Genomic DNA, 288,358 nt, shown 5'->3' on the forward strand with positions numbered 1-288,358 from the left:
CATATGAATCTGCCAGTGTCAATTCATCTTAGTATAGCACAAATAAATTTCTGCACTTGCTTCAAAGAAAGACATTAAGCTCCCTTAAGTAACGTATTTCCCCAGAAGGGGACAAAAGAGAAGTAGAGAAAAAGCCCTCTACCCTGTCCTCCTCTGGCAAAAAGCTTTGCTGGAGACAGGGAGGGATCATTTAGGTTTGAGGCAGGGACTAAATCTGCATGAGCACTTTTCCAATTCATTTGATCCTGAGCTGGGCGAAAGCACTCAAGTCTCCTCTTCACATGGGACTATGCCTAGACCTGAAGAGGATGGTTCCAGATCTACTGGCAGAACAAAGTGATCTCAACACATCAAAGTTATTGAAAAGTTACTGAAAAAGCCCTTCTCATAAACTAGATGTTATGACCTGTCGAAGTAAACATATTAAATATTTTTTTTAAGTTTTCTGCATTCTTCACTGCCTTGTCTATATCAATTCCAGACTTGTATGTCAGACATTACAAACTTGTATTTTAGATGTGGAATTACATACATAATAATAGAATACATAAATATAATACATTTATACTTAATTTCAAATATTTGGGGGGGGGTATAGAAGGAAAATGTAGAAAATGGTGGGGAACACAGATTTGGGGAAAGACAGACTGCAATGGGGATTATTTTAGGGAAAATCTTATACTAGAAAATCTTTATTTCAGTTGATGTGTATACTATGAACAATACAGTCAGTAAATTTGAGGAAAATTACTCTGGCAAAAATAGCCATCATGGCTTTGAAATATGAAGAGTTTTGAATGAGCTGGCATCTGCTGTAAGTAAAAATAAAAAAGTGGGGTTAGCTGACAGGGATGGAAGAAAGTGAGTATTTGGAATGAGCAAAATCAGAATTTTTTTTTAAATCCAGACACCCTCAGTATGTACCTATTGTAAGTGGTTATTCCTTATTTCAGGAGATTATGATATCACCAGTCTTTCAGGACAATTTACCAAATATTCATACTAAAAAAGTCAAAAAGCCATGGAAATTGCATTTTAGAATATCCAAAGCCACTAGAACAACATACGAAAACTAACATTTTGTCAATTGGTGCCGAGGACTGACTTGTTTAAGTGAATGATAAGGGATAATTCTGACACACATGTTGTAACCCCGCTTTCCAGAAGTATTCTCATCAGGTTTGGTTTTTCATATGGGCACAGGTTTTTTTGAGATGCCACCAGACTTTCAGAAGTTGATTTTTAAGGATCTTTTTCTCAAAGTTCAAAAATGGTCCATCACATCAAGTAGGAATTTAAGCAAAGGTGGCAGGAGGTCTACATGGATGAGTGAAGAGCTTGTGATTGAACTTGGATGTAAAAAAATTGTACAATAGGTGGAAACACCAACAGGAGGAGTATAGAGTTGCTTTCATGTCTTGTAGAGATGAGGGTAGGAAAGTCAAGGTCAGTGTGAAAGGAGCATGTGATGCAAAGGGAAAGAAGAATGTTGTTCACAAGTATATAAACAGCAAAAGGAAGACTAGGGAAAACGTGGACCTGCTGCTGAATGGGACAGAGGAGCTGGTGATAAAGAACACAAAATAGGCCAGCATATTCATCCTCTCCGATTTGGTCTCTGTCACTAAGAAAACCCTTCAGTAATCCCAGGCCCCTCAGACCACAGGCAAAGTCTGGAACAAGGAAAACTTATCCTTCACAGAAGAAGACTAAATTAGAGACAGCTCAAAAAACACTAGACATATGTAAGTCCACGGGGCCAGAGGGAGCTTTGTGATTTCAGTGCAAGGCCATTCTTGATAGTATTTAAATAATCATGGTGACTGATTTTAAGGAACATATTCAGTGCAGATGGCTTGGGGAGCAGTTGCAGTGAGAGCTGCAGGTTGAGCTCTGGGTGGGAGCACGAGGCAAAATTCAGGAACTGCCGACCCTTAGCACAGCAAAGGCCACAAGGAGTCGACACTGAGGCAATGCAGGAGACCACGAACCCCAGACTTTCGTATTTTCAGACTATAAGGATAAAACTCAGGGTTTCCTTTGTTCTGCTATTTAGTTACAGCACCAATATAATTAAGAACTAGGACATCAGAGAGTCTGTCATCGGAAACGTGGGGTCAAGCCAGTAAGGAACCTGATCTGTGTGAGTGTGGGGTGTGTGCAAAGGGGCTTCAGCATCAGCTTAGGTGGTGCAAGTATGGAAGTGGCTCCTGGCTGGTTAGACATGAAGTTTCCTTAACACTGGTATTGGTCACCAAGGCTGGAATAAAGCAAATGTCACACTCAGCTTAAAAATATTCAATTTTATCTGCATTAAAGAATATTAACTGTCAGCATCACTTATACCAACTGAACAAAATAAATTTGAGATCTTAAACCATTAATAAAGGAAGCTCCAGTTCATCTATTCTCCAATTATAACAAAAAATTTAAATAAACTGTGATAAAAATATTTCAAATTAAGGTAGGAGTATGTTTTTGTCCATAAAATGAGTATGAGTTTTTATTTCAACACCAAACATACGTGTATAGTCAAAGACTGCCAGAATATTCATGGAAAATACAAATGTACTGCTTTCAAGATAGACTGGCATTCTTTTTGTGAATTTTATTTATTGCCTTTCTAAAATTGAACAAATTCAAAAATTGCAACAACCCCCCAGCTAATCTGCTGGGGAGCTGTTGCAATTTTTTTTTGTTTGTTTAGTTTATATGAATAAATGCTTTAGCAGCAGTAGCTCTAATTTTAGCAATTAGCAAGGTCATATGAAAATTCTATCTGAAAGTAAAGAAGTATAAAATATATTAAATTAAAAGTACTGAATTAAATTAAAAGTCCCATCATAGTATATTCCATTTACATTCTCAATGAATAAAGAAAGATCGGGATGACATTCATTTTTGAGCTTAGTGTGCAATTTTGAAAGAAAAGAATACCATGACTACATGAAGGAACCATACAAGCCACAAAGTATTTTTTCTTGCCAAGATCATCTGTTGTACACCAGAACCTTGGTTTTCCATTTCATGCTTGCCTTTATCCTGATATGCTGCTTACTAAGAGGCAGGTGAGTAGCAACAAAACCTTAAAGTTTAGGCAACTAAATGACCTCCCAACATCTGCGCTACATTTTTCTTCCTTTCTCTTCTCGTGCCCTTACTCTAGATTGGTAAAGAAATAAAACATAATTTATATTTTAAAAAGGTGTCCTGAAATTTTTCTAGGAATATGTTACATGCCCAGCCTATCCCTAGTTTTCAAGGTAAATTACATCATCAACTGCTTCATCCTCTGAGGAGACAGGTAATGACAGAGGAAGTCTATAGCTCCTTCTCTTGACCCATCCTCCACCTCTATAAAACAATCACTAGCAGTGACCTGTAAGGCCAACCTGGATGGTGACACTCCACCTCTACCTCAGTGAAATGCCGTGGACAGACAGTATACCACTTCCACAAGAACATCATTGGAGAGGCAGAGCACAATGGCATGGACATTAGTATGTTTCTTGCAAATCCAGTTCAAAATATTCCTGAATAACTGGAGCATTTTCCACTGATTCTAGGTATGCAACTGAAACTAAGTCATGCCAGCTATATCAGCTAAATTAAAGAGGAATATATTTTTAAAGGAAGGATAAAGACACCTGGGTGGCCTTTACAGAAATTGCTATGGTAGTCCTAATACCATTCAAAGGCTCAGGATGAGATGTTATTAACATTTTAACCAGCTGCATATTTAAGCATCTTCTGCTAGCTGTACACGCTATACCTCTCTAGCAGTCTAAGCACAATTTCTTCTTTTCAGCTAACATGTAGCATATCTAATAGTCTATTACATATCATGAGGTAGTCCAGAGTTATATCCAGAATTATTTGTGAAATCCTGATTTGCAGCTCAGTATCGTTTTCTGGCACATCACACATTAACACAAGATGGCTGTTGACTGCATGTCTTTTGAGAAGAATATTGTCAAAAGACAGAAATATGTAACTACTTGAGCTTACTACATTAGAATGTAGAGTTTCACGACATTTCCTTTTCCCTTTATGCTCCAGCAAGCGGGACACAAAAAGCTAAATTAATTTTGAGTAGTTTTTCAAGTACTTGTGGCAACACTTTGCAGAAGGAAAGAAAGGAATCGTGAAGAAATAAAATCTTGCTGTTACAAGTGAATAGAAATATTTTCTTTGCAATAAAACAGAAAGGCAGTAGTTGGAGGCCAAACCACTGTCTGGAGAAAAGGAAGAAGGAAAGATGCAGGGAAAACAATAAGAAATAGGAAATTGGTATATAGTTGAAAGAATTGTTGATCAGGAAAAAGAACAAATAAAATATGTATCTTCAAAAAAAACCCCATAAATGAAGAAGATAAGAAAAGTTTGAATATATATCTGCTGGATATCATCTTTGAGTGGTTTATGTTTTGCTCCCCCTATTATCATCAAGCTTTCACATGAGTATGAGTGGATGTAAATTAAATCCAGTGATAAACTAGAACCTAGAAAAACCTCTGCTGAAATTGAGTTTTGGCTGTGAAATGCATACAGGATCAGAATGTGATTCAGTTAGCAGAATTTTTTCTTAACCATCTGTTCCATGCCTTGAATTGATATTAGTCTTCCCTGGAGATGGTTTTGGAGACTTACATATTTCTGCTTCAAGGAAATAGCCAGTTCGGATTGTCCCTGATGAACATCAGTAATGTCCAAAAACCTTTGCTACAGATAGAAGCAGTAGAAGCACCCAAGAATATGCCTCTTCCCCAAGGACAGTGCAGATCAGGTTGTGTAGATGTCAGGCTTGTAAAGAGAAGTAAAACTGGTTATTATTGCCTTCTGATACCACAGCAAAAATAAAAAATGGAGCAGAGGAGCAGGGAAGGATAGAGAAATACATTCATTTTAATGGCTTTTCCTAGAAAAGAAGTTGTTACTATTATTGTTATAGAAAAAATTCAGCTAGATGATAAAATCTATTCTTTGCAACTTTTTATTTTAGGATCTTTTCAAAGAGAATAATTTTAGTCAGGATGACTTGGCTCAGAGTCTCTTTCTCTGAAGACATTCAAAATCCACCTGGTCACTAATCCTGTTTGCCCTCCTCTATGCATATCTTCTTTATCAGAGGGTTTGGATTTGATCATCTCCACAGGTCTCTTCCAATCCCAATTATCCTGTGATTCTGTGAATCCAGCTGAACTAAAATATCTAGCAGCTGAGTTCAGTTTCCTTTATATGTCATTATGGTAATTAAAGATTAAAGGGTAAGATATCTAATCCATTTGTACTATCAAAATATTATGCCTTGATTCCAGTCAGGACTGGGTTCATTTTTGCAGTAATGAGGAGGGGGCATATCTAGAGGTTCTTATATACCATCTTACCTCATTGCTGGCAGCAAGAGGAAAGGAGTCCCTTCTGGAGAGAGGAGGGTCCTGCTGGTCGACTAAATGTGGTGGAGGGAGCATTTGGGTGATGCTGGTTCTCAGCAATCACGTGTGAATTTTTCCCTTTTCAGTTTTGGTGCCTCTCCAGCCATCTTCAGGAATAGAAGGGAAGAAGATGGGGAGGGATGGGAGTAAGCAAGTGGCACATAGTTTGGAGAGTCTCAGTGGGAGCATGAAACTAGGGAGTGCCTTTTCTAAACCACAAGATATTAGTACAAGTTCAGATTTTCATTAAGAATTCTGTGTCAGACATTAACTTGTAAAAGATCAGCTATTCACCTCCATGCATAACATCCCCTAGAGAGCTTCTCCTTGCTATGACCTTCCTGTTTTGCTCCAAGAGGTCTCAGTCATTAGTTAAGCTCTGGCTACTGCATCCTTAATGGAAACCATAGAAGCATAGCTTAGGGTACACCTCAGCTATGAATTTCAGTGTACTGAAACTCAGTGCCAGCTTCAGGAATACTGTAGAGGTCAACAACCATTACCCCTGTGACAGTAACTGTGAATTTTCCCTTCATTAGAGAAGAGATGTTGTATTAGTGAGGGCCACACAATGACATTTTCATCCCTCGTGGGAGTTTCAGTCTGCCCTAAATTTTGTGAGGGTTCCTGGGGCTCTGAAGAATGATATGAAGATAGACAACTATGGCATTGTTTCTGTATTTCTTCTTAAGGTTTTTCATCATATCATGGCATTTCATTAAAGGTTAGGAGGATGGCACAACCTGGCATGTTGTCCTTTTATACTTAATGAGCAACTGTAGCACCTTTCCTCTGCTTAATCTTAACTGTAGCACCTTTCCTCACTTAATCTTAACAGTGAGTTTGCCTCTGTGATCTCATTCCTTTAATATTTAATTTTCTGAACTGTTTCTTGAGGTCATCCTTGCCTAACAGAGAGCATTAGGAATTATTCATGGCTTAAAAGTCAGGCCTTTGGATGTTCACAGGATGCTGACTTCAGTTGGATTTTAGCTCTTCTGTAACCCAAGAGTCTTTAAGCTGCTAAAGTCCACAGAATGAGACTGTAATGGTAAATGAGGATGTGCTGGACTTAGGCACTGAACTGCTGTGAAACCACCGAGAGTTGTGGCTGATTTGTCTTATTTCCATTTTTCAATACTGTACATAGTGCATTTTGCTGCTGACACTTCTTAAAAGGCAAAATTGACATTTTAACCTAGGACACTTAGGAAAGTTTTGGAATCTTTGTATATCTTTCAGTTGGTCTAAACTTTGATATTAGACTGATTTACCTTACTGTAGCCCTGCAGGAGAGAACGTTAGAAGCAAAGAGTTCCTAGACAGCCAGGCCAAATTTTTGTTACAATATGAATCTCTTTCAGTAATTTTTATTCTTTCTCTTCCTTATGATTATACATTAAATGAAATAAAGACTGTGGAAATAATTAATTTACCTACAAATCCTGTGACAGATCTCTGGCAGGAGCAGCTGCACAACAACTTAAAATTTATTCATCTCAGCTTGGAATCAATTTAAACAGATTTTGAGAGCTTGTAAATATATCATCAATCATATCATCATGAGAATATCCTATTATCAGTGATACTTACAAACAACCTCTTACGTGTACCTCTTATGTATGCACCTCATGAATTTGCTGAGATGCTATATTCAGAAGTATGGGATACTTCTTCTCCAGTATTTGCTGCTCATTCTTATGGGACTGTTTGGTTGGATTAAAAACCCTACAGAGCATTGGGGGCACAAGGATTTCAGCCAGTTATGATCCCAAGAAATATTCCTGAGGAGTAACTGGAAACACCACTTTGCAGAGATTTGGCAGATATCTGAATAATCACTTTTCTGGCACACTTCTCACACTGAGGAGCTAACACTAAGGGATATTACAGAATTCTTACCAACCTATTTTCATGTGTATTCAGTGAATTTCCTAAGCTTGTCTTTAAACCAGCAGATGATTCAGTTCCTTTGCCATTTAACTGAACTATTTAAACTGAGGGAAAAAAATGCTTTAAAGCACAACAAATTACAACTTTAAAAAAAATAACATGAAAAGTCACATCATCTTTTTCATTATTCAAAGGAAGTACAGGATCCAAACTAAGCCACTTGTCAACAATTAAGCCTAAATATTTCATTATGAAGATTCTCCTGGAATTCTGAATGAATACTCTTCTTCCTCACATTCACAGAGATCATTTCAGAGCTATTGAACTACGGAAGACCTGATACCTGTTCAGCTTGCTCCAGCAGTGGGTGCTGACTGTGATGGAGAGGTTCATGGCAGTAATATCTAGAGACTGCACAGATTTATCTTACTGAACATTGTTTGTGACTGGGAATTTAGGATCTTGTAAGAAAATAATAAATATTTCAGAGTTTTCTTAGCAAATTGACAGAGCTAAAAAACATGCATATAATATTTTGGATTAGAAGGTCTCATGTATTGCAGAGCCGGGAATTACAGTTTTTGAAAGCTCTAGAAAGTACTTCTGATATACAGAATTAGGCCTCTGAGAAAACAGTATTATTATTTTTCTTCTGCTCTCTTTACTTAAAAAGTGACATGTGGTGATAAATTCTTTAAGAAAAAGTATTAATAGGCTGTATTCAAAGGGCCTGGTATTTGCCAGTATGCGAACAGGTTCCCCACCCTTAAAAATTCTTTAAAAGTAGATGTTTTTGTTGTTGCAATATTCAAATGACGATTCTTCTAGTACAGATGGTTAGGATGAATGGGTGACTTCTCACTTTTTTTAAAAAATGGAGAGAATTGGCAGTTGCCTAGAAATACTTTTTTTTTTTAAACTTTCTATGTAGTTAAAGAAGCGATGTTTTCCCTTCAATGATTTTAAAGACCCAAGCTGGTCTTTCACAAACACAAAGCTTTTAAAGCTTGTCTTCAGAATTGACAAATGTTATGTAAAAAGCAATATACAATTTAATCATAGGAAGTTATGCAATCTTTGAGGAGTGAAATTATCTTCAAATTACAATAAATGTCTTCTTTTTATAATATTCTCTTTTGGGATTATGGTGGTGTTTCCTAACAGTAAACACAGCATCCATAGCCATAGCAAAGCTTTTAGATATGATCTTATACTGGATCGAGAACTCAAACAATCAAAAATACAGTTTCAAAATTATTGTCATCAATATTGTCATAATTTTATGTGGTACATCTTTTATCTGGGGCTTCTATTTGCAATATTTCATTATTACTTTTTTCTGAAACTTTACTTTAAAATAGTTTACATATGATATAGTATATGCATAGTATTTACAAATGAATTTGGCTCTTTAATCAACAGGTAACTACAAAGGAAAAACAGAGGAAGCATTGCTTCAGGTTGAGCTTTCTTGTAAACTGAGAGCACATGTTGGCAAACACTTCATTCTTTTTCCCATTTCCATTCCTCTTAAAAACCTTTTTTTTTTATATATAGCACAAGAAAATCTGCATGAAAGGAAAGCCAATCTGTGTCATGTCTTGAAGAAAAATCAGTAATCAGGCAATGCATTTCTGGGCAAATATAACAAGGCTGCAGTGGCAGTGAAAGGCAGGGGAGCATAAGACAAATGGCTCAGAAATGTGCTGCTGCAAAGCCTCATGAAATGACCTTGTACATACAAAGATAGGCAGCAGTCAGATTTGCCTGTGAGCTCAGGAGATCTTGTAGATGTAATTTTGAGATCATCATCAGACAATGCAAAACCTTCATGCCTATCACACACTTCATGCCTATCACATACTTTACAGTGTTTTCCTAAACAGAAAGTAATTTTCAACTAAGTAATGTAAAGAACTGAGAGAAAGGAAAGCAAAGATCATTTCTACAAAAGAGCGTCAAAGAGTTCTGTCGTGAGGGAAAGCACAGATTAGTGCCATCTTGATGTTGGGACCCCAGCTACTCCCACTGAAAAAAATTTGGGTGCTGAATATACTCCAGATTTGGGTATCAAAACCCCCATATCTGGTGTATCCCATGCTTCATCTGTGGCTGGGTGAGAGCTTGTATATGAAAATCTGCCATGAAAATATACTCTTGAATTCAAATAAACTTCATAAACACAGATTTTCACTGTTTGGCCCAGAGCAGTTAAAGTTAAGCTTTCTCCTTTGTAATTTCTACACATTTAGAGAAATCAGGATCTGTTATTTGCCAAACACTAATTTTAGTATCTTCCTACTTGAAACATTGCATGAAAGTTATTTGACAGCATAAGTATGAAAGCCTTGGGGTTTCCATTTTTTTCCATTTGACATAACTGATGTGATGCTTGAGAAGGATCATACTTTTTTTCTCAATGCAAAAGAATGAGCATGCATTTCTCCTGAGTAATCTGAGTTCACTGAGAAAGAAATGGGTGTTTATCTGTAGTTTCTACAGTCATGTTCAATTTTCCTTTAATCTGCAACAGACATGTAGGTAGTTTCAAGCAATACAAACACATCTGAAAAACTGCTTCCAGTTTTTAGTCACCTTTTTATCAGTCTACTGGTGAATATTAATGATGAAAGTAATTTAGAATCTTCTCAGCTGGTGATATAGGATGTAGTTACAGGATGTTCTGATTGCAGATGATTTTTGCAATGAATTTCCTCCATTTTCTGGTGGTGATTCAAAATAATTTCTTTCAGTCTATGGGAATTATGTCAATTTTCACATATATGATTTCAGAGAAATTAATATCATTAAATATAGCATCATACCATGATGCCATATTTCCTGCCCAGAAATGTAAGTATTTGGGGATAAACTTTGTTCTTGGGGAGATTTTCTGATTAATTTCCCAACCAAACAGCCTCAATAAGTATCTGAACTTCAGGGCATTTCACATAAACTTGTTACCCTTTTGAGGTCAGCCCTTCAGTAATTTTTCTAAATTTGGGCTGTAGTTTTTTGGCTCTTGGTGGTGGGGTTTTGGTTTTTTAAATTTTTTTTGGTTTAGTTTGGTTTGGTGGGTTTTTGTTGGATTTTTTTTTTTTTGGTTGTTGTTTTTGGTGGTTTTTTGGTTGTGTTTTTTCAAATGAATTTCAAATAAATATAGCAAATTAAGAAAATATAACAAATGTATCATGCTGATTTGTCCAATTTTAAAGTCTGTTTATTTTTCCAGAATTATTCAAGCTGGGATTTCAAATATTAAAAGAATTAGTATTAATTTTGACTCACATTATCTAGATATTTTAATGTCACAAAAATTACCCCAATGTTGTTCAGAAATGTGACCCCCACTTAATTCACTAAGATTGTACTGCACCTTGGCCAGAACAAAAGGTTTTTTTTGCTGTGTTTTATCTCCAGGAGATCTAGCACTCAGGCAGTGCAATATAGTGAAAAGTGAGAGAACTAAGCCATGAATGTTACTCTAGTCACAAACAGAAGTGTCCTGAGGAGTTGCTAAAACTCTTCAAGCTATTGTTCTTAAAATGGAGACGGAGTGAGGATCCTAGTAACTTGGGACACTCTGGAAGTTGTTTCTGTCATCCTTTGTACTCCTCACTTAAAGTTTTATGATTTTATCCTTCGTGGGGAAATGCTGCATTTTTGCTAGATCCTCTTATATGTGTTGATTGTAGAATGCATTGCTCCACAACAAAACAATTGCCCAGGCTTCTTAGTAGCATTTCCTTCAAAGAAGAGGAGCTATATCAATCTGCTTTGCAAATGAATGCTCTTGACATGCGTTGTTGTGTTCTTATCAAGTAGAAAATTGCATATGGAAAGACATTAAAATAACTGCATTTAGATTTCTTAAATGGAAAAAAGGTAACTTTTAATTTGTTAGACTGTAAGGAATTGTCAGGTCTCCCTGAAATTCAAGAAGACAATTATGTCTCTATTTTCCCCATAGTTCTCATTTCAAAGACTTCCTAACCCTCTCATCAAGCAGGTTAATCAAGGTGCCATACTGGAAATGCTACATGCCTCAGTATGGAAATTTCTGTTCAATTTGTAAGCATAATATGTTACAGCATTGCCACCTAGGACCAGGACCAGCACAAATAACTTCAGAATTAGCTACAAAGGAGTCGCAGAAAAATATGTTGAAGGTTTCTCCTGCTCTCTTGCCCTTCTTACAAGTATACCTAATTCTAACAGGCACAGCCAGATAACCAATGCTGATGTTGTAGCTACTTTTCTTTTCAGAACTCTGTATCTTGTAGATACAGAGTCATATTGAAGGGGAATATGCAAAGACTAAAAATGTCAGCACTAAATACTATAGCATCTCTGAAAATTCTGATGTTAAAATTAAACACTTTTGTTTACATTTGCCCTTTTCTCCAAATGGAAAAAACCCAACATTACCTGCTACATCTAATTTATAGAGAAAATACTGAAACATATGCACTTTTTTTTTCCATAGAAAACCTTTAATTCCAAATAGGAATCCCCAAAAAACCCCTGATTGTCATCCGAACTCTGTGAAAGATTGTAAAAATAAAGTGAAAATACTGCACAAATAAGGTTTGTAGGTAGAACTGAACAATATGGTTTGCAAAGTAGATAGAAATTGCCTTCAACACCTGCTTATCTCAGCAGTTATTAAAATACTTTATTTCCAAAGTAGCAACTAGCAATGATCTATGTGGAAAAGCTTGTAAAATATCACCCATTGAAACAATCAAGGAATGTCAATGGTCCACTTGAGAGGCACAGAACATGTTCTTTGATGGCTTAGAAATTAAAAATAGATTTTAAGACAGATTTATCTTGGGAAGGGGAAAATAAAAAGTTATAAAAAAACCAAAGGATGTACACTGATATTCCTTGCTATCAAGCCTCCAGCTGAATCTAGCATGGTTTCAGCTAAAACTCTTGAGTTATTCTAGTATGGAAGAGAGAATTTTAAAATAAAATTAGAGAAACTTACAGATTTTCATTTCTATACATTTTGAATAGCCTTTCCTACTGCTTTAAATTAATAAAGGCTGTACAGCACCAAGTCATGCAGGATAGAGCAGAGGACACCAATAATGCTCCCAGCTCAGTGAAAGGTCAGCCCTGCAGTGTTTGCTTTTTCTCACACACGTAACAGCCTGAGCTGGTCACCACAAGGAACCCTCTAAGTCTGACCCACAGCTCCCTTCAGTCACTGGTAGGTGAGAGTGGAAGGAGAAAGACTGCATCCATAAATCTTGTTTGCACTGAGTTCTGGGAGAGAGCTTGAATGTCTTCCAAGAGCCTAGAGATGCACCAAAGCCCCAGGGTGTAAGCTGTATGAGATATCAAATGTAAAATAAATACTGAAGACCCCTGATTTCAACAGAAATTAGCTCTGGTTTACTTGGTCTAGATAACTGATTCAAGTCTCAAAACTATAGGTTTAGCTTTGAGACATAATCCTCCCATAATCAAATATCTCTTTAATAAGGCCATAGTATATACATCTCTCAACAGAGACAGAGAAAATAAATGAGTTACAAGAAAAAAGTTTACTCATTTTTATGTAGTCCGGTACTGTTCAATGAACAGCTAAATACAGTGCTAAAACAGTGAGAGAATTTTTGTTTTGTTTGTTCTGTTGAAAGTAACAGCAATCAAAGCAACTACATTTTTACTGGCTTCAGAAGCCAGTGCAAGAGCAGTGAGAAATCTAGGGGGAAGCTACTGGTTCATGGGATGAAAGAAAAACACTGTATCCATCACTTTTCATAATGGAAATCCATCAGAGTTTGTAATTACTTACAGGCTCAGAACTACAAAACAACACTGCTGTGCTATGTCACCTTATAGGTGCAATCTCTTCACAGCACATGGATGATGTGTGGGAGGTAAGACAAAGTTGGGGCTTTCAACAGAGTAAGGAGCTGCGCTCCTTAACAGGCTTTGCCTTCCCTCTCTCACTTGGTCACAGTTGTCAGCTCATCTCAAATTATGGAAATGCTTTCAATATGTGTTTCTACATTAGCTTGTCATTAGTTTTACACTTGGTTATTTCATGAGTGGCTCTTAATTACTGCACTTTTATTCTGTGGTCTTGATAAACACACACAGACTCCCTTTTTCACTCTTTCATCCTATTAAATTGGAGGCAATGATTCCAGCAGTTGCAAATGAAGTTAATGCAGGACAAAAATAACACACCACACAGATCATTAGGTACCCATCATGGATCCCACTTTTGTAAAGTTATTTCAGGAGATATGGCTTTGATGAGAGTTAAAGAAAGGTAAATGTCCAGCACAGAATCACAGAATCTGCTGATCCAGAAGGGACACACAAGGATTATCACATTCTTCTCTTAGCCTTGTATAGGACACATCAAGAATCAGCGTGTGGAGGGAAAGGAGAAAAAACCAGATTTCACTGCATTTTATTTGGAGTGAGTTGTGGCTTCAGTCCAGTTTCTTGGACAGTTCTCTGCTGCCTGAGTAGGTTATCAGATGGTTGTGCCTGCCTGCCAGCACAAGTGGCCGGCAGGAATAGCTGTAGCTGTGGAGGTGGACAAGGGGTGATACATTTCACTAATTCACAATGGACAAAAACAAAATGCTGAACAGAGTTACGAACATCAAGATTGTTCTGAGGATAACTTTCATTTCACTGTTTCTGAACATGTAAGTTTAAAGGCAGAGCGACCCTAACTAAAGAAGATCCCCAAAACCCAAGTGTATTTCTAGGTTGGTTTTTTTCCTTTGGGGTTTTTTGTTTGGGGTTTCATTGTTGTTGTGTTTTGTTGGGCTTTTTTTTAACTGATCCATGAAGATAAATTCCCTCTGCTGCTATGGTTTCTCTCCCTTTTATTTCAGGCAGAAGTCATGAAAGTCAAAAGCATGCAAAGATTTTATACAACAAAATTAATTGCACTCTTAAGCCTGTCAGAGGGACATTTAAAGTGTGATATCTACACAGTGGTAGGGGTAAGCCTCTGTATATATGTGCAGCCATTTTGTTCTTGGTTTTTAGTATTCCTACTTACTGAAGTATTTTTATGTAAATTGAAACAATTAGAAGTTTCTATAACAGAAATTTTGCTTATGTTCGTATTCCTATTATTAAGGTTTACATAAGTTGCAAGAGATTGGATGCTATCATACTACAGATTGCATTATGTCTGCAAACCTGGCCTCCTGAGATCCTTAATTAGTATTTCATTCTATTGGAGGGTGAAACACAAATACAATATAAGACAAAAATCAGACTAGGCTTTTTTTTACTAGGGTTCATTGAAACACACTGTATTGTCAGCCTATTGTACATGGTGTAAATACAGGCTGAGAAATAGAATGGATCTCACAGACCTACTACCCATGTGCCAACTCAGAGAAAGAAATAAAAGGAAGATGAAATAGAGAGCAATGGCAAGCAGAATCTGATCATAATGGCGTAAGATTATTGTTTAAAAATGTAATAGTAGAGTTTCATAGTAGTAGCTTATGTTTATGATGAAAGAGGTGTGATGTGTATGGGGGTGAGGTCAACTCCAGAAGAGCAGAGAAGCAGTATTCACAACAGGAAGGAAAACTGGTGGCTAGCATGGTGCTTAGTTCCTAACTTTTGTTTACTGAAAGTACATAACAAAAACAAAACAAAAAAAAAAGCAAACTCTGCTTTGGATTTGCCTAGGTTTCTAATGGCTGTCATCTTAACTCTGACTTCCATCATGGCTTCCACTGAATTAATTAAGCTTTTCAAGTAAAAAGTAAGGACATTCCCAAATTTTACTTCACACATTAGATATGACTGCCTTTGTCAAAAATGTGTACTCCATATGCACTCTGATAAAATTTTAGGAAACTGCATTATATAGAGTGGAGCACGTGCTTCAATCAGTCAAAGATTACTCAAGACAGACAGGTACCTTCCATAAACTATTACTTTTAATTGAAACTGATATTGCTGAAACTGGGAGGATTACTGAAGGGTCAATGAAGAGTAATGGTGATGATGATATTTAATGGACTCCTTTTTCCAGGAAAGGCTTGATCTCATAGAATTCAGCAGGTTGTCAAATTACATTGCTTTGATTAAACTTTGAGTTGTAAACCAATTGTCCCCATGATCAAAAATATATTAGTTGGTAAAGCAAACCATGTTTTATTCCTTTGACATTTGCTCAGAAACAAATCCTGCAACTAGAAACATTTTGCACCAGCTTCTTCCAGCAAGATGCCCTGAACAATTTTGACTCTGACAGCATGGGCCTCCTCAAACAGTTCTGTAGCTTCAGTGACATTTAAATCCATACCTTTTTTCATTATCAAGCTTATAACCTATTTTCCAGTGTATGCAGGAATTTTTTTCCTGATTTTTAATAGTTACGTGCATAGCCATGGCATGAAATGGGTCTGGGTATGAACCCCACAGAAGTAGTCACCTGGGTTTGCTGTCATTATGCTTTGTGTGACATTTGGCCATATCAAATAATCTTTTTCTTTTCTAGATGAAGGAAGATGCACAAAATCTTTACCGCACTCATTTCTCTCTATCACCCTGTGTTTCCTCCAGATCCTCTGTATTTCTTGCTAGGTTTGGAAGCACAGCTCGCCTATTTGCAAATGTAGTGCCACAGTTGCCTGTGGGGTATCAACAGCACAAGAAGTGACTGTCAGGTAATCTCCTGTGACCCAAGTGCTGGCATAAATTAGAGCAGCTATAGGATAACTGCCATGTGTACTCACCAGCTGTGAGATTAGCATAGCAATTCCCTTGCCAGTGTCTCCATAGGGTTTTGCTTGCTCCATGCCCTTCAGAAGTGAAGATATGCCCTAACAACCTCTCACAGCCCCACTGTGGCTTGTTAGCAACCATTGTTCCTGTTCTCTTGTTCTACAGGCACCGTAGAGGCAAGGCACTGTCTATCTTGCTGCCTTCTCCAAGCCTTTTAGATGTAGATTGTAGTCCCAGAAACAAACCTTATCTAAATGGATGGCTCACAGTTCTCTAACAACAGCTGCAGAAATCCTGCTGCCTACCAACCTGTTCAGTTCAAGCAATCTGCCACCCTTCCCCTGAAGCTGGGAGCAGCCTTTTATAAACTCAGCAATCACCACCCCATTACCAGGGCTGAATTTTATACAGTTCATAAAAGCATGTAAGAAAATTAGTTTTTAATTTTTTTAAGTTTTCAGTGTAATTATTTCCAGTAAGTCAAATCCTTTGCATTCATAATCTGCTTTCTCCTAGATGATGATTTTACACCACTTTTCCAAAAGTTGGTCTTACCCATGCCACAACAGTAAAGACACTACAAAGCTTTTGAGAAATTTTAAGTGCTTCAAATGATCTCTAGTGTACCTTTAAGCATCCAAATAGTATCATCCAAATGACATTCATCCCTTGCTCTATTCCACTTTCCTGCAGATTTCCATTTTAATAAAAAAATTCCCTAGAGAAAATCTCAACATTCCTCCATTAAAGCCTTCTGTAAAGATGAGTTCATCTATAAATGGCCCATGAAATAATATAAATTCCTTCAATCTTACTCTCAAAATGAGCGTAGATGAAGAGGCAACTGTGATTCACTTATATGGCTGACTGACAGTGGCACAGATTTCAAAAATCCTTTCTAAAAGTTGGTGTGTTTTGGTTTTTTTTTTCAAGTATCACAAAGGTATGGTTTATGTAGAATATGGCCTACTGCATACTATCTTATCAGTCTGATTCATGAATCCTATCTTACATCAATTAGCACTTTCTGAATAATTTCATTTTGATAGAGACTGTCTCCAACACAGAAGTGAGCTTGTGTATCAAAATAATATAAACTGCTTTGAAGAACTGCTTTTTTCCAGTTTCTCAGAAACTGATTGAAATTTTAGGAAAGGCAAGTGGTTCCAGAATTTTCTCTTTGTGCCTAATGAATCTCATCCATTCAAGGTGTGTGAGAAAAACCAGGAAACTGGTTCACATCAAAATTTTTTAGAGGACAAGATGGAAAATACTAAATAATCATAAGGTAACTCCTACTATTTTGATACCCCTTAGGCTCCTATGTCAAATAGCAGAAACTTTATGCCACAAGGATGCTACACTTTGGGCAGGAATCTTATTAGCATTTTGCTCCTCCTTTAGTCCTGGAGTGCTCTCAAAGACTGTTAGGAAGTTAGGTTATGGCTTTATGTGATCTGACTCAGGTAAAAATTTGGTAAGAGAACACAGAAAGATGGTGTGAATATGCCACTGTGGTGATAGGAAAATTCTCTCTAATTTCAGAGACATGTAAAACACAGTCTCAATTACTGATACTACTGTATGAACTCTGAAATTTTAGTAATCAGGAGTGTAAAGTTTGCCATTATAAGATAGCTTGGCTTTTAGATTTAGGAAACATTAGAAAATTTTCAATATTGAGTTCTAATAAGTGCTTCAGTCTTATAGGTATTCCTTAACAGCTTCATAAAACTGTCATTTTTTTCCTCATCCTGTCAAATGCCACCAGCAATAATTTAATTAGTCACTTCCTGCTTTCCAGAGTTTCTACTTTATTGATCTGGTTTGACAACCTTATGACAAAAAATTTGGCCACTACTATTGACCACCCTATTCAGCCAGTTTAGGTGACCCATATTAGACAAAAACCAAAGATTATATAAAGCAGTAACAGAAGGAGCCATTTAATGCCTTTCAAAGGAGGAAATGTCACTGCCTAAGAAACCGCTCAAGAACTGACAAAACACAGATTCTCTTGTTTCTATAGTCCTAACAGATAGCAATGCATACAGAATATTTTCTATCAGTCAGTGAGATTTGCCTAAATATATTTTCTTTTGCCATCAGGAAATTATAAATGCCCTTTGGTGCTTTAGACTAGGTTTGCAGGAACTGAAGTTCAGCCAAAATTTTGTCTACAATTACCTGATGCTGTTAAAAAAGCACATGAAAGGGGCAAATAAATACACTATTCAATAGCAGTTTGATCACAATCCCAGGTTTTAAAATGCCAAATATGCAATAGTTCTGTTTATCAATATAAGTATCCCAGCACTCAACAGAAAGCTCTGGGCACACTGGTGGTTAACTTAGTGTCTCAGTTCGGTCCTCAGCAGTAACTGACTTCTCAACAACAGCAACACAGCAGTTTATCTTAGAAATATCAATTAAAAAGGTTCTCTGAGGTGGTCCGTATCTCTTCTGCCTGCTCATTGTTGGGTCTTGCCCCTGTGGCATATGTACATCAAGTATCCTAGTGACTGCTGCAGGACAAGGCAGATCCTCGACAGAAGCTTTTTTTGCACCAGTATTCACTCCATAGATGTTTTTCATTCCAGCAGAGTTTTCAGCTGTACAAATTACATGTGAAAACAAATTCAGACTACTAAGTGAAAGAGAAATCTGTGGACTCTACCCATCCTTGAGCAGGGTTTAGGGAAGGAGATAACTCAGCTTCACTTCCTGCCTGACCAACCCACTGGCCTTCCACAGAGAAGTGACTTCATCACTGGAAAGGGAAGAGCTATGGATATAATCTACCTGGACTTCCGAAAAGACTTTCATATGATCCACAACAACGTCCTTTGTTCTAAATTGGATTTGATGGATGGACTGTTCAGTGGATGAGAAGTTGGTTGAAGGGTGGCATCCAGAGGGTTGCGGTCAATGGCTGTGTCCTGATGGAGATCAGTGACAAGTGGTGTGCCTCAGGGGTCCATACAATGCTATTTAATATCTTCATAATGCTATTTAATACCTTCATTTATGACACAGATGAATGGATCGAGTCCACAGATCACACCTAGCTGAGCGTGAAGTTGACACAACTGAAGGACAGGATTCCATCCAGAGCAACTGGGACAAGCTCAAGAAGTGGGCCCATGAGAATCTCATGAGTTTCAACACAACCAAGTGCAAGGTGCTGCAACTGGGTCAGGGCCACCCCCACTGCCAGCCCAGGCTGAGGGATGAACAGATGGAGAGCAGGGGAGAAGGACTTGGGGGTGCTGGTGGGTGAGAGGCTGGACATGACCCAGCCATGGGCACTGCCAGCCCAGAAAGCCAAACGTGTCCTGGGCTGCATCCAGAGCAGTGTGGGCAGCAGGGCCAGGGAGGGGATTCTGCCCCTCTGCTCTGCTCTGGTCAGAGCCCACCTGGAACCTGCATCCAGCTCTGGGGTCCCAGCACAGGGAGGACATGGAACTGCTGGAGTGGGAGTAGGTCCAGACATGTTCAAAGGGCTGGAGCACCTCCTCCATGAAGACAGCCTGAGAGAGCTGGGGTTCTTCATCCTGCAGGAATAGGCCCCATGGAGACCTTACATAAGCATTTCAGTACCTCAACAGGGCCTAAAAGAGAGGTGGGGACAACCCTTTTTGTCTGTTGTGCTGAGACAGAATGAAGGATAATGGTTTTAAACTATAAGAGAGTTGACTTCCATTAGACGTAAGGAAGGTTTTGTTTCAATGAGATTGGTAAATTACTGAAACAGATTGCCCAGGGAGGTGGGAGATGCCCCATCCCTGAGAACACTCAAGGCCTGTTTCTTCAATGTTTTCTACCTCAGTTTCCAAGGCTTTTGCCTTCTTGTGTCATTGAGCCCTTTAATATCTGCTGAATCAGTGACTCCCATATACTTCAGACCTAATTTTGGAGATGCATTTTAAATCTGGAAAGGTTTTGTGTTTCTGTTCCTGGCAAAAAACTTAAGATATCATAAGAAGTGGGTGAGGGAAGCGGTAATAAAATTCAGGATTAAAAGAGCGTGACAGGCAAATGGCTTGAAACAGAGCTGGGATCTAATGCAACAAAATGCTGTAGTTCAGCAATTTTACACATCAGTGACATCATTACAGCATCTAACTTCATGTTTGTATGAATAAACTAGAAAAACTCTGAAAGATAATTTTATCTGGGATATAAAATTTTGGTTTAAATACATAATTTTGTAACAAAGTTTATGTGAAAAATTAAATTGATTGGTATGATGCTATTAAAAGGAGATAGATTTCCTTAGTTTCCTTTAGTTTTTCCTTAATCTGAATTTGTCATCAGTACCTAAGTGCAGCAAAAGCTAGACATTGAATGTGTGAGGGAACGAAAGGTGGGGCAAGGCTGCAGAAGTTCCTGCTGACTGCCAACTTTTGTAATTGGAGGACATTTTAACCACAAAGAGATAAATTCAGATGTGTGATAGCATTGGTACTGCCATTTTGCTTATTAAAGATATCTCCCATATGTTTTACTGAGTTCAAAACTACAAAGTCCCAGTAACACAGTATCTGACTAGATATTTACCATGCAGGATGAGGGCAAACCAAGAGGAAAAAAAATGTAGGTATTTTGGGCTCTGATAAAAAGCAAGCAAAAGAAAGAATATTTTAGAATTACCTTGGCATTTGGTCCCTCAGCAGGTAAAGCAGTGGGATGCAGTGCTACAGAAATATTTTCCATAAAATGTTTCCATTGTCTCTTGAATGGCACTATGAAGTATTCTGTATCCAGGACATAAATTACATCTATGCTAGTCCTTCAGTTGCTTTTTAAAAAATATTTTTCAATTCTTCCTTTCTTCCTGTGGTTTCTTTCCTGGCATTTCTTGTGCTATTTTTTCACATATACTTTAATGGCTACTGTAATTAAATTTTGTGTTTAGACACATATGCTGTTTCCTGCACTGCATCTTCTCCTTCCTTTCAAATCTATGTCCTTTAATTACTCACTTTTCCCCCTGCATATAAGGACTAGTAAAATAGCATACATACACACTATCTTTCTACTTCACATGCAAAAAAAAATATTTTTCTTGACTCCTTATATGCTTTTCCATGCACTTTCTTTCCCATCACCCACCAGTATCTGCTCCTGTCACATACACAACATTTATGCTTTATTTTTAGTGCTTCTTTTGCCTGGTGCTAAGCTCAATCCAGGAAGACCTGGTAGCTCTCTGATGAGCACAACACCATGTCAGGCCCAAAAGAAGAAAGAAGAAAGAGAATCTTCTCTTTGGTTTCTTGTGTGCTCCCTTTGTCCACATCCATGTTTCTTTCAGAGGGGACTCTCCTAAGGGTGTTCCATGCTAAATCTTAATCTCTCTGGTCTCTTTCACACATAAGTGCAAGTTCAAGGTGTCTGCCCTTGTCTCTGTCCCTTAAACATTGGTTGACTGTGGCAGAAGTTATGACTGATATATTTTTACAGGCAAGTTAGATCTTCTGTTACCAGCTGTTCTGAAGTGCAAAACAGGGTTTCCCATTCAGTTTTACTAGAGACATCTCCCTATAACCTTTTTGGTTAAAAACACTGTAGTTTGTGGATGTCCTCCAGTAACAGCACATGCTGGAGGAATGGCTCAATTCTTGGTCCCAGTTAAACAGATTTTCTCAACTTTGTCACCAAAAAATATTCAACTGTAATTCATACTAATTCTGAACTTTTTACCAAACAAAGCCATTGTATGAATGCAACAAATAAATTATCATAGGTGAATGTACTTTGTTTCAGCCATACGGCTATGGTTGCAAGGTTACATCAGATGAAAACTACTGTCCAGAAGCCTTTGTTTAAAGGAACTTCATAATTTAAAGCAGTGATGTGCCATGTAACAGTCCGATATATGAAGATACAATGGAAAACTAAAGCATCTTAGGCACAAAGCACTAAAGCATCTATGACACAAAGCTGTTAAAGATCCCACTTAGTTAAATAATAATAAAGTGCATCATATCTAAAAAGAGAAGAGGAGGGACTAAAAATTGCCAGCTCAGCTACTACTTCCAAAAACATGGGCTTGCTGGTTAGAACAAATCAGGTGTGAAAGGTATATAGTTTTTATATTGCTCCAGATTGTCCCAGCATTTCTCTCGGCATGTGAAGTGGAGTGTATAAGTAGAAAAGCTTTCAGGTAGAAAGTAAAGCAGAGCTCTTTAAAAGATGTTTTATCTTCCAGTCTCCTAAAATAAGAAAAGATACACAGCTCTCTGGATCTACATCCTTAATATCTATCCTGTCACCTGTGAAACATATTTCGCTCCATTCCTCACTTTTTTCTTCAAGTGCTGGTAGCACTGTATTCAGACTGCACAGTGCTTGCTCCTGGCAATCACTCACTAAGCGTTAGGGTGGATCCCCAGATACCATGATACCTTGCACAAACTCAGGCTGCTACTTCTTACGCTGAAATTGTCCTTACCTGGTAGCAGGTCTCAGTTTTGGTTTCAAAGTTGAAGTATACCAAGCAGTTCTCCCTCTGGTCACTCACAGTTTGACCACCATCTTCAAAGCAGTTAGTTAGCTTTTCTTGCCTTTAGCCAACAGTGTATGCCCAGATGTGGAAAACAAGCATAATTTATTGCTCCATATTACCCTAATCAAGAATGAGAGCAAGTCAAAAAGGTTTCCCAAATAACCAGTAATAACAATGTTAATAATCTCAAGCACAAGCATTTTTTTTTTTTTTAAATTTCTTTTTTTTTCCTTTTTCACAGAAATTACCTAAAGGCAATTCACCTGCTCTAAGTAAAAGTCTTTTAGGAATATCTTCATTGAATCATAAGACTACAGTATAGAGTACATCTTCGGATCTCTGCCTAAATGGTTAAACTCTCAACTAAGACTAGGTAAATACTGAACCAGAAAGGATGCTTTTCATTTCTCTTTGAAGCCCCTATAAAGAGAAAACATCTGTTGAATAATAAAGTGACTAGAAAATAAAGATGTAAAATGACAGTTTGTAGGGTGAAGCTAATATAGGTGCTGCCTTGCGTCTTAATAACCATTATTTCTTTTTTTTTAAATTATAGAACTGGTAAGTAAAGTTCTGAAATTAGAGACAAAAGACTTGAAAACAAAAAAAAAAAAAAAGAAAGAAAAAAAGGAAAAGAAAAAAAAATTAAAAAAGGGATTACACAAATCCCCCAGTTCTGTTAATTTTCCTAGATGTAAGCATTACAAAGTTTTTGCTTTTCCTTGCTTGTGATTCTGGTATGAAGGAGACAAGAGGAAGAAACAAAGTAATAATATTCAGAACACTTTTAACTTACAGTGACAGGCAAATGGAAATAATTTGAAGTAGGCCTGGAAACTTATTCACTAAAATATTCTAGTTCAGCAGTTTTGTGTGGCAGTGAAATCATAAAACTGTAACAGAAATATCATATATTAGCTCAAAAAGTTTCAGTTCTGTAGTAACACATACTGAAAATGGGAAGAGCCAGGAAAAAGAAAAAAAGGAAATTGAGAGTGAGTCATGACAAGTAACCTTATTAATCAAATGAACAAATGCTGATGGAATAAAATATAATTTTTTCTAAGAAATTAATTAAAAATTAATTACATGTTACTTACAAATGTACAACAGATCACCTTCAGTGATATTCAGTTATTGTAAATAGTTAGACTTAGTGAAAGATCATTTGCTGCATTTTAAGACCACAATTATCACTGTTACTTAACATCATGGCTAATTTTTGTGTGTCTCTAACACAGTATTTTTTTTCTTCCTGATTTGATTATCTTTTAAAAATACAGCAGAAACATAAACCTTTCCCCCAGTCAATTACTCACCAATTTCTAATCCTTGTTTTTTCCCATAAATTTTAACTGATTTCAAGTTGCAGGAAAATATCATATTTTGTGCCCTAAAGCTGGCATCATTCTTTGGAGCAAAATGTTTGATGTAGCAAACTACATCTTAAGTAATTGTAGTGACTAGTTAAGACATCAAAAGCACTTAAAATTGTTTATTTCCCTCTGATTAAAAAAAGTGGTTTTTAACTTATGCTGCTTGCAACTCTCCAGTTACTGAGGATGTGCAGTACACTGCTAGGAGTCATATTATCGGCACTCTAATTTTTTGGAAGAGTCTTAAATTATTATCAAGCAAACAGTAGAGCAAAGGCTTCTGAAGGCAGTTTTGTGCACAGCTGGCATTTGCTGAGCACAGAAGGTGCCTCTCTTGTTCCAGATTGCAAGGCAAGATGTATTCTATTGCCATCTGTTTGGCAGTTGTCTGGTGTCAAGTGGGCAATTCTCCTTATGTCTCTTCCTGATTGATCATAATCAACAGGGGACATCTGCTGATAAGGGGCTATTGAATGTCACCACATGACTGATAAGAACTATAGCATCCCATTGTGAGATGCTCCGCCCAGAGGGAGGAGCCAAGCAGTGCCATGCAGATATAACCTGGAAGATTCTGACAGACCAGCCAGCTTTTACTCCACTGGACTCCACAGAGGAGCAGCAGCTGCTTCTACTTCCACGGGTCTGCGGAGGAAGAATACACCCCTTTTCTATAGGACTCCCCTGCTCCAACAGAACCACTCCTGACACTCCAGGAGGACTGCAGCCCCTTTTCCAACTGGACTGCTACCAACACCCTGACCCACAGGTTGTCAGGTCATGTTCTGACTCTAATGGTGTTGTTCCAGTGTATTGCATTGGTTTTTTATCCTTTTATCTTTTTTTTCCCCTTCCCTATTAAAGAACTGTTATTTCCTGCTCACATAATTTTTGTCTGAGAGCCCCTTATTTAAAATTCATAGCAATTTGGAGGAGTGGGGAGGGTTTGCATTCTCCATTTCAGGGGAGACTCCTGTCTCCTTTAGCAGGCACCTGTCTTTCCAAACCAAGACATCTCTGTACTGCTCTTTGAAAGACCATGTGGCACCTTTTACACCCACATGTCCCCCGATATGGTAGGACCCAAGTACATAATGCAGGTCCATGAGCCCCATGAAGTTTTGCCCCTTCCTTCAAAGCCATTGGAGAGCAACCAGAGGGAAGCCATGTGGGACCAGGGTCCTTCCACCTGGGGACAGTGAGAAACATGATCTGCACAAAACAACCTGCCACCCCACTCAATGAATCCCCAGTGGGGACCCTCCTTTCATTCCTCCCTGACTAAAATGGCCCTTTTGTTTCTTAAGAGCAGCTGGTGGCAGCAAGCACATCTCTTCTATGCTTGTTTGAACTGCCAACTCATAGTTCCAAGATCGGCAGTGGGCAGCACAAGTGGCAGCACAGGGGTGACTTGGGTACAAGGTGCCAACTCCTGTGGCTGAGCCTCGCACCTTCCCCTGACCTTCTGCCTTTCTTCAGCTTGAGAACCAGTACCCTGATGCAGAGTACACTCATCAAGTCTCAGAGATCCCAACATGATGTTTTTCCTTCATCCAGGAGATGCAAATGCTCTGTTAAAATAAGCACTGTGACTGGGAAAACATGCCATGATCCAGTGGTTTGGGGATTTCTGTTTCTGAGTAGTGAATGCTGAGATTTTTTAAGAATGGCTGTCTCTGAAAAGCAAAAGTGCGAGCGGTTCACAACCCACTTCCCAACAATGAAGCCAGGAAAGCTATTCCCAGGCGAAGAAGGTTTGGGGAAGAATGGATTGTTATGTTCTATTGTGAATTCACTTGTCACGCACTTACAAAGGGACATTATACACACAGAAATTTCATTTTACAATCAAGATTATGATTCAGATTAGACAAAAGCAAACAGTTGATTAACACACATATTCCCATCTTAATCTACACATACATAACATTAACACTTTTGTGCTTTTTTTTTTGTCTTTTAATTTGATCTCCTTAGAAGGCATAGACAAACTAACACAAGTTCTCAAGTTATCTCAGGATAGTTATTTCAAAAGAAAATGCAATATTTCATAATAAACATTTATAATCAGGTTTTTAACAAAGTAATTCATCATATAAACAAATGAATCAGTCAAGACACTAAATAAATATTTGTACTGGTAAATACTAGCATTTTGCTTATATCATGTAGGACCTGATCCTGCAAGCCCTCTGTTTACATCTTTATCCCCACTGAATGATTGGTTTCATTGCTTGTTCTAATCTACTATTTTATTTTGATCTGAGCAAATGCTTTCTGGCCACTAAGTTAAGTAATTGAAATAAGCACTGGAATACATCCCAACAGACAATGATTTCCTTAGATATCTTTCCAAGTCATTAGGTTTTTTCTTGTTTATGAAACCATTACAAATATTTATCAACAGGCAATCAGTTTTTGAATTTTACAATCTGAGTTGCATTGGTTGATTGAGATTTTTAAAATATACCAGGTTCCTTGTTCTTGGCTTTTTTAAGGAAAAAAAAGTGTGACTTTTTCAATCAGTTTGAAGAGCAATTTCCAAGAATTATATTATAATTGAAAGTGAATTTTTCTATTGTCATACATTTGAGCTAACAATACTAGGCTAGGAAGACAAGAGCCACCAGGAAAATAACAAGCCAGGAGTTCTGCTTGAGGAGGGCTGCTACAAACATGAATTACACTCTCTGTTCTCACTTCAACAATTACTACCTTCTCCAGGGCAAGGGAATGGCCTTTTTTAGAGCACACTATGGCCAGTCTTTTAATTCTGAATTTACTCAATCCTTGTCAGGGTTGCCTTTTCCTTTGCATGGTAAGTCCAGAACAGAGAACCACAGATAAAAGACATTAACTGACCTACACACCCTCTTCAAACCTTAGGAAATTATCTGGATATCCTCCCACAAACAGATGTGCCAGTGAATTCCAATCACTTAGTTATTTTCGGGGTTTGCAGGGTTTTTTGGTTGGCTTTTTTTTTTTTAAGGAAACACAGAAGCAGTCAGTTACAGCTAAAAAACTTACGACTTTTTCTTGTCCAGCTTGGTTTGAAATATAGTTTGAAATCAAGGGTAGTGAGGTTATTAGATATACTCACTGTAAAAACTTAAGTTTAGCTGAATTCTGATGGTTTCCTGAATGGCTCTAAACTCTTACCACAGTATAACATGAAATGTTCCAAGCATCTGGCAAAAAAACCAACGATTATAACAAATCATTGCCTGAACTGAAAAGTGGAACATACTTTGAAATTATTCTCTCTATATTTCTATATATATAGGGATATACACACACGCACACACACACACATATATATCCCTATATAAACATTTCTTTAAAATACAGAAATTAATTTTATTATTTCTCCTGTTGGTATTAAATACTTTGCTTCATGAATCCACAATATGGCAACTTCAGGCTGTTTGGAGAAATAAATCTGAAAACAGTCTTATAACCTCCACTAATATAAATATATTGGCATGGAACTTTGACCAGCAATAGTAAATTTTGAAACTTAAATAACTATTCTACAGTTACTTTAATTTTAACAACAAGTTGCTACTGAGTACCAATATTAATGAAAAATGTAAAACAAAAAATAGAGCTTTAACTTTTAACACTGAAGTGCAGCCTTATGAAAGGAATGTAACAGAAAATTATGTATTAGAGACTCATTCTAAAAAGAGAAAGAGAACTTTATCCTATGTTTTTCAAAGTAAGAACACTCTATGCTTGCACTTTATCATAAATGACCATGTTGAGTCATAGTTTCTTCTTGCCTGCAAATGAAGGATGTTGGCTCAAATAATCTTCAAAGTGTACATGAGCATTTGATTAAATCCTGTTTGTTGTGAAAATAAAGTTCATTTACACTTTGACTGAATAACAATGAGGAGTTTGTTTTAATAACAAGACATTTAAGGACCTCGGTAGCCAGTACCAGTTGTATTTGCAAGTAGCTCCTCAGCTTTACTCTTTTTTTAAAAAATAAAGGTACAGTTATAGCTATTCATTTACTTTAAAAATTCTAAAGATGAAGAAAAGTAGCGTTTATACATATAAGTCCTCATATAAATTATAAAACTCAAGTTTATCTTAGAGAGTTCCATCCCCAGAAGAAGCATAAAGCACTTTTGTGGTACCTTCACCAGTAAATATTTGTATCACATCAAATCTGAGAAATGCAACAAAGATGATACTGAATCCAAAAGCTGAAAGACAACATTCTTCTAATACAGTCTCCTGTGATGAATATGCTCCATGGGCTTGTATGATTTCCATGATAAGACTGAATTTCAAATAAAGGAGATATGAAGGAATTCACCTCACCAGTTCAGTAGGTATAAGAAACATCAATGAACAGCAGAGTCAGCCTGTTTGAGGTCAACAGTCTTTGGAAGACTACAAGGAGGGAGTTTAAAACTACAACAGCAAAATCAAATAACAGCAATGAGGTAAACTCCCCTAAAAAGGCCAAATAGGCTGAGTTATCAGGAGAGAGTCCAATTGTACCTGACACCCAAATGTTTCTGTAGCCAGAGTCCAGCAAGCTGCATGGTAGAGGCAAATGTACTTGCTTTGGACCCTAAGCACATTTTATATTGTTTCGGATCTAAATTTGGGTCACACTGAACAGGATGAAAAATATGGACAGCTCCTACTTCCTGACTTCTGAAAGCCTTCAAGCCAGATGTTATCACTTTAGTAAAGAGATCGACATCCTCAAGTCCCCAGCCTTGAATCGAGGTATCAAACCCACCAGCAGTAAGTAGGTCACTTTTGTAAATACAGGTAATTCCAAATCCATACTCCCTCCAAAATCCAGCTCTTTTTGTGAAAACAAAACTACTGTCAGCTGGAGGGTCGCCTCCATATATTACTTTTGGATCATATTGGCTGAAGATGATAGGGTAGTAAACCTGTTCTCCCTGAATAGTGTTATCTCTGCATCGCTGGAGGAAGTCTGATGTGAATACTAGATCAACATCACAGAACAGCAGCAAAGTGTCATTGCCAAAATGAGACGAGGCCATCTCAAGAGCTAGACCTCTAGAAAACTTTCCTGACATTGGAATCAGGGTCATATCTGCCTTCGGATATTTAATGCTGTATTCTTTAATTAGCTCTATGTGCTTGCTAGAGTCTGGGCCTGAATCAGAACTGAAGAGAATTATTGCCAACTTTACATTCTGCTTGGGAATCAGACAAGTTTTCTCAAAATTAACCATAAATCTTGAGAAAGTATCAAACCTCCCCGTGATAGGGACAAGAATATGTATTTTCTTGTCACTCTGTCCTCCAATGTCTTTGGTGCCTTGGAATGATGAGGAAAAAATCTTTAAAGAATTTGAAAGAAAAGAGAAAGATTGAGCGTCACTGCTGGTGTCCTCCAGCAAGCTTTTTACATCCAGCTCCTCTGCTTCTTTGAAGAATGGTTTGCTAAACAATTGCTGAAGGTAAGCATGGCGTCTCACTGGAACTGTAACTTTCCTTCCTTTATGCCTTTTGTACAAAAGCAGTAAATCTAGGATGTACTCTACTCCATGCAGAGGGTCTACCCTGCGGTACCCATACTGTATTTCCTTGAAATCAATGAGCCTTCCTCTAGATCTGGAGTTCTCATTTATCATTTCCATGACCTGCATCACAGTATCATCCAGTGCAGCCCGCAGGACGCTGCTCAGGCTCTGCCGGGGTGGCTGGTTCTCCACCATTGAGTAAAGAAACTTTCCTGTCAGGAACTCCCACTCAATGACTTCATTCCTTTCACGTGGCTGGAAATTATTGAAAGACGGCACCACTCCCAGTTGCTGATCTTCCTTATTTACTTCAGTGTTACTGAGCTTGCTCATCAGGACACTTTCTCGATGGAGCTGGATGGTCCGATGGCGCAGTTCGGAAATTTTGCGACTCAGTATGTAATTGTGCAGCCTATATTGGTAGGCAGGTCTTTTGTTTGGATGAAGCGTTATGGCTGTGTGGATCTTGCTGTTGTGAAGATCTTGAATGTAACCTTTGCGGTTGTGTTCATAGTTTTCGTGGAACAATTGCTGCATCTAGAAAGAGAGAAAAAGGGGTGTAGGGGGAAAGAGACATTAGATTGAAGTGGTTCTACCCAAAAAAGGACTCACATTGGTACCAGTACCATTACCAATTCTTATAGATCATTGTTGTTTTTAGGCATAGAATTTTAAAGCATTCAGTAGAAAATAGTTACATTGTTTTGGTCTGAGTTTCAGTAGTGTCCACAGTAAGCAAATATTGTCCTCTGTCTAAAGAAAAGGTCACTTACCTTAGGTTTACCTTCATGTCGTCCAGCTGCAGAACTAAGGGAAATGCATAGGCATAGGTCTGTGGGTAATATTTCTGAGTTCATAGGTACTGTGCATGAACCACTGACTTCACTTCTATCTAAACCTCAGTTAGCACAGATCCTTAATGGAAGGTTAGCAACAATCACAATTTTAAAGAGCACTCTGTATTTTTGTCTATGGAGCAAAAAGCCGATTGTACTCTTATATGCAAATAGTAAGTGCTTTTTAACATTAAAAAACTGAATGGCCTTAACAAAACCTTTTTTTTCATGTTGATAGAGAATTCAATAGTTGAAATAAAACCATTTGAATATACATTTTGTAAGATACACATAGTATGTCAATTAAGCAATTGATTGTGATAGTGATTTCCAATTTATTTCTGTAGCAAAAGACATTCTACTTCTGTCAAATTAGTAACTGTGATATAGTGAAGAGATACATTTTGTTGCTGACAAGTCTAGGATCCAAAATATCTGGCCTTTATACTTTCTGTGCTGACAATAAACTATAAGCAAATCATAAAACTATCTTTGACCGAGTTTCCTTGCTAGAAAACAACTTATCTCATTATTAATGTGATAAGAATTTATTGTTAAATGGGAAATCATATGCATAAGTAAAATACTGATATCATAAATATATTTAAAACCTGCTGCTCTTTGCTAACACCTACTAACTCCAGAGAATTATTTCCCATGACTGGCAGATAAAGGAGAAAAGGCTGTTTTTTTTTTTTCTCTGCAAACATACTGGTCTGTAATTAATGCATAAGGAAAATGTGCTAATTAGATAGAAAATATTGTTCAAGAATATGTTTTAAACTTGAGCTGTAATCAGATTCTGAGATGGGTATTGAAGTTTGTCTTTTATACACTGAAGAAATCAGGAGAGGTAAGTTCTGATTGCACAGTATATCTGACTCAAAACATTTAGCTCATTTTACTTCAATTATTTCAAGAACAGAAGTTTTGACACTGGAAGTAGTATTAAGAATAGGACAAGAAATGTAAAATAACTCCTAACTAACTCCTAATAACTCCGAAGAATCATGAAACCATATAAAATTCATTAGCATGTACAAGACATAAACATTGTCACATTTAGAAAAACAGAACTTTAATACGGAACTTCTAGATTGCCCTTCCCACTTCATTCAGACCTCCAATGCCTCTGCTTGAGCAAACATGGCTGCTACTATTACTCAGATTAAAATTTTTGAGGTTAGTCATATGACACATAGACAAGCAGCAGTCACGTTCTGAGAAATACCTTAAGCTATGTTAAATTTGCCTCTAATAACACAGGTACCTCTGTTATATTAAGTGAAAATGAATGTGAAAAAACCATACAAAGTTACAACATTACTCATATACACCTTATTCACAGACCCTACCGAAGGCGCTCTGAGAACATTTGCTCTGTCTTGAAATGTGGGTATTTTGCTTGTTACATGAGATGAGATGAACCAGGGACATGAGAGTTTGGCTGATTTCCCTGTAATCACAGAGAACAGGAACTAACATGATCAGGCCTGTTAGTGTTTTAACTAGCAGGGCTGAAAATACTGAAATATGGCTTTCTTGAGAATTAGAGATGGTCGATGGCAGGACAGATGGATTAGAGATTGAAAGGGAAAACAGTGTTTAGGAAAGAGCGGGTAGATGGCATTAGCTCTTTGGAAAAACAATTTTCTCACTCTACAATTTATATTTTGAATAATGAAAAAAAGAACAGCTGATCTGGCTAGATTTCCAGTTTCCAGTTATAAGTTACACTTCCTTCCTGGTCTGTTTTACCTTAAGTTGTATGTTGTGAGCTCTGCAAGGTGACTATGATTTTGCATTGTCCACTTTTTCTGCAAAAAGCTGAAGGCATGATTTTTACATCTAGAATTTCATAGTTAAGTCCCCTTAAAGTAAAATAAGGAAAATGTGTAATGTTGAAAATAAAAGAAAGAAGGGGAGGTGGTTTGTATGACTTTCTTTTCTATGTTGTCTAATGAAGAATGCTATTTGAGTATAAATGAAACGACCATTAACTTTACCTGTTTACAACCATTAACATTTAAAGTTTAAATGTTACATTTAAAGTACATGATTTTTCATAGTTAAGTACATGAACGTTTTATGTAAAATAGTAAAATGGATTTTATCCAAAAGGTTTGCAACAGATGACATATTGCTGCAAAGCTAAATGCTGTCCTCCAATTGGGCAAATTCTTCTGTAACCCTAGACTTATTACAAAATCAGCTTTACAGAAGATTCATTAGCAGCACTTATTTAACAGAAATATTCTGTTGACATAAATACTGCATTTTTTTTCACATTCCAATTTCAGATGCCTGGGTTTACTTGATATGCTCCACTGAAACCATGGAATGAAGATATACTCCATTATAGTAATGATTTTGATTTTGATAATCAACAACAGATTAAAAGTAGGAATGAAAAAAAATTCAATCAACTCAGTAATGCAGTACTATCACGTATATGCAAAACTGTACTAATCCATTTTCAGTTATGTTACTGAAGAATTTTAATAGATCCCGATTTGGAGAAAACAGAACAAACATGACACCGAAAGCAACAACACTTCCTGAAGATAGCCTGTTTAATCTTGGTGCAGAAGTTTGTTCTTAATGTTGCAAGAAAAAATGTCTTATTACAATTCAACTTATTAACATCTAAATGAAAGCAATTCAATTTGATCCAAACTTTACTTTGAAATTTCCAAGCAAGATGGTCAAGCCCAAAAGGCAAAGGGAAGGATAATTAAATTTCCTGGAAAATGGATTTGTGTGACAGTCTGAATTGGAAAATGCTGTCATAAATTATCTGGCAAAGGAGGTGGGTTTAGGAAGCGGAAAGATTTATTGACTATAAATTAAAATTATTCAGCATGGTAAGAGTAAACCTTCCTGCAAGTTTTCATTACTTTGAATGGCAAGGTAATAAAATGCCAGATTAAATTTTGTATAGATAAATGCAAAGTATGTGTGAGGAACACAATCCTAATTCTGTCTGAAGAATGTCAAACTGTCTAAGCTGTTAGGACTCTGTCCAAACAGTACCAGCCCACATAGTATGCAATTCTGGGTAGGTGTCACGCAGAGGTTCAGCAGTGATGAAAGGAAAAGCAAATAGCATGAGAACAAGTCTAAAGTGAATCATTACATGGTTGTGTCCATAGCAAACCAACATCTTGAAGACTTGTCAGGCACCTTGTCAATATCATCCCATTTGAAACTGATAACACAGAATTATAGAATGTTAAGGGTTGGTAGGGACCTTAAATATCATCTACCTCCAACACCTCTGCCATGGGCAGAGATACCTTCCACTAAACCAGGTTGCTCAAAGTATTATCCAACCCAGCCTTTAACAGTGTCAGGGTTGGGATATCCACAACCTCCCTTGGACAACCTGTTCATGTCTCACCACCCGCACAGAAAAGAATTTCTTCCTAAACTGTAGCCTAAGGTTTTCCTCTTTCAGTTTGTACCAATTACTTCTTGTTCTATCAATACAATCCCTGAAGAGTTGCTCTCTGGCTTCCCTGTAGGCCTCCAGATCGTGGAAGGCTGCTGTGAGGTCTCCATGCAACTTTCTCTTCTCTAAAGTAGCCCCAACTTTCTTTGCCTGTCTTTTACCTCTTCTCAGCTTTGTGTCCTCCTCTGCACGTGCTCCAACAGTCCCCTGTCCTTCCCATATTGGGGGCACCAGAACTGGCACTCCAGGTGGGCTCTCATCAGAGCAGAGCAGAGGGGCAGAATTCCCTCCCTGGCCCTGCTGCCCACACTGCTTTGGATGCAGCCGAGATCCCACTGGCCTTCTGGGTTGGGAGTATTCATGGCCAGGTCATGTTGAGTTTGTCATCAACCATCATGTGAGTATAAAGGTACCGACCAAGGCTACCCAATGATCACATATCTGGATCATTAAATAAACAGATAACTAGGACAAAACAGAGAAATCCAAAGAGGGCCAACTCAGAGGTCAATAGAGTCAATGAGCACCATAAGAAAAATTTATAGGAATGGTACCATCTCTTCTCACATAAAGAACTATGACACTTACAAGGATGCACTCAAGACTTGAAACAGATCTTAGTGGCACAGCAAGCTGCTGATGATAAAATTTTGGATCACTTTAAAGAGCGAAGCAACAGCTTAGTGGGAAACTCCAATCATTGCTACCTAGAACTCCTGGAGCCCCAGCTGAAGATATATCACAATATTTCCTTATTGTCCTGTACCCCTGCCTCAGTTTCTTCTACCAATTACCCCAGAGAGATAATATTTTGCCAAATTAACATTTAGTCTGACATGATACAACCAATTTACATTCACTGAAAGCAGTGAATGGAAGAATTTGTCTTCAATTCAATACAATACCTGGAGGCCCAACATTTTATCTTTTCATATTGCATGACTTTGTGACTTTTCTGAATAGTTTGCTGTCTTCTGAATGGTTCTTACAGCACAACTAATGCAAGAGTTGGCATGGACTTCTACTTGCCTTTTTCCATGCCAGCTGAAACTAAAAGTTGGCAAGAAATACTAATGATCTATTCATGCTATGAGAACTCTGAACTGCAAGCAGGAATTAAAAAAATTATAAGAAAGAAATCAGAATAAAGGCAATGTTTAATTATTGTGGCAGAAAAATAGAGTAGCTAATACACAAGCACAAAGTAATTTGCATTGCAAGCTCTGAAATCATTGTAATCGCTGTGATTTACTGATATAATAAAAAAGGAAGGTTCTTACTGCATATATACAGAAGCCCAAACCTACCAACTTTATTATTGCAAGACTATCTCATATTAAAAGAGTGAATGCAAATGGTGCTTTTTAAATTAACATGATTTTTCTTTGAGCATTAACAACATTTAACAGAGAAGACATAAAAATTCTCCCTTCACTTGAGCTGTTCTTAAATCCATGGGAGTGCTAAACTGTTGACCATTTTATCTAAACTGTACTTTTAATAAATGTAGAAATAAGATGAACAGGAATTACTCCTGGTCTTTCTTCCCTCTGCTCTTTAGAGTTTAGCTCTGCTAAAGATGAAGATTAATTCACTGCTGCCAGTGAATTCAAGGGACATTTCATCCATATGAAGTACATATATAAATCTACTGTGTTTGAGATGATACTGTTTTGCTGAATAACGGGAAGCTGAGTGTTAAAAAAAAATTCAGATGACTATAGGCACATTAGGATGGTCTCAATAATATGTACTATAATAAAATGTAACATTAAACTACAGTTAATCTAAGTTTCTGGACAAGAAGACAGATTTGAGCAGGTCAGTTTTGATGCTCTGAGAAATACTATGAGCCTGGAGAAGATAGGGATTAAGACTGGAATTATGAAATGCATATGAACTAGATAACAGAGAAGCAGTAACAATCTATGTACAAGAGGGGAATTATCAGTTTGGAGGGAAGTTATTACAGAAGCTTCTAAGGAACAATATCATTCCTAGTGACGTTGGCACAAAATCTTTGACACTGCTCATGACAAACAGTCAAGAACATTATGACTAAAAGAGAAGAGAATACAACTCATAAGAGCCAGAGAACTTGGAAATTAAGAAGTTGCAGAAATTAAGTCATTATAATAAAACAAGACAAATAATGCTTTACCCTTGGTTGTAAGAGGCAGGTGACTAAGTATCTTAGGAAAACTGACTTTTTAAATTGGAAATAATTGGCATACAAAGAAAACATGAGAATATTATCTGACAGTAAGGGCAACATGAAGAGATTATTAAAATTCAGTGTGAATTCTCCACAGAAAAGGGACACAAATCTTAAGTGTTGCATTAGTCAAAATATTTCAGAAAGACGCAACAAACAATTTCATACAATTCTAGACCTGCATTTTTATCAAATGCATGGGACAAATCAATGCAAAGGAAACTTGTCAGGACCTTTCTAATTTAGCTTGTAAATAGACAAATTAAACAGCACTGGTGTACCAGGACAGCAGCATGCATGGAAGGAAACAGAAAAATGTCTTAAATTACCCTGGGCATTATCTAAGTGAAACAGCTGTGGAAAAAGCTGCATTTCAGTAGTCAGCAGGTTTAAGGAAGGTAGGCTAACAGTCTTCTGGCCTCCTCAGGTTTGGACTGCCTGGTGTCACTAACCTCCTTCCTTGGAACAAACCAGCCTTCAGAAGAGAAGCACCAGGGTAATGTGGAACAGATGACAGGTTAAGAAGCTGGTAATAACAATTCCAGTTACAACGAACAACAGCTCCCTACTCACTGCCAATCTTTCCACTTGGATGTGAAAATGGAAATGGCTAACTCAGCAGTTTTGATGATGCCAAAGATCTGACTCATTTCCTCTTCTGGACAATAAAGGATGAGTGATCACAGGGAAGGTATAACTAATTTTCCTATCATAGCTTAAGCTTCATGTAACTCAGTGATGTTCAGACTTGTGGTTGCTCCTACATACTTGGTCACTGAGAGAGCTCAGTACAGAAAAGTGGGTTCTGTTATCAGGGAGTTACAGAGTGAGACACCAACAAATGCACCGGGACCAGCAACATGTTTACGCCATTAATCTTGGGAACTGAACATGCCCTTCATGGCATTAAAGGAATAGCCCTGCAGTACCCCAGCAGGTAGAGCCATCTGCAGTTTTGCCATTGTTTGACTCATTACAGAAGGTGGTTTGCCACAGCAGCATTGCCATCCAGGTGACAATCCTCAGCATGTACGTACTTCATGTCCTTTTGAACTTCTTGGCATTGCATGTGTGCTTGCTTAGGTAACAGCTTGATACTAAAAACTTTTCCAGATGCTAAAATTGCTCTCTGGCTTCCACACATAAAGCAAAGAAGCAATCCCCCCTCCTTGAAACCAAATTTCCCACGACCTCAGGGCCATATTCCAAACTGGATCTTGCTGATGTTGCTGCCCTCCCACAAAGGGTGCTTCAGCTCCCTTACAACCAAACACCCTTCCCCAGCATGTCTCATACACTGTGAGAAAGACAAAGAATTTATTAATAAGTGGTATTTCACCATTTTAAAGATAATTAATCAATAATTAATTCTTTCATGATTTGTATCAAGCCACTAAAATACACCATTGTTAAAATTACACACATTACATTATTGTCCACCAGTTAGCTGCATCAAGCACACTCTATAAGAAACTCTAGCTTTTTATGTACATGCTTCATTATTTACAGAATTCATACTATATATTAAAAACATTGTAAAATTTGACTACAAAAGTAACACATAATCTTTTATACCAACACATCTTCAATGCAAGACACGAAAACCTTCCTGAAGGTTCATACACAGCAATGCACCAGAGCATTTAAAAATATTTCTTTCCTACAAAACATACACTTTTAAAATATGGAGTTAAGAAAAATGCTTAATCATTAACTTTAAGGAGCAAAAAAAGAAGGAATTATTTTGCCAACCTCTTACCCTTAAGCATAGTCCTGGAGGTGGTTTACAATACTTATTGAAACATAAGACTAAAAAACAAATTTTTGTGTTAGCAAAATAAGAATTATTAAAGTCTTAGTGCCTATGGAATTATTTATTAAACCAAGTGAAAGTTACAATTAACTCCGTTACATAGCACATGTATGCAAAAATGTGTAAGTACTTTTATTTCATAATCTGTCCCTTTCTCACTATGTGACACATTTGGCCATATAGAGGCAGAAATATTAAATCTGTAAAATATTAGCCTTCAATGTACACAACAGAAAAATATGGAAAAACTCTTCAAGGTTATATATTTAGAAAGAAATATCAAGTTCTACCCTCTGTGTTAAGGAAAAAAAGAAGAAAAAGTTATTTGATGACTAATCACAATTTCTGAATTGTTTCTATGTATTGTGACCTAAAGTAGTATATTTGTTTAATGATAAACTTTTCTAAAGCATGGACTCATGCATTTGTGTATTTGACCAAAGATTTGAATACTGTAATTATTCTCTGAAGTGCAGGAACACCACAAATGCTGATTCTACATATACAAATTCTATAGAAACTAAGAAGTTTGCCTTTTTTGGGTAATTTGTGGGTAGTATCACAGTCGAACTAACAACACACCCCACTTCACAGGATTACCCCAGAAGGAATTTTTACTGAGAAATTTCCCTTTCGTTACACCATTGAAGATCATGTCCTTTTCACTCCTACTCAGTTGTGCTCAGATGTTTACATTTACCTTATCCCCAAAGCCTTCCCTCTTATAAAAAACTCCACACTTCTAAAGAAAACATCCAAATTCTGACAGCTAGTGCGGTGAACACTTTTTAGCATGGATATACTCAGCACTCTTCACAGCATTACAGAAGAGAGTAGTTTGGTTTATGATAGTATGAAGATGCCCAGGAGTATTTAATTTACACTTGGCTAGAGCCATTCCTAAAAAAAACCCAGTGGTAATGTATCCTTTCTGGTTTTCACTTGTTGAGACCAATCTCTTTGCACATGTTTGAGGATCTTTGTCTGGATGGACAAAACATGTTAACCAAGCAAAGCTGAAGCCCCAGAACTAACACCCTGTAATGGCCTGAGGCTGTGCTGCCTGCTTCATGTGATGACTTCACTCCTATCATATCAGCTGACACCAGTTCAGATGCTCAGCACACCATCTGCACTCCTGTCACATCACCCGACATGGGGAAGTAACCTGCTCCACTCAGAAACCTGCCACGTTCAATGCAGGAAACCTCTTCTGCTGAAGGAAGAATTGGGGAGATATTCTTCTGCAGTGCAATATAACAAAATTATGTTTCTAGAGCCTTTATGCTTCAAGTACCCTGAATGTGTAATTTTGAAACACTGGGAGAGGACAATTTCATTCAGCAAGAGAAAGCAGCCCCCTGCATGCCCCTACCCCAGTAACAACAATAGCTATAAAATGTATGAGGCTCCTGTCTCATGAAAAATCCTTATACTGCAGTGATATTTTGCAAGTTATAATTCTTCCTGCTGGGAGATGAGTGAGCATCCTGTAAACTGCAACAGTCTGACACGAAGGGTTCCCTGGTATTTATGACTTCCCTTAGAAAAATCAATCTGCCTGAAGAATTTGCATGTCTGTGCCTTACTAAACCTGTTACCCACTACAAAAAATGTACATCTTACTTTGCTCATCAGGAGCTAAGAAGGACTTTCTAAACTGAGTCTTAAGTATCCTTACTTTTGAAGTAACTCACCAATTCAAATGTTGAAGAAAAATTCAAAAAGTAATTTTAAATTCTAATTCTTCTCAAAAAAAATCTATTTAAAAATCAAGCTTCAGGGCTACAAATACTGAGATCTAAGTGCTTAGTTAAACTGCAGTATTTCTCTGCTTTCACAGGTTGGTCTCATTTCTCTCTAAATGAAGAATTCTAAGTAAAAACAATCATTTGACTTTACTATTCCCAGTATATTTATCATTATAGTCTACAAAAGAGAAATGCAGTAAGCTACTGTCCGTCAGTGAAGTCAATTGGGGCACGAAAAGTTTTTCCTATTGTTTTAGGAGTCTTTAATAGTACTGCTATTTGAGACTAAAATTAGGGGCTAAAATGAGAGTAATAAATATTTTTCTCAAGCTGTTTTTATTACTATTTACCCTCAGTTTTACCTAAGTTTCCATAAAATCCATTTTGAAACAAGACAGCAAAATTAACAGCCTTATCCTTCCAAAAGTCCAGTTATTTGGAAACAGAACTTCACTTTTGGTAAATACTAAAAGAAAAAATAGAACAATCTTTAAGTAGAGGATTTACCTATGCAAACCATTTACCAAAAATGTTCTCCCTTTAAGTTTATGTCTCAATTATTTTTAAAGAGCTACTTAATATAAACTACTTTTGCAGAGTGATACGCATTCTATCACATCTGTCACCCTCTAACACTTCTGTTTGCAGAAACATGAGGTTTTGTAGCTCATTAAGTCATGTTAAGCCAGTGCAACCTGAAGGAACTTTGATTTCCAGTCTTGAAACAGATCCTGCTTGAAGACCAAGGGACTGGACCAGATGATCCCTGTGATGGGTTAAACTTATATTACCTCACAGCCTTACTCCATATTAATTAGTAAACTTATATTACAAAACCTAATTTAGGAGGAACAGAGTGGTAGCAATTCCTGCTGTAGAATCAATATTAGAGAATCTGCACCTGACCTCCTCCAAAAGTTTTTCACAAAAATATAAATTTTGGGAGACTGAAAACACTGACAGTTCACCATAATTTTTAATTTGCATAATATGATCTATATTATACAGCATGTGTGCAGAGGCAAACATATAACATGATTCAAAATTATTTTGAGTAACTCAGCCTTAAAGAGATGCTACTTTCTCTGTTAATTTATCCTTTTTTACCAGTATTTTACAGTTAAGTTTTTCACTTACTTCTTTTCTTGGGAGTGTCTTACTCTTCTGCAGATTTGTAGAAGTACACAGTACAGTAAAAAAATAATAATTCTCCTGTGTTTATTTGATATCCTTTAATTTATTCACATATCTTTTTTTTTCCCCCCACATGTTCTATATGTGCCCAAAAATATGTGCTGGGAGTCCTACAAGATGAGTACAACATATCTGAAGATGAAACACATGGTCTGAACAACTATCCAGTTAAACAAAATTACACCAATGGCAGTTTCTTTAGCTGACCTTTCATGAAATTTAAAAAGCTGGCTGATTTGTTAGTATCACACAGGGAGTGGCATAAACAGTGCAGTATAACATCTTGTGGAGAATACAGTATCTCTTTTTAGCTAACAAGTCTGGATGTACACCCACCAGACAAATGACAAACAAGAATAGTCAATGCTTATTTCTTGGGCAGAGCTGTTAAAAGTACTGCCTGAGGAGAAACATCAGTTTGCTAACATTGTCTGAAAAGCCCATGAACGTGGAGAATAGAAGTTAGTAAGAAAGAGCAATTTCAAAAAGTGAAACTAGAAAGCATGACAAGTGGGAACAGATGGGATCCCAGCCTATCCTGGGCAGTGGGGAGGATCAATGACATGACATGAACATGCAGAAGGTCAGATAAACTGGAAGGAACTTCTTGATCGGGAAATTTATCTTGCCACATACAGAAGAATGCAGTGCACCAGCAGATCTCTTCTTTGATGCCAAAATACTTCTGAACAGTAAAGACAACAAGACAGGGTACTGCTGCATATAGGGCTTGGTTTGTCAGAAACTGTATTTATACAGGTAAGTGAATACTGATGGCTCTTACCACCGCTACAACATAAGTCTTACCTACACCTGCCTCTTCCCACTGAAAAATTAGGCCATATCAGGAATGTTCCCATAGCTGGAATAGGGGAATTTAGCTACAGGGGAGCACTAGGTTAATGAAAAAGGCCAATTTTCTAAAACTAAATAGAAGATCAGCACAAAAGTGGCCAAGGATGCCTAGCCAGAGCAACAGCAATCCCAGGCAGAAATGCCAGGAGAGTGAAGTTTGCCATCCCCTGCAGACTGGAACCAAAGAGGAATGAGTTTGGTGAGTTTCTCAATATAGTTTGTTCAGATCTCTCATCTGAACAGATCTGCAGAGCAGAAACAACAGAATGTTGCACTTGCCTTCACTGTGACTTTTCTGATATTTCTAGAGATATTTTCTCCCCAGCATAGGAAGATCTGAAAGGAAGTCTTTTCATGTCTGAAATAATTGTAACTCCTCAAAGTAAATCATATTACTAATTAAAATTACCTCAAGCACTGAAATGAGAAAAACTGTTTAAAATGCCAAGAAGCGAAGAAAAAATGAGACTGGTTGTAAAAAAAATCCTGTAACTCCCCATATATATCAACACAACACATAATTATGCATGTAAAATTTTATTTCTTTTGAGGCACATGCATGCAGCTTATTTTCTTCACTACTGTTTACCAGCTACAATTTTCTTTTTTCTTTTAATGTCAAATTATCATTCCACTGCAAATACACTTCAGAAAACTGCTGGATTTACTCTTTAAGAAAAGCTTTCAAATCCTTTAATATTCAAAGAAAAATTCCATAAATGCTTGTATAGCCAATTGACTACAGATTTATATTCCAGCACTCTCAGATAATGATGAAATAATGCATAAAAAATGGCATCCATAACATTCATTAAGTAATACCATTAATTCTTTTTAAGTACTTTACCAATCAAACAAATTAACTGTCTGCATATGTGGCGGTGTTCACAGGGGTCCCAGGATGAGAGAAGAGATGAGAATCTTTACTCCATGTTTCTGAAGGCTAATTTATAATTTTATGATATATATTATATTAAAATAAAATGATATATTAAAACTATACTAAAGAAAGAGAAAGGATTTCATCAGAAGGCTAGCAAAGGAAAGGAAGGGAATGATAATAAAATCTTGTGACTGACCAGAGAGTCCAAGGCAGCTGGACTTTGATTGGCCATTAATTAAAAACAACCACATGAGACCAATCACAAATGCACCTGTTGCATTCCACAGCAGCAGATAATTATTGTTTTTCTTTTCCTCTGAGGCTTCTCAGCTTCTCAGGAGAAAAAACCCTAGCAAAGGATTTATCAGAAAATATGTCCATGACATGCATGCATTATACATTTTGTTTACATTAATGCATAAACATCTGCAACAAAACACTGCAAGAAAACACCTGGCCTTGGATGATTTTGTTCATTCATAATTGGCAATATTTCACTATTAGTTTATGTATTTTAATTCCTTAGTCCATTGGCCTTACTTGGATAGATTTTTCCACACAAAATAAAGAAAGGATAAGCATTATCAAGAGATATAACAGGAAAACATAGAAGCTTAGCACAGTAATGATACTTGATTATACCTTCCTATGGAGAATAGGAATTCAAACGGCAGCATCTATTTTAAACTACATTGATCCAGGCAACATCAGATAAAAACTCAGCGCCACCTTTTAGCAGTGCTGGTCTAAGGATGAAGCTAAGAATGTGAGACAGAGGTAATATATGTTTCTAAAACTATCTAGCAAAATGGACATACAAACATGCTTATAGGGGAAGCAAAGTTTTGAAGACCTACATCTACCTGGAAGCCTTTTGGATATGTTAAATAGCTGACTAATCTCCTTGCTTTAAGCTCAGGCCAAGTTGTTTCACTTCTTGTTTTCTGGTAATAAATCCAACATACTGACAAAATCTGAGATATCAAAAGAGATAAAGGGTAATGGAAATCGGCAGACAGAGAAAAAGGATCAGGACTAGTGCCTTTAGTGCCAACCTAGGACTTACAAGGAAGAAATTTTTAAGATAAAAACAGGCAATCTCATAAGATCAACACTTGTAGCAGAGCACTTACTTTTTGTTTAGAACTCTAAGAGCCTTTAAGTTGCTTTGAGGTCTGCATATTTATTCAAACTGTCATAAAAATTTGGGTTTTTATAAAAGCTGTTGGGTAGATTAGGTGTTAAGATATGGACATGCTGGAGCACAGAACTCCTGAAAGACAGCATCCAAGGGGGGAAAACAGTGTGATTTCATATTAGCTGGGGTAGACAGACAAATAGGGTAATAAGGCTCGTAAAGGAAGGGCCTAGAACAGAAGCCCTGTGAGGACTGGCTGAGGAATCTGAGGGAGTTTAGCCTGGAGAAAAGGAGGATCAGGGGCGAGCCTTATCACACTCTACAACTCTCTGAAAGGAGGCTGTAGCTAGGTGGGAGTCAACCTCTTCTCCTAGGCAACCAGCAACAGGACAAGAAGACACAGTCTTAATCTGCACCAGGGGAGGCTTAGGCTGGTCATCAGGAGGCAGATCTTCAGAGAAAGGGTGATTAGCCACTGGAATGGGCTGCCCAGGGATGTGGTGGAGTCACTGTCCCTGGAGGTGTTTAAAGAAAGACTGGATGTGGCACTGGGTGCCATGCCCTGGTTGACAAGGTGTTGTTAGGTCACAAATTGGACTCTATGATCTCAAAAATCTTTTCCAGCCTGACTGATTCTGTGTGTTTCTCTGAAATAGATTACACAAGCACACTGAAGTGTGTTTAAACATTCAGCCATGACTTAAATTATTTATTTTTATATGGAAGCAGTGTGGGAGACTTAGAGCTATGGCAAGGGGTTTCCAACAGCAGGAAATACTGACAAGTGGTAATTTTGGACCAATAAAGCAATGATCCAGTGAAAAATGCTCCTCTCTGGATGCCATATATCGACAGGAGGCAAGAGGGATTTATAGAATAGGTTGAATTGCAAGGGAGCTTTAAAGGCCATCTAGTCAAACCCCCATTGCAATGACCAGGGATATCTTCAAGCAGAACAGGTTGCACAGAGCCTCATCCACACTGATATTGAATATTCACAGGGATGAAGAATCTCCCTACACCCCAGGCAATCTATTGCAGTGTTCCATCACCCTCATTGTAAAAATTGCTTTCTTATATCCAATCTGAATTGATTATCCTTCAGTTTCTAAGCTATTCCCTCTTCCACTCCATGGAAAATCTGCCTTTCTTGTAGGCTCTAGCTTTCTTGTAGGCTCTCTTCAGGTATTGGGAAGCTGCTCCAAAGTCTCCCCAATGCCTTTTCTTCTCCAGGCTGAAAGTTCTCCTAACTTTCTCAGTCTCATTAGGAGACATGGTCCATCACTCCAGATCATCTTTGTGGCTCTCCTCTTGACTTGATCCAAAAGGTCCTGTCTTTTTGGGAGCCCCAGAGCTGGATGCAGGTTCCAGGTGGGCTCTGACCAGAGCAGAGCAGAGGGGCAGAATCCCCTCCGTGGCCCTGCTGCCCACACTGCTCTGGATGCAGCCCAGGACACGTTTGGCTTTCTGGGCTGGCAGTGCCCATGGCTGGGTCATGTCCAGCCTCTCACCCACCAGTACCCCCAAGTCCTTCTCCCAAGGGCTGCTCTCCATCTGTTCATCCCCCAGCCTGGGTTGGTACCAGGGTTTGCCCCAACGCAGCTGCAGCACTACAACTGGGCTGCAGGCCATTTTAACTTGGCCTTGTTAAAACTCATGAGATTCCCACAGAGCCATCTTGAGCTTGTCCAGGTCCCTCCGCATGGAATCCCATCTTTGGGTGTATCAACCATACCACTCAGCTAGGTGTCATCTGCAGATTTGCTGAGGGTTCACTTGATCCTGATGTCAGTGTCATTGATGAAGACACTAAATAGCACAGGCCCCATACAAATACCTGAGGGACACCACTTGTCACTGATGTCTCTCCATCAGGACCCTGAACTGTTGACCACCATTCTTTGGATGTCACCACTCAACCAATTCCTTACCCATTGATCTGTCTACCCATCTAATCCATCTCTCTCCAGTTTAGAGATGGCATCTGACTGCCATGACTTTTCAAAAATCATGGAGAGTAGCTTGGCAGCTGTATCAGCCAATTCCCTCTATGTTCCCCTCTATGCTCCCTCATACAGTGGTGAGGTTTTGTATTCCACAGCTGTTGCATGCCTGGATGGAGGGTCTATCCCTCCCAGCCAGAAGCAGATGACTGAGCTGGAAGCAAAGCCTCCACTGGAAGCAAAGCCTCCAGTGGGGTTTTTTTCGTTCTAGGAAGGCACTAAAAATGGAGGAAATATACAATCATGCAGAAAAAATAAAACATGAATAATTTATAAATAATAATTAATGTAAATCAGACATATATATTTTACTAGGACAAAGAAATAGAAAGTAGATGCAAAATGGAACAATACAAAATGTGTGCAAAAAAGTACTTAAAGGAGATTATTGAATTTTAAAATTATTGAAGCTCATAACTTAGCATGAAGCTAAAAGGATTATACATATAGATAATAAGAACATCCAAGATGATGTTATAAGAGCATTGAGAATCTTTACAGATTCAGTGTAAATGCAATTTGGTAGCTCATAATAGCCCCTTGGAAGGTGTCAGGCACAAGATCACCACAAAGATCAAGCCTACAGAATGCAATGTTAATAACTTCTCCAAGGGAAATATATTTCATAAAAAAATGTATTGCATCACATTAACATTCTTAACACAGGATTTTCAACATCTTTGGACAACAAAACAATAAACATAGACTGATGAAAAATGAACTATTCTCTTCTTTGGTAAACATATCTTCAGAGCTCTTAAATGCATTGCCAAGTCACATTTTAAGCTCTCATATTAAGTAAGAAAGCAGAAGTGCCAGCAGATCTACTGAATATGGACCAAGTCTCTCTAATCTACTAAATAATTACTCCATCATTCTTACGGAAGGTTAACCATCAAATTTGTAACAACTTCGAAATTAGGAAATGACTGGAACCTGGTTCTGGTGGCTGGTAGACCTAAAAGTAGTTTCTCAGAAGTTACCACTGGGGAACTCATGACTGAACTAGAGGATCCAAGAAAGAAAAGGTAAAATCAGCACAGTAAGACTTCCTGTAATACTTTGTCATCCCGTTGATATAAAAGCTTCTCATCAGTCTGCACACTGGCCAGATTTCTGCATGATAGGCCAGATTTAATCTGGTTTTTTATTTCTTTTTTCTGACACTTGTACTGTATTGAGTCATTACAGAGCTGAGACACTGAACAGCATGACCTCCTTGTCAACCAAGTCTTCACTTCTTGCCATGTCAGTAAAAGAATATTAAAACAAGGATGTTCAAATTAGGATTTAATTTCTTATGGTGTAATCAAGGAGATAAGTATGGCTTCCTTCCAGCTGATTGTATTACCATTAAAGTTTATGATAAATTATGAATGCCCTTGAGCTAAACATCCAATTAAAATAACATAAGCATGGCAGGATGTCTGTTACAATGTTTTCCTTAGAAGAAATCCTAATTATATCACCGTTATACTTTTCCACTGGCATAGCTGTGCTTTCTGACTGGATGGTATGAAAATATAACATTAATTAACATGACTCTGTTCTTATAGCATCACCAAGAATTGCTCTTACATTAAAATTAAAAAATCCAAGCCTACTGAGTTATATGCTCCATGGTGTCAGGAGATCTAAGATTGAATTAATTCTTCATTCTCCCGTTATCATAAAATATCTTTAACAAAATCCTTCATTGCTGCACTTCTGAATTGTGGTTGAATAGTAAAGAGAAAAAGTCTTTCAGATAGACAGTGATAATCTGAAACTTATTTTATACTGCCTCATGTCTTTTCATGGCTGAAAATATTAATGGTTTTAATGGAGATTTGAAGGCTTATGTTATGAAAAAAGTGGTATTACCCTCCCATTTAAGTCATAGATTTGAAGCTAACTTTTTTCAAAGTAAAAGTAAAGGCAGTAAAAGACCTGCATATTCACTGATTGGTTCTTCAGCAATAATGATTTTCTTACAAATCACTGAAGTATGTCTATCTTAGTCATTTAACTCATTAAGAAATTCATAATTTATATGCACTATGTATTCTTTTATATTATGTCACTCTTTTCACACAGTAGTCTGTCACAGAATAATAAAATACATAGAAAGCAGTTCTGTCTTTACTATAGAGTTTCAAATCAAACAAAGCAAAAAGAAAAACTCTAAAAGATAATGAATAGGGAGGTACAATGGAGTACAGAAAATAGATGCGATTTATACATTTGGAGAATTCTCGGTGAAAACAATTTATTAAACACCTCAGATTTTACTAATCCAATTGACCTAAATAATTCAGAAATTATTTCTCTAGTTTTTATCAAATTGTTGATTGGCGTGAGTTGTGCTTTGAATGGGAGTACATGAGACATAAGAGAACAGGCAAAGAGTAAAAATTGAAACAAAGGGCAATAATGCATTTTACTGTTCTCTTGTCTCTTACTGTAAGCAGTAATAATACCCTGAAGGAATGAGAACAGAACTATACACAGCTGAGGCTATTTCTGTAGGATAACATTTCATTTTTTTTAAATGGGATTAATATTAAGCAAATAACTACTCTGTCAAGGTGGCCAACAGTTCCATTGCATAACAATGGTGACAACATATATTAAGAGAAACTCTTACACAATTTTCATTTATTATCAGGTTGAAATAACTTGGAAGAGAGAGCTGCTTGAAATATGTTTATTTCATGTATCTGCCTGGATGTGTGCCTACAGAGAGCTGTTACTACTGTTACAACTATACATACCAAATCCTCTAATGTAGACAGCATTTTGAGCAGACACTGGATAGAAGCAAGCTGCACAACCCTGCATACGTGCCTAGTAGTAGTGACATGCTGCCCTTAGCCAAAAAATATAAAAAAGTTTGCCAAAATGTACCCCAGGAAAAGGGATGTGAAGCAGGATGTTCTAAGGATGTGAAGAGAAGATATGGGGCAGAATGTTCTGCTGACACTTTTGCCAAGCTATGCTTCGTGACCAAAGATATGTTAGCTCTTTGTCTTATACATAATACTTTGTAACCTATTATACCTATTCTCACATCACTGAACCCTGCATTACCATATAAATGTACCCTCAGATTTGCAATAGCAATAAATCGAGCATTGATCACTACCTCCATGAGGACTGATATTTGACTCCAAGCTCCTTGCTATCCCTCTATCTCTTTCACCCCCCACCCTCTCTCTCCCGTACTCTAAAAAGTAAAATTAGGCAGTCATAGAATCATACAATGGTTTGGGTTGGAAGGGACCTTAAAGATCTTCTAGTTCTAAATTTCTGCCATGGGTAGGGACACCTTTCAATAGGCTAGGTTGCTCAAAGTTTCATCCAATCTGGCACTGAACACTTCCTGAACACATCCCTGAACACAGGGATGATGCATGCACAGCCACTCTGGACAACCTGTTCCAGTGCCTCACCAACCTCTGAGTGAAGAACTTCTGACCAATATCTAATCTAAATATCTCCTCTTTTAGTTTAAAACCCTTCTCTCTAATCATATCATTATCTGTCCGTGTAAAAAGTTGTTTGCCCTCCTTTTCTAAGTCCCCTTTATATACTGGAAAGCGAAATGAGGTTTCCCTGGAGATTTCTCTTCCCCAGACTCCTTCATCCTGTCATCATAAAATAGGAGCTCCAGCCATTGGATCATTTTTGTGGTCCTCCTCTGGATTCCCTCCAGCAGGCTGATGTGTTTCTTCATGAAAGACAGAGGACTGCTGAAGACTCCAGAGCTGGAAGCAGTACACCCAATGAGACACACAATGACAGAGTAGGGGAAGCTGCTGAGGTCGACAATGCTTGTTTAGAATACTGAACAAAAATGGGGAAAGCTACAAAGAACTTTTCAGAGAGATGACAACAGAAATAAGTTCATTTAAATATGTGGCAACAAAATTATTTTTCCCTTATAGTGACTGAAGGTACGGAATGAGGGAATGTAAGCAGTAGTTAAGCCACAAAGGATATTGACACAAGTTTTAGGAAGATGGGTTGAAGTATCAAGTGTATCTGCCTCAAAACCAGGTAGCCTTTGACTTCGGAGAGCTGAATACTAAAATGTGCAAATGCCCTCACTCATATATGAGGTTCATTAATCGTATTAAAAAGGAAGAAAGAATAATATATTGGGACTTTCTCCTAGTAAGCCAAAATGCACTAAAACTAGAAATTACAGATGTAATCATTAGTGTTCCTACCACTATTGTGAGTATGCTGATCTGATCAGTTGTTTCCTGAGTTTCAACAAATAATAAGAATCAGCAATCTTTTATTTGGAAATTAAATTTGGTCTTTTTCTCTTTGGTGTGAGCTGGGTTCTTTAATGTTTAAAGCATCTATCAATGGTGGCATTCAGAGGGTGATGGTCAATGGCTCCGTGTTGTGATGGAGATCAGTGACAAGTGATGCCCCTCAATGGGAACAGTGTTTTTTAATGTCTTCATCAATGACATAGACACATCAGGATCAAATGAACCCTCAGCAAGTCTGCAAGTGACACCAGGCTGAGTGGTGTAGTTGAGTCAATACACTGACGGACAGGATGTCATCCAGAGGGACTAGGACAAGCTCAAAACTTGGGGCCATGGGAACCTCATGAGGTTTAGCAAAGGTCAGGTACAAGTCTGAAAATTAAGACTCAAAAGTTAGGAAACACAGGATCCTTTAGAAAAATACTACATTATTGTATTTTACAAGTATAAAATATAATTCAATTTTCATCCTTCATAAACAAAATGACCACCCATAGCATAACATCCCTTTGGAAAAAATTACTCTGTCACATTTCCAACCCTGTCAACACTCCCTCTCACTCCCTGAAGTTTTTCCTCAGATAGTCTACATGATTTTATGTAATGAAAGTGTCAAATAATTCTTTTGAGATTGTATTTAATTGGAAAATAATGTTAATTTTCATTAATTAATGGATTAATTAATCATGTCTGTACTGTAGACTTGGAGAGGGCTTCAATGACCAAATTATTTCACCTATATTGAGTAGGTTGAACAAAAGCATTATGTCTCCCTTCATACACACTTTTACTCTTATAAAAATTCAAAAACATTGATGCAGTGAAAAAATTAAGCCTGACTTTTCCCCAGTTTCTAAGGGTAGGAAATTTCAGTGCTTCTATTCTTTACTAAATTCTGCATGTAATCTTCTGTTCCTTGCCAAAAACCCACAAATTTAAAAAAAAAGTGCCCATTATTACATCCATCTTATAGAAATAATTGCTCTCATCCAAATTTGCACTTTAAAATGAAGTTAAGGATCAGAAGTATGCGACATGGCAACCTGGGGCTAGGAGATTAGACATTCAAAGTACATGGCCTGTGTCAGAAATAGTCAGGTAGGGCCATTTTGAATCCTGGCTGCTACTATTAATTAAATTAAATACTTAATACTCCACATGTGCCTAATTTTTGAATTAATGAAGTCAAATTAGAAAAACCCTTTCAGTTTAGTTTGAGTTGCAGATGAACAGAAAGGAGTGTAGGAATGAAAACTCCAACTGTCTGCTCCAGAAAGTGAATGCTCTAAACCCTGCATATCTTCCGTCCTTGCTCCTGTTGGTCCTTGTGATCACTCCTACTGTATGTTCTGCTTGAAGCCTTGGCCAGTGGTCATCTGCCAGTTTAAGTGCTCACTTTGTCATCCTCTTCCTATCTGCATTCTCATGTGATTTTTTTTCCCCTCCCCAGTCCCTTCCACTTCACACCCTCAAGACACGGCCCTGAAGTAATGAGTACCCCAAGGTGAAGCAATTTGTCTCTTAGGAGGCATTTCTGTTTTCAGATCAGTAATTCAGTTTCCCTAATTTTGTTCCTCAAAGGACAATGATACCTTTTAAAAAATTTTAAAAAATCTGTTCATGGAATAGAAAATTTTAGATCTAATGATTCAAATCTAGCAGAAATATAAGCAAAGAAAATAAAGTCTTTTCACAGGAAGACTTATGCACCCATAATTAACAGCAACACAATTAGTGCAGGCTACACTAAATAATTGCATATGCCTGTGAAACAGCAGAGCTACCTTGGACTTCTTATACAGAATTAAGTTTTCTTTCTGCTCACTAAAGGAAAAGACAAATAAATGTCCGATCAGAAGTCAAAGCATAATGACAAAGGCATTCTGTTTACCAAAGTTTCCCATCAATTTTGTCACTACAGAAGTAGCTGTTCTAGTACTAATTAGATTGTGTAAAGATTTTTAAATATGTTGCTTAACTTAAAAAAATTTTGCTTAAAATTTAAAATACTGAAAATTTTCATACCTTTTTCATAATTTTACTTATATATGCTTCTCCCTTTTTGCCTAATTTTCTATTACCTTCAAACTGCAGTCTTAAGAGGTTTTTTATCCCATTAAGAGAAAAAATATTCCCTGGCATCAGCCAAAATTTGGATTAATGTTCATTTCACATCAGAGAGTTACATGGTTTAGACAGGAAAATACATAATTTATTTCCCTCTATTAGAAAAGTAAGACAATAAGACATTTTACTGCAGATAACAGTTAACTTGAAAATTTATTTGTCCTTCGTTTTGGCTAGACTTATTCTGAGAGGAACCTTTTGGGTACCAGCTGTGTTCCTAAGTACCCAAAATGCATTGGGTACTTCAGGCACTACATGCGCTAGATACAAAAGTTCATATGTATTTTTCTTTCAATGTGTTATCATAGATTTGAACTATGATGAAAATGTAGAAAACCCCATAATCTGATGATTGAGGAAAACAAAATGGCAAACAGCTTCTCTGGATTATGGACTTATTCTCTCTTGATAAGTTTAAGTCCTGAAAGGCAAAAAAAAAAAAAAATCCAAGAAAGGGAGAAGGCATTGGTCAATATAGTGCTGCTGTGCACACTATATGCAAAATATATGCACAATTCTGAAGGAAAAGAAATGCAATTTAAAAATACTTTCACAAAATTATTTGCTACATACTATTTTCTTCAGAAGGCATGCTTATGCAGATGATGACTGTTCCCATGACCTTCTGGCAGGATGTGACATGGAGACAGGGGCTTGGACTATAGAACAGCAGCACCTCTGTAACAAACTTTCAGTGGAAGCATTCCAAGCTAGACTTGCAGGCTCAGTTGTGTTTGTATTGCATTTACAGCCTTCTACTCCTGTAAATGAAATCTCTGCTGATAAAAGTAAGCCCATCATTACTTACACTAGTAAAGTGCTTTGCACAGATGTTCAAGAGCTATGAAAAAAATTATGAGTCAAACTGATTTTATACTTGGTTGTATTTTCTTTTAAAACAGATGGGTTTCTTTTTATGGCTTGTAAAGCCAATTTTTATATATATTTTAATTATCTCTATCCCATCTGTGCAGTTTAATTTCTGATTTATTTCCCTTTTTAGTAAGATATCCATCCATACATATTTAATTCCTATCTATATTGAGGAATGCAAATACCTTCATTTTCCTTATAAAAGTGGTGATGCATCTTTTAAAGACAGCACAGCTAGGACATGTCACAAATAACTAAACAAACTGAAGAGAGTGAGAACTGTAACTGCAGATCCCTTTACTAACCTCTATATTTTATCAGCTAATTGTAAAACTCAGTTTTGTTGATGAGATAAAATAGAATATATACACATTAATATTCATACATCAAGTCTATATCTGATTCCACCTCACTTTGCATAAAACTTGCCAAGATATGGATTACAATTGTCTTCGCATATTTACAAACTCTATCTCAGGGTCTTTGAAAAAGTTTGTCCCTTTTTAATATAAACACTACAATATTAGTAAAATTCCCAGTTCTAACGTGGACAGACTCATTCTGATTTTTATGTAATCTGCAAATACAGAGAAAGTGGCAGCACTTTCCCTTGAGAATGTGTATTTTTTTTAGTAATGCCATAAAGTCCTAGTGGGTCCTGCTATGAACATTTCAAGATTTTAACACAATCCTGTCTAAATCACACAAGTGCTTTAACAGTCATAAATAAACACAGCGGCAGTAAAGAAATAGCACAATGGATTCAGTTCACAATTCAGTTGGACAGTGAATATATATTTTATAAATATATATAAAATATTATATATACTTCAGTTGGAAAGTGAATATATATTTTATATGTGAATATATATTTTTTATATATTCACATATTACCTATGTGAATATATATAAAATTTAGGAAAATGGTATAGTTAACTCCTGAGAGAGTTAAGTGCTCAGCAAGATTAGTAAAACTGCTTTATCAGATGAATTTTTTTATTTTTAAGCCTATCTTTTCTACATAAGTAAGCTGTTTCCAGCTAAACGGAGTATAAAACATCATAAGCACTTATTACTATGCTCGCACATCATATCCTTCTCCAAGAACAATTGTTAAGAAATAACTGAAATTAAATACTGACATTTCTAGTGTAAGCATAACAATGTACAAAGCTGCAGCCAAGCAGTAATATCACCACAAACTAACGTGTATCAATTCAAGTTCTGAAAGGCCTTTAAGAATGTGTGTACCTTTTTAACTGGCTGATACAAAAGGAACTGAATTGTACTCAGAAAAGGACATTTTTACAATTGACCAAGCAAAACCCAAAAGAAAGCAAAAACTATGCTACCATTCTTTGTAAACAGCTGCTGCATTTAATTCATTTCAGAGGTGTTGTGAAAGATAAGAACTCATAAGTCACCTTTTTTCAGCTGAAGCATTTAGTGACAGAAAGAGAAACAACCTGAGAAGATCCTTCTGGAGGAACTGACAGATTCACCTACTGAACTGCATCACTGACCAAGAACACAGGGTTTATTGTAATTAAATTATTAATGTAATTAAATTACTATCTTTTTTACTGCAAATACCACCAAGGAAAAACTGCAAGCCTGTAGATTGTTGTGCTGCGTCGATTTTATGTGGCACAATTTTGGTAGTGGGGGGACTACATGGGTGGCTTTTTGTGAGAGGATGCCAGAAGCTTCCTACCTTGTCAGACAGAGCCGGTGTTGGCTGGCCAGCCAGCTGCAAGGCAAGGCTGAGCCCATCAACAATGGTCACAATGCCTCTGGGATAATATCTAAGAACTGCACAACCGCAGCCAGAGGGGAGGGATGAAAACACATGAGAGAAACAGCCCTGCAGACACCAAGGTGAGTGAAGGAGGAGAAGAAGGGGATCCAGATGCTGGAGATGAGCACTTCCCCGGCAGGCTGAGGGGAAGACCATGGTGAGCCAAGCTGTGCTCCTGCAGCCCATGGAGGACCCCAAGTCATGGACGTGCCCAGCAGAGACTGCGTCCCCAAGGGAAGCCCATACTGGAACAGGCTCCTGGGAGGGCATGTGGACCCAGGGAGAGAGGAACCCACACAGGAGTAGGCTTGCTGACAAGACTTGTGACCCTATGGGGGACCCACAACAGAGCAGCCTGTGTCTGAAGGAGTGCAGCCCCTGGGAGGGGCCCATGCTGGAGCAGTTAGTCAAGAACTGCAACCTGTGGGAAGGACTTACGGTGGAAAAATTCATGGAGAATTGACTCCTGTGGGAGTGAGCCCACATTGGAGCAGGGAAGAGTGTGAGGAGTCCTTCCCCTGAGGGAGAAGGAGAGACAGAGTCAACATGTGATGAATTCACCACAATCCCCATTGCCTGTCCCACTGCATCACAGCATGGCAAGACGTAGGGAATTCGGGAGTGAAGTTGAGCCTGCAGAGAATGGACGGGTTGGGGGAAAGATATTTTAAAAATTTTGGATTTATATTTCTCAATATTCTGACCAGATCTGATTGGTAAGAAATTAAACTAATGTCCCTGAACGGATACTTTTGTCCATGACACTTCTGTAACATGTCAGTGATCCCTCCCTGCACCTCCGCTGATCCAGGAACCTTTAGTCATATTTCCTCTACCGTGTCTAGCTGAGGGGAGGGATAGAGAAGCTTTGGTGGGCACCTGGCATCCAGCAAGGGTCAACCCACCACCCGTACTTGATCTGTATTTTAGTTTAAGAACACACTTTCATACCAGTTATCATATAGCATTACAAAGTCTTCCAAAAATAAAAATATTTACCAAGGAAATTTACCTAATTTGGCCCTGTTAAGTCATGGAGACTTTACTGGAGCAGCTAGCTCAGGTTATTATACCTCAATTACTCTCCTTACTTGAGCCCAAGTGAAAGCAGTTATGAATCAATACTGTAGCAAGCCTGACTGATTGAGACCTCAAGCACTTCTGAAGCTCCTGGTTCCCACAACTCCCTTCAATTACTCTTATGCTGTCAGCATCCTGAGTTTTTTAGGGCTCGCTTTCACACGTTGACCTGAGCTGCCTGACACTAGTTTAACTGATCACTTAACTTAAATAAAGAATTTTTGTACAGAAAATCATAAAAGGCAAGACCAACGAGAGTCCTCTTTCATTACCTAGAGTAATGGGATGAAAGAGGATTCCTGTAACGAAAGGATAAAGCAGATCACACAGGATTAGACAGCAGTGGGAATGGTGTGTGTGCATATGCTGTAGTGTGTGCTGATAGCTGACCCAAGCACCACATTTCCTTGAAGCAGCTGTTCCACTTCACCAGGAAGCCACAGGGATATATCTGTGAAGGCACTGGAGGAAGTACACATTGCCTGCCCTGAGCCAGCTTGGCAGAGGATCAGCTCTACCCTACTCTGTACCCTACTGTGTTTGCAGCTAAGTAATTCAGTCTTGATCATATAAAGTGAGAACCCTGCAGAAGGGCTGGAGCACTGAGAAGACTCTAAACCAGCTCTAACCTGCACCACCTATACTGTGGCATCTCCTGTTGCTTGCAAAATCAACATTCATTGCATTGACCATTTCAAATCTGATTTTCAAAGGACTTATTTTTTCCAAGATGTTCTTAATCCACCTACTTTAGTTGCTAAAGCCATGTGTTTTGCATTTCTTTCCGTGACATTTAGCTGTTTAAAGCAATATGGTTGGTTTTCCTGTGTTACCTAATGTAAAAGGATACTAAAGTTCTTTTTTCCCTAGACAAGTTCTTTTTCTAGGTCTTCTAGACCTAAACAAGAGATCATAGCTCTCCTTACTTAAGTAGAGTAAAACATGACCCTCTTCTGTGAGATTAATTAGAAACCTCGATATTGAAGTAAAAAAACCCCTAAAATAGAAAGCAAGATACCAAGCAAAGACAAATACATAACTGATAAAGTATAGCACTTTGCAGAAAACAAACACTTGCAAAGACACTGAACAAGACAGGTCTCACTGACAAACAGACAAACAGATATATAGTAAATTCCAGCATGAAAAAAGCAAATGAGAGCATTTAGAAATCCAGTATTTTTAACTTAATAATTTCTCAAAATAAGAAACTGAATTAATTTAGGTGACCACCCTGGTCTCAGATGATACAATTTAAGAAAAATCCAGATACAAGCAACACTGCCTGTGGCAATTGCTGCTGCTGCTGCTGACAGGGCAAAGTACAACATCCAATGGTGAGCTACATACAAGAGCAAGTTCTGGAAAAACAGGAATTCCACAAGGTGACTGAATCAAACTGTTCCAGATTTGAGACTGTTTCAGTAACTAGTCACAACAGAACCCGGGTTCTATAATGATAGTCTGACAAACCAAATATTCAACATCTTTTTCAACCCCTAAATCAGAAAATCAAATATGTCCTATATTGCCCACACAGAGAGTAACCTGGACTTACTTTCAGCTAAAGGTGGGACTTTCAAATGATGCAGACAAAGCTAAAATATATTACAAAGACACACATTAACTTCATATCAGGAACTAATTTTTTAAGATAATGTCAAGCAGCCTGAAGCTAATCTCATGCCTTCACAGACTATTACATAGAAACAGGAATTTCTCTCATTTTTTCCCTACATACCTCAAGTCAGGACCTTAGATAATTTCTTGAATTCTGCAACTACTGTAGCTTGATCAAAGATAAAACTTTCAAGAGAGAAAATTAGAAACCAGGAGGAGCATTCAAATATGCATAAAATTATGAAATTAAATACTAAACAAGGAAAGACGAAATAAATTTGTGGGATTTTTATTTTTGATGCCAGGAAATAACGCTATTCAAAAAATTTGAAAGTGTTCCAGTCAGACTAGAAGATAAATATGATAAGAACTAATTAAGATAAAACTTTGACATCACATCTGGAAATACTAGTAGCTATGAATCTCATCATAGGTCATCATTTTCTTGACCACTGTTTCCCCCTTAGCCTTTTCTTGGGGGAGCTACAGTAACTGAGCTGTCTTTTAGACACCCATTCCTTTTTTTCATCTGTCAAAAACATTTAAAAAGGAAATTGCAATTTAAGATATTATTGAATTGAAGAGGGATTATTCTTATGTGCAAGACCAGAATTATTTTGATTTGTTTTGTAGACTCTGATAACCTTAAGGAGTGACACCAGAGCTGGCAATCTGCTGAAATGGTTGTCCAACATACAATATAAACAACTGTCAATGCTGTAAACATACAGTTAAGCCCATGCTCACACACAACAGTCCATGTTTATAAATCTCCCCTTAAACTACTGATTCATTGAAAGAATATCTCAGATAAATAATATGGGAAGTGTAAGTTACTGATTACTTTTATTATGAAGTTTGATGGATAAATGTATAAAACTAAGCACTCCAGCACTTTAAAGGAAATACACTTATCATGAGCATAGATCACGCTAACTTGAACACAACCACACACACACACACAAAAACTCAAGAAGACTGACTGCTTAAAAGAGGTAAATTTCAAGCAAAACAAAGTTAGCCATTTCAGTCAGACATCTTCAGATATTATTAGATTATTAAATGTTATGGTTAAAACACAGTGTTGTATTTAACTTAGTTCTCTTGTTCCAAATACAACCAACAACATTACTGATAAACAAGGTTTATTATGAAACTATTTTGCGATAACTTTGTGGGAACTATTTAATCAGATCAAAGTATGATTTTATCATCATATTTTTTCACCTCCTTATTCCTTTCACCAGCTTTGGCTTCTCAGATACAAAACACCGTAAGAAATAAAACCCCAAACCACTAAACTCTTTTGTGCAAGCTGAATTTTCTTTTCAGCTAAAAGATGGCAGAGAGCAACTAATAGTCCTCTAACAATATAGCAATCATTATTATTGCATTGCAAATGTAAATTGAAATACAGCAATCTTGTAGACTGTATTCATTATCATTCTTTAATATCATTATCTACAAGCAAAATAATGTAACGTTCTTTCCAAAACTGTTTTCCTTAAGTTCTGCAGTCTTGCCCCCCACAAAAACCTTTTGTTTTTTTTAAAGCAAAAATTGAAATGCATTTGCATTTTAATGACATTTCCAACTATTTGCATTGTTAATAAAAAAAATTGTAATGGTGACACAAGACTGGAATTCATGTGCTATATTGAAAAACTGATGTAAGGAATTATGCTGAAAATGAATATTACTTATACCTGCATTAAGTGTCAGAGTTTCCTATCTTCTCTAAAGGATAAGTATTATTTAGGAAGAAATTGCTGGTTTCAGATTTGAAGATCATATGTCACATTTCCAGATTCATACAGAAGAGTACCGCATACTATGTTTCAATATTGAGATATACCTATGGAGTTACTTCATTTAACATAAATTATACTCCAAGCCTTAAAAAAAACCAAAACCAAAACACAGCACAATAAACATCTGGTTTTAATCCAGCCAAGGACAGTGGGTTGTGGATATTCACAAAATCTCATAAGGAAACATGAGGGGGCTTGGTTCTCTCAAATCATAAAATCCTTCAAGAACCACCTAAGAAAACTCCCATGTTGGTCTTATGTCTTCACAGCCAGACACTGTTTTCCTCTGTTAAATAGGTTGAATTTATGCAGCAGAATCATTAGGGATGAAACAACAGCCCACTCTACCTAAATGATTTTGCAGAGAGTCTGCACCATTTATGCAGTAAATGGGTCCCATTTATGTGTGAACAGCCACAGGCACACAGAAAACTGTGTTATATGACCTTCTATCTTATAATTTGCTTTCATTATGAAACTGTAATAGTAGAGTTACTGTGTTTCAATTAGTCACCTCCACATATGTGGTGAAAAGGAAGAAAATGAGTTCTTTTTCTGATTACAACAATATTTCTTGTGCCATCTGACTAAAAGAAGGGTATCAAAAGTTATCTGACTTTTCTCTTGAAACTCAAACTCCAATTTTCAGACAAAAAATTTTTTAAACAGAACATGGGTAGTTAGAGGACAATCTGAATAAAAGGAAAAGGGAATCAGGGGAAAAATCATACATTATTTCTCCTTATGTCCACTAACAACTCACAGTTATATTCATGCTGGAGAGGGAGCTTGTTCAGCTTTTCTGGGTAGTCACTGCACTAATTTGGCTCTCTCATGCCATCAAAATGTGTCACAGAAGCAACCTAACAATGGGCAAATACATTTTCCAGTATATTTCAAAATCCTTTACAGAGTTCACAGGGCAGAAATACTGTTTGGAATAGTTCCCATTATCACTCATGTCTCCAAATGTGTTACAAAAAGCCACGCTGTAAATACTTGCTCACCCCAGCAGCAAGTATCCCTTACTGGACTGCCATCCTTAGGCAAGGTAAGGGGCTCATGGCTCTCCACTGCAGCATCTGTAATGAAAATAGCTCTTTTACAACTAAAAATGCAGAATGCATAAAACCGGACCCATCATGAGCATATCTATTTTAGGTATTACATTCTATTAGAGATCACAAGGTTTTTTTCCACACAGAGTACAATAAAAAGTATTTTTCCCAGAAAATGAGAATATCTATGGAATTTATGTGTGGTACAGCCACACACTGTTTTACTGTTTCAATACTTTAATTAACATTTTTTTCCAACATTTCCAGCAGGAAGAGACACATAAACAATCTGTACCTCCCAAAAGGTTTATAGTCATCTACCTCCTGTTTTTTCAGCCTACAGGACTCTTACATTGAGTGTCACAAAGGAAATTCTGGAAAAAAAAATTAATTGCGTAACACTAACTTCTATTTCAATATGCCAAAGACATATAAAGAAAAACATCTTTAATGATTCTGCAAGTGGAAAAGAAAAACCAAAAAAACCATCATCACATTGCATTCACAATTTTTTCAGTGGAAGGAGAACACTTTAGGTTTTCTTTTGAACTTCCTAACACAAATCATCCACTTTGAGTTAACTTTCTCTGCAGTCACTCTCCAGCATGTCAGACTTGTGTGACAAACGTGGTTAAGAATTTATAATCTCAAGGTTCCTTAGAGAGCACCTCACACGTACAGAATGCTGACCAAAATATGAAACCTTGCTGCTATACTAACCCATTTCATCACGGTCCCTACTGGTTCCCTGCTTCTTTCATAGAGATCAGTCATGTCTTTAAATTGCTTTAGGCAGAGATCTGATGGTAAAACCTTTTTGGCTTCACAGAAATGTATTACTGCAAAATCTGTTGTAGAAGTTGTTTAATGGGTGTCTTGGGGGCATGGGGTAATGAGTGTGTGTTTGTCTGTCTTAGAACAGAAAAAGTGCCTTCAAATTTTTGAAAACTACATGTATTTGTGCCAGATATGGACTGACAAATTGCTTGTAAAAATGCTGATCTTCTCCCTCGTAGCTGAAATATTCATTAAGCAGAGAGTAAGAGCAGATAACCAAAAATGAAAGAAATCTCTGTTCCATGATTCACTGCAGTTTGAGGAACACCTATAAAGTTCCTTGTGTCACCACAAATCTACCGGTGACACTCAACACTGGTCATTTTCTGTTATGATGACAAAACTGAAGGGCAAAGCAAGAAGGCACTCTAAAGAGATTTATGTCTCCAAAGTATCCCTGAAATTAGTTTCAAAGCTTATGCTAATGCTTGCATATAAGGCAATACTTGCAGGCACTCATCCCAGCCTTGTTCTGTTTGCATAGAGCACTGCCAACTGCAACAAGATATTTAAAAATAACATCAGCAGCAACAGGCACTGTGTGCAAATACAGATACACCTCTAGATGCATCATGATACCGTTTGGCCATCACTGCACTGGCTCCTAAAGATCTGAAAAGATCAAGCTCATGCAAGGGTTTCTCCTAAATTTAAACTACCTCCAGGAATCTGAGAGGGTTTGTTTCCTTTTCCTGTCTTTCCCTGTTCCTCTCTTCCCCTTGTGCAGTGGGTCTTTTCCTTTCTTGCTTCTTGTCTGGAAGTGACAGGAAAGTGTTATTCCAGAAGTAAGACTAAAACACAGCTCAGGTCAACAAAGTTCCTCCCTCCATGTCCAAGATTTTCCAAAAGAACGCTAAGAGCAGTCCTCATTAAAAACAAAACAAAAAAAGCTCTTTGGAGTTAAGAAAAGAAATACAGAAGGCAGTAAAAATTTCAAGTCTTCCTTTAAAATTTTTGTTTCAAAGACTTTAGCAGTTATCCTCACTTCTTAATTTAAATGAAGTAATGGAAAGGTTTAAGAAGCAATTATTTGACAGATTCAAGTATCTGAAAACCCAAATCTTGCATGACTGCTTAGTACTTTTCAGCAAGAGGCTGACACTAACACAATTGAATTTTTGAACTCCTTTAGTTTTACCAGAATTAAGACACTTTAAAAAAATAATTAGACATTTGCAGTGTATTAAGAAAATCCACAAGAAATCTATCAGTTATCACCAGAAATTAATTACATTTGTCTAAAATAGAAGAAAGCTCTACAGTGGTTTGTAACAACAACAATCAGTGAACTTGGAAATATGTTTCAAGGCATTTCAGAAGAATTCCTTAAGTCCTTCCCAGAAAACAGAGTAAGACATAAAGAAATGAAGACTCTCCTTGGTTTTGTGAGATAAGATGACAGGTGTTTTGTTTTTAGAATATAGCTGGGCCTGATATCTCTTTCTTTTTAAATTTTGCATCTGCCTTTAAAATATTAAGTGCAAATTTTTAGGTTTTCTCAGTGTGTAGACAATGTACACATTCTAAACAGAGAGCAACAAAATCTCTGTATATAAAACAGTATATTTAAATTGTTAGTTCCTATACATTTCTCTCTTAAAATTTTGACACATTGTTAGTTGTATCTTAATAGCTTTAACATGTACTCTCTTCATACCATACAATGCAATTAAGAAAAATTATACCAAGCAGTATTAAGCAGCTAATAAAAGTCTTTGGTTCTACACACATTACCTTTATTAATCAAATCTGAATCTCATCAAGCGATGCAAATGAATCCGGCTGACAGTTTTAATTTTCCATGTAACAGTTCTAATTAATTTCAGTTACTTTCTTCACTTTAAACTCTAATTAGTTTTTCTTCCAAAAATTAAAACTAATAGTGGACTGTTGAACAGAAAGATGCTAATGTGGTTCCCAACAGAACACATTTACAGAAACAAGTTATTGAAGAAGTGTGAGCCATGACAAAGGAGCAAACAGGGACTGAGAGCTGCCAATGTGTGAATTTGCAAAGACCCTCAGAAACAGCCCACAAAACAAACTATGCTCAAGACATTTTTTTGTTGAGATTATCAAACTTTGAAATGAGTTAGAAATGACAAAGTTGCAGGCAACATGATTGCAAATTTTCATCCCAAAACAAAAGAACAATACATGACAATCTTTCCATGGGCATGCAAGAGGAAATGACCAGCAATATATGAGAAAGATGCCTGACAACTGCAAAACAGCTGTCCGAGTCTACAACAGACATGATAGGATCTAATACAGAAAATACTTCATAAGGTTACTAATTAAAAAAATTAAGGGCTTATCAAACCACTAATGAAAGTCCTTAAAAGTTCAAATGAAAATCTTATTGCTGGAGCAAAAGCTTCTCCCTCTCTGTAGCCCCCTAAAGTACAGATTCAGCCTTCAAGGTTGATCAGCAGAAATGCTGAGAACGTTGTGCTACTCTCAAGCACAGTAATCTCTCACTTTTTGCTGCAGACCCATCATAAAATATCTAGGCTATAAAGACAAGAACATATGGAATGGCCACAACCTGTGAGATGATCAAATGCAGACGAACTGCAACCATGAAACCTCCAAGGCAAACAAAGTTTCTTCTGTTTGGATGTAACTGACTGAGGCCAGCAGCCAAAATAAGCAAATAGTCTATGCTTTTACAGTAAATTACGTAATTCCACATTTGTAGATCCTAATACCAGAAGACATCATATTTTTGAGTTAATGTTTTGAAAATTCTGGCTGAAATTTACTTTTGTGAGCTTACTGTCAAAAGGTCTAGCTATCTATCCCAAAGTCTAACTGTCCTGAAATCTTACAATGTGTTTTACAATGTATCCAAAAATGCACAGGCCACTACAAAATGGTAAATATAGTCATATAAAGGCTCATTTTTACTCCAAAAGTTAAGTATTAGACTCAGGTATGTGCTACCTAGGAAATAAAAATAAATAAACCACCATAAACACAGTGCTTGCTGCATATGTTAGTTGAGAGATGACAGAAACTGCTTCTTAAAAAGTAAATGGCAGTGTAATTACAACAAAATAGGACTATACTAATGAAATGCATGGAATATATTCATCAGATAACATCTCACTAGGAAAGTGTGAATCAAAAGATAACCTTCAGTCATCATACAAGCAGACTACCAGGAGTCACACAAAGTGATCACAAGGACAAACTCTAACACAGAAGCGGCTAAAAGGGTCCCTTTAAAAGAGGATTTTTTATTTGTTTGTGCAAGTCATGTTATATCAGAGGAATAATTTCTGCTCATAAGTGCACATCATACAGAATTCACTGGGAATCACAGAAATTAAACATAACATAAATGCTCACCAGTGGCTGTAAAGCAGGGATCATAACTGACTGAATTCAGAAAACAGCATAATATGGGGATATTTGTGTCTACATGTTTAAGAAGATACAACTCACTCATTAAAAATATATATTTTATAAGTTTTTGCTTTTGACTTGACTTAAAAATGGAGGTGGAGAACACTAAATCTTCTGAGAACTTAAAATGAGAAAAGATTGGAAGAACTGAACAAGTAATGATGACAAAACAAGATGAGACAAAGACAAAGAAATAAAGCATTAAGGAAAAGGTAGTAAGAGTATATGATACTACTTAGCCAGATTAATGTTTACTGCAGGTTGTGTAAACATCTTTGAATAATATAAACTCATACATATTACAGTAACGAACATATTAAGGTCTTAAGCTCATATACAAGAAAGACTCCACAAAAAATCCAAGTACAGCAAAATAAACAGGCATATTAAAGACATATTCTGGAAAGAGGTGAAAGCACTGGCAAATTATTCAGCTTATTTCAATTTCCAAGGCAGTTTGCAAGATTGAAGGCAAATCTGTCATTCTTGGTTACACTGTTTATAAACAGAACAAGAGTATTTAGGACAACATCTGCCCAAATTTACCACCAAATGTTCTTTCTAGCCCCAGTTTGTAAATAAATCTCCTTAGGTTTAAAAATTAGGATAATTGACCTCTTCCAGATTTAACTTTCAATTGTGTCAAAAGTACAAAAGCGTAAATATATTTTGGCACAAGCCTCAAAGTATTTTGTTTCTTTTTCAGCATCTGTGTCAATCAATAAATAAATATTGCATTCCCCCATCTTAATTCTTACTTTACTTTTCTGCACTGATTACTTTTCAGTCCTATTAAAAACCATCACTAGTTTGACTCTTTCATCCAGATTTGCTTCAACGCAGTCTAATCTTTGCGTAATCTTTCTCTGTGTTGGTTAGATTTCAGACTCAAAAAGACTAAGATATGTTCTAGCATTTTATCTTCCTAACCTCTAGACCTTACCACACAGTTTCAGTCCACTAAAAGTGCTTGACTATAACAATACAGCTAGTGTAATAAGAAGGCACAGAGAAAGAGCTGCAGATTTTATGGTAGTATCATTAGACACCAGAGTTTCAATTCTCAAAGGAGGAAAAAAAATACACATTACCACTCTTTCACATGACTCCTTCTCCAGAAACAAGACTAAATATATAAACATATACTAAATATATAAACATACATTACGGCCTTTTGCAATTACAGTACTTTAGCCATAAGATTACAATACAACTACAATTTTGTATACATACATGTATACACACATACATACATATTATATATAGCATCACTGAAAGAGGAACCAGATTTATTCTGATGTTCTTTTTTTGTCAAATCCATGGATAATCACATCTGCTTTGCTATCAAATGCATATGATGAACACAGTAACAACAAAATGCAAAAATCACTTACTTCACAAGTAGATGACCTACATCAACAGCAGTTTCATAAAAACAGAAAGCACTCAACATCTGAGGTATATTCAGTTCCCCTAGATAATTCCCTATGCAACAGATAACCAGCAGCTTGTCCCAGGTGTTTTTCATTTCCCCGCTCTGAGGTACAAAGTAGTTGTTTTCAGAGCTTGGAGCAGAAATTCACATGGATCACTGAAGTGATTTTAAGAGCATATAACATCCTCTGACACTACACACTCTGTATCTATGACATTAAATATACCTGCCAACTGTGTTTCTCAGGATAGGACCTGCTCAGTTAGACTCCTGTAATCCTACTGTCACTCTACCTTTTCAAGCATCTGCCACTGACCAATTTCATTCATCCTGGCAGGCAGCTCTGCAGGAATGACCAGCAGCTGCTATTTGCAGATCCTGACAGTAGATGACAACATGCTCAAACAATACAATACATGCTGGTGATGTAAGCACTGCCTATTTCAGTATGCTTTTTACAGGATTCTAAGCAAAAAAAAAATAGGTAAGTTTCAATTATTTAATGGGGCTAAAATAACAAACTAGAGAAATTAAATCCCACTCTGTCTTCTAGAAGAGACAAAGACCTCCCAGTGCAAAGCAGAGGTCCAAATCTTTAAGAGCACAGAGCTCAATAAATCAGGTTGCACTTATCAGCAAATAACTTGAGATATGAAAAACAGTCTACAAATCATAAAAATAGGCTTACAGAGGGCCTTACAGATAGTAATGAGCTCTGACAGGATTATTAGTAATGATACTGGTGGAGAAAATCATAATCATACCCATCACAAAGCCAGTAGTATGATGATTAACTGCAAACATATTTACTTGAAGAAAGCATGAAGCTCTCTAAGTCAATTTACAATCTGCGTGTTGTGGAAAAACAAGATTATCCGTTTTTAAGAACAGAATAAAACATATCTTCATAGTCAGAAAAGGATTTCCTTTATCCCACATAAAAGCTGCACAAACTTGCATTGCACTGTAAAAAACAAAAAACCAACAAAAAAACCAAAAAGGAAATTCCACACAGCTTGCAGGCTTCTTTCCACCATAAAATCATAGTGTGTTGGCTCCAAAGCTGGGACCTTACACAACATAGTAGAGTCTGTGTTCTGGGATTATGGATGTCCGTGTCTCAGTGTTGGCGGCAGAAGGTGGCAGAAGGCTGTGCTGTACCTGTGCTGGTGGTGGCCTGTACTGGCAGCTCCAACCACCTCCAGCAGATCCACAGCTGGTGGTGAAAGCACTTTTAAGGTCAGGCAAAATCTCTGGACAGGAAGGGAAAAAGCTAAACCAAAAGAGTTAGAAGCAGCAGGGAGAGCATGAAGGTCAGAGAAGGAGGTGCTTTTTTTAATTGGCAGTAAATGAAATTAATTTCACCCAAGCTGAGTTTAGTTTGTTCATGATGACAACTGGTAAGTGACCTCACACTCTTGGTCTTTATTCTCCCCACTCACCAAGGGAGCAGCATGAGAAAGCAGCTGGGCGTTGAGGATTTTGGTCCTCAGCCAAGGCTAACCCACTACACGTTGTCAAATGGTAACAAACGTAGTTCTGGTTTTACAAGAGCAACTACCAGAACAATTGTGCCAAACATTTTTTTGGCATGAAAAGTTTCTATCTTCCAGACACAACAACATAATTCATCACAAAGCCTGTTCATGACCTAATTTTCTAATTTTGTCTGTAGAGAGCTGCCAGGATATGTATTCCCAAGAACACTGAGCCAGTTAGCTCAGGGTAAGCTTGACTTTAAAATTCTCCTGGTGTAATTAAAACAAAGTGCAATCCACTGAGTACCTGGTTGAAACAATAGGCTTGGTGAACAAATTATGATGACACTCATTTAGATGCAAGAATAAATTTAATCTAAGTTAGTAAAAAAATTTAACTGATATATGCAGTCTGTACCTTTTTCAATATACCTTGAGCAATGGCTGACTTCCTCACCTTGAAAATATGCAAAGCTATAGAGCATTAAGACATAGAATTCAGCAACAAAAAAGGGATAGATAAAAAACAAACAGTTGACCCTTAATTCTTTAAAAAACCAGATTTTCACTCAGCCACTCAGCTTTGGAAGTATTGGTACTTTAACATGTCAAAAACAGATGAAAGCAAAAATCCTTTAATAGCTATTTCCATTTAGTGCTCTTGACCCAGTAAAGCAACTGCTGCATAATGGCAACCAATAGTCTTAAAAAAACTCACAAAACCAAAACTAAACCACCTTTAAAACATGACCTATTTTTTCCCTTCCTACACAAGGTAGCTGTACGTTGTCTGGAGCTAATATGACGATAGAGCATGTAAGGATATCAAGAAGATATGTAAATTTTGTGAGCAGTGAGGTGTACATAGATTTAATACTTTTTTTTTTCACTATGAGCCTAAAACAGAGAGCAGCTATGTCCAAAAATCAAAAAAACAGGTTTCACCTTTATTCTCAATATGTTGTAGTTAATGCACATCAGAAAGCATTAACAGTCACTTAGGCCAAAGGGAACAGAATGACAACAGCCTTTGTGTCTGTTGAAAACTGAAAGCTCTAACAAGAATGCAAATGGCAAGAATAGTAGACATTGACCAGAGCAGAGGATGGAGAAACAGAACAAGCTACACAGACAAGGCATCAAAAGGAGAAGAAATGCCAATATATAAAATAGGCTCTATACAACATCATGATTCTTTCTCACTACTAAAACTCAGTGTCTAATCTTTTCATAGAGGTAAGGGATGAAGAAATCAACAAGCAATTTGGTGATCAAGGTGTAATCAATCACTCTGCATAATACTGATCATACTGTTTTCCAACAAATCTTTCAAAAGTCTAAATGAGTGGAATTAAAAAATTAAAAATTAAAATTAAAAAATAATTTCTACAGAAACCACCATCAGAAATCCTAGTTGAGATGCAATAGTTAAATCTAATCCTTTTCACTACTTGAGAAAATATCGAGGAGAAACATGCTGTTGGGTGCAAAGAGACGTTCCTTGTCTCCACAGTGGATTGGGTATTAATATTAAACTGAAGCATGAGAAAACCAAGGGGAAAAAAGGAAGGAAAAGGCACTTGGGTTAATACTGAAATAGACTTCCTAATGAGGTTATGGGATGTCCCCCACAGGAGGTTTTCAAAAAGAACTTAAGCAAAAATTTATCTGGAATAACATAGGAATTGATCCTGAAAGCATGAGCTAAGTGATCTTTTCAGGTTTGTAGAGGCCTGATTTTTCCAAGCGTTACTGTTGAGAGCTTCCACTATGAAGGCCAATAGCAGTCAATATAGGTGATCATCTTCCTCATGGATGGGATAATGCATATATAGAATACTTGTTATTTATATAAGAAATAGACAAAAGTTGTTTTGGTGTTTGTTTGGTGTTGTTTTTACACATGCAGCTTAGATATAGGTAAAGGGATCTAAGGACTTAAAAAAACCATTCTGAAACACACCTGTTCGGTGAACTTGAATGTTATCTTCAGGTATGAAGATAACATTGAATGTTATCTTCAGGTAATCTTTTCAACTGTCCACAGATATTGAGGAAAGCAGAAACCCAGCTCATGCTGGAAACACAATTTAGCTGAAGAAAACAGAAACTATGAAGAGAAGAATGAGTGAAAAATAAGAAGCAACCTTCCAGCACTGAAGAAAACCACCATGAGGAATGTGGCTATGAGCTTTTCGTTGTATTTACTGGGCCTTCAGGAAAGGACTATGAGGAATGGGATTTAATCTGCAGCAAGGCCATTTTGTTTGCACATTAGAAACAAGCCTTGCAACTATTCATACAGAGGAAAAATTATATGATGTCATTAATTAGGATACACTAAGACTGTTTTAACCAGGAGACTTTTGGGAATGTACTTCCATGTTCTTAAATTTACAGAAGTCAAAGTAGACTTAAGAAGGCCTCAGTGAACTGAATCCCTTAAGATCAGATGACCTGCACACGGTTGTATTTCTGTGTCTTCAATACAGCCATTTAAAATTTATGTAGCCATAGTAAAAGGAAAAAAACAGAAAATAAATATATTTTAGCAGTGAACTAGGTTAATATCACCCTTTTGAAAATGAGAGCTCATCATATAATAATTTACATACAGAAATGTCTACTTTCATACAGATACAGTTTAATAAAAACTTCTGAACTTTAGGCAGTATCAACAACAAACAAAACAAAACAAAACAATGATCAAACCAAATCAAACCCCCTCAAACGTGAATAAGTGGTATAAAACCGTTAGTTTTATACCACTGGAAAACCACCATATTCCTTCTGGAGGACTTCCAATATCCTTGGAGTTTTTTAAACTGCTCAAACCCAAAAGTCAGCAATAAAAAACCAGTTCTAACTCAAAGGCTATATTTGTTTGACTCAAAAATACAAAGACAGGTTAAAAAATTCATGGTTACCCAGAGGAATGCCTTTCATGTATTAAAAAGTTCTGTATCTACTCTTGAAGTAATCAAAGCTTTTACACATCACCCAGAACAAAGTGTCTCCCTCTCTTAAATTTGTCCTCCTGAAGACCACTACAAAACTCTTGCTCAGAGGCACAAAAATTTGTTTTCTAATTCCCATTGCTTTTTTGGTCCTGTTTACTGATTCTTTTGTAAAGGGGAGAAATCCAGAGTTTCCTCTTAAAAACAATCCCAAGAACAGACAACATGTGGCCGCTCATTCACAACCAAAAGGTAAAAGGTCTGTAATACTACATCACCTCCAAGAGCACCAGCTCTCCAGCATGTGGGCAGCAGCCATATGATCCAACACATCCAGCAAGACATGACAATATTATATCAAGGGCAAGCAACGGCCTTCTAGGTGTTGAGATAACACCTGTCAGAGGTCTTCTTGCTGCTCATGTTCAGAGAGGGACTATTAAATTCAGCTTAAGGGAGGATACAGGAGTGGGAAGCATCCACTTCAGCAGGGATACTTGGAAATCACACTTATGAACTCATCACTATTTCACCAATTTTTCCACTCTTCTCAGGTGTTAATATCACTCTCACTCAGGGTTCATAATGACACACTATTCTGAGTTTCCATTCAGTTCTTTTATAAACAGACTGGCAGTGAATAAAAGTTTCAGCCATTTTATCCATATTTTTAGGGTGATGTAAAAATGTAACCATGCGATTGTCATCATGGAACATAGAGCACTCAAATCATACAGAAAAGAGCCTTCATGCACTTTGGCATGTTCCAAATCAATGACCAATAATTGCAGGTAAGGTCTGGACATTTTAACAGGTACTCTATTAAAACATTCAGCTCAGGAAGGTAGAATCTGGATTTAAATCTAACTAAAAAGTTTATTTTGCTGGCATGGTTATTGTTGGAGGGCACCTTTCTTAGCTCATTCATCTGACACAGAAATGGATTCAGACACATTATACACATTCCACTTTATTAGAAAAAGCAATGCTTTCTGTAAAAGTCAATTTTAACAGTTTGGTGAAAGTGCTAAAAATACTAGCAGGAATTCAGCCTATTCAAACACATTCCTTATTAACAGAAGCTATTGAAACTGAACTTCACTACAACCAAAATAAACATTCAGGAAGAAACTTCCACAGGTTTAACTCAACTTAAACCACTTTAACTGCGAATGCCAATAGGTGTCAGATTTCTTACCCTCTCATCATTTCAGCACGTTCTGAATATATACAAACACTGAACTTTGACAGCAAATCAGGTCTGCACTATTCAAGTAGAAGTCACCGGTATAGAAAACGGCCACATTCTAGAAAGAAACAAGACCTTGCCTTTCTTTAGGTCTAAGAGACCCTTTGTGAAACAGCATTAATAGATTTTGCAGTATTGCCATATTTTTCTAACGTAGTATGGTTTGAACAGCAGTTAAATGGCATTTTGCCACCTCTGTATCATGAATTTAGACCAAGTTATAAAAGTCTGTATAGACCCCAACATACTTTACACTGTATGTAAAGGTACAATCCTTTACATAGGCATTCACCAAATATTTTCAGAAAACATGACTCCTTTAAATTAGATGATGTATCAATCGTCTGTTACAAACTTGTCCATGGAACAATTAATTTCAAGAGCATTAAGAGGTCCCACAGGAGTGGGATGTTGGTACAGCAAAGCCTGTCTTTGTGAAGGTTCCACTCCAGCAATCCCCAGGCTGAAATGGGATGTGGCAGAATCAGAGGCAATTACAAGAAGGAGTATGTGCCTGTCACACCATCAGCATCTAATTCCTTGTAATCCTTGATCAAACAGATCTCAAGACAGATTGTAACTTGTACAGTGAGTAGATTGGGAATAGAAGGAAGCAGAAAAGCATCTCTTAAAGACAAACATTTGAATTGTCTAAGCCAAGAACTTTATTTAGCTTCCTTCCCTGAATCGTCTTCAAAAATATGGAGGCCTCTTTTTCCACTTAGTGTACTATGAGTCCAAGAAGATGAGCTGATGAGACTGATGCACAGCAATCCAATATACAGACTCACAAGTATGTGACCACAAAATTTCCACCTGTACCTTTCCATCTTTGAAGATGTTCTCCTCTGCTTATTAAGCCTATTCTTCTGCACTGTTGTAAGAAAAAGAGGAACACAAGCCATTGTTCAAAAGTGCTCACCTAAAAGATCACACTACTTAAAAACTTGCACTACACCATTAATCATCCTGATTTATTTGGCCCTCCTGTATTATCTCACTTTTAAACTTTCTGATAAGATACACAAGCAGACAAGTATTTGAATACTAATAGGTAGCTTGCATGTAATAGTTAAAGATACCATATTTAAACGTCATCCCTTGAAAGAAAACAGCTACCACTAAGACCTCAAATATTGAAAGCAATTAAATATTGATGAAAAAATTAGTTGAAAGGGTAAGCTATTCATAAAGATTAGAATCTTCACATGTGAAGACACAAAATTATTCTGGAAGTGTTCACAGGCAAATATCATGGTCTGACTACTGTCTGACTGAGGTACTTCCACAGTGAAAGAGATTAGGAAGATGGTGCAGGAAAAAATATTATGAAGAGCAGCTAAGATGCCACATTTTATGTGTCTGAGGAACATTTTTTTGGCTTACAGAGGACAGGAAATTAAACACACCAATGAATCAGATAAAATTGAGAATGACTGGGATAAAATAAGTATCACTTTAAAAGACTGTTTTATTTGCTGCATTCCATTTTGCATCACTAATAGAAAGAATAGTTACTGTTCTCTGTGAATCTCAACATGCAAAATACAAAAGAACCATGGTTTCTTTAAAAATCAAATATTTTACTACAAGAGATGTTATTCAAGGAAGGGCTACTGTAAACCAGTCTGACTCTAGGACATTTTGCTGAAGAAAAGAAGAAATAGACTGTGCACTGCGTATTGCAACAATTTATAGTTTTTAAAGTAATTTGAAACTCCTCCCAGCACATATTTTCAAGCTTCCTTCCAGCCTTCTCCCCCTGACCCACTGGCATTATAGCAAAACACTTAAATATGCTATTAATAAAATAGCAGTTAATCTTTAGGAGTTCCACACAAACTCACTAAGCCTGAAATGTAGCTTTTACTTAGGGCCATTTAGGTAAGGCTGTAAGTACTGTGTTGTCTTGTAATCATTTTGCAAACAATTGCTTCCTGAACTTTGAGACTAATTAATTCAAAAACATTTTTAATCCTTTGAACTTCATTTCGTAGCTGTGTTTTTCTTCGTATGTTACTATGAGCTGCACAAAGAGTGAAGTTGGTAGACCTGAGTGCAAAAATAGCAGTTCCCACATTCACATTTAGGATCAAACACAGCTAAAATGAAATCAAGGAATCAATCAATATCACTCTGATGTCACCACTAACTTCACACAAGGCGAGAATTTGTTTTAAGGATGAACAGCTCCCATTCGGGTCAAATAATAAAAGAGCTACTTAGCAAAAGATATTAGGAAAAGTGTTCAGCTTAGGTGAGAGTGAGAACTGGTCAAACTCTGGATAGGCTGTTTGGTCATAGAAACCAGTTCCTAAATCTTTACTACCTACAACAGGATTGCCTGCTCCTCTGAGAACATCAGTCCTCCATGTGCATTAACTGTGAAGGCTGAGGCTATTATTCCTTCTTTTTCATTCTGTTCAGCATACAAACCCCTCTAATCCAGCATGAAAGATATCTGCAACAGTGTCTCATGCAAGAACTTGCCAAAGGAGATCTCCTCGCCCAGGGAACATACAGAATATAACCCGTTTTCTGTTTCCCACCATGCTGAGTATTGTAGGGCAGAGAAGCTTTGGATTAGGCAGAAAACAGGCAGGTGGAGGCAAACAACTTGTGTCACACTCTTCTGCTGATAAACTTTGGGGGTTTTTTTTGTTTGTTTGTTTGTTTGTTTGTTCATTTTCTCCCTGCTGAGTGTTTTGCAGAGAAGTGCTTCCATGGCTTTGGAACTCCAGTTCAAAACTTTTTCAATCTTCCTTCTGGAGGACAAGGAGTTTAGGGGTTTTTTTGTTTTGTTTTGTTATTAAAGAACATCTGTAGTAAACCACTGGGACCTTGCAGCTAAATTTTACCTTAAACAAGCTGGTTTTGAGCTAAAGCAGAGGCTGCCATCAAGCAGAATCCTGCAGAAGCAGGGTCAGTCTTCCTTTTAATGATGGTCTCTCCCACACTGTGAGCCACCACTGCACAGCCACAAAATCCAGAGTTTACTCCAAAAGTCTGTCAAAGCACAGCCCAGACAGACAGACAGACGTACACTCATCCCCTCCTCTCAACACCTCCAGACTTCCAGAATCTTCTCCTATCTTTTTCTCTGTTTTTCTCCCAGCAATCATCTTTTCATAGGGTGATCATACACTCCAGAACATCCATATACACTTTTCCAGACCATTATGGTTTTTTCCCAGTTACATTTTCAAAGCATTTATTCTAATAAAGTTCATTGCTTTATTGGTTATTTAGCATCAATTTCCTTTAATCCACCCCAAAGGGTCTGTGAAAAATGAACCTGCCTGAGAGGCAGGTCACAACATCTACCTTTCATGTAACTTCTTTGAAATAGATGGAGCACATGATACCACTTCATTCATGTGTAACCGGAATTCCAGAGTATGGTATCACAAAATACGAACATGGGGAAAAAACTTCTACACAATCCCAAAAAATTAACTGATTAAAGAAAAAAACAGCAAGCTTCTATGTCAAGAATACAAAGTACCCAGGCATTTTCTGTACAGTCACCTTCTAAAATACAACTGCATATTTGTGAAATCAGAAATATTTTTTGTGGATGAAGAGTGTGGAGGAATATATATAGCTGTGGAGTAATGTTTTGTGCTGAAATTTTGACTAGAGATTTCAGTTACTCATTTTTCCCCACAGCAAAAATTTAATCTAAATACCTAAACCTACAGATTGCTGCACTTGTAATAGCACAGATCAACAGGACTTATTTGTGAGAATGACAATAAAAAATAAAACTATTTTCATTTCCAATCCACAGCCCTGTTACTCAAAGAGCTGCACTCTTTTGTCTCTAGATGCTGAGGTAGGCACAGAGAAAGGCACACTTCTCTGGCCTGCTCCTATTTGGCTTCTGCATAGCTGAAGGGGGAGGCACAGTGCTGTGCTCAAGACACTGAAGCAATTTTGCTGACAACTCTCTGGTTCTGCACCACAGCTACACCCGCCTGGTGTTGATGCGCTTTGCTTCTGGCCACAGCATTACACCAGCTAAAATCCAGACAGGTGTCCTAGCAGGCAAACTCACACTATGGAGCCACTAAGCATAACCTTTTTTCAAGCTTTCAGTCCTCTGCATGAAAAGCCTGTGGCACTGGCACAGAGCTATCCAGCTGAAAACTACTCAACATAAAGCTCTGCATTTGCTGTGCGTGTATACTGGCCAGTATATTTTATTAGATTTAAAGCATTTCAGATCTAGAAATAATATGCCATGATTTGGTATGGTAGTCATAATATATTAAAACAGGGAAGCAACGATGCAATAGGTAGCTGTGACTGGAGGACTCACTTTAAAAGCACATTCTTTCCACAATTAGAATGCTGACTGGAGGGGAATGGGGATATGTTTTTATATGCTAAATATCAGTGGGTAGTTGTTAATTATAGACATATAATCAAGACTTTGACCACAGAAAGGGTTTTCCTTTTAAGGAAACTTCCAAGTCTGACCATTGATGAGACTCTGGCTGTTGCAGCCTCAGTGTCAGACTGTCACTGTTGGGACTACTGAGCCCACAGCAGCCCCACTTGAGTCACCCCACTCTCAGTGAGAGGAGACTTCCCAGGGCAGAGTCTGAAATGTCTCATTCCACAGAAGAATTTATTCACAGCACAGTAACACAGAAACAGCCTGAGCTGGTGCCTCCAAGGAGGATCCCGAGCAAAGGAACCCCCAGGCTTTTATACCCTCACAGTCCAAGCCACGTGAAATTCTCAAGTCTCCCAAACCTCACCCTTCCTCCCAAGCCCTCAGCTCCTGCTGTGTCTCCCAGCGTCCCTTCCTCCCAGTGTCCCTGGCTGGTGCCACTGGTCTTTGTGCACTTTGCTGTGCAAAGGGTCAGCAGCCCACGGCCTCTGTGGGCTCTCAGACAGAACTCAACCTGCATCTCAGCCTGCATCCTGAACTGCAGCTTGCAGAGCCAGCTACCTGCACCAGGGGTATTCCTCAACATTTCCCACAGTTTTAGGCTTGATGTAGGTCTTCCAGGTTTCCAGGTTTCCCAGACTTAACACATGTATTAAAATCAGAGTGACTCCTTATAACTATTGCAGATATTAAATAAATCTAGATCTATTTAACTAAAACTTCATTATTATGTAATAGTATTTACATCACACTAAACACAAAATATGATAAGAAAATCAAAGTAAGTTGTGTATGCTTTTTGAAAGCTTGGAGGAATTGCCTTTAATCTCCAAATGCAATAAAGACAATCCCCTCAAAGGGCAAAAAATAATTTTTTTTAATCTGTTATTTTTGCTTGTTTTTTTACAGAGCTGGTATTACTGCCTCATATAGAAATAATAGCTAGAAAACATAGGTTACATATTGCATTTTAAAAAGTCTATTGTTTTCAGTGGAAACGACAATAAACTTCCCTGATAACCATTTAAGTTTTTAATTTATTTCTTAAATTTTTAATTTATTTCTTAAATAAGTATCTCACTGCCAAGCCCCCAAAACAGTAATCGAGAGACAGGAGGAGCCTCTCGCTAATAGGCCAGCCCCATGGATATCCTGAATTATGGGCTGCAACAAACAGTGAAGAACATAATGAGGGGAAAACCAGGCCTTTGCTTCCATGTGCAGAAGGCTGATTTGGTCCCATGGAGGCTTCTAGAGGTGCTGAAAGTTCTGTGGCTAGTACAGGGTAGATGCCCGTCCACATGCACAAGCATACTTTGGCAGCAGAAGAGAGCATTCTGCCCAAGAGCAGTACGGGTTAGTTGTTATCAAGACTGTGCTGTGGCGTGCCCAGGTGAACAAATTTTAAAACCCAGGTAACAATGGTCACCTCCGTAGGCTAGGCCATGTTTATGCAGCAGACAACACTCCACCTCAGGTCTCCAGAATAACCTTGTCAAACCCAGGCTTGCAGAGATGGGCTGTGTCAGGTCAGGCTGTACCCCAAGAGCTGTGGAGAAGAGCCACAACATGCTTCATAAGGAATCTTAACAGTGTGGTGCATAATATAAGTCAGTAATGACTCCATTAGAATCTATCCATTTTTCTTTTCTAAAACATGTAACAGATATTTCCATCTGGTTAGTGGTTTTTTGACACTGAATAAATCACATCATTGCTGTTTTGTGCAAGAGCACTCCCTCAAACCTCCCCTGCACTGTTCTGTCACTTGATGTCACTATCAAGGCAGAATAAAAATTAATGATTTTAACAAGCTGTATATACGGTCCTGCTGTGGCTGGGCTCCCAGCCACATGTCAGAGCTTTACACTGCTACAGCTAAAGCACAGTTCCAGTGCCTTGTGAGGCTGCAGGAAGCATAAGCCAACAAATATTTTTTTATCAAATCAAATTTAATGCCAAAGTAGTCACATAAAACCTAACAATATTCCAAGCAATTATCTACAGACCAGGTGTCCTCCCCCTAAAATCATCACAGATATAATCCAGCTCTGTGATGGTCATTTGGGCTGATGCTGCATGAAAGTGCTAGTTCAAAAACAAAATTGGTCATCCAACAAATATTCCATATGAAGACACTGAAGAGTTTTTAAGAGCCTGCTGGGCAATGTACCGTAAAGATGTAATGTCATTTAAAAGAAAAAAATACTCAATTAGAAAATATGTATTACATTGATTTTGTTTAAAAACACAGAAGTTTTTTTTCACAAAATGTAAACCTACAATCTGGAGAATTTAACTACTGTTTGAGCTAAAGCAACAGTAAAATATTACAGTATTCAGTTTACAGTAGCTGTAAAATCATTTTACAGGAAAATGAAATGACAAATTATATAAATAGGAATCTCCTTATTTGATAGTGAGCACAGACTTACTGGACTGGCATATTTATTTTGACAGACAAGGTAGGTGTCAGCAGCAGACGTGTATTTATGCATCACCAAATTTTTACATATAGGAATGTAACAGAATTTCACCCTAATTAATTCAATTTAAATCCACATAAAGATATTAAATTCAGAAATTAATTGTAGTTTCATTTGCACTAGTTCCTGTTATATTCATTAAATGTGCTCTCACTTAATTGGATTCTCTCTACGCTCACCAGTTGTTTTTCCTGTCCTGAGGCTACTCTCTCAGTTCCAAATTTTTGCTTCAGATTTCTGCCTTTCTCTGCACCCTTGACTATTTTCACTGTTACTTCTACCTGTTCAGATTCTAATCCTGATATTTAAGTTTAACAGATTTTACTCTATTAAGACAGATACCTGACAAACCATTAGTTCTTCCATTTATTTCCACCCACTCGGATTTTTGATTCTTTATATGCACACTCCCTTTTTCCTTTTCTGTTAATAGTACAGATATAATTAAAACTGAAATATTAGGGGTGAAAAAATGATAAAGAAGTGAAAGAGAGAATTGAATAGTGTTGCTGAAAACACCAGTCATGTCCCTGCCTAGCACCTACCAGTCACAGGCAAGTCACTCACATGGAATTGTGAGAGAACATTGTTTGGCATCAGTGTTATACTGAATAAATTATATGTTAGATGGGCCATATTTCATCAATTCCCATCACAGGTCTGAAAATCTGCAAGTGCAGCTACTGCGTGCAACACTGTCTTCAGTCACTGCTAAAACAAAAAAAATATTTATTGTTTGTTTGTTCTCCAATCTTTTCATCGTGTGGTGAGACAGTGTGTATTTTGGCCAGCACAATGGCTTCAAGCATCACTACAGCTGCTGCAAATTCCCTAAAATTTAGTAACCTCATTTATGGTGGAGAATCAGAAAATTAATTTTCATATATGAACATAGATTTTTTCAAGGTAATGAGCAGGACCCAAACTAAAATTCTTTTTTTCTTAATTCAGATTTCAAACTTGATAGTTCTACTGCCTGAAAATATTTTCAAGTCCCATATTAGATTTATTTGTAATGTATTATTTTTAATCTATGGTTCCAATATTCCCACAGATGGAGGATGATTTTTGAAACTTTTTTACATTTATTTACAGTGCATTTTCTCTCATAAAGTGTTTTCAACACAGAAGACAATCACATTAAACTGGCATGCAGAAATACTATACAGAAACACCTTTTTACAAATGTGACATATACACAACATGGAAGTGTAAATAAGGATTCCTTGAGGGTTATTCCCCTTGCCTGATGTCTACCTTTCTGACATTGTACAAGGATTTTACACCATAGAAGAAACTGTACTTAAATCCTATATATTTTGGAAGCTTTATTTCACTATATGTTCTACTTAACAGGTAGATGACCCCAGAAAAACAAACTATCTAAAATCATTAAGACTGTTTATTCAAAAATGCAATTTTAAATGCAGAAGTCTCATTTAAACACATATATAAGTAGAAGCCTTATTTAAACACATGTATAAGTGCATCATTGCCTAAAATAGATCTACATTAGAATAAAGCAGTAATGACAAAACCCCTGATTCTCAGTCATGAAGAATAAGTTCTTTCAAATTTTTACCCGTAAGAACACTACAGCAAGGTTTGATTAAAGCAACAAATTGACTGTCCTAGAGGAGTATGAAAAATATAATCAATTCAAAAGCAATTGGGAAAGTCTAACATTTAGATTAAGGGTTTGTGGGTTATTGATTGGTTGAGCTGGGTTTAATTTGAAGTTCTAAAATAACTAAAATGAACAGATATAAAAAAAAATAGAAGTGTTTCTAATTAACTGTGACGTGCTAATAATCAGGTGAGTAAAAATTAAGTAATATGTAATGCTTCATGTCTGTTGCCATGTAATACAGATGTCCTTGACTTATGTTTCCAAAAGGCATAGTTCCACGTATAAATTTCTTCTGTATTTTTTTCTGAAACACTTCACCAATCAAAAAGAGGAGAAGAAAAAAGGACAAGTGTTTCACAGATCTTCTACTACAAAATGTTGAGAGTCAAATTCTCTTACTTTGTTACTAGAGGAGTACTTTATTTTATTAAAATTTCATATTGTTCTAGCATGAAGCCACTAAACAGACAAATGTTAGTAAATATCCAAAATTAGTTGGGTGCAATGCAGGGAAACAGAGCACTGACCTAGGCTGTAAAATTGGTACATGTATATTTAAATGTCTAATTGAAAGAACTTGTGCAGAAGGAAGTCACAGAGGAAAAAACTATAAAGACTAAAGAAATATATAAGGTTTAAGAGAATTAAATTTTGTACTGCAAATCAGATTCAAGAATTTGATTCTTTTTCCTTAATGAATACATTGCTTACAGGTGACTTAGAACTATTACAAGTGATCAAAATGTTCTGAAGACTAAAATAGCACAGTGCTACTATAAGCTGGTAACATAGGGAATTAAAGGGATAGATTGCAATCCCCAAGTATTAGCATAATTGTTGTTTTATAATCTTTTATTATAATTTTTAAAAACAGAACAGCGCCCAAATTCCTCTTTTCTTTCATGTCTTTACAAAAAGTTTGTCTTAACATGCATGCAACTTTCTCTGTCTCTGCATTTCTTTCTCATCTGGCAATTCAGACATATCTCCAACAGCACAAAGGCAGATGTGTTTCAGGATTTCCCCCCACCCAGTTCCTCCAGTACTCATTCTTGAAAAAAGAAGGGCATGAAGATGAGATCCACTATTTGAGTGAGTTTCACAACAAGGATAATACACATAAGGTATACACAGGGAAATATCACTTTTTCTCACTATGTATAGGAAACTAGACAGTACTAATAGAAGACAGCTACTTTAAAAAAAAATGCCTATATATTGTACGCATTTAAATAATTTGGGAAATAGAACATGTAATGAAATTTTTGTACTAAATTGGAATATAAAAATGTAAAAATTATGTAAAATCTATTTCTTAGATAGTCATGTGAAGTCAACATGAAAACTACTGGATCTTGACTAACCTTGGAAAGTGGTTTCTCTTTCACATCTTGCAGCAATGTTCTGCACAGCACAGCATCATCTACTTGCCCTCACAAGGAAACAGACCTTGTCTGTAGACATTTAATTTAGCTTATATATGTAATAAGGTTTTACAGTTAGTTATACTAAGATATAAGTAGACCCTTACTACTACTATATAACTTGAAAGCTTTATGGGCAAGTTCTTACTTGTGAAGAAATTACACTAAGATATGAGAGACTGAATAAATACCGTATCTTCAGCTCCAGCTGTAATCATTCCCACTTTTCTGTTGATTCTTACTGACAAAAATGTTCAAGATAACATAATTCATAGATTACAGAAAAATTGATAACATAATCCTTATAACAAGAGAAGTATTAAAATATGAGATTAACCCTAGTAGCTGAAGATAGGAGAGCAAAGAAGAGAATCCACAGGGAAGTAACTTAAGAGGTTACAGATTATGGTAACACAAAATACCATATAAAACTACTGATTAATTCCACAACATCAGCGTAAAGCAAAACGGGAGTGATACTGATCTGAGTTTCCAGAATGCTGGGAATGTAAGCTTACAGGTAAACAATTTCACAGAATCATAACAGCATAGTTAGAGATCATCTAGTCTGGAGATCATCCAGTCCAACACAACCGCCAAGGCAGGGTCACCTAGAACAGGTGACACAGGAACATGTCCAGATGGGTTTTCAATGTCTCCAGAGAGGCAGACTCCATGACCTCCCCAGGCAGCTGTTCCAGTGCTCTGACACCCTCAGTGCAATGAAGCTGTGGTTGAACTTCTTGTGGTTTGGTTAATGGTCATTGCCCCTCATCCTGTCACTGGATGCCACTGAAAAGAGTCCAGAACCATGCTCTTGGCACCCACCTTTGAGATATTTATACTCACTAATGAGATCCCTGCTCAGTCTTTTCTCCTCTGGACTAAACAACCCAAAAGCCAACTCACACCTCCACCAAACCTGACCCACAAGCAAACAAAAAACTAAAAGAAAACAAACCCCCACAACTGTTAATCTTTCAAGCTCCTGTTCATGTTCTAAACTCATTATAATTTGTTATCTGGTAAAACATCAATTTCAAGTAAGACTGCCAACTGCACTCAAATATTTATCACCTAGAAACTAGGGTTGCCATGCTTTAAAATATATCAGTAATGTTCACATATTTTACATACTGAGGGACATCTTACCTTTGTAAGATGAATAGTAGTTGAGTATTCACAGTTACTTCAGGGTCTACTTATGCTACTGTACACCTTGCAAATGAAACTCAAATAATATTTCACATGTGCCAAATAATAGTGAGGTTTTGAAGAAAAAACAATAAAATCAGATTAAAAGAGCCACAAACTAAAAAACCAACAGTTGAGGGTAAAGTCCTCAGTGTAGGTTATACAAGAGGCCTGAGATATTGTCAAGCCATAGTTCACCCTGTGAGCAAATCTGTGACAAACATTTTGCCCTTCTCATAGCTGTCTGGGAATATACAGAAATAGCTCTATTTCCTATTCTATGTAGCTCATGCAGCTCCTTCATGGAGGGTTCTTATTTTCCTTCACAACCTTCTCCAGGTGCCAATTTTTTTTTTCTCTGAATTCACTCACCTGTTTCCTCTGAGGCAATAGAGGCTTGTCGCCTGGCTTGAATTATCAAGTAATCTACTATTAGTAAAACAAAGGGAAGAGGGGGATGTACTGAGGGAAGAAGTAGTATGATACGTATCTTTATGTACAGAGACATCTGGAGACAGAGAAATCTAGCCCCTTTGTAAGACACCACCACTGTTGAAGGGATTCAGCCTGTGAGTGATAAGAGTCAGAGGATAGAAATTCATATTGTTTATCAGCATGGGAATGGATATTTATATTATATTTTACTTGATATTTATCATCCTATTCAGTAGATGATTTAAAATTACTTTTTAAACATCATATTTATTAATCTACACCCCATTATTTCCACCAAGTACAATAGAGAAATTCACAATTTTTCAGTACCCCTTATGACAATAAATTAAAGAAATTAATTAAATTAAAGTTAAATTAATTATTTAAATTAATTAAAGTTAAAGAAATTAACATAAAGTTTCACATTGCAAACACTTAGGTGACTCTGGTGGTTTCAATGGCTGGGGTTGAGCTACAGCAGTCACTCTTATGTGCTATCCTTTTTTCCTTTTTCCAAAGCATTCCTAAGTATTATACATTTCATGTATCCAGGTAAAAAAAGAACTTGGATATAACACTGGAAACTGCATACACAGGCTGACGTGATCAAATTAAAATTGGTATGGTCAATCTTCGCACTGACATAATTTAAAACATGAGTATACTTCATTCTATTGCCAACAAATATTATCAGATTTGGCCCTGCATTTAAAATCATAGTTTTTTCTTGTTGCAACAATAAGAACAAAACCAACCACTGAGCAATTAAGAACTTAAAATAGCTTTCTGATTTGCAGTATGTCTTGGAGACAATCATCTTCACTTATATTTAACAACTTAGAAAAACAGGGAGATTGCTCTTTCAGTAAGTCCTACTAAATCTTTACTAACTGGAGCTCACAGTTGTTATCTGCTTTGTATTTCCTTTATTACTGGGAGATAACAACAAACATGCACAAATTTATGTGTATGTGCCACTTAAAATCATAGAGCATTCAGCTCAGGGAAGAACAATCTAGTTGCAAGTTATTTTCCTGCTTGTTCTGCATTCTCTTCATAAGAATGAAAAACACATTAAATTTAGGTTTAAAGTGAAAAGGAGTCAGCATTTTCTCTTACAAAACTAGACACAAGCCTACTTGTACAGTATCCCTGCACTACTGGTCAATATGATCTGAAGTTAATAAGATTATTTCAGATGACAATGGAATGTCATTATATGATTAGTGATGAATGCCTTCTCTTCTTGTTTATATTTAAAAGAAAAATAAATAGATAAGGAAACAGTTTCTACTAACGAAGATTCCGTTTGACTCCTACTGATTAATGTTGAAGCCAGCAGAACAAATCTTCTGCTGCTTTACCTAATGAAAAAGTTCGTCTCTGTTTTCTTGGCACAGGATAAGGCATTAATTTAAAGATTACAGGAGTTACAACAATATTCAATGACAAATTGTATAAGTTAAGGCCAAAATTTGAAATAGCATCTACACCTTTTTTAATGTTTTTCTGTAAATTCTTAGGCTGTTGTAGCAGCATCATAAGATCACTTTCTCCTAAAGTGATAATATTGACAGGTTGTGAATAACTAATTTGAAATGGAAGGAAGTGGAAAATCTAAAATTCTATTCTAGTAATTGGGAGGACATAAGAACTGAGATTCCTTTCACATTTGCTAAGGATATATTTGCAACAAATATGACTAGGCTGTGCAGTGGATATGCAAAGGACAGCTAATATAGATTTTCTGTGGAATTTTTTTATTTTAAGGCTGTTAGAATTCATGCAAAACAGCAGGCTTTCACAGGCATACATTTCAATAAATCTTAAAATATATGAAAGGATTTTTTTCAACTTGTTAACAATAAAAAAATATGCTAGAGGAAAGATATACTCAAAAGAATATAGTATCCTAAAGAAATAAATACTTTAAAAAATTAATCATCAGGTTAACATCACAATTAAAAAACTAATATTATGGCTTCTTTACTGTCACATCTACATGATCCACTCTGTGGATGACAAGCTTAACACTACATTGATAAAAGCCTATATTTAGAGTAGGAAAAACAGGAAGTATTAGTCAACCTCATAGACTATTTTGTACAGGTCTCCGCATTGACTTTATGCAATCCGAAATTTTAATAAAATTATTCATAATAAAATTAGCAAATAATTGAGCAATTAAGTTACTCCTTCTTGTGAAGAGAGAAAAATAGTTATTCTATAAAGCAAGAATTTATGTTGTTTTAGTACAGCATACTTGAAATAAAGTTATTTCATAATTCCAACTGATGAAATAAAGTCATTATTTAAGCAAATTTAACCACAGACAGGAGGAAAAGAAGATAAGCTGTTTCACATGAGGTTTCGCCAGTCATGTATTTTGATGGATGATACAAGGAATTTTAGCAGGTAACATTGAAAAAAAAATCTGTTCAATGGTCTGCTGAATTCATGAAAGGTGACTAACACTAAGTATCACACATTTGATGTCTTTAGTGTTTTGACAAACAAAGGTATTTTATCTGCACTTCTATCCACTTTTCCATGTGATTTTCACACAGTACTGGAAGAATTAGTTAAGATTCACAGTGTATGTAAAAATAGAATTGTTGAGCTAAATGTTTTTTTATCTTCACTGTGCTATTTAGTAGTAAACAATCCCAGGTTTTTAGATTATAGCACTGAAAATTATCAATACATCTATATTTATTCTTAATGCTGAAACGAGTTCTCTTGGAAGTTACACATGGAAATAACTACAAGGCTGATTCCAGAAGCATGACATGTGATGTAAGCAATGTTCCTTGAACATCAGATGCAACAGAGGTATATTCTAGATGAGGCTTGGGAAAAGCCTGGAATCCAGTCAATGGGACGTCGAGCCCAGCGCCCAAGAAATACGATTTGCCAAACCTCCTGTCTGTGGTCTTAAGCATAGACTGCATTGCAAATTTCAGTGTCCCTTTAAAGGCAAGCCAGAAAAACTCTTCAGCTCAAAATATAAGACCAGTATTTTCTCTGCTTCATTTAATTAAAATTGACTTCTGCACCTCAAACAGCTTTAAGGGGGATGCCTACCATAACCACAGTTTATGAAAGATGTAGCAGGAGTACTAACAAGTTTAAAAGACTTTGAAAATTTCCAGTAACAGGTTGAAGTGCATTACACCATTTCAGAGAACTTTAATATTAGAGTCCTCTACTCAACTCTGTTGTCTTTATTCTTCCAACTCTCACTGTCAAAATTTCTACAGTCTTTTAATCTGGCATAATTATTCTCTGCACAACAGAGGCCTCTACAATAATGCTGAAAGCATACAAATCAGGCTGTACTATCCACACAAATATAGTATTACTGTAGCAAGTTGCATTTAACAATTCTGCTTTCTAAAATATTATACATTTACATTGTTTGCAGATGAAAAATCCTGACAATGCAATTCTATAGAAAGTAACAAAATCTCCTGCTGCCCATTTTCTTTGCAGATGTAGTAGAGAAGAAGGTATAGTTGAGATTTGTTACAGCGCTCTGAAATACGCTGAAGGACTTTCTTCTGTTAGGTGTATTTGCATAGATTGATCTGGAATATAAAAGCCGTAAGGATAACTTCACTTAGTTTATTTTAATAAAAATCTTTAACAAATGTCTCTGAAACCCAGCTGCCAAGGGTACTCTAAATACACTCCCTGACATTGAGTAAATTAACAGGTACACTTCTACTACTCAAAATACTTCATGTTAGAGTACACTCAAGGACAATTGCCAACTTTAAAAAGCAGTGAGGTTAAACAGAGGATCAACACAATCTCAAAATTAATTCTAGGATTTTCTTCTGCCTTGTATTGGCAAATTCAAGAAACTGTTGACATTAAATTTTAACTCTTTCAGAACGCTCCTGAAAGTAGTGGCAAATACACATCTGGTATTTCTCATAAATAAAAACCAAATGAACTTTCCCTACAATCATCTCTCTCTACACAGACATGAAAACAACTATTTTAAAATTAATATTTCAGATTTCTTAACCAGCACTAACACTGAAAAACAAAGTAGTGCCATACTTCTTCCACAAGGTACTTCTAATGTTGAAAACTCTAGGCATTAAGTTTTTTTATGATCAACCAGTATACTGAAGAAACTATCTCACTCCAACAGCTTTAAAGAAAATCCATTAAGAAAACATACAAAACACGACAAAATAAAGGACAAAATCTATCCTACAGATAAATTTTTATTTGACATCCATAACACAAAATAATAGGAAAAATCATGTTTCTCTGCTTTCCTTCTACAATATGTTTTAAGATAAAATATTGACAGACTTGCACAGAAAAGCAGTGGCAAAATTTTTATAGCAAGACTGGAAGTGCTCAGGATTCCATGTATTTCTTTGCCATGAAGTCAGAAAGGCTACACATAAATTCTTAAAGTAACAAATGATAAAGTACAACCTTGCATCTGATTTTAAGAAAGGATTCTTAAGTTTTTGGGTTTTTTTAACCGCAATGCAGATTCTGAAAGCTGGCAAGGTATTTGATGTCTAGGCTGACTTGAATGAATGATGCTTTCAAGTTAATACATAGCAGCACAAATGCACTTAAATTTAAGGGCTTATGAGGTGAGCTTTGAGGGCCAAAATAAAAGCATATGTCCAATTTTAAGCCAGGTAGGCAACATTATCTCTTTTTGATTTGCAAAAGTTACAATTTCCCCGTAAAAAACTATTAAGTCAAAATGCCATCTGTTTCAAAGCTTCAACAGTGATCAAATTACTTACTTTCAAGTCAGTTGGCTAATTCAGTGTCTGTGCTCTTTCACTGAAGTGACATTGTCAGTAAGACGGGATAACAGCCCAACACCCCGACCTTCTGAGTATGGAGGTGCAGTGGATTGCCACTAATCTAAAAGTAAGGAAAACATGTCCCTGTACTGAATGACACTGCTTTGTAACAGACATGCAATAAGCCTTCACACTTGTTTTCCAAAACCAAGGTGTAGTTTATTTTCTGTAGCAGTTATCACTGTTCATTACTTCTCCCTACCACCAAGCAAGAATTTAAATAAGAATTCTTATAAATAAAATTTACAGTTTTAATTTTAAAAAGCTACAAGAAAAAATACGTTCTTTAGAGAGTATATTCTTCTAAAATGGGAATATATTAAGGATAATTTGTACTGCATTAAGTGCTTTGGGTTTATGCTATTTAAGAGTAATCCTCAAAAAACTTCTGTTCAGCGAAATATGATGCTTTCTCTGTCTGATAGCAATTTACTTTTATCACTGTCTTAAGAACAAGAAGCTTCCAGTACCTTCCAAAGCTGCAGAGAGGACAGACGCAGAGGGCTAAATTTGCTGCCTAAAATGTGAGAGCTGCTGGAGTGATTTGCCTATATAAATCTGTATATACCATAGAGCAGACTCTATACAAACCCTATTTCTGTAGAAACAGCTAATACATAGGAATAGAAATGAAAAATAAATTGCAAAAATGGCCCTCAAACTTTGTTACAACTTTCATAATCTCTAAAAAAGAGTATCTTAGAAGTTTCTCCTCTAACACTCCAGACACAAAGTTTCTTACAGTTTCTCCCCACCCAAGACTCTTTACAGGGATGTAGGACAGAAGCTTCATCCTCACTATTGAAACCTTTACGACTCTGAAGTTTCTGCTCTAATCTGCTGTTGGCTTTGGAAGAATCTTATCCTTACTCTTTCCAGATGTGTCTTTCTGTCACTGTTTTGCCTTTAGAAATTTTAAGCCATGCCTTGGTCTCCTTAGCCTACATGATTTTTCGTAAAAGATACAGTTGTTCATAGTGACACTCATGTATTTAAGAAGTAACAGTGATACAAGTATTCTGCAGGCCTTCACTAGGGAGACCTGCTGCTATAACATAGAGATTTTATTGCCTTTTAGGTCGGCAAGCAGGAAGATGAAGATATAATATTACCATAACAATTTTGGTAACGAATTTTAAGTAACTCAATAGCCAAACTTTACAATATTCATTTCCAGAACTTAAAATTTAGTCAGTCCTTCCCTGGAGTAACAACACAATGAAAATTATAAAAATACCAATAATATTAGCATCCCTTATTAAGCACCAATGTAAATGAGACAGTCTTTACTCATCTCTTTAGAAACAATCATATCTTACACAAATGAATTTTGTAACAAAAAAGGGCAAGTAACTAAGCAACAAAGTATTCTATGTGAAGGCTAAATGCAAAGATACCTAAATTTGATATCTGAATCAATATTATCCCATGTGTGGTGGTGTAGCATGGCTGGGATGTAAAGTTTATGCAACGTACATCATGTTATATGCCTAAAGACAAAATGGTTGAGGAAACAATGACTGGAATGAATGGCTCTGCAACTGACAAGTATAAATAACCTTCTTTACATATAATAGCGCAGAAAACAGGTGGACGACTTCTCCCACTAAGTAATTAAATGAAGTATTTTTCCACTAACTTTCACTACATATATACCAATGAGAGAGAAGAAAAAAGGCATGCATGCAAAATTTTTCTTCCTCAATTTTTTCTTAGAGTTGACCTGGCAATTTTTAATTTGAATCATAAGAATCTTGGGGGGGAAAAAAAAGTAAACAGACTTCAACAATTGCAGTTCTCCCGTTGTTACTGCTTCTTTCACCATAACAGTACAGAAGAAAGAACAAGTAACAAAGCTGCTATATGTCATCTTTTTCACTCCTTTTTTTTTCTCTCCTGTGAAACCAGCTCAAAACTACCCATAAGGCTTGAAGAACAAGTACTACCACTTTTACAACATCTTATCTTTATCAGTAATATTCCTATAAAGATAGGGGAAAACATGACAGGTTTTAGTCAATAAAACTTGTTACTTCTTAATACTTTCTAATAAAAAGGAAGAAAAAAATTAAACCCATTAAACCCAGATTTTTATTTTACCTGTAGTTGATTATTACTATAGCTTACAGTCTTTGAGAAAGAAGTTCTAGGTAAAAAAAAATAAATCCAAAATTTCCCTATCTGGTCTCACTTTTAAAAGACACAGGAAAGACACTTGATTTAGCAACTCTTCTCAATAGACTATAAAAATACAACCTTAATTTAACGCTACAAGATTACTAGGGCCACAGTGATGAACTATGTATCCAAAATAGAAATTAATTATGCTAGGAAGTTCTAAAAATATTCTAAGATTAATCATCCTCTTCATTCACCCAGAGAGGTCAGTCTACTCAGCTTTTGCTCTTTACGTTCTAAATGTGCAGTTTACACATCAAGAGGATAAACCAGCTGTTAGAGTTGAGATGGTAAGAAACTGATTTATTTCAGACTTTTAGTCAATTGTGTTACTTAACAGGTTTAAAAGAATAGCAAGGTTATCCTATTATGCAGACAGTAAAAACCAAGCAGTTTGTGAAGATATTTGTTGCAATTAATTTTTGTTGTTTCTTTAAATGCTTTCCCATTTTTAAATTTAAAAGGATGTTTTGTTATATTATTTGTGTACTGAAGCCTTTATAATACCACTGTTAATTATACACAGCCTTCTTCTAATTGCATTTCCTAAGATTATATCAACTTCTTTATCCTATAATTCATTGCAACTATGAAAACACTTATGAAAATAACTCCGTTTGTAAAGTCATTTCCTAAAAGTGAACCATCTCATCAGAGCACTGTCTGTTGGAGCAACTACAGCCTCTGTGCTGAAGTCGCCATGCATTTTTAATGAATTGGGCTATTGATAAGACTAAAAATGCAGAAATAAAATGTCCTTGAGAAGGATCTCACCATTCTTTATAAAACTACAGAGGAAGTCAACAGAAAATACTATATTTTGAGATCTATCTTTTACATAACTGCAGTTTTAAAAACCACATTCAAAACTTGCTCCAGGCTTGCTGCTTTTTGGAGATAAAAGCAATATATCCTACTCAACAAAGCAGAAGAGGAATACCACAAAACACAAAAATATTTTTGTATTTCTTATAAATGCCACAACGTCAAGGCAAATAGTTAATAAAAATGGGATATTGCTAAGATTGACTAGATCCTCCTCAATGTAGAATTTATTCTCCATTTATGACAGTACATTGAAGTCTGCCTCTACTGAATTTAAAAAACTCTACTAGTATTTAAAAAACACCGTTCTAATTTGCTTTATTTCTGTACAAAATGTAAAAATGCACACATATATACACACACACACACACACAAAAAAACACACAAATATATACATATGCTCCTTCTAAAGGAAATAGTTTGGAACTAGATTAAAATAAATAGACACACACAAACAGCAGGAGTTAATAGAGATAAGCTTACAGATAAGCTCTTAAAAAATATTTAACATTATATATCAAAATCCAGACATCTCCATATTCAAAATTACCATTCAAAATAGTTGTCAAATGCAGAGATTTTGTAATTACAAACAATATTTTAATCATAAGTTATGTGCTGAATTTAGCTAAGAGTTGTTAATTAAAAATTACATTAAAAATTTAAATAAATTATTTGAGAACTAAATAAGTTGCTTAAGCACCTTCTTAATATCAACAAATAAATATTGATATATACCTATGGCAAAAAATTCCCATGTGTGTACCTAGTACCCACAAAAAACTTGCTTCATTGAATGTAAGGACCTAACTTATCAGATGTTCTCCTGTTATTTTTAACTTTCCATGATTATTTTTCAGGCTGCCTAACAGCTCCTAGCTGGAGAAGAACAGTACAGTTGCTTCTTCATTGAAGATAATTATCTAGCTGATAGCCCCAAAAGCCCAGCTTTCCTAGAGACCTGTTTCTAAATGAGTCACAGAAGTCTTGCTCCCTGTAATGTCTCTCTACATGTATATCCATAAGTGTTTACAGGCTAATGAGCTGCTCTAACCTGAAGAAATTAGCAGCTAAAATATCACTAGTTTCTAGGAAGCACAAACTTCTAATGTTTATACAATGACTAGCAAAAGGAAAATCACTGCCTGCTAAGCAGCTTCATCCTGTAAGGCAATATAATCAAATGTATCAATTTCTCATGCTATGTATATCAAGTACGACTGACAAAGTAAACACCATCTTAGGGCTGGACCTCCCTTTAGGGTTAGCTAATCCAGTTGACACAACTGCAATACCACTTCAATGTGAGCATCACTGCCAGAGACTTCTGGCCCCTTGATTTATCAGTCAGGCTGCTAAAACTTAAGTGTACCCAGTTAATTTTCATTAAAACAGGACAGGGTACAATTCCAGTGAGAGCAGTCTCACACAGAGAAGCAACCTTACCTGAAATGACAACAGCAATAGGAAGTGATTGCCCTCAGCCTGCACATTTATAAAAATCTCAACTTTTCAGCAAATTTCAATCTCAAAGGAGCTGTACAAGTAGAACATGGAAATGTATAAGAACCACAAAAGTGCTACCATGCAGACAAGGGGTACAGTGGGACAGTACTGTAAAGCCTCTGCGACGTCATAATTTTTATTTATATTGCAAACAATTGTGGGTACTTAATTAATTATTAAAAACATAAGTATTGGAAGTAAGATAAGAAGACACTAATAAGCTGAAAAAAAAGTAAAAACTGGAAGTGCATTCCAACTTGTGCTTAGTTCAGATGAACACTTTTTCCCAGAGTGCACATAGTGCAATCAAGCACTGGATAGTAAATAATTAGTATACAGTATAATAAATGACATGAGCTCAAGTGTCTGAAAGATGGGGTTTCCACTAAAGGGTAGCTCAGGCTTCTAATCCTAATACAGTAAAAGTAATTTCCACATGCAAGCAAAAAGATAGCAAATACAGTTTCCTGTGATGTGTATTTTGTTGCCACGTGGTTATTTAATGATTTAGAAAGTTATTAAGTGCAGATACCTATCAGTTTGTGTGGCTTTAAAAGCACCAATGTCTACTGTGAAAACACTCGCATTCATCAAGTAGTTCCTTAGAAGAGCACTTGTTTTTATTATGCTAATATCCAAACACATAAGCTGTGCTTTTTCCAAGCTGTGGAAAAAGAGGCAGGAAAGAAGTCTTTGGCACAGAAAGCAACACACTACCATCTTTTATCCTTTATCTTTGCATGAACAACATGCTGTCATATTTTTCTCCCTCATCTATCATGGGGCATAGCTTTGATTGGTGGAATTTCATTTCAAGTACCCAGTAGCTGCCATCAAAGGCTTTCTGGGTCAATGAACTGTATTCACTGCTGTGAATATAGGATGTGCTCAGAAATTAAACAAAAGCACGTGATTTTCAATACATCTTGGCACAAAGATCTTGATCAGTAAGATCTTGAAAAGCCTGAAGAAAAGTTTTCAAAAGAAAACTTTTGACCTATTGCAAAATAATTCTGAACTAAATTACTATTTGGGTCTTCTAGATTTTGAGTAGAACAAAGTAACTTCAATCCAGCTGCAGCCCAGACATAACGCAGTTCACCTCTTTTGATGGGTCATGAATGAAGGAGCAGCTACCCTACGGCACTTATCTAAATACCATAGCCTCCTCATCTCAAAATATCTTGTGCTCCACTCTTAACCTCAAAAAACAAAGTGTACTTTTAACTGGATAATTCCAACTGCTAATACTACAGACTGCAAAACTGCCGACCCATTTGGGCAAAGTTCCTTTCATGAACTGATTAACATGTCAAGAAACATGCTTAATGAAGAGATATTATACTGAGGAATACTGACTCTCACAAGCCCTCCATTAATCAGAGACGATTAATTAGGCTGAAAAGCAACAATTGAAGAAATAAAATGGAACAGTTTTGTATGGCTTCTATCACATTCAAGTGTAGGCTACACCATCCTGATTCTATTTCACTGCCTTTTGCACTTCCACCCTGATATTTCTTAGCAGAAATATATTTTTTTCTGGGTAGGAAGCAAAGATTAATTATAATGAGAGCTTTTAGCTTAATTCACTGGATGTTGAGACTGGTTCTCACTTAAGAAGAGGTGGGGCATGGCGTAATATGGTAAGACCAGCTTTGGTTTAAGTTTTGCCCAAGGGCCTGTTTCCTCTCCTTTATTAGTCTGTCCACAGCAATGGTACTTCACAAATATGTGACAATGGTTAAGTTTTAGGGGAAAATAATTAAATTATTTGGTATGTTTTGATGAAGAAAAATTTTACATACACTAACTAACTAAAGGAAAAAAAAAGGACAAAAAATAGAAAATATTGCTATCTGTACTGTACTTAATATCTGTGCTTACTATTGGATACACAATAGCAGATGACACCAAAATACATTTAAAATGTTAAGCCTCTATAACTTCCTTTCTTTTTTTCTAAAAAAATCAAAGCCTTCAATTAATTAGAATGTCCAGACCTGCCAGCACTGTTCATGTGGTTATGCCCAAGAGTATTTTAAAAGCCTGACGAGTGCAGGTCTTTGGCATTTACAATTAAAGTCTGCATTGGAAGGAACTAAGATTTGCTCCCAGCTCCACAGCTTGACCAGAATTACCTTCCTGCAATTCTAGATAAGAATTTAAGGCATGTGCTCTGATTAAATTAAAAAAACAACAACAAAAAAAAACAAACAAAAAGGGCCCAAAAACAAAACAAAAAACCCCACCAAACCAACAAACTACATTCTACATTAAAACAACAAAGTGTGAGGTGTTAAGCATGATGTGAAGATGTGAACATAATTATCCAAACTGTGATTGTCAGTACGTTTGCCCCTAGGATGTTGAACTCTATTTGTTATCTATAATAGAAAAGCTTCCAACTGCACTGAATACTGTTTGTCTGTATATTTCCTAAAGTATCCAGACTCATCTTCCCTTTCTCTTTTTTCCATGTAATACACAGAATTTTTATTTAGGTTTGTATTTAGATGGTGTAACTGATTTTACAAGAGTTATAAACACTCAAAAATTCATTGCCATGTTGCATATTTTCTTCTTCTATGAACATTTATTTTTAATCTAGAATTTCCATGGACAATATGAAATATACAAAAAAAAAAAATCTAGACACTGTAGGGAGAAACACTTACAGGAATTAGTTTTGATCTATCACTGCATATTGGCAAAGCAAACTACTGAAAGAGACAAATATTCCCTCCAAAGAAATATCACATACGAGTCAAATACTGCGCAAGTTTCATTAAATGCCTTTACTATATTATATACAGTGTAGCAAGTATCTTTTTGGTTTCTGTTACACCTTCCTAAAATTATGAAATTGTAGCAGGAAAGGATCTTCTCATAGCTGATTCTTAAAGTCAAACTGAACACAATTCTGTGAGGCTACTTTTTTGGCGCATAAATTTAAAAAGCAAGAATCTATCCAATTAAAGGAAAGTTGCAAAAGCAATTATCCTGAAATCTCTTAAATTTAGTGCAAAGACTTGTAATAACCTGACAACAAATGCAATTTGGCTTGAGAAAACACACATTCACAATTATTTTTTTTTAGTCTGTTCTGTAACAGCATGCAGGAAAATGTTCCTATTTGCGGAGCATTTAAGGTGTTTAACACAGTCCTGCGATTGCAAATACCAAAATACAAGTTTAATGCTGTAAGCAAATTAATATGGAACTCACCAATCATTTTACTAGAGAATGAAATTATGATGCAACATAGTAGACACTCTGTATGCAGTTCAGCCACATTTAAAGAAAAACTCTTTTCAGCTTGCCATGAAAAAAATGCTGTTACTTACACATCATCAAAATTCTTTGTAGAGAGCAGTATTTTAACTGAGTGGGGCAGGAACCCCTGATTTAACTGAGATGCAGACTAAAAAGGCAGAAATAAAATGGGAAGAAGTGTATACTTTTCATTTATTCTCAGTTCAGTCTCTGCCTTTCAGAATTGTAGAAGCTTGAATAAATGAAAAGAATATGAACCTGACCTTCTACAATTAGTGGCCAAGGCTTCATGCAAGGCAGCATTCCTAATTTCATTTTATGAGAAGGATTTTGTAGATGACTAGAGAAACATGGAGACTTAGCAAACCCCTGGATACTTTAATTCTTTCATTTTAAATTGACTCTGCTTGGAACTTCCATTGATTTACTATCATTCTTTTTAGGATATCCTACAAGATTCTTGATTAAATTCAGATAAAAGGCCAATACTTTGTTTTTTGTAAAAGACATGTGCAGTAGTTTGAGAAAGGTGCTGTGATACTATTATGATTCAGTATGTGAATAGGCATTACAGTACCTAACTTACCATAGGTTCAGACAAAGGTTACAGTCCCTTCCAACTCGAAAGAGTGAAAATGTTATAAATAATCCTTGTTTCATGAATAAGAAACTGCATTTAAAATATTAAAACGTCTGACAGTTCATGAAGTTCTGTTAAAGAAAGTTAGAAATTCAGCTAATCAGTATAGCTTAGGACAAACCTGTTTCATGTGGAAATTTAAATTTGTATTTCAAAGGCCTGTGCATGTAACACCCACTGAATCAGAGTCTGGCTGAATCAACAGGACATGGCTTGAATAAATGATCTTAGGCCTAACTGAACAGTAAATCCTGTATCATCTGTATCAAAACCAAACAAAACCAACAAACTCCCCTAAGCACTCTGACCTATTCACAGCTAATTTAGCTATAGTGGTAGCTCCATATGATAACTACAAACTGAAAAGTGAAAAATCTCAAGAGTGATAAAATTGGTGAAATGTAAATGCATTACCCACTGGAAACACTTGGCAGGTTGCAGTGACATTGCCTTTTAGGCTGACTTCAATCCAGGCTGTTTTAGCCTGCCCATCTGTATCCAATTCCCCTTCCATCAGCAGCTGAGCAAGTTACTCCTCCTCTGGCCACCCCAACAGCAGAGGCACCCTTTACTCTGAGATGAATGTTTATACTTGCTGTTGAACCAGGGTACAGTAAAAGCTACTTGCCAAGTTACATTGCTTTTAAACATCCAAATTAGGTAAATTGAATTACATGAGAGACAACTTCTAATCTCTTGACTACCAGCTGAGCTTCTAAATGAATTAATTTTCTCTCTTATTGTTTGGTTTTCCTGCAGATATGGAATACTATGGTACGTGATATTTCAATTTTATTTAACAAAACAGTGAAAACATTTGTAATCACAAATATGTGGCAGAAGCAGATCAAGTAAAGTGGAGGAGGTTCTTATGTATGCATTAATATTTAAACATAAATTTAAAACAGAATGGTACTATAATACAATTATATCTATATTATACACTAATAGAATAGAATAGAATAATCACTATATATATATACAATATATATAATGTATACACAATAGATAATATATATATATTATACATGATAATACTATAATACAATTGAAAAATGACTATGTAAAGAATCTTAAGGCAGAATTAATACCACAAATCCATATGTTGCCTAGATCAAATTAACAGTCACAGTTAACAAAGATCTTACATTCCCTCTCTTTTACTCTGGTGTACACACTCATGGGTAGGGAAACCCCCCCAAAAAATTTAATCACACATCCACAGTAATAGTGGAAAAAAATGCCAGGTACTGGCCAGTAAAATAGGCACTACTTACTTGACGCAATACAGATACAGTCAGACCTCTAAACAATTTTTACGGAAACATTCTTTTGATGTTAGAGTATTTTACCTGTATTTGCAGAACAAAATCCATTTCAAAGGCTTGACTGTCACCATGAAATGAATTCTAATCCTCCTGATACATCAACAAATACCTTCACTTCTGCTGAGAATATGCAGGCTATTTCGAAGATAAAAATAAATGTAACTCAGAAGTCAGAGCCATGCAATCTCACAAAGTACACTCATAAAAACTGATTCAGAAAAAATAATGAACTAAAATCAACATTTCAATTTAGCTCAGTCACAACGTGTGGGCTTAACACTGACTTTGGAATTGTTCTTCGACCAAGATTTGACTAGATTTAAAGACTGGTTTCTTCAGTCTCAAAACACAGACACACTCTATTATTTCATAGCTCTCCATGCAGAAAATACCCAGGAATTTTTTATTACTTCTCTCTGAAATCCATTAGTAACTCTGTTAGGACCACAGACACTCCATGTTTCAAGGGTGACCTGCAGAATCAGCAACACACCCAAGACAGCTACTGCAACATCATGCCCAGGATAGCAGACAGATTTTTTCAGTCATCTCCGGGGCAATGCACTCCGTCCAAAACAACAAAGCACCAGAGGGGCTTATGCAGCATGATTGCTGACATGGGTCCTACTTATTAAAATGTGGGATTCAGCTGACAGAAGAGATGCTACCACTTATCTGAAGTAGGTGCTTTTGAGTTTACTTTGGTGCCATTACTTGAAGCTAGAGGCAGAGTATTCTCCTGCCAGGGCTAGAAGCCTTAGCTCTTGTGGCAGAGTTTCTGTAACTCCCTCGTAACTGCTGAGGGGCCAGCAGCCCCAACCCAGACCTGCATCTCATGGGGAGCAACTTACAGGGCATTAACTCCAGTGAAGGACACAGAAAGGCACTTATTTTTCTGGAAAAACAGCAGAGACCAAACACAGCTCTTCAGAAGGCCAGAAAAGCAGCAACTACTTTAGTATTTTACAGCAGATTCGACACACTCACAGCCCTGTGCACTGGCCCCCAAAGGAAAGATCTGGAAGGTTTTTTCTCTGATGCACAGTCAACTTCACCTTAGATTTTATGCAAACTGCTTTTCCCTACAGAGTATTCATATTAATTAAATAGGAAACTGCAGGATTTCCGCACAGTTCTGTAAATACCAATCATATTTAATGAAAGTTTTTACACTTTGAATTTCTACAAAAAGGCTCAACAGAAACTATGGGAAAGAATGCAACTATTGTCTTCCTTGAACCTTTGAGCTTCATGGAAATTGCTCATTATCCTGTTCACCAGACCTACAATATCAGTCTCACAGTCACCTCTGTGTTGGGGCTGTGTAACAGGGTTGCCTGCAAGAATGCTCCACCTACCCCTAGAGACAATAACCTCACAGCTGAATTCTCTGTTCTAATGGTCCTTTACTATCGATATATGTTGGGTACGAGTTTGACAGAGAAGCAACTACTTCAGTTTTTCCTTTCAGAAATGATGAAGCCTGAGATTTAGCTTCATTGAACACAGGCTCTTGCATCCCTAATGAATTGCTCCTTATGCTTTTTCCATACCAGCAAATGCTTGTCATTTCATTGCTAAATATATCATATCTAAGCATCATATCTTCATGTAGAAAAAATATGAAAAGGTAATAACTGCATATTTGATTTATTGAAGCAAGTATTCAGCAAGGAATCAAAGAGTCAGTTTTAAGACACACAATTTGTCTTGGACATAGTATAAAAAATTGTTAATTTTAATTAATAATATGTATACCCATATACACAGAGATACACATACAGTATTTGCAATAGTTCTTTAGGGCAGCCCACTTTTCTACTCTTACTTATTAGTCCTGAACCTGAAACTGAATATTGAAAATCTCCTTTTCAAAGCATTTTTAGTGAGATGATAAGTACATAAATGTATCCACAGTGTAACAATTTCTTCTCATCCTCAAGTCCCATTCTGCCAATGCTCACATGGCAAAAAATGGCTGCAGGAGGAAAATGCTGAAAAATCATATATCTTCTAAAAACAGTTGTCAAAGTGAGGAATTAAGGATCAAGTGTGCCACTAAAGCCTGGCTAAGCTGTACCAGCCTGGCTAAGCTGTAAGCATCATTTGAGATTATGTTTAGATTGAATTCCAATATTCAATTTTCACATTGGTATCTGTGCATTTACAGTGCATCTAATCATGACACACAGCAGATTTAATTAAAAGGCAGATTCATTCCTTTTATGCCCTCTCCCTTTTAAGTCTAGCAAAATCAGTACCCAATCCCAACTCCAAGACAAATCAACACATGCTGTAGCACAAAACAGCCTTTCCCTTTTAACTTTAAAGTTGTTTTTCCATTTTCTGTACTAAATTGCTGTGTGGTACACCAGTAACCAACTTTATCTTAGGAACTGGCAAACTAGTACATTTATGCATACACACATACATGCACAGTACATACATACAGACCTTACATGTTGTTTACTGAATCAGCTTGTTGCTAAAAATAAAACTAAAACTTCTACCACAAATCAGAAAATAAAGAATTTTAAATGTTAATTAACAATACCATTCCTAAAAAGCAGAAGGAAACAAACACTAACTTCAGGGAGATGAAAGGATAGTAAAATCTTTACCTGCTGATAATATGAATGGCTGTGGTCAATATAAAGCACACGGATTGTCATGAAAAAAAAAGTTAGGATTGAAAATATTTTATGCTGAAATTGGTAGTCTGTTGAATGAACACTAACAACACAACACGGCATAACCAAAACTCTCGGATTTGACTGTTAGTTTCTGCAACTTCATTATTCTGACTTAGTGTTACATCTAAACATACCATACCAAGTCTCATACCAAGACTCTTACCATCTTACTTTGATCACTCCCACAACAAAGAATACAATTGAAAGCTCTATTTCCTGGCCTGGATGTTGAAAGTTAAGACACAGGAGTTTTGCTCATTTTGCAGCTAAGCAGAATTTCCAAAATAAGGTCATAGAATCTCTGTTCCTTGGATTTTCTTATCACTACTGAAGGACTGAACTTTTTAAAATGTATGCAGGCTAACAGGTGCTGCTCTGCAGCCACTGGCAGCCAGCAGTTCTGCAAAGCAGCCTCATATCCTTTGAAACTAGACTTGTGACTGCATAATTTTGGTAACATCTAGAGATCTTCAAGTTTGGAACTGCAGAGAACTGGGCACTGCCCAAACATACTGGAAGTCATGATTTTTTTCGCACAGCTTTTGTAAAGTCTTTTTAAAAAAGACACCCCTATTGGCAAGTATTCAACAGGATTCCTCAAAAGCAAGAAAAAAGTAAATTAATGAAGTATGTATAAAAAACAAGACATCATCTAATCTTACAACTTTTCATTTTCATTACTATAAACAGTAAAAATTAGGTACTTCTTCCCAAGCTTGCTTCAAAATAATTTATACTATTACAGACTATTAGACTAAAAAAAACCTAGAACTGTCATCAAAGAGCATTTAAAATACAAATATATATAAAGTTGGAAAAATAAGTCAGTGTCTCTAAGCTTGAAAATAAAAGAAGGATTCTGTCAAAGCTGCTAGTTGACAACAAGCTAGTTGATCAACAAGCTAGTTGATCTCCAAATCAAAGTTGTAAAGAGAGGTAGATTAAAATGTAAAGTTATTGAGTGTGGAGACACTTCTACTCTATTGTTATACTTGATCTTCCTGTGACTCTTTTCATTACTATAACACTGTTCTTGCAGGATTGATTGTCATTGGCCATAAGAAAACTCAGAATCTGATTCTTTATTTCAGCATTAAACCAGAAATATCTGCCAAGTGTCTTTACAAATCTATGATTACAAATAGTATTTATAAAAACCCCTCAATTTGAATTCTATAACTGAGTTTTTAAAGGGTCTGTAGAATAAATCATTATTAAATTCAATTTTTCTAGGAGGTCTCAACACTGGAAATTACCATCAGTACTTGGACAAATAAAAGAAGTGCAGATCTTCTGTTATCCTGAGGTATCTAGGTTATTGAAGTCAATCAAACTGAAATGAAAAATCCTAATATGAAAGGTATTATTTGCCTTTACACTAAGAAAAGATTAATCTATTTGTTTTCATCAAAGATACTATGAAAAAATAATCTGTTGCTAGTATTTGTAGTTGATACTCAAATTAATATAATTCTCTTTAGCAGAACATTGGCTTTGGGTGTGCCTTTTTCTTTTACCTTTTATTTTTCCTGTCACATCTTAATGTTTTGGTTCCCTTTCTTTTTCTGAAATTTTCTTTGGCTCCTCAATTCACTTCCACAGAGCTACAGATATTTTTTAAGGAGACTCCATTCAGACCCCACATTTAGCTAGTTGTGAGAGAGAAAAGTGTGACCAGACAAGATTAAATTGAAAAAAATGCATTCTTAAAAATAAAGTTAGGTTTGAATAAAAATAACTGCTAATAATATTGAAACGCCTTTAATTAAAACTGCTAAAAAACCAAAATGCTTAAAACCCAACAGCTTATCCCTTAAAAAAGCATATATTCCAGACATTGCTAAAACTGTGAACCAATGTACCTGAATGCTCCTGTACATCTACAAGGGCACTCTGGAATTATTTAATATAGAGAACTTTTTTGTTTCTCATTTGGTTTATGGGATAAATAACTTACCTTCTCAATGTTATTTTGTGTATGGGGCTCAACTGTATAAATGAATCTGTGTATTTCAAAAGAGCTAAGAGTAATAAATTATTTTATTATAGAGTATTTGCTGTCCATTTCTTTTCCTCATCTCACTACAAGAATCAATGTTTTGCTGGGGAATAAGCATTAACAGCAATTACTCAGGACTTTTATTTCTAAAAAGGAGTTATATTCCTTTAAGATTTCAAGAAAATACAGGAGAAAAGGGGTGAGTTGCTGATATCCTGAGTTGTTCTGCAAGGCAGCTGAGGCAGAAAAACAGTGCCCAGCCTAGTCAGGACAAATGTGCTGCTTTATCCTGCCTGTATGGAAATAAGGACTAGTGGAAACCCTCAATAGTTATACAGCTTGTCATAGTTAACCAATGGCCCATGTGCTGGACACTGTACAGAGAGCACCAAAACTACAATGGTAGAATTTAATACCTTAAATGAATGCAGACACAAAAGAGGACAGTTTTTTAATAGCATCAATAGTCATCCAACTGTTAGAAAAAATTTGATTTCCAGGAAGAGTTTATTTCTCCAAAACAATTATAAATTAAATATATGTCCTTTTAAAACATTAATATAACGCAGAAATACTTCTATCACTAACCATCAACAAGTAAAGCAATCTTGTACTATGCAGTGGAAGTCTGTGAAATGCAAACTGGGAATCTATTCAGGGTACAGCTCACTAGCAAAGAACAATGAAACAAATTATTTGGCAAAATGCATCTTCTATAATATCTGTGAACATAACCTTCTGTATACCAAAATATCTGATTCAAAGATTTTGTTGTTGTTTTCATAGCTTAAGTATGTATAAGCTACTTTTTGTTTCATTTTGTTTTTGCAGGATTGCACAGAACAGGGTTGGGTGTTAGAAACTGATTGATGCTAGCATTGGTTTAGTACTAGGAATAGTGCTAGAATCTGGATCATATAGAATGATAAAAATAACAAACTCAATTTGCCAGCATACAGTACAGTGAACACTTCTATTTAATAGCACCTGCCAGCAACAACATTGGCTCTGGCTTCAAAGATCTTTTATCAAAGAGTTTAGCTGCATAACTATATTCTTACCTAAATTTTACCATCAGCCTTTTAAGAAGTCTAACCTAGCTCAATTGGCATTTTCTGTCCCTACAGGAGAATTGGGCAGGTGTGTAGTACCTCTTATTAGCATAGTATATTACATTCCAAATGTCAGTATTTCTTATGGGTAACATTACACACATTCCTAGAAACTGTGAACTAGAAATACACTCTTCTTGAAAAATTACAATTTCAACCCCTGTTTTTGAAACCTAAGCACCGTCATAAGAAGAAAATGAAATTTAATTTAAATTTTTATATACAAAAAAATTTGAATGAAAATTTAAAGACCAAGAAGAATGCCACAAGTAGATAAAGTTCACAGCACACAGTTCATACATCATGTTTTGTTTTGATACAGACACTGTTATATCCACTCTAATATAAAATCACTCTTCAACTAAGGATATTTGAATATAATAATAAAATTACTCTTCTAAAGTGAAGAGTAATAAAATTTTACTATATGATAGCTCTGTCTTACCATAAATCAAAGACAATAGCACTCTTTCTAACAGGTAGTTCCACAGAAAAGTAATAACAAATGTTTTTCTGAATGAATGATCTGAAATTTTACAACCACAACACCCAAAAAAACAAATTATGAAGCAAAATTTTAAAATATTCCATTTCAGCTAATAAATAAAAAATAACCTTTTTTCCAGTTTTTCAGGGTCAATGTTTACAAGTGTGGGATTTATTTTTTCAATATCAGGAGGAAAAAAAAACCCCAGCAACTAAAAAACCCCTAGATCAAGGGAAATAAAATAGAGGGAAGAAGGAAGAACTACAAGGACATACATTTTGAAAATATGAAGTCAGCTTGAAAAAGTCTCAAAGTGGTAATTCTTCTTAATTCTTCTTTTACTTTGTTTTAAATTCAATCCAAGAGTCAAATGAATGAATTATTCTCCTTCTCCAGTCAGCTTATTTAACTTTGCCGTTTTTATACTTTTTTATCAGGAGAACCTTATAGTAATGTAGCTTCTGTAAAATCTCAGGTGTGTCTTCTGTGTGCTAATACAGTCTTAAAAAAGACTGTAAAAATCTCAAGTGCATTGTTTTCCAAGATATTAACCAAACATCAAAGTAGCCACAAGAAGTTTTCCTCTACATTTGATTTAAGAAACAACTCAACCTACAGACTGCCTTTAAGAATAAATAAATAGTTAATGAAACCCCATGACACTTAGTTTCAGATTTAAATATAGAAATGATTTGAGAATCCAAAAACAGAGAGATGTAAAACAAAGTTGTGGCATCCTGTAGCAAACCTAGTAGTGAGGAGAAAATGGATAGACAAACCTCCTCTCTGCAAAAACAAATATAGACCAAGCAAAGAGGGCAGAAAGAGTAAATAATGAAGTAGTAATGAAATAGTAGATAATAACATATTAATAATTAAATGGTTTACCTAAAGAGAAAATCTGAATCACTATACAATGAAACAGAATCCTCTAGGGAGGAAATACTTAAATTAGAAGAACTGACAAGTTCTAACTAAAGCAGTACGCTAGACAAAAGGAGGTATGGAATACATTCTAGACAACAACCTCGTAAAATCTGAGCAGGCATCTACTTTGACAGTGTTTATGTACCTGAACAATGTGGTGGTTGTTTCAGTACTGACCCTCATGCCTGCCATTTCACACCTCACAGCCACCAACTAACCTACTTTTTTGTAGCTTTTGTAGGTTTTTATATGATTATTTACAATAATAATATAAAACACCCTACCAAATATGGGGGAAGAAAAAAATAAATCTACCTGCATTGTAACATTCAGCTAAGAAAATGAAGTAAAAGCCTGACCTCCACTTGACAGAGCACTCAAAATTAAGATCTGCATTAAAAACGTGAACAAAGTAAGCTTTAGAAAAAAATTCCCTTAAATCCTTAAATACATTCTATGAGAATTTTTTACATTCAATAAAAGCCTCAATATAAAGCCCTTTGCTACTAAAACATGAGGATACCAGCAATTTGGAAAAAAAAAATTCAAAAAAGTTACAAAACCTTTAAAAAACTGTTAAATCCCCATGTAATTATACAGCTTTCCCTAAATTCTATCAAGTCAAATTCAAAACATTTCTGTGGAATATGCACATTTTTATACATTCATTTCTAATTAAAGAGATTTCAAGTACATATTTCAAATTCCAGTAATTTTTTCTAAACAGTATCTGAGCAATATAATATTATATTGTGCATTAAGTATCAAAATATTTCACCAATGCAAATGTCCTATAGAGAATAAGAGTCAAACCAGTAGGAGACTTTTGCTTTGTGCTTACATCCACAAAATTTTAAGCATTTCTGATTTGCTCAATGAACCACACATCATTAGCAATGTATTCAGTTTGTATACTTCTATATTTTTTTTGTTTACTCTGGCTTAGTCACAGACTATGTTTTCTTGCACAGGATAATAAACTAGACCAGGTATGACAGAAGACTATGTTGGGACACTGCCTGTAGAGTCAACGACAAACTTCTTCAGTGCTTCTTTAAAATCCTCAGGAATGGTCCTTTTCAGTTAGTATCCAGAAAACCAGCTTTGAGTCTGATCTTTATTATTTCTTTATTTGTTTCTAGTTGGAAGAGCTGCCCCTGATTAAGCCATTGGAAGAAAAAATGCCAATATTTTTGTGCTTCTGTTCTAATAAGTAATAGTGTGCAAGAGCTGATTAAAGGGACAACTCAGAAGAAGGGGTAGAATGAAATGCTTAATGGGGCAGCCAAAAAAACAAATCCCTCTCTCTGTCTCTCACACAGGCCTGGCACTATGAATACTCTCATACCTATATTTTCAAAGAAACAACCAGTCAGAAAATATTTTTTGATGAGTCACAGGTAGGATTAAAAAAAAAAATTAACACTAACCCAAACCATATGAATGGCTACTAGAGTGATCTGTAGGGGGTTTTTTTAATCAAGATATACTGTAATGGTAGAAGTACCATTTCACTGTAATTTACACTTTACAGCAAATAAACATTTAAGAGATTACAATACAGTGTTTGCAACCTATACTGATAATCACTACAAGGGAGGCAGCACTAATGAAAACATTTAACACTTGTTCCAAATGCATTATTGTGTAGGTGACTGGTCAAAAAATTAATCAAAAAAATAAATCAACCCCCCAAAGAAGCAGCCCTGCAACAACCTTGCTGAAATTCCAATAGACCCTTGCTGAAATTCCAATTCCTGGCAAAACAACCAGATGAATAAACAACCAGTGACTAAAATTTATGTTCAACCCATTATCAGAGCTCAGTGTTACATAACACATAAAGTGTCAGAGATGTAAAAAAGATGTGTGGAAAATCTACAATCACTTCCTGATTGGAGGAGTATTAGTAGAGTGGAAAAACCACAGAAGCAGATTTAGCTAAAATGTTATTCTCCCAGGAAACAACTGCATAAAACCCAACTAAATCCCCCAAATAATAACAACAACAACAAAACAGACATTAAAAAAAGTCTTCTGTCTCCTAAAGGTAGTAACTCAGAAAAACATTTAAGTACACTTACTAAAAACCAGTTCTCAAAAGGAAATGAATACTTTTCAGGACATTACAGAGGGAAGACCAGATATTCCTGATTCCAGAAAAGCCTTCAATGTCTTCATTCTCTTCAAGGAGAATTGTAAGTAGAAATATAGGATTTGATAAAGGGATAAAAAGCCACAATTCAAATATATCTTGACAAATAATATGAAATTAAATGAAAGGAGATTATTAAGTACATGGAATTTAGACAAACATTGAACAAAAACCAGCGTAAGAATATAGGTGAAGTCAGCATAGAGAATGAGAAACTGTTTAATAGCTACAGGAAAACTTCCTCCTCCTATATGAAATGGGAGGAAAAAAGACAGGAAGAAGATTGTTCGATGGAAAGATCTTTTTTTAATTTTTGCTACACAGTTCAGAATTGTCGCTGTACATATGAACAGCATCAGAGAAGACTGAGACATTGCAACAATGTAAGCTGATGCAGATCACCAGAAACAGTAACAAAATATAAACTGGCTTTTTTTTAAAAAAAGCTAAAAAGAAAATATGCCAAACTACAAGATGAAGAGGAGAGGAGAAATCAGAAGACACTGAATACTGACAAGGTCCTAAAGACTGGCAGAAATATGCAAGAATAATTAAAACAAAATCACAGAAAAGATAGAAGTGAAATATAGTAATAGGGAAAGTAATACCCACTTTAATATGAAAATGAATGGAGAAAGGGAACTTGAAAACATACTTTATAAAGCACTTCCCAGACATCAACTTTTGATAAAAGAAATGGAGTGTGACAATTCCAACACTAAATGCACGTGACGTACACTTCACACAGCAATAAAAAATCATCTTCAAAAGAACAAGGTCCAGGATTTAAAAAAAAAAAAAGTTGTTCTTTTGACATGGGGGAAAGCAGAGAACAAATAAAAACAACCAAGTCCCAAAAAAACAATAAAGTAAACAATAAGGATAATTTAGAGATGGATAGGAAGTATGACTTGATAAACCAGACTGAGAGCAAAAACAGGGAGGGGTATGAAGTCCCAAAGCAGTCCACAGAATTAGAACATAAAGGAGGATACACGGAGGACTTAAAGACTTTCAATATGTTAAACCAAAGAACAGTATTGGAAGTCAGTGTAGACAGGAAGTATTATACTGCAGTATTATACTGCAGCTGAACACAGACAAAAAAAGGAAAGGATTTGAAAATGTTACTAGGTATGAGAAATGCCCTGCATTTTTAGGCGAATGGTTAAAGAGACCACATATTCTATAGAAACAGGAATTAACAGCCCCTCTCTTGAGCCGAAATGTAATAAATTACCAGATAGAAATAAACAGCATGCAAAAAGCCAGAGCCTTAGCATGGCTTCAAAAGAGAAAGCATTTTCAGCTGAATCAAATCACCTACCAATTTAAATACATCTGATCACCTACCACCTATAATCTCAGAACTATGAAACTGCAAACCTACCACAATTCTATTCTTAAAAATATGATTCTATATTCTAGTCTTAAAAATATTATTATTCTTAAGCACCACTTGTAAGAAAAAAACACAATAGAAATTACTTATATTAAAAGATTCGCCTTTTTTCCCTTGTGGAAATGTCATCCCATGGTGATGAAATCTAAGCCATAATATATACTTCTAGAGATGGTACGAAAAACAGCATTACCAAGAAACTTAATACTGAAAATGAACTTCAATATAATTGCCATAATTATTTAATAAACAAATGCATTTTTCTCCAAGGGAAGGAATAGTATCTTATTTTCAAAATAAAATGCTGCTTCTGGGAATAAAGCCATATTTCTTTTTGTGATATCATGGAGAAAGAGCTCCCTGTGTTAGTGATTACTCCACTTGAAACTAAAGTGGTTCACAATTCCTTTCTAATGGAACAGCTGGAAGCATGGATCAAGCAAGTCACCATAACCTGATGTTAAAAACTCCCAACGGTTTTGGTTCAGAGAAACAGGGGAAAAAAGCACACCATTGTTTTAATAATTTTATCTGTTCTGTTTATTTCCTTATCTACTGCCTGATCCTTTTGACAATATACACAAAAGAATCCAACTGTACCTAGTATAATCAAAGCATTAAAATAATTTATAAATAAAATGTTACTGAATAACACACGATTTAGGAAGTAAATGTACTGGCTCAGATAACCTAAAGGACTGGAAGATAAGGTTCATTTAAATTAATGTTCATTCACACTGACCTGTATATATTCACCCAATGCTTGGATTTACTTTACTAACACAAAGGTCTGGTTCTGCTACTCATTAATATATAACTTCACTATGTGATAAAGCAGTATGAAAATGCTATGTTGCATTAAAATTGCCAAACTTCAAGTTTCACAGTAGATTTAACTACCAATCTCACTGATTTACAAAGTCCTCCGCAGCAACACTACAAAACACAAAAGTATGAAATCTACATGACTACCAACCAATAACAATGATTTTGGATTGATAGAACCCATGATTCCTGGGGTTTTAGAGGTACTCCATGAGATCCAAAACTTGCCCGAAATATTGTCTGAAGTGACAGTGCTTGGATAGAAATAATCACTCCTCTTCCTAACAGTCGCACAGGTGTGGTGAAATGAAGAAGCCATTTCTTAAATATTACCTGTATCTAAGTAAGTAAACAAAGAAAACCTTCTATATAAATACTCTCTATTTTGTCATGAAGCAGACAAAGGAAAACAGGCACCCTGGCAGCAGTTAGTGATAATCAATTTGAAAGCACATTTGTTTTGCAGTATTCAAGTGCTTCTGTTCTTGAAAAGGAAAACTGGAACTCATCAGGATCTTCTTGGCAGGCAAGAGACTAAACTGCTGAATGAACAAAGTATGGCTCTGTAGAGCTGAATTACAACGAGATGAGCCAAGGCCTCATTACAAAATCAGAATACTTGCAAGAGCACTGCTACTTCTGATGTAAATCTAATTCTGATGTAAATCTAACAACAGCCATGAAGATTTGCCCATCCAGAATGTGTCAAAAATTTACAATGCACTATGTATACAGCGGACAACAAGCTGCTTTTCAAGCAGAAATCCTGAAAAATGTGTTAATGTTAAATAAAAAAAAAGGTAATTTAATTTTCATTCAGTAGCAAATTATGCTGCTGTAATATATCTCATTAATATTGCAACACTGTTAAAATTACAGACTTACCAGCAAAACTAACTGTAATGTACCTGAAACATTTAAACCTACATACTTGCCCTATATTTTACTACAGCATAAATCACAAGATATCAAATAAACTGACACTCTAATTAGCTTCCTCATTTTAAAACTTGTGTTCTCTGATCATTACATACTCTTCTTCTTCCTAAATTTAAAAGTTTTGATTCTGTCACTGCTCAGAATCATTCATCAGAGAGCAATTTTTCTGTCCTGCTTAACTGAATTAATAGTTTTCTACCATCAAACACAAAATCTTTCTCTCCTTTCTCCTCCACAACTCACTCACCTCTGACTATGCACCCACCACTTACTTTCGCCTAATTCTGATGTCCTCCCAAGCAGAAGGTAAGCCAACTGAGCTCCATTATGCCATTTCATAATATTAATGTTTCAATGCCATTACTTTGATGCTTCCAGGGAGCAGATGTAGATTCTGAATCAGAGGAACATAAACTGGACCAGGACAGGAGGAGACTGCTGTCCTACTACAGTAACCTTGGTTGAGCACTCAACTCAAACTATGCAAATGTGGAACTACAGTATGAAATAGCATAAAGCCATTTTTAATGTAAATACCTGAAAGGATGATGGTGGTGAAGGGGTAATAAAATGAACCTGAAATGAAGGGGTAATAAAAAATATGACCATGTCTTTTCACTGGTGCCCAGTCACAGGACCAAAGTGTGTCCAATCTGAAACACAGAAGATGCTGTATGAACTTTGGAAAACACTCTTTGCCATGAGAGTGACTGAGCACCTGAGCAAGATACCCAAGGAGGTGGTGGAGTCTTCAGCCTTGAAGATCTACAAAGCAATCTCATTGTGGTCCCAGGAAAACACATCCCCTATTTAAACAGCATGGTTGCATCAGATGCATCAATCTTTCTGTGATTCTGAGTCCAGCTCATTCCTCTGTGCCACCTGGCTGAGAAACAAATCACTCATAAAGCACACTAACAATCTTAGAGGCAATTCGTCTCAAAGTTCCTCTTAAGTATTTACTTAATCAATTCTTCACTGATTTGTTCCTTTTTACCAGACTGAGCTTCTGACATTCCAGTTTTTCTTTCCCAGGAAAAAAAGCCTATCTGATTGCTATAGTCTACCAGTTCTCCAAAGAGCCCACCATGACAGTGACTCTCATACTCATTTCTTACTTTGCATTATTTTTAAAAAATACTGACAGAACTTCTTCTGTTACAAACTTTGTCTTCAGCCAGGAAGCAGCTACCACTGATAGTGCCAAACAACAGAAGAGTAATTGATATTGTCTGTCTTGACCTTAGAAAAGCTTTTGGCACTGTCTCATAAAAGAAAAAAGCTGATGGGCTGCATAAGCAGTCAGGTGGATGAAGGAGAGGTTGAATTGCCAGGTTTCTTGCAACAGGCTTTGTAACATGTCTTAAATACTTCTACATCACTTACCATTAATATGGTGGTTGCTTTGATCCTATACATTTAAGCAATCCAACTAAGAACTGAGGTAAAAGAAGTAGTTTGAAAACACACCAATCCCTGACAGGAAAGCTGCTAACTATAATTATGTTTAAAATTTTAAGATTTTAAGGAAGCATACTCATTGAAATACTTACCGTAAAATTTACTGCAAAATTATTTATTAAAAATTCTAGAATTATACTGTTATCTCTTCAATATAAAATGTAAAGAGAAATGCCATATTAATAGCAATGTGCAGGAAACCAAAGTCAAGTGAAAACTAAGATATCTCAGTGTAGCAGCTACTAAATAAATCGCTTATATGTGCTCTACTGATAGGAAGAAAATATAAACCACCTACTTTATAGATAACATTATGTTTATCATCTTAAATATTAATGCTGATATACTATCTTCCACCACTCTCTACATATAAATAGAGTCCCTAATCCTGAGTAATAATCACACAGATCAATTTGATCTTATCTTGTGTACTGACCACTTCCATTTCCAACGTCTTATTAACTGGATAGAAAAGCCTGGAAAGAAAAGTGTACAACAATATGTGTCGTGGATGTTGTCTACATGCTCAGGCCACACAATACTTCAGAAATCCATCTGTGATGTGCACATTGGGATTGATGCTGTTTTGCTGTGGATAAAAGGCCAATACAGCCACCTGGCTGCTGTCATGCCACTTGCACTGTGGTGTGTATTTTCATACAACACTAATAAGGAACCCTTAGTTTACCCCTTCCTCCCTTTGAATATAACTTTAGCAAACTCTTAATCCCTAAGTTTCAGCATGGAAATTGTTAATGTCTACCTCAGAATAAATGTCATTTTCTGTAGAAGGAGGGAAGCCAGACAACGGAAATATCATGCCAACTAAACAAACCACTGTTTGATCATATCAGAATGCTTGAGAACTGTTTTAGCAAAGCTGAAAGCAGAAAACAGATACTTGAAATCTGGCAAAAACTGAGTGAAAGGGATGTTGCTTTCTGCTATCCTCTAGGAAAAATTACTGTGCAAAACAGACCTCTTAAAGGACAAAACCTTTTATACAACATTTTAAGGACTGCAGTTACGAAGTCCAACATTTCATAAGAACACTCAGAAATAACAGTATGCAGGTTCCTTAATTTGGGTCACAGGTATTCACAGAATACAATCTTGGGCATACACTTCTCTAAAAGATCTGACACTTTAATGGAGGCATAAAATGTACTGTGGTTGCTGGAAAAATATGATGAAAAAATATGTCCCACCTATTTTTTTATCCATACGTTTTACTGCATACCCCATAAGTTGTGTTCTGAATTAACAATTATTAGTTTTTACTGTGCTCTTCTGCAATGATTATAGCTAAAAGAACATCTCACACACTTTAATACCTTTCTCCCTCTCACAGCAGACCCATAAATTTTTCCACTTTAACAAGTGAAGGAATAAAAACAGATTAAGATCCTAAGGATGCACTGAATGTCTAGTTTGAGAAATGTAGACTTAATGTACAAATGATTAAATTATTAAATATAGAAATCACTGTCTAATGCTAAAACAATGTTAAATTCAGCAGTCACAACTAACATACTAGAGTTTGGTTGATTTTGCACTTCAGTTATTTTTGGTTCAGATAAATAGATTGTGTAGTTAGACATAATGTTGAAAGACAGGCTGGTCTTTTCACACCAAAAAAATCTCATTTTTGCCTAAAATACTCAAAAATGACTGGGTATTTGTAATGGCAGAATCGGTGACATGAGACTATGTATTTTTACAGCAACCAACTATATACAAGATGCTAGGTTTAGACAATGCTGAGGCACTAGAAATACTCCATTTTTTGATCAAATTAAATGTATGTACAAACCTAGGTTTAAAAAAAAATTACAGAGAACTATTTCATTCAAATAATTTTCATTAATTTATAGTTATGGTTTCATCCTTAACTTAGTCATGAAGCAATCTAAGTTTTACAAAGAACTAAATATTAAATTTAGAAATTACACACTGAAACATGAGCACCTAGGAGAAATCCAAGCTTTTAATTTTCACTTTTCTTCATTTCTTCATACATGATGAGCTCATTAGAGGGCTCGCGGCTGGAGCATTCTGGGCTGTAGTGACCACACCCTTGTTGAGCTTATGATCCTGAGGAATGCAGGCCCAGCAAAGATCAAAGTGAAGCCCCTCAATTTTGGAAGAGAAAGATTCCAGCTGCTCAAAGAATTTGTGGGTGAGATCCCCTGACAAATTATCCTTAGGGATGAAGCAGCTGATAAGAGCTGGCAGCTCTTCAGGGACACTTAGAGCACAAGAACCCTCCATCCTGATTTAGGAAATCAAGCAAGGCAAACTGTAGACCTGTAAGGTTTGAAGAGCAAGGTCTGCTTCTCAAACTGAGGAATAAGAAAGAAATACACAGCCAGTAGAAGGAGGTACATGTGGCCTGGAAAGGCAGAGGGATATGGTTCGGATATGGAGGGATGGGATAACAAAAGCTAAGGCACAGATATAATGTGACTTGGCAAGAGGTGTGAAGAACACTACGTGGGGATTCATTCTGAAAGTGTATCAGTCATAAAAGAAAGTCCAATGCAATCTCAGTAAGAACTGGTGAAAATGGATATGGAGAAGGCTGGGGTTTGCCTCAGCCTTCACTGCCTTCACTTAAAGTACTTTGGGCTTCTCACTTCTCTCCAGTCCATGAACCTCTAAGTGGGTGTTGGGAGAATGAAATCTCTCACTGTAAACAAAGAGCAGGTTTGGGGCCATGTGGTGAAACTGAACAGCCACAAGTCTGTGAGACCTGATGAGATGCATCCTAGGGTCCTAGCTAAGATTGTTACCAAGCCTGCAACATCTCTCAATCATATCTGAAAGGTCATAGCAGTCAGATAAAGTCCACTGTGGCAGGAAAAAGGGAAGCATCATTTCTACTTTTAAAAAACATAAAGGGAGGCCCAAGGGCTACAGACTGGTGAGCCTTATCTCTGAGCCTGGGAAAATCATGGAGTAGATTCTCATAGAAGCCTGTTAAGGTACATACAAGATCAGGAAGCGAACCGAGACGCCAAAAAGGTTTTACTAAGTCCAAATTTTGCCTGACCAGCCTCTGATGTGGGGGCCTTCAGTGACTGAGGGACTGCAACAGTCAAGAAAGTGAAGACTGACTAACATAATCTGCCTAGATTTCTTTAAATCTTTTGACATACATTTGAAGGGTAGACTATTTGGGGAACAAGGAATTGGCTGGATGGACACAGCCAGACAGCTGTGGTATTAGGCTCTATGTCCAGATGCAGGCCAGTGGAAGTGATGTTCCTCAGGGCTCTCTGCTGGGATGGGTGCCCTTCAATACCTTCATCAATGAAACAGACAGTAGGATGGAGTGCACACTCAGCAGGTTTGCAAATGACACGAAGATGAGTCATGCTATTGACAGAATGATGGAATGTCATCTACAGGGATCTGGCCCATTGAGAAATGGGCCAAGACAACCTCATGAAATTCAACAAATCCAAGTTCAAGGCTCTCCATCTGGTTCAGGACAATCAGAGACATGAGTACAGACTGGAAGTAGAACTGAGAGCAGTCCTGTGGAGAAGGACTTGAGGTTATTCTGGATGAAAACCTGGAGATAAGCCAATAGTATGCACTTCCATCCTAGCAAGGTGATCCTTCCCCTCTGCTCTGCCTTTGTGGACCTCAGCTGGAGTGCTGTGTTTAGCACAGGGTCCTCCAGCACAAGAAAGACATGAATATCTTAGACGGGGTCCAGAGGAGGCTGTGAAGATGACACAGGCCGGGAGCACCTATCCAGAGACAGCTGTGGTGGTTCAGCATGGTGAAGAGAAGGCTCAAGGGGACCTTAATGCAAGGTCCTTCCAGTATTCCCATATTTTATCCAGATTTTGTCCAGATGTATTTTATCCTTAACTTTGCCAACAGTTTCTCTAGAATGAAATGATGACTTTTTTAGTATTACACATTAATAAAGAAATGATAAAATTAATGGCTCTTCAGCCTTTTCAGTAAGAGCAGCTAAAAGATACATTTATATTCCAATCCTTTTCCATAAAATAAATTTTATGTCACAAAGAGGTAAACTAAAAATACTATCATGTCCCTAACGCCAAACATCCCTGTCAAACATGAGAATACTAGGAAGTACTGCACATTTACAACTGTGAAACGAAATGGTCCCCTTCAAATGCTTCTGCAAACTGGCTTTCCTTCCCTTGACCACTAAATAGTCTGTAGGATATTGCTAAAAAGAGCCCCCTCATACAGTTGTTATGAACTACATTTCATAGTAAGCCTGCAGACACATGATCAATTTACTGGCTCCAAAAGCTGTCTGTTAAAAAAGCACCTACACAGGCAAACAATTTTAAAGTAATTTGAACAATAAAATTTGCATCAAGGTAAGGAACCGAACAGAACAAAATAAATTTGTCATATTCCATATTTCCATAAATTTGTCATATTAAAAAATCCCCAAAACTTCGGCTCCAGGGGAAAATTATGACTCTCACTACCTCTGCTCTCAAATAGTAAATTAGCATCTTACAGATAAAGGATATCAAATCTAATTGAAGAATACAATACCAGCATATACTTCACATTTGCCTTGTACATGAATGTATATACATATATATTTTTTCACATAGTGAATTAGAGAAACACAGAACAAAACAAGAAACTATTTCATTTACTTTGAAGTATATTCAACGTCCAAAGTCCACAAATTTATATGACCAAGTAGAAATACATTACAAAACTTTCTTGAAAAGGCTAAACAATATTGTTCACTGTTTTATGCATCACTAAAAGCCTTTTTTGGTCTTGTTTTTCATGTTACATGTTACCTAGCAGCCTTTTCCCATCTCTTTTCCCATCAATTCCTCTCTCCTCAAATACACCTTCAAAGCCACAATTTTTTTCCTTTTTCTCTTCAGACCTGGAGCTCAGCTCATTTCAGAAGCCTGGTTTTGTACTTGTTGTTCTCAGGACTCGTAACTGGCTCTTGACAGCACAGTGAAACTTCTTGAATAAGTCAAATGTGTCAGTGTGTGGTTGGTTATTAGAGTACATGGGTGCCTGTAGCAGCAGATCTCCTTCTACTACCACAGAATTGCTATTGCTAACAGAGACATTTGTGATGAGAACAGAGCCCAAAAACACTGTTACTTGAAAAGGCAAATGATTCCAACTCTAAACATGTCTATGAACAGACGTGTTCTCAGGGAAAACTTAACAACATGGATGATTGGATGGAAAATGAGACTGACTACCATAAAATAATAGTAAAAATAACAGCAATATAAACTTAGGATGTTTTCAGAAAGTTTTTATTTATCCTCAAAGAAGATACTCCTTATTTTCTTTATAATAGGACTTAGACCCAAGAGGGGGCAAAGTAATGCTAAATGTTTTTCTCTTCCAAGTGCAACACATGGAATAAAAACAGACATCTTAGATGGTCAGCAGAGAAACGTAACATAGAAAAACTGATCTTCTGTGATACTAATCTGAAACTTTCAGTTATTTATGTTTAATATTATATTGTTTATACAGCCATGAGTAAAGCTCCAAGAGCCAATTGTTACAGAATCTAAGCAGAAAATACTGTTGGACTGTACTGATAGTACATACTTAAAATTACTAAATTCCAGGCAGTCAGTAAAATGCACTGAAGAAGACACTCATAGCCTGCAGTTTTAAATTCACGTTTTCAGCAATTACAGAGCTGACAGATCTAATAATCCATTCCCCATGCAGAAGCTCCAGTCCCTGATATGCATTTTTTAGAGGAAGAAGAAACAGATCAGACTGTCAGGTAATAACAGTAAGGTACCTCTGAAGTCTTCCGCCTGTAAAAACATTACATTCAACTGAGGCTTTAGGAAATTACTAAGCTCACTGAGGTAAAAACTTTTTAAAATCTCACAAGGAAAAAGGAAACATACAGTGCTACTAAAACATACCTCACTTTGGCCAATCTTAAAGGAAAAGAAAATGCTTGAATGATGCAATACCCCCCTTCCAACATGATGCTTTTCAGAAAAAAGTTTAGCACAGTTTAGAGGCCACTAGTATCTGCATCATCTACAGGACAAAAGGACTTAAGTGATTAAAGACAAACTTAAACATTATGCTTGTATTCTGAACAATAAAATTAAACCTCAGGAACTAGTTATCAAGATTAAAACTTCTTGTTCCTTGTAAAAAGCTAATGAAGTCTAATCTTGCCCTGGATCTAACACAGTTGTGGAGACATTGCTGTGGATGTGTCTGAAACTGCAGCTGCGTGTCCTGAAGCAAAAAAAAGATCTGAGGAGAGGACTTGATAGTTCATGAGATTTACCTGGACTGTTATTAAGCCAGATGCAAACACATTGATTTTTATGCCTTCATTATAGATGGACCAGCATAATTATAGGCACAAGTGCTTGTAAAGTCTCCTAAAGCTTTCACTAGTGCTGCCAACAAAGGGGAAAGAAGCAGGATCTCAGATCCTTCTCCCTGTGCTGAAATTGATTGTGAAAGAAGATGACAGGAGTTAATTACTACACATCACGGAAATATAGGATGTAAATGGTTATTCTATATTTCTCAACTGCTCAGGTTCTTGCCCTGCTCTATTACAATTCTGGTTTTATATGGCACCAGCCCCAAACATAGCAATTATAGTGCACTCCAATAGCTTACCAAAACTCATGCGATGCAGGCTAAATTACTGCACATAAACTCCACACTGTCATGCTTCCTGCAGCTCTGTTATCCTAGCTTCTTCGTGGAGCTTTCTACTATCCTGAAGTCTGCAGTACAGAAGAACTCATTTACCAAGATATTTGAATGGAATTGGAATGTCATTATAGTTTTTATATATATATTTTATTGCTCTGCAAGAAACACAGTTTTGCACTGACTGAAATCCTCAGAAAGGACTGCTCAAAAATAAGCAATTATACAATTGTGTCAGAAGGGAACACTACCTCACAGTTAAGCTGCAGCAAGATTAGATAAAAGGCTTACTGAGTTATACTTAACAATGTTTTCACATATTTTTCTGCAAAATCTTCTCCTTACTGAGGAGTTAGACAAATAGGAATTAAGCCACTAATATTTAAGAAACAGTATTTGAAAATTATGAAACATCATTAAGATTAAATTATTTTCTAATTCAGCTAAAATAATGAGATACTTTAATGTAGTCAGGGAGCATTCGAAATAAATTTAAAAAAAAGGAAAAGGAAACCCCTGACTTAGAAACAACATCTAATAGCTTCTATACTAATTATACAACATCTATATCCTTAGTTATCTAGAAAACACATGAGACACCAGGTTACCTTGAAATCATTTAAAGTGGAAGAACTCTGAAGAAAAAAGGACTGCACTTAACAAACACAGAAGGATTACAGGGAAAGGAAAATACCATTCTTGCAGCAGCAAAAGATGTCCACATCTCAGATGAATGACAGCAGATGTGTGTAAGATTCCTGAAAATGAAGCTGTCAGAGTTTGCAAAGCCCAAGTATCTGTACCAAATATACACAATGGAGCCACAAAAGAAACACCATGTATGCATCTAATTAAGTCAGGTGAATACTATTCACATAGCACCCTCACACTTCCAGTCCCAGAACACATCTCACCTAATTTTAGAAAGTCAAATCAGGTAGTCCAGGTGCTGGGTCAATCCCTGGGATAAAAAAAGGGAATAAAGACTGACAAATGAGAGACATTTTAAGAAAATTTAATTAAAAGAATGGCAAAAAAAGTCTTGCAGCTCTTTAGGAAAAGACTATTCTTCTACAAAACCATTTAATCCACGGGCCAACTAAAAATCAAAATCTAGTGGCCAACTGGCAACATTAAGGTTCTGGAAAGGAATTAATTTTGATTAGTCTTCAGTCCCATCAATTTCTATTTTTCCTTTTCAACTGCAGAAAATCTATATAAGCTCATATCTAGTTAAAAAAAATGACCACTGTAAATATATTATTCATATAAATCAATTAAATCAAATAATGGAGCCTATTGTTAACATGGTTTATGCTTTATAAAAATGATGCAGTTTTCCACATTTATAATAAATAAATCATTCCCAAGTAATTCCCAAAACTTTTAGTAATAAAATTTGTTACAAATGCTACTTAAACTTGTTATAATTCAAAGCAATCCCTCAATGAATGTAATGACTAACTACAATAAAAGGGAAATTCTTCCAAACAAGAAAATGCCTAATAAAAATTAACATCTTTATTTCTAGGGTAGTATCTCTATAAAAATGAAGTAAAGGACAATTTGTCATTGGCTAGAAGTAACTGACCAAGTGCTCCATGAAAAATGCCATAGGTGTAACTGTAGCATAATTTTTGATACAACAGGAGCAGCAGGCAAGATTAAAACTAAGGTTTAACTTTTTATTTTATTGAGTTGCATGAAAGATTAATTTTCCATCTGCTTTTACAATATAGTAATTTGCCAATGTCCTCACCTGGATTTTAAATTTGTGTGCTTTAATATCTCACTCTCTGGCATGTACTAAAATTAAAAGTGATAGAAAAAGCCACATTTTTAAATTCCATTCCATGGCGAAACAAAAAACTGATCAAATTAAATTAATAATAGTAGCTATGTAACACAGTGCACTGTGTTGCACTTACTGTGATTATAAAATCACATTGGAAATATTTGTACTTTAACATCAAGGCAAATGTTACTCAGCAAAAGACAAAATATACTATTTTCCAATTTCAAGTGTCTTCTCCAGTTAAAACTGCCTTCACTTTCAAGATCAGAATAATTTTGGCCTATGTGAATTTCCTGATTTTTATGCAAAAATGTCACAGGCTTTTGGAAAACAGCCTGCTTTGGATCTGTGTTTTTTGGACAAACTTCATGGCCTTTTCCTAGCAGAAGCTCCGGACTATTTAGTAGTATCCAATGTCATCCAGTAAGTGAAAGTGCAAGATGTGTTAACAAGAGATTTCTTCTCCACAGGCACCATGTTTCAAGGTCAAAAAATCACACAGCAGTTCAAAACTCATTTGAGTAAAAAGAGGTTTTTCTCTCATTTAATAAAATATTTTTTTAATATTTCAGAGTAACATCAAGAAATCACATCCAGGAAATTGCTATTTACCTAGAGAAAGCTGCTTGTATTTGATCCTCCTTCTTCCCCCGAGTTAGTGTTTATACACTAACAATTTCAGAACAACTTGAATTTGCTGCTTTTCACTCACTGTTACTCAATTATTGCCTTCATGCATAATGAATGAAATTCAGTGTTATTTCTCTTTTTTTTCACCAGTTCTTCCTGCACTTCTGATATGCAGATACCACTTTCCTAGAATCACCAAAGCAAATAACAGACATATGTGTCACAAGACACAGCTGTAAGGCTGCCATTTAAAAAGTCATTGATTTATAGTCTGCTTATCTATAAAGCTGTAATTGCTTGATAGAGCCAGTTATTAAGAACTTCATAAAATGCACCATGAAAGGGATTCAAATGAGAAATGTAAGTCTTCTCAACAAAACACAGGAGTAATTGCTTAAAAAGCAGCAGGAGTAGCTGTAAAGATAGAAAACCTAAGGTGTGTGTTTCACACTCTTGAGAGAAGTTTCAGATTCATAAAGTTTTTAAAATATTAATACAAATATAACCTCGGTAATAAGCAACAGAGAAACACACTGCTAGAAGAGCAACAAAATTGAGTTTTGCAAGAAAAACAAGAACATTATAAAAACTGTCACTTCTGCAACACTTGATAACACATATCAAAGGTCAGGTTTAAAAGTCCGTATGTCATGCTGAACTTGCACAGCCAACCTCTTATTTCAAATACTTTCTTCTCTACCTTTCCCTACTGGAAAAACTTCTCAAAAGTCTTCTGCCTCATACCTTGCAGAAGACTGCTGCTCGGTTTCCTACCTTCATTCTTCCTCTTTTTTGTACTTCAGGACTTGCATTCCAATGCCAAAACCTGTCACTTTTGATCTTAGTGACTACTTACCCTTGGACACCATAACTGTTTAGAGGTCCATGCCAGCTAATAGTACATTCAAGAAAGATGAGGGCTATACTCAAAGTTATTTTTTCACATCAGGCTTTAGTCTCAAAGTTTCCAGAAAGACACTTTCAGAATCCTGTTTAAAAAAAACAGCAATGATACTGACCATAGAAGTGACTCTCTTGGGCTTCAACCATCATAAAGCACAAGTTTTCCTAAATTACACTGTTAATTTCACAGTATAATTCATCAAAAGGACAAAGAGCTTAAGAAAAATAAAATAAAATCTGAAACACTGAAAATTTTTCCTGCTCTCTCGTGCCTCAGTATGCTAAGTCAGTCAGATAAAATACTTAAGAGAGTGATATGCCTGAAATCTTACTGTGACAGGTTTGGTGTTAGAAGTAAAGAAAAATTTGCAGCATTAAAACACACCATTAAATCTAAACAGCCTCAAAAATTAATGACAGATCCTAAGGTCTGCCAATGTAAATGCCTTCAGACATGAACAGTAATAAAGCAATCACTTGACATCAGGTGATGCCTAGAAGCATAGGTGAGAATTCACATCTCAGCCTTCAGCATTTAAGTTCATCCCACAGAGGATCTGGACCTTACTTTTATGTGCTGAACATCAGAGAGTTGATGTTTAGCATTGAGATGTCTGAGAAAGACACCAACAGCTGTGAAGTATCTGCTGTCAGACTAGACTTGAGTAACTGTAGGAGGCCCCAGATTTAAAAATAAAAACACTGGGTTTTTTTCTCCTGGGCAGAGATCACCAGAAAAAAGTCTCTACAATATGTGTAGAGATTCTGGATGTTTCTATAAAAAGCTGTATTGTAACAAATAAGAATATACTGCAGTTTTATGCTGCATATACACAAATAAAGCATAAAATTCAAAACTATGAAATAAATAAATAAATAAAAACGTTCTGAAATAATACTTGAAGAGCCATTGTGGTTTGACAAGATACCAACAATCACATGACCACCTGACTATTTTTCCCTCCTACTTTAGGTCATAGCTTTGCTTTAATCACGCCTGAAGTGTTTCAAAACACTGCCCTCTTATTAACCCATGTCACAATGTCAAAGCTAAATGTTGCAGTTAAAATATTCAAGTTGTGTTCCGATTGCTATACTCCATGTTCTTTTTTCAGTACACAGTGACCTGTGACATGGCTTGAACAGGAGGGAAGAGCATATGCCTCCTCAAGCTTTTGCATTAAAGTAGACTGACTTCCAATTTTCCACATAATTTGGCCAACCTTGTGTTTTTAAGGTGGATATTGTCAGGAAACTACAGAATAACTTCACAAAAGCCCACAGAAAATAGCAGGATGTGGTTCCCAAAAGACTGATGGTGAAGCAGTAATTTTTAAAGTTGTCTTTGAGCGGCAAATTTTTATAGTACATCTGCGTTTAAAAGTGCTCTATAGATGATTCACACAATTAAGACTGCATTGCTCAAAGATCCATGAAGAATTAAAGATTTTTCCTTGATGCCTTTCCTGAATATATCCAAATTGCTTAAGTGATAAGATAGTTCTACTTCCCCGATTACAATGGATTTTCAATTGATTCAGGGACCACCAAGCACAGTTCATTCAAGATAAGAGCAGGAGAGGCTAACTTGGCTAACTGGGGAAAGCCCACAGGTTTTGAGAGCTGAAAGGAAGCTTGAAACCTAACTGTACTACAATCAAGCTAAAAATTCTACAACCTACCTGCTTCCATCTCCATTTGTATAATCCTGAGGTTTTACTAATCCTATCTGTGGTAATTGCTCTTTCTCTTCCTGCCAAAACAGAGTCAGTTATCAGAATGTGGAGTCGCTTCAAGAAGTAATCATAAAACTCAGCTCTCAAGTCCACAGAAGCAAACCACTAACAATGAGGAAGAGTAAAGTTAGGCACTGCACATGCAGTTGCTCAGTTTTCCAATAATTACTATTATCACCTCAAGGCTGTCAGAACAGAATTCTAGTACCACAAACACTTGCAGTGTTTCACAGTATGTTACAGCAGCTGGATTTTTAAATACCCAATTATTGTTGCTTCCATAATGTATGTCTCCTCATCAAAGCAAGTAGACTAGAGATTAAAGACAATTTACAAAACTTTACATATAAATGGCTACATAAAATTATAATAGTTGTTCAAAATCTTACAAATGTAACTGTTTTAATCTATCTTATTTTCACGCACAAAAATAGAATAATTTCCTGCCACCTCAATTAAAATAACCAGATCCCCTGGCATCCAACACTGCTACATCCTCTTGAAAGATGTCACAATATTGGACTAAGGTTCAACCTTTGAAGGATGCCACTAGTGACATGCCTCCAACTAGACTCTGCGCCACTGATTGTTACTTTCTGAGCTCTGCCATTCAGTGTTTTATCAACCCACTGTTCACTGGTCCGGCTGGCACTTCCTGGGTTTGCTTATGAGGGCATCATGGGAGACAGTGCCAAAAGCCTTACTGAAGTCTAGGTAGGCAACAACCATTGCTCTCCCCCCCACCATCAGTTTTCCCACCACAGAAGGCAATCAGGTTGCTTCAACAATTCCATGCTGACCACTCCTGATCACCTTCGTTTCTTCCACATGCTCAGAGATGGCCTCCAGGATGAGCCATCCATGGTGAAAGCCATTCCATCAACTTTCCAGGGTCTGAGGTGAGGGCTTTCTTTTCATTTTCCCCACAGGAAAAAGTCAAATGCAGACCATGGCCATATTTCGTTTCAGACTGAATGATATACCTTGTTTGACTGAAAGCTTTTTTTGGCACACTGCATATTTTTACATAAAACTGAAATTAGGTTTCCAAATGCCAATTCATTTGGGAACTCAAGAAACAAAAATGTCACAACTTTCTGATTTTGGAGCAGAAGATGCCCCTACCACTAGCTCAATTAACTTAGTGAAAATGAATTCACCTAAAAAAGAAAACCACACACTATATACCAGAGTCTGAATACCTGTGGCTAAGCTACTTGACTGGAAAAAAAACACAACACATGCCCTGTTCTGGTCCACTAAATATATTTAAGTACTTTTCAGTTCTTCAGAGTATGCTGTGCACTCCTTTTAAACATGGCAGGAAAGACCTACTGAAGTTTCTATTCATAAAGATCCAAGTTGATCAGTTCCTGCAGTTTGATTTTTCTTCATGAGTCTAAAACACAAGCCTCCCAAAGACCCACTATTCTACTGAAAACAAGACTTTCCTTTAAATCCCATCACTATGATTTATCATAAAATATGAAAACTCTCCCCACCAAGTGCTAAGGAAATACCTTTGATCAAAGTTGCTGGAAAAAGCGCTGTCTAGTTAGCCGACAATCACTGTGACTCTAGCCAACAGGAGTATGCTACTTTCAATATTCCCCACACATATTTCCAGTTGATCAAATTGAAACTTGCTTCAAATAGACACATATTGGTTCAAAATATTACATTTGCAGTACTTGTTGGAAAACAAAAAAAAGCTCTCCCAACACTATATGCTACTTCATGGCGAGGGGGGAGGATTTTTCTGATAATTTTTTTCTGTTAAGAAACTTCATTGATTCAAGAGTCACAACTTCCAAAACTAAAAGAGAGAGAAAACCTTGGCAGGAGTCCAAGGCTGGAAAATGACAATGTTTACTTGAGCTTTATAAGTCTCTCTGTGGCCTACATCTTAGTTGCAAGTGGTTAAAATGCTTTGGGTTTCCTCATTCTAAGCATGACATTAGAACTTACTCTAAATCTGAGTTCATACAGCTGTTTTCAGATTGTATCTCTGATTCAATGCTGTGTTTCACTGTTTCCATCAGTTATACTCCCCATGTAGGTATTCATTCCTCAGTTGTAAAGAGATCACTTGATTTTTTTTTTCCTTTCTATCCATGGGTATGAATGAGCTACACACAAGAACTGAAGCCTCAAACATTACAAAATTTAGCTCACTGAAACAATTTTTGCAGTATTTCAGATGTAATCCCTTAAACCTAGTATTGAATTTTCCAACTGAAGACCACGGGGATCAGGATTATAATGATTATATGAAGAAAATGACTTTAACTCACAATCCTTTAGAGACACATGCCTTAGAAAGAACTTACCATTAAGTGTGATACAAAAGCATTTGGTGCTTTGATTTGGTGCTTGAGTGATGTTACTCAGAAAAAGCATTTGGATGTTCACTATATCTTTTCTCACAGATCCCATGCAAAAGCTGCCCAGGTGGTAGACCAAAAGCTTTCCAAGCTGGAAGTATTGCAAATTTAGTCTAGGCTATGAGCCAAGATAGGCACTATCCATCTCAGGAATTATCATGGAAAATAAAATGATCTTCACTCAGCAGAATTTATTAAATTCTCCCAAATCTGTTGCATCAAAAATTTATTTCTTCCAGCAAAGGCCCTTAAAATCAGGCTCCCATTTTTCAATCCCGACATTGCTTTCAGAGCTTTCCACTAGGTTTCCAGCACACATTCTTCATCCTTTCAGGCAAACAGAGCTTCTCCATTACTGAGAGTGTTGCTGCTGGTGAATCTAGTTCCCAAGCTGTACCCCATCATCTCTGTGTCCTGATTCAAAGCAGAAAAACAGTGATCCTAGCAGAGTCATGTGCAAACCAAAAGTAACACACGGTCACAACAGTATTCATCAGAAATGTAATTGGGAAGCCATTTACAACTCCAAGTTTTGAGTGATATTTGTTCTGCAGAACTTTGGGATAACTCCCAAATAGAAACATGTCTGATCATACACAAAGAGCCATGAAGCTCTGCAGATTAAAATAAAAGAAGGTTTTTTTTAATGAGAACTTTACTTAAGGGTATCATCAGTATTTCTTTTCTTCCAACACATTATTTCTTCTTTTTTTATTACTGGTTTACAATTATTACTGATTTACAATGTGGAAATGAAGATGTATCAAGGGTTCTTCTATCCGCCCACATTTCATTTTAAAAAATAAAGGAAGGAGAGGAAGAAGTGTCCTATCTTTTAATACCACTTTTTTGTTATTTACTTTTCCCTTTTTTTCCCCTAATGCAAGAGCAGATTTAAAAAGAACATTAGCAAATGTTGTTTCAAGCTCAAAGGCACCATACCACCCACATTTTAGTGAGTTCCCAAACTTCTGTTATAACATAATACAATCTAACTCACAAGGATTGCATTTCTCCAGCAGAACACGCTGCTGTTTCATTTGTCTTCGCAACAGAACTTGTTTGCCTAAAATTTAAAGTAATTCATTCATATCTCCACAGCCTACTGTATATCATATGTATAGTATTTCATAGAATCATAGAATTTAGTAGAAAAGACACTTGGAAAAGACATTTCAGATCATAAAGTTAAACTGCTACTCCCACATTGCCAAGCCTACTCAAACAAATCAAGTGCTATAGAATGATCGTATCAAGATCTTAATAAGTATATATTTAAGGGCTTCCAACCAGTAACAAGCAATCTTTTCCTCTGCTTCAAACTTTCCACCAAATCTCCTCATGCTGTGCCACCTAAAGTCTTGAGGCTTCCAAGAGATTTGCAGAGTGCAATGATCCTCTCAGTCAGTACACCCTCATGCAAAGAAAACACTACCTTTAATACATTGCTCCTTGAAATTTCAGATTAATAACACTTAATTTAGTTTTTAATAATTTTGTTTTTAAATAATTTAACCTTTAAAAAAGAACAAATCAAAAATCATTAAAATTATTTCCATTCATTAAAAATATACCCATTTCCTTCCAAAAGCATGCAGCATAACCAAGTTTAAATATATAGCCATGGCAAGTACAAAATAGAAAATTTCTCACAAATGATGTGGCTAACCAGACACAGCACATTCATTGACACATCTTTATAAAATGTGTAATTATATACTGAGCTGCATGCCTTTAAAACACAGTAAAATATTACAGTATAAGTCACAGTGGCAATTTTTAAAACGCTTTGAGCATCACTTACAGCTTGGGCAGAATTTCATATTAAGAGGCATCTTTCTTTTTGTCATGTTTTATTCACCTTGAACTCTTATTTCCTGCTTTTCATCTATCAAAAGCCTATAACAAATATTTTGAGATAACTTACTTCACTACAGACTAAATTAAAAGGATTCCAAATACAAATGATAATTTTGGCTGTGACTCTTCAGGCCTTTATCATAGCAAAATCTAAACTTTCTGCTTAATTAAGACCTTCCAGTGAAAAGGTGCAATGCTTAAGGACAAAAATAGCTGTCTAGACGGTGTGTCTTTGTATTGTCCTTTATACATTCACCCGAGTGTATGATTAATAGCCACCCCACAAAAATCACAAGCCCATTAAAGACATGCAGATAAAGGCTTAAAGTTCTCTACTGTAATTCTGTCTTTTTGACACTTTTTGGGACACCTCTCCTAGAACATCACTTCCATGATCCAAAACCAACACGCATCTGGCTGGCCCTAATAAATAGCAGAATTTTACATAAACTGAAAAGTGGTATCAGGTGGAAGAAAGTAAGCATCATAAAATGACATCAGTTCATAAATTGAAGAAAAACTCTTTCAAGAGTGAGTTTATATCTTATTAGTTATTATCAGCAGCATTGAAGAAATGATGGATACACTTACAGCATGAATATTTGCTTTGAAAATATTCAGGACTGTAGTAATGGCAACAATACTGATACACTGCAGAAAATATTCCATTGTGAATCACAGAAATGAACAAGACTCTAAAACTGGGAGGGGGAAGAATTTATTTTTGAAATTCTAATGCACTAAGAACTTCTATCTTCAATCTGTTACTGAGTATCGTATCAAAAATGTGTTAAGGTTAACATCTTTGTAACATTTTTGCAACATTCCACCAAACCAGGCCTCAAAAACTGGCAGCACTGCCGCAGACAAAGACTGTGCATCACTGAGGTGTTTGACAGCATGATGTAATGTTAGTTAAATCCAGGATTTACTCATCCTAAATCCAGGATTAAAAGCAGTTTGTAACCAAGCAGATCTGAAAAAAAGTTAAAGGATAAGGCTAGCTCATAAAATTTAATAGGGGGCAAGGGAAGTAGCGGAACGGAGAGAAACAGAAAAAAAAAAAAAAATTAAAGGATTTGTGTCCTGAAACAATCCAGATTACCAGATGCTAACCAAGCAGAGGGGAGGAGGAAGAAGGGGAAAGAGAAAACTGGATGCTGCAAATACAGAGCAAGAGCCTCTGTTTTCTTTGGCAGGTACCCTTCCCACACTCTCAAGTCCCTGAAACTTAAGGCAGGGACTGGGGGAGTTAATTCCTTTCCGTCATTGTAAGATCACTGGAGGAACTCAAACATACAGAAGACTACAGAATCCAACAGGATGCACCTCAGGTTCTTGAAGGAAATAGCTGATGTAGTTGCCTAGCCATTCTCAAGCATATCTGAGCAGCCCTGGCAGCCCTGTGACTGAAAAACAGAGAAACATTGCACTCATTTTTAAAAGGGGTAAAATGGAGGTCCTCAGAAACATCCTAAGCCCAGTAAAATCATGGAAAACATCCTCTTGGAAGCTGTGCCAAGGCATATGGTAGACAGGGAGGTGATAAGAGTCAGCCAACTTGGCTTCACCAGTGGAAAACTGTGCCAGACTAATCTGGTTGCCATCTGCAACAGGGTGACTTTTGTTGCTGGATGAGTCAAGAGCAACACTATCTCCCTAGACTTCTGCAGACCTTTGATTTAGTTACACACAACATCCTTGCCAAAAAACTGGAGAGATACGGATTTTCTGTATGAACTAACTATTCCATGGACAAGGAATTGGCTGGACAGCAGCAGCCAAAGAGAAAATACTGTAGTCAATGGCTCAATATCAAAATGGAGATAAGTAACAGGTGGTGTCCCAGCAGCCAAAGCCTCTGCCCAATGCAATTTGCTCATGGTTTCATCACATGCAGGCTCCAAGAAGATCTTTGGCTTTCTCTACAAAGTCTGTCATGGGGGGAGAAAAGCAAGTCTGGAAAAGTGCTTCCTGGTAGCCAACCACAGCAAGCACAGTCACGTGCCCAGATGGTCCTGCTGCTGCTCCAACATTTCCTGCCTGCACTCTTTCTGTTACTGGTAAAGAGAGGATCAGGTAACCTGAGCACTAATCCCTTTCAATCACACACCCAGAACTTTGCCATCTTGTTTGATTCTGCCCAAGTCCTGGTTTGCTGTGTCATTCATGCCTACATGAGAGGACAATAACAATCCCTGTTTCTCCTAGGTTGTGGTATCTGTGACATTCCAGGCCATAGCACCTGGAAAGAAGCAAACCTGTCAGGCTGACAAATCGGTCAGTACTCCTTTGCAGAGAGATACTCACAATGAGCGCTCATAATTTCTTTTTGTGGTTTCTAATGTGTGCTGTGGGCATGGTTTCTCCCTCCAGAGCTTGCTCATTGGTGTCTTCAAGTGTTAAGATATACTAGAATCAAAGAATGTTTTGGGTTGGAAGGTACCTTGAAGACCATCCAATTCCAATCCCCCTCTCATGGTCAGGAACACTTTCCACTAGACCAGATTGCTCAAAGCCCCATCCAGCCCAGCTTTGAGTATTGCCAGGGATGGGACTTCAACGTGTCTGGGCAACCTGGCCAGTGCCTCACCACCTCAACAGTAAAGAATTCTTAATATCAAATCTAAACCTACCCTCTCTTTCAGCCTAAAACTGTTCCCCTTTGTCCTGTTACTACTACATGTCCTTGGAAATATTTCCATCTTTCTTGTAGACTCCCTTGACGTACTCAAAGTCTATCCCCTGAAACCTTCCCTTCTCCAGGCTGAACAATCCCAATTCTTACAACTTTTCTCTGTAGGAAAGGTGCTCTGTCCTTCTAATCATCTTGGTGGCCTCTCTGGACTGCCTCCAACAGGTCTGTGTCCTTTCTGTACTGGGATGCTAGAGCTGGATGCAGGGCTCCTGCTGGGGTCTTACCAGACAGAACCACCTCCCTTGACCTGCTGGCCACACTGCTGTTATTCTCATCTCATCCTGGTTTCTGTGCAGGAGAAGGGAGAGTGCACCAGGGATCTGCTCTCATGGGTCACCAGGATCTGTGGCACGTTACTCAGAGTACCATCAGCCATCAGGGTTACAAAAGCCTTCCTCTGCTTCTTCTTCAGCCTGTCCAGTACCACACAGGCTCCTGGTGTGCCTGGGCTCAGCCAGCACCTTTCCTGAGGCTTGTGCCTCAGGAGCAAGGCCTGGACCCTCATTAACATCAGGGCCACACTGCACTCCTCTGCCAGCACTTCTGGCTGGGAGACAGGCCCCCAGACATCTCAGGGCCTCTCCCAGTTCTTCTTGGAGATGAACATCCACCCCCATGCTCTCCCTGCAACACGTTTGTAATTAATTACAAATACATGAGTGGGACTTATTTAGAACTTGCCATAGAAATCAATTCTTAAAAAATGAGGAGAAAAGGGAGAGTGATGGCTGTTTTCACGTATGACAGTTTTTGCCCTCTGCACCTGCCACACCTGTCTTCAAATGCAGTGACAGGTTACTTGCAGTGGCAGAAATACCAATATATTTCACACTTCTCACAACACAAATGGAAGCCTGATTTGATTAAGGAGGAAGACGGTGAAAAAAACCTCATTGTTATAAATACCAATTTTCACGGTTTGGGAAATTGTCTTTCTCAGGAAATCTACTTCTCAATGTAGATGTCTCACCAAAACTGTCACCACGTTTGCCTTGGGTGAACACAAAAAAAAGCTGAAGCATGATCTTTACTGATGATGAATAACTTCAGGATTCCCAGCATGGAAGCCAACAGAACTACAGTTCTGAGAACACTGTTGTAATTGTTGCCACATAATTCTTAAAATCACTGATGGCAATTGTGCACACACAAAAAAGGATTTGTGCATCATAAAAGCCCTAAGACTGCTGAGATTGCTTAAACTAGATACTACAAACAGTTTAGTTATCTCCACAGTCCAGGAAATAATTGCCAAATTAGCTGAACTGCTCAGCCATCATCCAAAATAAACTGGTTGGGACACTCATTTCAGCTCAAGGAATATCCAGATGTGAAGGTTTTTGCCCTCTATTAAAAATGAAGTGCATCTGAACACATTTTTCAACAGACAGTATAAAATGCCAGCATGTTACTAACTTGTACTGCATTTGACATGAATATTCATCTTCCATAATTCTTCTAAAAATATTGTTTAAAACAATGAGATGCCCAGAAAAATTCAATGCAAGCAGAGTTTGTGGAAGAATGGAAAGAATTCCACAGTGCTCGTACCAAGACATAACATTTTCAAACAGGACAGATACGCAAGAAGTTTTGCAAATGGGACATCAGGTATCTTTCTTCCAATTTATATAATGATATTTGTCTTGCCAAAAATGTAGCTGAGTCAGAATGTGCCAGCAGGAGAACCCAATCATTCTAATGCATTGTTGTCAGCTTTCTGAAATAAGAAGGTGACAAGAAGAAATCTTTGAGGAGATTTGCCTCAGAGAAAAGGAATCTCATCTTTTCTGCAGAACAGAAGATGGAACTTATTTTTTTTTAGTTGGTTTTGTTGTTGTTGTTGCTTTTTGGGAGCTTTTGGGGGATTTGTTGGTTTTTTGTTGTTGTGTTTTGGGGAGTTTTTCTGTTTGTGTTTGGTTTTATTTTTTAAGGTTGGGGTTTTTTTTTGGTCACTTACTTCAAAGAAATCCCCTAAGAAAAATTAAGGAAAATACTATGGTTGTCTTGATTTCAGTGAAGCTAAGAAATACTGACCTAGGGGAAAATGTATAGCAGCATTAGGCATCAACAGATATCAGACATACAGAAGACATTATCCCTATCTTTAGATACCAAAGTACTCCTAATCACCATTAAAAAATATATTATTCTCCACAAAATTCTAGAAAAATTAGAAACCAATATTATGGTATCTATTTTAAGATTTGGAGAAATATTAAAATACCTGTTTAAATATTAAAATAGATAGTAAAATATACATTAAAATATATTAATATATTTTATTATATATTAATATATATTAATATATATTTAAAATATATTAAAATATATTAAAATATATTTTGCTGCTATATTTCTTTATAGCAGAAGCTCCTAGGACCTGTAGTGTAAAATCATGTATTTGTGATATGAGCCACAGCATATACATAGAGAGACATAGATAGATAGATAGATAGATAGATAGATAGATAGATAGATAGATAGATAGATAGATTAGATATCTAATATGGCTAAATACTTTGATCATAGGAATTAGGCATTTACTTTCTTGAATTTTCCTGCTAAAACTCCTTGGTTTAAGTCTACTTCATCCTTCAGATTTCACAATCTGTTTCCTTGATTCCTTCATTTCAAAATGGTTGTAAGAGTGTGCCAAATACTTACAGAACAGTTGCCTCATGTTTCCAACATTCACATTTCCGAAGAGAACACACATGTACTGCCACAAAAATATCTGGATTGTTTTCTCAAGACTGCACAATGAGTGCACTGGATGAGTGCAGACCAGCTCATCAAACTAAAAGGCACAAAGCAAATGCAGACATGGTGAAAGCAGGAACAAGTTTTCAAGGGAAGAGCATAGGAAAGGGGTCCAATTATGTAAGGATGGTGAACTCAGCAGTGCTGGGTTTATGGTTGGACTCGATGATCTTACAGGTCTTTTCCAACCTAAACAACTCTATGATTCCGCACAGTTGCCAAGCCCCTCTCCATAATATCTGAAAAGCCATGGCAGTCAGGTGAAGACTCTGGTGAACAAAAACAGAAAAAAACTGCACCCATTTTCAGAAAAGGCTTCAAGGACAATCCTGGGAACTACCAACCTGTCAGCCTCTGCTGTGTCTGGGATGATCCTTCTAGAACTTATGTTAAGGCACATAGAGGGCAGGAAGGTGACTTGAGACAGCCAGCATGGCTTCACCAATGGCAAGTCCTGCCTGACCAAGTGGTGGGTGAGAGGCTGGACATGACCCAGCCATGGGCACTGCCAGCCCAGAAAGCCAAACGTGTCCTGGGCTGCATCCAGAGCAGTGTGGGCAGCAGGGCCAGGGAGGGGATTCTGCCCCTCTGCTCTGCTCTGGTCAGAGCCCACCTGGAACCTGCATCCAGCCCTGGGGTCCCAGCACAGGGAGGACATGGAACTGTTGGACTCCAGAGGAAAGACAAAGAAACAACCAGAGGGAATGCCTTTTCAATGACTAAAGGCTGAGAAAGTTTGGGTTGCTCAGCCTGGAGAAGAGAGGGCTCTGGGATGACCTCACTGCGGCCTTCCACTACCTAAAAGGGGCTTAAAAGAAAGACGGGCACAGACTTTATAAGCAGGGCTTGTTGAGAGTAGTTTAAAACCATTACAAAGAGTTATGGTTTTAAATTAAAAGTAGTTTAAAACCATTACAAAGAGTTATGGTTTTAAACTAAAAGAAGGTAAATTTAGGCTACATGTAGGGAAGATGTTTGTCACAATAAGGGTGGTGAAATACTGAAGGATGTTGTCCAGAAGTGGTAGATGCCCCCTCCCTGGAAACATTTCAGGCCTGTCTGGATCAGCCTCCTCACCTAGCTGAAGATGTTCCTTGTCATTGCAGGGAAGTTGGAGTAGATGGCCTCTAAAGATCCCCTTCAATACAAAGTATTCTGTGATTCTACAATAAAGTAGTTTGCATCTGTGCAAGACTTAGAAAAATTAAATTTCTAACTGTAGCCAAAATAATCCTTTAAAAAGCTGCATCATGAAGGAAAATGAGTATGTGAATAAAACGGACATACAACCTTCTCATAAGAACATGGAAGTATTCCCCAGGTGATTACTGCTTACAGGTTTAGCAAGCAAAAGATTAGGGGACTGTAATACTGAATTTTGATGCTTAGACATGGAGATGAATGTCTTAAATACTGTACGGCTAAAACAAACAGCTTTAAAATGCATTGATTCCAGTTCAGCATACAGATTTTTTTTAAAGGTATAAGTTATACATTGAAAACTATGAAACTGTAAAAAATATACATGCCTTTTCACTTGTTCAGCAGTAGTGTTAGTCTGTAATACCTTCTTAACTCATTTTTACTAATGCCAAAAGCAAGTAATTCAGCTATACCAAACATGACAACTACTTAAATGAAACATCCATACCTAAACTTTAATCCAGTAACACAGAAATTGTTAACTCCTCAAAGATATCTTTCTCACTGGCTCTCAGTTCTAACTTGTTCTAACAGTGAAACACATGTCACATCATCCAGCTGGAAAAGCTGTTGCCCAGTCCTCCACAGAACAATGTGAAAAAAACCAATTTTCTCCTTTAGATTGTATGTTTTTAAAGGTTGCTGGGATTATTTCTTAAAAGCAGGACAAAAGTAAACCTCTAATTTGGCCAACTATTTTCAAATTTACCTCCCATGCAAAGAAACAGAAGAATGTATTTTCAACCCATTGAACACTTCTCTTATAACAACACCCCAAAATTTTACTGTTTTACACTTTAGGTTGGACAGAGACAAATCCATTAAATGAAATAAAATAAATTGATACATGTCTGAAGATACTATTTTTTATGGAGGAATATTTCCAGCCATTTGAGAATACTCTATTGTTATAACCAATACTCAATTTCCTCTAACTTGTAAAGCATTATCTGAAGGGCAACTCAGTAGAATTGAAAGCAAACAGGAGTGACAAAGCAGATTATCTTTGAAATGCAGACCTGCAGCACTTCAGGTTTACACTGACAACAAAGAGTGCCTGTTATACTTCTGTAGAAGTAATTTTACATTTATGAGCTGTCAAAGCTAAATTGTGTTCAAAAGTTCAAAGCCAAGAAATATGTAATGATTCATCACATGATACATGAAGTGAAGACGCAATTAAGAGAACAACTTCAGATCATGCTACACAAATTCTGTTTTATTCAAAGATGCAGGTGACTACAGCATAACCAATGGTCCAAAACCCACGGCTGATAGGTCTAAATTTCTTTATTTCAAACATCATTGAATGCTAGACAATTAGTGAATTAATTTTTAAGTTACCTAAACCTATTTGAAGCCATGTTATTAAAGCCTGTTTTTATAGTCTACATAACATGTTATTAAGGAATAGAAATATGCTTTAGAAAGATAAATTAATTATTCATTATATTACCCCATTTACAAACTGTTGTCATTTTGGATGAAATGTCTAACAGAGACAAAAGAAATCATGATCTGCTGCCTTACAAAGGTTATATGTTACTGTTCAGCAATGAATGCTCCACCAGCTTGTGATGATTTTATGAATTTCCTTTAAAGTAAAATTTTTCATTTTTCCACTGAAATAATACCTACATGCAAGTCTTTAATTGGAAATTCTATTTTAACACAAGGAATATGCATTGAAATTACATCCTGGTGCTTCAATTTTTAAGTGCTTGACAAAGCAACCTTAATTGTTTTTAATAGATAGGTTTCATTTGCTTTGTATATATGCTTTTAATCCACTGCCAAATGAAGAATCATTTTAGAAAGCAAACTAATTCAGCAGCTTCCAGAATCAAGTTTCAAAGAGCAGTTTGAGAAGGATTTCTAATTAAGTACACCAAGTTGCTTCATTTTGCCCTACTGACAGTAATTTAGTAACACACCATGACAACTGAATCTAGTGCAGGGCTTAAAAATGCCCAGAGCACAACACGAGCCTTGTCACACTAATTTGTCCCAGAATTTGGTAGACACCAAAGATTGCCACTAGGGAGCAACACCCCATTGAAGCAATCTTTAGACTGAGCAGCAAGTGAAATAAACATCTAGCCGTAAGCAGGATTTGGTGGTAAGATGTATCACAAATTTAATTATGAATTCCTATAATAACATAATACACAGTCTCTTAATGACTTTTCCAGTCACATCACTCTATTACTTTTCCAGGCCTATAAAAGTACATAGGCTGCTTAATAACAAATGGCAGTTTTTTAAAAAAGCATACTTGAGAACACAGCTTTCCTAAAAAGGTTCCAGATTTTATTATATAATATACAAAAGCAATAATCAGCTCCATTGAGTTTTGAAACATTTTTACATTTCCTTTATGTTTTCACATCAGACATTTATTATAAGCCATATTACCTGACCACATTTAATTAAATGGTCTTTTTATGCTGCAGGATTATTTTAACTGAGTTATATACAAGGAGAAGCAATCCATTAAAAGGGAGATAAATCTCCTCGGTTTTATATTGATCTCAGAAGTGTATTGTTGCACAGCAGTGTCTCCATTTCATTCTTCTGTCTCAACACACTCTAGAGGAAGGCTGCTGCTACAGCTACAGCAATTCGTACAGCTGTTTTAGCTTCAGCTTTGTTTCAAGAGATGACCTATATCCCTGCTGTAGAGCAGATCTAACAAAAATGGAATTAACCCAAGTAATCCTCAGTAACTAGGCTATATTTAATCATCAGAAGGTTTGTAACAGATCCCTTTTTGAAACAACTAAAAATACTACTCTTTTTAATATATTTTTGATTTTCTTATCAGAAAGTGATAGAATGGATAGAACACCTTTCAATAACTTTCAAATAACTTCCAATTTGCAAAAAGCTTTAAATAAGCATATTAAGCAAACTGCTTCAGTAGAGTCAGGTCTTAAAGCATTTGTGTGCTCAACATTTGTGTGATTTAAAACGTGGCAACACTCAGTACAAGAATCACATTCTGTGTATATATACCATTAAGCAAGATTACTTACTGTAAGTTTCTTACAGAGAGTAATTAATAATCAATACATATACAGACACATACATATTTGCTGTCTCTAACAGCTAACCAGTCACCAAAAGAGAACAAAGGACAATGTGGAAAAAAACAACCAGAGAATTTATTACTCAAAGTATTCAGTAATAATGAAGTTAGATTAGCCATCTGTACTTAAAAATGCAACAGTTGGCAATTTACAATATCCACCTGGGACATATATTGATATCAACAATAGATAAACCCTTTTGAACAGTTTAAGATGGGTTCAGCTCTGAAAAAGAGAAACCTTACTTGATGTGCTCACTGAAAGAGCTTCAAACATAAGCTTTTGTGGTAACTCGACTTCAACTTTCTAGAAACATATTAAATGCACACAATTCATAATTTGAGTAAAATTGCTGTTTTCTGTATTTAAAGCCCTTTGCAGTCTTCGCTTCCTGAGACTAATTTGTAAAACGCATACATAAATTTAAGTAACACAAAAATTTTCATTGAGAGGCAATCTGACTCATCTACAGAGTCAGCTTTCTTGCTCACTCCCTCTTTACCAGGCTTGTAAGCCTCTGAAATCAATCTGTAACAGATTTCAGCCTGTGCACTATGTTAGTTGGTAAATTATGCCTGAAAATTTGCTTCTTGGTAGTGTAGCAGATTTTTTTCTTCTCCTTTGGAGAGGAAAAAGAACTACCTTTAGAGCACCACTCTAATCAAGGGAGGGAGGGAGGGAGACGGACAGAAGGAAGGAAGGAAGTGGCGGAAGGAAGTGGCGGAAGGAAGTGGCGGAAGGAAGTGGCGGAAGGAAGTGGCGGAAGGAAGGAAGGAAGTGGCGGAAGTGGCGGAAGTGGCGGAAGTGGCGGAAGTGGCGGAAGTGGCGGAAGTGGCGGAAGTGGCGGAAGTGGCGGAAGGAAGGAAGGAAGGAAGGAAGGAAGGAAGGAAGGAAGGAAGGAAGGAAGGAAGGAAGGAAGGAAGGAAGGAAGGAAGGAAGGAAGGAAAGGAAGGAAGGAAGTTGATTTTCTCAACATAATTAAACTGAGTTTGGTTTTTTTTTCTTGTATCAAATGCAGCCTAGTCCTCTGACTAACCACAACTGCAGTGTAACCAGCAGGCAAGAAATGCTCGCATGTCTTCAAAAGAGAAAGAACAGTCACAGATCTGGTTTTTGATCATCAATGTTTCACACCATACTGAAAGACCATTAACTGTCAATATATGCTTCTGACAGAAAGCATATGGATCTGACAGGAAGTCTTTCATTCTGATGACAACTGCACACTTGAATTTGCTGCATATAGTGACAATGATTTTTGCTAGCTGTACATCCTAATAGTTGTGTGAATTAAGTGTTTTCTCTACAGTGGGAAATAAAAAAGACTACAAAAGGGAAAGACAAGTAGCCCTGAGTCTATGATTTAGGTCCAATCTGACAAAGAGAAGTCTGACCAACTCCTTAGAGACAAAATATTGGTGCAATTTGATACCATCAAAAGATGCCAAATCAAAGAGCTTATACAACAGACACTTTTTTACTTAGAGAACATTAGCAAAATTTGAGATAAAAATATGAAGCAGTAAGTCTGTCAGGCATAAGAGCACTGGAAAAATAATATAATCCTGTCTTACGCTTGAATGAAATTTATGAAAACTATAATGAAATAGCTAAACAATACAACCAAATAATGTATGTCATTTAAAACAGAAAATTAGACATTTTTGTGTGTTTTTATAAGACTTGACTCTGATTAAAAACAGTATTTAAGCTACTGATTTTTATCATTCCGTCTTTTTCAAGCTTAAGTCACATTTTTCTCTCTGCTTATGGTTTAAGACTGCTGAAACTTCAATTTTATAAAATATCTTGTGAAATTCTAATGCCATAACTTTAGTGCAACGAATATTTGAAATTATGAAGACAATCCATTTTTTTACGAAATCCCTTTTTTACTTTTTGTTCTTCAAATTAATTCCTGTGCTGCTCCATAGCTATCTTTAGCACGGGTAAATGTACTTTTTAAAAAAATGCCTATTAATGTACAAATATTTGTATACCAATGGTACATTTTACAGCAGTCATTTAAACTTGAAAATATAGAACTGGTGTAATGATATTTCACTCAAACAAGGCATAATTTGTACAGATCTCTCTAGCATCAAGCAGCATCATTGATTAGTCACTGACAGTTCAGCATCTTAGTGTCTTTTGTGCACAAATCAAAATTACTTCTTACGTACTAACTACTGTCCAGTCACAACCCAACAAATTTTAGAGCTGAAAACTAATATGACATCAAATTTTTACAGTGTTTGCAATTTGCGATATACTTCTTATTAAAGAATTTACACTGCTAAACAGGATTAATATCAAATTGCTACAACTAAAAATATAAACGATTTTCATTCCCTTTTCTTGTTAAACAGTAAATAACAGGCCTGCACTTGTAACTGACAAAATAAACCTCTACTGATACTATGTATTTTCTGGTAAGGGAAAAAAAAAAGAACCTATTTTTTATCCACTTTTTCCACATGTTCCTTAACCCTGAGTATTCCACAGGCAGATGAAGCAAGCCTGCCGTCAGGTACAGGTAAAGCCACTTTTAACCAGATTAATTTACTCCCTACAGCCATATCATTACTTATACAAGCTGATAAGCATAACACTTATTTTTCCCTTTGCAACATTTTACCTCTGTCAACCAACCAGACCAGCAGAGCTCTCACCAAACCACAGTCCCCTGGCAGTATTTTACTGTGATTTTGTGGTCAAAGAAATTAACAGAGAGTGCATTGGACGAACTGCCTTCTGCATAAAAACTTAAACTGAAACCCACTGGACAAATAATTCCATCTTCCTTTAGGTATGTATTGGAAACTGGAAATTTCCATTACACTATCAAACTGATTTTTAAAAGAGATGTCAGAAGTAATATGCTTCCTGGAAATGTAAAAAAAATGGCACTGCATTATCTTTATCAAACATTACACTTCTTATTCCAGGACTATAAACTATTAATTACCATCATGCCTCCATGAGAACTATATAATCAGCTGTAGCATAATAGTTAATGAAGTACAAATCCAGCATAATAATACCACAAAAACATATTCTAAAAATACTCACAATTAATTAGGCAGTTGAGGCCTTGGAGAAAATATCAAACATGTAAATTTTGTCAAGCATTGACAACAGTAATTTTTAAAGTAAGCTTGAATAACAAAAAAAAATTAGAAATTTCTTATAACCTAAAAATTATCATTAGCAGTTTACAATCTGTTGTCATCTATTATGAGCCTGAAGTTTAATTTCAAAACTGGTATTAACAAATAGTATTTTGATATTGAGAGAAATGCAGAATTAAGAAGGGGTTTATTAAAAATCTTTTTTAACACAAATAAATACTGACAAAATACTGAGAAAAATAAAATTGCAAATGTAAAAATTATTAAAATTACAGTAAAAACTTTTAAAAATGCCTTTTTTCAAGACTCCACACTGAAAAGCAGCTTTTGCAATTAAGATTGCCTGAAACTATTTAATCACTGAGAGAAAACATATCATAAACAGATTATCCTTGCTAGTGTCTTTGTCATGTAGCTTTACTGTATCTCCTGTAATAAATAAGAACTGTCTCACTTGAAACCAAATATCTGAAGTGCGTTTTTTTCCAATTCTACCCTTATGCCATACTAATGGACTAAAATAAAACTCACTTTTTGTATTTAAATTACCGCAACAAAAACATAACCATTATAGCCAAGAGTTAAGAACTCGCTGTAAATATCATGCTTTAAAACCAATTTAAACATTAACTGCTTTTTTGGGAAGAAAAGAGGGCATCTCTCAAACTTTGATCTTCCCTTTTTTCCCACGTAGAGAAAGCAAATTATTTGCACTTGTAATTCTTCCTGAACGCAAAGAATATTGACATAAAGATCACCATCAGTCTTTACAGGAAAAAATCCTGATTTTTTTAAACACTTTTGAAATTGCTATGAAGTATTTCCATCTTCTCCAGCAACAATGAAAACAAACCAAGTAGTCAGATTTATGTACTACTCTACTTTAAAAAAGATTAAAAAGCAAGTTTCTTTACGCACTGAAACATAACTAAGAAGAAGAAGAAGCAGCAGAGCTCTTACAACATAAGAACATAAGCATGGACACAGAATGCAAACTTCAAAATGTAAGTAAGCAAAGTATGAGAAGGTGAAAAGCTGAGAACAGATAGAATGACACAGAAAGTGTTTCTTAAATAGGTTTTTACTTTCAGTCAGTCTTTGTAAATTCAGTTGCATTTGATTCTGTTAGACAAAGTAGTATGAGAATAGACATTTTACCAACCTTCTTAGAAAATACCATCATAATGTCAACTCTTTCAGAGAAGGCACAAGAAAAGAAGCACATGATACTTACTAATTATGAACTGAGTCCACCAAAACCAAACTAATCTAATTATAATAGCTAAATCACTGCCAGTGAATTAATCTGATCATTTATGGAAGTTTATCAGAAACTAGAAGATACCATCACTAAAGATGTATCATCAAAGAAAACGTCTATCCATCTCTGCTAACTGTTCTATGGAGTTTACTAGTTCTCTATCTCTTACATACTTGCCACAAGCGAAAGTTTATTAAGAGACAAGATGAAAACTTAAAACTATATAGGCTCTTTCCCACAAAGCTAAAGTGAAGCCATGTATCCTTCAACTCTGTAATACCTAAATACTGCTTTTAGCCAAACAACCTGTATTTTCATTTTAATCATAAACTTAACACACAACTTTTGACCAAGTTAAAAAAAAAAAAAAAACAACATCTGAAAAAAGACTTGATAAAGCCTCAGAATACCTAGCAAAAACAGAAACCTTATAAATCATACAGAGAAACCTGATAAATTCATTCCTGTTTAATTCTTGTTACAGTAATTGATTCTGCATCAAATATTTAAAGGTCCTGGGAAACTGCTGGATAAGTATGAAAAGTGTTAGGCACAGTGGAAGAACATTTTGAATTTAAGAACCAAAAGAAACACAGCAACAGATGGGAAAAATTTCAACTTTATCCCAGGAATCATAAGGAATAATAAAAAATAGCATGCAAATCATAAGCTAAGTTGTCCACAGTAATACAGCTCATCAATGCTACGGGTTTGAGTTAGGCAATTAACACACACTGCTTGCCTTTGAATAAAGCATATTATGGTTTAGCTTTTCATAAAAAAGGATTCCTCTTTGCAAAAGTAACACATAGCCACACAGTAAAGTTTAGTCTATCTACAAAGCTGCTGAAATCAAGACACTACTCACATGGTAAGGAAGTCTTCTGCTGCTTGTCATCCATACAGATTTTTTTACAGGGTCTCACTATCTCAGAGAGAAAGTGTTGGACTACAACTTTTTCAGGAAGAACAAAATGTCATGAGAAATAAAATCTATAGAAAAGAATTTTGGAACAAAAAGTTGGATGAAGAAATGACAGAGCAGGTATTTACACACAGTCACAGAAGTACTTTTGCATAAAGAGCAAGTTCATTATATATACATATGTATTCCTTTTGCACCTGGACAGAATAAAATAGCTGTTACTGCATGATAGAGAAATCCTGCATCTTTTAAATTACATCGGCTTGCATGTCAGAGGAAATATGCTGATAACACAGGGTTACCATTAGTATAAACTATAAATAAAAGGTGGAAATAAAACCTTGAATAATCAGTTTTGATAAAGCAGAAAAGTTCTCAGAGTATTAAGTGCACAATCACAATTTACAATTGACCAAATAATTGTGGGGGCTTTTTTCTTCCTGTGCCTCTCCAGCAGATTTACACAAAACAACCCCAGGAAAGGGAAATATGTATGCTCTGCCCTTAAATAATATCCTGATTCTCCTACACTTTGTGGGACAAATTGGCAAAATGAATGTCTGTAAAAATATTCTATTAAAAGTCAGTCAGGGACAGAAATGCCACTTTGTGTCACATGTATCCTAGATACTTTAAAATATTCAGGTATTATAATTTTGAACCAAAAAATAAAACCCAAATACTTATGGAGCTGACAATTTGTATGGCAAATCACACCTGCTTTTTTTTTTTTTTTTTTTTGATGGGACAAAGCCTGGGAGTTGCAATGTCAGAGAATAAAGAAAAATTCATTCAGAAAAGCCTCTGTTTCATGGTCCTCCCCAATTCTTTCTCAAAGAAACACATGATTTTTCCCCTGTGTTGCAGCAAGTGAAGGACTGCTCAGATTGTAAGGACTCTCCTGTGACTAAAGAGAGTCTTGGAGGATGCCAACATATGGGCCGAAAGGAGGAAAAATTACCATATACCAGTCCATGGCTGGTTGCAAAGAAAAGGCAAAACACCTTTCAGTCCCTCTCTGGCTTCCTTCCAAAAGGAAGGCTCCTGCCTTTTCCTTTGCATTCCTCAGCTGATGTATCCTAACACTTCCTAAAATTAACAGATGTGCTGATGCAGAGTTTCCTCACAGTGCTTCCTCCCAAAGAGCTTTCCACGATAGTTAACACGCATAATTGAAGAGTTGTGGACTATGACAGTAAGGAAAAATCAGAACATTCACAATTCATTTGTCTCCACTTGGCTTTATGGGCTTTTTTTAAAATGAGATTAACATTTGCTTTCATGTTGCTATCTCCATTATAACGCTCTTGAAATTTTGGGATGGACAACAGACAAATGAACATCATCTGTCTAGCAAACATTTAAAAGAAATTACATTTTATCAAATGTAAGCAAAGAAGAATCACTAAAATTGATTATGATAAATCACCACACAATTGCCATATTATTTAAAGCTACCCTCTTTAGGTGAGCTACTAAGAACCCTGTAAGTCTGAAAAATTCAAAGCTTCAAAGCAGCAGCTGCTCTGAAGTCAGTTTGTGTGGGAGCTTGTCCTGGAGAAGACGGGCTGGAGACTGGGCACACAGCCACCCCACCAGACAACCAACATCATGCCTAAAGAAATTAGAAGCCACAACTAATGACACCCAGGCAGCTTATGGTCAGGCAGCTTCTGGTGATGAGCAAGGGATTCACAAAGGACTCTGGGACCTTTGCAAGTCATGGGAAGGGCCATGCAGATCAGCAGCCTGCGACTGGCCGGAAGGCTTCTAGAACATTCTATGAGAGACTATACATATGTGTGTCAGCCCCACTTTGGGGTCTTTGGAAGCAGCCCCTTTATGTTTTGTTTTGCACCCTTGTTCGTGCCCTTTTATTTATTTAATGTCTAAAGGTTTGGCACTTCCATTGTACCCATTGTTTCCTTGTTGCTGCGCCATTTGACCACACCATCATCGAGCTCCTGAGACCAGAGGCTTTCCCGTGAGCTCTGCAGATCCCTCGCGGTGTTGTTGCCAGCCGGTCTCCGGCCACTCTGCTGCTGGCTGGGTCAAAGAGATCACCGGCAGTCAAACATGCACTGCAACAGGTTTGCCTTTCTTCTGTTTTGTTCAGACACAATAGTCTGCAAAGACCACATCTGCCAAGTGTCAGAATTTTGCCTTTAGCTCACGCTTGGAGAACTTGTTCTACAATGCAGCATATAAAAAACTGAACTGTTTTCCAGTAAATTTACTGAAGATAACTATTGATTGAAATGAAGGACAATTTTCAGCTGAAAGCCTGTAGGAAACAACAGTAAGCAGCATAACTATACACGGGTTTAAAAATAAGATCTGTCAAAAAAATCACCACATAGAATCAAAAGGTGACTGAAATTTGATGATGAGACTGCCAAGGGGGCAAAACAGTAAATCTAACAAAATAAAGAGGAACATATTTTCCAGTCCTTTTATTTTTTTTCTATTGACATTCTTCATAGGAAGCAAATAGACTGACCAAAACCAAAAAATATTGCATGCAAGATGGGAAGCATTCAATAAGTAAACAGTAAAAAAATTCCCATGAATTTAAAAATCCTGCCCTCAAACACCATATTGTTCCCCATGATCTCAAAGCCTGTTTGAAATGGTAGGTACCAGAGCCCCTGCATAGAGGTGGTCTTGACTTGGACTATGCATTTAGACATTGGAAGAAGACATCCAGTTTTATCCAGTGCCTGAAAAGGAACACCTGAAGGAAAACATAAGCCTGAGAGGTATTTAACAACTTCCACTCATAAATGATTGTTGATAGGGAGTCACAAAAGCTGCAACTTTATATTTTTTTTCCCTCTGCAGCCCACTTAGACTGGAACCATACCAAAACTTTTTAGAAAATCAACCTAACCAGGTGTAGACCTAGCAGACTTAGACCTAGCAATCTGACTTAGCTCGTGAGGTAACCAGGTGTTACAATTGGGGTTTTCAGTCCTGCACTCAACTAGGAAGAAAGATACATGTGCACATTGTGAAAGTGAAGGTGATAAACAACATCATCACCCTACTGCACAGACTCTGATGTGACACTTCTTGTTGGTAGTGTAGATAATAGCGAAAGGCTGCAGATTTATTGTTCCAAGAAATTACAGAACAAGGATGCCTGAGCCCTGGCACTAAACTATGAAACTGGGGAGGGAAAAAACAACACAAAAAAACCCCAATAAAAGGAAACAAAAAACCAACCAAAAAAAAAAAAGCCCCAGCAAAACCAACAACAAAAACCGAAACAGCAATAGTAGCAAAACCCCTATAAAATATAGCCACATACGTTTAAACTTACTCTCACTCTTGCATGTAATAATTATTGGTTTTTGTAAATCTTTATTAATTTTCTGTTGATCTGGGTGCCTATGACACAAGCTATAAAAATAAAAATTAAGTATAAAATTAATAAAGGAAACTAAACCAGGAGAGGTAAAAAAAAAAAAAAAAAATCTAGTTTTCTAAGGTTGCTCAAGGAGAGGACTTTTTATTATTAAAACTGCAGTTGACTCAAGTGTCCTTTATGTTAAGTATGAACCCTTAATGAACTAGCTCTTTTAAGGACTGAGAGCACACTAGCTTCTTCCATCAAATATATATCATGTCCTAACTAGTGCAATTTTAATTTTGCTTGGAACATCCCATCTCCACTACCACTACATTTTGACATTATTAGCATTTAGTAGTTCTTCCAGTTTATCCTTTCTTCATTCACCTACAAAAGCCCCAAACAAATCACCTTAGCTGGAAATAAATCATTCATTATCTCAGAAAGGCTCCCTCTGTTCTCAGCTCTAACAGCACTTCTAACAAAGTCTTCAGCGTCAAGGCCCTATTGCAAGACTATACATGTTACCCCAGACTGGAGATATTTGGTTTTATCCCTTCCTAAATGGGCGTATTTTTTCCTTTCTCTCCACTTTCCTCTTTCACTCTCACTTTGTCACATCCACCTTCTACACAGGACACAATGGTGAGACTGTTGCACGTTGTTCTGTTTTTTGTCTCTTCAGAGCTCATAGAAAACTTTTAAGGATCTGTTCAGGTATCCTCATTTTGCCAAATAAAAACATCTCTCAATCTTGCCTTCCATCTTCAGTGATGATTGTGCAGATGTCCAAGCCATGCATGTGATGCTCCCAGCCCCTAGAACTCTTCAGCACTGCAGGGCTTTGCTGGCATCAGGCCTTGAGAGCATATACCCTCTTAAAGAACACACTTTTTTCTGTACCTACATTTCAGAAACACTTCACAACCCTGTTACAGAAACTCTGCAGCCAAGCCAACAGTATGCACTAGCAATTCACAACCCAAACAACCAATTCGGCTTTGCCTACTGCCGATTGTTTACAATGAACACACATAGCAAAAAGTCACCTCAGTGAAGATCATAAACCATTTGAAAACTGGAATATTTTCTAATCACTTGTTCAGAAGTTCAAGGGTTCAGCTCTCGAACAGGGCAAGAATCCATCTAGCTAAAAAAATTAACATTGTTGAGCTGGTTAATAATGCATGGCAATACTGTAACAATTTTCAAAGAGATTTATGTAGGCTGACCACAAAACAAAAAAGTTAGACAAAGATCATCAAGCATATTAATATGGGATTTCTATGGGTCACTAGTTGCCAGAACCACAATTGATATCTCTTCTAGAGGAAGTATCTCAGGAAGCACTACCCCAAGAGCTCCACTCTTCACTCTGGTCTGCAGGCATTCCCCAAGTGCAGATTAAGGAAAGTGAGAAATGCACCAGGTATTGCCAAGATAATTTCTTTCATTTAGCTAATGTCATCCATAAGTCTCCCATGCAACTGATTTTGAGAACTAACCACATTTAACTGATTACATCTGAAAGATTTAGTACAGAGAACATGGCTGTAGGCATTCAGGGAGACACACATATTACCAGGGTGAAAGCATATTTATTGCTTTGTGATTTCACCATCTGGAGAACATTATGGTATTAACGTGTATGAAATTATTAAACATTAAAAATGCTTTCTAAAAGCTATTACTGCCCTCTTATTAGGGAAAACCTTGAAGATGTGTCCCATGAAAATTACATTGTTCAGGTCTTGAAAATTTGTAACAAAGAATACTACATGTCATTAATTTCTAAGAGCTGAAGAGCTATGGATTATAAGTGAGCAAAAAGGGCATATATAAAAAATGTTGTCTTACGAATTCCACAGCAGGTTATATGACCTTTTGCTACTGAAAAAAAGGTACTGAAGATAAATAATAAATAATAATAAAAACAAAAATAATACTCAAGACACAGAGGTGTACCGGAAGCCCCAAGAAAACTGAGTTTATCTTAAAATCTGTCTGGTGTCAAAGCAACACTTCAGGCAATGGCATTCAGCTGCTCAGCACTAACACAGAAGGAAGGGTAACATAGAAGGAAGAAGGTAGAGCACCATCTTCAATGCCATCATCACTGTGAGGAAAAACAACCTGGTGTCTCACACTCCTTCATTTCAGGATAGAGGGCACTACGGGTTGACACAGCAGTAACCTATACTCCATCCACCCTCAGAGAATTACCTTCCAGTTGTTGCCTTCCTACAAAGCTAAAAATCCTTTTTAAAAATCATAAGACTTTGTCTGGAAACATAAGACTATAGAGGCAGTATTCTTAAGAAAATACATATATTAATTAAAAAATCTGCAGATCTGAGGAAAAGAATATAGCTGAGGAGTGTCTATGGACATATTACTGGATTGAAACAAGCAGCTTACTTAAAATCTACTTTTTTGGGACCTTGGTGGGAAAAAAGCGCAAAAACTACAGAAAAAACATACTTCCTCCTTAATAACCTTCAAAAGTGATTAATGTTTCATGCACTGAAAATGACATCTCCCCTTTCTGTGTGTGTTCAAACCGCTGAAGGAAACATTAACAACCCACATAATTCCTTTAAAATTTTTGCCTTGCACATCTATTTCATTAGCAAGATTTTTTTTTCTTTTCATGGACAGATCACAGCTTTTATTGAAACAGTTTCACTTCCACAGTAATACAGAGCAATTTTGTATGGTTTTATAGGCTTCACATCACTTCAAAAGCAGAGGCAACAGTCAGAAGAAAAATTGTATTGTAAATGAGACCAAGTGGTACCAGAATACAAAGGGCAAAGCTGCAGAAAGAGACAGAGGATGAAGGGAATGTAAGCTCTGAGCAAGGAGGCAATTTTATGGCAAACATAAGTCACAATATTCGGTATGTGATGACATACACTTGATTGAACTTTAAATTTAAGACCTCACACAAAGTAGGCTAAAGACATGCATACAGAGAGCAAGGGCAACAAGGTAGGCGAGGAGACAAACTTTCCTTAGGGGAGATATGATTCCTCTTAAACAAAACACTTTAGTAAGTTTCCTGCTCCCACATGATTTTGTGTCGCCCAAAAGCAGAACACCAAAAAGCTGCTGCAGACTACAACAAATCCAAGGGCCACATCTCTCCTACAAGCCACAGGTACCCTGCTGTAGCTGTAAATGGAGGACATAAAAAGATAGTGATTTTTATCAGAGCAAAGAGAGAAGGTACTCTGATTTCATCTCGGCTCAGAACACCCTTCATGGGCAGCAGCTTTAATGCCTGCAAGTAAAAAGGGCCCTCAGAGCTTCTTTAAGAGTTTTATGACTCTTCTCATCCTTTGAATGCTGAAAAGGCACTGAAAACATATCTTTTCATAGCAAAGGATATATCAGCATGTAACATAGATCACTGCAAGCAGACTCCAAAGGCAGTTTTAGGTACATTAATTCATTTACTTAGGAAAAGCTAAGTTCTGCAAAAGTTGACATCTCTCTTCCAAGAAAGCTGCCAGAGCTGGCAGGAGCAGACTGCTTCTACACTGCAATGACTGAGCCATTTGTTTGGTATCAGTTGCAGGACTGGTGCAAACCTGAACACACAGACATGAACTAAACTGCCTAAGGAATATAGGCACACGTAAAATTTAACACACATATATTTACTACTTATTACTGAAGTTTAAAATCTCTGAAGAAGCATCAACACTGTAAAAAATCCATACATTTATGCAAGTCTCGTTTTCACAAGAACATGATTGCCAACCTAGCCAAAAACCTCTTTTAAAATTTTGTATATAATTTTAGGTATTTCAAGGAAATTGCCTCAAGCTGTCACACTGAAAAGCAATGGCACAGTCTTCTAGCATTTGTCACATATATATACATATTTACATACACACTTCTTCAACCTTTATTTCCTAAAAAAATTAATTGGAATCTTCCACTTCAATTCTTCATGAATGAAAACATTCATGAACAGTACACAGAGGATTTTTTTTTTCAAAATAAGGTACGAATTTGTAGCACAAAAGGACCTGTATTACACAATGTCAACATGCTTTAACCAGAAATATCAGCTCTGCCAGCAGACTCCAGTATTCGTTTGTTATTTGTCCTTGCTGTGAAGGGTGAAGAGCAAAATGGGAAACTACTGCATGTTTGTCTTCCTTAGATGTTCAGCTTTACATTCACATAACAGATTTGAAAAACAGGTCCAGTATACAAAAACAAACCTTTGGGAGTTTCTGATCATCTCCATGTTTATTTGGAGTCATTTAACTAACACGAACAGCAGAAAAGAAAATGGCAAATGATAGAGCATGAAGTTGAAAAACCAAAAGGTGCCTTCCTTCTAAGATGCACTGACTTGCTTCCTTTAGTCGGAATTAAAGCCCTCAACAAGTACCATAATGTGACTTAGGTCTTCGTGAAATGAAACCCTTCTTATTCACTAACCATTTGCCTGCCAAGGAGGTACAAGCAGACTGGACACAACAGCTGCATTTTCTACATGGGACATGACCACACAATAATACACATTCCCTCTCATACCACCATACCATCTACCTTTGCTGTGGGGGCCACAGTGGGAGCCAGGAACATTCCCTTTACACAAGAAAAGGCCATTTTTTTGGCTGATAGTGCAACATGATGTTTAGGATGGCACAGTTTTCCAATAGCAAGAGGATTAAACAATGCAACTACTATACTAGCAAATTTTAGCACAACTAGAATGTTCTGCCAGTCAGAAGTTCAGAAGGTGAAAACAGCCAAAGATGACACTGACCTGGCAGTACTTACCAACTGAAAAATGGTGATGAATTTACAGAGTGACAAAGCCTTAGAAATGATAAATGGAATCCAGAGCCGCAGTAGCAAGGCTGAACATTGAGCACCACAGTAGAAGTTACACACAACTTCCCACATATAGTACCATACATAATCCTGGTCATACATTTAAAAAATAAATAAATAAAAAGAGAGACTGAGGCAAATGAAATGAAGGGTGATTATGGAAACAAGTGGATTGTGAATTCTTGTAACTCATCAAATAAAAGCTCAATGCTACCTTTTCAATATAGATACAAGGGAAAAAACCAAGAGCTTTTTAAAGTAAAAACAGCTCACAGAAGAAAAAAGGCTGCATATTTGCCTCAAAAAAGTTTAAAGTGCTACTTATTGAGGAAACTGCATTTATACAACAATATTTTAGTGGAACAGGACAAGTGAAATGGAAAATCCTATTATTTTAGACAGAGCTCAATGTGTTTATAATAAATTAAACACATTGTGATGTGTGGAAGGTATACCTCAGAGTCTGTGAATGAATGGAAATTTCAACTTGTTAAATGCAAGAGCATTGCTACTTTATTATCTGTTGATTAACAGATGCCAAAAACTCTATTTAACATCTCTCATTATTATGTATTTTTCCCCAGTGCACAAAAAGTAGTAATTATACCACAAAACATAAAAAAAATTCTTTGAACTGTTTATAAAAACAGAATAACTCTTTACAATTCCATTTTTATACTGCTCACTACCGCTTATTTTCCCATATAACTGAAATACTTAACTCAGCAACTATTTTTATTACCTATCGACATCGTCATTATGGATATGACAAGGACAAAAAGTTACTTCATTTGTACAGGCTAATATCTACTCTGCAGAGAAGGTTGGACCAAACTGACTAACACATACAAGGTCAAACAGAAATAACTACATAAAACCCAACAAGGAAAGAACAAATCCCTTCCTCCCCCCAGCTCAGGGCATCACTTTTTTTCTTTATTTCAAGTTAGAAAGAATACATAGTGTACCTACACTAAAGGTAACATGGCTATTAAAACTAACAAAAACATAAGTTTGTTTGTTTTTGTTGGCCACATCATGGATTTATGACAAAACCCTCAAAAAAATCTTTTTGGAGGCTATTTCCAAGAACAGCATTAGGTCCCCAGATGATGTTTAGCAATGAAAAATTAACAACAAAGTTTTTACTAAAGTTATGAGTTTAGTACTAAACTAAACATTCCAATAAGCAACAGCAAAGTTTTTTTAAATTGAGCAGAAAGTTCCTCCAGTTCTGAACTTCCCTGCAGAAATGCTACTTCTGAACCATATTTTCATACAAAAAAGAAGGTACCACCAGCATTCAGAACTACGAAAAATTTGACTGCTCTTACACTCCAGAACATACTTTGACCTGACTGTTTTGAGGTCCGCTGTTGGAGAAGATGAAACAGGAAAGCCTTACAAATATGATTGCCTGGCAAAAGATTTTGAGACTATAGAAACTATAAGCGAGATTGAAATGAAAGCAAGCTTTGAGATCCCTTAGTTACTGAACAACGGGAAAACAATGGTGTGGCTGGCTGAAGGTAATCCCCTTTTGATGAAACAGTACCCTCTGCTTGCAGACAGCTCCAAGGGTCAGAGCAGACCCTGCCAGCTTGGCAGAAGGGGTCCGAAGAGTACTTTTTAGGGTTTAAAATGTAGCACAGTATGGTAATGTAGTGATTTTTATAGGCTGTATGTAAATGCTATAAGATTTGTATGTTGTACTGGATTGGTTACTGAGAATCAGAATATTCAACACAGAAGATGATTTATTGTATTGTAATGGGAACTTCGCTCTCTCTTACTCTTGCTCTTACTCTTACTCTTGCTCTCTTACTTTTTACTTTTCTATGCTCTTAGCTCTTAGCTCTTGCCTTTTACATTCTTACCCTCCCATCCTCTCTACCCCTCTCTTCTCTCGGGCCTGCTCCAAGCTGCAGCTGGCAGCTCTCAGCAGGGCCCTGCACCCACGCCCTTTGCAATAAGCTGCAAGTTCCACGACCTGGCTTCAGAGATCTCTCATCTCCGTCTGTCCCGACCGTGCCACCCCCCGTCTCACCTACAGTCCTCAGTTAGATTTTTTGCCTTCTGAACTCAGGAAATTTCATCAGCATTTTATCAGCACTATACATAGCTAATGGAAATCCCATTCTGATCAATGTGGATGATTAAATGCTTTCACATCACCCAATACACTAGCAAAACACAGGCAGTAAGGGAATACTATAGAAAATCACTGGCATATTTAACATAACAACATTCTAATGCTAGATTCTCACATGGGGATGAAGGGCCTACATTATCAGCCAGTTCTAGGCACAACAATAGCTATACTAAAAAACAGCCTCCAGAAAAAGTTAGTAACAAACTGACAAGTATTTAATAGTCTTTATCATTATTTGCTCCCCAAAGTGGAGTAAAAAGGCAAATGCCAACTTAACTGAAACTTAGCTTAACTGCATTATACTTAAAAATACAAATAAATATCTCCACACATTCATATGTATGTACACACGTCTACACACACACCGCATCCTATTTCCAGGCAAAAAGTCATGAAACAAGACCTACTTGTGTGGATGAAACCCAGCCACAAGCAGCTGATTCATAATAACTGTTTTCTAACTTGCCAAACTCAAAGGCAAGTCAGTCTGTTACTCTAACTCACCTCCTTCCAGTATTTCCCTCTCCTGCTTTGACAATCATAGAATTTTCAAGGTTGGAAGAAACCTTCAAGATCAAGTCCAACCATCCACTCAGCACTACCACTGTAACCCATAAACCACATCACTTAGCATCAGATCCAGATGCCTCTTAAACATCTCCAGAGACACCAACTGCACCACCTCCCAGGACAATCTACTTCAATGCCTGAACACCCTAACAGTGATAACTTTTTTCTAATATCTAATCTGATTCTCCTGTCTCAGCTGAAGGACATTTCCCCTGGTCCTACCACTGCAGGGACAGTATTAGTGACCAACCCTCACCTCACCAGAGCCTGCTTTCAGGGAGATGCAGAGAATGACACAGTCTTCCCTGAGCCTGCTCTTTTCATGACTAAACAAACCCAGCTACCTCAGCCATTCTTTGTGAGACATGTTTGCTAGACCTTCCACGAGCCTTGATGACTTTAACTGGATGAGTTCCAGCACCTCAACGTCCTGGAGGTGTCAGAGGGGGCCAAAACTGGACCTGAGGTGCAGCCTCAGCAATGCCAAGGACAGGAGGAAGATCCCGTCCCTTGTGCTGCTGGCCACACTGCTCTTGGTTCAGGCCAGGACGCCGCTGGCCTTCTTGGCCACCTGGGCACACAGTGGCTCACACTGAGCCGGCTCTCAACAAGCACCCCCAGGTCCCTTTTTGCCAAGCAGCTTTTAAGCCAATTCTCCCCAGCCTGTAGTGCTGCATGGGTTTGCTGAGACTAAAGAGCAGCACTTTGCCTTCTTGAGCCTCATGGAGTGGTCCTTGGCCCGCTGACTGAGTCTGTCCAGGTCTCTGTAGAGCCTTCCTACCCACGAAAGGATCAAAAGGATCAACACTCTCATCCATCTTTGCACTGTCTAGAAATTTACTGAGGATGCCCTCAATCTCCATGTCCAGACCATCAATAAAGATGCAAAATAGGACTGGCATCAAAATCAGGCCCAGGCAAGCAGTTCCAGCAATCAGCCATCAAGTGGATATACTTCCATTCACCACAATGATCTGGGCCCAGCCATCCAGTGTTTTACCCATTAAACAGTCCACCCATCCGAGACATGGGTAGTCAATTTATCTAGGAAGAGTACAGCTAAAATAATAAAGCCACTGCAGTTCAAAACATTTTTCTAGCCATGAGTTAGGAAGTCAGGCTGGTTAAGTTGTTAAGCATACTGCAAAAAGAATCTTAGCTCACTCAAGGCTCTCTGCCCCACAAAGACTGCATATCTTTTATATCTCACTCCCATGACAGAGTTGCCACATTCAAGCATACATGTCAGCACAACAGCATGGCTAGGAATTTAAGACCTCAAAAGTGTTTATTCTTGGACTTAATAGACTGAAAACTAAGGGTAACAGATTTGGAAGAGGGGACATGAGCACCAGCTTCCTATGGCAAGGATGGAGCAATGCCCAATGCATAGTTTTGGTACAAAATTCTTTCTTGAAAGTAAAAACAATAATCATTTTTTTCAAGGATGTAACAGACACACTCCATAACTCTAAGCAAGCCTCAAGCATTAAATCCCACAAAAGAAATGCATATACATTTACACATCCCTCTTGGACCCCTCAGTACTATATTTTGCAAAATTATTTTGTACTGTTTGACCATATTTTCTACGGCAGTCAACTATGCTCAGTTAGGTGCAGTTTTTACCCCTACCAAATGAAGAAAAAAGAAACCACAAAAATATAGCACTGAAGAAAAGAATGCAGAATACTAGCATCTGCTTTCATTCCATTTTGTAGGCCAGATTCATACCTAACAGATTATTTAAAAACAACAAATATATCAAAAGCACATAAAACTGTTTCATTTGCTGAGTTAGGCGCTTTCCTAAAAGCTTAGTCATCAGCTACATTTTTTGTAGCTAAATTTCCTGACTTCTAGAACTCAACTGCACTTCAGAAAATTTTTCCCCAAACTGATAAGAAATGGCATAAAAAGTCATTGTGTTTTGTCATGATCAACAATAGGAACTTGAGCAATTCTAGTAGGGTAAGAGCTGGTCCATAAGCTGAGCCTTTTCATGATGAAAATTCATTATGATAATAGGTGTACTACAGTCTGCAGCAGTAGAGAAAAAGCTTTCAAGGAAGGTTAAAAGAAGCTATGTTAAATTGAAGGCATATATATATATATATATATACAGAACAGAAGGACACAGATCTAACTGGAAAGATAAATTTAAAACAAAGTGAAAGCTAAATTCTTTAGCTTTACAGTAGAGAGACTGCAGTAACTACTTATAAGCACAGCTTATTCTCCAAAGGACTTTCATTGATGCTCCCGGAAGTTTGGTTATCACCTAGGCACAAGCTTTAAACATATGCGTATGTACAATATGTACACAGGCACATTTCTGTGCATGCAGAGTTAGTGTATGCCTCATGTAGCAGCAAAGCCCACATATATTTCCACTGCATTGCAGCCATATATACTGCTAAAGAAATGCTGCATTTCTTCAATGCATTTGTTCGTACACCATGAGGAGCTCGTTCACAGATGTTGCACTCAGAAAGGACCCCATGAACAAGCACTTCTCTTATACCAGCAAATGCAGAGTCAAAAGAAGCAGTGTCCCTGGTGATCAAAGTTTTGTCCTTCAGATGTTAACTTGCCCCTGAAATATTTGTAAAAAATAATAATAATTAAAGAAAAAAAAAAATAAAAACAAAAGCAAAACAGTTTAGGGACTCAAATGTTTTAAAAGCATGGCAGAGCACTTGAAAGCACTCCTGACAGCATACAGTCCTTCAAAGTAACAAGCACACACACACAAAAAAAAAACCCAAACCAACCAAACGAGAAGCCTACCATCCTATTTTAAATTTATTAAAATGAACAGTTTCAAGTTTCTAAATAAAAAATCACAAACCAAAAATTAAAACCAAACAGACAATCTGTCCAGGCAGAACTTCAGGTTTCAGCTTTCAGTATTCAACTGTATGGTTAAACCAACATACTACAGAAGACTTATTTTAAGCCTTTTAAAAAATATTTTAAAGTGTTCATCTTATTAAAGGCAAAACTTCAACTAACGTGTTGAAAGTGTATCTCAAGAGTATACTACATAAAAGATAATGGAAATGTAACTCAACACCACTACATTTAAAAAAAAAACCTAACTCCTTTCCTAGGTTCATTTTAAGACTAAATCATACATAAAACAGCATTCAAGAAGCCTGTATCAGCTACTAGGCTGCTTAGCCTCCTCCAGAATTTCCTAAAATTATACCTCTAGCTCAAGATGTTCTTTATTTTCGAAAGTATATGAGTGCTTTAAAAGATTTCTTACAGGCATGCCAAAAATCTTTGCTTAGAGTAGTACCCAGAAGCTAAAAATATTGCAGCAGGGGTGGAACTACACATTTATTTGCTCCCCAGTTCCAAATACGTACTAAAAAGTGACCAACCTGGCACTCATCTTTAGCTTAAATCAGTACCCAGTGCTGGTCTGATGGAATAAAGTCCTCAAAGCTGGAAATTCTTGTTACAATTTTAATACATGAGGTATTCTTCAAGTATTTTGTGTTATTCCATGCAATGAAGTAACTGAATAAAAACATATTGCAGAGAATATGGTAGAGCAGCATATGCTAATGATGAGTTAATATATGCCTTCTCACAAAAGAACTGAAAAGAGCTGGCAAGCACTTTAGTAATAAGAACCATAAAATAAAGCAAGAAGACTTCAAATGATCCAGCTACATTTTATGCCTAGTTGACTACCTGAAGAAAACTCCCAAGAAAAATATAAACTGGAAGAGTAGCTAGAAAGCTCATTCTTCTAAAAAAAAGACATAACCTACTGTAGTATTCCACTAGGTTTCAAGAGTACATTTAATAAGTTTTTATTTAAAATAATTTTTGTAACTCCCTCTGTTTACGATTTCCAACCTCTCTCTTCTGTGAGCATTTTCTATTTCAGTAGAAATATGTCCTTTGATCTCAAAAGATGTGAGGCTGGAAAGTCAAAGTCAGGAAAAAGTTATCTCTGTGAGATTTTTCTAAGTTGGGTTGAGAAGAGATACAAAGGAGAAGTAACAAAACCCATCAACACTGGGGGTCGGGAGTGAGCAGGAGGAAACAACTTGTGGAACTATCTGTCTTTCAGAAAACTAAACACACTTTCGGTAACTCTCCACTATTCCATTTCAACTAACCATTCATTTTCAGAAAGACTGTAGGACAGTTTAACAAAACTATTAGCCAAAGCATGACCAATTACCACAATGAGATCTGTACATGTGAAATACAGTTGTTTTAGAACTTGTAGGAAAGACAAAACTTTGAAAGCATAGGTAATTCTGGAAATATTTATAGAAACTAATGCTTCCTGTGTGGTTAGGTTTACTTGATTTTAAGGTAGTGTAGAAAACTATTTCAGAAAAAAAAAAGGGTTTCATCTTGCTTTGCTTCACAAATTCACCTAAAGTTGGCACTAACGGAGTTATTCATCTGTTATTCTCATTCTAAAAATCAAGCTTATTCCTTATACAGCAATAGGGCAGTGCAAAGACTGATGATCTTTGAAGATTGAAATATGTATTACAACATATTTCATGACAAACACTTTTAAACACTTGAACACCTAGACTTCTGCACTAGACATCTGTGGAAGTATCACCTAGATATATACAATAACACAAAATTCTTGAGAAAATACTTCCAACAAAATTATAGCAAACTCGAGGGAAAAAAATCTAACATGGTTAGCTTTAAACATTCAGAGACACTGACACATGGGTCAGGATACCCATATGAAGAACTAAAGACACATTTCTAATAGTTTAGGAACTTTTTTTCTTCTGGTCTGTGGGACCCCTTGGTAAGTCAAACAAGAACTTATTCTTAGAGGAAAAAATTTAAATACTTGCTTTAAGAATATTCAAACATTTGCAACTGACTCAAAAGCTGTTAGCTAGCCACTCAGGCCTCCAAATGAAGGGCTGCTGTTAAATAAAAACACATTGGAAAGAAGGTGTAGCCATGCATTCTTCATACCAGGGACATGAAAATATGCCCCAGAGTGTTTCAGCAACTTGGTAACTCAGCACTGAGTGTCACAATAACACAGCTGTAAAACTCCAAAATGGCACAAGTAATATTTCCTTTTGGGGCAGGGCAGAAGGACAGGACGCTAAACTTGAAACCAAGACAGGAATGTAAGACACCTTAGCACTCAACCAGGTGAGAAATGGCCCTTCCTAGCTCTTGGCTCCACTCATCAGATGCCCTCATACAGTGGACCACAGCCATAGGTTTGTGTGTTCTTCTGCACCTCTCCATGGTAGCTATGGGAAGGCCATCCTTATTGTTAAGGATGCCAGAAAAGGTATCTCCAACTCTTGCTGTTGTGCTGAGCCATATGAGGAAACACTTATGACTCAGAAACATGCAAGTACCAGGAATGACTCTGATTTCTCACCATGACGTTCCTCAACTTCCCAGACAAGCTGACCATGACAGGATCAAGAAGAGCTTAGAAGACGAGGAACCCCCAAGATTCATGAACACAAGGGAGGCAGGGCCCTCAGGCCCTCCCCAAATTCCCCACATAAAAGAGCAAATGAATGACAGGAGGTTATGTAGAAAGCCATAGGAAAAAAAAAAGCAGCACAATCAGGGCTGGCAGCTCAAGTGAGGACCAAGCAGAGCCACACAGAGCAAGAGTAATGACCTAACTTAGCACCATGGTTAAAGCAACAGGATATGCATTTAAGGATTTAGAGTAATTTGTATCATGTACACAAAGAAACACTGTACTACAACACTATGATATTTCTAACCAGGTGAGAATCACATAAAGAATTTTGATATGTACAGTTAACATCACTAATCGGATAGATGCTGGTAACAAACAGTTAAGACACCACACAAACAATCCTGTATCAGAAAATGTCCATTTATGCAAGAAGTTCTAAGGACTCTGGGATCATCTGATTTCTCTTCATATACAGTCAGAGACCCCTACTGCAAGAGTCCACTCTTCTATGCATTTTTATTCTGGCATCACTGATGTTTTTTTAAAGTATTGGCTGCATTTATGTAACTACCTAATGACACTGTAAAAATTCAACAACTTAACTGGGGGCAGGGCACTGCTGCTTCAAGACTGATCATTTCAGTACCCAAAATGAGCAAAATACCATCCTATCATCAAAGGCACCCACACCTCTAGTGCTCCTGTTTGGTGCAGGGTTGAACTCAAAGCTTAGTACCGATCTTCACCAAAGACAGAGATAAAACCTCAAATGACAGATTAAAATACAACAGGAAGGAAGTCTTGAATTAAAACAGAAAATATAAAGTATTTTTAGAAGAAGAGACATAAAGTGCTTTACAAAGTTCTAGTACCACTACAGACAGTCAAAATACCAATGCACTGTAAAGGAAAAGTTTCTGACTACACAGCTTGATCCAGAGGCATTTTCCCATGATATTTACTGCAATATTTACTGTAACTACTGGGAATCAACAACAAATAGGATAATAGAGAACTTTTTTACTAAATGAGACTCTATTCTATGGCTGTCCTTGAACTTTGGAAACAAAGGGAAAAATAGATATATCATTTATGTGGAGTACTTGCATGTACAAAGTATCATATTTTCTTTCAACGTCAACCTACACAATACCAAAGGAACAATACTGTATAAGATGCTTTGGAAGAATGTAGTTTTTAACTCTAAAGTGAACATAGCAAGCACTGGACTCTTTTACCTTAAGATACTATATGATTTTCATCCATAGAAAGGGAAAACAGGCTACAAAAAGAAAAGCTTTGCAAGCATTTGGATATATGTTACAAATACATCAATGAATTGGTTTTAGATGTTTTATGCTGCATTTGACATTTTTAATTTTCTAAATAAACACATTCCCTGATAGTACTTACACCCTGACAAAGTCTTATTCAATTGTTATAACCACTTATTTCATACACACCATTTCTTTTAGTCATTTTGTGGAACTACACAATTTGATCTGTTCAAATCTCAGGTCATAAATTACAAAATTATCTTCTGAAACCCAAAATATATTTTTGGGGGAGGTGGGGGGAAAAAAGGAGGAAGAGAAGAAAGATAAAGCAATGAGACCTTTATTTCAAATTGTCCTCTATACTCAAATTCCTCTGAAATAGCAAAACAAGGAAGTACACAGCATCTCAGCTCTTTAGCTATATTTTTGCTTTAAAAGAATAGAGAACATATGACTCACTAAAATCAAGCTAATCTCTTCATTCCTTTAAAATAAAAACATTTGAAAGCTTAAAAATTAGTGGAAGAGAGTGATAGCTTGAAATATATATTTGAAAACAAATCAAAAGGCCTTTTTAATCTTTAGTTTCTGATTTGGGGAAGCAGAAGATGCTATGACCTTAAAAAAATGAACTGACTTTTTACAGAGATACTTTGGACAAATTTGTCAGGTTTATTATACCTCAATCATTACAGCATCATCAAAATTAAGGATAAATTAAAACATAATTGAAAAAATATACCGGAACAAGGGTGGATCTTATGTAGAAATAAAATGATCCACCCAAAATGCACTTCTAGCAGATACCTTCTCATGAAGCAAGGAAATGAACTAGATATAGGCTACAGTTCAGCTGTTGCTTTCAGACAATTTGAATCTAAGCTGCTGTCAAGATAGCAATTTGACGCTTTGCTAGTCCTTTATTCCTGTCTACGACCACCTCTTTTTCTCCTGATGCTCATGCTCAGCAAAGTGGATTCTCCCCTGTTCCAGCTGCCCAAGTCCAGCAGAACAGGACAGCAGCCAAAACCAGACACTAACTCGAGTGTCCTCCTCTTTCTGTCCTCCATTTTTCAAAAGGACCCTAAAAACACTGTCATTAGATTCCCTCTCTCCGCAATCTGATGATTAATTCTTTATTTAGAGTGGAGGAGCTCCATCAGCAGAGACAGAGAGAGGCTCATCACCTCAGTCATGAGTCACTTGGTACGTGGGATCCCCAATCTTTAGACCTGGCTTCAAATCTGGCAGAACTAGAATTTAACTCTAGAAAGCTGAAAACATAAGAGTGGCTCACTGCAGGCCCACAAATATCTTCTTTTCTTATTCATTCTTACAGCAACAACAACAACAACAAAAACAACGACAACAAATTAAAAAAAAAAAAAACCACCAAAGTTGTTACCCTCTTCTTGTCAACAAGCAGATTATGCATATAAACTACCATATGCTCCTGGCTAGCCCTAAGTAGCAGGAGAACAAACTCTGACAGACAGCTAGTCAACTACACCAGCTAAGCCACCCAGCAAAGATCAAGCATTTGAGGTTTTCTCAGCAACTCTTTGACTTTCCGATCCAGCTCTTAGAAAAGAAATCTAGTAAAAAATGAGGCAACAGTGATTCAACTCTTCCGCAGCTAAAAAGCTCCTATGAATTTAAATGTAATTGTTTCCAGCTTACATTGGTCTTCACAAATACATACAAATTATTTATCTCACTAAAATGAACTAAGTTCATAATAATCTTGCAGCTCAAGAGGACTCAGTTTATTACTTATATAGAACAAGAGGACAAAAGCGCAACTGGCTATACGGGAAGTCCTGGCCTCAGTCTTAGATTTTGTGCACATGTATCTGAAGGAGTACTCCCCTTCTAGCACATAGAGAGCATTTCTGATCTAACACAGGAATGAAAAAGCACACAGAAACAGTTTCAGTGCCCCAGGGAAAAAATATCACTCTTTTCACCAAATAATCTAGCAATCTGAAACACACAGATCTGCTCAGGTGGAGTATCATACTGTTGTGCGCACAAACTATGCCAAAGCACAAATGCAGCTTCTCTTTCCAGACACCTCATTTCACTCCTCCCCATCTAAATAGGTTTAATGCTGGGATAACATCCTAAGCAGCTTTGTCTTAATCATCTGCATTTTCCCAAGCAGTTTCTGCACTGGCAATAGAGTCAAAGATTCTTCAGAATCAGACAGAAATACTGGTCAGAAATTAGTAGGGACTACTGCAATACCCAACACATTTTTTCTTCTATTCTTTATTACATAGATCTAGGTCCTTCAAGAGCAACGGACAACCAAGACTGGTGTCATTCTATTCTAGAACCCATAGAAGCATGAGGGTTTTTTTCAAAAAGTCTGTTTTCATGCCTCAATCCTACCATGAAAAGCTCAGCTTCTGTACAGTCATATAAACCAGTCTCCAGAACTGTATTTTTTTTGTTCCATCCCCCTTAAGATCAGTGCCTGGAGCCAACATTTCCTGACATTTAATATCAAAATAAATTATAGCCATGGCGGCAATATTATCAGTTTTCTTCCACAGATTTCTCCCCAAGTCAAGCCATAAAAACAAAACCAAAACCCCTTCTGTGATACAACTGTCAGGACAGAATCTTAATGCTGCCCCCTGATACAGATCAGCAAGCATCACACACCCATAAGGGCTGGAAAATATCTTTGTACAGACACAGCCCAAACACATCAGAGTGTACAATTAGGCTGCAGATGTACCACACAATTTGGATGTCTGATCAGAAACCACCAGTCCTATATAGTCCTACATGGATTTCCATCAACACCATAAATGCCTTCCCTTCTCTGCCAGAGCAACAGGTATATTATTTCACAGTAGCATTTACCACACATAATGAAATAGGCTCAAAAAGCATCTTTCTATTGTGAAGTAGATTGCCCCTCTAAGATTTCTACCTAATTAGTACCAAGCATGCAGCACTTTCTTTTGTTCACCTGTTTACATACACTGTAGTCTACCAAACACATTTATAAATGGTCACCTTTCCCTGGGCCATTCAGAAAAATGCTTTATGTAAAATTAATTTTTTTTCTGACTTTTTGACAGTAAATACCACATAGACCCTTTCCGTGGCCCATTTAAATGGATTTTTCCTGATTAATGAGAGAGTGCCACAAGAGTAAGCACATATTAATATTAAAGAACTGGTCAAAATAAGTGAAATAATATTAATCATTTAAGGTTTCACCCTTTACCCTTTCTTGTAGTTGTATGCTCAGCCTATTTTTATCTGTGAAGATAGTCTTGCAAATAAGCACAATAATTCCAGAAAAACCAGCATGAATTTTAATGATGGCATTGCAGATAAACTTTTTGGGTACCGCAACAGACCCTTATTATGGTAGAAAATGCTGCTACTGAATGAAGCAATTTGTTCCAAAAATTACTTCAGCATAGGAAAATTTATTACACTGCATGTATTCTTAATCCATTTTAACACTTCTATGCTAAGAAAAACACTGTTAAAGTTGTGTCATAGAAAGGCAGTGTAACAAATTTCACTTCTGTGCGGAAAAAAAAAGACAAACACAGCCAAACAACACCTATTTCTGCTCTTGTAAATAACAAATTTGAATAAGATACATCTGAGTAACGAAGAAAATACAGGCCATTCTTCAAATGCTACAATGTATTTTAAGAGACTGAGATGCAGAGCAAACAGATATGCTTCGTGCTTATTTAAACTTGAAAAGATCTGTTTAAAACAATCTGTCCTGAACAGTATATATATCAAATGCAACAGCTTCCTGTCAAGGATTGTTTTGAAACCCTCTAGATAATGCTCCAGCAACTTACAGCATAGCAACGCTTACAACATGGCTGCAGTAAATTGTCACCAATGAAAACTGTCAGACACAAGCAGAAATAAATATGGTTCCAGCAATATGCTGTGAATGTTCTCCTCTCTTTTTTCCTTACAGTCTGCAGTTCACTTCCTAATGCAAGCACTGGAAGATAATTAAGGTTGAAAGAGATTGCTACTCGCCTTGCAAGATGAAGAACTCTGTAAACAAACAGCACACTGCAATTTATACAGCCACTTACCTCATAGGACCAAACGCACTGAGTTCCTCCAAACCTCCGGACACACCTGCCCACTTCCACATCCTCATGAGTGGTGTACATTTCTTGAAGGCATTCACCTATATGTGGCACCATCCTCCGGAGAACTTCTCGGCTGAAGATCATTCCTGGCCCTCCCATGCAGAAATTTTCTCCAGGCTCCAGCCCGAGTTTTCCGAGTTCTTCAATATTACCCAGACCAGTCTGCCCCAAATACAGAGGTTTACTGCTGTTCAGTGAGCGAAGAAACTCCTCCAATTTTTCACCTGAAAAAAAAAAGACAAGATTACTGTTATTTCTCTGACTACTTTTCCAGCCATCTCTTTTCCTGTACTTCAAGCTTTTATAAAAATGTAACAGGTACCTGAGACTGTCAGAGGAAATGAATTCCAAAGTAATATCCTAGACCTCACAGAAAATATCTTTGGACAAGTTAACAGGTTTTTTTAAAATTAACATTACAATGACATTTTCCTTCCAGCCACAAGCTGGAATATGGTCAGAACTTAATTTTTGACAGTGAACTTGTTCTGTTAAAACAATACTGATGGAAGGCACTTGCTAGTATAAAAGTCCCTAAAGTTGGACAATTTGGACAATACAGTTCCAGGCTGGGGAGGAAAGGGAGTGGATGGGAAATACCAGGTAAGATTTAATAGATTAATTTTTGAAAATACCAGAGCCAATCTAAAAAAAAAAAACCAGGTTTGATTACAGACTAATTCCTGGAAAGAAAGTAAAACTCTTGTTAGTTTCAAATAGTTCCAGTGCTACAATATTTATCATCACTTAGCTAGTTCTTTTTGGAAACTTTAATATTTATTTGAAATTAAAAGTTTCTGGATAGGTTTAATTTGGTACCATGTCATCAATTAAAGACAGGTTCAGTACATCATCGAAATGAGCTCAAAGAAAACACAACTTTAGCCTGCAACTGAATGTATATACATATATACATATGTACATCTGCAAATATTTGACAGGTGAATGACAGCTGATGAGCAGGAAGCCTATTAAACGATTCAAAATTAAGTGACAAACAGGAAAGGGTACAGCGACCACCAATGAACCTACAACAGTGTAAGCAACCAAGCCCACAACCTGGGCTTATGCTTTCAACTTCAGCTTCCCTTTCCTAAGCGCGGGACACGGCACAAACAACGCCAGCCTCAAGCGCAGACCAGAAGGAAGAAGGCTGCAGAACATCACGTCCTAACGGTGCTATGAAACTCGCACGGGAGCAGGGCTGGTGCTTCCCGGAGGTGCCCGCTGCACTGAACAGCAGCTTCACCTGGAGCCCTTGGCGGCTGCGCTCGCCCAGCCCAGGGTGAAGGCAGGGGGGAGCCGGTACCGGTGACAGCGGCGCTCCCCAGGAGTCCCGCACCGACTCCACCGGGGACCGGGGCGCGGCACGACCTCCAGACACCCCTGCGGTCGGGTCGTGAGTCCTGCAGTGCCCCGCAGCCCGGTCGGACCAGACCCTCTCCGCCGGACTACGGCGGAGGTTCAACCGCAAGATCGCCACGGAAGGGAGGGCGGGGACGGCACAACCGGGACCACATGCCTATCCAAAGGACCGCACACCCAGCCCGGCGTGGTCCAACCCGCAGTTTTGGCTCTCCAATGAGTCGCGGCCTCCGTAGAGACGGCCTGGCCCGGGCACGCCGGGGTTCCTTCAGGGATGGGGCGGCTCCCCGTACCCGCACACTGGGGCTGGAAACAAACGTCGGCGGGGCGGCGGCAGGTCGAGGCGCCCCATGCTCTCCCGGCCGCAAGCGGGAACTGAATCTCCCCCTGACCAACGGGGGGACTCCGACGGGCTCCCAGACACCGCTCCCCTATCTCCCTGCCTCCCGCCGGTGGGATGCGCCCCGGTCACCTTTTATGTAGACGTCGTCGTCCGCCCGCATGAACCACTCGTACTTGTCCAGGTAGTGGTCGTGCATGTACTTGATCATCATGAAGGACTTCTTTTGCGGCGGGTAAGAGTCGTCCACTCCTGGTAGGGCAACGACGGGCAGCGGGGGCATCCCGGGGGGCGCGGCGGAGCCCTGACTGGAGAAGAACTCCACGCGGCCCGGCACCGAGGGCGCCCACGTCCGCTGCGCCGCCACCGCCCGACTGCCCAGGTACTTCTGGGCCGTCATCACCCCCACGTAGAGAAAGTTGCGGGGCTTGGTGCAGCCCTGGGTGCCCCCCCAGTCCCCGCTGCCGTTGTGGCTGCCGCCAGGCCGGCCGGTCCGCTTCTCGCCGCCTTCGTCCTCCTCCTCCGGCTCCCCTTCACCGCCGGCAGCGGGGCTGGAGACCGTGCCCTCCGCCGCCGCCGGCGGCAGCTCCCAGGGGCTGCTCCTGGAACTCGTGCCGCCCAGCACCGCCGCTGCCCCCGGCGGCGCCTGCTGCCCGCCCGCCGCTGCCGCGCCCCGGGCCGCCCCCGGCCCCGCCGCGCGGCCGTAGTAGGAGCAGAGGCTGGCGCCGCGCCGCTTCTTCTCACTGAGCTCGGCCACTCTAGGGGCGATGAGCCAGGAGGCAGCGGTGAAACCCAGCACCAGCCCCAGAACCACGCTCAGCCAGGGTCTCCGGGATCGCGCTGCCATGTCGCGCGAGGGGCGGCTCCCGGAGCAGCGCTACCGCCGCCGGCGTCCCGCTGGAGGCGACCCCCGTCCCGCGGCGGCCTCAAGCGCGGCGTCTCCCGCCGCGGGTCCCTGCCCCGCCGCGGCGGCCCGGGCGGCTGCGTTGCTCCCGAGTCAAACTTCTGCGGGTTGGAGGGCGGCGGAGCGCGAGCGGCGGCGCCTCCGCTCCACTGGCACCTTGTCCCCGCCGCGGCTGGTCCCTCCCTGCCCCTCCCACCGCTCAGCCTCCTCCGCCCCGGCCCCCGCGCAACGCCCGCCGCCTTCCTCCGTGGCTGCCGAGCGCCTCACCCCGGAGGGCGCCGCCGACGCCCGAGCTCCGCCGGAGAAGTGGCGGCGGCCGCCGCCACTCCGGAAGGAAACGATTTTTTTAGATGCCTCTCGCGGATCACCCGCGCCGCGGCCTCGACACCCGAACCGGCCCCGCCGTCCGCTGGCGACCCTCCTGCCTGCTGGGGCGGGGGCAGGACGGGGGTAGCCCGCCGGGCGATGCGGAAGGGTGGGGCGCGGTAACCCGCGGTAACCCCGCAACCTTGCTTATCTCTCTGGGTCCCCCGATGCGTCCCGGACCCGCTGTAGCAGCGGGCGAGGCCGTGGTCTCGTCAGCGGCTGCGGCTCGGCGCCATCCGAGAGCGGCCACGGGGCGCCGGACGGGACTGTTCCGCCCCGTCGTCTTCTCCAGAGATCGTGAAGGGAAGACCGTGGAAGGCAGGTCCGGGGTGTCGTGTCGGGGGGAGAGATGCCCTCTCCGCTGCGTCCGCTCTGGCCTCTGCCTTCTGTCCTCAACAATTAACAACTCCCAGCTAAAAGTACTTTTTCCTGTGGCGTGGACTCGCGGGGCCTGAGTGTATCATTAGTGTTAGTAGTGTTAGTATTATTGGTTTTGTTAATATTGCTTTGGTTCTCATGAGCTCCAAGATCCTGGGACTTCCTAATCCTCCTGACCTCTGGGTAACCTCTGGGTAACGGTGCTGTCCACAGTCCAGGATGACTGACAACAGCAATAAAACGTTAAGGATGCTGTGGCTACAGGGACAGTTCTAATTCTGAAGTTTAAGGTTGCCTGCATATCCTCCATATTAATATGCATCCCTTATTTAATTGTGCAAGATGTCTATCTCCAACATCCATACATCTTTTCACTGAAATACATCAATACAACAGATCCAGAAACGTGTATTTAATAGTTTTCAGTAAAACCACCCATTTTGTGGCTAATCTGTGGCGTTGTCTATCACTTCTTGTGACTTTATCAATTAGACATATGTCAAGGTGTGAGGAGGAGTATGGAGGCTGGTGGTCTGTGATGTTAGCAAAAGCATGCAAATAGTGAGAGAAAAATTTCAAGCCTTTTACGGCTTTACCCACCTGACAAAACAAGTCCACTCTGCATAGTGTTTAGCTTTGAAGAGGTCACTTACTGAAGTAATTTTCAGGTTTTCCATGTGACTGCCACATGCAGTGAGCAGGCTGCGTGCTCTTTGTGTTTTTGAGATGTGGAAGCTTCAGGATCAGGAAGCATACCCTATGGCTTCCCCAGGACTGAATGTCCTTTCCAAACAGACCATGGTTGATTTCCTCCCCATGTGCACACAGGCTGGCATGTTTGTAGCACCAATCAGTAAGGCACTAGGCATTCACTCCAGCTGTCACCACTACACACAACAGCCCAAGTGTTGTGTCTGGACTTAGGATCACTACCCGAGATGTTTTGTGAGCAACAAGGTAGCAGATCCTGAGTCTGTCTTCCCCAAGCTATTAAAAAACTAAGAGGAAGAATGTGCTCCAGAAAGGCTTTACAATGGCATTGGGAATTACCAGTGTTATGAGAGTCTCAGCTTTCCGTGTGAGCCTTGTATTTTAAAGTACAATCATCCCACCTTGCAAACAGTTGGGAGTTACTGGCCATGGTGAGTCATGTGCAGTACAACTTCCTTGAGACCTTCACAGCCCCGTCATAATGGTGTCCTAAATTTTCAGACATCTTACCCCTCTGGTGTTGCAGAGGTACAATGTATGACACTCAGCCACTTCCCTTGCTTATGCAAATACTGAAATCACTCCAATCAGTGTCAGGTGCACCAGCTCCTCAGATCTGGCAGCTCTTATTTTTGTCACAAAAAGAGCAGGTAAACCCATGAGAGGTAATTGTAAAGCCCTTTACACGCTTCTGGTTGAAAATGGACCCCAAGGTGTTGTGTATTATCAAAATAATTTATAAATACATTGAATATAAGGTGTGTATCTACCTGCATTTGTATTCTTAGTTCAATACTATTCCACTGTTTTGATACACTGCAGAGAAATCTGTTGAAAGTTTATGGAATTTAATGGACACTGAGGTAGACTTCCCCACTTTTATAGGAGCAATGGTGGCATCTAGTGGTTGACAATAACAGTCCTGTACCTGTGTTCAGAATGCCTTTAAAAATCATGTAAAGGGCATCTAAAGCACCATATTCATAGCAGCCACAGGTGGAAAGCACTGACTAAATCTGGCTGTCCTTTAGGTGTTCCATTAGAAAGTAAAGAAAGAATAATGGCTGAATGTCATTTTCAAAACAACAACAAAAAAGCCTCAAAAAGTGGTGAGAAGTGGATAGGCTTGATGATGCAAGAAAGGGCAAATTAAGACTGTCATATATTAATTATTGAAAGGACTGGAGCTATTTCTATCACTTATCAGACAAATCTGAAAAATTTGCAATCAGGTGGCGGTGTTCAAATCCAAAACAAAACCTTTTTCACTACCTTTTCACTTTTGTTCTTTAAAGTATCATCACAAATCAGCAAATAACTCCCTTTTAGGTGTGTGAGATTCAAAATGAATTAGAGCATTTGTCTTTAAATGATGGAAAATAATGTGCCCAGCCCACAAAATAGCTCATATCAGAGCTAGCACAGCCACCTGCAAAAGATAAAGAAATATCAATTGTCTTTGTAGAGTAAACTTACAGGAACTCTAAGCTTGACATTCCTCTTGGGCATTTGGTTTCATTAGGCAGGCATACAGATATAATTTACAGAGCAGTAGTTGTAATTGCCAAACATCCTATAACATTTTTGTAGGCAAATATTTATTCATTGATACACCTGGGTAACCATATGCATTAATCATACCTTAACAAATAAATAGTCTTTAGTCTTTATTGTAGTGTTCCAAAACTCCTCAGGGTTTATGGCTGAGTTTGGCATTATTACATTCTGTTTGCATTATTGCAACATCTGGCTCTATAACCATTTGCACTTCCATGGACCGTTTTATTTTGGAAGGTAATTACATATCCAATCTATTAACCCTCACATACATCTGACTGAATGTGGTTCATACATCTGACTGAATGTGGTTAAAGCCTTTTCAATTGATTTTACTGGGCACTGGATACAGACAGATCTTAGATGAATATACCCCTTTCTTTCAAGAGAGATCAGCTGCTTATGTCCTTATGGTCTGTCTTGGTTTGAAAAACAGCTGTCTGCCATGGAAGGTGGGAACCTCCCTTGGAATGGAAGAAAAATTACCCCCTTCCCTCTGAATTACTATAACTTTGAAATAAAGGGGCCTTCAGACAGATATGGGAACAGGAACATCAGTTCTTTACTAGTATATATATGTGTAAAAAGGCAAACAACAAAAACGGCAGAAACAACAAAAAGAACCAGGAGAACAAAGCACCTCTGAGGAAATTGGTTGACTTTCCCCCCCTTCTTGCCAGTCTACCCGGCAGGAAGTGGGCTTTGGTGGAACCAGGGAAAGTGACATCGCAGTTGGCAGCGCCCTCCCTGTACGTGTGGAAACCCTTGATCAGCATAGCTCACTGCCTCGGTTTATTCAAGGCAGTGCAATTTATTTAAGGAATGTCAAACGTCCTGGGTTTTCAAACTGAAATTGGTAGGGTGCAGTTAAGGCTAAATATTTAATGCAAACCCTTTTCCTGCGGCTTGTGAAGCAGCTGGGGAAGTGATTCCCACCTGCTAGTGCTACAGGAAGCATCCCTCTGAGGGGGAAGAGGGTCAGGGATCCCGACCCAGGTACAGAGAATAGGGAGCTGCACCCTACCCCCTCCTCCTCCTCCCAGCCAAATCTTTTTTTCTCTTAATTATCGGTAGTTATTGTTTCTTAGCAACTGATGGGACGAAATTCCATTAGAGAAAGAAACAAAAGGAATAATCCTAATCCCCAAGCTTGCAGTTTTAGCAGAATTTCCTTGCAGAGAAATAACACATAGTGCAGCAGGAGGCCAACCGCAGTATCTTTCTCCTTCACTACTGTCCACAGGGCCAATTCTGATGCTCATATATTCAGTCGTGTTCCAGACCAAGATCAGTGAAGTGCAACAGGTATTACTAAAAACAAAACCTTTGTAGCATCTAGAATTATTTGCAGTTCTGAAAATCCATCAGTAATTAAAATTTTAGATTCAAGATGATTACACAACATCACATCAACTGTTAGTAAATCCATTTTTTATTCCGGGAAAACAAACAAACTACACTATCTGCAATTTAATTAAAGTGTGGAGCTTCATAGTCAAATTTAAATAAAAACAAAATTTAAATTATATGATAGACTATGCTGGGAAATCTGTACTTCTGAAAATCTGTAAATCTGAAAATTTAGATTTAACATTTTCTCAATTATTAAGGAAAAAATATTCTTAGAGCAAAGTTTACATGGGCAATTTAGATGCAAATTTGTTTAACCTGCTTTATTTTACTCTTGTTTCAGACTGTTGGTCTTGACTGTACTTTGTAGTTGTTTTCCCTTTCTTCTTAGAAGAGAAATAAATGAGGCAAAATCACTGTCTTTTACGAATAGAAGACCTTCATATGTAGCTCCCACCTCCAGAAGGTTCTAAGTGGTGGACAGCAGTGTTTACTCTCTGCCATTTCAGGTACCCCCATAGCCATGGACTAGAATGGAAGACGTAGTCTCAAGTGGTTTAAACAGATTTGTCTTAACGCTTTCATCACACATTACTGCCTACTACTCTAGTGAGAGATGAAAGAATTAACAGAAAGTCAGCAAAGTTGCCATTTGAAAGAAAGTCAGCAAAGCTGTGTTTCCAAATTCTTAGGACAGACAGAAATCCACTGTCCTTCAATCCTGGTAAAGAGATGGCTACAGCTGTAAGGAGCACAACAGAAAATTTATCTTTTAAAGACCTCAGCAAACACATTCTCCGTTCTCCATCTGAGAACAGCCTGTATGGAGGAAAATCAAGACTGAAACTAAAAACCTTTTTTGCTTTACATAACTTCCCTGCAATTTCTGCATTAGGAAAATAAACTGTGTAGTGTTTTCTTTCAAAATTGTAAAATATGTTCATAAGACTGAAAAAGTTTTAGTTCTAATAGCTTTTAGTAATTGTTTTACTACCAAAAGTAATCTTTTTTCTTTTTCCACCTTGAAAACAAGAGAAGATAAAATAGACGAGTAATTTCTAATAGCAATAGCAGTATCTTACATGCACAAATACCTTACTGGCTAATCTGCAGACTGCAGTAATGCATGCCTAGAAACTGTGTGACATACTTAGTTGTGTGGTTTGGGAAAGGTAGAGGTCACTGCTTTAAGGCTGCTCAAGCAATCTGAAAAGAAAAATCTGGCAAAGTAAATAAAAATCTAAACTGAATTTTAAAAAATTCCACTCAGAAGAGAACTCTGGAAAGATAATAGCAGGATGTCGACAGACACAAAAGGTATTGTTCCCGGAAGAAGAACTGAATAGTTATCTTTCATTATAAACCAGCCAAAACAGAAGTGACAATAAACACATACACATCCCCTCTTCCAACACCCAGTGTCGATGAACCATGTGACATTTGAAAAGGAAAAACTAGGAGGAGAGAATTGTATGGTCAGAAGTCTGCTGATTCTAGGCATATTGGTTTCATGCATTTATGTAATCCTTTTCCAAGAACTGTTGAAAAGTTTATAAACAAGCTGATAACAAACAACATTTTTTCTAAGTTTGTAAGGAATTTTACTCAAATATGATTTTTACTCAGATTTGACATGAAAGTCACCTAATGGAATATCCTTCTAGTCTGCAACTTGAAATACCTGGATGAAGGACAAATATCGATATTTACAAGACTCACTATCTTCATCAAACATTGCAATACCATTATTTTGCAATTGTTATGTAAAGCCAGAAAAAAAATTCTTTTGTATATTATGTCACTTTTCCCACTTGATCCTAGAGACAAATTTCCAAAGTCTGAATTAAGGATATAAATAATTATACTTAATATTAAGAGAGAAAAATATAAAGAATTTTGATTAAAATCCACTCTTTCAGTCTGTCAGTATTCTGAATTTACATAGAAGCTGTCCCATTGAATTTGGTAGAATTATGGATGTGTCAGCTTCTTGTTCTTATTACTAGATTAATGTATTAGTAATCATACTAAGATTTCTAAAAAGCCAGATGAGAACTAAACATTATGAGATTATTTTTCCTGAGAAGTTTAATACGTTGTTTTCTGTAGCTAATCACACACACGATTAGAAAGCCTGGCAGGAGAGTTTAAACATGCCATGGATAAACTATTAAATTCCTATCAAAGACATTGGAAAGCTGCTTATTGATTTCAACTAGCCGTGGAATGTGCCTGAAATCTTATTTATGCCTGAGACCTTTCTTATGCTTTCTTGATTTGAATACAGGTGGTAGGTTCTTTAACAGCGACACTGGAAGCCTAATTAGATGTTGGATGGGGAAAATATACATGCACAATAGGAAGAGTAGTTGTGCCACCTTGTGAAACAGCATTGTGGTTGCAGTCAGATGGTTTCTGGCAGCATTTCATTACAATTCAAACCCTCACATAATGTCTTCAGTACCAAATTATTATTACACCGCTTTATTTTATACATTTTATTAGAAAAATACCTTGAAAGAAACAACTTTGCTACTTGCTTTCTGATTTTTTTGCTGAAAATGCTATCAGAGTTTTGAAAAAATTATCTTTTACATGCTCATTTCTGCCCTATGTAGCTGCAATACTTTGCACAAAGAGTAGATATCTCTCAATAGCAGAAATTTTTCAAAAATAATTCCATCTTTGTCAAAAGTAATAACTAATTGTATAAAGTATTTTGTTCAGAGAATCTAGAATTTTGAGGGGAAACAAACAAACAAACAAACAAATAAACATTTTAAGAAGCATAAGGGATTTCCCAAGGAAAAAGTTGGATTTTTTTTTAATCTTTCTATGATTGCATTCAATATTTTTTTTAAATTAAAGCAATTGAAAAAAACACTTTTTAGATTTAAAATATATGATATTTCTGTAAGTAAAAATGTGTGCTTGAAATATCAACCACGAAATCCATTCAACAAATTTCTACAAGAACACAGTGGCTCCATTTTAAAAATACATAATATAAAATAGATACATCATAATTTTTACTAGCATTTTTTTACTTATAATACAAATAGGAGATTTGATTAGTAATGTTGTAAACCTACACTTGGCTGAAGAGAACTCCACAGTTGAAGAAGGAATTATCCCTGATTTCCATTCTGTCATTTGACTTATTCAATGAGCAGTTTGTGGCATATTTTCTCTACTCAGTTACTCGCATGATCGCCCAAATTCAGCAGAATATATTCTTTTTAGCATGGAAGCTATCCTGGAACTAGCTATCATGGAACTAGGACAGTTCAACTAGAAGTTTCAAAACAAAAATTATAAAAGGTTAACTTTTTGCATAAAATAAAGACAACACCACAATATTTCACTTTAGAATGGCTATATTTTAAGAGATGCTACAAAGTAGAAATACAGGTTTGCATTTAAATGCACTGTCTCCAAATGACTAATGTGGGAATTTAGCTTGTTATGGTTGTAGAAACAGACTGCTTGAAATTAAGTCCATTTAAACTTTTTTTTTAAATTTATTTTTAGTCTTAAAAGTTGCTATAGTGAAGAGAGAACTATGAAATCCATATGCATTTAGCAACTTAACATTCTCAGGGCAATAGCATCAAGTGTGAAGTCTCGCAAATTTGCTTTGCAAAATCCCTTACATAGATACTTGTATTTCATGCAACGTTTGCAAAGGAAAAGTTTGCTTGCTGTGGAACTGGCATTTACAACACTGATGAGCATCAGCATGTAACAAATTGCAGAAAATATCCAGGACTCAGGATTGTTTATCAATTTAGATTGCAGCCTTGAGGTAAGAATGAAGAAGAAGAAAATTTACAGTTTTACAGTGTCATTCCACAAGTTTCTAAGAGAAATATTTTTATGGGTAAGCTTCTGAAATTTCAGATGATCATACAACAAATATGGATGAATTTTTCTGATGATAAAATAAGCATATGTGTCTTACTTTCTTTTGTATTATCCTGACTATGGTTGTCTCCAAGAACTGTGTCTATGCAAAATCTAGCTAAAGTAAAAAAGGCTTTGTACTTCAAAGGTAGGCTAGTTAGTCAGGCTCCTGTCCCATGTGAGAACGCTCCTTCCCGGCTGGAAGATGCAAGCCTGATGACAGTAGGCTGATATCCCCCATGAATTCTCATTTCATTCATATTAGGGAACGATTTTATAAGCTTTGTGCCTCCAAGATGCTATGGCATATGTGGCAGCCATAGAAGAAGGGGCTATTAAGATCTTCTGAGTGCTCCCTGGACAAAGATGTGAAAGTTCCCCTGAGGCAAGGAGGATGAATTGACAATTATTCTTAATTAATAAACAAAGGACCTAGGAATTCCTCAAGTAGTATATTCCACTGCTTGCATTAGGTACAGTTCTTTCTATATGGCTAGGACTAGCAGGTCTGATATGGAGAAATCACATCACACAAAGGAAACAGCCACAAAGAGCTAAGCAGGAAGGCATGCACTTCTCCTTTTAGCTGGACTGGTAAGAATGACTGCTGTGGCCATCAAAACTTGCCCTCTGTCATTTTTCTCACTATAACTTTTATGAAGCAGGAAGGAAGGAAAGAAGAAGCCAGCAAGCAACTGAACCAAACTTTGAAAGGCTGGAGGTTATAACTTGAGGTTATAACTTGAGGTTATAACTGTGCAACACAATACAAAAACATTTGAGGAGGGGAGACAACCCCATTCCTCCCTATTCCTGGGACATGGACAGTAAACAACATTTGATGTCATTACCTAAAGATATTTTTATACTAAATTGGTGGTTCAAGTTTATTATTAGCTATATTTGTCTTTATTTCACCGGTAGCTGTAAATGAGAAAGCAAGGAATCGCCATTTCTTAGTCCTTGCTGTGTGTATGTGGCTAATCCTTGTCTCTGGCTCCTTCTATTCAAGTAATCACCACTAGGAATTTTAACACTAGAACTTATATTTTTCAGCTAAGTAATTATTTTCTCTCAATAATATTTTTAACAGATTTCAGCTGTTCAGCAGCTAGTGCAATATAAGAGCATATCCAATAAAACTATGCCCTGTCATTTGCAGCATTAATCTTCTGCCATGGTACAAAAGGTGATTAATATGCTAAACCAGTGTAATTTGGTAAATACAGCTTATAAGTATCTTTTCTGTCAAGTACACATCAAGATACCTGCTACTACCCTGAAAGTAGCATTTCTCCAGCAGCATAAGGCTGCAGAATTTATTTGCTGGAGAACATTCTCTACAGATTGACCTCCCTATTCTGATGGAAGGATTCAGACCTCAACTTTTCTCATATCTTTCCCTTTTAACAAAGTGTGATTTCCTGAGCAAAGGGGAGTCAGAATATTCCTTATCTGTCTCTTGCAGTGTCAGGCAGGAAATTATAGGTTTTATTGAAAATCTAAAATTTGCCATTCTCTTCCATTTATTTAGCTTCACTCTTTAAAACCAGGGACACGGGTAAAAAAACCTTATCTTCACCTTCAATACACTCAATGATTCATCTCTTCTGTTTTCAGAGTTGTATTTGAAAGCCTTTTCACACTGAAGGGTGCTCAGCACTCTGCTGTATGCTTAAACAGTAGCTGACAGATCCTACAAAAGAAAAGAGTCTCCTTTTCAATGCCTCATTTTCAATGAAGCTGAGGCTAGCATGGGGGCTTATCCTTAGAAGAGAACTCACCACTGACACCAGTTTTCAGCAGAATGATACATTACAAAATAGGCACGCATTAATGAGTTTAAGGCACTGCCATGCAAAAATCCCTTGGGTTTTAAAGGAGAAAAAAATTGGTTTCTCAAAGAAACAGTGTCAACGCTAAGAGAAATTCCCATTGTGTGCATTTACAGTGCACCCATTGGTAAGAGCAAAAACTGAACCCACCTGACTTAATTTTACATTTATTAGTGCCTTAAATGAAAGAAAGAAGTATGCAGAATGTGAAAAATACGTACAGAAAACAAGGCTGAACATTTAATAAAGTATCCAGGGACTAAAATTATGCAGGATAACAGTAGGTATCAGAGGTTACAAGAACTTCTTGTGTTGGTACAGAAAAAGCAGTGATGCTGAGCCAGCCAGAGGGCAGGTATGTGAGCACTCATTATATCGTTCTTTCCTTTAAAATACCATCGTACTTACATTTTTTCATTAATTTTAGCTGAGGAGGCTATTTTTGAACTGGTTGATAACACAGTCAGCACCAAAGACGTAAGAATTCAGTGCAGAATAGGGCAGGAAGACACCAATGAGAACCCTCAGAGAAATTATATATTGCAAAGGATGCTTCGAGAACTGGGCTGCTGCTGTAAAACCAGAAGTTGCTTCTCATAATAGTGAATTTGGTGAGGTTCTACACAAACAAAACAGTACCAGTGTTAAACTGGTATTACATTCAAACTTCAGTATTTAAAATCTCATAAATTTGTTTCACTCTGGCTTCCAGAGAGAATAACCTGAAGCAAATCCAGCAACTTCCTATTATGCAAAGGCCTAACAAGAGAGTAGAAAGTTCTTATGAACTTGGGGCTTTCCTGAGCACAGGAGGCTGTGCTTAGCCAATCTCCACTTTTGAGAACAAAAACGTGTCCGGAGGCTTCAACATGCTTTACAGAATCAAATCAGCATTTCTTGAAGATGGCTTAGGTTCAGTCACTCAAAAATTCTAGACTTTTGAGCATGGAGCTCAAAATTAGAGCAGGAAAAATTGATATATTATTCTTAGTACCAATTCTTTAACTCTTTTCAGATTTTTCAGGTCCACTCCTGAGACTGACATTGAAAGCTAGGAATCTGTACTGTTGTCTGTATTTTAAAAGCCTTCTACCATTGTTCTGATCAGGAGCTCCCATCTATTCACTGTTTAAGTTCAAGTGACTTCAGTTTCTCCTTCTAGTTCCACTGGACACAGTGGAACTACAATTTCTCCTTCTAGTTCCACAGTGGTTCTGTACTCTCCTGATCTTGGGTGAATTTTTCCAAATATTTCTGCTGAGGTTTGCATATGGAGGCTCTGTTGCCCTGACAGACCATGGGGTTTTCTGCCATGTCAATGCTGTACACACTACTCTCCAACTGTGCAATAAAATGTCCTAGTTGTGGTTTCTTAGCAAGCATTTGCTGATATTCTTAGAGCAACGAATTCTTCCTAAAAAGTTATTTTCCTTGTCTGGCATTTGTCCATCTGGGTCACAAGCATGATGACAGCAATAATGTGTTTTAACAATCAGCAATCTCCCAAAGGAACGCCACCAAATAACTTGGTTCTTTTAAAAAATTTTATATCAGGAGTGCAATGCTATGATGTCTTAGGAGAAAAGCGCTGGGTTTATATCTGTAGCTTGTATTAGCAGTAAGTTTTGCCAGGGTGTATTTCGTACCAAAACAGTTCAATTCACAATAATATAGTTAAATTATTTTGTTGAGGGTTTTTTGGTGCTTTTGAAATAAAAATAATGGAAAGATAATATCAAAGCTCAACCTCCAAAATTCAAAATAAGCAAGTTTCTTCCGGGTTCTTCAGTTATTTCTACTTCCAAAAAGCCTCAAAATAAACTTTGAAGGAAAATATAAGTTTTTAAACATAATTTAATAAATTTTATGGCATTATAAGGCAATACAACAGTAATCACACTTCTGTTCCTTGTTTGATGCCAATATTTTCATCAAGGGAATAGATGTTTGCTGAAGACCTAATTTATTTTTTTATGTAAATTGTCATCTGAGCGTTCTAGCTGTAGATCTATTACATAACAAAAAATGTACTTTCATAATAGAACTTATTGACTGCTTTGGTGTGTTAATATTCTCTGGAAGAAAAGAAGTATTTGTAAACTAGACCCCAACCCTGCAATTATATTGCTTAGTAGTTACGGTCATTTACCTTATAAAACAAACTTGCATACTTTTTTCTTGTTCGTTTTTATTTTTTTCTTACTTTGAATTTCATTTGAAACTCCAAAACAGGAATACTTAGAAGACAGAACCAGGTTAAAAGTCAAAGCTATCTGCTTTACTTTCCGAGGAAAAAAAACGGGAAATATCTAGGTTTTAGGCAAATTCTCCCAGCATAATTAAAATAGCACAAAATCCTTGTTTATGAGCAACATTTACTGAGAACTTTCCTCACCTTCTTTTTCTGGAGTAGATAGTAACTCATTTTGTGTCTTAACATTGCCACATTCAAGAAATTATGTGCAAGATGAATCAAAATTATCCACCTCTTTACAGAGAGCAAGGAATTTATTTTTTTTAATAAAAACCAGTTACTGCTATTTTGTCAGAAGCAGCATGGTGGTAATTTAGGCAGTGTCTCTGTGCCAGGCAGCTCTCAGCTCCTGCCGTGTTCCTTAGGAGTAGGATCTGTGTACCCAGGAACTGGGTGATGGTTTAGTGACAGCCACCAACTTCCCAGGAGTTCTCAGCTTCCCACTTCTTAAAGCAGCCCAGGACTGTTGGTTAACAGCACCTGGTCATCTCTATCCTCCCTCTGAGAGCATCACGTTTCAGAGTCTACCTGTTTTCATCAGTCTTTACCCATGCAGTCTGCTCATTTAAATGTATAACAGCCACTTTTTGAGGTTGAGCATTACTCTGATATAGGTGGTGGAGCAGCTTTCCTGCAGATGGTATGACACTGGCTGAGTGTGTCACACTGATAGTTCAGTGTGACAAGCCAGTCTCCAGAGAATATTGCATCGTCTGTGGTGTAAATATGGTACACTTAAGAATATGTCAGAGGGAGCTGCAAATATATACTGATTTATTTTGAAGCTTAAATGTGCTTGCCAAACTTGCATATTGTCAATGTGCAGCATGATAGGAAACTGGCTAGAAGCAAGAAGTGGATGTAGCTGGCTCCATAAACTTGAACCATGCCAGATAACCAAATATGATGTTGGAATATACAGATATAACCAGGATGGATAAGCAGGAGCTAACTTTGTGTCAGAAAAGAAATTTGAGAACAATCTCATAACTATACTGTAAAAGAAGGATTTGTCTAACACTGCTGATGTTACAAAGAACAACTTCCAAGGGATCCCGACATCCTCTCTGAATGCCACGTGTGAAAGGAAAAAATTACAAAATCTTAAGCCACTGAACATTTTTTAAGGAGGTTATTATTCAGATTTCTTAGAATGAATTGTCAAGACATGCCACTTACTGTTATCAAGTTTTAAAGTTATAGCTGGAAGCACATCTTTCAACAGAGACCAGCAGGGAAAACCTCCTGGACTTTAGTACTTGTGAATCAAGTATACCACTGGGCTACTAGTGACAGAATTTAGTTGTCTTTAGTTTGCAGAACTTTATAATGAATGTCTTCTTTATCATCTCATTGATCAACAGGTTTCTCCAATTTATTCTGCTGAAATCATCAGTAACATCTTATTCCTTAATACTTCATAAGCATGCAGCAGCACTTTACTTAATCACGAGGTTTGAAACAGATTTTGGACACTAAGCAAATCCTGCTAATTCACATAAATTTATATAATTTTGTTTTTGGTGACCTGCCACTGTATCTCACATTTATGGTCCACATCACCATGCTGAATAATGAAGTTTAAATAATGGATTAAGAAAACAACAGCAAAAAGAAGTTTTATTTTCAGTAAGCTTTCAGCCTCCAGTTAAATCATTTGCAGGGGAGGAAATGGGGAGAAACTTTTTCATTAAAAGACAGGGTCATCTCTCTGGAGTTAACTGATCCCACAAAAAGTTTCAGTGGGAGCCAGCAGAGATGACCAATTCTGCCTGCCTGGTTTGCCCCAGTTGCAGGGCTGCCCCACTGCCCAGGTAGCCAGTACAGCCTCCTGAGCTGCTTCAGTGTCCAGCTCCTTGTCTGAACTGCCTGTTTGACAGGCAGGGTGCCCGCACCTCTGGGTGCCCTTTACAGCCTCAGCTCAGAGCTGTGTGAGAAATGCAGCTTTACAGACCTCTGCATAATTCAGGTATTAATTCAGGCATAATTCAGATTGCAAATACACAGAAGAGCATGCCTGGAGCAAGAGGTGTACAGCTGAGGGTCCAAGACATGTTACAGGTGTTAAACAAAGGGAAAGGTCAATGATAGCTGCCTGCTGCCAGAATGCAGAGGGAAGGCCAGGTACTTTGGCAGCATCTGACTGAGCCATCATCACAACTGTTGTGTCCAAACTCAGGGGTGGAGGGAATAATCTACCATAATGGAAGGAGATCTCACTTGGTATGGAAGCAGATTTTCTGATGGTAGAATTGCCTTCTGAAGACAAGGTCACGTGCCCTCCTCTTGTCATGGGGGTACAGACACAGCACTAGGGAAAGTATCTGACCAAGGCATATACTCTTGAATGTAGTCACTAAGGTAAAATTCAATAGATTTCACTCTACAGATCCTACCTTTATTTTTGTCAAAAAACACTCAGAGAAGCTGATTTCTCACTTCAAGGTCAGACATGCATTTAGGCCCTAAGTGAATTCTTCTCTCCCTCAGGAGTTTGCAGTGTATTGCAACATTCATTTCCACACAACATTACTGCTATAAACATTTTTACTCACTTGTTTCTACTACCCCAGGATGTGACAACTTGCCAATTTAAAACACTACCTTCCAGGCTGCAAACAATATCTCTATTCCATTCCCTGGGAGAACCCATTTCTCTCTAGCTTTGAGCTTTGCATAAACTTATACTTCCCACTTAATTACTTCTAATATTTAATATTTTAACCCATATGTAAAAAATCAGAGATACTGTTGTATTAGCTCATTCAATTCTAAATGCCTTGCCCAGGATTTATTCTTGTCCTAAGTATACTTTCTATGTCACATTTCAATCAGGGACAAAGCCTGATTTAATGTCATAGCTTTCTCTTTATCCTCAGCCTAATCTTAACAAATTAGGAGGTTTTCCATTCCATTTCTTGTTATTTTATTTTTAAACAGTCTCTATAAACTGTGCTCTATGGTAACTTAATATTGCAGGCATTTCAGAACTGCTTATGGGGTGCAATAACCTGTCAAACCTTTAGAGCAATACAGACCATTTCAGACAAAACAGGGCTTTCAGATTCCTTACTTTAATTTTTTCCCCACAAATTATTCTGAAACTTGATGCTTAATTAATATTAGTTAATTATTACTAGATGTTTAGTTAATATTAAGAAACAGACATTTAGAAATGAAAGTAAAAATAGAAATTTAGGCCCTCAACTATGCAAATTACCCACATGCCAGTTTACTAACACCTGGTTCAGCTCACATTGTCTCAATAAGCTGAGACAATATTTATGGCATTGCTCCTTCAAAAAGCCAGAGAACTAATGCAAATTTAGAGACTGAATTCCCTGTGCTCATTTTAGCTTAAGAGCTACTTTTATGAGGCACACAGTCTTTCCTTTAGCAATTCACCAGCAGGGCTAGTCACACACAGAACATTATTTACTAATGGCTTCTGTACCCAGAGTATTTTATATCCCAAGCAGTTTCAAAACATTGTCATGCTCACAGTTCAGTTCAGTTCAGAAAATAAAAAATGCACATGTGGGTGTAGAGAAGAGGAATCGGACTTCAAACAAAAGCAAGCATGTCCCACAACAAAACCATCCCCTGTTATTTCCATTATCTTTATCACTTCCCTTTCTGAGACAGGATCAAGATATTTAGAAGAGACACCCAAACAGCTGAACAAAAACAACAACAATAAAAAACTGCTTCAGAATGCATACTTATTGAGTTGTGCCTAGAGAAAAGCAGCTTTAAAGGCTGAACAGGAACACACACTCACAGGTAATAAAAACAGCAGTCTGTCAAATTTGAAGCAAATAAGCCCAACACTCCGTAGATTTGTGCTGTGTGTTGAACAATAACTGTGCTGCCATAAAACTTTCTGCCTTCTGCCTTAACTCCACAATGCTTCCTCCAAGAAGACTGACCTTACCACAGGCAAGAAGAATTCCCACAGATGAACCCACTTACAGCTACAAGAGTTTCAATTTACTACAGCAGCTGCAGCAAATTGATTTCTGAGCCGAGAGTGGCTTGTTGGAGAATTTCCAAAAAGAGCACAATCAGCACAGATGAAACCCCAGAGAGAAACAAGCCCTCTTCAGGAAGACTGGTTCATATACTGGGTTGTCTGTGAAGCTAAATACATGGATGGAAAAAATAATGCAGACCAACTCAGGATCTGTGTGTTTTTGTCAAAAGGACATAGCTAGTCATGCTGCTATGAATTAACCATTCTTCTCTCTCAGCCTAAAAATTGCTGGCCAACTGGTTACAATAATGCATTGAAAATATGATTGTGTACAGGATTTTTGTTTCTGGGTTGCCTTAATAGAATATATCAGAGGAGAGAGTGTCCAGCATTTTTTCCACAACCAGATGACTTACAATAGCTCTGTTGAGGAAAAAGAACCCTTAACAATATGTAATTGGTAACAGAATATTCTGACTCTTGGATTCAATGTCTCAGGATCACTGCAACAAGTTTCCCATTGCAAAGATTCACAAAGTCAGCTTCCGTGATTAGAAAATCCTGCCAAGTACCTCTGTCAGGAAGAGGGTTGCCTGTCAGGATGCACTGCCACCACTGACCAGACTGGCTGCTCCCAGGGAGAAGCTCACTAAAAGACAGCTGCAAAAGGAAGAAATCAAGAGGGATAGAGCAATCTGGTCAAAAGCTGCCTAAAGCACATGTTCTTTCAAACTCTACCTCAGTTCAAACTTGAACTACATTTGATCTTCAGCAGAAATCTGCAAAGAATGTGAGTGATTTTGGAGAGGAGGGGAGGCAGCAATGCTCCCACAAATCCCAAATCTTGCAAGTTAAATCTTATACAGATTTAGATTCATGGACTTAGAGATGAATTTACATGAAGAAATGTATTGTTCTCTACCATTGTTCTGTTGTCCTCCTTTCAGATAATGGACTGTAAGTGGGCATAGGTCTATCAAACTTGACTTACAATTCTGAACTTGCAGTGCCACCAGGTTGCTGAGAAATTAATTGAACCATGCCACATGTCATGTTCCTATGAATATATGTAGGTACCCCATGCACTTGAATAGGGATATAGTAGTGTCTTGAGTCCAAACCAATATCATGGAAAATAAGAGTTGGAACAGAGAAAGCCTTTCAACATAAGCAGGACATCACAGACAGAAGAGTCTTCTCTGCATTCAGGAATGCTTCTCTCCAGAATGCAAATAATCATGTTTGCAAATAAGCAGGTTATGGCCATGCAGGCCCAAGCAGAAATTTGTATGCTTCATTGTCCACAAAGTAAGATTAATTAGAAAAATAACAATATATTTTTTTTAAAAAGTAGGTAATTCTAAAGGCACTTTTCACAAAGGAAGCTATATAGGAGAAAGCACTGTTTTTAAATCAAAAAATGTAATCCACCAAAAATACTAGGAGCTAAAAACTTGTGAAATTTATATTGTGCAACAAAGAGATGATACATTTTATCTTACACCTCTCACTTGCTACAGAAGGTAACTGCTACTCTTACTTTTCAAATCTAGATGCATATTCTAAGCAGCAGAACCACAAGAGAAAATAGTTGACAGAAGTATTACATTTGTTGCGCTGGATGCCTGTCTGATGGCTGACTAGATCCCTCATAAATTTGTATTTCAGCAAATGACTCAATTTGTAGGAGCATAACAACACAGAATAGATCCTTGGAGCATATTCGGCAGTCTGATCTGCTTCAAAATATCTCTGAACTAATCATTGGGACCTGGATAGGGAAGTTTATGGTAGACCTTCCTGGTCTTTCAGGGATAAATAGAAGAGATGCACAGCATCTACACAGATTCTTTGTTATTCATTTACCATTCATACTCCAAAATAGCAAAACTAAAGGAGTAACTTCTGCCCTACCCAGATATATTTATAGTATATAACTCCCAATTCACATTGCTTCTTTCTTTTTCAAATCCTGATCTGACCAGCTGATTTTACCCATGGCAAACTCAAAAATGTCTCTTTCCCTCCCCTTTTTTGTTATAGACCTTGTCTTCTGTAATAGGTGCATTGGAAGGAAAAAAATTAGGCTGGAACATGAAAGGATGTACCCTTCTAAAGCAACAAGCCCTGCGAGATCTTTTCATGGACCAGGTCTGTGCTTTACTGAAGGGGAGTGGTAGCTGTAATTTTCCCAAATTGTGCCTGTTGAACTGCCAGAACCATGCAGGACTCTTTTTTCAGCAACTTTACAGGCCAAAACCAAATAAAATGAGAACATAATTGCATATTTCTGTACACTTTTGGGATGAGAAGAATGAAGCAAAGGAAGAGAAAGGCTGAGAATTTCCTCAGCAGTCTTCCAATATGTTCTAGTGATTTGGGTGAGTAGTACTGAAAGACAGTATAAAAATTTTAATCAATTAGGTAGATTAAAAAGCTAATCCTTATTTACTGGAGAATAGGTAATTTCTCTAAAATCACTTGTGAAATATAGTAATTGCCAGTGCAATTATAGTGGGCACATTCTGCAGGACCCTCATTTGCTTCCATGTTGCTGCTGTGCAGCTTATAAGAGCAAATTCCTGCAGTTACTGCATGTTACTGCAAATGCCTGTTTTGCCAGCAAAAGGTCATGTTCTACCACAGTTAGTATTCTACCACATTGTCCTACATCTTTTTAGAGGTGCTAGTAAGATATTGATGTATGTAGTAAGATAACTTGTATGTTAAGAAGTTTCACTGACTACACAGGAGTCTTTGCTGCTATTGTAGTTGATTACTATTGGAATAAAAAATTAAAAATCAGGCCAAGATTTGTTTATGTTCTGATGAAAACTTGACTTCTTTCCTACCTTTAAGCACCTGTTTAAAGTCTTATTGAAATTAAGGTTCTGGAGGGCTGCAGGAAAGGGACCCTGGGGTCCTTGTCAAGTTGATCAGCAGTAATGACCCAGCAGTGCTCTGTCAGCCAGGAGGGCCAACTGTGTCCTGGGGTGCATCAGGCACAGCAGGGCAAGGAAGGGGATTGTCTCACTTTGCTCTGCACTGGGGAGGTCTCACCTTGAGTGCTGGAGGCTGTTCTGGATGCCACAATATAAAAAAGGTATTGAGCTATTGGAGAGCATCTGAAGGAGGGCTCTGGGGATGGTGGAGGGTCTGGAGGGGAAGTGGTATGAGGAGTGGCTGAGGTCATTTGGTCTGTTCAGCCTGGAGGAGACTGAGGGGGGACCTCACTGAGGTCTTCAACACCCATGCAGGGCTAAACAGAGGAACAGGCACCAATTCCTTCACACCTTTGACCGGTGACAGGACTTGAAGAAATGGAATGAAGCTGAGTGAGGGGAGGTTGAGGTTGGATGCCAGGAAAAGGTTTTTCACCCGGGGGGGATTGTGCCCTGGAATAGTCAGGAAATGTGGAATAGTTAGACCAATCTCTCCCCAGGGAATTTGTCACAACACCAAGCCTGACAGAGTTCATGAAGCAGTTGGACAATGCTCTTGGGCACGTGGTGAGATTCTTGGGGTGTTCTGTGCAGGGCCAGTAGTTGGACTTGATGATCCTGATGGGCCCCTTCCAATTCAGCATATTCTATGACTCTGTGAAAGTATGAAATTGTGTGTGTAAGCATGCTCTCAGGATAGGAAGAGACCAATGAATGTAGATCACAGAGATTACTTACTGGAAACTTACCTAGTTAGAGTTGTTTCATTAATGGAATCATATAATGATTAAGGTTGGAAAACACCTCTGAGGTAATCAATGCCAACTCTTAAACCAGCACCACCATAATGACCACAAAACCATGTACATATAAACCATGTCCATATATTTCTTGAACACTTCCATAGGTGGTGACTCCATCACTTCTCCGGGCAACTTGTTCCTGTGCATGACAACCATTTCAGTGAAGAATTTTCTTATAATATCCATTCCCAACCTTCCCTGGCACAACATGAGGCCATTTCCTCTTGCTACCTGGGTAAAGAGGATCATACCCATATCTACAACCTCTTTTCATGTAGTTGTAGACAGCAACAAGGTCCTCCTGAGCCTCCTTTTCTTATAGTGTTTTAAGCACTTTTGGAACATACTAAACAGTCTGTTCTCTAACCACCAATACCAATGCTAGTTTATTATGAATGTTGTGCGATGACTTGTCTTTTTCAGTCTCTGTCATTAATGAATTAAAAGAATCCCAAACTACCCAAACCAACAAAAGCAAAAAACTCACATGACAAAAGAAACAACACACAGCAATGTCTATCAACCAAAAATTTAATTTCTTTTTTCTGCAAGATATGTGAAGTAACACTGCATCAAATGGCTAAAGGAGGGGTGTCTAATTTACTGTTTTTAGAGTTAGCACATGGCACAAAGAATCCCAAGGCTCCACCACTCTCCCCGATGAAAAGTCTTTGTCTCAGTCTGTTGAGCTGGTTGGTTCCTCCAAGTGTTGTTTATTTTCCCATTGCCATCGCGTTTAAGCAGACAATGGGCTCTTCCCATGCGAGCGCTCTCCAAAGGGCGCAGCAGCAAGCCGCTTCCTTCACTGACGGGCAGGCACTCCCGCAGGGCACGAAGGAGCCTTCTCTTCCCTGTTCCGCATTTTCCCGGGAACACGCTGGAGCCGCGGGGTCCCTCCGCCCTCCGCCGCGAGGGGTCACCAAAGGAACCCGCATAGCCACGGCTGAGGATCGCAAAAAATCGAGCAGCCCTTCCCCCACATCGAAGAGAAACATGACATTATTAAAAAAAAAAAAAAAAAAAAAAAAAGAAAATCAGCTCCAAGCAGCATCTTCGCGCCTGACACGTTTTTCCTCTTTGCTGGCTCTCCGCTAGGTGACAGCAGTGAAATCGGACTAAAACAGCCCATAGTCAACTTGTGGAGAAAATGGCTTTATCCTTTTAGCTGAGCCCTCACAGAGTAATGCAGTTGAGAAACTCGCATTATTGGCGGTTTTCCTGGAAATTACAGAGCTCTTTGCTTTTAGGCTTCCAGCCTGCAGGCCTCAATAATTTACAAAAGTACGTCTCTGCATTATATGCAATGCATTTAAAGCAAATGTACTTGGGCTGGAAAAAAGTCAAGTATTGTTGGTTTAATGTTAGTAGTTACTTCATAATGTCAGCTATTAGTCCTGTAAAATACTCCTAAGTTCTTTCCTATGTAAACTGAACGGGCCTGCTGTTTCAGACCAGAGCCCCCATCTGCCCTGAAACTGCAGCAAAGCAGGAAACTGAGTTACCTTGTACATTTACAGCAATGTTCAATTTTGTAACAAGGATGCTAATTTTATGCAGGTACATTTAAATGCTGCTACTCTTTTACTGTTGTCTGCACACCAGATTAAAGCAGTAAGATTTTTTAGCTTGAATTTTTTAGGTTGAATCTTCAAACTAGTTATAATACAAGCTAGAGTAGGGTTGAAGAAGTTACAGCAAACACAAGAATCAATCATGGACTAGATGAGAAGGAAGAAATGAATACATTCATCTGAAGATTAATTCATCTTGACATGAGTTAAAGCACTGTGAACCTGCAGTAGGTTGGGCACATTCTGGGATTCAGAAGGGACAGTACAAACATTCTACCTTAGTTCTACTCCTGACTAATCCAAAGCATTTCTTGTGGGATAAGGAGCAGATCTGGTATAACCTCAGCTTTCCAGATTATCTGTCTATCTGTGAGATTCTCTTTCAAAAGGAAAATATCTCAATAGTATTCATAGCTCCTTAAATACCAAATACAGATGTATAAAGGGTTTACAGCACCCAGAGTATCTTTTTAGAAAGGAAATAATTACTTCAAGTTTTTGTCTCCCTACTAACTTATTTTCTATTTTGTAATTTTATCTCATGTCTTGATTCTCCCAAATTATTCTGAGATATATTAATTTAACAGTCTATGTGCTCTAAACATTTCATTTTGTTCCTTTAATTTACAGAGATTCTTTTTCACAGCCTGGTTGCATAACTTTAATATTTTTAATGTGTATTAATTCCAGTTTATACTCTTGTACTCCACAGATTTTGTTAAAAAAAATATTGTCACTCCATGTTTTGGGATGACAAAATAGAAGAAATATGTTGAAAGAATATGACCTATCATATTCTTTTACATATTCACATATTGCCACAGGTTATGGAATTTTTTGATAGAAACACAGTGATTATTTTCTGTTTTTCTTCTCTGAAAAAGTATAAGAAAATATTTATGTGTTTAGGCAGGCATTTACTGTGTGCTACATCATTGCAGCAATGCATTCAGTGACTAAGTAAAGTGTTAATTTTTGTTTTATCATTCTTTGGGCTATCTTGAATGATGCTTTATAATCCTTTTCTATATTCTAAAAATAGCTGTCACAAAAAACCAAAAAGGATGGTAGGTGTTTATTAGACCAAATAGTCAGCTGGTTCTCCATACACACTATATGTAACATACCACACATTAAATCACTAGACCAAAGAAGGCACTAAAAAAGATAGAATATAGTTTTCTTTCTAAATTATACCTGTAAGGAGACATTCAGCCGTGCACAGAATATTTGTCTCTTTTCAGGGTCAATTCCTTGTGCCATACAGGAATATTTTGAAGAAGTGACATCAAATGAATTGTGTTTGTGGCCAAAAAAAATGAAATTCAAATAAAACCAGAGAAGGAAATTGTTTAATAAAAATATTTATTGAAAAGAAAATGCATCATCATTTGGCTAAGCTAAGTAAGTAAAATACTAAGTGTGATTACAGTAATTAGAATGCAAATGGCTAGTACCATGAGCAGAATGATTCGGCAATATTTTGAATGTTTTTTTTCTCGCTCCTTCTTTTTTAACAAGGTATCATACCCAGGAGTATAAATATCCCCCATCCAGAACTGTAGATCATTAGGATTTTCCTAGAAGAAAGACCAGAAAATGAAGGAAGTCTCTCTCTTTATACACAAAGTCATTAGAACATACCCAGAAGTATTTTGGCTATCATCACACACTGATTAATGAATTTAAGATATCACAACACGTATGCAAGACACTTTCACTTGAATGTAGGTTGTGCTACTTTCCAGATGCTGCAAATGTTCCCCTGGAGAAAATTAAAACCACACTTTTCATCCAGGAACCAAAAGTAGGACACCATCCATTGAAATGTGTTTAAAAACCCAGAACAAACCACGTTGTCTTTTCAAGAAAAGATGTCATGCTGTATAAACACAGTTCTGACTCCTTTTCAAAAAAAATGAAACAGCAAAACAAACTCAAAACAAAACAAAACAAAACAAAACAAAAAGTAATCCTAGAAGTGATTTGTGTCAACCCACAGGGAGGCAGAATCCTGTATAGTGTGGATGAGGCTCAGAAAAACAGATGTAATTTGATAAAAGAATTTTGCTACAAACAGTTATAAAGTGACTGTATAGTATTTAAGTGCCACATTTGTAGCTCTTCCCTATGTAAACAGGGAAGGTGAGTTATACATCATTGTGGTTAAGAGCTTCTCTCATCAGACGTCATGTACTGTAAAATTTAAATTCCTGAAATCTCACAAGATATGTAGACTTCTCTCCTGATCAGACTCATCTTAGTGTCATGTCTGTACCAGAAAAAACCTCCATATTTACTTCTGTAATTCCCCCTAAAGACCCAAGAGAGCTGCACAGTGGTGTATGGACGCACTACACACCTCGCAGCAATTCACTTGTTTAAACTCAGCACAGCAGCCAATTACCTTTATGTGGCTGGCCAAGTTAGAGTGCAGTGACTGTCTGTCGTAGTCTTGCACAGTCCAGGAAGGGGTCTTTTTCTTCTCCTCCCAGTCATCATCCACATGGGTATCACTGTACAGTGGGTTGCTCTTGATTGTGGATTTCAGGGTGATGGGAGTAATGTGTTTCCCCAGTGATTTGTCTATTATTTCTTGACTGACCCTGTTCAAGTCTAAGCCTGGCAGCTCAGTGACAGTTGTCTTTTCTCTCTGTAAGACACAAGTTAGATCAGAACCTGACTTTCATTTGCATTACTTACAATACAGGCCCCCTTCCAGAATTATCAGTTGTAATGTAACAGAATAATTTTAAAGCTGAACATGCAACCATTTTTCTCCTTCTAGCAAACTTCTATGGCAAGGGAGCCTGACTGCTCACTCTGGACAGATTTCTTCCTTCTGGGGAAAGCAGGTGGGTACAATCTGAACATTAAGTTCTTTTGCAAATGTGAACTGACATTATAATGCCTTCTGGTAGAAGGCCTCTGCTTTAGCGAAACAGTGCTGTGGAGAGCTGCAGTGGAAAATTATAATTCTGGTGGAAACCATGGATGTGTGATGCAGGAACAAAGATGTAAGGATAAAGCAGAATGATCATAGGGGCAATAGTGTATAAGTGAAAACCTCAACTGGAAATGCATCTCTGATAGCAGGGATCTCTGTAACTATGACATAGTTACACAGTTCTTTTTACACTCTAGAATGCTAGATCAAGGGTGTCAGGATGTTGAAGAGGTTCTTCATTCAACTGAGGTAATAAAATATCTGAGCATTCTCCCAGTAACAAAAGCTGTTAAATAAGACCTTTTAGAACATGTGGGTGTCAAGGGAGGAAGAAGAATCATAGCCCTGGTGGGACCATATTTTTTGAGAAATCACAAGCTGCCTCTTAAAACAGCACTAAGGGCCTCTTTAGGGGTCTGTAAAATAGTAGTTACGATACTTTTCAATCTGTAATTGCCTGGAGGAATGCAGTCAGACTCTCTAGTCCAAGCTATTCAAGATTTGTCCCAACCTTCTATACCCGAGACTTTCAATTAACCTGGTACTGATCTGTTATACCACAGTGTGTCAGCTACCTAAGAGACCTGCTTTTTGCAGAGCCTTTGTCTTAGAGATGTCTCCTTTGTCTTAGAGACAGAGATGTCTCTCCCATCTCTTAGGATTTTAGAACCAACAAAGAGCATATTCATCCATCCTCCCAAGTACTTTTATCCTTAGGAACTTTATGTTGAGTCAAGGGGAGCCTCAGCCTGACCCAGTGGTCCTGTGTCAGGTATGCTGGAGGGGGCAATCCCCACCTCTCTCCTGCTCTCAGAAATCACAAAGGTGTGAGCAGCACCTGCTGCACGATGCCCATAAAGTGCACAGGGTAAACAGCCAATGAAGAGGATGGGTCCTGAGAAACTTACTTCCACGCAAGGATAACTTTCCCTGAATTTTTCACTTTTACTGAGATCTCCAGACATTAAGGTACCCCAGGCTGGATGGACTTCAACTGCAAAAGGGCTAAGGGCATGTCCTGCTTCTCCTTCCACCTTTCTGATGAGAGCTCAGGGCACCTGACTTCCTGCACACTGGCTTTGGGAACTGCTCGGACACCTCACCAAGTCAGTAAAAGTCCCTAAGATGATAGCAAACTGTTGGCTTCTTCTGCTTGAATAATTTTCTGCCTACTTTGTGGGCTGGTGAATCCATTTTCGGTGGAAGTCACCTGCTGTATGCCACCACCTATTTCATGACTGCAGTGTCATGCATGCACGTATAGATTCGTATACATTAGTCTGAAGAAGGCAGGTGTGGAAGGAAGCATAAGGGCTGATTTCCCTCAGAACGTGAAGGTGGAGAAGAGAAAACAACAGACTTAGTCTAAGAAACTCTAGGAGGAAGCATCATGCTGGCATTCCTATCACTAAATCCTGCAGAAGTGACTAAGATGTTTCCCATCAATGATTGCCATTTGTAGGCGGGTGGATTCTCAGTGACCTCCCATCCTTCTGTTAGTTCATAATTTCCACATGTCTTTCCTTAGCCTCCACACATCCCCTGATAATATTACTCTCTGCATTGCAGTTACAGCTGGCACTGAAGCCCTTTGGGCTGTACTAGCCATATTTCAACTGAGCTGGTGTTTTTAACTGCCTTTTCTTTCTGACTGCATTTTATTTTATTTACTTTATTTCTTATTTAAGATTTGTCATTGACCTTAATGACTCTTCCCTCAGGCTTGCTAAATAGTTGAACTTGGAGAACATTTTGTTGAAGAACACGAACTGTCTCACCAGGGGTTGATTGGTCTCCCTAGGCTAAAATGTTGTGAAAAGAATGTGACTTGACAGTAATTTTTAAAGCTGTTTTCCATAAAATTCTCCAAAACTTGGAATAGATGTCATGATGCAAAAATGTCATAAAAGCAGTGCTTTGTAGCAAAACTTTTTTCCCCTGCTGTCTGAAGTACCTTTCTTTTCATGGGCATGAGGAGAGTGTGGTGGCTTGGAGCAGATATAGAGAGGGAATAGATTGGGAGGCGCAACCAGATTTTATCATGAGAGCTGGACCAGAATTTGGGGTAGGATATGGTTTGCAGAAATTTTAGAGAACAGGCATTGAAGTGACAAAGTAATTGGGAGAATGTACTTTATTACTGCTGATGCTTGAGTCTAAAATTTCTGCAGTAGATATGTCCTACAGGCTAATTAGGGACAGAAGCTGGAATCACATGCAAACCCCAAAAGTTTTAAGACTAAGATATCATACAAAGAAATATGAAAAATATTGCATTAAACATATGCATTTCTAGAAGCAGAGAAACATAAGATTAGATAACAAAAAAATGCTTGCTAATATTAATTCTTGCAAAAGCTACTTTTTTACATTTTCTTTTAAGATTCAAAACACATCCCAACCGTTGTCACAGACTCTGACTCATGCAGCAAATGTTCAAAGAAAGAGAAAAGTATTGTAAACTTCAATATCAGTCCCCATTACAGAATTCCTACTATATACACTGCATATAAGAAGACAGTGTGAATTAGGCTGGAACAGAACAAATCAAAGGCAATTTATGTTATTATTCACTGAATGGAAGGAGTGAACAGCAAATACCCGAAGAAGCAGTAGTTATGGAGAACACTGAAAATTGTAGATTAAATACATTTGTGAAATACTTATTTAACAAGATGAGAAATGTTCAACTCTGCCAACACATAACTGTGGTTGATCTACATGTAGCTCATGAGAAAGAACACTGTTATAACTGGTTAATAACTCATTTTTCACTGAGAAAAGTATGTTCCTCTTTGACAGACCCAGAGAGCTGTCACATACAAGAACTAGTATTCTGTGGAAAGCCCAGAGGTCTATAGTGGGTTGATGTTAGTTCCATTACTGAGTCACCATGTGCCTACTCCATGTTTTTTTGGTGCTGATTATTTTATAATGTAAATTATGCGTACCTTACAATACATGTAACTAAAATTATAATTTAGTCTTTATTACTATAAAACATTTTTATCTCATTTTTATCTTGACTTCATCCTTCTGTTCCCACTTCTATTGTTGATAGCACTGAAACAACCCAAGAGCCTGGCTATTTTTTTCTCAGCCTGTGATATGAGGTATCACCCATCAAACCCAGGACATCAACAGTTAAGGCTAGACCTTGGTTTCAAGCCCACCTACCTGAAAGAAGAGAACAAAGAGACAGATAAAAAATTAGGGAAATATACTTCCTGGAACTCATGCTTTTCTTTCCTTTCCCCCACACAGAACCAGTTTCTCTGTTTCCATGGCCAGCCCCGTTTCCACTTGATGTTGCCAAGGATGCTCAGGGAAAGTAAGAAATGCTGCTGATGGGCAGCTACAACTAGAAGTTTTAGCCAAGGCAGTCCTAGAGAAACTAACAGCCACCAAATACTACAGGATTTGTTTCATAACAGCCTTCTCAATCCTAATGAATGCGGCTAGAAGGGTGGTCATTATATTTGACAGTAATTTGTTTAATACTAAAACCCTCTGTTGTGCAAAAACCTTGTAACAGATTGTGGAGGACCCCCTGCAGTCATAGGGATGTTCTTCCAATGTAGAGAACTATTTTGAAGGCAAACAAACTTCTAGGGTGTAGCTAAGAATCGCTGTGGTAGGTGTATCAACTGTATAGGTATTGCTAGACATTTGGAAAATTAAAAGCTCTTTTGTTATGTAGAATATTAGCACTTGAGAGCTTCATTCAACAAATCACATTTCATAGGAGATACAATGGAAAAGCAGTCGGGAAGGCAAGGATTAACCAAAGGTGCAGAAGGAGATAAGAAAGGCAGTAGGGCAGACAGCTCACATCAAGAGTTCCTGAGAAGCCTGAGCAGGTACAGATGAGGCTGCAAAGATGATCAGAGGTTGAAGCAGCTGTCCTGTTTGTGCGAGCTGGGGTTGTTCAGCCTGTGGAAGAGAAGGCTACAGGGAAACCATGTAGCACACTTCTAGTACATACAGATGTCTGACAAGAGAGCTGAAGAGAGAATTTTCACAGAAATGGGACATGGGAAATGGCTTAAAACTGAAAGAGGGTGGGTTTAGATTAGCTATAAGGATGACATTCTTCTCTGTGAGGATGGTGAGACACTTGAACACGTTGCCCAGAAAAGTTGTGAATGCCTCATCCCTGACTGTTCAAAGCCAGGCTGACTAGGACTTTGAAGACACCTGTTCAAGTGGAAGACATCTCTGCCTATGGCAGGGGAGATGGCACCAGATGACCCGTAAAGTCCCTTCCAACTCAAACCTTTCTATGATTCTAGAAATGAAACTTTCTTAAGGAAGGAAATGAAGGGGATCTGGATTCCTTGTCAGAGATATTAAGGCAGCCTCAGGTACTGCAAAACTGAAAAGCCACCTGACATGGGCAAAGAGAGCAGTAGATAGTTACAAACACTTCAGCCAAAGTGACAGGGATATTTAGACAAAAGTGAATATTCATATGGACTATTTAAATTGCACATTATTGAGACTACTTCTTGTAACGAATTGTTTAGTTTAAAAAGGTGTTTTTCTGTCATTGGCAATGCAGCTCTGCAGGGCTGTGAGTGCATTATATAAAAACTTTTGTACAGTCTCTGACCAAAGCTCCTGCAAACCTTGCAGCTGGGTCTTATTGTGCCCAGTTGCAGGTGTCTAGGGAAGAGTAAGGGAGAGAGTGGAAATATGTAATGCACGTAGGAACCAGGGGACGAAGAAGTGATTCTAACCTGGCACTTAACTCACAGATTTTAAAAAACTCTCTTGTCCTTGTATACTGAGAAACAAGCAAGGACAGGACACAGGCATTAACTCATATGTAAGGCCAAAAAAACACCATGCCAAGAAGTAGCATGCTGCTAAGACTGAATGCTCTCTGCTGTCTTCCAAAAATGGGGGGGGGGGGGGGGGACGGTGGGAAATGGAAAATATAAACAAGAAAGAGAAGTCTGAGAATTGCAGAAAACTACCAGGTTGACTACAGGGGAGACATGCATGAGAAACAGATATGGAGGATTAATCATCTGGTGTGTGCTGGGCATTAAAACATATTGTGGGGCAGAGAGTCCAGCGGGACTGGGAATTGTCAGGGTGAGCAGAATGCAGTCAGCAGTGATACATTTGCAGGAGAAAGTCTGTGCTTTTTATGCTGCTTTTTACAAGGAAGGGCCAAAATTCCTGGACTGCTTTATGGTTTGTTTTAGTCAAAGTAGACAATGAAAGTACATGCTAAGCAGAGAAGCTGTTCAGTTTGTCTGATACCAAAGAGGAAAGTGAGGAGAAAGACCAGCAGTTTTCCGTCACTACATGAAGCTGCTTTTTATAATGGAAACAAATTTTAAAACTTAAAGGGGGAGAAAACACATAAGCACTTCAGTGCTTTTGAATTTAAGTGATCTCGTAATAAAAGTTTGGAAGAGACCACAAACATACCACCGAGCAGTCACTTTGCACAGGGAGTGGCATTAGCTTCTTCAGAGAATATTAACTACTAGAGAGAGAATATAGGCTACTCTCAAGGTTTAATGACTTCAGGAATCTTTAGATCATGCACACATATTCTGTAATTAATTCTCTCTCTCTCCTCCTCCCACCCCCCTTTTTTCCATTTCTGAATTTACTAACCCTTAACCCCATTATCTCTCTCATCTTAAAGTGAAATATGTTATTCCTGTGCCATTAGTTCTCCACTGTGCCATCGTGTTTCTTCTAATGTCTGGAACTCATCAGTACTTTTCCCTTTATTTGATTGTCAGCAAAAGGAGAAAAAGAAGGCAAGCTCCCAAGGGAGAGAGAATGGCACAATGAATTTTATCTGAACAGCTTGAATTCTCTAATGACTACACTAAAAAATAGAGATTGTATCCTAGGTTTAACACTTATATCACTGCAAACTCCATTTTTGGAGTCATGGTGAGTTACAGACATTTCCTTTGTAACAGCCATCCCGGGCTGGGACGCACAGTTCCGGGAAAACCTTCTCGCTGGTGGCAAAAAAGCAGAGCACAAGTCAAAAAGTACAGGCTCCCTACACATTTTTAATCCTCCCGCAGCTCTGCAGCCCTGGCTCGGTGGCAGCGCGTCCTGATTGACAACAATGGGGAGAAGCATCCCTGCTGCGGAGGAGGCTCTGTGTGTGGCTGCCTCCCTCCTGCACAAAAGAGGGGCTTAGATGGGGGGAGGGGGTGAGGCCAGTATTGCACCATACCCTACAGTTTGGGATCCTTCAGGCTGCCTCCCTTGGTTAGGGGTGTTTGCATGGGACACTCCGGGCAACCGCGTGTTCCCTGCCCCAGCTCTCCTTGGGGAGCCGCCAGCAGAGATTATACAACACGAACAGAGTGGCTGGAGGCAAGGGACTAGGCAGAGGGAAGGGTGTCTGGGGCAGGGAAGAAGCTAGGGAAAGTAAGGGGGGAGCATGGGAGCGGGTGTCACAGAGGGAGGGAGGACTTTTGCAGTTGGAAGAGACTGGAAATGGACTCTGGGAGGGAGCAAAGGGGTTTAGAGAGCTGATGGAGAGAAATGCCTGAAAAGGGAGAAGCACAACAGGAAGAAGCTGTGGGAGACTTTCAGCATCATTCTCCTCCCTTCCCCCAGTTCAAGCTTTCTTTGCTCTTACTCCTCATTTCCCTGGGGAATCAGACCCCCACACTAAGGATCCTGAGAATGTAGACCCTTCTCCATCACTCCCCTCACCCCCAACTACTTATGTATGTCTCCATCCCTTGACAAGAACCAGACCTTGGAGCTTTTGCTCATGCTAGGGGTGGGGAAAGGCGAGGGGCTCCCCGGGCAGCAGGGAAGGAGCACTGCGGAGCAGCAAGTGGGGCCCAGAGGGGTGTGAGCTGATGCAGCTGTACTGCTGCTGATCCAGACATGAACTTCTCCTCTGCCAGCTTCAGGGCCTCTGCTAGGCAGTGCACATTTACATTTTTACCAAGAAACTGCTGCTACCTCTATATAATAACCTGGATTCATGCAGTCAACATGTTTCACACTTTCAACAGGTGTCTTTCAGTATACCAGGACGGCCAAAATTAAATGAGGGAAAAAAAAATAAGGAAAATAAAAAGGAAGTTATGGTGAATACATTTGTAGCAAGAATCTCTAATGCCCATCTAATGTGCCTTTTCATCAAGTTTAAGGGACATCACTTTCAGTTTTAAATCTGGGGCTTTTCTCACTTCAGAGAATATATTCCACGCACACCTTCAGTATAATTAAGTGGTATTTGACTTCAGTAGAATGGAAAATGCAATAAAAACGTTACAAAGAGCAGTAGAAATCTTAATACACTGAAATAAAGTCAGTGGACCCCCCTGAAAAGAGTAACTCTTCTCATGGAACCTTATCCTTGCTGATGTCCATGGGAAAATACACAGGAATATTAACAATGCCAATTAAGAGATGCAGGAAGCTGAAACAGCTGAACTGTCACCATCATGTAATTTTTGTCTTGATCCTTAAAACAAGGCAGAAAAATCAGGAAAATGTCAGCCTCTTTTAGACCTTACCTGTAAATAGATCCTGTTGTGCCACTGCTGCACTCCAGGTAAGGCTGCTTCTGGGAATTTTGCCCAGTTGGCTGGTAGAAAGGCAGAGTTTTTCACTAAAGATTTAACCTCCAGTTGCAAGAATTTATCAGGATGGTTGTTGTTTGGCAAAACGGAGATGTCCATGTTTCTGTGCTGTAGAGTAATAATGAAAACAGCCCCAGCTTCTGCTTCCTGGCTGTGCATGCTCTTTCTATTATTAATGACGTGAAGAAGGATACGGCAGTTTCCTGAAACTGTATCTGACCCCTGTTTGGTATCAGGCTCACTTATATCATCTACCAATGATAAAAGATCGTTTAGAAGTGGCAGAGCAGACAGGACAAGTTTCTCTAAGTGCCTGGCTTAAGTTTTCAGGTTCAAGGTCTGTTTTGATAGATACACATGTGCTCATTAAAACTAAGTACCAGTGAGTAGATGCATAAGACACTTAAATGCGTACCAGTACTTCCTCAAGTTATCTGCCAAAAATGTCAAGCCTACAATACTTTAGAGTAACATTTTTTTCCCCCGAGAAAATTAGAAGCAGCTTCCCGTCAAAGCAAGTCTTCCATTTTTCAGCAGTACCAAGAGGCTCCATTGTGCTGTGTGGGTTGGTACCATTTACCATAACATGCACATTTTTTAGGGTCAAGGATTTCTTTCACAGTAAATTCTTCTTGACCCTGGGAAATATTAGATTGTTTCAAGTAATTGATAACAGAAGTTTTCAGGGAATTGATTCTGTTCCCATTCAAATGCATGGAAAAATTAACTGTAACTGACTTGAATGGTATGGTCTCAGTCCCATCACTTTTATTATTTCATTCTGAGATTTGATATTTTCATCATCATTTTATGAGTCCTAAGTCCCTTTCACTTTCAGCTAATGAAATTCCCCTTCTCATTATGGCCTCCATATATGACTAGCAAAGTAGCCTCTTCATTCTTATTTTAACCTTTTCTTAAAATATGTGTTTTTCTAGGATATGCTTCATTTTGATGAAATTGCCACAGAGGATAAGCTTTTGAAAGGTCATTGCTTAAAATCCAGGGAAACCTTTTGTGAATCAAATTTTTAGTGAGAATTAGGGCATCACAAAAAATTTAGTTCTGTACTTAGACCACAGAATCAAGCCAATCTATTTACCACACAGAAAAGAGCTGAAATATAGAAACAAAATAAAAATAGGAAAACATTTTTTAAATCCTAAAGTAAAAATGAATAGTTGGATATAGATGTAAGTTAAACCTGCTATTTATTTTAAAAGCTCATGATGTTTCCTTGCATGTAATTATTGGAGATTATTTTAAAGCATATCTGTTTAAAATTATTAATATGGCACCTTTCAAGTAGACGCTCAAATATGTATTTGTGAGCAGCCACAAGAGAGACAGTAGTGACAATGTTTCTGAGTGGATGTTCGTGCTTTTGGGAAACCTGGTGCTACATTTACAACTATGTCTCCCCAGTTTAATGAAGCCCTGGAACACTAATACACCTTTCCAGTCTACCCTAGGGATTACCATGAAGCTGTTCTTTTGGATTTACCATGACATGTAGTTCTCACTTTTTCCCTTTTTCCTATGCAGTTATAACTAAGAGAGTAATAATTTGTATTCTAAAATACATGGGTATACGCAACCATGACTTCTGAAACATAGACTTTCCAGCATCTCTAGAAACACAGGGCTTGTCTGTGCTACTGTAGCATAAGATGTTGTGTGTGCCTGTGTGAGTTTACATATTAACACTAATCCATTGGACATAAGAATATAAAAGGTATCTTATTAAGTCAGACCTCTCCCAATCTCAGGATCTATCACTTTTTTTGAAAAGGACAAAAACAAAATGCTGTTTAGGGAGACTTGGCCTGCTACTTTCTGCAGTTCATTCTTTTGGTCCCCCAGAAGCCACACAATTTTTCTTCGTCCTGAAGTGTCTCTTCCCCAGGCCTTTTACTATCTATTTATAAATTGTCAATAAAGTTGTCTGGTTTTCAATACTTCTGGTAGTACCTCCTCCAGAAGCAAGATTCAGAACCTCATGACCATCTGCATAAATTGCTTACTTTTATGTCTTTTAAATTAATTTCCATATTAATCATATCAAGGATGCCCTCTTTGTAATACTGCAGGGTTTTAAGAAGAGCTCCCCACACAGCTTATCCAACACCTTCAGGATTTTTAAAACTATAATTATTTCAGTCTTTCTTTTCAATCTGAATTATCAACATTTTAAATCTCATCTTGCAAGCCACCTAGTCTACCTCCTTACTAATTTATTTTCCATTTTCAGTGTGTTGCTCTGTAATTCCACTACATTGTTTGTAGGAATACAGCAACCATAAATGAATACAATGCTCATGTTGTGGTTACACCAGTCCCAAAAATGGGTAAAATTGTATCTTTCCTTCTGAAAACATCCATCAGTTTTTGGTGCTTTTTCCCCCATTATTCTCATAGCACTAGTAACTCTCACAGGGCAAGTAACTTCCCTTCTGTGACTGCCAGCTGCAAATTCAGTATCTCATAGGAACAGTTCAGGCTATTTTTATTGCTATAATACTTGACATATACTTACATCAAAGTTTTTCAGTTAATGTCTTGTCTAATCACTCAGTTTTGTGTTTCTTCACAACTGAGGGAGAGTTAACCAGAAGAGCTTTATGGCACCTGCATAGATGGAGAACTCCATTTTAACTCTTCCTCATGCCACTGATGAAAATGCCAAATAACCTAACTCCTTAGGGAACCAGCTGCTGACTTCTCTCAATCCTGAAAGATGACCATTTCGTTTCCAATCTTTTAATCACCTTTCAAGCCATAAAGATTGCTCCTTCAGTCCTGTGTGAAAGCAGTTTCTCGAATATCCTGTAATAATGAACTTTGTCAGAAATTTCTGTGTCCAGCAGATTCTCTTTGCTCTGTTCACAACTGAAGCCACGCTGACACTCCCCCAAGAGCACATGCTTATCCATGTGCTCAGGGATCTTATGTTTTTCATTGGCTATTATGGCAATCTGTAGCTCAAGGGGGTGCCTTTTCCACAGGCAGGAATTATACTGCAGTCTGCCAGTCTGGCAGACTGACTCTCTGCAATGACACCTTGCACCATGGCAAGTGGCACCATGGCAAGTGGCTCTGATACCAATTTCCCAGTTGTGTTCTTCCAATAGTCTCAGGTGACTGGAATCCTAGATGGTGTTTGTATTGAACATATTTATTTCGTCTTACTTCCTGTACATTTCCTTCACCTTCATCCAACTTCTCTGATATCTCTGCTATAAGGAACCTTGCAACATTTCATCTCGAAAAGCCACACAAGTAATTCACTGAACTTCTCTTTCAGCTCTTTATCACTCCTGAGTGTCCCTTTCACACTTGTGTTATCAGATGGTCACACTGTCTACCCTTTTGGCTTCCTGGTTTGGACATATTTCAAGTTCCCTTTCTAGTTTGCACATCTTTTTTACAGACATCTTTAAATTCTTTCTGAGTGCTTTTAATTTTCTTTTTATAATTGATCTGTTAGGTTTTAGGGCCTCCACTGGTCTCATGATGCAGGCAAGCTTTCTATTTTGAGTGTATTTTTTGAATATGCAAATGGCTGTTTTTCTGTCACTAAAGAAGATAATGAAAACTGAATAGAAAAAACCTGAAACAACCCAAAATGTAACCCACTTCCTCCAGAAAAAAGCAGCAATTTCCCTTCAGAATAAATGACAATGCTATTAAAATTCAGGTATTTCTTTAAGAGAGTTATGAGAAGTGGTAGCTGGTGTAACTTCTGGTCACTACTCTAGCTGGCCAGCACTTATGCGGGAGGAGGAAGTAAACCTGCTGTGCACCAACCTAGCAAAATCCCGTGTACCACTTAAATCCCACTTAATCTGACAAAATAGGGTCTAAGTGGTATTTAATCAGCAGAGAGGCCTACTCTAGCCCTTAGGAGCTAAGAGTGAATTTCACCTTTACATGCCAGCTGAACTTGATTGATTTGACACTCATTTGTTGAAATGTTACATATTCATCAGGCTAAAAGGAAAACATATTAATGTAGAGGGATTGTCCTTGAAGAAGAAAGAACATATACATTTTGAAAAAAAAAGAGTAAACTCTGGGCTGTCTAAGCCTGCATAAGGCTGGCTATAAGGCCTGAACACGGCTGGAAAGGGCTGCCTGCTGCCACCCAGGTCTATTGAAAACTTTTCAGGGCTGACACATGCCTGCCCTCCCCACAGCATGCTGTGGCTGAAGCCATAGCCTGGGCACCTGTTCAGAATGTTCTTATAATTTTCTGACCAAAAGGTTATTTCAGTCTGTACTGCTCTTCTGAATGATGATAAGATATACTGAAGTAGTAAAATGAACTTGCTTCCAAATTCAGAGGTATATTTGCTATTTAGACACAAAACTGCTTCAAAATGATTCACACACATTTAACTAGTAGTTTTGTGATGCTAAAGGAATCGGAACCAGACTTAACAGCACTATAACATCCTGATCAAACAATAACATCCTATAACATCCTAATTTCCAACCCAGTCTCCCAATGAAAAGTACTTCCTTTTTATGACCTTCTTATAGAGGTGATGGGAGGATGATTTCAACAGCAGTCAGTGATTTGTTTTTGACAGATACAGCCAGAGTTGAAACACACTTCCTAAATTTTGTAATTAAGATGACATTCTTGTTAGTGAAATATTCAAAATCAGCAAAGCATAAACATTTAGAACTGTGAAGATGATATCACTGGCTGATAAAAATTTTCCTCTGGCCCCTAGTCGGGAGGCATCTTTTCTTTTGCTTGATTTTCAATTGTGATTCAAGTGAGTGCAGGAGTATTACCAAGATCTGGTGCTAAGTATGAAGAAAATTTAAAATAATAATTGCTTCTTTTGCCTGCCAACTACAATAATTCTATTAGACTTTCAAATGTGCTTCTGTGACTTTAAGGAATTATGCCCCAAAGCAACTGAATTTTCTGTGCATTGAAACTTTTTTGTTATACAAAATATAACATTCCCCCATGTCAACATTATTTTTCTTTCTTTTTTTACTTTTCAAAACCAGAAGGTATTTTATTTAAAATCATACACTAGCACCTCATTAAAGTTGAAGTTTTCAAATGCGAAGCAGTAAGATGCCAAACTAAAGATTTTGATAGTACAGCTATTTGAAACACAGACGTTGATTTCAATGGTAGTTAAAACTGCATCTAAGTATTCTTCCAGGACAGAATCACAGTCCTGACTGGGGGCCTCAGTTTATTGTCTGTGGGTGTCTGTGGTTATCCGTCTGTGGAAACAGTGTATCACATCTAGACACTTGACTCTGCAGAGAAGAAAAGCAAAAATCAAATAAAGCTGCATTCTTTTTTTGTTTTGAGTAGAAAATATTTCTGACTTATTTCTCCATCTGTCTTGCCTTCAGGTTTGCTCTCCTACATATTTTAAGAAGATGCTTAAACACTTGCATCACAAACTGAGGGCAGAACACCACTGCTGTCCACTTGCCAAGTTCAGCAGTTACAGGACTCACCTGAGATAAATACCTGCCTCTCCACAGAATGTTACCTTGCTATTCTCAACTTTCCATATATATGTATCTCAAGGCTCACAGAGTGACATGCCTGTCTGCAGCTGCAGAGTGGTGCCCAAGTCAAGAGGCAGAAAGCACTCATACTGTATCTGTACCTGCTGCAATGCAGGGCTTGATGGATTAATCTACCACACTCAAACACACAAAAAAAGAAAAATTCAAATAGCAAAAGGAGCTTTACTTTTTATTGAAAATGTAAAAATCATGTGAATCATGTACAGTATTTTCTCATAAGGAAAATCTTAGCTGTTTCATAATGTTTCACAAAATCGTAAAACATTTAATTTTTATAAAGACTTTTTCATTAGTCAAAGATAAAACTAAAGTAGTATTACAAAGCTATTTTCTAAATTATCAACAGAGAATTGAGAATGTTTAACAGATTAATCCATACAAGTGGCAGGAGAAAGGACCCTTCCATTTGTAAATCTGCAAAAGGACACACAAAGGTATAGAGGGATATGGGTCTTTTGTTTCAAAACTTTAAAAAATTAAGTGACATGTTAAAACACTACAGACGTGGATTCATAGGATGGTACAAGTTCTAGGACTGCATTTTTCTACACTACCTCAAACAGTGCAACAGTGATTCAGTGTAAATCTCTACAGTGTTTCATTGATTTAATACTTGTGTTCAAGTATGTGTCCATGAGAATGAGCAAAATCTCTACTTAGCTATTTTAATTTTCTTGTTTATAAGTTACAGTAGAATATCCCCTTCAGTATGTTTCTAAATCAAATGAACTAATTTCACAATACATTCTGTAATAACCTGTTTAATAATGTTAGTCTGTTCACTTTGACATCTGTTGCAAAAAACACAAGCTCATTCTGACTCCAAATGCCAAAAATATAATAAAATTAAAAAGAACTTTATTTCCATATACAACAAAACTATTCAGCTAAATTAAAATAAATTCAAGATAACATGACTTTTTTTTTGCAACAGATGACCTTACTGAAAATAAACATTTAAAATACTAGTTACTATTTTTAAAAAATTCTGATAAATGTATCCAAAAGTGTTCATATAAAAATTTTTTATGAAAATGTCAGAAGATAAAACATGTTGGCTGTTAACCAAAACTATTAAGGATGTCTGGCAGGCAAAAATAAATTAATTTGATTAAATTATATGTCATCTGATAATATTTGGACTAAAAAAGCCTGTGTGGGTGTGTGTGTGTTTATAAATAATAAGATTGCAACGAACTGAGAGCCAGCCAGCCTGACAGAGGTCAGCTCTTTTGTTGCATTTTTTGCGCATAAAAGTCCCTGCATGTCTCACAGCATCGCTGATACCACCTCATGTCTTGACAGAGGTTCTTCTCTCTTATCACTCTGCAGTACACAGGCCACTGGTCTCCTAGGCACTTGAATGTCAAAGCAGCTGTGAAACAACAACAGCAAAATCAAATATACATTACTGTTGCCTTTACTAGTGAAGAATCATGTACGAAAAGAGACAAGGACATAAGTGTATCTGGGGAAGAGAAAGGGTTATAGATGTAGATATCTAACAAGCAAAGGAATTCCCCTTGTCCTCCTGTTGTCAGTATATTCGACATCAAAAATTTTTAGGCCAGCTTTATTTACAAATTGGATTAAGGTGCATCTTAATTAGTTTAATGTCATGCAACTGTCTTCTCATGAGTAAGTGGAGATCATCTTTCTGCCTTGTTTCACTTATGAAAGCCTCTTTACAGAGCTTATCATTGAAGCACTGTGTTACTGAAGTTGGAACTCTTTACATTTAGTTATACATCTCAAGTGTAACTTAAGTACTTGCATATGTAGTATGTAGTATACACATGGAATTAAAATGGGAACCCATTGAAATACAGGGCATAAGAACAAGATATTGTCCAAAACCCATCACAAACACTGAAATTAGAAGTAATCTCAGGTTTGAGTTAATCTCCTGTGCTAAAAGAAGAGAAATTTGTGAAAGAGCTGGTGGGACAATCCCCATCAGCTTTCACTAGTCCTACCCCCTAATCAAAAAATCTCTACTGTATTATATGAATGGAACTGGAGGTCAAAATTATTAGTATATTGAAGAGAAGCATTGCATTATGTATTTCAGAGATGTTAAGGGTTTCTGCTGGATTGGATTCTGACTCCATGCTGGATGACACTGACTTGCAGATTACTAATGTCAGTCCTAAATAATTCATGCCATGAGGACAGTGCGGCCAGCAGGACCAGGGAGGTCATCCTTCCCCTGTAGTCAGCACTGGTGAGGCCACACCTTGAGTGCTGTGTCTACCTCTGGGCCCCTCAGTTTGGGAAGGACATGGAGACAATTGAGTGCGTCCAGAGGAGAGCAATGGGGCTGGTGAGGGACGTGGAACACAAACCCTGTGAGGAATGGCTGAGGGAGCTGGGATTTTTGTTTAGCCTTGAGAAAGGAGACTCGGGGGTGACCTTATCACTCTCTACAACTTCCTGAAAGGTGGCTGTAGTCAGGTGGGGGTCGGTCTCTTTCTCCAGAAAACAAATGTCAGAACGAGAGGACACAGTCTCCAGCTGCGACAGGGGAAATACAGATTGGATATTAGGAAGAAGTTCTTCATAGAAAGAGCTATAAAATATTGGAATGGCCTGCCTGGGGAGGTGGTGGAGTCACCGTCCCTGGATGTATTAAAAAAATGACTGGATATGGCACTTGGTGCCATTGCTTAGTTAAGGTCTTTAGGGCATGGGTTGGACTTGATGATCTTGAAGGTCTCTTCCAACCTAGTTATTCTGTGATTCTGTGTGACAACACAGCCCTATCTTTTTTTTGCACTTAACATTAAGTCAAACTTTCATTGACATTGTATTTTTGTGTGACTCTGATTCACTCGACTCTGTAACACAAAGCTGCTTATATAACCTCACCAGAGGAAAATCATCAATGATGGGGAGATGGCATCTAGCTTCTCAGAGACCAACTGAACAAAGAACAAAGGGAAGGAACATTCAAACAGTGAAATAGCAAGGAGAGGACCATAAGCAACAGCAAATTGCAACAATGACTACTGTGCAGAAAGGTTCAAAGATGCAAAACCTCTAAGAGAAATATGCTTCACTGTCTTAAAAGAAATATTGCACACAGTCTGAAATGCCAGTCTTGTTTTCCATGCAGGTGTAATCTATTGGACAGGAGGGTTTATCTTAACAAGGGCTCTGGAATATCAGCTGGAGAGGGTGTACTGTCTTATAGCAAGGCTTTGAATATTCCCATCATGCTCAAAATGCAGATGAATGATTAGGGGAACTAAAGGTAATCATCATCAACAATGCACTAGGAAACAAAAACCACCAGAACTAACAGTTCTGTAGTTATATAATAGCATAATTTCTTTAAGAACAGAAGAGGCCTGAGTTCTGCCAGATCCAGCAAATATCTTCATTCAAAGTAATTTTCCTTCAGACTTCCTAATACATCAGGCATAGATGTAGATTTGAACAAAAGACAAGTGGAAAGAGCTCTTTGTATTTAAAGAACAAATAAGGGCCTACTTGATCTCACAGATATCAAGATAACATAGTTTGCAACATTTTTAAACAGAAAATAAGGTATTTTCTTACTTTAGAAAAATTTGATAAAATTGGGTGAATATATATAAAAGCATATATGTTTATAGTGTCTCTAATATAACTATATATTTTCATATGGGACATTTTGTTCCTTTAATATCATACAGTCTTATAATAAGGTCCTTCTTTGGATAACAAAACCCTTCACCATTCTTAGTTACAGTCCCTGATGTACATTCTCAAAACCTGAGGCAGGAAGGTCAGTCTCTGCATAGAATTTAAATCTCTTTAATGCCTCCTGACTTCTGTTTCTAAACTGAGATCAATGTTACTGTATGGAGAGAAATATCTGAAAAGAGATTTGTTATCTTTGACTGCTTACCTAACCTGGGTGATGTTATTGTATTAACATTAATTTTCTCATTGCAGGGATGGAGATGACAGGGTCTGTAGGCTGCAGGCTTTTCTGAAGAAAAGCATTCATTGCCATGCCTTCCCGTGATCTTGTGCATGCACTGGATGACTCGAGACTGCATTCCTTTGCCACAGGTGACAGAGCACTGGAACACACAGGAGACACATTCTTTGGAAAGGTACTTTTGCTAGTAATCATGAACATGAAATGCCAGTCCACGTGAAGTGACTGGCTGCTTCTTCAGATGTCAGCATTTCAAGATTTCTGAATTCTATTCCACTAGCTAAATGAAAATCAATTTTAAAAGCACAAATTAATTAACAGTATTAATTGAAGAACTCACTCCAGCATCTTATTGATGTCCAAGTCCGTTTTGTAGAGCCTGTGATAAAACTCAAATATACCAATGTGCCTGGAGGAAGCAAACATTAGCCTCTTGTATCTATATACAAATTTACTCTTATTAGAGGTTAAAGTGATGGTAAAACCATTCACAGATACTAGCAGAGAGAAGAATTTTTAATAAAGCCATTAGTTAACCATCACAAAAGTACTCTTTCTGCTAAGCGTAGTTTATGCCTCGTGTCTTTGTATCACATCTTCATGTTTTCACATGTGTCTCACAAATAAAACGCACAGTGTGAGACATGATGCCTGGCCTTTAATTAATCTTGACATCTTGTTGCCACAGAGAATGAGGTAACAAAATTAAACAACGGAGCACTGTAACATTGGTAACATCTTACTTCTATCACAGTAACATAATATATTAGAATGAAAACTTGGACAGTGCTGCACAGATGCTTATAAAACCTATTCCAAACAGCAACAACAAAACAAACCAAACTCAAGCCAAAATATGCTTTTGCCTTTTCTGACTTTTTGTGAACAAAATTTCATAGGACATGAATTACTTTTCTGTCCATTTGACTCACATGCTACTGCTTTAACTACAAATCTATTAAAAATTACATATTGGAATTTTATCCTAGCCTCTAATGATTTTGACTCAAGTACCCAGAAATTTCACCAAGTTCTACAGAAATTTTCTGTATAGAACATCTTCAAATACTAATCCGTTTCTTGTAATGAATAATGTAAGAGCTCAGGCTGCAATCCTGAAAATGTTTTTCTAAATATTTTTTATTACATAAATATTCAGAATATATTTCCTTGGGAGGCTTCAAGAAGCAGCTGAAAAAGAACTGAAATAAGAAAGACAAGGAGAAGGTGCCATAACAAAAAATGTTTCCCAGACGTCCTGTCTCAAGATGGAGAAGTATAGTTTTCTTCAAAGGATGAATAAATTTTGACTATATGAAACACTAAACAAGTTTTTACCCTTTGGTTTGGTTATCTATATGTGTTTAAGTGACAATTTAAACACTTACCTGGAAGAAAGATTTACAAGCGCTAAATGGGAAATAGAGAGTTTACACACCAAAATGTGCATCAAGAGAAGGGAGACTCCTGTCTTTTGGACTCATAAGACCCCAACAGAGCTACGAAAAGAGTAGGATATACACTTCGATGTTTTCACAAGGAACTGAACTTGTAACAACATGAAATCAAACATTGGCATTTTATAGAGGCAGCAAGAGGACTTGATTTTGTTCCTGTTGTTCAAGGTCCTGTTGTTAACTTAGCAAGATACAGTTCCAGAACTGTATCTTGCTAAGTTATACAGATACAGCCTCCATAGGCCAAGGCATGTAAAGATATAAAATTATGAATACACAGTTGTCTATTCAGTAACAACCACAGTTTAACACATGAACAAATATGTTATTTACAGGAGGAAAATCAGTTAGTACTGATTTATTTTCAAAGTATGCTATCAAATCTAATATACTGCTGTAAAATTGCATGAGAAAAGTCTCCCAACAGAACTCCCCTTTTTGAATTCTCTGCCTTTTCTCTGTGCAGCTAAAAATAATCTGAGTTCCTATAACAGTTAACATTATGCACATGGTCAATATGTAAAACATCACACATACACCAACACGAATTTTATCCCCAGTAGCAGATGGAACATAGATTTTAATTTTGCCAAAATTCTGACCACTCCCTAAATTCCTCTCATCATAGTTTCAGAGATATTTATTTTTGGAATATTTTAATCAAGTTTAAATTGAGACAGTGGAAAAGCAAAATTTAAAAAGGTGAAAAAAAAGACAAAACTAAAACTACAGCACAAAGAGAAAACAAATGTGAGAGTGAAAGGAAAATGAAGGTGATATGATGAGGCTAATAAGTTGAAGATCTCTAATAAGGAAAGATAATCTTTAAATGTTATCACAGTGATCTTAATTTAGAGTAATATTACACGCAGTATTAATTTTTTTTCCTTCAAAAATTAGTATGCTTATCAACCAAAGTTAGAGTATGTGTAAATGTGTGGTATTCCTTAAGTCAGCTGCAGAGAAGGAGGATATAGGCAGGTCGACCTTGTACATAAGATCTCCAAAAAAAATTTCTCTGCCCTTAGGTCATCCTAGAGTGAGTAGGTGCAATTCAGCCACCTGGAATACTGGAGGGGAGAATGGGATTTGAAAAACACTAGTCTTTTGCTGACAAAATGGGTTCCAAAGGTTTATCTGCTAATTGGTAATGCCAAACAATTCATGTAGGCAGGTGACTCTGTGAAGAGCGCTCTGGCAGCAGCCACATCTTCTCTACATCAAATGAGCTCTGGCTTGAAAGTTTGTTGGGACTGCAACTGACACAACAAGCAACAAACAGACAAATCTCTCAGCTAATCAGTGTTTAGATCAGAATTTCTATGCAGAATCTGGCAAGATTTTGGCATTAAAATCTTAACTGGTGAATTAATATCCTTTAAATAATTGAGCCTGCAAAGGCCCTGGTGAGATATTCCAGAGTGTTATGAAGCATTAAAATGTAGTTTTCCATTCCAAGATGTAGAGATATTGCAAACAATTAGTCTTGCTTGACCTACTTATTACTACCACAGTTTTAGAAACTGACATCAAAGGATGATTAAATGAAATGTCTCAGTTCATATAGGAAATACGTTGCAAAGCAGGAATTAGAAAAATTTGTGGTCTATGTTTTTTATTTTCACTGAAATGTACAGTGCATTTATTTTTGTTTTTTAAAAAATGGAACTTACTATGTCTTGTAAGATGCTTGCGGAACATTGAGAACAATCAGGGCCACCCCAGTGATTTGCAATACAAAACTTTTAAACCCAACCTAGTCAACATGCAAGTAAAGCAAGATTTTTCCTAACACCTAGGGTTTTAAAGTCAATGAGGCATCTGATAAGCATAATGTGCTCTTCTATGTTCACAAAGCAGCAGCAGCAGTGGTGTCTAACTTTGAAATTTAGAATTCTACTGACTGGAAGCCAGAAAAAAAAATCTTTTTACCATAAAAGCTCATATCAGCTATTAGCTATATTAGCTTATATTTAAAATAGTATGAAATAGGGAAAGCATTAGGCAGTTAGCAGTGCACTTGGCTAGCTACACAGACAAAGAGTGAAGTTTCTTTGGCTGTGATGTCCATGTCTTAAATGTGAGTTTGTCTTGCAAACACATCAACCAACTGCTGTGTTGGTTTTTGTGTGTGTAACTGAGAGTAGACACTGAATATTGGAGAATAAAAGTAACTTGTATTTTTATTCTTTATCCTATTCTGACTTCATGAGGAGACACCTCAACTTCTGCAGATCAGTCAGATGCACTTCAGAGCAACATCTCTGACCCTCATTTTGGCACTTATTTTACTGTATATGCATGTGTACATTCAGGCTGAAGCTGACTCTTCCAAAACTGCCTCCCAAACTTGCCTCACCTTTGGATTTCTCTCACTGCAAATATTCAATCTGAGGTAACTATGTTTCACTGGATTTGCAGCTGTCACATTTTAGGTAGTGCTTATGGTATGTAGTTAAACTGTATATTCTGGACTTTCCACGTTTAAAATTCTAACAAAGCTTTTAATTTCAAAGAAATAAAAAATATTTTCACTTTTACACATTAATGAATGAATTTAATCAGAAATAAATGTCAAAACTGCTTGCATTTTTTTGGTGTGTATATATATGTATGTATGTGTGTGTGTGTGTGTGTATATATATATATATATATATATATATATATGATTTATAGAAAATGCCCACTCCCAACCAGTATATAACATTTTCATTAATTCAGCAGGTTTCAGGCTAATTTAAACCCACAGCTTTTGTTATTAGTGAATGAAGAATACATTTCCATAGCTCTTCCTCCCACCCACTCTATTTCCCCACATGGCAGTCTTGCACATGCAATACTTCATTTTTGTGGAGGTTAATTACATTTTACTTCTCACTATTCAGATGACCTACACTTTAAGGCCATGTAGCTGATTAGCAAAAAATTCCTGTAGGACAACCGTATTTGTAGGCTTAGACTAAATGTTCTAGTACATAGCCAGAGGGGGTTTTTTTATGTGGCTGTTAATCTGTGCATCTTGGACACAGTCCTAAAGGTACTGTAAAACCATTCAAGCAGCAAGACATGTAAAACATTCTTGTTAAAGATTACAAAAAATTCCTGTGTAAAGATAAAATGCAGCTATTTTTAAAAAATTCTTTTTTTTCTTAAAAAAACCCTAAATCTTACTACCCTGTTTAAATTTTGTCCAACTTTTGAACTTCTTTTAGATATAATTTCAAGGACAGAAACCTAGGTGTTAAATATAACAAATTTTACACTTGGCATGCACACCCGCTACCCAAGATTCCTTCTTTCTGTTCTCTGCCAAAGATATATAGTCTGGAGAGAATACATATTCCCAAAGCCAACAGCTGAGGAAGTTGCTGTAATGTGTTAGCTGCTTCCAGCTGGCCTTCATGAGAAGTAGGAATTCCTAAATTAAGGGAAAAATTGTCACTGGCAGACAGTAACGGTCAAAATGTGTCTTTCTGCCAAGACAACAGGCAACCACTGAAGAGGCTGATAAAATCCACAATGAAAAAGCCAATCTGTGACAGTATTAATGGAATTGACTTGGACAATTTATTTTTGAGAATAAGTGAACTGCTCAATAAAAGGTTTTACAAGTCTAAGTAGCATTCAAAGCAGGCTGACGTGCCTCTAAGGAAACTCACTGATGAGTTTTACTGGAAATTATTAGCAGAGCATTCCTAATCATTTATGTATAGGTTCATCAGTTCCAGCTTTTAAGCAGCTTCAACCTTTTCATAAAGTGAGTGTGAAACAAGAATAGCAAGAAATAAGACTTTAGCAGCAGGATTGGTATTTGCTAACACACTTGCAAAATCCTCTTCTGTTTTGTCTTTTATGAAGCCTGCATTTGAAGCCAGGTAGTAGATAATGTGGTGCATTTTTTTTCAGCAAAAGATTTGTACTGAGTTTGGCAATATTCTTAAAGATTACCTAAATCAAGAAAATAATCTGCAGTTTATTGAAGTTTTTTTTTCTCCTTTTTTTTTTGGTTATAAAGGCATTTCTGAACAGTGTAGCAAAAAGAGGGACTGATGGATACAAGCATAAGATGGAGTCTGAGTTCTCACATGCATCATTTCCAGGAAGGTCTTTCTGCCTCTCTCATTTCTGACACACCCAGCACCTCAGTATGCCAAATTTAAAATTCAGAACTTGGGCTAAGTTTAGCTAAAAAAAGTATCTGCTGTTGGTCTCTTCTAAGTTTAGCAAGTTTGAGTTGTGCCTATTTATTTTATTTTATAGTCTTAGTTTTCTCCTTCTTTTTCCCACTGCCCCTCCATTTTTTTAATAGCTCTTCTTTCCAGGATAAGAAGATATAAGATTCAAAAAGAGATTAGATTTTAAATTAAGACAGACAGAGCTCCACGTCCCTTGATAAACTAGAGATAGGGTTCCCATGGAGGAAATCCCCATCACCTCATCTCAACAATTTGAACCTTTCTTTACTCTCTCCTTTTTTTTTCTCCCCTGAACCCTTTTTAAGGCCCCATGCAGAGCAATTTGGTTGTTTGGCAGAGGAGGCAAAACTGCCTTTGGTATCAAGACAAGAAGCAACTGAAAGCCTATGAGCTGATTATAAAAGGAAACTTATTTTTTCTAGGTCAGTATATATGCATCTATTCTTCATTGCCTATCTACTCTGAATCAATAGTGGGGTTGGATAGGCTTGAATCTGAATGGACTCTCTGGACTCAGCTTGGAAGTGGAAAATTCTTTGTCTCCATGTGAAACCCAGGTTCCATTGCCCAATTTCTTTCTTGGGTGAATTAATGAAACACAATCATCCACTTAGCAGTTTAAAAACTGGGATTATTCCAATGACTCAAGTTTGTTCTGTTAGAGACAACCTGGAGTCCAAATCCATAAAAAACCTGAGACTCTATTACAGCCTGCCATTTCCCCCTGATATCAGGGAAGGTATCAGCATTTTTCTCTCATCACTAATGACCTATATCAAAGCATGGACAAATCCTGTAATATTGTAACAGATCTAGAAAGCCAAGTTCCTCTATGTGCTCCAGATGTATGTACACACCATTTTGTACGTACACACCATTTTGTACGTACACACCAAATGTTGTAGTTATACTTTCTGTAAATCTATATTTAATACAAAAACACATTCAAGTTTTCAGGCAATTTAAGTATACCTGAAATAGATATTTATTCTTATTTAGGACTTTAGACACACTGCTAAATAGTATTTGACATCATAACACTGGTAGATTTTACACGTTTTAGCTTTGTTTGTGCGCCTCTGCCTGGGCGTTGCTGCAGGGATCCCCTGTTTAGCGAGGAAACAGAAATAAATTTTAGCTGTGGATTTGTGGTTTTCCCAGATGCCTGCCTGTGCTGACTCACACATGGATATATTATTGCCACTAGTGCTTAGCAATGAACAAGACATTATTACATTTCAAACTTTCGTATCTGAGGTATCATTGCATGGTATTTTGGCAGGAGATTACCATCCATTCATTCGGACTATCACACATCCAAACAAGAAGCTGGAAGCAGTTAGATTTCATGACATAATTACCTTTATCTTTCTGATTAAATTAGTTGAGTATGCTGTTCTGGAATGATGAAAACAAATTCTTAAAATTAATTTGAAATATTAGCCTTTGACTACATGATTATATTACCATACATGACTATGCTAGCCTGATGCCCAGTAGAATACCTTGCAAGGAAAAGCACAGTTCAACATCACAAAGAAGTAATTAAAGGATTACAATATTTCTAATGAAAAGACAGGTCACAGAACACACTAAGGACACAAAGGAAATTTCAAATGAGGGAAAATTAACCCTCTGAGAAAATCCTTTCTCTAAAAAATTTTTATTTTTTCTATTGACTTTTCAGAAATCAGAGAAACATATGTCAAAAAGCTCTTCTGTTCAATATAGAATTAAGCATTGTCCTTTAAATATCATCACACTGTGTAGCACTTTGAAGTTTTTCCAGTAGGCTGAATAAATGAAAGAGTTCTTTTCTGATAATGACTTCCAATCACTTTATCTACCAAATTTTAAATAATGAAGATCTGAAATAGCAGGTGACTCACCTAAATGGCTATGAAAGATATTAAAAAACCAAAACATAAAAAACCTACGAGTTTATAAGGAAACTGAACTCGTAGGACTTTTATTTAGCTGAAATTCAAGAATAAAATCATAGAATCAGTTAAGCTGGGAAAGATCTTTAAGATCATTGAGGCAAACCATTAACTCAGCACTGCCAAGTCCATTACTAAACCATGTCCCTAAGTAATGCAACCACATGGCAACTCCACTATTTGCCTGGGCAGTCTGTTCTAATGCTTGATAGCCCTTTTACTGAGGAACTTTTCCCTAATATTCAATCTAAGCCTCTGCTGGCTCACGTTGAGGCCAATTCTTCTCATTCCCTCACTTGTTACCTGGGAGAGGACACCTCACTACAAACTCAGAGGGAGTTGTAGAGAGAGAAAAGGTCTACCCTGTGCCTTCTTTCCTCCAGGCTAAAGAGCCCCAGCTCCCTCAGCCACCCTTCACTTGTACTCCAGACCCTTCACCTCTGTTGCCCTTCTCTAGATATGCTCCAACACTTCAATATCTTTCTTATAATAAAGGGTTCAATCCTCAACAGCCCCACCAGCGCCAAGCACAGGAGGACAATCACTGCCCTGGCCCTGCTGGCCACACTACTGCTGCCACAGACCAGGATGCCATTGGCCTTCTTGGCCACCTGGGCACAGCTGGCTCCTGTTCAGACACTGTTGACCAGGTCCTTTTCAGCAGACAGCTTTCCAGACACTCTGCCCCAGCCAGGAGCACTGCCTGGGGTTGTTGTCATCCAAGTACATGATCCACCACTTGGCCTTGTGGAAACTCTTGCCACTAGCCTCAGCCCAAAAATTCAGCATGTCCTTATCACTTTGCACAGCTTTTCTATCTTCAGCAAGTCAACATTCTCATGCAAACTGGCATTGTCTGTGAACTTACTGCAGGTGGTGCACTTGGTCCCCCTGTCAAGATCATCAATAAAGATGTCAAACAGAACTGGCCCTACACTAAGCCCCAGCGAGTACCTCTTAGTGGCCAATTGCCAAGTGGCTGTAACTCCATTCACCACTCCTCTCTGGGATAAGCCAGAGAGGAGTGGTGAATGGAATTACAGCCACTTGTTGTTAACTGAGTTGTTAACTCAGAAAAGAGGGAACCTGTCCAAGCCATGGGCTGCCAGCTTTTCCAGAAGAATGCTGCGGGAGACAGTGTCAAAGGCTTAGGCCCAGGTAAACAACATTCGCTGCTTTTTCTTCATCCACTAGGTGGATAACTCTGTCTTTGAAGGAGATCAGGTTAGTCAAGAACTGTCTTTAATAAACCAAATGCTGTTTTTTATTATATGCTGACTGGGGCTGATCAAGCAGGTTCAACGCATGCCATATGATGTTGCTCAGGATGGTCAGCTCCTGACTTTCCCAGCACTGAGGTAAAGCTGACAGGCCTGTAGTTTCCTGGATCCTTCTTCCAGCTACCTCACTGTCCTCATGGTGATCCCATCCACCCTCACAGAGTTGTCTGCTTCTAAGTGATGGAGCAGGTCACTGACCAATTTTCCTTTCCATTACGAGGGTTTGGTTTTATTTCCCATCCCTGTCTTTCAGCTCAGGGGGCTGGGCCCCTGCAGAACAACTGGTCTTAATATGAAAGATTGAGGTAAAGAACATAAAAAGCACCTCAGCTTTTTATTCATCCTTTGTCACTATGTTTTCCTTTGCATCCAAGAAAGAATGGTGATTCTCCTCAGCCCTCCTTTATTGTTGGCCATGTATTTATAGACACTTTTTTTTGTTGTCTTTTATGGCACTAGGATGATTAAACTCCAGCTGGGCCTTGACCCTTCTAATTTTCTTCCTGCATAACCTCACAACATCCTTGTAGTGCTCCTGAATTTTCTGCCCCTTCTTCCAAAGGCTATAAACTCTTTTTTTTCCACCCAAGATACAGCCAAAGCTCCCTGTTCAAACAAGGCAGTCAGCTTGTCTTTCAGCACAAGGGAAGAGACAACTCTTGCACCTTTAAGATTTCTTTCTTAAAGAATGACTAGCCTTCCTGGACTCATTTGTCATTTAGTCATCTGAGTCAAGGGAGTCAGTCAATCTGTCTTCTAAACGTGCCAGACTCTGCCCTCTGGAAGTACAAGGTGGCAGTTCTGTTGCCCCCTCTCCTTATTGCTTTGAAAACTGAAAACAATTGTTTCATGGTTGCTGCACTCAAGACAGCCTCTGAAACAATTATTTCAAAAGAATTTCTCATTATTCATTATCTCTTATATTTTTTAAGTATTTTCATCTTTTGTCTTATTATAAAAAATCAGAAAACAGCAAAAAGTGACAACCCCATAGATTAAAACAAAATAATGAAACTCAGACAATAAATATTTTGAGATAAAATAATAATTTCATAGAATATCAAGTTTATCACAAGAATAAATACATGAAGCAGTATGTTATTTAGTTGTATGAAATACAGGATAACAGAAACATGAAATAATAAAAAAATCCTACAAAAATAAGCTAGATCCTACAATAAAAAATGGATTACATAAATTTTAACAGAATCCAAGTGAATCAGCTGTAAGAGTTATGCATTGGCAGATGACAGAGTCAGAGATACTGAGGAAAATTTTGGAAAGAGAGAGATGACCTTAGATATGGAGATACAACAGGCAAAAGAATGTCTATTTCACCAAGTCTGAGCACCAGACCATTTATCTACCTGCTGAAAATACACAACAGCCTTCCAGAAGATCCACCGTTCAAAGATCCCAGTGTCCTCAACAAAGACTAGCAGGCATTTCTGGGAAAGCACATAGCATATAAAGGACATTACTTCTCTTCAGCAATTTCCAAGAATGGCTTCCTTCACTTACTATCTATGCTATATGCATGGGTGTGCATATGTAAATCCCCTGCAGCAGTAATGTGTGACCTAGCACTGTAAAACTCAAAAGCAGAAAAGTTTGGAAATTTGTATCTGCTTGGGTATAGGCTGTACAACAATGACTTGGAAGACATTAGCAGTAAAGGAGGTGATGGAAAGCTGTGAATGCTACTCTCCATAATTTCCACATTTGTGGAATATGACATGCGGTGCATGACACAGCTTTTCTCCTTCATCTGGCCATCCGAGGGATCACTACACCCAGTCAATCATACTTATCAATTTCAAAGAGGGCTAACATCTGGTACAAGAAATAGCAGCTCCACTGCTTTGCTTATGGCAGAGGTTTCAGTCTGTTGGTAGAACCACAGAATATTTGGCGCAAACCGGCATGCAGAAAATTTATAGAGCTGCCTAGAGATTCAAAGTCAATGGCTGCATACTAATAGCAACAGTATTTCATTCTGAAATATTGCTGGGCATAAGTAAACAAAACCAAAACTTATTTATGATGTTTTCAATCATCTATTTTAGCAGCATTTTTATCATTTTATTTCTGTTACCACGGAGTAAAAAAAACCTAACTTGTTCAAGGATACTTCAGATCTCATTTCTTTTGGAATTTCCTAGACTTCCTCTAACTGTTCAGGTTTATGAAGGTGACTTAGAAGTCAATCTTTTCACTACAGATTTGTGTCTCTACTGAAGACATCTCAACCTGCTTTCCTGGAAACCACTTTTTAAAATCATCAGAGTCCAAAACAATTTCGTTCAAATGCATCAGTGTTACCCTTTTCTTTCTCTGTCAGGCAGTGTCAGAGACACAAGTGTGTCTCAACATTGGCTGTGTAAGTGAACCTCCTTCTTCCCTGTACAGCTCCTTCAGGTGGCACTGTGCATCTCGCTGTACATTGTGTGGCAAGACTGTGGATGCACAGACACATTTAAACAAGGGGCTGCACTTGCCTCCACTACATGCTGCCATCTTCCAGGCATCATCTTCCAGCATTTTCTTCTAGCTAGAAAACCTAGATTGGTTTTCTGCACATGCACCCTTCTTTCTGCACTACACCATCTCTTGTTCTCCATGTTAAGGTCATTTTGGGAACAAACTTGTCCACCTTTGATGAAAACATAAAAGATAATGTATTATGGTGGTAACTTCTGCTTAAGACTCTCTCCTAGGACACATAGGGAAAAACGGATTTAAATTTTTTTTCTTTCTTTTTCTTTTCATTATTTATTTGATTATATAGTTCTCCCACTACTATGTCAGTTTTCAAGTAAGAAAGCAAGCATCTTTCAGCAGGAGCTGTTTGCTTCTTTTGTTATTGTTCATTTGTGCTTTGTTTTCCTCTGAGCCTATGAAGGTTCAGTCCTGATGGGAACTATTAAAATGTACCACAACTTAATTATTTTCTAATATAACCACACTTACAGATAATGCAATTTGAGAGACAACACTTGTATCTACATTTTGATTCCCCCCAACTTCTTATGCTAAAGATGTTTGAAGCAGAAAACCAACAAAGTTATCTTAGTAGATCTAAGTGTGAAACAGATACTAGAATTTCCCATTTACGAGTGATTTTCTGGGTGTGCAAAATAGGTGATATCTACTTTGTGAATCCTTTCCAGTCTTATTAGTGGTTTCTTCTGTTATGAAAGGTGGTCTCATTCTGTTTTTCAAGAAAATAACATGACATTATATTTATTCCTGCCAAAATTCTGCAGTATACTGATCTGTAAAACTCTTTATATGAAAAAAAAGATGTTAGTATTGTTAATATTACAGGACTCGTTAGAAACTTATAAAATCTCCCAATGTAATTTCATTTTACTGACATCTTCCATATTATTTGATCATGTTTCATTTCTGAAACAAAGACATACATAATGTGCTGCAAATTAATTATATTTAAGTCAATATGACTTGATTACATAATTATTTTAAATTCTATTATTTCACATTGTATAATTGCTTTGTCCATACATCTACTGATAGTGTTATATTTTGACTTATGTCCAACACTATTTCATTCCAAGAATCTAAAAGAGATTAATAATTTTGGATGGAGATCTGAGGGGAAAAAAACCAAGGCTAATTCCCTTGTCAGTAAAAACATAACATTAATATAATCCTTTTTTTTTTTAATTGGAGGAGATCAGTTGAGTTTGTTTGCTGTGGAAATTTAGAGTTTAAATATTTGAGCACACAAAATAAATGTTGAATATCCCATGCTCTTGAACAGTTAGTAAAAAAAGTTTGTGGGCATTTACCTCTCTCCATTTACACATGTTCTTTGACTGGGGAAGAAGGCAAACAATCCTTATCATTGATATCTGCATTCTGTACCCCTCCATAGATCTCTCTGTGAATCTGTCTCCCACAAACAGCTGGAGACTTTACTTCCTCTGACTACACACACACACACACACACACACACACACACACACACTTTTTAGGGAGCACTGCATGTACTGTCTGAAATAAATAATTTGGAATAGGCTGTGAATTCTGGGATTCATGTGTGTAAAAACTAACAGTTGTCTCAGATGCCCATCCAGACTCAGTGGAAAAAAAGTAGGAGATTAACCTTTGCTTCCTGTTTTTGCTTCTTAAGGCTATAGACAAAGTGAACTGCATGCCAACTGTTGGGACCACTACCCCAGATATCATATTTGATTCCTCAACATCTCTGGTCTAACACATAGATACTATTTAGAAATTCTGCTGCTGCTCCATATTTAGTTTCTGCAGAATGCATCCTTTTACCAATCTTTTTTACAGCTTACACCACATTATCTTCTCTATCTCCTATAGACACATACTGCGTATCTCTTCATCTTACAAATTGCTGCTCCTAAATTCTAGTTTGTTGTCCTATTTTTGATCCTATTTTTCCTTGCTGAATAATATAATATTATATAAAAGTTTAAAATTACCATTTTCAGTACCCACTTTCCAAATTATTCTCTGTTCCAAAATTAATCCTGCTTCTCATGCTTCATTTATTCTGACAGTGGTCTGAAAAGTGTGATAGTCGCATTAAAAAAATACACATTTTCCTACAGAAAGTGCCATAGACATAACCTTTGAGCACCTTATGCTGCTGAAATTTTTGGAGAATGACTTCTACAATGATGTGGTCTTTCATAAGCTGTTCAGATGAGTAAACATGCAGTTCACATGAATTTAATTTCATCTCTCCTCAGCATATTTGTTTATACTTAGGTGATAAATGCCTCTGAGCATGATCCTGTCCTTGATTGGCTTTGAAATGGGTAGCCAATGGGCAGCTTAGCAAGGGACACTGTTGCTAACAACACCTTGCCCTAGCTGGTGCTAGAATAGCTATGGTCTCTAAGCATTTTTCATTTGAAGGTAACTAACACATTGTTAGGTAGGATATGCCATGGATGGCATATGCTGGGAAGATACAATGTCATTGGTAATGCTGCTAGGTAGTGGCTCCAGAAGATCAGTCTGAGCTTTTATTCTTCCCTTTCTCATCATACCTATATTCCTCACAAAGGTGGGCACAGAGCTTGAGTGATGCTACAAACAGCAATTTTTAGCATATTGACCCACCGTACTGACTTAAACAGCATAAGAGAGTTAAATGTTGCACACAGGCCAGGTTGTACAGACTTCTTTTAGATTTTAGATTGAGTTTTAGAAGAATTACTATCTCAATAATTGATCTATTGGAATATGGGATTTTGGTCAAATTTTATTCGATCTTGGTATTGTTAAAACACAGAGCTCAAAAAGTATTTGATCTTTATGTGATTATATCAATAAAACAAATTAACTTTGTTACAGCACTCCATAATTATTAATCATGTTATCTTTTCAGTAATAATGCAATTTTAGCTTAAATTATGTCTTAGGGGTTCAAAGGAAACAGTAAAGTGAGTAAAGATATTAGGCCTCCTGTTTCAATGTGTGAGAAGTGTCATCTTAAGTTTTCAAGTCAAGTCTTGGAACTAGCTAGAGACAACTTGGCTCTGCTCAAAGGAACAGACTTCTGTCAATGTCAAGAACAATCCTAAAGAGTAAAAACTGTGAACACAGAAGGCTGCATTGAACCTCTGGGTAAGAAACAAACAGAGCAAAGACTAACATTTATCTGAGCTTTTAATTTCTTTTCACTATTGCAGACACATTAACATGTATGCCATGACTTCATGTTGCTATGTACTCCTTTAATGAAACAGAAGAGTAACAGAGAAAATTGACATCCAACAGAGAAATTGACATCCAAATATATTTTAAAATGAACTTGTGTCTCTATAGAGAAATCAAGGTATCTATTTGTTAGCATAAATCTTGGAAAATCCTTGCTGCACAAGTCACAGTCAGACTGTATGTTAACTGTTCAAAAGATTTTGCCAATTTCATAATTCCTTGTGTCCTAATTTTGTAGTTGACAGTGCAGTTTAGGTGAGAGTGTTACAGCTTTGACTCTAGGAGGAGAGCAGGAAATACAAAATTGCCAGTAAATATTAAACAAGAAGATATAAGTTTTTGTATACTCATCTCTGACATGGCTGTTTTGCGAAAGGCACTGAGAGGATAAAGTTCTTCACTCCAGAGGGCACTGGAAACACAGTGTAAATGTCTCAGCATAGCCACACAGCCTCAGCAACCCCAATTTGAATGACTGCTTCAATTAAGAAAGCAGATGGTGATTTCTCCATGATTTACTTCCTACTGGTGCTAGTGCTAAATGAGGCAGGTTTTAACCATAGTTATGTAGTAGAGAAATGGAAATACTAAACATTATTGCCAAACATATCTTCTTGTAAAAGTAATACTGCTACTGAAAGTTAGTTGTTTCTGTTGTTTTAAAAAAATAATGGTTATACTATGTGCTTTTGAAGAAGCTAGTTACTCACAGAGTACTTGCTGTTAATTCTTGGAAGGCTGGATAGCCATACACTGCTGGCTTTAGTCCTTGTTTCCAGCTCCTACATCACATGAAAGACAACTAAAAATACATTAAATACTTCTCCATACAAGCAAGTTTAAAAAATGCTGCAATAATGTGAGGTGCTGAAAGTAAAAGTGTTGTATGCAAAGTTATGAAGAGAAACAAAGGAAATAAAAAAAAATTACAATCTTTCTGCTGACGTGTGGACTGTGATACAGCAAGAGAAAACCTTGACAAGGTTCCATTTTAGAATTTCAGCATGTTTTGGGTTTTACAAAACTGTAGCAGACATTGAAGGCCAATCACAGACCTAACCAACTTTGTTTGTTACTGTTAGGCCTATGCTTATCCACCTCTCAGAACACATATGCCAAGGAAATAATGTAATGACAGTTATGTTGAATGTCCATAATAATAAAAACATAATAAAAGAAACACAGTAATAGATGCTTCCCACATGCTAAATGGTTATGTGGAAATTTAATAGGTTAAAGGTGCTACTGTATAAGACTGGAGGGTGTACTTTACTGGAACCACAAATAAAATATACAAACATAAATTAGCAAAATATGTGAATGGTAAGGTTGCAGTTGGACTGCAGTTTCTGAAGCTGCCTGCCTACTGACAAGTTCAAGATTTATCTCACATTTATTTTATATTCTTGATTTTTATTTATACTGTAGGCTCACTGTGACTACCAGTTTAGGTTTTTTTTTGTTTATAGCATTATTGTTCCCTCAGCTAGGACACCTGTACACTTTTGATAAAAGTAATTCTTATTAAGAACTCAACTTGCAAAATGTGTGATGCTGGGAGGCACCAGTATCAAGGATTGCTTACCTTAGACCAGTCTCCCATTCTCCAGACATAGCATTTGGAATAGTCCTCACAGTCTTCTGCTTCTTTAGGTCTTGTAGACAAAACACATTTCTTACGTGGATTGGTGCACCTCACAGTCCGATGCCGTACTCCCTTACCACACTTGACAGAGCACTGTTGGAAAAATTGGTTTTTCAGATTTCTACAAAATTCACTTACCCCATTTCATCCTATTCTATACGACTTCTGCCAGATCAGCATAAATATTTCACAGCTTCAGTGGTCTCCTAACATCTGACCTTCAACAGCATCATTACTAGATTTATTAAAAAAGAAAAACTGAACAAAAATTCCCTAGGGGACAGAATGACTAATTTTTACCTAAAATTAGATAAAAAATTACTTAAGGACAAAATAGTCTTTGGAATAGGAAAATAACCAAGAAGTCATAAATTAAACAAATGCAAAATGTTACACTAAAAATGTTAGGAAATCTTTCTTCTTCCATTGAAATGAAATACAATGAAAGAAAATCAAAATAATGTTCATAGGAATAAGATATGAAGCAACTTAAGAAAAGCTCTGTTAGAGTCTAACAGCCTTATTTGGGATGAGGAAAAACTACAAAATGGAAAAGTAAATATTCCAGAATGATGCAAGAATCCAGACTGAACTTGAAAATTCAGAGTCGCTATATAGTCAGCATGTGAAAGCTCTTTTCAAGTTGCTCAGAAGGTCCTAATCTATGGGATTTTTCCACCATTCCCACTTACACAGCCAAAAATGATGCCATTTCCTTCTCAAAACATTATCACTGCTTTTGATCATCCCACTGCTTGCAGTTCAAAACTCTCCCCTGCCAAGCTGATTATAACCACAGGAAGCAGTAATGGCTAGCTTCCTACATAATGGTGATAGTAGGAATGGCCACGGGAAATACCTCGCTCTTCAAAAAATATTTATTGCTTCCAACAAAAACAGGTCTCTCATTTTTCATCTCTCAAGTAAAACAAACTGACTAAAAAATCTGTGATTCTGATTTCTTTTACTCATCTCTGTAAATGGATGCCTTTCTTCTCACAACCAGCTCTCGCATCATAAAACTGTGTACCACACCAGAAACTGCTGGTATTTATATCTCCTATCTCTACCTAAGCATGTGCTTTTCATCTTTGAAAACATTCCCTATGGGTTAGCTCTTTATTGCTTGGGGATCAAGGAGTTCTGCTGAGTAGAGCAATTCAAAGAAGGGACCGCACCAACATTCAGAAGCTGCTATTCATATTTTGATCACAGAGGGATCCATAGCACAGCTTCTAATATGGGAGGCAATCAGAATTGCCTTTACTCATTCAATGAAATAAGAAGTTCCAAATAACCCTTTCATCTTGTCCAGATGGCAGTGAGAACAATATTTTTCTTCCTCCATGGCCACTTAATTTTAGAAGAAATCAAAGATGAAGAAAGCCAAATGGACAAGCACATTTAAAGACCTTAAATTAATAAAGCTTTTTGAACAATGATTATGTTTTACAGCAATACTTCAGGATGCAACATATGTGAAATTGTGTTATTTACAAGCCCGTTTGTCTATTGCTGTTGCTTTGGAAAAAGAGCAGAGAAGAAAGACGAAGGGAAGAAGATGTCTTTTTTTTGCCAAAGGCTCCCCTCAAAGCCTCTCTGAAGCAGGATGGCATCACCCATCTGCTGATCAATATCCCTTGGTAAAAAAGTACATCCCACTCTGAACCCAAGGTCTTGTAGCTGAGAAGTGGTGCCTTAAATCTATTTCCCCCAAGTTACCCACTACTACAGACAGGACATACTTGATTATACGCGCTTGAGTACTGGCCAGAAGAGACTGTTGCACAACATTAACTAGGTAAAATGCAGTAGCTCTACACAGTTGGTTCCCCTAGCCCCTGAGCCCTTTGCCAAAACATTGCACAAGGACCATGAAAATTATTAGGCTGAGCTGTGCCACTTGATGCTGAAAAAAACCTTATTTCCAAAAAATACCAAAGCACAAATAATGACTATGGAGTATATGGAGTATATGGAGTATATGGAGTATATGGAGTATATGGAGTATAAATAAACCCAGCACCTCAGACCAGACTCCTGCCTCCCACACCGTCATGCAGTCCTGGCCTTCACAGCGCTGTGCAGAAGCAGGCTTTGGCCCCAGACAATCCCTCTCCCTAGCTCTGATCAGGGTCCCATTTCTGAGCTGCTGTGTGCAGGCTACTTGTCTGTTCTGGGTTCCTTTTCCACATGTCCTTGAACATGGTGTCCATTCTGTCATCATCCATCTGCAAAGAAACACAGGCGATGTAGTAATACAAAATCAGGAGGGGAAAAATACCATCACATCTTACTCATTCTAGGTGTATACACCCATGACACACTTGCATATTTTCAGCCTCCTTTTACTGTCATTTTGCTAATGGAGTATTTATGAATCTAACATATATTACATTTCATATGGTATTAATGTACATATAAATTCCTTCCCCAGTCCACTACCCCTAAGTTTTCAAACTACTTCCTCTAATTATAATCCCAATTAAAAAATTTCCAAAATATACATACATAAAGATGACAGATCCCTGATCAGCCTGCCTGTTATTCTCTGTATGTCTATCTATGTCAAGTGTATGCCAAGCATGTAAAGTCCAGCCTTCCTTGAAAATACTGTGTTGCAAGACAGAATAACTCAGGTGTGAAAGACTCATTGCCCTGGAAAAAGGACAAAGCCCAAAATTCTTTGTGTTCTTCAGAGTAAGGCCTAAGAGGGTGCATGGCTTAAATCACAGCAGCAAGGAAGGCTGATGCAGTTTGGCACAGACCACATACCTAGAGAGCAATTGTTCTAGAACATAATTTTCCCCAGATGTTCTGTAGGTCCAGATTATGGCCATGGGCCCTTAAAAAAATCAAACAGTTCTGCCCCTGATGTTCTGTCTCCTGAAAACACAAGAGTTTTCAAGGAGAATTACTTTGCAAGGAGAGCTTTTAGGAAATGGAGATTCAATAAAATTTTTTTAACCTTCTGTCATGCGTTTGTGATAAAAAATTTAAGTACTTAACTAAGGAGTTTTTTTTGTTATCTGTCCAGATATATAACTCACAAATCATGGCCTGTCAAGATGATGAAACAGACTTCAAGATATTTCTTCATAGGCCAATAGCAAATAAGCACTTATAGAAGTGTAATATTTCTGTTGAAAGCTAATAGTATTTTGTAATCATCACTTGCAGGGTTTAAAAAATTTGATTATTAAATCTTTCTACATTTCTCAGCGCAGCATCTCTGAGTATCAATTAGCAAAGTTTTTAAATTTTCACCTAATAAGCTGGAAAAAACACAGAATACTGAAAATTTAGACAATGCCTCAGAAAAAGATCCAATTATTCCACTTCTATCCATTAAGTGAACAATGGTGCTAATAAAACAAAATAAAGGTCTTCTAAAGTATGCATATAATGAAGTTTAAATAATCCCTCCAAAGGGTCCTGCCCTATTTTGGGGAAGACCAAATGTCAGTGGTTTTGTCTTACTTAAAATGTATAATACGTCACATTTTATCAATTTCAGTATTCATCCTTTCCAAGAAAACTATGTCTTCTCATTCACTTTACATACTTGCTTCAAGAGTACTTGCATTTAATTTATTTTACATTATTTTGTTTAAAAATGCCATCTACCTGTCCTCCAGATGCCTGCAGCAGACTAATCCTAGTGCTTACTCCTGGGGATGCTAGCCAGCTCTTGCTAGTTGCTTTCCCCTCCCTTGAAAGGTGTGGACTTGCTTTAACTTGCTTTAAAAAAGTACATGGAATTCATGAGGACCTCCTCCACACTTAATTTTTAGCTGCCAAGTGGCACGACTCTGAAATGGGCCACTGTGCTTGACTGTCAGCCAGTGCAAGAAGCAGGCTGCCAGTTCAGCTGCCGGAACACCAGTGGGTGGTGGGTGGGCTTTGCTTGGCACAGGATGCACATGGAGCTGCCTCCTGCAATGCTCAACCACCAGAGTCTAGTTCAGCCTATCTGTTAATCTGCATACAAGGACTTTGCTCTCGTGGGGTGAGAGGAAAGAGAGGAGCAAGGGGCAAGCTTACTATACTTCAGGTTGCATTAACGTAAAAAGAGTGATTAACAGGGATTTATTTATTTATTCATTTACTATTTAGGGTACCCAGAGTTTATCAAGAGCTTTAAAGACACGAAGCCTTGCTTCAAAAAAAAAAACCCCACTAAAACATATCATTAATTAAGTATATGGGATTAAATCCCACATATGTCTTTATATAAATAGCATTTAAATTTCAGTTTTGTAGCACAGATCAGTCTGTGAGAATACTTTCTAAGGAAGGAATTAACTGCTTTACTGGATAAGAATTTATTCAGGCATGCTGCTTACGGACTCTCCATTAAAACTCAGGAGAAACAATTTCCAGTGTTTCTGTTTTCCCTTGATTTTGCACTATAATGTTTCGAATGAATGTATTTACTGCCCATTCATTGTGAGAAGCAGTCCACCGCTATTACATGGCTTTTACATCTAGATATTATAGTTTCATTTAATCAAATCACTATTACCTTGTCTGGCAGGGCTGTTCGTTGCACTTGCGGATCTGTGGTTCAGGTTTTGTTAAATATTTGCACTTCTTGTTGTCCACGAGACTGATATTCTTGTTCATAATTTTTGTGCAAGAGACTGTTGTCTTTCTTTCACCTAGGGAAAAAAAAAAAAGAAGCAGGTTTGTGAGGAAACCAAGAATACGCAAATTGTTTAAGATGCAGATACAGCTATTTCATATACAGTTTGGCTAAAAGAACTGAAAAACCAGTGTAAAAAATTCAAAGCTAACAGAGAATCTATAAGAAATCCTACAGCCTGTAGGGAACATTGTGAGTTTCTAACCTAGTCTTTGCACACCACCATCAAGAGTTTTTCTGCTTTACTCCTGCAACTAGTTATAGGCCCTCACTCTTACAGGAATAATCTTCTTTCTCAACCACTGCAACTCCATCACCAAGCAATGCCTGGAGAAATTACAAACATGGTTGTTAATTATTACATAAAATGAGGAAAGAAATAACAAATTGTGGCTGGCATTCAGATAAAGGGAATCAGCACATGCATCCTTCAGCTGGGAGCCTGCACTGTTTCCCACGAAGTAAAGAGGCCAGATGACCAGATCTGCAGGGTCAGAGAATCATTTAGGAAGCTGCATACTGCTGAAGAGATTGAGTGCATGCTCTGTACAGAGTCCTTGTAATAATGGTGGCCTGGAGCCTGGTGTCTCTTGAACATGGAAGCATTAGGAATTAGAATTTAATGTAATACTGACCACAAACAGTAACTTGCAATTAGACTGGAGCCTTAATTTTAGAAAACCAGCAATTGAATTCAGGATTTCAGTTAGAACCATTTGTTCTTATAGTTACTTTTACTCTATCTGGAAGTTTACTGGCAAAGGGGCTGTGTGCAGGAGCAGGGCAGGCTTAAGCATGAACATTCACCAGAGGTGAAAAATGTGCCTATGGATGGAGCAGTCATGTTATAAATGCATATTATGTGCATGACCACTGCTGACATTTTTACACAGTGCTTGTGTACGTGAGAGTACATGCAACTAATCTATCATATCACAGCGTTTGAAATGTTTGACAATTCTTTCTGCACTTATATATACATCTATGTATTCATATTCTCTCCCACGCAAAGAACGCTTTTCTGCAACACAGGAGGTCACAGACCAGTAACATACACAAACATACACAAAACGACATGGCTTCATCAATAGTTTTATCTTGACACACGCTTTGAGCAATTAAGCAAAACTATTGATAATTGTATTATTATTTATTCAGATCAATTAAAATATTGATGTTAAATTTTAATCACAAATAGTTAGACAGGGTAAAATCTGCAGTATTTTGATTTCATTACTGCTTGATATTTAAGCCAGAAAGTAAAAGAAAAGTAAAAATTTTTCTTGCTAAAGTAAGAAAAATCTTTCAGTAGTATTTCAGAATATTTACCTCCTAGAGAACTTTGTTACTAACTCAGCTATTTTAGACAATAACATAAAATGAAGACCAGTTACAACAGGAAAAAAAGTGATAAACATTAGAGTAAAACATTTAAATATTTATTTAAGCATTAATATAGAATAAATTACTGACGTACTGCATTTTAAGACTTCTGCAGATGATAGAAATATTTAGAAATATCTGGGGCAATAATGACAGACTGTAGTAGAATTAAAATTATTCTAAAAATACATCAGGAAACTGTAAAAAGTGTAAATTCACAAGTAAACTGGGATCTCTATTAAGAATGAGAGGTTGCTACTAGCACTACGAACAAAATGCCTTCTAGGGAAGAAGCTTTCCTACCAAACCACAAAAAGCATGTTTATGGAAACTAAAGCAATCTTTCATGACACCAGGATTGTTCACACACTTAGAGGAGCTAGAACACTGTGTTCTTTATGCTGATGTTATGAGAAGGAAAAGCATTTCCAGGCTTTCCTATTCAATCACAAGGTGAACAGCAGTTTTCACAACGTTGATCAGAGCAACCATGACCATCAAAGTTGTCAGCATGAAAGACAGGTATCAAAAATCAATACAGTGTTCACACACTGACTAACTGCACAAAGTATGAACACATCACTGTACAGGGCATTTATTTTTAAAAAAAACCCTATCTGAAGTGTAAGTATCATTTAAAAGAACATCTTCTAGAAAACAGTTTGAAAGACTTTTGTTACATCAATATTGTTTATATTCCAATATTTGTTTTCAGAATCATATTTTTTTCTTCCAAAATCACTTTTTTATGTTTAATAAACGCAGGAAAAATATTACATCAGCATACTAATATCTGCTCTTGCAATATTTGTTCCATATGTTTCTGGATCATCCTCAACTTATGTTACTAAGTGTACTTATTTGATCTGAGACTGGGATTCAGCTTTTCTGTGGTTCAAAATTTCTCTTACAGATCATTTATCTTCAGTAGTTCCAAATACAGAGTGGAATGCACTTTCTATTCTTGTTCTAGATCTTGCACTTGTATTTCTTCTTGGCAACTGTGTCCTTAATTTGCTTGTTCCTTCATTACCATCTTTTGCTACTTTTTCTATTTAGTTTGAATCTTTTCCTAGAGCTACCACAGTATTTTTAATGTAATCAGAAAGCATAAGACTGACGTACATCTACATTGTATGGAAACATACAAACCACAGTGAGGATATTAGTATTAAATATACAACACAGACCATCAGAATCCTAATTATATATAAAAACACAATGTTTATACATATAGGTGTATATTGCATACAAACATTTGCACTGCATATATACATGCATATTGTATACACATATTCATTTTCCATATATGTGTGTGTGTGTGTGTGAGTACATTTTTCTTTTATTTTACCTCCTCCACATACAGCATCACAGTCTTCCCAGGTAGAATGTGTCCACATGAAAAGGGGCTCTGGTACTTTAGAGCTCTGATTTTCAGGGAGAGGATCCAATGGGATTGTGTATTCATAGTGTAAACCATAGCTCTGGTCATGGAAGAGGAGCACCTGCAAGATACAAAGAAGGAAAAGCTTCCAACATACACAGACACTATGGAAGACTCCAATCTGGAAGTAGATGATCTTGAAAAGCACAACAGAATGACTCAATGCTCTATTACCTTTTAGCCCTCCTAATGGATTTGCTGGAAGAAATTAATTAGAGTATCCAAAGCAAGCCAACGGAATAAAGTATTTTTCTTTATTATGAAAATTCCTTTAATTTAAAGGATTTTAATTGTGAAGTCCTTCACCATCTTCTCTCCCTTTTTCTTTATGGCAGCTATTAACTTTTCCTCTCTTACACTGAAATGCATCCAAATTCAACTTTTTCACAGAGAACTTGGTGACAGCAATTCTGAAATGCTAATGCTGTGCTATAGTCAGCCAGAAATTTCATAAAGTCACCTGAAATTAATTTGAATTTCTCTCCTTAGTTCGCACATCAGGTTTTTATGACATTTGTAGGAATGCTGAGACCTTCAATTCTGCCCCAACAACAAAGAGATTACTCTTGGATTTAAATGCATTTTTTTTACAAGCAGGCTGACAGACTTCTCTCTCCTCACCCCCTCTTTCCCACTTTTGTAGATATATATGTAAACACAAAAGCAGGTATATCTTACATAGATATCATTCTCTTGAGGAGTCTGGAAAAAATATTAGTTACTATGCTACATCATAGGAATCAAGTAAAAAACCAGAATTGTCATACCAGTAAATGTAAGGGTGATGTTGTGGGACCTTTGGCTGATATTTTCTCCCAGAGACCTCTCCGAACATAATGGACTGTGGTCCCGGCAATATTGAATGTTCCAGAATGTTCTATCTTCCAATCACTATTGATGGACTGTTTTCCAGCATCCCTAAGAGCTGCAAAATACATGAAAAAAGCCCAATTTAAAAGGTGCCTGTTCACTAGTGATTTTCTTCTCCTCTCACTTTCCATTCAGATAATTTAAAAAGTAGGTGAAATTCACCTAACTCTGATTGCAAGGATATATATAAATCCTACTTTACATGAACTTCAGTTGATATGTGCTTCAGAAACACCTTCTGGAGGGAATGCCTGTGTGTATTTAACATTACTTGAAGTTAATATCAGCATTTTAATGCCTCAGAAGACTGACAGGCTCTGGCATAACTCATAATTTGAACACTGAATTACATTAAGGCAAAGGGCTTTAAATTAACTTTAAGGCAAAACTATATTCTCTGTTCCCAGGGTGGTAATTTCTATAATCCATAAAAGCATGGGAAACACAATTTTCACAAGGGACTCTCCAAGATTTGTGAAACTAAGCTAAAACATTTTTAGAAAAAAACATTCTAGTTCAAAATTCCTTCTTCTCTAATAAGGACATTTGCCTTTTCTGCACCTTAAAATTTGATAAGACTTTATACACTTTCACAATGTAATTGCACGCTTCTAATAAATAGGAAAAGCTTGTTCATTTTGGCTGAATTATTTCTCATGCTGATCTAATTTATATTTAAAAATATGATCAAGCCAGATTAGATATGTTCCATACACTGAGAAAAAAGAATTCGACTTTAGTAAAATTTAAATTTTCTATAGTAAATGGAATAGAGTCTTCTGTAAATTACTTGTAATTTTATTTTGTTTTATTTTATTTTATTTTGCTCTAATTTCCAATCTGTTTTGAATAATCATGTGAACTAGACTTGAAGACATCTTCTGTACAAGAAGTTTTACACATTTGACTTCATTGAAATTGCATGTTTGGCATCAGGTTGTTGAAAGAGAACCTCCACATGTTCCAAAATTTCCCTTTTTAATGTTGTAAGTTAATGTGAGTCATTCCTGTAATCATGTCCTCTCCTATTCATATTTATACTGTTATGTGTTGTTTCTATGGGAAACAATGGCAACAGGCCTGTGGACTGGCAGGAATCCAATTGAATAAGACACCACTGATGTGTACAACTGCAGCACTATGTAATAGATGTTAAGACTATAAAATCTATTAACACTGTATAACAGTCTTGTACTAAAAAGAACCAGTGATTCTACAAGATTTAAAAACCGGTATTTTAAGTTTAAGCATTCAATTGTTAATGGTAATTAAGTTCTAGTTAATGTTCAAACTGTTGGGGATAATCCTCTTCTCAGTGGAGAAATTTAAAAAATACACTCGAACACGCCAAGGTCCAGCCAGGTTATGCTGCTCAGATGGAGCAGCATCCTCTCCCCAGAGAGCGACAGAAATCATTCTGTTTGGTCTTCAAAATGAATGTGTGTGCCATAGCATGCAGACATGTGCAGGAAACTGGAATCCCAGCTCAGAATACAGAAATATGCCAGATCTTGCATTTCCTGCTTTCAGATTCCTTATATGAGTCATGGGTCTTAGACAAAGTCAGAAAGTGTGTCCTCAAGCCTTAAATGTGGACTTCAGGCAGTGCAGCTTCTGTTCTTGACTCTGTCACACCCCATTTTGTAAGCAAGTTTACTGAGTTTTATTCCCTACTGCGCATATATTCCTATTCTTCTTAACTTTTGACAGAGGAGTTTACTCTGTAGAAGGTAACCCAAAATAGGAAGAACATTCAGAACACAAGATATCCTCTCTCAGGTAATTCAAACAATACACCTGCACCTGAAAAGACAACCAAAAAAACTTGGACTTGGAGAGCCTACCACAACTGTAGCCACAACCACAATTTGTGTGCTAAACCGAGGGGGACTAATTACAACTGGATCTCTGTAGAGCATAAAACAGCCATCATAACAATGGCATTTAAGTGATGGTGATGAGTGCAATGTATTTTTTAATTACTGTGCCAGGACTATACACCCGTCTAATTTTAATGAGGTGTGAGAGGCTACACAGCCAGACAGATATAACAAATCACAATTCAGCTATTGCATCTCTCATTTCTCAGTGGGGGGCAGCAGTGCCCTGGTTCTGGTCCTCCACTGGGTAAATCAGTACCTACTAATCTTTTTTTTTTTTTTAATATCGACAAATCACTCTATTGTATTAACTTCATGAATTTTGTTTTCTGCTTTGTCCAAAATATAGTCATTCTTCCAGAAAAGTATCAAAGTAATGTAATTTTGACTGACCCGTACTTTTCTATAGAAAATGTGAAAGATATCTGAAATTCAATTCTAAATGAAAGTAAATTCACTGATATTTTTTGTCAAGGAAGTAATTGCTTCACTTCCATTCAGGTTATCAAGTGTCCCTTGAACCCATATTAAGAACATGAATGAAATACATTGAAATGTAAGTAATTTTTGAAAACAGCAGGGCTAAGGCTGACTGATTGCTAGTTGCCAGTATCCTCTTCAAAAACGGTGCAATAGTCCTTGCTCTTCAGCCACTGGGCACTTCAGCAGGCTGCCATGATTTTTCAAATATACTTGAGAGTAGCTTGATAACTACATTAGCATGTTCCCTCAGGACCATGGGACACATCTCATTAGGTCCCATATATTTGTGTATGTTCAGGTTCCTTGGGTGGTCTAAAACTGATCCATGATGGAAGGAACTTCATTTCATCATTCCCTGCCCTGATGTTAAGGGACTTGAAAGATGTGAAAAAAGTGTTTACCACTGAAGCTGAGACAAAAAGCTGCGAAGCACTGCAGCCTTCTCCACACCCACCGTCATTAGTTTTTCCTGTCTTATTTTTCAGTGTGCATTGTGGGTGTGTTTATTTTCTTTACTATCCCCTTTCTGACTAAAAACCTGTAGAAACCCTTATTAATCTCCCCATTCCTTGTCAAAATCAGCACTATCTGTGCCCTAGTTTTCCTGAACGGATCCTCACATACACAAGCAACATCCCTATATAGTTCCCAGGATATATGTCCCTGGTTCCATTGCCTGTGCATTCCCTTCTTACACTTTAGTTTTACCAGGACATCCTTACTCACAGATGCTATTCTCCTGCTTTCCTTGCCTGATTTCTTATATGTTGGCATAATCAAGAGCTTTTGCAATCTAGGAAAAATTATTGTCCTTAATTGTGACTAAAAACTATTATCCTAAATCTTTAAAGAACTGCCAGCTCTGTTTTGCTCTGGTGTACCCAAGGGCAGTTTCCCAGGTGCTACCATCTACTAATTCCTTAGACAACTCAAAGTTTGCTCTCATAAAGTCCTGGCTTTAGTCTTCACCTGGCCCACATCCCTAAAAATCATGAGTTCCAGCAGGGCATGAGCATTGCAGTCTAGGCTGCCACCAACTCTCTAAATAGTTCATCTCTGTTGGGAAGAAATCAAACAAGGTCCTGGAACACTATTACTAGGGTCTATAGTTTTGATTAAAAAATTATCCTCAGTAAACTCCAAGAGTCTCCTGGACTGTTCACAGCTTGGTGTGCTGTTATTCCAGCAGTATCAGGCTGAAATTACTAAGCCAGATCAGAGTCTGCAAGCATGATTCCTATCACTGAAGTAAGGGCACTTCATCAACTGACCTCACTTGGTTAGGCAGCCTATTGTAACCTCCCAACAAAGAAGTTTCCTTTGTTGGCCTGGTCTTTAATTTTTACTCTAGGCTCAGCCATTTCTTGAGGTCCTCTATAAAGGAAAGTTTGAGACTAAACAGAAATAGCATTGATCTGTATCGACTAATTTCAAGTACACAACCAAGTAAGGTACCACATAAAATTAGCATAAAGAACTGTAAAATGGAAAACCAATCAGAAACATGAAAGTATTTAATCTGTTTTTTACCTTTCACATTTTTAACCACAGCATTGTGAAGAATCTTGTTTCTAACATTAAAGACTTAAGCTCTCACCCCAAAACTTTCCTTATGCTATGCCTAATCAAAAATTCCTTTGCAATTCAAATTCTGATGCTTTCAAAATAACTTATAAATGAAGAAAGTTTAAATACCTTGTGGTAGCAAAAAAAAGGTGCAACAACACAGGTTTTAATTCAAGATATGGCAACAGATCTGTTACTGGTCCCCAAAAAGGCTTAAAAAATAAAAAAAATAAAGTGTAAGGCTCAACAAAAGATATTGCAGAGAAATACTGGCAGATCCTCATTCAGATATAAACCAGAAAAATTAATGAAAACAAAATTAAAGAAACAAGAAAGTAAGAGCTAACTGGCAACTTTCACAAATGACCATCATGACTGACATTATTTCATGGACATAAAAAAAATTTCATTCTTTTTGCCTTTTGTGGGGTAAGAGTTAAATCAGTTTGCTACTCATGAAGAATGAAGAAGGAATAAATTTCCCTAAACACAATGCCAGCATTTATTTATTTATTTTTACATTATTCAAAAAATAGAAAATAATAGTATTTCTATTCTCCACATACATCAATAGAAAGACAAGCATCAGTTATTGTTTTAACACTCTTACATATCCATGTCTGTGGTTCATTGGGGAACAATTAAATATTCCAGATCTCTAAACCTCCTGGGAAGGTGCAGGCCTCAAGGCAAACCACCAGTCACGCACTGATAACCTAAACTAACATAATTAAGATTCACCGTTTTCAACAGTCTCTCAAGTGAAGTACCGAGAATACTCAAACACTTCTTAAAATGTAAATATTACTTATGAACATAACTAAGAACAGTGACCAAAACAGGGAAATTTTCATATTATTGTCCTATTTCTCATGCTATGCCTCTCTCAATTTAAATTTAAGCAATTTAAACAATGATAACAACAATGTAACAACAATGATAACAAAGTGTATTCTCTTATACAACTTCTTTAAACCTCATTAAAGATAAACACTTTTTTTTTATCAATGAAAGAAAATTTCACTTAAATGGAAAAACTAAAAGAAAAAAATCACTGTGATAATGTTTGTCTATTAGAAGATTCAGACAATTCAAAATAGTGAAAGAAATACTTTTCTGCTTTTTCAGACTAATTTTTGAACTTCTGTTTGACTTTGTTAGTGAACTGCTATATGATGCCCAGTGTCTTCTTGTTTTCTGAGTACAAATTATTTTATGTTTGAGCACAAAATTCTTTTCAGTAGTTTTAATGTACTTTCCATATGAAAAATTGAAAACGTGCAAGTATACACAGACATTCTTTTACATAATCTAAATACAGTGTTTGCAATATTCTCTAAAAAAGATGAGACAAAAGTCCATCCAAAAGAAGACCTATATGAGAAATGGTTCTGTAATAATTTGTTCAGTTCCTTAGAAAAGTTCTTCACAGATCTATTTTTATACTCAGAGCTTTGTTCAATGACAAAGCCATGTTAAGTTTGCACTTTTCAGTATTGAGCAAAACCGGACATTAACACTAAAAAATACATAATATCTACCTAAATAACTGTGAGCTGGTTTTTCTTCCACAACTTTGATTCTTCTTGCTCCTGCAGGTATCACCAAAGCTTCCACATAACCTAAACATGAGACCAGAAGTCCCAAATTAAATAGAAAAACAGAAATGCATAGAAAAGTACATCTTGTATGCATTCTCATTTCTTCTCCCCTGTTTTGCTTTTTAAGTGTAGCAAGTTATAATTTATATGGCAATATTTTGAAGATTCTTGCAAATTTGAAGAAAAGCTATGGAACTGTGTATTATATGTAATATATACAATGGTACATAATTAAAAGAGTATGGCATAGTAAAACATAACAAGAACGATTGAGGCTTGGAGATTGGGGCTGGAGCAGGTGAAGTTATTTCTAGCTAAGTAGTTCAGTGTCATCATAACCACTAGATGACTGTAAAATAATTCCAACTTCACTCAGCACGTGAAGATAAATGGTATGACACTAAAATCTAAGCATCCTCCCGCTCTTTGGTTTTTAGCTTGTTGTATGTATCTTTTGCTCCTCTCCTTCTTGATTTAACATATTTAAACCCTGCTTTGATAGGCTTTGGTTTTGAAATCTATTTATTTGCTTCAAATGGAGATTGTCTCTTGCTAGCGTGGGACTAAGAGAGGACATTGAACATTTTGCTTTAAGTAAAACGCAGTGAAAAGGTAATGAAGGTGGAAACCACTACACTGGTTGACATGCCATTGACGTGACAGGAATGTCATGTCATTAATAAAAAAATCCCATATTTTAGATTATCCAGGTGAACTTCACAAAGGGAAAAAATATTTTATCTTCTATTATGTGTAGCTATGTGATATTCTACAACAAAATACTTAGCATTTACAATACTTTTTCAATAATCCTGAAATGTGAAAATTAAAGCAGCATCTTTCATTTCTGTAAGAGTTAATAACACTTTCTAAATATAGCTTACAGCTTCCTAAGAAGCAAAATAACTTCACAAGTGTTAAAATGGCAATACCACAATATTGAGGATTGACGCAGCCCCCCAGAAAAACTTGAAAGTGTGGATGTTCACATTAGCCATTGAAGAGAGCTGACATAATGTGATTTTATTAGCAGGAACCATCTTTGCTATTTTTTATATCTTGTAGTCCTCCAGACTCATCTGGGTTTGGGATCCTTGATTTACCTTACATTCTGCTTGAGAGGGCCAGATATAAACATTTGAAGACAATGCCTAACTTTTCCCCTCTTGCCTAAAGTACTATACTTCAGTGTAAAATCCACTGGGTAAAATTCACAGTGCAAAAACCCCTTTATTTTTCAAAGATATGCTGTCTGCTTATAATGACAATATTTTTGATGTGATTTACTTGCCACCTCTAAATTCTACACATTTTCTACTCAGGAAACTGAAAGCAAATGGCAAACAAATGATGATAGTTGGTCAATGCTATTTCAAAGAAAAAGACTTGTATACATGGTGCAAGATGCACATTATTAGGATTTCAATTCTCTACTCTGTCAACATTATTGTGCTGGAGCCAGTAAGCTATTCCCATTCAAGACAGATCACGGCAGCAGTTGTATACCTGATGTTCATTTTGAATTAAAAACTCTACTGGCTTGTTATGATATGTTATTATTAGAATAAAATAATGAGTAAAGAAGAGGTATAAGACTTCTTTATGCATTTGGCTTTATGATTTTTCACTGCCTGGCTTAGTCTGGTAACATTGCTGTAGGTAAAAAATCATAATTTTAGACTTTTATTTTGAAGAACACTAAATGAAGCTAAACACTAAAAAAATTTACAAAACTCTATTTGATAAAAATATAAACCTAATTTGTCATACCCCTTAAAAAATCAGTCTCTCTTATGAAATAGAATGCATTTTAATGTAAGATATTTCCTTCATTTTTAATTGAAATAATGTGAAATAACTTTGCAACAAATTTAAAAATATTTATGCACTCTTATCCTCAATGTCTTATCATCTTTAAAAAGCTAGATCTAAAGTTCTTATGAGGATCTGCATAATTTTAAGAAATGTAGTTTTTTTAATTTCCCAATGCTCCAAGTAATCAAAAAGCCACTTGTTTCTTTAGAACTTGAAATAAATAAACAGACATTACCTGCTCCTCTGGTATGGTTAAAATCACCTTTAATAACTTTGCATGACTTTCCGTTACCATTGCATATACCACAATGATCTTCACGAGCTAGAGATCCTAATATACCATCACAGCCAAATTTCTGTGGGAGAAAAAAATAAAAGCTATTGAACACATGCCATGATTTTCATAAAGTTGCTTTTAGTATCAGGTACCTAACCCTTCCTCAAGATGCCTAGCCAGTATGACCCAGCCCTGCTGAGAATGAGGGTTGCACTAGCTCATGGCTGAGATCTGTCCCATAGAAAACAACTCCCCTGTGACTTTGTGTAGAGTTCTGCATTCACTCTTCCTATGTGGCTGGCTAACTCTACCAGCTTGTCTCCAGGAGAAACTTGAAGAAACAACTGCAGTCATATCTCCTGGTGGGACCTATGGCACATCAGACCCACTCTGTGTAACACCCATCCCACAGGCCTTCCCACTAAGAGAACGCAATGTGCCTTTCCTGCTTTCTACTCAAAATATGGATGGTTCCTTGCTATACTCACAATGGTAAAGTGCCATTACTGTCAGCCTAAGGACTTACTCTGAATAGGGCATAAGCAGGTCTAGAATATGTAAATATAAATTATACCTATATTTTGCTAAAAAGCATTCAGTTTAACACAAATTAAGTTTACTCAAGCATCTCCACATTACTGTTAGACACATATCTATGAATTAATATCAGGGGTAGCTTGAAAACTGCAATAAAGTTAATATATGTGGGTCTGATATGAAATAAAAACATTCTGAAGTCTTAACATATATGTATGCTTGGTGTGTGCCTATATATCCAGGCTCAAAACAAGTAACTCATACCTGGCATCTACCATCTGCACAGACATCTAGCCCATGCTGGCCACAGGACGTCCCATCCATCACCTTTTCTGTTAGAAGAACAGGTTGATCCTTTCCAGACGGTGAACAGAATAAAGCACATGGCTTTTCTGTAGCAGCAGTGGATGGGAAAATGTGCATTATTGGAAAAAGGGAACTTTAGAAATACAGAATTATCATCAACACTCTTGTTAAAACTGATACTTGCTTATGCGTGGCATGCAGTTACATTAGCATAAGTTATCTTAGACACAGTGAAAACAAAAAAGATTTTGATCCATTTCTTAGGTGTTCAAAAAACTTGAGGTTTTTTCTTCCTAGAGCATGCTGTTGCTATAAACTTGGCCTACACAGTACTCATGTCATGGTTATTGTTGCAATTAAGAATATACACATTACAGCTGTTGGAATATTTTGCTTGTAATCTATACTTTCATTCTCCTATATTTTTGGCAGATCATAAATACTGGTTAAAAAAGAAAGTTAACACTTTCCAGACTTCCTAACTGTGCAGGTCAAAGAGAAAAAAATGAAATAACTGACACACCCTGGGAAGAAAAATATATGAATTTACAAAGTTCACATTAAAAAAACCAAAAAAATCCCCACAAAAGCCCTGGAAACGTAACTCCTAACATTTTTACAAAGTTCAAGCAATTTTCTAATAAATGTCTAAAACATTCTGTAAATAATTTTTAATTATGAAAGAGCCTAAGAATGTAGTAATATCTTATATATCCGTCTATTCCTAATGACCACATCATAAACAATGAAGTTTGTCTCACCACTGCGAAAGTAACAGCAAATAAAAGAAACAAAGTCTCTCCTCAGCGGTCAACCAAGTACAAAATGACAGGATTTTTTCATATCTTTGTTAGCAAATGTACTTAGAACTTTTTCCTAAAACTGTTGCAGATTTTTAAAAGGATAAAAGTCAATCCTGAACCTCAAACTGATTTCACTTGGACACAGTCTATGCCACTCTGACTTCATACTGACTTCTAGATTCCTGGAGTGCATTTTTATTAGTAAATTAAACAGTTCCAGGAAACATTCAGGGGCACTGGAATTCTACTGTCTATACAGCTGAACTGTAAAACAGTCTATGCCACATTTTTTTGCATGTGCTAACTAGCACCAGCTCAGTCTAGACTGGAAATTGCCATCTGCAAAGGACTGCTTTCAAAAAAGTAGTTTTAGCATGCAAAGGAGCAGAAAAGTACAGACAGAGGAGTTTTGTGCCAGCTGGCTTACACAACACAGAGTGGTCTGGGCACATTTAAATTATTAAAATTGACAGAGCCTCGGGGTATCACTAGAGGACCGGTACAAACAGATTTGATCTCCTCTGCCAACATGTGAAGCTAGTCAGACACAAGCCATCTCCAGCTAAAAAGCAGCCTGAGTTTGTGCCCTCTGCATTCCAGTTATCCTCCTTAAGCGGAACTCCTCAAAGTTCCCCGGGGGCTTTAAGCAGGTAGCAGCATTTTTTAAAGGAATACAAGATTGATGACCTAAGCATTATTTTAAAGACAGTGAGCTCAAAGAGACAGCAACTAAACAACACCAGACCAACAGACTGCAGGAGATTACATACAGCAACTATTTTGGACATGGTGCACAGTTAGTGTTGACTAAAAGAGCAAACAATTAAGAATTTGAGAATAATGTATACTGGGATACAGGCATTCTTTGACTAGTCCACTTTTGTTTCTCCTGAGGGACACCTCAGGATAACAGGATCACTCAGAAAACAATTAGATCTGTATTCATTAATGTGGCACAGGACAGCGTCAAGATTTTTTCATTTAAATGAAATCATATTATTCAAAGCCAGATAAACATTTCAATCCTTTGGGATATAAATCATGTGTTCCTGTGCTAAAATGAAATTTAGTAAAACAAACCAAAACAAATTGACTTGATAAGCACCTTTGTAACAGTTGGAGAGAGTTCTTTTTACAATGAAATGAGCTAACATACTAGCCTAATGAAAATAGTATCAAAAGTTTTCCTTTGGCACCTTGAGAAAAGGCTTAGAAGAAAAGAAAAATGCCTTCCTGAGTTAGACATATATTATGATATGTTGATAGCAAAAACAGTCTTCAATGCTTTCTAAGGCTTTCTGATAAATTTTTTCAAGAGTAAAAACAATTTACAGTAATAAATTCCTTAAAATTTGGTAACACATGCTTACAGTACTCCTGTGTCATTCTCAGGTTTTCTTTACTACAGCTTGCTATGATTTTGTGAAGTTCTGAAGTTAACTGTTTTCATAACTGCTATGTGTTTTTGTGATGCTTTTTTCTTTCTTTGCTTCAAATTTAAATAAATTAAAACACAAGAATTTACAGAAAATTCAGTGGGGTGGAAATTACTGTTCACTATTCTAGCAAGGAGGAATTTGTTTTCTTAGTCACCAATGTCTTACACCAACATTATTGTTGCAGATAATGTAAGTCTGATCTTACTATACTCCTATTTGAGCATTTTCCTAATGATACAGTATGTAAGCAAGTTTGTTGCATGGAAGCATACATACAGTATGCCAGGTCTTTGTATGCAATAGGTATTAGGATTTATAGAAATCTTACTAAAGTTTACAGCATACATTATCTACACTTTGCTGCCAAACCAAACACTGATATATGAAATACTCCCAATTTTAAGCTAGAAATTTTCTCCTTCCTCAAAAACAAAGGCTAACAACATCTGCATTCTCTCTTTGGCTTTGTAGGTAACAAATATAACTGATATGGGCATGTTTAATGATGGAGCATTACTCCAGGAAGCTGTATTTCTGAGTCATTTCATACTACAATTCTGATTAAAAAGGAAAAAGCTGACTGGATTTTAATTTAAATGTAGTTATTACCTATTAAGAAGGAGAAATTCAATAGGAATAAAAGACAAAATATTCTAGAGCATACAAAAGTACCACTAGATCTTGTCTATGAAATTAAAATAACTAACCAAAAATACTGGGCTTAAGGTTAGTTTGCTTGAGTTTTAACTATATCTTTCTTCATTAACAACAGTATCAACAAGCTATAAGCCATATAAAGAGATTATGAGAACAAGGGAGATGGTTTATACTTACCATCATCAATGACAGCTTGCCACTGGTGCACATGCTTCTGATATGAAGATCTGACACTGAATGCTTGGCATTGCCAGTCCCTAAAGGCAGGCACACCAGGAGGACAAGAAGGATTTTCACATACCCTATACTGCATTGTGGGCCCATGACACTGTCCTTCAAGGCCTGAACTAGAAAAGATGGCATAAATACAACCCTTTACTGTTGGCAATATTTTGTCAAACTTAACGGTATAGTTTATTTATGCTAGACATAAATTAAAACCAGCAGGGTTTTTTGTTGACACTTAGCATTCAGAAATCACCCATGAAAAACTGAAGTCACAGCACAAAATATATTTGCCTTCTCTTTGTACTGGTTACATTATATATAAGGAGTGATGGGTACTAAGCCATAATTTATACTTAGCTGCAAGAAAGCACTAGGACTAGTAGGAGTTCAGTCAGGAGAGCTTCAGGTGCAGTTTTGATATAATTGAGATTTTTCTCTATCTGGACTGAGCCAAAGGGCCTACTGAAAGGATGCAACACCTGCAGATTTGCTGCCTCTCATTTTTCTAGAAGTGTGGTGTTACAGGCTTCAGACAAATGCTGTGTTTCTCTTTGGTCACTCCAGTTGTCCTTGTAGGGGCTAATGAACAAATGCTAAAAGAAGAGAGAACTGCAGAAACTGAAGTTCATTATTTGGAACCTTGTCTGGAAAAATGGATTAATGAGCATAAAATTAAGACATTTATTAATTCTAGAAATAGCTTTAAGGTATACAGCTGAAAGTGGTATTTAGATGGCATGAACTATAAAGGAATTCTGCATATCAAAATTTCTGTTAAATCCCCATGCTTTTGTATAGCCATATCCAATTTTTCCTCAAAATTTTTTATGCAAATTTATCTTTTTTTAATCCCCTGCCTATTTTACACCAAAATCTGCTATATAGTCTTCCATAATTCATCATTTCCTCACTTGTGTTATTATTTTTTAAAACCATTGACTTGTCCACCCTGGATTAGTTTTCCCTATACTTGCCTTCATTAGTCCACTCTGTTCCCACTCCTATGCCTATATTTTCTTTTCTTTTTCACTTGGTGTGTAAATGACACACAAAAAAAAAAATCAAATTGGTACTGAGTAATTAAAAGGAAAACACCTTTTAGCTGGTCACTGAGATATAGTGAAACAAATTTCATTCAAGTAAAAAGTAAAAGCCTCTATCCCCAAAGGCAGAAGATTTCATAAGACAGAGAATCTAAATTCTGTTTCTAGATAGTCTATCTAAATGTCTGAGAAACTGGTAGAAAGATCTCTTCAAACTTTCAGTTCGTCATACTTTCAGTTCCTTGATTGTCCAGATGAGAAGCAGAAGTCAATCTTCTGTAGTTGAAAAATTTAAAGACTAGAATTACACACTAACAAGCAAAGCTTAAGAAGTTTTAGTCTTCTATTAATATTATCTAGAGTCTTGACAGAAACAGAAAAGATGAAAAATAGTGTTGCCATGCAATAAAATACCTGAAATACCTATTCTTCTAAGTGTTTTTCAGTATTCATAAGGTATTAATTGCTTAGTTAAAGGCCAGGGTCCTGTTCTGATATAAATTTTGTTCAGAAATTCTGATGAACAGCAATGGAAACCTCATCTTTACCCAGGGCATTTGCGTTGTCGACTGCTGATTCCAGTGTTGCAAGTTCGGCTACAAGTGCTCCATGCGCTCCACTCCCCCTCCATGTGTTCCGTGAAAGTGGTCCGATTGATACAGTCTCCAGCCTTACACCACTAGGTAAAAATTCAGTTCTTAGGTAAATAAACCAAGGCATATGCAAAATAATTCACTTTTGCATGAGCATACAAGAAGCATAACATAAATGTTTCATTCAATATGTCCTTTTCATATCAGTCAGATATATTTTTGCCTAGCACTCTCCAAAGCTTTTTTATCTGCCCTAGTAAATGCAATAGCCAGAGACCGTCCTCTGTTTCAGTGGCCAAGGAGCAGGTTCACTTCTTGTCCACAACCACAAAAGTAAGTTCATTTCCAATGAAGGATACTTCCATACTATGCTGTCTCCCTTCATTTTAGATCAGGCATTGCCTAAGAAAGCATTATAGGGTCCAGCCCAAACCTATACAGGGATCATGATCACAGCAGAGTGTCCAGGGCTGCTCTCAGGACTTGCTATGCTCAGCCTGACAGTTCCCACCAGCAGGAACTTCACTGTCCCTCATTATCCCGCAACAATTTCAATAGAAAGACATATTGCAAGTAATAGAGAAAATGAGATTTGGTTCACCACTTGTATTATTCAAATATAAAAATGGAAGCTTCAAAAGCTGGTGTTGACAAAGTCCAGAGAATTTCTGGCATTTATTAAAATAGTATTAAAAAATTCAATGATCTTGCATGCATACATCATTTGCTAGGAAAACTGCAATTTCTCTCTCAAAAATTATCCAATCACTATTGTTATGCTTTGTAACCTATGTCCATCTCATACAAATCATCATAAACTCTTCAGAAATTAGTGCTTTATCAAATTATACCAACTTAATATCTGTCCCATGTATTAGGAAATAGAGGTATTTTTCAGACTTAGAAATTTCATGATTCAATGATTCAGCAATTACAAAGCAGACAATGATCACTTAAGGCAATTAACATCAGTAATTTAACACATTTCTTTTTACCTTCTGAACTGTTGGTGAATCACTGTTACTAATGGATAACAGACTTCACAAACAAGACTTGTATTTATAGCAAAAGAAAAGGTGTCACTAATGCAATCAATAGAGACTTCTGTTACTTTTAGAAAACAGTTCTGTAAATTTTAATGTCTGTGCTGAATCCTTATCTGGTAATCTCCTCACCTACAGTTTGAAACTGGTCTCTACTGATCAACTGATGATAATTTTCTCTCTTTAATCATCACATTACAATAAAGGCATAATTATTCCACTTTTAAAATGTCTTCATGTAGCATGTAGAGTGTGTCCATCTTTATATTAGATTTACAAACAGAAAATATAAATTTTGTAATGCTCTTGGATGTTTCAAACCAGAAATGCTCATATACATTTAAAGTTATTGTTTCAGATAAAATACAGATTTTTCCATTGAGATAGCATCTGCTCTCTGTGCAGCCTAAGGGATTTTTTAAAATTCTTGCCTTAAACCCTGCCAAGTAGGACAAGCAGTGCAAAGGACATTTCCATCGCTTCCTAAAATCCTAAGAGGAGCACAAGACAAGAATACTTATCTCCACAATACCAATAAAAAAACCCCAAAGCCGGTGATTTATGTAACCTAAACCTCATCCTGAACAAATAATAAAACAAACAAGAAGAATAATTATTTCTTATCCCCTGCGATGTTTTGGTGATGTATCCTTTATTTTCTACTGCTATACATAAATGAGTTATCTCTCTGGCCTGTCTCTATGAGCCATTTTAATTATAATCAGTAATTGTGTGTAAACATTGTAAGAAGTTCTGCTTTCTTATTCCATAGCATGGGCAGGCCAGTCTCAGTATAAAAATTGCGATATCAAACAAAACTCGTGTCTCTTACTTTCCAGGTATTGACTTCAGACAATATTTACTATGAACTTCATCAGAATTAAACTATTGAAGCAATTGTTATTATTTTAAAGATATGAACAGAAATACAACCTGGTTTTCCAATATCATGTTATCTGAATATTTTATATTAATTGATTTATTTGATTTTAGAAAAATGATGAGACTCCTGGTGAATGTAGTATGACTCAAAGAGTAAATCACTCCTGTGGGAAATGGCTGTCAGCACAATATCTTGAAAATCCCAAGACATATGTATGCTCTTTCACTGTTTTCTGTTTGAGGTTATTTATATTCATTTACAGATACATACAAAGATTACAAATAATTTTAACTGGAAAGCTCTTGAAGGACAATTTATCTTAGTCTGATTCAATGTCTCTGATGGTTTGCTTTTAATAGGATTTGTCACTCTTTTACATGCATGGGATTACACTCTTTTACACCATATTTCTAGATAAAACTTATCCTGAAAGGTATTAACAAAAATCTGTATCAATTCCTTCAAAGAGACTACTTCTAAATCTTAAATCATAGCTGAGAACTCAGTATCTTTGAATACTTAGGTTTCTATTTACAGTTGGAAGAGCAACAATTGCATTATATTCATAAATATGACGCAAAGAATGCAAAAGAATTTGAAATAAAGCAGCATAAATATTAAAAAATCTGTCTCTTTGGATAACCATTTTTTAATTCACTGGTTTTAGGGAAATGTATTTTTTCATCTCTATATTATAAAATATATCATATATAATACATTTAACTGTACATAGTTTCTTTTTATGATAATTGAGGTAAGTAGGGACTTTAAAGAACAACAAAGACCTATTCAGCTTGTTTCCTTAAATGTTAGATGCTTGGTACAATTGATATTGCTTTTCCACCAGATGCATACCTTTCCAGTGTCACAGTCTGTTCCATCCATTGGTGGATCTAGTTTAGTTTTGCATTCCTTCTCACTTTCCACCTTACACCACAACCCAGTGCAAATGACATGCTGAAAGCCAAACAAAGAGTAAGCACAAAATCTATCTTATGCAAAATTACTTTCTGCATGCAGTCCACTAATGTTGTCTAAATTTACTAGCTTGATGGCACTGAAATACATTTGAAGACATATTAAACATAAAATCCCAAGTGGGCAGAGTCTACTTAGACTCTCATTAATTGTGCTTCTCTAGGACTTCCAGATGCCTCTTGTTTGGGCTACCCCAATGACTGCTGCTGCCTTGGTCTTCAATAATTCATATTCCTCTAGAATTCACTTATTACTCCAGAAAAAAAATTCCAAAAGCCATCAAACCTGATCTCCACAAAGAAGACAAAAAGTTACCTGACAAATGAAATATTTTTGCTGGAAAAAAGAGAAGGGAGATGACAGGGATGCAAGTCAGCAACAAATTTTAGAGATGGAAAGAAAAGCCCTCTGAAGTATCAGAACAAAAGAATTCTTCGATTGTATGCCTAATTTCACTTGTATATGATTGCAGAATGACTTACAACAAACAATTCTTTATAAATCGAAAAACAATACCTCTAAATACAGGGAGGCATTAAGTCAGATTTACAGGGTTTTGGGTATTTTGGGTACCTAAACACAGAGACATACTTGAACCACGTAAACTAAATCAAGAAAATCAAATCAACACCCTTTGCTTGCTAATGTACATTTTATACATCTCCATATTTTTACAAATATTTGTATACCACCTCCCTTTGAACCACGATCTAACTTCCCCAAACTAGTTTGGGCTTTAAGTGAACTGCATTCTAAAAACACTCACTTCACCAACTGCTAAAATAAGCACTCAATATTAGACTTTAATATTTCCCAAACACAAGAAGAAGGAGGTATGGAATTACTAAAATTGGTGGTTTACATGTAAGTTTGTTGTTTGGTTTTTTTTTTTTTTTTCCTGGGCTTTTCATTTCAGTCAAATCACAAATAGACTCTTTAGTTACTGTTCAGACTCTATTTCTATTGCAGAGGTATGAGATATGGAGATTGTTGTCAGCATCTATATTTTGACATTTAAAATTTTCTCTATAAGGCTAGGGAAAGACCATAACACACAATATGGATTTTTCATTAGCAACCTGCAATGAAGCAGATCCAGAGTGATTTGAAAGCAAACAGAAATCTGGAGGAGACTGAATTTTACAGTTACTCCAAAATCAGGGCACAGACTTCTACACCACGATTTTACTCCTCTTAAAAGAAACTTTCCTCAGTCAAAATATGGAGAGCTAAGCTAATATTCACAAAGGTTTACCAGTTATCTATGATAAGTATAGTTTAATAGCCATCACAGCTTTCTAGATGAGCCAAGGGACTGAACATACATTGGAGATTAAAAACTTATAATTGTGACATTAGCCTATTCACAATATATAAAATATTCCTTTGTATGTACAGTGGAAAACAAATATAACCAAGCACACACAAAGGATATTTTTCTTTTTTTGAAAGAATGTGTTAGTCATGAGTTTTTAACAGCAAAACTTGTAAAATAGAACTGGAAGCCACAATGCATTATAGAGGTCACTCCAGCTTCATAGTTTTGTGGGGGTTTTGTCTCTGTTTCTGTCTATTTAATTAAATTAGCGAGGCAGGTCTATGTGAATCAGAAGACTACATTTCCAATCATGTAAGCATACAGAAAGAAAGTTCAGTTGAAAGGAATGACCAGAGACAAAAAGGGAATTTTAGAACAGCATTTGTGCAAAGTCAAGATTGTTTAAAATGTGGTAGTTGAGATGAGGACAGATATTTCACCAGGACTATAGTATTTCCATTACTTTTCTCCTTTTCATTGTGATCTTTCCCTGAAATGCCTTAAAAATCACCATGAAATATAACCAGTCTCCTACTTCTTTGCAAAGATCACAGCTGTGTTATGACAAGAACTGTTTTAGTGGAACTGACCAGATAGCATTCACATCCTGGACTTTAATCTTAAAAGCCAGTATTTAACAGTTCAACAATTGCATTAAATTGTCAAGTTTTACAATCCTGTTTAATCATCAAGAACTACTTCTGGGCTATGATCTCACTATCTGTTATGTGAAACAATGTTAGGATCTAATTGATTCTTGCATGAAACATCATGGGCATAAAAGCAAACTTGGCTCCCTTACAAGGTAAGCATGGAGACACAGTATAAATCTTGAACCTGGAGATCCACTCGTTCTTTTCTAGGCCCTAAAAGTTTTACGTAGGATATGAAAAAAAAGTCTTTGAAATGAAGATGAAAAGAAAAAACAAAGTCACTATTTATGAAAGGGGAGTAAGAGGGCCTCAGAAAAATGCGGGAGTAGGACCGCAGTAGCTCCTTCAGTTCTTTGCTTCATGCATTAAATTAAATAATAAAGAGGAATTCTTGATAGCAAGGGAGCATCATTTGCATCAGTAGCATTTCTCAGAGGATGCAATGCAATGCAGCTGTGAAGTTCAGTCCTTTTAGTTAGTCCTTTAGTACTCCTTAGCAATAACTATTGTAGAAAATTGCATCTCAGAAGAAATGCACTATTGATTGTACCACTGATATTTGTACAATAAAGATTATTTTTCATCATTACTCAATTTTTTTCTTATTTAAATAGCTGTTATATGTTGCTTAATGTAGAAGACTGTATGGGCCTCTATTCATTAAATAATCTTCCAGTCTCAAAAAACATAAGATCGTGACATAGTTCATAATTTATCTTTTGCACAGTTTTACTGAAGTGCATGAACTATTCAGCAAGTAGAACGTGCCCAAAAAATCTGGGGCTGTAAATTGTTGGATTTACTGACATTTAAATGAACCTTCGAGGAGTGTGTTTCTCTCATTTCCTGGCTTGCAGACAACAACTATAACCATAATAAACTTCCAGTTACTGGCAGAGTAGGACAGACTACACAGGATTAAAGGAAGTAGTCTGGATATCATGGAACATTCTGTGATTACCTATGCAAAATTAAATAATTATTGTAATAAATTAATACAGTTACGATGTAATATGTAATGAAATACTGCATTCAACTTAGAAAGGTATTCTAAATGTTTATTTCTCTAATGGCAGCCACAATAATTTGTACAATCAACACAGTGAAATTTGAGTCATCTTCATTTTAAGTAAAATGCAATTATTTGCAAGGTTAGATTCAACATATTTATTATCTGTATCTAACATGTTTTTATTTCTGAAGAAGATGACAAAATTAGCTACCAAGTAACTGTGCTTCACTGATAGATGATGTTGGTGTTGCACAGTCCATGTGCTAGAACTCATGCAAGATTTCTGGAAAGTTTAAATGGTCTGTTTCTACCTGAATTCCAACAGTCTGTTTCTACCTGAATTCCCCTTTCTTTTCATACGTATGAAAAAACATGTAGAAGAAGGACAACTTTCTTATCCTCTGGGCTGTACTCTATCCATTGCTCTGAGTTTCCCCTTCACCATAGAAATGTTATTTCTATTATTTAGAAATTCTTTATCTAACTGGAGTAACAGTAAACTTCCCTAACAGAAGAGATAAATTCAAGACCCACAGTATGGGACAAAAGAAGAAGATTGAATATAGTGCCTAAGCTTTCTGTAGTAGCTCTTCATGTCTAGAAACTGAGGATGAAGTTTCCTGGACTTTTTTTTTGGTTGTTGGGAGGAAGTTAAGAGTGTAACTTTTGTTTCCCGATAGAAGAACACAGAAGAAAATCAACAAGGTGACTTTACCAAGGTCAGGAATGAAGCTTTGGAAAAATTCTCTTCTACTGTCACCATGTTTTTCTCAATTTTGTCCTTAGTGTATAGATCCAATGTTTTGTCCTTCTAATAGATCCAATGTTCTTAAAAATTCATTACAGTAATTTCTTGGTTCAATATTTCATTATACAATTTTCAGTTTAGGGTTACCAGCTTTGCAGAGGATTTTGGGAAAACTGCAGTTGGTTCTTCCCATTGCTGTCTTCTCCACAGCTGGGCTCTCTTTTTCTAACCGTTAAGACCATAATGCCATCAGGTAACACATTTGATTTTATGATGACAGCTAAAATTAAATTGCAGTTTATCTGGAAAAAAGAATTCTTGAAAGAACATAGGCCTTTTGTATTGTCTTACATAATTACTATATTCTTTCTTCACAGTAAACTTGGATTATACTTGTATTTAAATTACAATGTTTCATTAAATACTAATATTTAATAATTATAAATGGTATAGTAATACTAATATTTAATATTACAGTAAAATTGTCAGAAAGTTTTGTTGATTTTACTGTAAATATAAATATTTAATATAAATAAAAAGCAACAAGCCCATAGGTAGGAAAAAGCAGCCATATTTATTTAGCTGAAAATATTTTTTTTAGCTGAAAGGTGTCTTACATGCAGAATGTCAAAAGAGGGGAATATGATTGAAGATGACTAGAAATGGACAATTAGCTATGAGCACCTAGAACCTAAGTAATCTCTGTGCAAACAGTTGAACTCTACCCTGGTAATATTCCCTGAATTTAATTTCCTAATATTTCTGAAATAATAATATAAACCAAAGACACCCAAGTTAGGATCTTGAAGGAAGAATATTTACTGAATATTTACTGACAAGCACAACAGACATAGGACACCTTGACTGTCTGAACTTAAATATATGAATAAGAACAAAACACAAAGGTACTAGGAAGGGAATTTATCCAGACAAATGAAAGGCATATAAAGGTATTATGCAACAGAAAATCTTGACATTTGTCTCTTTCATCAATTTCTTTTGAGAATCTTTAACCTTTAAAGAAGATCCACAAGAAATACTAAACATGCTACCATTTTCTAGTTCAAAATAGGCTTCTAGAGAATGAAAAATAGAAATTACATCCTTCCATTGAAAGCAATGTACGAAAAATCAAGACACAGGTTGAAATTCATAAAAAGATCACTTGGAAGTAATGAAGAATATCTGTAGAATTGTACATTGAGATTTACTGCTCATATCCTCATATACAGAGTGAAAATATTTTCAATAAGACAGCTAGAAAAAAATTCCATTAAACTATGGCTATTTTTTCCTTTTTTCTTCAACTATACCACTCTCAGCATGCCTTAGTAGTACATGTACTGCAATGTTTCCTTTGAGAATCTTTTAGAAGATTCGTTTAAGTGAAAGTTTCTGAAGAAACTGTACTATCTCCAAACTGAAAACAGGAAGAGAACTGAAGAACTAAAGGAGAAAGGAATTATGTTTTCTTGTTTAGTACTCCTAACCTTTTCAGGCTATCTGCCCACAGATTCTGATAAAATTTTATTTCACAGTTCCTTTCGTGCCTGCTCTAGCAATCCATACTCCATTCTCTTTACATAATTGTATATTGTCTTGGTTAGTGTCCTAAGGGCATCAAATATGTTTAGTCTCTCCTGCTGATGCTAAAAATGGTTGACTTTTCTCTGTAAAAATAACTCTTAAACTGCTTCTTCAATCAGATTACTCGTATTAGTACATAAAATTATGAAGACCTGTTCAATTTTGCTATCCTCTCTTTTTAAGGCTAATATAGTGACACTGCTTCACACTGGCATGAAGCAAGGTCAGCAGACTGACTTAAGTAGTGGAACTCCTCTTGTCATGGCACTGTACAGCTCTGCCTGGGCTCAGAGATGCAGAGAGCCCAGTTAACACCACTATTACTCCTCCCAATATGCACAGGCACAGCATAATCTTCTGACCGTCAGAAATGGATGTTCAGTACCCAAGCCATAATAAAATGGAACCTAAATAATAAATTACAAATATCCCACAGGTTGTCTTAACACTATTACATCTTATGTTTCTAAAGTACAAGGGAAGTATCAATAAAACATGCTTCAAGATATTCAGAAACCTAAAGCAAGACTTACAAGATAAACCAATGAATATGTGCATATTAAGTTTTTGAAAGCAAGTGTAAAATTCTTACTTAAAAGATACTATATTCTCTTTCTATCAAACACATGTACAAAAGCTACTCTCACACAAAAATTAGATGGTAGATGCATTTTCTGAAGTACAGACACAACCTTACCTGCATTTCTTGGCAAAAGGAAGCAGTTGGTCCAAAAAGAATCTGACACTGTTCATCTGCAGTGTACGTCATTCCTGGGAGCTTAGAGGGAATAATCACAGAATTGAGGCTCTGAGGATTCGTTTGTACCAGACAGTTACTGGCCTTTGACCTGGTAATATGCAGAGATTCACATGCTGAGAAATCCGAGGGTCTGATTGCCATGCCAACTTAAACTTGCGTACAACATTCAAAATACATGGACAATTATAATTTTCTTATTCATCAGCATTGGACTGCTGCTCATGTTTAAAATGATATGGCCTGCTTACTATAAGTTAATGTGTTCTGTTATTGTACATTTGCAGAAAGACAATATAATCAATCAACATTTCAGAAAAGTGCTAGAAACATTTTAGCATAAAACTTACTTAATGGGTAAAGGTTTTGGTGGCCAAACATTTCAGTACACAGCATATTAATATAAAGTAAACACAGTGACACATAAAAATTTTTATATAAGTATATAAAATTATTATCACATACTCATGAAAATATAAAAGTCCATGTAATTGCTGAAAACAGATATTAATAAATCTAATATTAGATTGTGATGATTTAAAATATTTTGATGGATTTTGCAAAACAAATCTCCCACAGGAGTAAAAAAAATTGAATTGAAAACTTATTATTTCAGTATATTAACTGCATCCATCTCTAAATGACATACAGTAAGCGTTCTTTTCTTGAATTATATACCTGAGAAATCTTTCCAGATCTTCTCTGCTGCACCGGGACCATGAAACATCTCCAAGATTTTGACCTTTAATCCATTCCCCAGACATGATATGGACACCATCTGCACAGGATGGGTGGTCATTGTCGTGATTTATCCCCATGCTGAATTTTGAAGTTATTAAAAATAAAACAAAGCGAAACAAAATAACAGGTTGTTTTCAGAATTTTTCTAAGTTAAAGCACTTGCAAAGGGGTAAATAGTTCACATATATTACATGTAGGAAACTTCTTTTGATTATTTTTTCCATGGTATCTTTCACACAAGTGCATGGAACCATGTGTAGAGGACATTTTATAATTAAAGATGAAAGTGGAGTGACATGTATTTGATGAGAAACATTGCATTCTAATCAGTTCAATACATATTTTGGACAACTTTTTGAATTTTCAGAACTGCACAATTGCAAGTTTAATGAATACTATTTCTCTTGTAAATGGGCAACATACTCATTTTTTTAAGATTAGTGAGTATTTTGGCAGTGATGCTATCTTCATTCTATAAGGAACTGATTGGTTGAAATTTTATAGAATACTAAAATGATCACTACTTTGATGTGTAATTATTGTCTCTAAAGAAAAAAACAGCTAAACATGTTTTCAATCTGTTAAAATAACATTGATGAAGAAATTAAATTGACTTTGATCATAAAAACTTAGCATCCTTATGCATTCCAGTGAGTCCTCACATTCCATGCACTGCAATGAAAAATTCTACTGAATATCTGCTTGAAACTCCTGTTTTAACTGAAGACTCACTGTCACTCTCACTCAGAATTAGCAAACAGAAAGGAAGAAGAAACACCTAAATAAAGCTAAGATTTTCAGAATTAGCTAAGTGGATCATGCTTGACTGATACGACAACTGTTTTTTGAGATTTGCAAATGGGTGTGAGACTGCTCTCCAGAATATTGGATTTAAAGTTGTGGTGGAATTTTGCAGCATTACTTTGCCCTGCAGAAAAACAAAACTTCAGGTTTAATAAAAAACTCTATGCCTTGTATTGATTCTTTCACTTACAGACTGCAAAGACAGAGTAAGATTGCTGTGTCTACAAAAACTGGAGTACATTGTGGTTCTCCTTATTTCACCACCCCACAGAGGCAAATGGCAAAAAAGGCCTGTCTCCCTACACTTTTGTTCTCCACTCTATCCCAAAATCCATTCATGACCCAAATAATACATAAATTTGCAATTTGCTTTACCTTTTGGTTACTAATGAAATTAATAGAAATATCATAGGGCTTTACCTTGCCTATAGGAGTGCTCTGTCTCTTACACTGATGTGTACACCCCCACACTCTGGAGTATTGGAACAGTGCCTTCTGCACAAATTGGATAATTTTGCTATCTGTAAACCACATAACTGAGGCAAGCAAATGTGTCTGACTCTGATCTTAGCCTCTGTCTGACCTGCCTGAATGGCATGAAACAACTACACAGAAGTGCCTCTGCACTTGCCTTATGCTCTTCTTGCATGCCTCACATGCAGAATTCAAGATGTCTCTATCTCCAGAGTTATTTACACCCATAGGAACTGTGGAGGAAGACACAGGAAAGCTGTGGATATTTAACCTAGTGGACTACATAAGAAAAAATTTTGCTCATAGCTCTTTGAGTTATATGCTTCCTTAGTGCAAAAGCAGTAATTTAAAAATATTCATTTGTTAGTATCATATGCACTGTAGGACTTTAACTAAAACATTTACAACATAAAATCTTGACAAAATGTGTTATACAATTCATGGCTCCCATTTATGCAGAGTGGACTTAACACATTTATATGTTATTCTAAATATTTTTAAGATGAAAATTACAAAACCCCTGTAATTTCTAACTATGATTAATTCCCTTTATTCTGAAAAATAATTCTTGAAGCTAGACTTTGTCACAAAATATTCTGTAAAGTCAGCCAGAGAAATTTGTGCTGAGCTGAACCATGATCTTGACTATTCCAACAGACACCAGCCATCATTGCATATATGTATCAGTGCACCCCTCTTTTTCCAATCTACTACCACAGAAGCATTTTATAAAGTTTATTAGCACAAGAATTCTGAGGAAAACATTGTATTTTAAAGCATGAAGTGGTAAAACTGTAGTACTTATAACAGCTGTGAAAATTAGCTACATTAAGCACTAATAAAAAACCTAAGTCAAATAATCTTCCAGTACTTTAGCTATCCATACTTTTCTAACACTTCTCCTATCCTGCTTTGACATTCGACTGTAGTTCAAAATATCTGTACTAATCCAGTGGAATTCATTCCTTAATTCTCTTCCACCTCCAAATTAAGTACAAGTAAAAAATCCAGAAAACAGTAAATGTAAGTATCGAATCCTTTGCCTACCTGATTGAATAGGCATTCAAAAATTCCTATTCAAAAGGCAAATATACATTGTAAGTTAACATGAATTAACAAATTTCAGTACAATATCTGAGAAGAAAGCTAAAGAAGCAACTGAACCTGCTCTTAAACATTCTCAGGAGTGTTTTCTTCAGTGAGTGTTTTTGATTTCTTCTGTAGCATGGTAATCGCTGCATATTTTTATCTGACCTAATATCAATTACAAGACCACATAAAAGTCAGTGTGCAGCAGAACTGACTTCTGATTTCATTCCTCACATCACATTGTGTGTGGTGAAAAAAAGAAGCTGAACAGTCATTGCTACCTTCTTACTCAACCCGAGAGTAATTAATGTAAGCATGTATACCTACTTCTCAATTAACAATCAAGGACATAACATTACTCAGAGCTTGCAGTGGTTGTCATGATATTTTTCTAGCCCCCCCTTGCTGCATATCAAAGACATAACTACATCCTTTCACTGATACAAAGGTATCGCAGAAACTGTGTGTAAGGTGCTGCTCTGTCTCTTCTGATAGAACGAGCGTCTTATGATAGCACTCAGCACAGTGCTCCCTCTCCTCTCTCCCACAGCTGTGATCATTCAATGGTATACAAGAGCAAAGCAACACCATGTGCATGTTGGAGGAAGACAGAGGAGTTTGGGATTATGAGATAACTTTGCAATAGCCTGAAAAAACACAATTAACAAAGAAGAGAGTACTGTACTTTAACAAGTAGTACTTAATGTCTATATATAGAAATAAAATATATTTTTAAGAAAAGAAATGGTATTTTTTCGGTGTTGCATAGAAATGCTCTACACATTCTGGTTAAAGGCTATATAGAGCAGATAAAATATGCAAGTAGGAAGTATTCTACAGAATGCCTTCCATAAATAAAATATTAGCAACATTTAAGTTCACACTATGCAATTAAACTACATTTTAACAATCTCAGTTTTAAAATATTTTGTCAAACAGACTTGGTCCACTAAACTCCACTAACAGTATAAATTAAGTCCACTGAAAAAAAGGTTTTTATCTAAAAACCCTCTAAAACTTCTTTAAAGGATTTTTAATATGATACCATGCATGAAATTGGAATAATTTTCACTAAATCTTTAATATGCAAGTAGAAATAATACAAAGAAACAACATCATTAAATTCTCTGTATTTGGAATTAATAACTTGGGCCACTGAAAATAGAAGAAAAATAAGTTCAATATTTCAGTTAAAGGCAATTCTTTTACAATTAACTACTTCTGCAATTATATGTGTACAGCTGGAATAAAAAAGGCAATAGCATCTCTCCTGTCACTTTAGAGAACAGCTTATATTCTTAGATGCAAAATGCATTCCAGTGTCAGCATACTGAACAAGTACCAAGTACTACAATTTAACTTGACCTAATTATAGTGGAGTATTAAAAAATCAAAGCTATTTTAAGCCACAAAAGAGGTTCCTTAGTCCTTATTCCATGTTTAAATAAACTAAATAAGGTTATGCACACACCTCCTTGAAATAATTAGGTCTGCATTGCTAGCTTACATTTTTTCTCACCATAGGACATCAAAATTCTTTGGCATGTGCTACTTTCATGACAATATGCATTTGCTCAGTGACCCCATATGCTTCCAGGTAAAAGCTTTTTATTATTTATTCATCATTTTGTCTGTGCTTTGAAAATGATAGATGATGGTTGTCACCATCCAATCACACTTAAAATGCAAACAGCGCAGCTGAACAAGAATGGTGTTGTTAAACCAGAAACAGGCATAGAAGGGACTAAGATTAAATAGTATCAAAAACTTTATACAAGCAATTAAATAGGTTAGCTCAGAGAGATGTGGAGAATTACTTTAGGCTTACCTGTGAACAAAAGCCGAGAGAATAAAAAAAATTAAAGAGAACAACCGAACCTCAGATTTTCAGTCACTAACATAGACAGATTAGGAATAAGAGGCTGATTCAGAAAAGTGCAAGAATAAGTGCTGGGTCAAGGAACCAGCAGTGTTCAGTATAATAAATAGAATGTTCAGTATAATAAATAGATTCCCAAACACTAAAGGATCTATTTATTCCAAGAACAAGAGAATGATGAGTGTGAACTGCAGATCAAGTAGAAAACTACTAGTATGAGCTCTGAAAAGACTGAAAATTACTAGAAAACTCTCCCCTTGTGAAGGAGAAATTAAACCTCTGAATGTAGTTGCCAGTTTATACCTGTGATGCGTGATGGGATAACATTCCATTTGATTTGTTAAAAATTCATACTGGTATAAGTGATTACTACACAGTATTTGTAAATTCTCTGCAGCCATTATCGTAGTTCTTTTTTTCCATTTTGTGAAATAAATTACTAACATAATAAATTCTATTACCTTATAAATAAAAATAACTTTAAAAAGTATTATTAATAATGAAGTATCTTCCTTATTATTTCCACTGCTCTCTTTTTTTTTTATCATTTTGTGCAATAATGCACTAGAATGATCAAAACTTTTTAAAATATGGACCAAAAAATTACAAGGTTTAAAAGCTTATATGCAGTTATATCTAATAACAATGATTTTCACACCAGGTTGTCTGATCTGAAATTCTGCAGTATCATGAGGATGTATTTGATAAGTGAAAATAACACCCCTTATGTGATTATCACAGACCGAGAGACAGAAGTTACACTACTTTCTTAGTACTTTTATTGCACTTTTTCAACAAAATGTTTTATCACACTGCTATCTTTATAGAAAAAAAGATATAAAAAGACCAGACTAGTAGAAGTATTTTATAAGCTGTTATATGTTGGCTTGTTGTTTTTTTTAAAAATCCCAGTTAGTGAAGTATTAAGTGTTGTATGATTTTTATATGTCCTTTAAAACATATGAGGGCTTCACAGATGATTGAATAAATGGGATAAGACACATTTCAGCCAGTAAATTAATTATTTAGCTAAAAGTGAAAGGCAATTGACCAGCTACAGAAAAATTATGATGGTAAAAAGTAAAATGTGATTTCTTCTGGAAAGAATTTATCTTCAAAGAAAAATCTACCGAACAAGGAAATATCTATCTCCTTGTTAAAAATTATATGATCAGAAAAAGTAAAAATAAATAACTTTATGCAACTGTTATTTCCCTTTTTTGAATAACTGCTCATTCTCCTCAATGCTGGAAGGTCAGATTACATTTTTAGTCTTAAAACAACTGGGTGAAAGTACAACATGCATATTAGTATACGGATATTAACATACACTGGACGCAGCTTTCTTCTCTGTAACTGCAATACTTCTAACACCATGCTTCATGCTGCTGGATCTAGACAAACTACTGAGTCACAGTCCTTTGACTGAAGAATACAAATAATTTAAATGTTTGCTGTGACAGATACATGTAGCATCATAACATGAAAATATACATTGCCTCTTCCTGAAGGTTCTTTCTAGAAATTATATAATACAGAAGAAGTATTGGCTTCTGGCAAATATGACACCCATGCCACATTGTTGAGCTATCATAAACTCAGTGAAGAGCTATTAAAAAACAGTTGTTGCATTAACAAAAACATCGACATTGTTACAACCTTTTACTTGTTTTGTCACAGATATTTTAAATGTATCAGACCATCAATTAAGATTTTGCATCCTGTGGGATGTTTTTCAGTTACTAATTGTTTCGTGTACAAATGTTATCCTAAGGAAAATTTAAGATAAATCCATCCTCGAACAGTATAGCCTGGCAAAAACACAATCCTTAATACCTTGCCAGAGAAAGAGTTGACTAATCTAAATTTCAGGTAAAAAAAAAAATTTTTTTTACATTACTAAAATGTTGATGCAGTGCTTTTTCCCTGTCTCAATGCTTCAATTCTTCCTGAGCTGTTTCTTCAGCTGTCTTGCTACTAGCAAAAGGGTGGTGATGCTTTATTTCTGCCTGGTATTGCAGTGATGGGATACACAAACGTGATTAGAACTGGACCAACAAAACTAATTTTTTTCATAGTTTTTAATACCAGAAACATTTTGAGTATGAGTAAACATAAATGTGAAGTATGTTAAGAGACTCAATTATTTTCTGTTATCTGTAATCTTAAATGTACTTTGTTATACAATTTTCAGGCCAGTGAAGTTTGGAATTATACACCCATGTGCCCAGTAAGATCCTAAGCTGATTTAAGTGAGCAAAAGTATATGACTATGGAACAAAGATATCTACTTTGATATGGATGCAGGCAAAAAAGAGACTATCCATTACCCATTAAAGCATGAAAAGAAATGTAAAATAATCTCAAGGACTTGCATGGTTGAGCATCTAATATATATACTTTTAACTTCATTAACATAGTTTAAAAAAAAAAAAGAAAATCCTTCCAAGATCACTCAGTGCACCATCAGTTTAACTGCAAGAGTTTAGAACAGTTGTCTGTTTTCCTGACCTATCAGGAAAAAAAAGGGATGAAACTACTAGGGTGATTTTGTAAAAATCATGTTTGAAATAGAGAATATGTAATGCTGAAATCCAACACAAAGCTAAAGCCTCCTATTAATTTTTATCAAATAAATAAGTATCAAGGAAAAAGGAAAGCACATTACCTTTCTTCTTAAGAGTAATTTTAAAATAAGAAACTACTTTTTAAACAAGTACTATGCTTTATAGATAAATATCCCTGTAAAGTTTCCATTTTTTAAACAAGGAGAATACAAAATGTCACAGACAGTAAAACAATACAAAAATAATATAAAAATCAGAGAACCATAGAATCATAGAATGGTTTGGATTGGAAGGGACATTTAAGATCATTTAGCTCCATCATTGCCACAGAAAGGGAAACTTCCACTAGACCAGGTCTTGATCAGCTCAACATGGGGAGTGCACAACCGCTATGGACAACCTCTTCAATGCCTCACTACCCTCACAGTAAAACATCCTGGTATCTAATCTAAACCTACTGTTATTCAGTTTGAAGCCATTCCCCATTGTCCTGCCCTTTTAAAAGGCCTCTCTCCAGGCCTTACTGCAGGTCTCCTTTAGGTCTGAAAGGTGTCATAGGCTTCCCCCAGAGCCTTCTCTTCTCCAGGCATGTCCATGTTGTATATGCAGTTATGCACAAAAAGCAGGGAATTATAACCATTTGTGTATAAATCTGTAATGACACAAATCTGTGTATGGGAAAGATGATTGCCTATATCTGTTGTGCATGTATTTTAAAAATCACTACAAGGCTCAATTTTTCAAACAGTAGCTGTACTTTTCAAACTATTTTACTCAGTTAGGCTCCTGTCTCTACATTTCAGTTGACTTTGATTTGAACAGAAAACTCAGTGGTGATGAAAACCAGCCAAAACAGGCAGAGTTCAACATCTCTGATAGTACCCACAGATAGATTAATACCCATATCTCTGTATCTTGGGTCTGAGAAACCTAGCTTTAGACCATTAGCCAAAAAGAACAGAAAAAAATAACAAAGAAACAGCTGGAGGGAAATGAGAGACTCTGCAGCTGGAATAAAGCCAAGCCAAGACAAGAATTTCCCCTACACCTTCTGTCCAATACCCTAATAGCCCATGGGGTTGTATGGGAGAGAGAAGGAAGCAAGATTATTTGGGGACAGCTTACCAGCACACTCTCTACTGACACTGTGGGACCCTTGATAAACTGAGTGAGGATTCCACACAACTTTTTAATATATTCACAAAGAATATATACTTTTGGCTTATTAACTACTAAATAGGTGATTCAGAAATTCCACAGACTCCCTGTTCATCACTATAAAATATGTGAAAGAATATCCTGAATTTTAGTAACAGTTACTTCCTGTATTTCAAAACATGCTTGTCAGAAAAAGAATGCAGACGTGTATTAAATTAATTCTGAAGAATTCCACCAGTTTCTCTTTTAAGTGGCTAAGACAACTTCTAAACTACATTTAGACCACTTAAGAATTGTAAATTAAAGTATTTTGAGATGAAATTTACATCCGTTCTTTATTTCTCCATCCTTCAAAAGGAATCATAGCCCATAGAGGGTCATCATTTAAGTAAAATCACATGGAGCTTGTTAACCTCAATATCAGCAATTGTCACTCTTATCTCTGTTCTCCACACAGAGACAATGTCTTTTAATTGTTATTAGTTTTTACTTTGTAATGTGACCTCATTAGGTAATTACCTAAAGGCTTAGTAAATTTATTTTAATAATTAGAATATGTTTAATAAAACCAAATCCATTAATGTGATACAATTTTTAATGACCAATTACATGGAGTTCCAAAATCAACTGTTTACTTGCATTATTTCTCAATGTCATTATAACATCTGCATTCAGATACACAAGGCTAGAACAAAGATATTTCACATTGCAAAGTAAGGCTTAGTCTGTCATTGTATTTCATTGAGAATATTTCTCATCCAATTGGAAAAACAAAAATAAACCAACAACACAACATAAACACCCATGTATCAGAATGTATTCAATACAAGGGTCTCTTCTTCCAGGCAACTGGCTACAGGACAAGAGGACATGGCCTCAAGCTGTGCCATGGGAGGTTCAGGTTGGATATCAGGAAAAATTTCTTCAATGAAAGGAACACATCAGAACTTTATATTCATCAATACAATGACAACTGGTAATGTCTTTGTTTGTATATGCTCTCAGAAAATTAAAATCAACAGTATCTATATTGCATAAGTTTTGAATCTATTTGTACAATAATTTATGGGCAAGAATATATATTGTACAGAAGGGAAAAAAATAGTTTCTCCTTTATCCTTCAAGAAACAAAGTCTTTGAGAAAGCTTTTGGCTCTATGCTGCCGAACTAGACTCGTCATAAGAGCAACTAGAATGGCTAAAGATACAGCATACAAAAAAAACAAGGTAGTAGCCTAATGACCTCAAGGTTCAAAATAAGTTAGTGAAAATTTTCTAGAAAAGATGATGTTTTGAAAAAACTATTTATGACTGGTATGTATGGTGAACATTTAATCTCTGCTTCTCAGGCAGTTAAGAATGAGCAAGACAAATCTCTGTAAGAGATACTCAAGATATATTTGAATCTGCTCAAGTCCTTTCCAATAAGATCTACATTCAAATGTTTGTCTTCAAACATTTTTATATTGTCTCTTCACAAAGGTTCAACTGCTTCTAGCATCTTTGCAATTGCCAGGGCCTGGCTGGCAAACAAAGACACTCATGCAGAAAAAACCAAATAGCTCCCTTGGTGCAAGACCGCTATATTTCAGATTGTGTGAGCTAAGGACTCTGACTCCATCATGAAGCAGGGATCTATGTCTCTACATCTTTTCATCTTTGGCACTAGGAGATGCTTTTTTTTTTTTTTTTCTTTTTTTTTCCTTCTATACAGTATGTGGCCTGGTCTGTTACAAACCTTCATTAGTTTGGATTTCTTGAAGAAATGTCCTGTCTTTTACATTAACATGAGATTTGATTTATTCTTTCATTGCACTTAAAAAAAAAATCAATTACATCAACCAAAAAGAATTGTGAGGATGTCTCTAACGACATCCAACTGCCATTACTACCATAACCTGTGAGAATATGATGGCTGGGATACCATCATGATTTGTTTTTCCCACTTCATTTGAATTAGTATGAAAGGATTTGAAAGCTCTGAAATTTCATATGTATCCTTGTAACATTTTTCCCCCTGGGATTTCTATATCAGCAATGCAAATTTTATGTTCCTGTAGGAAGATCATGCAAATTCCTTCTCTTTCACAGTCAAACTGCAATGCAAAGCCATGAAGATATTCCAAGTTCACAAACAAATGTAACAAAGGTTATAGAGCCTGACCTGCGCTGCAGTCTTGGAAGAACTGCTAGCAGCAGCAGTGAGCTTCTCTGTCTACCTTGTTTCATGTACTGCTTACCATCTAGAAGATCTTAGGAAGTCAAGGGTAGGTTTGATTGTCTTCTGCAAGATAAAAACCTTACCACTATGTAACCACACAAACTTTTTAAGATCAGTATCCCACATTCACAAATTTGCTATTGCACAACCAACACACCACACATAACTTTGCAAGAACATTACGTATCACCATTTTTCAGTGAGCATAAGTTGTTGTATTTCTTGTTGATTGAGATGTCTCTGTTTTCAAATACAGTAATTTTGCAGCAAAGGCTTCTATATTCTAAAAGCACTTTTACTGCGTTGGTCATAAAGTAGTATATCTGTTATTATTATACTTGCATCAAACAATTTTCTAATTTACTCTACCAGTGAACTTATCTGCAGATCATAATCAGTGATTGTTTCATTCCCCTTATTCTTGATTTTCTGTCATAGGAATAAGTTTACAGAATATAATTCTTCTTCTACCCATTCTCTCTTCCAATACCAGCAAACACTACAGCAAAAAATAGAAATAGAATGAAGTGTAGCTACAAAACACAAATAAGTATTTCTTTTTAGGTCTTTCCTTTATCGCAACTATCACGCAAGCAGGCTGGCTTATATTAACCAGGAGTTTTGTTCTGCAGTTATGAAAATGCAAAAAAAAAAAAAAAAAATCAACTTCATGGAGCAACTTATACTTGTGTCAATCTTTAAATAATTGCTCTGTATTGGATTATCTTGCATCCAGAAAAAAAAAACAATGCGAATATTTTAATTTCCATTTTTTTCTTATAATTAACTTCATACTTCAATATTAGATGCTAGGATCTTCATTCTCAGGATGCTTTGACCAAATTTAAACCAAGTAACTCTCAATCCAAAGTATTTGTCCTGAGATACCTAACCACTCATTTAGCAAAACATCCCTCTCTGTTGTCACTCTGAAACTGACATTATAATACAAATACACAAATACCTGACACAGGCACTGCAGAAAAAAATGATAGAGTAATGCATACCTCCTTTTTATTTCAGTTAAAATTAAGACATTTTCTATTTCTTTTTTTTTTTTTTACAAGTAGTGAAGTCAAGAATGAAGTTGAAATCTTACTAACAGATTTTATTATTGCAAAATATTAATTTTTCACTTTGGGTTAAAATATTTCACACTGAAGGAGTAAAAACATTCAGTCCAACTGTGAAGGACAGTTAACTTCACCTTCATTTTGCCATCCTTCTTCTAAGATGAAAAACATTAATGCTGCAATGACCAATGACTATTCTACACTATAATGGGATCTATCCTGAGAAAGCCAAATTAAATAAGGGCTCTTCCAACTTATGATCTCATTAAAATGTTTGCTGGCAACAATTGTTAGAGTTGGATCTGTTACACAATACCGTAGTCAGCATAGAACAAACATCTTGGGGCATCTGATTTTCCCCAGACAATTGCAGTTCTTTCCAGTTAATTTATTTATTTTGTAGCTATAAAGATTTTTGTATTACTTCAAGTCATGAACATTTTCTTAAGCTACATACCATATATTGGTACATAGTATTATTATTAACAGAAATACTATTTTGTGGATTTTTCATTTAATTTAAATCCCCTCCTTATAGAAATAAAGGAAAAACTGAAGTACACAATCAAGTTAGTCAAATCGCAGTAGTATTACATGCAAATGAATAAAAGGCTTCAATATCCACATACTTACTTGTGACCCATTTCATGAGCAATTGTAAAAGCCAGATTCAGACCATTGTCCTCTGCAATTATGCATTTTCGTTTTTCACTGCACATTCCACTCAGGTATGCTATACCTAGGAAACACAACCACCACATTCAATTATTTTTTGTTAATTCTAACTTTTTATATTACGGCATAATTAGACCCAAACAAGACTGGAACCTTGTTGTGGTCAGAGCCATCCAAGCATTAAACAAATATCTGCAAAGGTTTACTTATTCAATTTGCAACCAGTGGTAATATTACCTCACAGTAATGATTACATGGACTGCAATGTACAGAAAATGCATTCTTTTAAAGCATTACTCAGTACCTTAATGAGATGAGATAGAACACATATATAAATGTCAGTACTGCTGTAAAGGTAAATAAGTGTCTACAACAATAGGACACAAGTTTGAACAGGTATTTCCTCTGACTGAACAGAGTGCAAAGCACAGAGTTGTGCCCCTACATTTATCACTACTAATTACTCATAAAGTGTTCAGCATGTTGGTGGCTTTAAAAATGTTTTGAAGAGTCAGATGTCCCAGAAGAGTTCATAGGAGACTGCAGCCTGTCAAACATATTTAGTGTAGAAGCTATAATGCCTTTACTACATAATACCTTAGTTTTCAAAAAATGCAATGAAGCTTTAATGGTAGGGTTTTGAGTTCAAGATCAGCTTCTTAAAGGTAGAGTCTCTGCAACTGTAAAAGCTTGAGGAACATGACGATTAATTTGGGCAATGGTAAATTTTTCAGACCACAAACACGTTTACAGGGGCGATTGTCGTCATTCCTCATTTGAAAATCTGGAGTAAGCAATCAAAACACCGTTTCAAGCATTTGGCCTTCTTCCCAGGAACTTCCTTTCAATGAAATGGTGCCCTCCAGTTCAGCATATTTGCTGGATTATTTGCATGTAAAGGTCAAGCTTGAAATGTTTGACAGTATTTGAAATTTAGTCATAATTATCATTCCAATTTAATAAGATAAGCCATTCTTCTTACAGTCCAAACATCTGTCAGTCTGTGAGCACAACACTTCACCCACAAGTAGTAGTAAGCCCATCACTATTCTGCCAACTTTTGAGTATTGCCCTCAAAAGAACTGGCTGAAAGCTTTTGGACACAGAACTTCTGACAAAAAATGCTGTCCAGGACCGAAAAAAACAATGAGAAATTTAATTTGAATGAGGCAGGATACTTCAACTTTTATTATTTGTTTCCAAAAAAGGGAATAACCATCTGGGATATGAAAGAAAAATCAAAATCTGGTCAAGGAAAAAAAAATGCAGTCCTTCAAATGATATGTCATGCTACATACAGGCATCACTTATACTAATTTGAATAAAGAGCGGAGAAGAAATGCTCTGAAATGTAATGTTTTATTTCAAAAATGTTATGTTGCAATGACTGAACTATAACTAATAATATTTCTAAAATAATTTTGTGCCTTGTAGTTCCACAATTATATGCATCTTCTTTTAAGTTTTGTTGACCAAACTGAGAAAGACTTTTAATGCTGGAGTTTGAAGTAGTACAGCTGGTAACAATACAAGAAGAAGTGAACGTCAGGTCTTGACTTCAACCATCATCAGTGAGCTTAAAAATTGGCCCAACAAAATAGAAAAATCACTCTTGCCATAGACAAAACCCAGTACTGCATTTTGAAGTCCTGGAAATGATCCTTTATTATAATGCAAAACATTCAGAAATACTTTTCTTGCAGTGCTGGCTTTGGCTGTGATAGAGTTAATTACACACTAGCTGGTAAGGAACTATGATTTGGGTCTGTGTGAGAAGAGTGAGGGTAACACAGGGAGGTGCTACTTGCTGTTGAGCAGTGGTTACACAGATTCAAGGCCTCTCCTCCTCACACCTCCTCACCACCAAGAGAGCTGGGGCTGGGCAAGTCACTGGCAGGAGGGACAGGCAGTGCAGATGACCTGAGCTGAGCAGGATATCCCACACCCTGCAGAGCTGTACTCAGCAAAAAGAGGAGACAGGAGGCTGCCAAGGGGCTGATACTCAGGGACTGGCCAGCCTTTGGTTGGTTGGTTGGTGGTAAGCAATTGTTTTCAGCAGCATCATTTCTCTTGCTTGGCATTTACTTATCTCTGTTATTTTCCTTCTCATTATTGCTATCATTATTACTGTTATTTTTATTTCAATTAGGAAACTATTTTTATCTGAACCCATTGCTTTTTTCACTCTTACCCTTGCAATTCTCTCCTCCCATTTCACGGTGTGGGGAGAGAGCAAGCAGCTGTGTGGTGTTTAGTTGTCATCTGGAGCTCAGTCATGACAGTGCTGGTGGCTATTCTCAGTTGGATAAAACTTACTTGCTGGGATCTACAGTAAGAGAATTCCCAAACCTCCCTCTTCCTGATGATGCTCAGTACAAACAGAAAACCATATGATAATCTCTAGATTTCTCAAGGGAAAAGGAGTCCCCTAACCTTCTTCTAACTTCTAAAATGGCAGGCTTTCCATACAACAACATGAGTACTACCAGTTGCTGTCCACTATTCTGATTGCCTCCCCCCGTTTACTCCCAAACAATTACAAATATTTCCATTTCATGCCTATTCTGCAAAAGAAGTAGTCAGCATTATTAGGAATTTTTAATAATACTCATACATTGATTATATAATACTCATATAATACTCAAGTAAGGCTCATATATATCTTCATATATCACCAAAAATGTTTTCATACTTGAAATTCTTTGAAGAAAATTGATTATGTTTGAATTTTATAAGTTTGGTAGACAAAACATAAGATTTAAATTTCATTGAGATTAAAGTAAATTGCTGATTCTAGAAATGTCTGAAAGAATCAAAAGCAATTAATGCTTTATGACTTCACCCCTACTAGCCAAATTCCACCTCCTATGTGCAAGTCACATTCAACAGCAACTACTGAGTGTATATCAGCCAGCTACTAGCTGTGAACTAGTGTCCTGTCTTGTTTTTGATTATGAATTTTACATGTAGTGAAAAAGAAATTTACTTCAGTAACTAGCTGCTCTTGCTTAGTTGTCTCTGCATTAGGTAAGAGACCGAATTTCTTTAAATATGTTTATGTTAAGTGAAGCTTCCTGTGGTTTATTAACACAGCTGGAACTGCTCCAAGAGTAAATCCAAAAAAACCCACCCAAAAAACCCCCCAAAAAAACACAAAACCAACCAAACAAAAAAAAACCAACCCCCCCACCAAAAATTTTAAAAATCAATGAGCAATTGCTCCCTTTTTATGATTAAGACATTCCTAGTGAAACCCATAGCCTCAACACACTGTTTCAAATTAAAACACTTAGTATCTGAAAAGTGTTAGTTAGAAATCATAACTTTATCTCACTGACAATGTAAGGAAGGATCTGATTATTTATCTATAAAAAACTATGGTTTGAAACAAAAAAAAAACTTGATTGAATACATATCAAATGTAATATATTCAAATTACTTCCCTCTGTGGATAACTTTTTCTCAGTTAATTCAGAAGAAAATGCATGCCACATCAATTAGAAGAGTAAAGCTTTGAACCTGAGAAGAAGTGCATAAGGGACTACATTTTCTTATCAAACATGTAAATATCCAAATGAAATAAATTTTGTTTCAAAAAAATGGAACTTTTCCCCAGGCCATAGCAGTAGTTTATTACTCCTGCTATTAGTGCTACCCTTAGATGCGGGTGTTTCATTCTACAAACTATGACAAATTTTCTTGTTTGTTAATGAACATATTCATCAAATCACTAACCTACTTATTCTTTCAAATTAGGTGCACATCTACACCATTTCTGTTGAAGAGCTCTAGTTCATCTGACAGAGATGTTACAATTAACACCTCATCAGCTAAAGGATCTGAACAAGACTGTTATCTTTACCTATTCATTCGCGTAACATAAATCCTCTACCTATGTTAAAAAGGCAATTGTCAGCACTGTCCCCAGGAACAAAAACTCCACAGTAAGAAAACCACAAACAGAATCACAGTTAGAGACATGCAGTGAAGCTTACAAACAGTGGTCTTCCTTTCAGTGACCATAAAATACATAGGTATGACTGTAATACTGCATTCTAAAAGGCTAGAAAATGGTTCTTTTCCTTTTACAGTGAGCACTATAAAAATAGAGCTAATATTCTGGAACTCCAGCCACTTATATTACTTACTTATTCAACTTACATTTCTTTTCCTCTGAACTTCCTTGGTTTCACAAGATATTAAAGATTTTTTTGTCATGGTACTAGCCATGCGTTTATTCAGAACCTCCAACAGCATGATCTTCATTTGAATTATCAGTGGTGCACAAAATTCACAAGCCACTACAATAGAGGCAAAATTTAAAGCCCAAGTACATCTGGCTTTCGATTCACAAATACAGTAAAAAGTACTTTTAAAAATATTTTAAATGAACTGGCAAATCAACGGGCTTGTCAGTATAAAAATCATTATTTAACTACACTTGATTACTAATCTAACAAATTATTTTTTTAGCACACAAGATGCTTTTTTTAAAAAGGAGGAGAAAAAAGTTTTCCACCAAGTGGACACTTCAAAGTCTAATTAACACAAGCTGTTCTGAAGAGAGTCACAGATGACTTCCAGGAAAAACAAGTTTTGTCAGTTGTCTGTGAATCAGCAGCTCTTAACCACAGCAGTAATCAAAACAAGACAGTTAACAACCAGAAATCTCAAATACAAAATACAAAGCTCAGGATATTTATTTTTCTCTTTTTAAGTGAGAGATATAACAGTGAGGGCAAATACCTATATGCATATATGTTGTATCTATCACTGCAAGACATCAGAAAATCAACTTCTGTTGCATTATTCCCAAATGTAACTTAAATTTTATTAGTGTCTTTTGTTATTTTATGATTTATGTATGTCTTAGAAAATCCATGCTTTTAGCAGAACATCAATAACTACATTAATTTATATGTACTAATAAGTGTGTGATTTTAAGTTTTATAACAGATTTTATGTTTTACAATTAAGCTTACTATTACGCCTTGAAACAAACTGCTGCACGTTAATCCTTAGAGCAGGGAGAAAGACTAAAAATTGAGAGCACGTATGCATGCCCTAATTGCAAAAATAAAATGTTTACACGGTTTTAGGTTTTTAGTTCTCGCAACATCTGAAGGGTCCACAGGGCTCTAAGATGCTGTTAGAGGGATTGGGTGGCAAAAGTGCTGGAAGATACTAATTTTCTTCTAAAATGCTGCCCACATGGAAAACATTTCTTCCAAGATGAATATACAGAGGAGACAATAAGTAAATTTTCCCCACTACACATTTCTGGCCTTTGCTGACAAGGGGTGCAGGGATGCCCTGAGCTAAAGGCTGGCTGCATTGGTACAATCAACTTTAACAGCCAGAAAAATACTTATTCTCTGAATTTGGGTTATACCTTCTTACCTGCATCTACCTGGGTCTATAACATGCCATGGCAAATAGCTACAGAGTGTAGTTGCCTACAACAGTACATATTTCTCTTTTTATGAAGACTGCAGAGAGGGTGTTCTAACTCAAATACAAAGTTCTATTCATCTATTCAAAGTCATTTATGCCCTCCTAGACCTCTGTCAGCAATTCCAATGCTCAACTGAGAAGTTCTAGTGAATTTAGCAACTCCTCTGGCAGAGGCCATTTACATGTATTTGACATCTTATGTCCCACTGTATACCTTACTTTTGTACTACTACAGTCTTTCAGACAAAAGTGGTTATAGTCAAAATGACTATTGTACCATGGGTTAATAGAAGACCAACATAATGATTTTTCTAGTCTTCCCTGCTCGGTCCTAACATTCAGTTTACTCAGCTGATCATGAGGACCAATGGTATCCTGGGTACATTGGGAAGAGCATTGCCAGCAGGCTGAGCAAGGCAATCCCGCCCCTCTACTGAGCTCTACTGAGGCCACACCTGAGTGCCATGCGCAGTTCTGGGCCCAAGGAAGACAAGAAGCTACTGCAGAGGGTCCAGTGGAGGACACAGAGGGGATCTGTGATCTGGAGCATCTCTCTTATGAGGAGAGACTGCAGGAGCTGGGCCTGTTCAGTCCAGAGAAGAGAAAACTGAGAGAGGATCTTATTAGTGAATATAAATATCTCAAAGGCAGCCAAGAGGACAGTGCCAGACTCTTTCCCATGCTGACCAATTACAGGACAAGGAGCAATGGCCACAACCAAAACACAAGAAATTCCACCTCAACATGACGAAAAATTTCTTTACATTGAGATTTTCAGAGCACTGGAACAGGCTGCCGGGGGAGGTCAGGGAGCCTCTGTCTCGGAAGACATTCAAACCCACCTGGATGTTTCTTTTTCACCAGCGCTAGGTGAACCTGCTTTTGCAGCAGGATTGGACTGGATGATGTCCAGAAGTCACTTCCAACCCTAACAGTTCTGGGATTTTTGGAGAACTGGCCCTTACCATTCTCTAATCTCTTTCCTCAGTGACAGCAAAGGCTACGACTTCACACATATATGCTGAAGGCTAGTATTTTTCTTAATATGCATTACTTTGTCTATACTTCCATCTTCTTTTTCAATTCCTTTTCAGTATTTTGATATCTGTGAACAATTATTTTTGTCAGTTTTTTTACTGAACTATCCAGAATGTTCCAAACCATATGAAAGCATATGCAAGCTACCGCTATGCCAAATAGTTTATGAAGCAAGGCAGCTCTGAACTCAAGGATACTTTCTTCTAGTGTAAAAACTGACAAATAATTCCCATGTCATCTTTTTAAACTAATAAGCCACCTATAAAAGTTTCTTGAAAATGTAAAGGAAAATATTTAACGCCATAACACACTGTAACATGGTCACTGAGTACAGTCAGTACACTTTTAAAATCTTTTAATTGCCCCCCTTTTTTTTTTTAAAGGCAACATCATGAAGTGGAAAACTTGTCCATAAAAATATTCATGAACAGGAAAAGACACAGATGGAAAAGAGAACTGCATAGTCTTAAAAGAAAGTCATAAATTTGAGAAAATCACAACTTCCTCTCTCCTCATTTCACCTTCTTTCTGTAATCTAGAAAGAGAAAAAACTCCAACTTGAATAGATTGTATATAATTAGTGTTAAAGAGGTCCTAAATGATTCTACTCAGAAGAAAATACGAAAAATTGGATATGAAGACTTATGCAATAAAAATTTTCTTTGCTTCATATTTTGTCATACTCCAAACATGAAAGAAAAACCAAATGTAACCTTTCTAAGAAGTAACTCAATCTTCTAAGAAAATGAAACAGTTTACTTTAACTTCCTCATGGCATAATTTTTATCAGCAACTTTTCTAGATGTTTGTTTTACATGGCATAGAAAATTAATAAGAATCTTGATCTAAATATATAAATTAAACATTTAGACAGAAGTAGAAATGTCTATTTTTAGGACTTACACAATGAAGACTTTCAGTTCCTAAATTACCTGGGTAAATTAGAAGAGTGCCTTATGAAACCTTCATGGAACTGCTGTATACAATCAAATAAGATGTGATTTAGAAGGCACCTCAATTAATTTGGCAACAAAACTGAATGAGTAAAGGGAAAGTTTGTTACTTAAAGAGCCAGGAACAGGTTGCAAGCTTAGCATGAGAACATCTCTCACCAAATACATGCATACATAAATTAATCTTGAGGATATGCTTTTCACTGATGCATTGGATAGACATGACAGATACACAGCTTACTTTGAATGATTATCACAGGCTCCAGATAATGAGTTTGGGCCTGATTCCTACCATAAAACTGTTTATGGTAACATAAACATTGAGTAACAAAGGCCAACAAAAGCCTATGTTACTCAATGAAATGGTGAGATGGATGACAATGAACACTTCAGTATACCACAGGAAGTAACTATAACTATTCAAACTTGCTTTCTGTCTTATAACTTGTTCTATAATTACATCTTCTTTAAAGGTGGGCAATGTGACAGTGTTGCTTGGCAGTCTTTCAGGCTTTCCCACACAGACCTAATGAAAGATTGCTATAAATAGATTGTCACAATGACTGGGAAATACATAAATCAAAGAATACGCTTCCCTTTTATTTCTTTACCTTTTAGACTGCATGCCCCAGACTGATACCTACACTTGTGTAGTGCTACAAGATGCACATGCTATGAAGGCTGTATCTTATTCATTTAACTGACTCTACACTTCTGAGTGCATACACATACTCACTTTTCTTTTTCTTATCTTTTGGTGTTTATTTATTTAATCTTTCATTTTTCTTTTTCAAATCTGCTTTTCTTGAATAAACCTGTTTATTAAAAAAAAAACAACAACTTTTGATTTCTGGTCAGGAAACCCCTCAAAGAGATGTGGTGGCAAGGGTGTTGTACTTATGAAGCTGACTAAAGAATGTAAGGAATGACTGATCACAGCTGCTGCAAAGAAAACTGAATCCAAGAGGGACTGGACAGCTAGTTGTAGATAAATGCCTATATCAATTCAGTGGATTAATTGTTTGTGGAAACATTTATATCTGAGTTAATCAAAAGAGTGTGAATGGCTTCTTGAGTTAGCCAGCCCAGCAAGGGGAAAGTGCATATGTAGCTCAGCTCAAAAGAGAGGATAAAAACTGAATAACTGACAAAATGAAGTTTGAACAGAGCAATGGGCTGGAGCCGGCTTAAATACACATATTCCTTCCCAGCACCGGGGGATGCTCAGCATCATGACAGTGAGCATATGAGGGCCAATAGTGAGAATGAGATTTGTACAGTGATCCCACGGTGTATTAAAATGGCTACACAATGGCTTGCACTGATTTCAGTACATTGCCATATCATTCTGCTAAATCAAAATCCTACGCAATATCAAATGTCTTCGGGTAAGTACAATTTGTTTTAAACATTAAACCCTCCTCGTGTGGAATAGAACCTGGTCATAGAATTCTGACCCTCATGAATTCAGAATACCCACAGAAGGTATTCTTTCAAAGATAAAAGAAAAAGTAATACTGTTCTACACAGCATCCATACAGAACTAGCCTTTTTTCAAACATATTCTCTTCACTGCTGCTTTCAGCTTAAGTCAAGTTCTGCTCAGTTGCTGGAAACTAATCTTATGTCAGAGCATGTAGTAGCTCTTAAAACTATCAGGAAGCAAGTGGGACCACTGAGAACATCTGGAATATGTGAGTGGCTATCTGTGTTTAATAGTGCCACACAAAAGCTTGATAGAGTAGGTCTTGAAAGTGAAAATTCTCTCTGAAGTTCTTTTAAGAGACAAATTATTCCTCAGATCATTTAAAAATAAATTTCCCATTGTAAAAACAGATAACAGGAAAAAAGTATTGTGAGACCTGCATTTTTCCTTCTAGAACACTTTTTTAGAAATAAAACACCTTATACCTGGGAACAAATCCTTCATGTTTAAACAGCCTGATTAGTGTTGGATCATTTATATCTGGTATTTGCCCATTCAAAAATAGAAGGTACAGGTTTACTAGGACAAGTATTTAAAAAGAGTTAACTTAAAGAGAGAACAAGTTCATTTTCCAGCTCAGTATAATTGTACAAAATATTTTGGAGGCTTGTAAACTGAAGTTTCTCCTAGAGGATAACTGTAAAAGGGGAAGTAGGAACAAAAGTTTCTAGTCTGAATTCAAAGGAACGTACCTCTGCCAAAAAGGCAAGTGAAATTTTAGTTTGCCTAGAATACCACAGTATAAGAAATCACAGTATAAATACCTGCTACTACTAAGAAAGAGAAACTAACCTCATTTGATGAAGACAACTCTTTCTAATAATTTGTTACAGCTTTTCTCTCAGATGCTTTCTTGCTGCTGCCAGTTTTTAAGTTATCTTTTTTTTAAATTTTAATCACTATTTAAACATATTTTTATAAAAATAACATACAGAAAGTCTTGGTCAATTAAAAAAATATATTAAATGCCTGAAACACCCCAACATGAAAACACCCCAACATTTTCTTTTAAATTTTTTTTTTTTTTGAAGCCTTATCATTTGATGTCATGGGCCCTCACTTAAGGAAACAGGAAGCACAGTGCACAGAAACAGCATGTTGATTAAATGGTGATGGTAGTGTAAGTTTTAGAATTCCAGAGAACTGTGCAGGGGCTTTAAAACTTACCCTAGCTTCCAAGATCAATTCTGAGGCAGCCTTTATTTTCCAAATGGACATTTGACATAATTTCTGTAACCTTAAAAGACTTGTGCTGGCCTTAAAACTTGAGTGCATATGTAATTTCAAAATTTAATGTCCTCCATTATTTGTAAATAGAAAAAATCAAAAAAGAGAAAATACTTATTGCACTCCTATTTTAATGAAAATGCTGTATGTTTACAACTCTCTCTTGTCTCTGATTCTGTCTCTGAAAAAATTTGACTCTTCCCATAAAAAATGTGATGACTAAATGTAGTCCTGGAACACCAGATGGTACAATAAGTTTTCAGAACTGCTGTGCAATGTGAGTTCACTTTAACATATTTTAGAGTACTATGAGTCTACAAGTCAATACACTTGGCTCAAAATATATCAGCATCACAGAGTAAAATACATACTGGAGTTAATTAAGAATTATGTCACTCCATCCAACTAGTGAAAATATTCACCCAGGGGATTATCTCTCTTCTTGCCTTCCTGGTATCTGGATTTCAGTTCTGACATTCATAAAGTGTGCAGCTGTTAAAGCTGCCCTCATGTTCTGTATATCTACATACATGGCAACACCTTTGAATTCACCTTCTATCAAAATTTTTTTCCTCAATATGTTCCCCAGGCTTGTGTAACATCAATTCCCCATACCAGCTTGATCTACTCATAATATATCACTGATGTTTTTCCTGGTCTTAAAATTACAGCCTTGATACCCTATTAAGCTGATTCTCCTGTAACTTACTTTCTGGTGCCTTCTTCCTTGAAGGTGGCTGGTACCACTTCTTATGCAACAGACCAGTGTGAAAATGCTCATATAATTTTCACTCTCTCGTAATACTCAAGTCTAGTATTTAGACTTGTTTTTCTTCCTGCAAAAAACTATGAGAAAAACAAGACTGTCTTGCTTTCTTTCGTAACTTATTTTATTATATCAATGTTATGAAAATTACCTCTGTTACAGAAATATAAAATTATTTCTTGACACAGTGGGCTTCAGCACAGTAAAACATTTCCTCATTTTCTGCAACCAGAGTGATTCCTCTAAAACACTTCTCATGCTTTTAGGACACACTCAACTTAAAAATGGTACAAAAGTGATTATTTTACTGCTGCTGAGATCACACTTAAAGAAAATATTCAGGATTTTTGTTCCCATTTTTAATGGGGTGCTTTCTTTTATGCAAGACAAGGGGCAGCTAGTGGGATTGAAAGAGGTATTAGTCTGATTTTTCTTTGACTTTTCGCATAATGTACAATTCTATGGCCAAAGCTTTTGCAGTTTGTGCTATTTAAGATTTTGTGTGAAATTACTTTGTTTCACTATGAGAGAGACACACTATAAGAAAGTGACTGCTCTTGGGGCTGTGGCTGTTTACAGCATAAAGTACTAGCGCATCTTCTAGGAAATGTGAATTGAATAGCCAATTGTTGTTTTATAAAGAAAACAAGGACCAGATATGGATGCATAGCTTAGTTAGTATCTTTTGATAAGTGAGAACAAAGGAAAAACTACCTTGAGAAGGGTCTTCCACCATACCCCTTTTTAGCTAAAATAATTTGATTTAAAATTACTATTGTTATCTGCAGATATTCATCCAGTATTTTGTCTACAACTAAGGCTATGTTGTTTCATGCTGTATTATCACACATGATGAAAGCGTTTATGCTGCCACAGTAAGAGTCAGGGTTAACTGATGGATGGCAAGACCTGATTAGTTTCTTCAAGTCCATGTCTGAATGCTCTTGCAAACTGTTTTCAGTTCATAAATTCCTGGAGTTTGTTGGGATGATTCTCAGGAAGTTTGACTTCAGTGAAAACAAGCTGAACAGACTGAGAGTATCAGGTCTTTCTTCTTCCAGGGTACCCATTATAACCCAAAATAACCTTTGAAAGTCTGCAAAATGCAAGGTAACTGAGAACTAGAATGCAGCATTAGCCCCTGCTTGAGCAATCAGAGTAAAAGGAAGCCTTACTTGATGTTTAATTCAGTGTACGGTACTACCACCCTGAGAACACAAAAATGTCAGTATAGACTCAAAACAAACTAGGAAAAAAAAAAAAAAAGAAACCAAAACCAAACACTTGTTGCCGCTTAAATGCCACAAAAGGGAGCTATGAAATAGTTTCAAACTGAAAGTCTTCCCAAAGACATTCAAATAATGTCCCTATCCCTCTGTTCTATTCTGCTGATGTTTGGGGAGCACTTTTCCTTGTTTTGACAAGTTAGAGGCAGTTGACTAGATTATCTGCAGTTCTCTCCACAAATACGGAGCTCTTTTTGTCTCCTCCTCAGTTAAAGGACTCATGTACCACTGACATCCAATCCCACTCTTCAAAGAGAGGTGGCTTTTACAATCTAATTCCATTACACTGCTTTTTCACTCACCATTATATAATTACAGCATGCAGAAACTGACGCATTAGTTACAAGGAGCTACCTGCCACTCTGAAAACATTGTTCTGAAAACATTTCCACTGAAAAACACTGGGATTCCCTAGTGCACAACTCTATATAAAGCTGACTATTCATGCATAACTTTGCAAACAAAGGCCTGTGGATGGTCCTGAGGCATATTACACCACCCCTTACTCAAGCCAAAGAGCTACAAGAGCTTTATCTTGTAGCTGAATCCACTCAAATTTAAATGTATGTTAAGAACAATGATCTCATGTTAACTAAATGAGAAAGAGCACAACTAAATCTGAACTGCAATGTGCAACAGGAATTACATATAGATCTAACCTAATAGTTATTATTTCAAGACAGAAAAAAATCATCTAACCTCAGAGATATTTCAAGTTAGATACTATCTGAAAAAGCTTATTTCTTTAATAACTGAGGAATGATTGCACCTTTAATACTATCTTAACGATAGTGCATTTATTTTTTATTTAGAGCTATTACACAAATAAGCAGCTGTTAAACAAATAGTACCAAAGACAACCATACACACCAACACTATCAACAAATACACAAAATTATCCTGCACATCAATTGAGCAACATGTTTCAGCCTCAAATACCTTGAAATAGAACATCCAGAGGCTAATGGAAGTTCAATACAGAATGCCATAGATTTTCTCAGCTCTCTGTAACATTTACATAGACTTCATTGTAAAGATCTGAAACTATATGTAGACATAAAAATTAACCTTCCCATCCTCCTAAACACACTCAAAGGCCCTACTGCTTCCTAACACAGACTGTTAACACATACTAGCAAGAAAGCAGTAAGTGACCTCTGTAATATAATCTGAAAAACAAAACAGAAAATACGTTTTTTCCATTACTTTCAGCTCTCTAAATACATGGGTTAACTACCTCAAAGTAAAATAATCTAAAAGAAAGAAAACAAAGGAGTTGCCTGCATCAAGTCCTTGATCAATTGTTTAATGAAGAAAATACTTGTTTTTAAGTACGGTAAGGGTCACTAATTAAAAGCTCAGTGATTATGAAATTGCAATCAAGACAGATTCATTCTGTCACTCCACTGCTGTTGAGATTAATTAAGCTTTAAACATTTTAAATAAAGCACTAGAAAATGAAAAAAATGGATTTGTTGTAACCCAGTCATTTTGCATCTGAAGTTACAGCATTGCTTGAAAACAAAGGTTTTCACATCTTAAAGTGAAAACTTATCTCTCTGGTCTCACTGGAGTCTTGTCATATTCCAACTCAATAAGACAAGAGGCAAGGTAAGATAGGACTGCATCTTAAGAGTTTTGCTGGAAACATAAAAGTTAATAATTTTTAGAACTGAATTTAATATAAAAAGAATAAAGTTGAGGATTGTAACAGCAATGTCTGGATGTAATGACTGAGGACATGTAGTGTAGTCAACATTCTGTATTCCTGAGAAACCGCACCAAGCATGCATAATTCATTTGATGTTTTATGACATATGAGGTAGATTCTATTTACATATTTTGCTTTGATTTTTCACATTTATTGGAATTCAGAATTAATTAGGATCTGTTTTGCTGTAGTTACTGACATGTAACTCACCGACAAAACCAAATTTTATTCTGTAGGCTGTAGAAGCCAAAATTTTCCAATTAGTTTTTTAAAATCTTGTCTGTTAAAGGTACTAGTATACTAGATACACTGGACTATCATATGGATACTGCTTCCTAAGTAACTTTTACATTTCTACAGAAGAAAACCAATGTTCAGAAGTCACATGTGACTAATGGAGCTGCCGAGGCATGTGCAGGTACTGACTACACATCTGAGCTACCATGCTTTTCTTTTAGAAGAAACAAAAGTCCAGAAATCAAAATTGAGTGACATCTGTTTGTCTAGCTTTTCTATAAAATCACTTATAAGACGGTCCTGCTCTCACTTTATGAGGTACTCCTCTCTATGTAAGTCTGTGAACTATTATTATCATGATTTTGCTGGAAAAGAGAATGTTGCATGAATGCAAAATTGTATACATTGTAAAGGTTATGTGAATGACTTAAGATTAGGTTAGACATTAGAAATCCCTACAGGAAATCTTCTGCAGATTAAATTGTGAGACATTCAGTTCTCTGAATGTCAGCTGTCTTACTGAAAAAAAAAAAATATCTTTCCTTTACATAGGATACATTCTTAGAGTATTGTTCAGTAGGACAAATCAATTCAAAGAGCAAAACTGCAAAACTCCGAGCTTAAAATGCTTTTCCTGTTTTTGCAAATTTTGTCTAGCATCAAGCTTGGAGATATGTCAGAGAACATTTAAGACCTAGGAAATTTAACAGACTGTAGTTATGCCTTTGCTGGGAGAAACTTGCTGTAATTGTTCCTCATCATCCAAGCTGTCATTCAACTGCCCTCCTCCTACTCTGAATTCCCCATGGCACCAAGAACAGTAACATTCATAACAAAACCAAGCAAATTAATTACACTAGTGATGAATATCTGAGAAAATTGCTGGTGTACATCTCTATGTACAGGGAACCTTAGTCAACAGAATTTTTAAATGGTATATACTCATACAATATTCAGTTACTCAAAACATAACATCTTTCACCAATATCCAACTAGACTGTGAGCAACGCAGAAATGCTAAAAACCTAGATGTTGCAAAAGTATTGCAAGACTCATTTTTCTATCCTTAAATGATTTTATCCTCTAAGCATTCTTCCTGCACTTCTATCTGCAAGACTGACTGTACTCTGCTATGTACAGAGCAGTACCTATATATAGGTTCTATATCTCATCCTAGACAGTAGTAGTCCTGGCCCACATCCCAGTCTCAGCTTTACCTGTCTTGTAGAAACACCTGCTTCCAAAAATGCACACCAACTTTAGGACATACCATAAATGGCAGGCTTTGGGATTTCTGGATTCCTGTTTGCCTTGACTGATTAGAAACTTTCCTATACCCTGCAAATGACAACACCTGAATAACCCACAATATTGATTTGGAACTGCTGCAAGAGTGTTTCTTCAATACCTGACTCAACAAAAGAGAAGTAACAAGCAAAAAACAAAGACCAACAAAGACTAACCCTGACAGCAGGGCTTATGTCTCAAGGGCTCCTGTTCTGCAGCCCACAGGTACTTGAACTAGGTTTGAATTAGCAGCATTGAGTGCCCAGGGGAGTCCAGCACACAGCTCAGCATGAAGAGGCTCACTGCAATTCCCAACAAACTGTTACCAGCTAGTTAGGCTGACAGCAGCTGTGCCAGATTACCACAGAGCAGTAGTCTGGATAAGAGGAGGGAATCCAGATGAATGGATTCAGATGAGGAAGCACAGGGAAACAGACTTCTTCAGTTTACTTCAGCTGGGCTGTGGCCTGTGTTCTGTGCAATTATTTGGCTGCTTGTTCATTGGTAACTGGCCCTAAGCATTGATCTTCAGTATTTCCAGCATGAACCCTCACTGGACATGGATAGTATGCCCAATTCCCTATTTCTATCATATTTCTTAATGTATAGGGCTGGTCTAAACCTTTTTCCCTAGGGTAGAAGTTTGGAGAAAAACTCCAAGCTCTTTATATTAAAGATCAATAGCTTTTATATTAGGAAAAAAAGTAAATAAATCTATCTTAGCTATTTTCTAAGTTGGATGGAAAATATGTTCTTTCACTTCATTGTGGTTTCTGGTCTTTATTGTGTAGATGTTTGTCTGATTCCTTATCAGTTATGATTTGTATCTATGCCCTTGAGTTCCTCTGCACCAGTATGAAAACCTGATGGCACCTTAACTCTCTGCTTTTTTTTTTTTTTGTACCTGCAACACTAGGTGTTACCAAATTTAGAAATTTTTAATATACTGTATTTATGCCCAAAAACAATCTGACAAGTTTTTAGAGGAATTCTGTTTAGAGATTGCATTTTATTGGAAAACGTTTTTTTTAGCAAACAGTTTAGATAGAATCACGTTTGTATAGCTGTTGTTTTAACTGAAAATGTTATCTAAAAATTAATGACCAAACCTGAGTTTCAGCAGACTAACAGGGCTCCAAACTGATGCCAATACAAGACAAGCATCATTTTAGAATATTTCCATGCCTGTAACACTACACTCTAAGAACTCTCTGGTACAGTGTTTCCACAGATGACATTAACTAGCAGCAAACAACAAACCTAATCCAAAAGAAACATGCCTCAGAGAGTCACAACCCTGATTGCTGAAGTGGAAATGTAGACAAGAGGAAGGGAAATTAAAATGTGCATACTCTTGCTTCAAGAAACAGTCTTCCTGTGTTTACTTATAAGCCTACTTGTTGAGAAAATATCTGTTGATTTCAGTGAGAAAATATCTGTTTATTTTCCTCTCTTAAAGGTTTTTGCAATATCCCAATAACAATTTTCCCTATGAATCATTGCTTGTCTCAGTTACTTCAATATGATAATACCAGAAGAATCACACACAAGAACAGTATAGGATGTGCAATCTCCAGGTTGTGCTGATTCTATTGCCATGCACTTCTCTGGAAACCAACAGCTGAATTACTTCCTAAATTTTTTAGAAATTCACTGGGATGTCTACACTCATAATTTTACCTGTCATTAGCCCAAGAAAAAGAACAACATTCCAAATCACCAAAAATTCAAAAGGTAGCTTCCTCTCACTAAGTTAACAAAACTTGCTTGTAAGAGAAACATGCTATGATCCCAAAACCCAGTTGTCTTTTGGGGAAAAGAGCCTTGGACAATTACATATCTACCACAATCTTTTCATTAACTAAATTTAATTTAATTTTTATAAAAACATCTTGATATTTTTCCACCCTCAGAGAAATCCTCTGTGGTAATCATAGGATGTCCCTGATGATCATACTGGAAAATAAGGTCTGAAACCTCTCCTTAAATATAGAAAAACTGTGAGAATCAAGGGAGCAGTATGATATAAGCACTTCTGTGCAGGAATAAGGGAGAGAGAGCACACACATGAGCAGAACAGGAGGAACAAAAAGAATAAAGAATGCTGCAGCCAACCAACCAGTCAGAAGAAGCCCAAGAACACTTGGATTTGGTCAATTTTCAGCCTAAAACAATTGCTTTGGGGTTCTCCACCCAGAATGAATTTGACAGTGGCTGCAACAATTGGCAATGCTGAAATCAGAATAGCTTTGTAGAAATCAATTGACCTGGGCTGATTGATACCACTTGAGATTGATACCACTAGCTTAATATTACACAGAAACATGGGATTAGATAAGGAAGGCAATTATCTGAATTACTCTGGATTTACACTGGCCACAGCAGAGATTTCCAAATGTTTTTAGCAATAGGGAAATACTTAATATTGAAAGGCATAAAATAAATATATTCTACTTCCGAAATTTCAAGACACTTTGGGGAAATCAAATAAAATTCCTGAAATGATTCCTCTCTTTCTGTCTATTTTGCAAAACTATAAAATATGAAGTATTAATGAGTTTTGGAATCACAAAATGGTTGGATGGGACCTTAAACATCATCTAGTTCCACCCCCCCGCTGTGAGAAGGGAGGCCTTTCACTAGATTAAGTTGTTCAGGGGCCCATCCAACCTGGCCTTGAACTCCCACAACGTCCCTGGGCAACCTGTTTCAGGGCTTCACCACCCTCTGAGTAAAGAATTCCTTACGTAGACCTAATATACACCTGACCTCTTTCAGTTTAAAAACATTTCCCCTTGTCTGACACTATCTGCCTGCATGAAAAACCCTTCTCCCTTCTTTTTGTAAGTCGCCTTCAGGTACTGGACGGCCACAATGAGGTCTCCCCAAAGCCTTCTCTTCTCCATGATGCTTGGTCTACAAGACAGACGGATTTTTTCCCTTAAGAATGCAATATTTTGACAGCCAATGCAAATAATGTTTTTTATCATTATAGAAAAAAAAAATTTACTTTTCCACCTCAAAGACTTTGATGAAGGAATATTTTGAAGGTTATCATTTTGTTCAAAATCATTAATGAAATACATTTTAGTGTATTTCTAGGGAGATTTCTCATATGGTTTTGATTTTGAGTAAACATTTTTTTCTGGTTAACAGAGTTCTCAGTTATTTATATCTTTAAACCATTAAATCTTCATATAAATCACTGTTATTTTAAGATAAAATGAAAAAGTACTTTTTGAAGAGTGCATAAGTTCTTTATTTTCTGTAGACCAAGACTGAAAGTACTGAAAAGTGTGTTATTTGCCACCTAAATACATGAGAACAGAATACTGGCGCTTTCTCTCTCTGGCTTAAGAGAATACTCATGTCCAGTCTGAAAACTGTGAGTCTTGGCATGTAATGACTAAACAATAAATCCAGTATTTTTCTGCTTAGTATCCATCACTGCAAAGAATTATTATCCAACATGACAACCCTTTCCAATAATGAGGTCTGTCCTGTACATGCTCCCTTCTCATAACTTTCATTTCTCGATTGCCTAATGCGCAACAAAGATCACCTTGACTGCCTCACATTCCTGTAAATTTATATTAATATTTCAGAGATAATTGCTTTATTTCTCTTCTTATGATGGAGAAGAGTCTGTACTGTGCATTCTTCTGGACATTTTGAGAGGGGAGAAGGAGAGGCAAGGACTGGACATTGGGAAATTGTATGGTACATTAGCATTTCTCATTTACCATCTTCGGCAAATGCTGTAATTTACAGCATTTGATACATCCCTGGAATGTACTGTCTCTTTTTGCCTATAAACTTGTTGCATGAATATAGGAAGACCGAACTGCCCTTCAATTACTTTCAACAAACTTTTAATCATGATCTAATCTAAAATCTTCTGGTTTTCCTTGGCGAAAAAAAGTCAGAGTAGATACCAAAATGAAATAACCTTCTACATGTACTTGCAACAATTTGACCTTAAAATAATTGACATAATATACCCATGACAGTAAGATAACTTTAAAAATTCTCTTCAAGAGGAATGTGCAAAGTTCTGTAACATTCCTCCTTAGATGAGCACCAGAATGATGATGGACAAGACCTTCTAAAGAGTGAGCATGGATCCACAGTACTATAACAATTTATGGAAGAAATGAATCCCTACATTTATGGTAAGGCACTATATTCATCTGGGGAAATAATAATTGAAATTTAAAAATATAAATGATGAAACATAGGGAAAACAATGATCTTTCCTTTTGCTACAAAACTGCCTATATGGAAAGAACTATACATACAAACTGTGGTTCAGTTCCTGAAGAAACCTCCAACCAATAACACAGAGAATGGGAAATTCCACAATAGCCAATCCACAATATGCCAGATCATTGAGTCAAAATCTCTACTTCCTTTTGCTTGTCAATATTAAGACAATATTAAATTAAAATTCTTTACTTCCTGTGCTCTTAATAAACTGCCACA

The 288,358-nt window shown here is 36.9% G+C and overlaps 3 protein-coding genes across 3 annotated transcripts in view; all 3 read right to left on the reverse strand.

Moving 5' to 3' along the window:
* Positions 1 to 28,444: 28,444 nt before the first annotated feature.
* CHSY3 (chondroitin sulfate synthase 3) lies at positions 28,445 to 167,225 on the reverse strand (the record flags this gene model as incomplete). The annotated part of the gene is made up of 3 exons (XM_084225609.1): positions 28,445 to 30,010; positions 164,614 to 164,897; positions 166,511 to 167,225. The coding sequence occupies 3 exons, from the start codon at positions 167,223 to 167,225 to the stop codon at positions 28,445 to 28,447; spliced, it is 2,565 nt and encodes an 854-aa protein (XP_084081735.1).
* A 23,100-nt stretch (positions 167,226 to 190,325) lies between these two features.
* On the reverse strand, positions 190,326 to 199,560 carry MINAR2 (membrane integral NOTCH2 associated receptor 2; the record flags this gene model as incomplete). Its single annotated transcript, XM_084225149.1, has 3 exons — positions 190,326 to 190,505; positions 191,333 to 191,578; positions 199,396 to 199,560. The coding sequence occupies 3 exons, from the start codon at positions 199,558 to 199,560 to the stop codon at positions 190,326 to 190,328; spliced, it is 591 nt and encodes a 196-aa protein (XP_084081275.1).
* A 6,695-nt stretch (positions 199,561 to 206,255) lies between these two features.
* Positions 206,256 to 288,358, reverse strand: part of ADAMTS19 (ADAM metallopeptidase with thrombospondin type 1 motif 19) — a gene marked incomplete at both ends in the record, with an annotated part of 127,274 nt that continues 45,171 nt past the window's right edge. The window contains 16 exons of the mRNA XM_084224614.1: positions 206,256 to 206,407; positions 208,925 to 209,102; positions 225,143 to 225,295; positions 227,229 to 227,433; positions 229,728 to 229,863; positions 232,582 to 232,735; positions 233,442 to 233,599; positions 239,015 to 239,095; positions 241,125 to 241,245; positions 241,968 to 242,095; positions 245,086 to 245,255; positions 246,728 to 246,858; positions 249,554 to 249,655; positions 255,692 to 255,842; positions 256,430 to 256,570; positions 268,390 to 268,495. Coding sequence (XP_084080740.1) covers positions 206,256 to 206,407; positions 208,925 to 209,102; positions 225,143 to 225,295; positions 227,229 to 227,433; positions 229,728 to 229,863; positions 232,582 to 232,735; positions 233,442 to 233,599; positions 239,015 to 239,095; positions 241,125 to 241,245; positions 241,968 to 242,095; positions 245,086 to 245,255; positions 246,728 to 246,858; positions 249,554 to 249,655; positions 255,692 to 255,842; positions 256,430 to 256,570; positions 268,390 to 268,495 — 2,267 coding nt within the window. The remainder of the gene's footprint in view (positions 206,408 to 208,924; positions 209,103 to 225,142; positions 225,296 to 227,228; positions 227,434 to 229,727; positions 229,864 to 232,581; positions 232,736 to 233,441; positions 233,600 to 239,014; positions 239,096 to 241,124; positions 241,246 to 241,967; positions 242,096 to 245,085; positions 245,256 to 246,727; positions 246,859 to 249,553; positions 249,656 to 255,691; positions 255,843 to 256,429; positions 256,571 to 268,389; positions 268,496 to 288,358) is intronic.

The sequence above is a fragment of the Fringilla coelebs genome (assembly GCF_963513975.1).
Source record: "Fringilla coelebs genome assembly, chromosome: Z".
NCBI lineage: Eukaryota > Metazoa > Chordata > Aves > Passeriformes > Fringillidae > Fringilla > Fringilla coelebs.